A 283,426-nucleotide genomic window follows, 5' to 3' on the forward strand; every position below is an offset into this window, starting at 1 on the left:
ACGGAGAGAAATTTGGAGCCGAGAATGTCAAAATTATCCAGGATTCCAACAAGGTAACGTGAAAGCACAGCTACGATTCTGGCAGAGTAGAACCCCAACAGCAAGAGGTGTCCTTGCTACATGTACTCAAAGAGAATCTGGAGAGCCATTGGCCTGGGAGGGTTAATTAGGGCTCCTATCCTGAGCAAGGGGTTGGACTAGATGGCTTCAGGTGTCGCTTCCAACCCAGGGCTTCTGAGCTCTTAATTTATTCATGATCGGGTCAAAGTGAAATGGCAACCTGGCTAGTCCCGATCTAAGAAATTTGTTGGGAAAACCGGTTGGCTTAGAACAGGGGTCAGCTCTTTCATTCCTCTGCTGCAGCTCCCTGTCGCCGGTCGGCTCCACAATTGATAGGGCTTTCGGTTAGGACAGGTAGAGGAAAAAGGATGCCCCGCTAGGAGGAGACTCTATGGTAAAGGAACCGGACTTCCAGTCATCAGGGAAAAAAGGACACTGCACTAGGCGGAGACTCTATGGTGGGGGAACCCGACTTCAGGTCGTCTCCAGAATTAAATGGGGGACTTCCAGTTAGGACCTTTGCAGCTCTCTGAATATTTAAGGTTGCCGACCCCTGGTCATCCATAAAAGGTCCTCTTTGCTCAGAAGATGCTGCTGAACTTTGGGCTGGCTTTGGGGTGCCCGTAGAGTCAACGAGACAAGTGGGGGGAACTTTGCGGTGCCCCATTACACACCCCTCCTTGCTGCAGGGTCATGGTGGAGAACCTCCTCCCAGTTGTCATCATCTCCAGAGGTTCCCAAGTAGACTTGGGATCCTGAAAAGTTGGCCTCTTGGTCGGAGGTCCCTGAATATCCAACTGAGTTGATCTTCATTTGGCTCCATTCAGACCTTTCTATTTTCTTACTCCAGGTGAACCCCAAAGATTTGGATGCCAAGTACGCTCACATCCAGGTGACTTACCTGAAGCCATTTTTTGACGAGAAGGAGCTTTCGGAGAGGAAGACGGGATTCGAAAGGAACCACAACATCAACCAGTTTGTCTTCGAGACCCCGTACACCTTGTCCGGCAAGAAACATGGAAACGTGGAGGAGCAGTGCAAGAGGCGGACTATCCTCACTAGTGAGTGTGCGCGAGTGTGTGCATGGTTTTTTTTTTTTTTAATGTTAAGTAACTCAGAGACTGATTGCACATCTCACAAATTCTTTGGCTGATTTAAGGAAAACAAAGACTCCATCAAGTTATACAACTATGAACACAGAATTTGAAAATGATGCAACTCAACGGCTGAGGCTGCCTCCCATTTATTGAAATGGAGGCCAATAATTAAACTATTTCTCTCAAGAGAGATAAATATTCAAATCTAGAAGAAGACCATGTCTTCTTCAGAGGAGGGAGTCCTTAATTCATCTCAATATCCCCAAAGAACAGAAGTCTACAAATTCATTGTAAGGTAAAGGTAAAGGTTCCCCTTGCACATATGTGCTAGTTGTTCCCGATTCTAGGGGGTGGTGTTCATCTCCGTTTCAAAGCCGAAGAGCCAGCGCTGTCTGAAGACATCTCCGGGGTCATGTGGCCGGCATGACTCAACGCCAAAGGGGCACGGAATGCTGTTCCCTTCCCACCAAAGGTGGTCCCTATTTTTCTACTTGCATTTGTATGTGCTTTCGAACTGCTAGGTTGGCAAGAAGCTGGGACAAGTCACGGGAGCTCACTCCGTTACATGGCGCTAGGGATTCGAACTGCCAAACTGCTTGCCTTTCTGATCGACAAGCTCAGCGTCTTAGCCACTGAGCCACCAAGTCCCATTCTAAAATTCATTGTAGTCCATCATCCAGTTGAATCCCTAGCACCATGTAACACAGTGAGCTCCCTTTACTTGTCCAGCTTCTGCCAACCTAGCAGTTAGAAAGCATGTAAGAATGCAAGTAGAAAAATAGGAACCATCTTTGGTGGGAAGGGAACAGCGTTCCGTGGGCCTTCGGCATTTAGTCATGCCGGCCACATGACCACGGAGACGTCTTCAGACAGCGTTGGCTCTTCGGCTTTGAAAAGGAGATGACCACCGCCCCCTAGAGTTGGGAATGGCTAGCACATATGTGCGAGGGGAACCTTTACCTTTACTAGCAATGGTAATATATTACATAGCAGTATACATAGTAATATTTTCCCCATTTCAAATTTCTACCTCTATTTTCTAACTCTTAATAAAGCAAGTCCTACATTAAGAAGTATTCTGTATCTATCCATCATCTCTTGCCCTTTTTAGTGTCTTGACAAATCTCCCGTGCTCCTCCCTTGGGATCTTGTTCCCCCTTACATCCATCATAGTCCTAAGCCTTTTTGCAAAGACCCAAAAAGCCCTTGCACAATTTCTCAAGGCTTCCATCATCGTGGACACCAGAGCGTGTGAATTCCCCCAAATTAGGAGATTTAACAATCTCGCACGCTCAGAGAGAGCCGTCGCTCACAACGTTGCCCAATTTTGACCTCCTACAGGCATTTCACGCGCCCTGTGGGAAAGTTTGCACAGACTTCTGAATTTCCCAGTCTGCATTGTTGATATCAGTGGTCTGTCAAGAAAGCTTTGTTTTTTCCTTTACCCCAAGACAAAAGGAGAGTAAGGTAGAGCGAAGAGGCTGATCGAGAACTTCATCTCGTTTTCATTGATGTAGTTTGTTGAACATGTACAAGATAGCAGGTATAAGTATAAACATGGACATGAACAAAGGAAATGAGTACAAATAGATGGGGACAGTTGGACAGGGACGGTGGACACGCTGGTGGGCTTATGCACGCCCCCTTTATGGACCTCTTAGAAATGGGGTGAGGTCCACGGTAGACAGTTTAAGGTTGAAGCTGTGGGGGGTTTGAGGATGTAACAACGTAGTCCGGTAGAGCATTCAAGGCGTTGACTCCTCTGTTGCTGAAGTGGTATTTTCTGCAATCAAGTTTGGAGAAGTTTACCTTGAGTTTCTATCTATTGTGTGCTTGTGTATTAATTGTGGTTGAAGCTGAAGTACGTGGTCGTTGACAGGTAGGACGTTGTAGCAGACAATTTTGTGTACGGTGCTTAGGTCAGAGTGTAGGCGGTAGGGGGGCTTCCTTTCTCATAAGCAGAGATTTATTTTGGGCTAGAGCTTGTAGGCGGGGGACTCTTCGTTTTCTTGATCAGCGTGTCTGCCGCTTCCTCCTTTTTTCTCCTAGCCTGTCACTCTTTCCCGTACGTTAAGAAAAGAATCCCCGTCCGAGGCGAACAGCAAGTCAACCTGAAGCCGATCGACGTGGCAACGGACGAAATCCGAGACAAGACCTGCGAGCTGCAGCAGCTCTGTGCTTCGCCGGATGTGGACATGATCCAGCTGCAGTTGAAACTTCAGGGCGCCGTTTCAGTACAAGTAAGCAGCAGGGCACAGTCAGTATTTTCCTGGCTAGAAATAAGGAGGGGAATTTTAGCTGAAATGCTCCTTCGGCTTCTGCTCTCAGTGTCTTCTCCACTGTAAACTACCAACAGTTGAAACACAGTTTGCTGAACAAGCCACAAAAGGATTTGCACAGCCATAAATCGTGGGGTACAACCCCTTCCTTTCTGGTTGTCCTGGGCAAGAAGCCCACTGTATAATTTTCACTGCTCCGAAAGACCTTGGATCCCTCCCCAGATATCCCAGAAATCATAGCGCATCTGTTGGGCTGTTGGCATCTCTCCTGCATGTCTGTGTTTATGTGTTTAATGCAAGGGAGTTAGAGGAAGACCACCCCCCCCCAACTGTCCTTTGGAGGGACAGGAAGCGCCTAGAGTACCTTGGCTGCTTAAAATCAGGGCCACCAATCCCTACCATTTGAAAGCCAGGCCTGAAATAGGCTTGCCTTTACAAAGCTAAGCATGCTGCTCCCAGTTCTTTATGTTTAAGCTCTGGTGCTCCTCAAATTCCTGGGGGGAGGGACACACACGGTTGCTTTGAAGACCACCAATGTGGTTCCTTGGAGCATGACCAGCAGGGCAGAGTCACCTGGGCGTTGTGCTGGGATCCAGCTTCCAAGATCTTCTTAATTTGTCTCTCTCTCTCTTTGGCTGATCTCTTTGTCACCGTACCTCTGTTGTGGGGGACATGCCATTAGGTCAATGCTGGACCCCTGGCCTATGCCCGAGCCTTCTTGGATGACAAGCTCTCCAGCAAATATCCCGCGAAGAAGGTGGCCGAACTCAAGGACATGTTCAGGTTGGTATCGTGGACTTGGGCGCCTTACGACTTCCTTGTGTGATGGACCCTCAATGCTGACTAAAAGCAGACCAACTGCCGCAGAGAACCCCTGAATTTCTGGGTACCGTTCAAAGTGCTGGGCTTCATCAAGTGCTTCCTGGCTCTGGTTAGATTATGTGGTCCAAGGAGAGGCCATCTGTCCTACACCTGGGTTTGGGGAGGCTGCTTCTAAGCCCTGCCCCCAGAAGCAGCCGCTTCCCCAGGTAAGGATGGCCACTTCCTGTTAGCACCGCTGAAAGGTTCCTTTCATCGCATTATCATCTCTTGGTTTTGAGGTTTATTGACTTCCTTCGTAGCCTTTTAACAATGGGCTGTAGCTGATTATTTATATGAGCCAGTTAGAATTTTATGATTCTACCGGAACTGTCAGTGATAAGGAAACTAACATAACTTCACTACAGGAGCTGAATGGAGGTCAGACTTTTCAAGGGTTTTCATTATTGCTTCAAGCGTGTCAAAGGACCTCCGGAGATCTCCCTGGGATCCACAAAACCAAAATTATTTGCCAGATACTGAAGAGGTTGGCCAAATTTTAAAGCTCTGTCCCTCTTCTCGTTATTTTTTATTTGTTCAAAAAGTAGGGGTTGTTTTTTCCCCCCCACCAAACGTATTTTAGTTACGTTAATCTCATAGGATTATTTTAACAATATTCTACAGAGGCACACCTTTTGATTCTTAATATGGTCAATGTTGATAGATATACAAGCCATACAAGCAAAATCTCCTTTGGGGTCCTGCATAATTTTTGAAAATGGGATGGGAAAATGGAAAGGAGGGAGTTTAAGGAGGGGCCCTTGCTATCCAGCTGGGCAAACCTGTTCTCCTTTGCTTCTTATCAACCCAGCTAAACTGGTGCCCTTGTGATCTTTGCTCAAGCAAATTAGGTAAACACAGAGAATTGTAAATACAATTCTTCCCAGAACTCTGCTCGTCAAAGGGAAACAGAGCATGGAATGCAGGCGCCAGGTGTGCACACCAGCTATAAAGAATCCTGCAAGGCCCCTCCCCAAGACCCTTGGACTGCCAACCTGTCACTAGACCGGCCTTCCTCAACCTTGGAAGCTTGAAGATAGGTGGACCGACGTCCAGAATTCCCTAGCCTTGACGCATCCCTTTTGATGTTACATGCCTGCTTATTCTCTTGTAATCCCTTCCTCTGCAATCTCTCCACTCTAGAGACAGAAAATGAACATGGCTAGCTAGAGAATTCTGGGAGTTGAAGTCCACCCATCCTCAGGGTCTCCGAGGTGGGGCGTGGGAGGAGTCACTGCTGGGTAGTAACATGGCCCATTTGCCCGGAGACTGAGGTAAATCGGAGGACACTCCCTCTGCTCCTCCTTCTGACTCCCCAGATTAACCTCAGTCTTCGGCCCAAAAGGAGCTATTTCGGTTCACTCTTCTGGTTACAACCTTTTTTACTTCCTTTCCTAATTCTTTCCTTAAGCCTCCTACCAAAAGCACACGCATGCGTGTACATACCTGTAATTAACCCCCCCCCATGTTGTGCCCACCTGCATATGCATGTGCCACCCCCCCACTGCCTCCAGGCATGCATGCATGGCTTTCTTGGAGCCTGAGGAGGGCAAAAATAGCCGCCTCCGCCACCCCAAGCTCTCCGCTGGCACGTTTCCCCACTTCCAGTGAGGCTTCCATCCACAGGCTTCAGGGGGGCTTTCTTAAAGCCTGGGGAGAGTGAAAATGCCCTCCCCATGCCCTCCGGAAAGCTGAAAATCAGCTGGCCAGCGTGCACATGTGCGCTGGAGGTGACATAGGGCAACGCCTTGTGTGTCCTCAGATATGGTTCCATGTCTTACAGGCTCACCATCGTAGAACTAGGGCCTGGAATGTCACTGATAACCAAAAAGGATGTGAATTCTTTCGAAATTAGAGGAGCAGTAAGAGGGAAGTGGTTGAACTAAGAGTTGGGATAGTCGGGGTCTCAAACCCATTCAGCCCCAGAGCCTCCAGAAGTTGTGAATGCTCCAACACTGGAAGTCTTTAAGAAGATGTTGGATAGCTATTTGTCTGAAACGGTATAGGGTTTCCTGCCTAGGCAGGGGGCTGGACTAGAAGACCTCCAAGGTCCCTTCCAACTCTACTATTGTATTGTATTGTATTGTATTGTAATGTAATTTCATCCTGGATCGGAGATGGTTCTCTCCAAGCCTTGCTCTTTCTGCCCCAAGGAGCAGAGAGATAGCCAAGGGAGTAGCAGTCAATTTCAAGAAGTCCTACCACCTTTACGGGTGCCCTCCCTGACGTACTGGCGCTCTTCTTCCTTCCCCCCCCCAAAAAACCCCCAATTTTGTTGTATTTAAGTACAATGACAATAAAGATTATACTTATACTTTAAAAAACCTGGCAGTTTTGCAACTGTTTTAACTGCTTTCAGGAACAAAGGAGCATTTGCTATAAGGTCCTGTTTGCCTTTCCAAATCCTGCTCTTTAAATCTGAATTTAAAAGCCTGCGTTTTAAACTTTGCTTTCCCCCCACCCCCTTCCCCTGCCCCCTCCGCCAAATCCAAGGATGGGCTAAATGCGAGGGGTCAATTTATCTTCCCCCAGGAAATTTATCCAAGCCTGCGGAATCGCCCTGGAATTCAACGAACGGCTGATCAAGGAAGACCAAGTCGAATATCAGGAGGAGCTGAAGTCCAACTTCAGGGAGATGGTAAAAGAGCTGTCGGAAATCCTGCACGAGCAGGTAAGATCCAGGTGGCATCCACACACTCCCCCCCTCCGCCGAGGGCCGTTTAAAGTCGCTAAATGCGTGGATTTGTTTGTAAAATGTATGAGCCACCCCCTCTTGCGCTGCAGGAACTCTGGGCAACTAACAATGTTATATGCACTTTTGTTAAGTCGAGGACTCGGCTGCTTACGAAACTGGGACTCAGAGCTTAGAGCCATGCAGACAACTGCTCAGGTTTGAGGTTCATGGGGGAGAGGATCAAAACAAAGATAGTTTATCTCCCTGTTGCATGGGGAGGGGGAGGACCCCCAAACCCTCCCTGTTGACATGCCCTGCCCCCTGGCCAGCTGTGTGTCCTTGCGGTTGGATTTGCATAGAAAGGGCAAAAGCTCTTCTGCTACAGCTTCCTATTCAAATGGAAAAGATCTGGTCTGGTTTTTCAGTTCTGCTCGTCTTCCTTTTGCACTTTTTACTCATGTGTGAGTGAGTGAGTGAGAGAGGGAGAGAGAGAGAGGGAGAGAGAGAGAGGGAGAGAGAGGGAGAGATAGGACTGGCTCAGCGGGGTATCAGACAGAACCTCCAGGAGTGACCAAGCCCCCCCCCCAAAGGGCCGGAATCGCTTCCTTTGATTTATTTCGATTTTAGAAGACTTTTGGTCGTCTCCAGTCGGGAAACAGTCGGATGGAATCCTGGGAAGGGGGGCACAGGGAGGGCTCTGTTGCCTGGACGTCCGATAATGTTTCATGTATTTAGATAAGAAGCCCCCGTATGGCTGCCCAATCACTCTCAGAGACTCTGGGCGGCTTAGAAAAAACAAGTTGTGCAATTATTTGCTGAGGATGGAATTCCCCAGAGAGCGTTCATGAAGCTTGGCAAATTTTTGACCAGTAGACTTCAACTCCCAGAATTCCCCCGTCAGCATAGCAGGCAGGGGAGTTTTGGCAGTCAAAGTCTACCGGTTTTAAAGTTGCCCACCTTCAGAAATATTGCCGTGGGGCCCAGGATGGAGCCACTTCCAGACCCTTTAAGTCAGGGGTCTCCAACCTTGGCAACTTTAAGACTTGTGGACTTCAACTCCTAGAATTCTGGGAGTTGACGTCCACAAGTCTCAAAGTTGGCTGAGGAATTCTGGGAGTTGAAGTCCACAAGTCTCAAAGTTGGCTGAGGAATTCTGGGAGTTGAAGTCCACAAGTCTCAAAGTTGGCTGAGGAATTCTGGGAGTTGAAGTCCACAAGTCTCAAAGTTGGCTGAGGAATTCTGGGAGTTGAAGTCCACAAGTCTCAAAGTTGGCTGAGGAATTCTGGGAGTTGAAGTCCACAAGTCTCAAAGTTGCCAAGGTTGGAGACCCCTGCTTTAAGACATCTATTTATTTATTTATTGACAGCTGCTGTAAATGATTTGTCCGTCGCTTACAATCCTACCCTACATCAACTGGATTTAAACAGCCCCCCAAAAAAGTAATCAAACCCTCAGCAGTATTCCTCAATCAAAGATTCCCAGGCCATGGGAATCCTGAAAGCCTCATATCACCTTACGTAGCAGGAATCTTGGACCGTGTGTAGCTGTGCTACATTCATGCTAGGGCTGAAATCTAGGGGGAAAAACCTAGACAGGTGAAACAGGTTTTAGACTATCCGGAGGGATGAGAGTGCAGGAGAAATCCCCACCGCCACGCAGAGTTTTTAATTCTCAAACTCTTCTGCGATTAGCAAGACGTCCTAGCTACGAAAAAGATGCTGAGAACCAAGTGGGCCTTTTCTGCTTGACCGGAAAACCCACCAAGGTTCTCTTTAGCCCCCACTTTGCCACCTGCAGTAAAGTTTAGGAGCGACGGGTGGAGTTTGCATTCGAAAAATCTCGGTTGCAAAATTAGAAGGGATCTTCCAGCTCCTCGGAGCGAAAAGAAGGAGCGGAACCTTATTAAGAGTAGAAAAACAGAACGAGAGTCAAACCGCACCCGGGGATTACCCACCACAGAAAGAAGCCTCGGCCCTCCAGCCAGTTATCAATTTTGGGTCTTTCTTGCCTGTGAAACTACCTTTAAAAAAAGAAAAACATGAAATAAACCCATGTGCTGCAGGAGTTCTTGTTTTTCACAACTGAACCTGTGGCACTGCCAGTCTGCCCCGCAATCCTTGGGAAAACCTGCTTGGTGCCCAGTGGGAGGTGGTTGAACTTAAGGCTGCCCTGTGCAGAGGCTCCGATGAGGGGCCTTTAGAGCGGGCCGCCCCCTTCCATAATCCCCATCCAATACTGCTCCGCGCACCGCCTTCCACGTGCCTCTGGAGTAGAAAAGGGATGGCCAGACGAAGAACTAGCCAAGTAGCCACCCAGAGAAAGCATGGTTGATATTCTGAGGTGCAGCTTGCAACTGTGGAATGAGACAGAAAAGGGGATGATTGACAGGCAGTCGTGCCAGGAGCAGGAGAAGGAAGTAGGTTGCAGATCACGGCCCGAGTGAGAATTTGGGGGGGCAAATCTGTCCGTTTAAGGGCCGGGAAGCAGCCAATCGGAGTGTCCAACCTTGGCCACTTTAAGACTTGTGGACTTCAATGCAGAGTTCCTTTGAAGGAGAATTCGGGAGTTGGAAGTCCAGAGATCTTAAAAGTTGCCGAAGTTTGGACTGCAAACCTCTCCAGATTTCTCCTCCTGGCCTTGCGAAATCTCCACCCATCGAAGCAGGAGGAAAGCCAAGGCGGAGGCAATTTCCACCCATGTGTTTAAGTGTGCCACATGCCCCATGAATCAGAGAGCGGGCTGTGTTCCCCAGCCCCGCATTTTGCAGAAATGTGTTTTCCAGCCACATCCTCCAGAAGGAGCCAATCACCCTCGGAGGAGCTGAAAGACAGCAGCTGTTCCTTCTGGGCGAGAGGCCTCCATTTGGCTGCTTCTCTTCCTTTTAATCCCAAAGCAACCCCAGCTGAAACTTCTCTCTTGGCTCCTCCTGGATTTTGAAGAGCTCTAACTCCCGGGCCTTGGAGAGTCTGCCTCGTGCCTTCCATAACTTCTTTTCCCTTCTCTTTCTTTTCTTCTCCATGCTGCCCTCGCCACAACAGCTCTGAGGACCAGGTTGGGTAACACTGCGCGCTTTTCATTTGGGTTGAGCCAATATTTCTCTCCTTCTCGGAGACGCAGAAGCCCCTGCTAACTCCTCTCTCCCTTTCAGATCTACCAAGAAGACCCAGGGCATCCGTCCTGGCTGCCCAACACCCTTCACGTCTTCTGTGCCATTAGCGGGACCTCCGGGGAAAGATACGGCTCCTTCTGAAACCCGGAGCTTCAGGAGGGGGCCAGGAGAACCTCTGGACACTAGCCAGACCTTTCTCAGGAATATTCTGAATGCTGCCTGAAAGCGGGGAACCTCCCAAGGCCTAAACAGGGGTCTCCCCATCCCTCTTCCTCACAGGGTACTTATTGGAACTGGGAAAAGTGCCTCCTGCCGCTCTTTTTTTACATTCCTTCGTTGCGCCGTGCTGGACGTACCTCGAAAGCTTTGGTCAGACCCCGCCTCCCTGAGTACGGGGCTCCCGAATCCTGCCTTGTAAAGCTGTACAATGGAATATAATAAAGTGGGAAGCTGTTTTTATAATCGGCTCTCAGGGTTGGAGGTCTTCCCCTCTCTCGTGGAAAGCAGAAACTGTGGCGGTCCCCAAACTTAGAGAGAACCTCACCGAAAGTGGCCCCAAGTAGGTTTGGAAGCAATTCCTGCATTTGCTGAACCTGCCTCCTTGGGCTGCTGAACAGAGATGGGGGGGGGGGGGGAGATGTTGCAACATACCATATTTTTCAGAGTATAAAATGTACTTTCCCCCCCCACCCCCCAAAAAAAGAGGGTGGAAATGTTGGTGTGTCTTATACACCGAATACAGCCATTTTTGGCTTCCCGAAGCCCCACCCCTGGATACCATTTTTGCAAAACAAATGGGTGAAAAATGAGCTGTTTTTTGAAAAAATGGAGGCGTTTCCCCCTTCCTCCAGCCCCCAGAAGCACTCTGCATGCTTTAGCAGGGCTGGGGGAAGGAGAAAATGCCCAGTTTTTGCAAAAAAAACCGGCCCATTTTCTGCCCATTTTTAACAAAAACGGGGACATTTTTCCTTCCCCCCAGCCCTGCTGAAGCCTGCAGTGTGCTCTTGGGGGCCAGGGAGGACAAAAACATTTTCCCCCCTTACTTACCTCTTTGAAATCTTGGTGCGTCTTATAGTCTGAAAAATACGGTAACTGTCGGAACGTGAGGTTAAACTATCCTTTTGTGTGTGCGGTTGTGCTTCAGAACAACGTACGGCCTGGTGCATGGCAGGTTTAGGGCTTATTTAGCAAGACCCGGTTTTAAAAATGCATCTGCAAACGCACCTCTGGCCACCCATGTTCCTGGTGGCTTGCCCTGAATTGCTTAGACAACCTTCCCTCCTTGGCCTCCCGGGCTTTTAAGGAGGAAGAGAAAATGAAAGAGAAAAAGAAGGAGAAATGAAAGTAACTTCTGCTGGCGAGGTTACCACTCCGTCGACAGAATTGAATCCAACTCAGCAAAATGTCTGGATTTCTCCACAGGACCAGATGCAATAGGCAAGGGATTCTCCTGTCCCTACAGGAAAAGCATGTTTTTTTAAATCTTGGGGAGATGATCGTAATTGGAATCCTGCTATTCTGTTTATCCCCAAGCAGCATCTACTGGTTCTTGGGTTATTCCCTTAGATCAGGGGTGGGGAACTGTGGCTCTTTTGCGACTTGTGGACTTCAACTCCCAGAATTCCTGAGGCAGCTATGTTGGTTCTGGAATTCTGGGAGTTGAAGTCCACAAGTCGCAAAAGAGCCACAGTTCCCCACCCCTGCCTTAGATGATGCCAGGGGGAGGGCTGGGGAGGAATGAGTTGTGTCTTGACTTGTGTGTTGTGCAACCACTGAATCAAACACACCCCTCCAAGAATGCCGAAGCCACCAGTTTAGTTCCAGCCAAACAAAACAAGGCAGCTCAGGCTGGAGGGAAGCTTCTTTGGCTCCTGCCACAACAGGCCTGAAAGGGGGACTCGCCCCATAAAAGAGAGTATAGTAGCATCGTATAAATCTTTTATTACGGTCAAAGACCAGCAATACACATTGCTTTTTACAATATATTTAAAAAGTACTGACATTAAAATATATTTTAAAAGTATTGACGTTAAAAGTGGATGACAACATTATATGTTCTCAAATTGTTCAAATCAAAAAAGCCAACACAGTTCTAGGCTGCATCAACAGAGGGAGAGAATCAAGATCACGTGAAGGGTTAATACCACTTTATAAGGCCTTGGTAAGGCCACACTTGCAATACTGCATTCAGTTCTGGTCGCCACAATGTAGAAAAGATGTGGAGACTCTAGAAAGAGTGCAGAGAAGAGCAACAAAGAGGATGAGGGGACTGGAGGCTAAAACATAGGAAGAACGGTTGCAGGAACTGGGTGTGTCTAGCTGAATGATAAGAAGGACTAGGGGAGACATGATAGCAGTCTTCTAATATCTCAGGGGTTGTCACAAAGAAGAGGGAGTCAAGCTATTCTCCAAGGCACCTGAGGGTAGAACAAAAAGCAATGGGTGGAAACTAATCAAGGAGAGAAGCAACTTAGAACTGAGGAGAAACTTCCTGACAGTTAGAACAATTAATCAGTGGAACAGAAGTTGCCTCCAGAAGTTGTGAATGCCCCAACACTGGAAGTCTTTAAGAAGATGTTGGATAGCCATTTGTCTGAAACGCTATAGGGTTTCCTGCCTAGGCAGAGGGTTGGACTAGAAGACCTCCAAGGTCCCTTCCAACTCTGCTATTGTATTATTATTGTTTGGGTCACTCCCTGGTTTACCTGGGTGAAAAGTATGGGAGTAAATACAATGGTCCAGAAATTGTTAGAAATATGTCCAAATAATTGGTACAAGATGACAACTATACTTCTATAACCATTTTTTTTTCTTGTGGACATGACAGCAACACAGAACTTTGCCACTGCAAACGTGGTAGCTGGGTTTGTGTCCTGGAGGAGAAAGCCTACATAAAAATTGTCTGCCCTCCCTGCCAATCTCTCTAATAAGGGGAGAATATGTGCAGACCTATAAACTCTGTATAGCTCACAGTGTAATAGGACATGTGAATTATCTTCCACTTCTCCTTTACCACATATACAAACCTGTTCTGCTATAGGTGTTCTCTTATACCTGCCCTGCAGGAGTGCTGAAGGAAGAATGTGGTGGAAGCTCAGCCAGAGAAGGCCCACATCCACACCCACATCCCAAACCAGCCGTTTCCTTCAGAGCAAATAGGGATGGTTCAGGGAGGGAAGGACAAGGGAAGCTGCCTTCGCTTTCCAAGCCTAATCTGCCTGCCCTGGTTTCCTTATCCAGGTTAGCTCATTGTTTTGAATAAGGCTTGGTTAGTGGGGTTCGCATCAGCCCCCTGTTTAGAAGGAAAACACGCCAAGACAAAACCTCCCAATGCCTTTAAGGCAGGGGTGCCCAATCTTGACTGACTGGCTCATCGCCGAAGCCTGGCACCGTAGGCTGAGAGAGCATCTGGCCCAAAGTCACGCAGCTGGCTTTTACACCTAAGGCATGACTAGAATTCCCTATCGCCTGGTTTCTAAGACAGCCGCTTCACCAGCAGACCAAGTTGTGGCTGAAAGAAAACAGGAAGTTGCGGGGGGGTGGGTGGGTGTTGGGACTTTGGGGGACTTTTGAATTGTGCAAAAGTCTTCCAAGCCCAATGAAAGCTAGGTTCTTCTTCTTCTATTCTGCCCATCATGTGCAAAGCTGCTCAGCGGGCATCACACCGTAGGTATTTCTGGGCAGGGGAGAATGTGTAAATATTTGTTTTTATTTGCTCCGACGCTTTGGTGTGGATTCGTCCACAACTATTCAACCACTATTTACCCTGCATTTCCCTTCCTTGTTCATGATTTCCAAGAAGCCCAATTCTTTCAGGATGAGTCACGGCATTCGTACGAGACAATTCACCTTCTTCTGGCTTAGCCCTCATCCTGGCTTTGGCATCCAGGATGAGCCCATAAATTAAGCCCACCCCCGAAAGACTAAGCCAAGCCCGCCCTGTTGCCCAACTGCCATTGCCAGGTGTATACGTCATGCCCAAGTGAAATCATCACACTTCATCTTTGCCACCGGCTTCCAAACCCCTATCGTTTTCGTTTTCATATAGGTGAGGTACAGACCTGCAGCCCTGACTTCATCACCTCAGAAGCCAAAAACTCTCTAAAGGGGTGAGAAAAACAGCGGAGAAAACAAAACCGCACGCCCCCTCCCCCCCCTTCATTTTCCCTCCTTTTCAGTGGGCAGAATCGCCTTTCAAGACCACGCGCCTTGTTCAACCCACGACACGTGAGGTTTGTTTTGGGAAGTCCTCTTTTGGAAATCTTTATGCCCAGCTTCGCATTGCCCGACCCTTGTGCCCACAATTGCTCAAACCAGTTCCCATCCTTCTGCAAAGGAGGCATCTGTTGGCCAACTGGAAACCTCTAATTTCTGTCCCAATCTCAGTGCAGGCTAAAGGTTTAACCTCATTTCCCAACGTAGCTGTGCTCCAAAGCACAATTGCTGCCCTCTTACTTTTGCAGCTGAAAGCTCTTTGCAATAGCAAAGCCAGCTACCAGTTGTGAATTGCTGGACAGCATGCAGAGGTCAAAGTGTAAAGGGTTGACCATTGTACAGCAAACCTACTACAATTCCAAGAAGAAGGAAGGAAGGAAGGAAGGTTGAATTTGCGGCAAGGCTGACCGGTCCCCTGGACTTCAGCATCTCTCCCTGGCTCTCTCCCTGGCTTTCCCAGACCACGGAGAACTGGAGCAGAGTCGCCTCCCCTCCTTCTACAGACCCAGCCATGGCGGCTCCTTCAGCCAACCTGAATAAACAACCACGGGCTAAAAACACCTCTGGTTTTTCTCCTCCACTTTTCGTCAGTCCAGTGAGAACTTGAAATTGTACTTCAAAGGGCCAGAGGAAAATATTGACAATGGCACAGCCTGGTACCTTCTGCCCTTCATCTGAGCAGCCTTCCAAAATTTGCAGCTTGCGTGAGTGTCCCCATTGCTGCCCAGTCCCTAAGAAGGACATCAGGAGGGCCCTCCTTTTAGGTTATTTCATAACATATAATCACATGCATCCTATTACATAACCAACATCGTATTATTAAATGTTTAAATCAATTCATCTTGCCATCAACGCTCAAAAACAATGACTGGCTCTTCTGCTCTCCATACACCATATTTGTACCTTATCCATCACCTCCTTTCTTCCCTCTGTCATCCTTCTCTTCTCTACTTCCCCTTTCTCTCTCCTTCTCTCTCCCCTTTCCACTCCTTCTTTCTCTCCTCCTCTTCCCCCCCTGCCCTCTCTCCCATCCCTCTCTTCTTCCCTTACCTCTCTCCTCTACTTCCCACTCTTCATCTCATTTACTTGGTGTATTTCAGCTTCTGAGCGAGCTCCATGTTATGTTGATGGTATTTATAATTCCATTTCAATATACATATTTAATTTTAACATATATCTTCCTCTTTCTTTTTTAAAAGAGAAAAAAAGTATACATATGTAGTAATTGTATTTTGAAACACACACATACACCAGCCTATTTTTGGCCGAGATGTGGACCTGGTTGCAATTCCCAGCTATTGTCATCATTATATTTATATCATTATGCATCCTTTACACGCCCCAAATTTGTGATTCTGTCTTTATAATCTCAATAATTTCCCATTGTAAATATATTTCATGTGCCCTCTCCATTTTCCTGTATCTTGGCCTAGCGACTCGGTCCTTAAAAGGTTGGGAAAGTGGCTTGGAAGAGAGAGAGAAAACGGTGCAACGGAATGCTTAAAATCAAAATTAAAGACAGCTCAGGAACTCCTGCTGGAAAAGCAAAACCTTCCAGAAATATTCAGACACCCACCCAACGAGAAGCATTTTTTTTCTCTCCTTAGGACAAGGTGGCTCTTGACAAGTCTTAGCCTGACCTCCCACGTTTTAATTCAGAAGCCTTGCCAGGTTGTCAGCTCCGTCTTATCACACCTCCTCTTTTTTCAACAACATTTCTAGATGCAGAAGTCTTTCTATCAAAGCCAACGGGGCTTTCGTTTTTCCCCCCTCCTTCTGCTCTTTTGTTCCAAAGCTTGATTATTCAAATAAAGAGGGAGAGGGACTTCACTTCCTGGTAGAAATGAATCAGTTCCTTTTTGTGCCTAAGAAGGCCTTTGCAGTGGGGGGGGAGGGGGGAGCAGCCCTGGCTTGGATCAAACACCTTGTCAAAACCCAGCACATGAATAACCAGAGGTGACTCTGCTCGGTCCAGGAGCTGTGGCGGTGGGGGGATTGGGGCTTGCTCCCTCTGAGTTTAGGGGGACTCTTGATTTTAACAAATTATGAACAGGTTAAAAAAAAGTGTCCAGCTTTCGGGGAGGAGCCCTCCCCAGAAATAAAAACCAAGTCAAAATGAGACAGATAAACGAAGGCAGCAAAAAAAAAAATGCTTTTGAAGCAGCAGTTCCTTTGAGGTGAAATTCCGGCCCCAGAATAGCTCAGAAGAAACCTTCCCTGCCACTGTCTGGCTTTGAACCTTTTGCCTGACCGCTCCAATGTTTTTCAGGCTTGACCACTTTAAGATGTGAAGATTTCAACTCGGCCCCCAGCCGGGGTCCTGTGATTGGAAGCCCTCTCCTTTTAAAGTTGCCATGTTTGAAAAAAATCTTGAGCTAGCTCAGACGTTTGTTGGGCTTTTTGATGTTTTTCCTAGCTGGAGTTAAAGTTGGGAAAGTTTTAAAAGGCTAAAAGAGAGGAGAGATGGACTCTTGACCCCTGTGGCATCAGTGCTCAGGTGTCCTTCCTACTGGACAGAGGGAAATGTTGCCGTGCTATGTTTATGCTCTGGAATCAGCCTGGAACGTGTGAAGCCTACACCAAATCTTTCTCCTTCCCATCCCGCATGTTTGAAGTAAGAAATACCACACAATTTGTCCCCCCAAAACAGCAAAGAGCATTCGTGAAATCTTTAAAAGAATCTTATGTGTATTAGGCATTGTGTAAACTCACAGAGGCTGTAAGATGTCAAATACAGGAAGTGTTATCGCAGTTGGGGTGAAGATAACATCATTATGAAAGTTAAAAAGCACTGGGCAAAAACCACAATTATGATATTCACACCCCAGTTGGTTTGCCTGGCTGCTTAACCAAGGTTTATCGCAGTCCAGAAATGGCTAGCTTACACCTTGGAACCAGCCCTAAACCACGGTGATGAGGCTTGCACAACCAGCTAAGCCAAACTCAGAGAGTTCACGATGGGCTTGTGTAAGGTGTGTCAACTCAACGGCTGGACTCTCTTTCTTGAAGAGCTGAAGATCCTGAGAAGAAGATTGGGGGGGGGGGGATGGAGATGCTTGGAGGAGAGATGGCTCCTCAAATCTTTGTCCTCAACATTTCCCGGCTTCCTTAGAAGGAGGCCGGATCGTCATGGAGAGTGCAGACAAGCACGTACATTACATATCCAGACAATACAGAATGTACACTCCGATTTGAATGGATGGTAAACATTTGTACAAGGACTATGTAAGCGTGGGGAGTGCTCGGTATTGGAGAGTGTGAGTCTCTACCGCTGTTTAAAGAGTATTAGTATGATGACAACTTCTGCCATGGCACGGGGGAACCTCCAACCTTGGCAACTTTAAGACTCGTGGGAACTGCAACTCAGCATCACTGGCTGAGGGATTCCGGGAATTGAAGTCCACAAATCTTATAAAAGTTGCCAAACTTGGAGACCCCTGCCGTAGAACAGAAAGTGATTGAGACATTCAGGGCAAGCAGGTATAAAAACATAGAGCCCCCATCTGACTTAATTTACAGCACCTTCTCCCTGCCAGAGTGGTCCTGGAAAAAACAAGCAGCTTCTGAGCATATGCAGAGAACCTTTTGGCTTGCCAGGCTGGGAGTTCCCAGTTATCAAGATTAGGAAGAGAGAAGCAGAACTGAGAGAGGTTTGCAATCCCCAAAGGAAGCAGGGGGCTGGCCCCTCTTTTCTTACACAGCCGAGCAACCCAGGGGGTGGGATGGGGGGATTGTTATGGGCAAGAATCATTACAAGACAGATACCTGTGGGGGTTTTACGCAAGCTGGGGAGGCACCCTGAAATGTGTGGTTTTCTTGCAGGCCAGGAGATTCCTGGAGGTGTGATTACTAATTAGCTTATGGCAGGGGTGTCCAAACTTGGCAACTTTAAGACTTGTGGACTTCAACTCCCAGAATTCTGGGAGTTGAAGTCCACAAGTCTTAAAGTTGCCAAGTTTGGACACCCCTGGCTTATGGTTTCCCCGGCTCTTTTCTCACTCCCCTGCTTTCTTGTCTCCTTATCTATTCTTCCCAATTTTGCAAAAGTAGCCAGCGGCTTTTTCAGCATCCATACAGGCCCGACTGAAGTGAGGGAGGCAGGGGTTTGTCTGGCCTGAGGTTTCGAGTTTGCGTTTGGTATCAGTGGCGCAATGAGCTGCTAAGAATATTGTCATCATTCGGGAAGTTTTCCCCTCTCTGGTTTCCTTTGGCACTTCAACATGTTGGCCTTTGTTTTTCAGTTGAAAGCAGATATGTTTGTCTTCTGGCTGCAATCTGAGGTGGTGGTGGGTATTTTCTGGGAAAGAAAGAGCCCCCCCCCACCAAGCTATGAGGTGGCCAGAGGTTATTCTGCAGTGGAAAGCTGTGCCTACTGCAGTCGGTGCAACCTGTCATATCCTGTGCGGGAAGTCGCCCCTGAAGCAACCTCACCTTGGCGCTCCAAAAGGCCAGCAACCACCCAGAGAGGGTTTTCCGTGACTACTTTGGTGTGCAGGAGGCCCCACCGTTTAGGGGGTCATCCTGACATTTCAGAGCAACTTTGAAACAAAAGTCATTTTTGGGTTGAAGTGCGTGGGTGTGTTTCCTGAAGAGCTTCACTTCCGCAAATCCTTCTAGATCAGTGTTTCTCAACGTTGGCAACTTTAAGTCCTGTGGACTTCAACCATCAGAATCCCCCAGCCAGCATAGCTTAAAGTCACCAAGGTTGAGAAACACTGCTTTAGATGATTCATGGATGCTTTGGAAACCAGAGGCCCTGGCCCTTTTTATCCTTTCTATATTCGCCTTTGGTCACGTAGAAGTGGGTCCCTGTTACAGAAAATTGTCTGCTACAATGTCCTACCTGTCAACGACTATTTCGGCTTCAACCTCAATAATACCCAGGGAAACAATCGATACAAACTCAAGGTGAACCGCTCCAAACTCGAGTGCAGAAAATACGACTTCAGCCACAAAGTGGTCCACGCCTGGAATGCTCTACCTGACTCCATTATTACAGCCTCAAACCCCCAAAACTCCAACCTTAAACTGTCTACCGTGGACCTCACCCCATTTCTAAGAGGTCCGTAAAGGAGGCGTGCATAAGTGCACCAGCGTGCCTACCGTCCCTGTCCTGCTGTCCCCATTTATCTGTCCATGTTCATACTTCTACCTGCTATCTTGTACATGTTTGACAAACTAATAAATAAATGAGATGACCTTGTGGCTTCATTGTGCCTGCCCCATTGAGAGCAATCAACACGGAAGGAGCCCTGTAAAGCAGAACAATGTTCAAAACAGAAAACCAAGCCATTGAGCAGAAAAAGTCCTCTGAAGAGGCTCAAGTCCTGGGGGAAATCTGTTTTTTTTAAAAGAACATTTACCATGAAGGCAGCTGCATAGTTCCCTGGTGGAATGCTGTTCTGGAGAAGCCCATTTCCAGGGTGCCATCTGTTTTAGGGACAGGATCCAGGGCATGCTTGATAAGCACCTCCTTGGTGGCATCCGGAGGCCAACCAGCAACTGGGCAGCAGGGATGCAACCTGGCCATCACTGCCCTGACATTGCAGTCTGGCCTGGCAGATGTTCCTTAGGAGTCTCCCAGCTAGAGAAATGGTGAACTGAAGACCAGATCCGTTAAAAGTAGAGCCAATGACCACAGCAGAATAAAGAGTTAGCAGATAAACTGGATCTATGCAATTCCCCTCTGGATAGGGAAAGGGCTTGAGATGGACCACAACGGCTCCAGACAGTATCTCTTTATCAGGAGTCTTCAATATAGCAGCATCCGGCTTCTTTAGGGCCCTTGGGAGATGAGGGAAAAACATTGATTCGTTTTACCTGTGGTCAGTGTCTTTGGAAGGACACTGCTTTCCACACTTCCTTTTCTAAAGAATTTGGGAAATTGCTTCTTAGTTGCTTTACAACAGATCGGATCAGGAAACTTTGGACCAACGGTTTGACACACTAGGTGAGTTTCCTTCCATCCTTAACAAAAGCAGCTTTAAATATAAGTTTAAGGATTCGAAAGTTGTTTTCTTTTGAAATAAGCAGCCGAAGGGTGATTAGAGTTTTCGTTTTTGGAAAGTTACAAACAGAAATAAGATTCTGGAATTAATTAGAAGCATCCTTCCTGTGGGATCTTTTTTTAATGGGAGGATGGGACTTTGATGGTTGGACTGTTGTGGCCGGCCAGTGGCCAGAGGAGCTGGAAGTAGATTGGGACAGTGAGGACATGTTGAAGTTTATGTTTAAACAACGGAACCAAAAGTTAATCTTAAGAGCTTCTGCTTCTATAGATAGGACTGTGCTTAAAAGATGTTACGGAAGAGGAACAAGTTTCACGGGAGAAGACTAAGATTTATGTAAAAGTACATTTAAAATGGCAGACAACAGATGCAATATTTCATATAGGAGTGAAACCAGCTAAAATCTTAATAATGATACATGAATCAAAGAATGACCTGGAGAACTTTTCTAATTGGATTTACCAGAGAGATTTGTTAAAGCTTTGAAGACTTTCGGGAGAAGGGGTGAAAAACGAAATTAAGTTCAATCTAGGGCATTATTTGAAGTAATTCAAAGGTCAAAATTGTTAAAAGTTAAAAAAGGAGGACTGTAAAGTTGCTTTATTAGATCAAGGTTAAAACAGGTTATCTCTGGCAATTCCTAGTGGACTTTCACTGATCAGGACTGAAAGTGGGGCTTTAAAGGTTTGCTTAGATATATGTAGGTATGCAGGTATGTGTATAAATGTGTGTGTGTGTGTGTCTGTGTGTGTGTGTGTGTGTGTGTGTGTGTGTAATAGAGGGGATATTGGAGGAAGAGGCCATTTGCTGTATCTTAAGAAAAGCTGCTAAATTACTAAAATGGTTTATAATTGCGCTGAAGGAGAATACATTTGTTTCTTTTTACTGTTTTATCTTTTTCTCTTCTTTTCTACACTTTCTATTTTTCTCTTGATGCTTTTGTTTTGGACTGGTTTGTATTCGTTTGTATCCTTAGAATTGCAATTTTTAACACCCCGTCGGCGGCTCCAGGCTCCGGGGCTGCCCCGCTCCTCGGGCTCCGTTCCTCGCAGACCGCGGCCCCGCCTCGCCCCCCTTATTCTGGGGAAGGGGCTTTCCCTCCGCGCCGCCCCGGCAGCCCAAGCCCAGGCTTGCCGGGGGCCGGGGGCAGCGCTCTGCCCGCCCTCGGAGACCTCGCAACCCTTCCCAGAGAAGCCGCCCCCTGCAGCGAAGCCCCACCTCGGCTGGGGCGGGCAGGGGCGGCCCCAACTCCGGAGCTTTCCCGTCTGAACCCGCCCCGGCAGCCCAGAGCCTACGAGCGATCCGGCAGGAGCTCCGGCCGCGCCGATGGCGTTCCCGTCGCAGCCGCTGGCCTACCTGGCCGGGGTGGTGTTAGCCGCAGGTGAGGGGCTTGGAGGGCGGGGGTGGGGCGCCAGCAGGCGAGGGAGGGCGAGTCGCCGGGCCGCCTCCGGGCTCCGCTTGCCTCGCGGGGAGAGAGAGCGCAGTTCCCATCATCCCCGGCCCGTTCCGCCTGCCCTGAATTGGAGTCCAGCTCAGCCTTGCGCAGCCCGCCGTGCTGGGGGTGGTGGTGGTGGTGGTTGGGGATGGGGTGGGGGCTTTAGACTACAAAGCCCATCCCCTCCTCGCCAGGCGTTCAGCTGAAGCGCTGAACAATGCTATTTCCCCGAAGTAAAACCGAGGCGCTGAAAGACGCAACGTTTTGCTGCCACTTCTACTTTCCTGTAATTGGATTTGCGTTGCTGCTCTGGGACGTGATTCCAGTAGTACGGGAGGAGTCATAGTAGTAGTAATTTAATAGTAATCACATAAGCGGGATATATAATAATGACATGAACGATACCGGGGCAATTCAGGTTAGGGCAGTACAGGAGAGCTGGGCAGCGCTTCCCAGAGCCCCCTCTTCTAAAGTCAACAGCCCCCAGGGCACAGTAGCCTCTGGCCGCTCTCCCAGCTGATGGGTGGTGTAGTCCAGTCCTGGTTTTAACTGTAACTGGTTTTATGGCAATAATTGTGATTCTGTTTGCAGTTGTATTTGGTGGGTTTTGGGTGGGGGAGGGTTGGGGACTACAGAAAAGGGAGAAATAAATGGATGAAATTAATAAAGACATGGAGCAGTTCCTTAGCAGGGGTGCAATTCCCCCCCCCCCCGCAGCTCCTGGGGAAACCTGGGGGGGGGCTCCTCTCCCCTGCTTTCTTTGTTTGGAGGGAAGTTGCTGCAAATATTGGCTGTCAAAATTACCTAATGATTGGGGGGTGGGAGGGAGGGAGGGAGGAAGGAGATGAAAAGAAAAAGAAGGTGGGAGAAAGGGAAAGAAGGAAAAAGAAAGATGGAAGGAAGGAAAGGAAGGAAGGTGGGAAAGGGGAAAGAAGGAAGGAAGGAGATGAAAAGAAAAGGAGGGTGGGAGAAAGGAAAAGAAGGAAAAAGAAAGATGGAAGGAAGGAAAGGAAGGTGGGAAAGGGGAAAGAAGGAAGGAAGGAGGGAGGTGAAAAGAAAAGGAGGGTGGGAGAAAGGGAAAGAAGGAAAAAGAAAGATGGAAGGAAGGAAAGGAAGGAAGGTGGGAGAAAGGGAAAGAAGGAAGGAAGGAGATGAAAATAAAAGGAGGGTGGGAGAAAGGGAAAGAAGGGAAAAGAGAGATGGAAGGAAGGAAGATGGGAGAAAGGGAAGGAAGGAAAAGGAAGGAAAAGGAAGGAATTGGAAAGGGAAGTGTCTCCAACTTGATGCCACCTGGGTGTGTTGGAGTCTCTGCCCGCCTGTGCCCTGCTGGGGATGATGGGTCTTGGGGAACACCCAATTAGGAAAGGGCACCCAGTCCTTCCCTGCCTCTCTTCCCTGAACCAGGGGAGGGAAGGATCCTCCCCTCCAGCAGCAAATAAACACAACTGGCATGACCCGGGTGAAGCCTGAGGTTGCTGGTGCCCATGCCAACTGTTGCGAAAGCTTCCCAGGGCTTCCCAGGTGATGCAGCTCAACCTGTAGCAGGCTGCACCCAAAACGGGCTTCCTCTTCACCTGACAACAGTTGCAGGTAGTCCTCGACTTAACAACCGTTCAAAGTTAGAGCAGCCAGGGAAAAAAAGTAACTGCGACCGTTTTTTCCACACTTATGACCGTTGAAGCATTCCCCACAGTCATGTGATCAAAATTCAGACACTTGGCAACTGACTCGTAGTTATGATGGTCGCAGACTCCTTGGGTCACCTCCTTCTGCGACCTGACAAGTCAATGGGGAAGCCGGATTCACTTAATGACCAAATGGCTAATTTAGCAATGGCAGGATTCACTTAACAACGGCGGCAAGAAAAGTCATCAATGGGGGCAAAGCTCACTGAACCAATGTCTCACTTAACAGCAGAAACGTTGGGCTCAATTGTGGTCATAAGTCGAGGAGTTCCTGGGTCAATTGTGGCCATAAGTCGAGGACTATCCGGGTCAATTGTGGTCATAAGTTGAGGACTACCTGGGTCAATTGTGGCCATAAGTCGAGGACTACCTGGGTCAATTGTGGCCATAAGTTGAGGACTACAACTACTGGTATAAAAAGCGTCCTTGCTCAGAATGAGGGGTTTGGCCACTCCAAGGTAGGTCTGGAGACCCTCGGGGGCCCTTGGGGCATTTCAGGAGATAGGACCACCACTGAAAAGCAGGAGGTGAAATTAATTACAAAATCATAATTAGGCTTGGATGCGGTTTGATCCTAATCTTACAGGGGGGTAGAAAGTGGTCACCCGACAACCAGAAAGTGGTCACGGGGCAAACTCACTTAGCTTGCTAAACTACAGCTTAGTTTAATGGTGGTTTGTGGGGGGGGGGCAGGGATGTTTTTCAAGTGGTTACTTTTTCCTGGTTCCATAGAGGCAAGCAGAGGAAGGGTCTTCCCCCCTTCCCAATTCCAGAGCCCTCCACCAAACTCTTTTGGTGGGTTGAAACTCCCGTCCACTTAGGTTCAAGGATCCAGCTCCTTCCTGCCCATTTCTCCCACCCAACCTGTGACGGAATCCTCTAAGATCTGACCCCTGAAGTTGAGCCCCCGCAGAGATCTCTTGGAAATCAAGGCCTCTGAATCACTCTGCTCTGAGTCACAGTCCCTGCCTTGACTTTTTGGGGGGGAGGGGGGGAAGAAAGAGAAAAAGAAAGGAAGGGAGGGAGGAAAGAAGGAAGGAAGGAGAAAGAAGGATGGGTGGGTGGATGGAGGGATGGGAGGATAGGAAGGAAGGAAGGAAGGAGAATGGAAGGAGAAGAAAGGGGAAAGAGAAAAGGGAAGGAATGAAGGAAGGAAGGAAAAGAAGAATGGATGGATGGATGGGAGGGTAGGAAGGAAGGAGAAGAAAGGGGAAAGAGGAAAGGAAAGGAAAGAAAGGAGAAGGAGGAAAGGGGAAGAGGGGGGAGGGAGGGAGGAAAGAAAGGGGAAAGAAGGGTGGATGGATGGATGGATGGATGGGAGGATAGGAAGGAAGGAGGAAGGAGAAGAAAGGAAAGAGAAAAGGAAAGGAAGGATAGAAGGAGAAGGAAGAAAGGGGAAGAGGAAGGAAAGGGAGGGAAGGAGAAAGAGAGGGAGGGAGGAAAAGAAGGATGGGTGGATAGAAGGATGGATGGGAGGGTAGGAAGGAAGGATGGAGCAAGGAGAAGAAAGGGGAAAGAGAAAAGGAAAGGAAGGATGGAAAGAGAAGGAAGGAAGGGGAAGAGGAAGGAAAGGGAGGGAGGGAGGAAAAGAAGAATGGATGGATGGAAGGATGGATGGGAGGGTAGGAGGGAAGGAGGAAGGAAGAAGAAGAAAGGGGGAAGAGAAAAGGAAAGGAAGGAAGGAAGGAAGGAAGGAAGGAAGGAGAGGGAAGAAAGGAGAAGAGGAAAGGGGGAGGGTTCCCTTGGCAAGCGAGCCCTGCCTTACCTCTCCTTCTCCCCCCCTTCCCTCCCAGGAGCGCTGTCCACCCTGCCTTCCCCCTCCAACATCAGCTATGCCTTCGATGAGAGCGGATGCATCTTGAGCGTCCGGTGGGGTCCAGCCAGGCTCCCCCCTGGGAATTCCTGCGGGGAGATGTATTACACTGGTCTCTTCAATGGCAAAACGTGGACAGAAGAGGTGAGCCTACAGAGAGCCCTCGACTTACGACCACCGTGGAGCCTAAAATGCATGTTGCTAAGTGAGCCGTCGGGAGTGTGGAGCAAGACAACAGTGTCCGTAATGAAAAGATGATGGAAAACAGAAGCTGAATTACAAACCTCTGGCAAATGGGGGAGGGGGTCACCTGTCCTCACCCCCCCACACTCCACTCTCGCTGCCTTTTCTAACCTTAGAAGTTAAACAGACTTTGGGGAGGGGGGCATCCGCAGGAAAGGGCTTCTCAAGAAGCTGAAAAATTGGAAGGAGTTTGGAGTTGGGGTCCCCAATCTCTCTGCCCCCATGGACTGAGAGAGAGAGAGAGAGAGAGAGAGAGAAAACGAGAGGCGGAATGGGACAGGGGACTCCTGAGGATTTCCCCCCTCCCCCCCCCCCAGGAGACAGGCTGGGATCCTCCTACGATGCCTAAATGCTCTTCCTTTTCCCATTGTTAGATGTGGAGCCCAGAGCTGTCCAAAAAAATGGCTGTCCCTCTCGGGAAAAACATGTCTTTTGGACTACGGACAACTTGTCTGAATAACAGTGACGAAGGAATATTGTTTCAGATCCCGCTGGAACAAAACGGTAAATTTTCAGCCACTGGGTAGATGCAGATGTTCCTGTAAGAACGATGTCTGGAGGAATTGCACCGGTCTCCTCAGATGTAGACACCCCAGACCTCTGTCCTAGAAAGGGGCTGCCGCATCTCTGGAGCCAAACCAGCAACGAGGCTGGGGGCCCTTCGAGACCAGCCCGGGAATTGGGCTGGGCAGCGCCCGAGAGCGGAAGACACAAGGGAGTTTTGGGAGGGTGTAGGATGAGAGCCTGGGGGGAGGATCTGGACACCTCCTGAAAGCAGCTGTGCAGGGCCACCCGGGGGAAAGGCACACTTGCTTTGATGGGTATCACAGAAAAGGATTCCTTTGCACGCTGCTTTGACTGGAGCAGAGCAAAATCCCTCCACCTACTTGAATGCTGGTGCAAATATTTTGATTTGCACAGATCCGGTCTCTGCTAGGACCATGTTTACCCGAAAATAAGACAGGGTCTTATTTTCTTTTGACACCCCCCCCCCCAAAAAAATAAGCACTTGGCCTTATTTTCGGGGAGGTCTTATTATTTTTGAGGTTCCCCCTTAACCTCGGCCCATGGCCCGCAGATCAACTGACCCAGAGAGAGCCAGAGATTCTGCCCCTGTTTCTGGCGCACTGATGCCAGCATCGCTGGGCCTGTTGTCTTTTTGCGGCTGGCACTAAGAGAAGGGGCACGGTAGCTAGAGTTTGCAGGAGTGGCCTCCGTGAGCCTGTGGGGCACGTGGGGCTTTTTCGCTCCCAGGAAATGGCGGGGAACGGCTGTGCATGCATTTAAATATTTTAGGAGAGGGCTTATTTTGGGGCATGCGCTCAAAAGCCCAATTGGGCTTATTATTCAGGGAGGTCTTATTTTGGGGGAAACACGGTAGAAAACACAACGGGTGGCGGGATAGGGAGTATGGGAATTGTTATTTCCCTACCTGATGGTTTCTTGTCTGCTGCTTTCAATTCCAAAAACCTGGGGAGGGGTCTCCAACCTTGAAGCCTACAAGTCATAAAGTGGCCAAGATTGGAAGCCTCTGCCCCAAAGGTGGGCTCCGGCCGGTACGCCGCAGTACTGGCATACTGGTGCCTCCTGGGAGGAGCAGGCACCATTCCGGTACGGTGCTTCGGTGCCCGCGTTTCTTACCTGTATTTGACCCAACCAGACCATTTGCGCACATGCACGCATCATACGGCGGCTGCGCAACGATCCACTGAATAGCTGGAGCGTTGCAGGTGGTGGATGCCCGGCCCCCATCGCAACATACCCAACATACCAGTTGCGACGGGATGTGGACCCCACCCCTGCCTTGCTCATAGGATGGCCAAGGCCCTTTGGGCAGGTGAATTTAACTTGGGGCTTAAGCTGGGAATTTCAGACCCGGGGAATGTCAGGCTTTCCTCCTTGCTTTTGGGCAGGTGGGCACCTATAAGCAGAGCGATAGACAGATGCCACTCTGGCTTTGCCCTTTGCAGGGACAGGAGAAACAGGCGCCACGAACGTCAGCTGCATATGTCATAACATGGAATGGATGGCCTGTTCGTGGAAGCGAGGAAGGAAAGCGCCTCGCCACACCAACTACTTCCTGTCCTTCTGGTTTGTATTGGGAAACCCCGTTCTTTTTCCTGGCCCTTAAAAGAGCCCATCTAATCTACAGGCAGTCCTCGACGTATGCCCGCAGTTGAGCCCAAAGTTTCTGCTGCTAAGTGAAACAGTTAAGTGAATTTTGCCACGCTGTACGGCCTTCCTTGCCAGAGTTGTTAAGTGAATCTCAGCAGTTCTTAAGCTAGTAACCCGCTTGTTAAGTGAATCCCGCTTCCCCCGTTGACTTTGTTTGTCAGGTGGTCGCGAAACGACACGTGTGACACCTGCCCCAGACACTACAACTGTCATAAATATGAGTCAGTTGCCAAGCGTCCAGATTTTCATCACTAATGCTGCAATGGTCATGAGTGTGAAAAAACAGTCACTTTTCCCAGTGCCGTTGTAAGTTCGAAAAGTGACTAAATCAGGGGTGTCCAAAGTTGGCAACTTTAAGACTTGTGGACTTCAACTCCCAGAATTCCCCAGCCAGCAGAGCTGGCTGGGGAATTCTGGGAGTTGAAGTCCACAAGTCTTAAAGTTGCCAACTTTGGACACCCCTGCTTTAGAGAAAGGAATGGCCATTTATGGACAGGATTTTCCCCAGCATTTGGATATGGAAGTCTCTTAAATGGGGCAGATTATAAGAGTCACTTCAAGCAGTAAGAAAGGAGAAGCAGTCTTTAAAAGTAGCGCAGGACAGAGGATCCTTCCATGGTGTCCAAATGCTGCCACGCAGACTATCTGTATTCCATACGTCGACTATCTGTATTCAATAGGCTTTTTTTTTTCCCCTCACATTCCAAAGTTTCAGACAGAACTGTAAAAGGTTTTAGTCTGGTGTCTATCGCTCTTGAAATCTATTTGGATGCTCAAGTGGAAATTCTGAAAGAAGACCCAGGAATAGCTGAGCTTTTCAACGTTAAATAAGGCAGATTAAATCAAGGGAGATCATTGGAATAAACTCTCTTTCTGTAACGGGGGACTGTCAGCGACTCCCATCAGACTCATTCCCATCACAGCACTTCAAATCGGTTACTCGCCACCCTCAAGTTGTTGTTGTTGTTTTTTTAATCTGGTTTACGTTTTTGCTGTGTTTTGTGCCCCATCCCAGTCCTTAAAACCGTGCTGCAGGCTGACCTCTTAGATAAATAAAAATGATACGATGACATGGTTTACTTAAGGGAATGATGTTTCAAAATGTTCTTTGAAGGTCTTCGGACAGACAGCCAATCTCCACGGCTTGTCCAAAGGAGGAGTTGCTAGATTTCAGAGTAGCATTTCGGAAGAATTGCCTCTAATACAACGTCTGCATTCCAAATCCTTTAGTAATTCATAATATGTCTCAATGATTTATCTTGTTTTTGAGCCATCGTGGAGAAAATGAGGATATCAGAATATGATTTATCTTTGAAGTTGTGATAAAGTTTTTAGCTGTAACAGACAAATGAGTACTATTACAAGGCTAATAAAATATTTTCGTTTAGATTGGCTGCATTCACACAATCTTGCAATGATTATTCTCCTCCTCCTCCTCCTCCTCCTCCTCCTCCTCCTCCTCCTCCTCCTCCTCCTCCTCCTCCTCCTCCTCCTCCTCCTCCTCCTCCTCCTCCTCCTCCTCCTCGTAGTTCAGCATTCTCTCGATCTTGGCAACTTTATAAGGGCAGACTTGTTATGCTGACAAGTATTGCTTCCGTTCAATTATGAAGGCTTCTGAATATTATTTCATTGCTCTGGTCTTAAAAAGAAGGTTCAGCCACCCCCCACCCACCTCTTATCTAGGCAAGAATTCCCACATGTCTCTGTCGAGGTCATTTCCTTGACACTCTGCACCACACAAACTAACACTGTGTGGCTACGTTTGTTGGTCCAAATTTTGAAGAAAACAGCATGGAGTGAGCTTCCACAGTACCTCCCCATTGCGCTTTGTCATTGCTTCCATCTGTCCTCTCTGATCCTCTTGCTCACACCTGTTCATCCATCCACCTTCAGGTACGGCAACCTGGAAGAGAGGCAGCTGTGCACAAATCGTACTGTCGATGGAGACACTTTCCGATGTATTTTTCCCATCAACTGTTCCGGAAAACGCAACATAGTTCTTTCCATCCAAAGCGATTCTGAAGACATCCAGTCGGTCTGCATGCTTACCAAGGAAGGGACAGAAAAGTCTGGTAGGTTTTCCCCTCTTGGTGGGTCCAGCCCACAGGTGGGCTTCAAAAGTTATGGAATGCATGTCAGAGATGGCACGTAGAGCCCTCTTTGTGGGATCATGCACCATCACCAGCTGCTCTTCTGGTTTCCAGCACCATCCATCTGGTCTTTGGGGGTGCCAGAGCGCCAGAAAATGGCCTGAAAATACTCCCAAACAGCCCACAAAATAGCCTGAAAATGCCTTGAAAATCACCCGGAAAGCAGCCTGAAAACGGCCCAAAATGCCCAAAAAACAAGCATGTACGTGCTGGGCATCTGGTCTTTGGGTTTTTGGCGCTCTGGCATTCCGATTTGGGCACTCAGTGCCTAAAAAGTTTGCCATCACTACCCTATGATCTACATTTTACAGGTAGCTTTCAACATACAACCGAAATGAAGCCTGCCCGTTATGGCTGTTTGCTGTAACTCTCTTAAAAGAGATCGGTCCAACAGGATTTTACTATCTTTTTCACGGTGATCATTAAGCCAACCAATGCTTCATTACGGGTGAAGTTTTACGGAAAACCAGAAGCACATGGGGACTGGGAGAGAAGTTTATCCCCATCGTGGTTTGCAAAATCTGGGCACCGAGGGCTTGTCTTTTGCACAAGTGCCCCTGTGTTTGAAGCAGTGGTGGGTTCCTCCCGGATCGCACCGGATCGCGCGCGCTCCCTTTCAGCGCTCCACCTGGCTTGCGCGCTCCCTTCCGGCGCTGAAACCGGAAGTACAGTTTTGCCCGGCCCTGGCGAAGCAACGACGCCTGCCTGCGCTCCACCAGCTCGGCTGGGAACGGAGATGTTTCCTCAGCGGAGCGGAGCGCCTGAAAAGTCTTTTCAGGCGCTCCGCTCCGCTGAGGAAACATCTCCGTTCCCAGCCGAGCTGGTGGAGCGCAGGCAGGCGTCGTTGCTTCGCCAGGGGCGGGGCAAGACTGTACTTCCGGTTTCAGCGCCGGAAGGGAGCGCGAGAGCCAGGTGGAGCGCTGAAAGGGAGCGCGCAAGCCAGGTGGAGCGCTGAAAGGGAGCGCGCGCGATCCGGTGCGATCCAGCAGGAACCCACCACTGGTTTGAAGGCACAATAACGAGTCTGTTCTGAGGAGAGCCCACACAAAACCGAGCATCTCTAGGTGGGATGCATAGATGGGTATAAACCCCTTACCGTAGCATTCAAATTAATCATTGAATGGAAACTGACCCACCAAACTCCAGGTCAGCAGAAAAAGTAGAAGGGAATGAAATGGAAAGGACAGTTGATTGATCTCGGTGTGTTTGTAGGAATAATGAAAATGGCCTTTTGAACAAGAATCCTTGTCTGTTTTTCTTTAGATTATCCAATAAAGCTTCACCCACCATCAAATCTGAAGATCGAGGAGGTCGGTAAAACTCTTTTTCTAATGTGGCACGCTCCCAGCTTCTGGAATGGCATATGCTATAGTGTTGAAATAAATGGCGTTCAGAAACCGGTAAGCTACCTTTGTGTTTAAGTTGTTTCTGTTTTTTGAAAGCAGTGTTTTACTGCTTGAAATATCGTGCATGGAATGTAGAGATCATTATCTTGAGTTGTCTGCAAACTGCTTTTTTTCTGAGAAAATTGTTTATTTTTTATTCTCTTACATAGCATTTTAAGTATACATTCACATAGTTGTTATTCTTCTATACATTTATCATTCTTATACATTTATTATTTCATTTAATAGGTTATAATATACAGTTTGGGTTGCTTTATTTACCATCCCTTCCTCCTGTTGTAACACCACCTCATTTTCCCTTTCTTTTCTCCCTCCCTCCCTTCTCTACTTTCTTCCTTCCTCCTCTCCTTCCCCTTCCTTCTTCCCTTGCCTTTCTCCTGCTCCTCCTCTTCCTCTTCCTCTTCCCCTTCCCACCCTCTCTCCTTCTCTTCCTCTCCCTTCCATCCTCCTCTCCTTGCCTCTTTCTTCTTTCCCCCATCTTCCTTTGCAAACTGCTTTGAGGCACCATCTCTGGTACAATTTAAACCATTTAATCCTGAGGGGCTGGGACTCCAATCCCCATAATTCGCAGCCAGCATGGCAAAAGCGAAGATAACCTTTACCTCCGTTGCTGTCGTCATGGATAAAAAGTTTCTGCCACCTGAGATTGGTTTATGCTGCAAGACACTAAGAAGATCTGGAGACAAATTGTACATAGCGATGTTGTGGTTTTTGTACGAAGCAATATAGATGTAGATTAGATGATATGGTGATGGCGATGTCTGACTACCAACCTCATCCCGGGAGATCCCACTCAGGAAGACTGAAAGTAGACTCTTAACATATGTCCCTTGGTGGAATATCCTCTCTGGAGATAGTGGGGACCTTAGATTTTCCTTGGCTGATTTGTCTAATCCTCTCTCTGAAGTTCCCAGAATTCCTTTGGGCCATTCTGGTTGTGGAATTCTTGGTGTCAATAGTCCCCAACAGAAATGGAAAGAACCAAGTTTGATTCCAGCTTGTCCCAGCTTCTGCTAACCTAGCAGTTTGACAGCATGTAAAAAAGCAAGTAGAAAAATAGGGACCACCTTTGGTGGGAAGGTAACAGCGTTCTGTGTGCCTTTAGCATTTAGTCATGCTGGCCACATGACCACGGAGACATCTTCGGACAGCGCTGGCTCTTCGGCTTTGAAACGGAGATGAGCACTGCCCCCTAGAGTAAGGAATAACTAGCTCATGTGTGAGGGGAACCTTTACCTTTTAGGTTAGCTAAAATGTTTAAAAATATGTCTAGCAAATGTTGGAAATGTAACCGAAAAATGGGCACATTTTTATCGTTTGTGGTGGATTTGTGCCAAAGCCAAAAAAATTTTTGGCGAAGATACACAGGCAGCTAGAAAAGATGATAAGGAAACATGTAGATTTTAAACCTGAATTGTTTTTATTAGGTATCATATCAGAAAAACTGGATAAGAAAAGTATGTATTTAATATTACATGTCTTAATAGCAGCGAGGATTGTTTTCGCACAATATTGGAAAAATGAAGATACAGCTCAAGAGGAAGAGATAATTAAGAAGATGCTAGATTGTGTAGAAATGAATAGATTGACATTGAAAATTAAGCAGAAAGAGGACGTAGAATATTATCAAACATGGAATTTATTTTACCAACGGCTGGAAATAAAGGGGTGGAGATTAAGAATGTAAATTTGTATTGTTAAGCAAACTAAATACCCAGACAACACGATGTTTATTAAGCACCAAGGAATGTATTTAATAGAAAAGCAATAAAATTAAATTTTTAAAAAAGATGCTGAGCTTGAGAAACACCATTGTAGTGATTGCTGAGTAGACAATGTAAAGCTGCCAAATAGCATCCAAAAGTAAATCAGAGTCCGAGGCAAAGTATTGCTCCGAGTTCCAATTTATTAAGAGAGCCATGTTGGCACATCTGGGAAAACCCGAATCTGAAAGCTTCCCGGTTTTCCCCACCCAGTTGAAAGTTCAAGATCTTGCCAAGACACCCACAAGTCCATCCCATGGTCCAATCTCCCACTGCCATGCTGGCAGTTCCACCCATCCAGCTCCGGTCAGGTGCAGAGGTGCAAAGACAAAGGATGACCTTGGCTTTCTAGAAAGAATGTTGTTATGGCTACATAGCATCTAACTCCGTACAATCCCCCCTCCCATCTTCCCACAATAGCAAATGCATAGTAAAATAATAGAAAGTGTGGCAGGCCAAAGATCCAAAAGAAAAGATGGCTGCAGGCCTGACACTGTCCATGTTTCTTCTAAAGCCTTCCGAAGACACCACCAAAACAACCCTCACCCTTGACTCCAATAAGTATCACACTCTGAGAGTGAGGGCCGTGCTGACCAAGGTCGGCAGTGACTGCAAGGAAACACGCGGTCTCTGGAGTGAATGGAGCAAGCCAGTGCACTGGGGTGAGTCTTTTTTTCTAAGGAACTAAGCCACCAAGTTGGTTTTGCTTAACTTAAACGATGGACCAGGATCTCGTGCTGGTTGCATTTGGTCTTTGAATTAACTTCACGGCATCCTACCTGTGTTTCCTGTTGCCTTGCTTAAATTTATAGGATTATTTCAGTTACATTCGGAAGGACTATTTATATCGCTCTGTTCCGCTAGCTAGGATATCCCCTGTGGATGTGATGGCCCCTCAGCAGGGAGAGGATCAGAGAGGGATATCGCCATGTCAAAGGATGGCTTTAGTGTCTGGATTAGATTGATGGGATTCTTTCCAATGGTGCCATTCCAGATCTACGTCTCAGGGCATGAGTGGGAATCCTTTGGATCTGGTCTCCAGAGGCTAGAACTGCAGGACCTTGGATAGTTCCAAGCCCAAAGCTAAGTCTCTGGAAGCCAAATTCAATTGTGGCTTTTGGAAGACCGCACACCTCCTAGCTTTGTCCCATCCTCATGAGGGGATGAGCACGAAGTGTCCTTTCTTTCTTTCGTTCTCATCTGTGTTGTCTTTGCTGAGGTCACCAAGAATGAAAGCAGCTGGTACCTCAATGAAGCTGACCTTGGAGGGGTTGTTAGGATGAGAGGAGGAACTGGGCATTGCCTCTTTGAGTTTGTTGCTTCTGGTCAGTCTTTCTGGATCTGGTTTACTCCTCCTTGTAATCTATTACTCAGCGGAAACAGGTTTTTCAGGTGGAATTTCCTGTGTTACCTACTGTATTTTTCGGAGTATAAGACGCACCTTTTCCCCTCCTAATTGCTGGTTTTTGACCCTAATAAAAGATTTCTACTTATACTTTTTCCTCCTGAAAGAGCATGGAGATCTTGGTGCATCTTATAAACCAAATGCAGCCATTTGTGGCCTCCTGAAGCCCCGTTCCTGCATCTGGTTTTTGCAAAAAACGTGTGAAAAATGGTCCGGTTTTTGCAAAAAACAGAGGCATTTTTGCCTTACCCCAGCCCCCAGGAGCACTCTGCAGACTTCGGCAGGGCTGGAGGGGGGAGGCAAAAAATTTGCAAAGAACAGCCCATTTCCTGCAAACATGGGGGCGTTTTTGCCTTCACCCAGCCCTGCTGAAGCCTGCAGAGTGCTCCTGGGAGCTGGGGAGGACATAAAGTTTTTTTTTTCTTACTTACCTCTTCGAAGTCTTGGTGCGTCTTATACACCAGTGCATCTTATAGTCTGAAAAATATGGTACTTCCCAATTCTTCTAATGGGAAATGCTTTCAGCATAAGAATCCTGTCTTCTTTCACTGCCGTTTGTCCTTGGCAAATCCGGGGTGCATATATGCACAAGGCTGATTGGGCACACCCAATTTATTATTTGGATTGTCAGCAGGGAGAGTGGCCATGGGAACTCCCCACCCCCCCACCCCTCAGGACCCCCTTGCCAGCCCCTCTCAACGATTCCATCCCAGGGAAGGTTTCACAGGATGTGGTCAGATTTTTCTAGCTGGGCGAAGCATCAACTGCAACCTTTGAGGACCTTCTCTCTTCTCTTGGCCAGAAGTCTGAATTGGGCTTCCATGTGAAGTCTCCATAGTCTTCCTTGACTGCTCTGAGGGAAATGATTTAGCAAGAATGGGCTGTTCTTGGGTCCTTCTGGCTTCAGCTGGAAACGGTGTCACTGTCCTTGCCTTTTTAGGTAAGCGGAAGACGTTCGAAACGTTGAACATTATATTGTTCATCACGATTCCGTTGTGTGCTGCCATCCTGACGATCATTTTCCTCGTTTATTTGAAGAGGTAAGAAACTAATTGCTGAGACTCAAAATACTTTCTTTTTGCCGGATCTGCATTGCTGCTGGGCATTTGTGATGAAGCCAGGAAAAAAAAAGCCTACTAAAGACCTATTAAAGGTCTTAATATGGACCTATTAATAGGTCTTAAAGGACTTATTAAAGATCTATTAAAAACCTATTAAAGACCTACATCACTTTGCTCAGCCCATGGAAAAGAAGTGGGGAACCTCCCATTCTGGACTATTCTCATTATTTTGTTCTCTCCACTCTGCAGGATTCGGCTGTTGATCTTCCCGATAATTCCTGACCCTGAAAAAGTTCTAAAACGCATGTTTGAAGATCAGAGAGAGGAGTACCTGCCCGTTGAATATCCACCCGAATTCATTAAACCCGATCCAATCAGTTGGTGAAGGAAACGCAGGCTGAAAAAAATACAGCGAGGTGCATAAGTGGGGCAGGGGGAGTGGGGGGTTTCTGGGTATCTTTGTGGAATACCTTTACACTTAAAAATTGAAGAGCTAATTACTGAATGAATCCATTTCACGGAATGCAGATGAAAGCATACGCAGAGGTGGGCTGCTACAGGTTCGTCCGAGTTCGGGAGAACCTTTAGCTAACGTTATGGCTGGTTCGGAGAACCTCCAAATCCCATCCCTGGCTGGCCCCGCCCACCATGACCCTCCCCACCCACTCCTCCCCTCCCTGCCCAGGAGTCTCCACGCGGCCCGTTTTGGATGCGAGGTAAGTGCAGAGCCTTCGTGGAGGCTCAGGGAAGGGGAAACAGGCCTCCGGGGCAGGAAGTTTTCGCCCTCCCAGAGGCTCGAGGAAAGCCTCCGGAGCCTAGGGATGGCGAAAATGCCCCACACTGTGGTGCAAGAGGCTGACTAGGTCACACCCACCACGCCCACGCCTACTCAGCAATCAGTCAGAGAACCCGTTGGTGAAATTTTTGAAGCCCATCCCTTGAGCCAACGGGTTGGCTTCACTCAGCGTGCTAAGCCACAGAAATGCAAATCTGTGTGAACGTTAGGCACGCTTAGTTCTTTGTGTGGTTGTAACACTTAGTGTACAGAAGTGCAGAGATAACCTTCAATTAGGGCAGTGCTTCTCAATTATTTTCTGTCATGCCCCCCCTAGGAAGAAGAAAACATTTCCCCCCCCCCCCCGCGCGACTGTAAATAGTATCATTTGTCTATAAAATTGTTATAAGTACACCTCTGCATAACATAGCACACCGGTCTTTCCTCGTCTCCCACCGTAGTCACATGCTTTCTTTCCTCTTTCCCTCTTACTTGTCTATCCTTCCTTCCACCCTCCCTTCCTCCTTCCCTTCCTTCCTGCCTCCCTTCCAGTTCCCTCCTTCCTCTTTCCCCCTGCCTGCCTGCCTTCTTTCCCTCCTGCTTATCTATGCTTTCTTCCTTCCTTGCACCTCCCTCCCTTCTGCCTGCCTGCCTTCTTTCCTCTTTCCCTATCCTTCCTTTCTCCCTCCCTCCTTCCCTGCCTCCCTTCCAGTTCCCTCCTTCCTCTTTCCTCCTGCCTGCCTGCCTTCTCTCCCTCCTGCTTATCTATGCTTCCTTCCTTCCTTGCACCTCCCTCCCTTCTGCCTGCCTGCCTTCTTTCCTCTTTCCCTATCCTCCTATCCTTCCTTTCTCCCTCCCTCCTTCCCTGCCTCCCTTCCAGTTCCATTCTTCCCTCCTTCCTTCTGCCTCCTTCCTGCCTGCTTGCCTTCTTTCCTCTTTCCCTCCGGCGTGTCTGCTTTTCTTTCCTTCCTTCCACCTCCCTTCTGCCCTTCTTCCCTCCCTCCCTGCCAGCAGCTCCTCCAGCATCCCAGCTGGAAGCAGCAGCACAACAGTCGCCGTTACCAGGGGCGAAGGGGTGGCGGTGGCAAGATCGGGCGACCGCCGCCCCTTTGTCCCTTCCCCAACAGCGGCTGTTGCGCTTCCGCTTCCAGACGGAATGCTGGCGGTAGAGCTGCTGGCGGGGAGGCGAGCTACGCGGTGGCGAAGATGGGCGGTCCCATGCTTCCCTCCCTCCCACCCCCGCCCGAGCAGGCTTCTTGCACAGCTCCAGCCCGCGGCTCCAATGAAAATCCACAGTCCGAAGTGCTGCCACTTCCAGGCGGGATATATTATGCCTCGCCCACGCCTTCGCCGCCGTTGCACCCAGATGGAAAGGGAGCCTTCGCGCCCCCCTTTACGGAGCCTCGCGCCCCCCCAGGGGGGCGCGCCCCACTATTTGAGAACCGCTGAATTAGGGAATGCAAGAGCAGAGACATCAACCCCAGCTTCGCCCTGAAAGGGGAAGGAAGAAACTCAAGGTTGAGCTGCCTTTGTCTTCTCAAGTGTAAGAGGAGAGAAGAAGAAACTCTGCTGGGTTTTCAAAACTACGTTGCATAATTACCCCTTAACAGTTGAGTTAAAAGAGAATCATAAGTAGAGTAGACCTTACGGAGTCTGTTTCATCACCAAGCCTAATCCCACCCAACGTTTTCAGGAACAACCTTTGAGGGAATCTCACCAGGTTTACCCCTAAGCAGAAATTATAGTTTTCAAGGCAGTAATGAAATCTAATTTTTTTTACTATGGGTTCTGTGGGCGTGGCTTGGTGAGGGGGGGGTCGTGTGACTGGGTGAGGGGGTTGGACTAGATGACCTCCAGGTCCCTTCCAGACCTGGATTATCCTCTGAAGCTGCTTCTAGTGCCAGGTTTGTAGTCCTTCCTTCCTCTCCTTTTTCCCTCCCTCCCTCCATTTCTTTCTTTCTTTCTTTCTTTCTTTCTTTCTTTCTTTCTTTCTTTCTTTCTTTCTTCTCTCTCTCTCTCTGTGTCTTTCTTTCTTTCTTTCTTTCTTTCTTTCTTTCTTTCTTTCTTTCTTTCTTTCTTTCTTTCTTTCTTTCTTTCTTTCTTTCTTTCTCAGCATCCCCCCACCCCCTGTTTTTGGCCTAACAGGCTTCAGGGAAGCCTCCTGGGAGCAAAAATGGATCCCACCCCACCCTTGCGTTTCCAGAGAACCTGTAGTAAAAAAATGCTTAAAACGTGTTTTTTTTTTTAAGTTCCAAAGATCAGCTGTGTGACGTGCGATCGTCAGAACATTTTTAATAAAGCTTTTTAAAAGTCTTTTTTACTGCTGTTTCGGGCGAACCGGCCCAAACCGGTAGCATTTCACCCCTGCTTCAAGGGCGTTGGGCTCCCATGGCCTTGAGGGCAGTCCGTTTTCTTTCTGCCTGCCCCATTTCATCGGCTTTGTCTTTGTCTCTTGTTCTAGAAACAGACTACAGGATGAGCTAGCCAAGGAAGACCCTGTGCTTCTACTGGCAGCGCCTACAGGAAGTGAGAAAGCCGGGTTGCCGTCGTTATGTGAAACGACTTCTGAATGTAAAGTGAGCAAGCCCACTGCTGCAGGAGAGAAAAAGACTCATCTCAAGAGGCGATGGATGGGTGGCCACTTGGAGAAGGACCTTTGCACACGTTTGCTTATTCGTTGAACACACCTTGATGGATGCAGGAAATGCAGGCAGGAGAAGTGGAAATGAACTCTCCTTCACCTGGCAACTTTCCCCAAAGTTATCAAAAACTGAATATCAAGCCGCACCGTAGCTTCTGTGAAGTGACATTGGCTCTAAAGGACTGTTGTTTTTATACCCATGGGCCAGTTCAATGGCCCTCAAACCGGCAAAGCTTTTAGCCCCCCACAAATGGTGTGATAGCAACCTAGCCCCCCCATCAGGATGAATGCAGACTTTCTCACGAGGTGACCAAATGCAGGCAAGATTGGTGACGCATGCATCCATTACTACTGCTATTCTTATTCTTATTGCCCCTTTTCTCCCGGTTTCATGGCCCTTTGCTTGTCACAAGCGCATGAATGTACAAAGTCCGGGAGGGGGTTTACGCACATCTTAATGACTTAAGTTAGGTTTCGATGCTGTAGCAGTGATAAGCGCATTCAGACCACTGAGACTGATAAGGCAACACCACAAATCTGAAGAAGATCATTGTTCCCTCGGCTGGGATCCAAAGGCTTGCACAATCCAGCACATTCCACGAAAGGACTTGACTTCGTGCCCAAATCCATGTTTACGGTGGTGTTTTTGAACTGGTGAATTTGTCTTTGCCATCAAACTTCTTCTTTTTTTTTTCCTCTCTAGAAAATTGTGAAAAGGTTCATTTGTAAATGTTCTTCACCTTCTGTAAAAACTCTGTTGAGCTGTACCCTTTTTAGGTAAACAATGAACGATACTTTTTTTTTTTCTAACAGAAGAAACTACTTTCGTTTTGTGACATACTTTGTGGGTTAGCGCTTGTAAGCCCCCTGCTGGATGGGTGTATCTCTCGGTCCCTGTTATAGCCCGCCAGTAGCCAGCAGAGCTGGCAGCAGATTCAGACAGTGAGGAGGTTGGGGAGGAAGATGGGCCAGTCCTGGAGTCCGATGAGGGCTCTGTGTCGGAGGCAGAGAAGGAGCCAGGGCCGTATGCCAGTTCTCAGCTGCCTTCAGAGTCAGACATCAATGAGTCAGAAGAACAGCTGGAGCCTGTTCCCAGTGTGCGCATGCGCAGAGTGGCCAGACGAAGGGAACAGCTGAAGAACGGGTCGACTTGGGAGGAAGGCCACAGATGGACGATGAATGGCCCCTCCCAGAGGAAATAAAAGAGGAGCAAAAGGGGAGTGGAGTTTGCAGGAGACAATTAGTTCGCTTAATTGGTTTGTGACTCTCCGAGACTCCTGGCCAAGTTCTGCAGATACCGGCCTGTCAGCTCTCCAAGCCAGATAAGGTCTGTGACTGTAAATCCTCCTTTGAAAGACTTTGCTGGATGTGAATGAGCAGAATTCACAGTCAATTAATAAAAGGGGATTTTGTCGGACAAGGAGTTTGGTTCAGGCTGTTAGAACAGTCTCATCTCCATGCAAATGCCATCTGAGGAGACCCAGGAAATGGGCTCTTCGCCCCACTCTTTGAAACTCCCCCACCCCACCCTCCTCCCCATGGAGACCAAGTCTGTCCTTTCCTTCCTGGGCTGGATGTGAAAACGGTCACGTCTTCCTCTGCCCTCCCTGGATATTTAGCCGCCTCTAAAGGATTCCCAAGGGCTTGGTGTGAGTATGTTTTAGTGCCAGCTGGATCCTGGGAACTGCTCAAAGTCGGGAGGAGCTGAGGAGCAACTTTGCAACAGTCGGTGGATTTTTATCCACCTTCTTCGCAATCTTTCTAGTCCCACCTTAGTCCCGAAAAACTGGCTGGGTGACTTTCTACTCGCTCTTTCGTTTTCTCTCTCTCTGCGTAATTTATCTCACAAGCCCAGTTGTGGGGAAAGGAAGATAAAGGCGTATTAGTATATATGCTTCCTCAAGTTATTTATTTTTTAAAAAAAACAAAAACAAAGGCAGGATAAAAATCTTTTTAAAAATATCCCCGTTTGCTGTCGGACTTCTGCTTTTGGGCTACCATAAACCGATGCAGCTCTCCCACAATGGGGTTTGCTGTGTATCTTTGTGAGTGTTGAAACTCCAGCTCAAAACTTACCTATTTCCTGCAGCTTCCTCTTTCTGATTTCTGCTTGCTGTTGCTTCTATGCCTCTTCCTGTTTCAGAAACCTGCCAGACCGAATACTTGTTCTTCTTCAAGGCCTTGTCTCTTGGAGGGAGATGAAGATGGGAACACTGCAAGGTTGCTAACTTGTTCAATGTGCATCTCCATCTTTAGCTTAATTACGCACAGGGCTATAGGCAGGTTTGGGTCACAAGAAGTCACGCCACAACCTGGTTTCCTTGACCATGATTTGTGGACTATAGCACAATACTGTAACATGCTCAGCCATGAGGGTGGAGGTTCATTCTCCAGCTTTGTCAGTTGGTTTCCAAATGTTTCGTTACCGTGCCAGTACCATCTCCTGCAGAATTTAGGGAATTTATTATTACTCTTATTTATTAAATTAAGGGATGTGGTGGCTCAGTGGCAAAGACGCTGAGCTTGTCAATCAGAAGGTCGGCAGTTCGAATCCCTAGGGCCACATAACGGAGTGAGCTCCCGTTACTGTCCCAGCTTCTGCCAACCTAGAAGTTCGAAAGCATGTAAAAATGCAAGTAGAAAAATAGGGACCACCTTTGGTGGGAAGGGAACAGCGTTCCGTGCGCCTTTGCTGTTTAGTCACGCCGGCCACATGACCACGGAGACGTCTTTGGACAGCGCTGGCTCTTCGGCTTTGAAATGGAGATGAGCACCGCCCCCTAGAGTCGGGAACGACTACCACGTATGTGCGAGGGGAACCTGTATCTCTACCTTTTATTATTTCATTCCCTAATTCTGCGGAAGATGTTACCTAACTTGGTAACGAAATATTTTGAAACCAACCCACAAGCTTGGAGAACAAACTTCCACCCTTATCCTACACACGAACTACTACAGATAATCCCCACTATTGTTATTCAGTCATAAACCATGGTGTAAACATGGCTGATTCACACGGCAGGCAACGTCAAAACTGTACAGATCGCACAATAGTTTCTTTCTCCTCACCTGGAAATTCTCACCTGGAATTAAGGAAATAATTTCATAACAGCAAGGACAATTAGCCAGTGCAACAGCTTGCCTCCAGAAATTGTGGCCACTCCATCACCGGAGGTTTTTAAGAAGAGACTAGACCGTCACTTATCTGAAATGGTATAGGTTCTCCTGCTTCAGCAGAGGGCTGGACTAGAAGGCCTCCAAGGTCCCTTCCAGCTGTATTCTATTCTAAGAATCCGTTTGATAAACTACTCGTTCTTACTTGCCAGGGACTGGAGCAGCCTATACCGTTTCTTAGCCAAAGAATCCCTTTTGGAACAGCCCCCACCCCAAAAAAAAGTCGGATCCCAGATTGGCCACAGGGTGTTCCCACATGATCCAATTTATTTATGCATGCGTTTATTTTTAGATCCTCTCTTGCTTTCCTTTCTGTAACCAGCTTCCAAAGATGGTAACAAGGCAGCCTGTCACATATCAAGGGAATAGCTGATTGCTCCCAAATCCTAAATAGATCAATGAGACATCTCCCTGACACATTGGGGGAATCCTGAGATGTTGAAAACTCAAGAAGAGTGTGGAAGGGTGGTTGTTGTTGTTTTTTTTAATTCAAAAAGATGTGTTTTGGGAGGCCTGCAGGATGGATCGGAGGTCACCAAAACAGAACCTTGTGCAAAAGGCAAAGAGCAGCCTTAAACTCAGGTTGAACAAGGGTGATAAAAAGAAGTAATTTCTCAAGACTTTGGAACCCTCTGTGTCCAAGGAGAGCTGCAGTATCGTACGTTGTGAACTTTGTACATGTCATGAAGATGGAAAGTTGTCGCTTCCTACCTGTGAGCTGACTTTGGGAAGCCAGCAGCAGAGTTTCGTGGCATAATATAAATTTTGTAGGAATAACATCAGACGCCAGGGGGCAGAGCAGAGCCATTATGAATGGACACGGCTTCCTCGCCAGCCCATAATATGGAGAGAGCTGTAATGTGTGGAGAACCTCCCATTGAAAGAATGTTTTAATGAGGCCGATGTAAAATGCCACAGCAGCTTTTTAAAATCTTGCAAACTTTAACTTGTAGGTGAAACAACATACCTTGCATGTTAATGATATATATTTTTTTCTTTTAAATCATGCATACGTACGACACAGATCACAAACGAGGAGGTGATAAGCCGCCAGGAAAAGCCAAGGGAAATCATCAAAGCCGTTAAAAAGCGAAAGTTAGAATATTTTGGACATGTGATGCGACAGCAGGAAAAAATATGCCATCCTTCGCTTAATTCTCCAGGGCAAAATCGAAGGGAAATGAGGTCCAGGCAGGAGAAGAACATGATGGTTTCAAAATCGAAGGGACCGGCTTGGACAAAACTCAGCAGCACTTTTTCATGCGGCTGTTGACAAAATTGACGGATGTGGCAGAAGAAGACAAAGAAGAAAAAGAAGAAGGAGAAGGAGGAGAAGGAGAAGGATGAGGAGGAGGAGGAGGAGGAGGAGGAGAAGGAGAAGAAGAGGAAGAGGCAGGAGGAGGAGGAGGAGGAGGAGGAGGAGGAGGAGGAAGAGGAAGAGGAAGAGGAGGAGGAAGAAGAAGAAGAAGAAGAAGAAGAAGAAGAAGAAGAAGAAGAAGAAGAAGAAGAAGAAGAAGAAGAAGAAGAAGAAGTGCAAAGGGCAGTGATGATGCCAATCGGTTTTGGAAGGGATAACTTTTCTCATCACGCTAAGCATCAGACTGGATCCCAGATGGGGGTCAATTACTCCTCACAAGCATCTCTCCTGATCTGCTCCGTAGGGAGGGAAGGTTGGTGTGAGAGGTTTGCTACTGTGAGTCAAAAGTGCCCTTGCAGTGGATAAACAAAGGTTAAGTTTTCATGAAAAAAGGAAGCAGAGAAAGTTAGCAGGAAGTCCCATATGACTAAATCAGTATCTGTCTTACACACAAGTAGTAGGAGCCTCTCATGCAGGGAGGGGAGGAGGATTCAGGAAGTTATTTAAAAGGCAACCACCCAGCAGCTGATATTTTCTAACAAGACACATTCAGATGGGCCAAAACACTCCCTGTTGGATTTCTGCCCGATAGGCAGGCAAGAAGCACCTGGGACCTCAGGTATCCTTGGATCCATTATTGGCCTGAACGACAACCTGTTGAGTTGTAGAGACCACCGGTCTATGACAACTCACCGTGGCCAACTCGCCATGGCCAACTTGCCATTGGCCAACTCATCACAGAACAATTCAATGCGAGATTAATTCCCTTTATTATTCATCAAGGCATTACAAAAGCTAATAGTCATAGGAATGCTTGCCTTTGATGTATGAGAAGGAAATAATGTTGACAAAGACGTGGTCAACAACAACAATAACAAAAGGAACTAAATGAATCCTGTGGCGAGTTTTCCTGCAGTGAGAACTGGCCACGGTGAGTTGACTATGGCACGTTGTCCGTTCCGATGAAGCCCTGATTAATTAAAAGTAGCCAGGTGAATACCACCACAGCTGTTGATGCCCAGATGGCCAAATCCAGGTTTACAGCATGATTTCTATTATTGGGCCAACTCCAGGGGCATAAGAAGCGCGCTAAGAGTGGCCCAATCTCTGCCCCAGGGAAATGGAAGGTGTTAAGAAGGGCATTCCTTCAGACATCTCTGGGCATTGTAGAGAGCGGGAGGAAACATCCTACAGCAGCGATGGTGAAACCTTTGGCCTTGGTGTGTCAAAAATTCAGAAAATGCTTGACTCTGCTGGTCACACCCGAACAAAGGAGAAACAATTGTTTACCTATTCACAGCCACTGAAAATGTCAGGGGTTGGTGAACGCTGGCATGTCACCCAACACGTTATGGTGTTTCACACATGCGACATACGCCCATCATCACTGTTCTGCAGGATCTTTGCAGGAAAACTCTGCTTCACTTTTAAGGTGCCCCCTGGCTCTTATCCTGTTTCCAGAATTCGAAACTTGTTTACGTTCTTCTTTTCATAAATATTTCATTAATATCTTTGGAGAAGTGTCGTTTGCTTCCCGGGAATGCCTCCCCCAACACACACACACACACACCGGCTTTACAGTGGGCTGTTGTTAAAGAGCTAAAACCCAAAAGCCAACAGAATCAATGAGCACTTTCCAGGGTATTTTTAGCCAGGGTGACATCGTTGTTGTTTTCCATTTGGGCTCAGGGGAGAAAGCTAGCTTTGACTTAGTTTGTGCCAGGTATCGGAGCCTGGAATCGACCAAGCAATTCTTAGGAGTTCTGCCTCTGCTTCTTTTAAACATTGCCTTTTTCCAAGGCCCGTTGCTGAGATACAGAGCGTGCCACACACGTTGATTTGAATGGAAACAACTTCTTTTTCGCCCTCCGCCGTTTTCTCAGGCTGCAGCTTGGTGTGAAGGCTGCTTTTGAGCAGGAGAAGGAAGGTTTTCTTCCCTGCTTCAGTGCGGAGACGAAGCGAGAATGTACAGTTACTCTACCGGCAACTGAAGGCACAATTTATCTGATGCACCCCTGGATTTCCCGTCTGCGGAACTGCAGATGTCTGCCTGTCCAACTCTACTGGTATAATACCATCGGCCATCCCCATTGCCAATTCGACCCCTGCTCCTCTTCCCATTCGTTGCCAGCCCTCTCCGAGGAAAAGGGTAGCAGAATTCTGGGATGTTGAAGTCTTAAAGTTGCCACGGGTTGGAGACTCCCTGCCCTAGCTGATGGCTCACACCCTTAGGAAGGATTTCATGCACCCACGGGAGCCTCGGCTCAACCTTAGGCATGCAGGAGCGGCGAGAAGAGTGCCCAGGAGAAAAGAGGCAGAAGAGGGGCTGAGAATCCCCCCCCCTCTTCCCTCTGCGCTGCCCGGTCTACCCGCTTGGCCAGCCCTGCAAGGCGAGAGCGCCGCCTGCCCGGCCCGCACCACAACTCCCGGCATCCCCTGCGGCAAAGTCGGCGGCGCCCGCGCGGGGCAGGCTGGGAGCTGTAGTTCGGGGGCGCCGGCTCCCCTGCTCGGCGGAAAGGTGAGCGCGAGCGGGCGGCGGGCCGGGGGCAGCGGCGGCGGCGGGGAGCCCCCCCAAGGGCAGCGGCGGTCGGCCTCGGAGCCCCCCGCCCCCTCGCGGCCTGGGAGTAGGCCCGGGGCCCGTCCAGGCCCTCCCTGCCCCGGAGGCGCCGCCGCCGCCCCGCCGGGGAGGGCCCTCCGGTCGGGGAGGATGGGCTCTGGAGTGTGGGGAGGCGGGTCCGGGGTGGGCCTGGGCGGGCGGGGCCTCTGCGGAGCCCCCCCAGCCTGCTTCTCCCGCCGCCTCCCCCGCAGGCCCCGTTGCAGCTGAGGCCGCCTTCCTCCTCCTCTTCCTCGCAGCCGCCATGGCCCTCTCGCCCGTGGCCGTGCAGGTGCCCGGCATGCAGGTGAGTGGGGGCCCGGGTGAGTGGGGGGCTGACGGGTGTCTTTGCTCTCCCGCGGGGGTCCCTGCCCTGTTGGGAGGGGGGCTGAGTTGCCTGGCGGTGGGGGGAGGGCTGGGGGGGATCGCAGGTGGGCTTCGAGGGGGTGGGGGGGGGCGAGGGGACCCCCCCTGCCAGGGCTCCCCTCCCCTCTCGAGGGAGTTTGGCAACGGGGGTCTCTTTGCGATACAGGAATTGCACCCCGTTTTCCTTGGGGTGGGGTGGGGGGTCCAAGTGGCAAGGGGAGGGGCTGTAAGGGGAGGGGGCCCTGCTGCCAGGCTGGGAGGAGGGGGAATCCTGGCAGACCCCCCCTCAAAGGCAGCCCGTGTTTTAGAGTGGGTGGGTTTCCTTCTCTCGGGTGTTTTTCTCCACGGAAAAGAGTTGGGGGCTTCTTAGAAAACAAAGGCAAGGCAAATTTGGGCTGCATTGAGTCCCTTCCTTACCCCCCCCCCCCCCCACCCACTTCCACCCACTCCAAAAAATCTGACCTTGCTCCAAAGGGAAATAAACGTTGAGGGTCAGCTTGATTTTCTCCAGTGGCCCCACTGAAGGGCTGATGAGCGCAAAGCACCCCCAAAAGTATGGCCGGGAAACTCTCTCCAAAGTGTTTGGATGCAAAAGTTGAGACTTTGGTATTTTTCCAGGTTGTTTTGGATCCTCTGCTGAATTTGTTTATAACCAGACATCATAACATTCTCCCAAGGCTGAATTTCTAAACTTGGGTGTTAAAGGGTTGTTTAAATCATTTAATGTCATGTTTCATGCTTCTTGTCCTTGCTTAATTCCATCTTGTTTTGCATCATATTATTATGAAACGGGATCAGATGCCTAGGCGGGAAAGAGCCGGGATTTTTCCTCCCTTCATCCTTTCTAGCTTTTGCATGCAACCCGGCATGGGAAATGTATTTATTCGTTTGTTTAGAAACCTTTTATACAGCTTTAATCCACAGGACTCTTTTAAGGGACTGACAGCTGAATTAACCATTGTTTATAATAAGGCAGGAAAGAAGCTATCACCATCCCGGCTAGCCTGGGGGGGTGCATTTACACACTTCCAGGTCAGAGACTCTTCACTAAACATGGTATATCATGATGAAGCCTCAAGTCACATTTTCTTTCCTCCTCTTCCCCTTCTTCAGCCTTTTATGTTCGGCTCATTTCCTCATCGTATGAATGATGATTTGCTACTGGGACTAGGGGAGGAGGGGATGTCTGCTTTAACCACCCAGGCCAAGGACCTGCTCCGTGCAGAAATCCAGAGAAAACCTCCCCTGACAGATGGTTGACCTCCTTCTGCTTGAGCTCATCCAGCCAAGGGAAGTCTACGGTCTTCTTTGATAGTTGGCTTCACCATCAGGCCCCTAGGAAGTGGCTGCTGTTTTTTTCAGGATATTCACTTGGAGTCTGCTTACCTATCCCTTATTTTGTGTTCTGGGACGATCCGAGGACGGGCTTCGATGTGCTTTGTGGATAGGATTGGATGTCCGTTGTAACATCCCAATAGCTGCTGCTAAATGGCTCATTGTTCTTCTCAAGGTTAAACATTTCTAGGGCCTCCCTTCTGTCTTATTTTCCAGTTCCCTGGTCATTCTCTTGGCCGTTTCTGGATCTATTCCAGTTGGTGTGAGCCCTCCGTGTGTGTGTGTGTGTGTGTGTGTGTGTGTGTGTGTGTGTTGTGTTGCTGAAAACTGAACCCAGTGATCAACATGGAGTCTGATTAATGCAGCGTAAAGAGTGACTTCCTGTGTTTTCAGAACTGTTCTTCGGTTGAGGCAGTCTAAATTCCATCTGCCTTTTTTTTTTGTAGCCATACCACATCACTTCCTCATACTCAAGTCTGCAAGCCACCCCTTTCCCTAGACATTCTCCACAAGTATCGTCTAGTAGGGTGTCCCTTTTCCTCTACCTGTGCTTTTGATGTTCAGTTTCCTAACTTGGAGCAGGGTCTTTCTTAAATTTCATTTGGGCATCTTCGAGCCCTTTCTCTCATCTATCAGGGTCTTTCTGAATTTTATTGCTATGGTCTTAAGATATTAGCTGCTTCCCTCAACGTTGTGTTATCTGCAGATATGATAAGCATTCTCCCTCCACTTCCTTCATGTGATTAATAAAAATGTGCCCAGCCTGGGACTTACCCTTTTGGCATCTCACATGGCATTTCCTTCTAGTCTGAGGAGGAACAATAAATGGTGGACACTTTTTCCTGTGCTTTTTGAGCTAATTTTTGAGCTGTTCATTTAATTGCTGTGCCACCCATCTAGTTTGATAGCCACAATGATGCAGTGTATTTTGTCAAAAGGTTTTGCTCAAAATGAAGACTTACCGTCAGGTGCCTGTGGAACAATCAGTCTACTATGGCAGTTACCAAATCAAAACTTGAAATAAAGTTAGCCCGTCAAGATCTGTTCTTTAACAGACCCACGTTAACGTTTGCAAGGTTTGGTAGATCGTTTGAAAATCTGCTCCAGTCTTCCTAGGAATTGGTGTATGTTTCAGGATCCCTCTTCCGCAACGTTTGCGCTTCTCCAACACATGCAAAATAAAAAAAACATCAACAACAGCCAGTCTGAGTACAGGAAGTGGATGGGTGAGTCTGGTTTGGTTCTTCGTGTGAGTCCACCGAGCATCGGTGTATTTGTTCATCTTTTGAATACACGTGAATTTTAGGGTAGCAGCTGGTTGCTGCCAGTTGAGATTTCCAATCTTGGCTTGGGCCTGCTGCTTCCCAGAACCGAATAACCTTGCTTTGGGGAAAGTATTATTTCCAGTATTTTCGAAGTTGTGGTGGGGTACGAAATGAATCTTCTTAGCCTTCTTAGCAAACGGGGCAGCTCTCTGCTCTGTATATAAATACTGTGTATTTATAATGAAGTTTATCTACTCCTTGCAGTATCTTTCCCCATCTTCCTTGGCCCTGTGAGCTGGCCACAAGTTTATCACAGCCCTGCGTGCAGGAAGTGTAGCTCAGTTCAGCTCTCTGTTTGCTCAAAGCAGCATGCTGTAAGCGTCAAATACTGAGAAAAAGGCCTGTTGGGGTTTTTTTTTTCTTCTTCTTCTTTTCTCTGCTGAGAATTAGGGCCTTTGAAGCTGCTGATTAAGAGTGATTGTGCCCAGGTCTGCTTAGATTCCACCAACAGTGAACACTCAAGAATTTTTCCAGCGGGCAAAGTTTGACGCGAGAGGCAACGAGAACAAACACAGAGAATTAGCTGTCGAAACAGGCATTTTTGTTGCTGCTTTCTGTGGAACATTAGATTTCGTAGGGCACCGTAGGGATCCTTCAGGGAGTCAGCGGTTGTTTATGTCATGGCTATATTTACATCCGTGTTTTAACTTGTAGAGGGTTCGGTTCAAGTTGGGGCAGGTTCATCTCTGCGCCTCCAACTGTATTCTCAGGGTTAGTTCTTGGTTGCCTACGTTGTGTTTGGCACCGCTGAGCTAAGCCCCACCTGTCCCTTCCCCCTTCCAAGGTGAAGCTACCTGGTGCCCCATAGATTTCTGGCCTACCTCTGCCCCAGTTGCAGTTGGCTTGAGCTGGTGGATTAAAAATGTCCAAGGAGTCTCGAATTGCAATGCTTGGTTTATCAAAGTAGGAGAAACGGAGAGGGAGGGGCTCTCTGGCATGTAGACAGCAATTATACGGCCCTTTTTAATTATAACCAAGATTGACCATGATATTTCTCCACCAGGTTTCCCCCACCAGCTCCTTTGAATTAAGTACCGTATTTTTCAGAGTATAAGACGCACCCTTTTTCCTCAAAAAAAGAGGCTGAAAATCTGGGTGTGTCTTATACATCGACTCTCTCTCTCTCTCTCTCTCCCTACCTACCTACTGTATTTCTCTATCTTTCTCTATTTCTCCCTCCCTCTCTCTCTATCTACCTACCTACATAACTACTTTCTCTCTCTCCCTCCCTACTTACTGTATTTCTCTCTCTTTCTCCCCCTCTCTATCCCTCTATCTACCTACCTACTTTTTTCTTTTAATTTGCCTCTTCCAAACCTTGGTGCATCTTATACTCCGGTGCGTCTTATACTCCGAAAAATACGGTACTTTTCTATGAATAATCTACTCCCACTGGATCAATGTCTGATGTGATATCCCACTCATGGTTGAGACGGTCTTCTAAACATAGATGGAAGTCTAACTTCAGTGTATCTTGACTATCAGCTCTTCTGGAGCTCAGTTCCTTTTATACCGGTGCTATATAAAACTCTTTTCAATGTTCAGCCTTAGTCAGTTAAAATATGTTTTTGTAATCTTAAAATGTACACCGAGGAATGTGGGAACTTGAGGCAGACAAAGTTACTTGATCAGGAAGTACTTTTAAGCTGATCATATTTTCCTCCTGAAATTTCTCTTCCCCCCCAAAAAAGTATTGCATATATATCTCTAATCAGACATGTAATTTGATTTTTTTTTAACGTGCGGGGAAATTAATAGTCCATTACAAATTCTATTAGCTTAAAAGATTGTGGCTGAATAGCAACATGAAAAAAGCATGGGTGAAGGGGGAAAAACACAGCCCGTTTTCCTCATTTTATCTCCTGGTTTTGCCAGTGAATGACTATTGACAGTTTCACTCCTTTGATGTTCATGTTTTAAAATCAGATCTTCTGTTTTGCCCAAAGTTTCCCTTTTTTGAATCATTTTCATTCTTGGGCTCTACTGATTTCCTGGAATAACCGTGGGTTTCCTCAAAGCATTCTGCCATAGTATTAAGATAATAAATACACTATTAATGAAACAGCTCCTTTTTGTTGTTGTTAGATTATTACTTAAAAGGAAAGCAGGTGATGTAAACAATTCTTTCTTCCAAGCTTTTAAATTGCTCCTCATGCCATCCTTCCTCTTCCACGCTCCTAATAAAGAAAGGGACCATTATATGATTAAAAGATAGGAAAGGATTTGGCCACTTCTAATTATTACCATTAGTGAAGCCTGTTCACTTATCCTGTTACTTTTTTCTGGATGGCGTTGAAGTCCCTGTGGTTTGTTTTCAGGAAGTGTAAATTGATCTGAAATTCAAGATCCTTTCACAGTTTCAGGGAAGTTAGCCCTGTGGGAAAAACGTGAGTGCGCAGACATTGGGACTTTCAGCCGGAGCAAGATAACTTTTCAAGCAGAAATGATCGCAGAAATAAGCCAGTGTTTCATTTCTTTCACACGATTGTAAATATTTGTGCCTTTTCGGTTTGTTTGTTTAGTTACATTCATAACTCTCCTTCATTGAGAACAAAGCAGCTGGTGTCAGCATTTGCAGGTCTTCTGAATATAAATAGGATTTTGCTGGATCTGCTGCTCCAGGGCTCAGGATCTCGTTCTTACATTTGCAGCAAGGATGAGAGACCTGCAGGATTTGCAACTGTGTTGATGGCAGGTGTGAGCAGAGGTTCCCTTTGGAAAAAAGGAAGGGGTCGAGGATATTCGGCCCCAGGAATGTCAGATCTGATATTGGGTGACCGAATCTGTTCATCTTTAGATACAAGCTCCCAAAATATTCAGCAGTGGTCAAACTGGGGGCCTCAAACCTGCAGTTGCAGTTCGAGGCAGACATTCTGGTGAGATAAGAGTTGCTTGCTTGGTGCTTCTCAACCATAAGAACTTTTAAGATAGGTGGACTTCAACTCCCAGAATTCCCCAGCCAGCTGTGCTGGCTGGGGAATTCTGGGAGTTGAAGTCCATGTATCTTAAAAAGTTGCTAAGTTGAAGAAACACTCCTTCAGCTGCTTTTCCTGGGCTGGAAGCAAGCAAGTCTGTATTACAGCTAGTCCTCGACTTACAACAGTTCACTTAGTGACAATTCAAAGTTACAACGCCACCGAAGAAGTGACTTATGACCATTTCCCCCCACGGCCGTTGCAGCATCCCCCACAATCACCTGATTTACATTCGGATACTTGACAACTGACTCACTTTTATGACAGTCGCAGTGTCCCGGGGTCACGTGACCCTCTTTGGCGACCAAACCAAGTCAATAGGGAAAACAAGATTCGCGTAACAACCGCGAGGCTAATTTATGAACCGCAGCGATTTCCTTGACAAAGAAAAGTAGTAAAACGGATCAGTTAGCAAATTTCTCCCTTAGCAACATAAATCTTGGGCTCAATTGTGGTCGTCGGTTGAGGACTACCTCTCTTTAGCAACAAGGCTCTTTTTTCAGATCCTAATATCGCAGGCGCCCCGCAGAAAAACCTGGAATCTAACCAGCATTCCTGCAATTTGTAAAAATAATTCAGCGGCTCAGTCCACGGCTCACTTGGTCTTTCAGGTTTCACCGGAGTTTAAATTAGCAAACAAATTAAATCCATAATAACACCCACCACACTTTTATTGGGGCCATTTGGAATTCAAAATGGCTCTTGGAATTGCAGAAGAGGCTATTTTAAAAAGCTATGTTCTATAGTAGTTATCAAGAAATGCCTGGTCACGGGCATATATCTTCAGGAACATTTATTTTAAAAAAGATTCTTATAAACTGTTCGCATAAAGTGCCCTGTTCAGCATTACCTTGCGATGAAATAATGTTGGAAATGATTGCTTAGTTATGACTCTTGAATCTTGTGGAGTCCTCGTGGCAGTTTAAAAACATATAAATAAATGGAACACGGAGATTTAAAATGAAATAAGGACATCTTTCAGCATCTCTCTCTCCATTTTTGTAGACTCGGGAAGTAGCAGAAATAATACTGATGATCCTATCCGTCTCACAAGTGGTGAAATCAGAGGAAATCATGGTTTGGATGTTTCCCGATCTCTCTTTAACCAAAATGCTTACTCAGAACGGGATCCCACTAAATCCATTAACAATGGAAAGCCCAGTGGTCCTTAACAGTTTCTCAAGACGTTTCTCGAGCTAACACCCTAGAACAGGGGTGTCCAAACTTGGCAACTTTAAGACTTGTGGACTTCAACTCCCAGAATTCTGGTAGTTGAAGTCCACAAGTCTTAAAGTTGCCAAGTTTGGACACCCCTGCCCTAGAAGATAGGCTCAAGATCCAGATGGATCTTGACAGACTTGAACCCTGGGCCCTATCTAACAAAATGAAATTCAGTGCAGAGAAAAGTAAAGTCTTACACTTAGGTAAGAAAAACCAGAAGTACACATATAATCTGGGTGAAACCAGGCTTAATAGCAGCGAGAGGGATCTTGGAATCTTAGTGGACAACCAGCTAAATGGGAGCCAGCAGTGTGCAGTAGCAGCCAAAAAAAGCCAACGCAATCCTAAGCTGCATTACCAGAGCGATACAATCAAGATCAAGGGAGGTACTAATACCACTCTATAAAGCCTTAGTAAGAACACACCTAGAGTACTGCATCCAGTTTTGGTCACCACACTATAAAAAAGATGTGGAGACTCTAGAAAGAGTGCAGAGAAGAGCAACCAGGATGATGAGGGGACTGGAGGCTAAAACATAGGAAGAACGGTTGCAGGAACTGGGTACGTCTAGTTTAATGTAAAGAAGGACTAGGGGAGACAGGAGAACAGTCTTCCAATATTTGAGGGGCTGCCCCATAGATGAGGAAAGGGGTCAAGCTATTCTCCAAAGCACCCAAAGGCCAGACAAGGAATAATGGATGGAAACTGACCAAGGAGAGATTCAACCTGGAAATAAGGAGGAACTTTCTGGCAGTGAGAACAATCAACCAGTGGAAGAGAAGTTGCCTTCAGAAGTTGTGGGAGCTTCATCACTGGAGGCTTTCAAGGAGAGATTGGACTGCCATTGGTCAGAAATGGTGTAGGGTCTCCTGCTTGAACAGGGGGTGTGTGTTGGACTAGATGACCTCTAAGGTCCCTTCCAACTATTGTTAATCTGTTCAAACGAATCTTAACCGGCTGAGAGATCCCTATTTACCTAAGCCTGCAATCCCTGGGCGCTGTTTTAATGAAGGGCAACAATTTGTTGTGCATTTTATAAGAACAAGATTATTCTTGTTGCGTTCGCTTTGTTGTCATCTTGATCAAGCTCTGTCAGGCAAAGAGGCACTTTCCCTCTTGACTTCCAGATTACTCTTGCGTTTGTAACGGGGAGGATCAAACACTCTCGGTTAAAGTGTGTCTTCACAAAGGACAGAGCGCTTGGAAAACACAAGGCCTTGTTCTCGGCTCCAGGCTCAAACAACGCGCTGTGAAAAGCAGCTTTATGCTTCAGTTTGGCCTTCTGAAGCAGCCAGGGCTGAGGTTAGTTTGATGGCTGGCTGTGTAGCCCTGAGACTCGTTAGTGTCTTCAGTTTCAGAGAGCAACTTCATGTTGTGTAGGCTGCGCAGTTACAAGCTCACAAGCCTTGTCTCTTTTGAGGACCAAAACAGGGGAGGAATTTGTGTGCATGTGAGACTTCTGTTGTTGTTTTTTTAAACCAGAGAGCATTAAACAAGTGGATGCGATTTAAGGAAATTGTTCAGTTGTTTTTCCGCATTGAAATTCAAGATCTGGTTCTCACATTATTGCTAAAGAAGGTTAACCCGAGGTTTGGTTAAAACTGATTCATCGTCTGGGGTGATCCATACATTGCATGAACCAAAGCATCAATTCAGACGTCATGGGTGTAGTAGGGTAGATGATACGTCTTGGCTGGCTGGCTGGCTGAGGAATTCTGGGAGTCGAAGTCCACAAGTCTTAAAAGTTGCCCCGATTGGGCACCCCTGTTGTAGAACAAGAGCACTCTCCGTCCTCTTTGCTTTCTCGCTCCGTCTGACTGTTTCCTGGGAGTCCCCAGGGCCTGGGGCGAGCTTTAAGAATGCAAATGTGGCTTGTAAATGCTTCCAAGATCCGGTCTGGTCTGAATACCGGATTAGTTCATGTGCTTATGTTTCTTTCAGCTGGAGCGATCTTTGCATAGAGCTGCTGCTGCTGTTGCGCTTTTAAACAGGATTTTCAGGGGCGGCTGTTCTAAAAATACACCGAGTTCTGGAAATTCCTGCTTGACTTCCAAAGGCCTGGAACCCGGGACATTGGCACCGCCTGACTCGCTTCAGAAGAAAAAAGAAAGAAAGAAAGAAAGAAAAGCGGGAGGGGGTGGGAATCCTCTTGCAGTGGCCTGTTTGTCTACCCTGAGCAGCCTCGGCCAGTTGTGCCGAGATGTAGGGATGGAAATTTCCATCAGGGGATTGAGCTTTTCCAGCGAGAAAGGAAGGCCCCCGTCTGGGTAATTATCAGCTGGTTTCTTAAAGAGAAACAATTAGGCAAGCGGGAAACGTTGCACAACCAGAGGTGCTTGTGCGCGAAAAGGACAGCTTAGAACATGTGGCGGGAAAGAGGCTCTTTTCGTCAAAGCTGGGATTCCAGAGGCTTTGCAGGGGCCCCCAGCTGCAGAACCTCAAGGCCCATCTTCTGAAGACGCCGCAGGATCAGCGGTAGAGCCCCATTCTTCAGCCAGACACTCTTTTTCCATGACTTGAAACATGACCCCGGACTGAGCCCCCAACTCGGCATCCCTAGAACGGCGGCCTTGAAGTCCTTATCAAGACTTTTGCTTCCTTTTGTCCTTTTCCTGAGCAAGCCAGTCTTAATTTGCCACCACCCACCGTTTTTATTTTGGGGCATTCTTGGAAATGGAGCTGTCGTGAGGTTGAAGAGTGGGCAGAGCGAAGGAGGGTGGAGTTAAGCATGTCCTTAGTTTAGAATTGTGGCATTCCCACAGGTGAAACCCCTCCTGAATTCCGTTGAGCCTTGCCTGGTGCCAGTTGAGTGCTGAACTTCTTACTCGACCACATTCTTCTGTGTAGTCTTGAATAAATCATCTCTACGGGTTGTCCTCGACTTACAACCACAACTGAGCCCGAGTTTTCTGTTGCTAAGTGAGCCATTCATTAAGTGAGTTTTGCCACGGTTGGCAAGTGAGGCATCGCAGTGGAGAAGTTAGTCAGATGGTGGTTAACCGAACCTGACTTCTCTGTTGACTTTTCTTTTCGGAAGGTCGCCAAAGGGGATCACGCGATTCTGGGACACGTCATAAGTATGAGTCAGTTGCCACGAAGGGTCTGGATTTTGATCTAGTGACCCCGGGGATGCTGCAATGGTTGTTAAGCGTGAAAAACGTTCACAAGTAACTTTTCCCGGTGCTGTTGTAACTTCAAACAGTCACTAAATGAACCGCTGTAAGTCAAGGACTACCTATACCACAGTCTTGCGAACGGTCTATGCGCCTGATCGTGCTTTGCTTTGCTCTGCTCTATTTTGCCATTGACCAGCGTGGCCTTTGGTTCATTACCAGATGCTTTCTGAATGTTTTAAAAAAAACCAGGTGGAACCAGGGTTGCCGTAGGTGCCCTGAGGCAGGAGGAACCCGCCAGGCTGTGGTTGAGATCCAGTCTCCCTCCCCCGCCTCTGTGGTTAACTAGAGGGAGCCAATTAAAAATGGAATGTGCATGGTGACACTTCAAAAAAGAGAACAAAAGCATTTCTTACGGCTTTCTGGAAGTCTCGTCTCTTCTCCCCCACCCCAGGGTATGTCTGTCTTCCAAACTTCCAAGGAACAAATAAAAACTCATCCCCTCCTTTTAACAGCCCCATAATCCCTTGCAGGGTGGAGTCTGGGCAACTGAATGGCGCTAGCAGAGTGTTTGAATGGCCGGATGCCCTTCCCTGTCGCCAGTGCGGAGTTTTGTTCGGCAGATACATTCTCATTGTGGCCAGAGAGAGAGAGAAATATCTGCCTCTACCTAGGAGCGAACTCACAGCCTCCTGATTGTGAGGCGAGAGCGCCACACCTCTAGGCCACCACACCTCTAGGGGGTGATGTTGGTGTTGTGCGCAGGGCATTGCATTATGGGTGAGGGCACACATGCCCGCAAACCCCCCCTGCTCCCCCCGCTTTTGGCACGCCTCAACCAAAAGGTTAGCCACCCCTGGTATATGAGAAGGAAAAAATAAAACTTTTTGCAAAAAAAAAAAGGAAGACACCACCCACCCACCCATTATTTCTGGGGACCCCACCGTAGGAACCCTCAGCCGTGCTCGAAGTCCCAGGGTGCCTTGACCTGTCCTCTTGGCTCCCCTACAGAACCACCGAGCAGATCCCGAGGGGCTTTTCACCAAGCTGGAGCGCATCGGGAAGGGCTCCTTCGGAGAAGTCTTCAAAGGCATCGATAACCGGACGCAGCATGTGGTGGCCATTAAAATCATCGACCTGGAAGAAGCCGAGGATGAGATCGAGGACATCCAGCAGGAGATCACGGTGCTCAGCCAATGCGACAGCCCTTACGTCACCAAGTACTACGGCTCCTACTTGAAGGTAAGGCGGGGCCTTCGCACCGGGCTCCCAACTGGGACGTGGGTGGTTCTGCAGGGAGGGGATGAGTTGGGGTGTCCAGGAGCCATGGAGAGGGTGGAGGGGGGGCATGGCGCGACCCATTTTACCTGGGTTTGGAGGGAGCACGAACGCTTTACCTTCGGACTTGGAGGGGCAGCAAACATCCTTCGGTTTCAGTTCAGAAGCGACCCTGTACGGAACAGTTCTACCGTATTTTTCGGACTATAAAGCGTACCTTTTTCCCTCAAAAAAAGAGGCTGAAAATCTGGGTGCGTCTTATACACTGAACGCAACATTTTTTCTGCCTCCCGAAACCCCTCCCCCCTTCACCAAAATGCCCGTGGAGATCCTTTAGGAGGCTTCCAGAGTGCTCTGGAGGGCAGAAATGAGCGAAAAGCGGGTCATTTTGGGGAGGTCTGCAGAGTGCAAAAACTTTTTTAAAAAATTTTCCTCTTCAAAATCTTGGTGCATCTTATACTCCGAAAAATACGGTATGCATGAACTTCTAGTCTAGGCTATCACAGTGTCCAGATTCCATAGAGTTTTAATTCTAACAGATTAACAGAGTTGGAAGGGACCTTGTAGGTCATCTAGTCCAACCCGCCCGCCCAAGCAGGAGACCCTACACCATTTCTGACAGATGGCAATCAAATCTCTTCTTGAAAGCCTCCAGGGATGAAGCTCCCACAACTTCCGAAGGCAACTTCTGTTCCACTGGTTGATGGTTCTCACTGTCAGAAAGTCCCTCCTTATTTCCAGGTTGAATCTCTCCTTGGTCAGTTTCCATCCATTATTTCATTGCCTGGCCTTCGGGTGCTTTGTAAAATAGCTTGAACCACCCTCCTCTCTGTGGCCGCCCCTCAAATATTGAAAGACTGCTATCCTGTCTCCCCTGGTCCTCCTCTTCGGTTCCTGCAACCGTTCGTCGTATGTTTTAGCCTCCAGTCCCCTAATCATCTTTGTTGCTCTTCTCTGCACTCTCTCTAGAGTCTCCACATCTTTTTTTATAGGAATTACAATACAAAGAGTTTTTCCTTAACACCCAAGTTGTGTCATAGTCCCCAAAAGGATGATCAGAATTGCCTCTGATTTCTGCTGTGAATTCAAGGCTGAAAGAGTCAGGAGGGGGACCAATTTCTGCACCTTTTCTGACTAACTAACACGATTCAGAGGCTTCTGAATAAAGCACAGACTAACACATCGCTGCTCCTCCAAAGACCAAACATGTCCTCCCTTCTACGTACCTGCGTTAAACGTCCTTGGCCCGTAACGGTTAGCCAAGCGGCTCCTTGGATGCCAAGGGATCCACACCCAGTTACGGTTTATTCTGGCAAATTCTCAGAGACATTTGCTAAGCCGCCCTGTACCCACCAAAGGCGCCTGGGCAACCACAGCCGTGTGACACAGAACCAACGTATGTTTCCAGTTTTTCCTCCCAGCGCATGTGGAGCGTTATAGAAGGTGCCAGAAGTAGCACCACAACCACCTGAGCAGTCCGTTTCCAACCTCTTGAGAGGGTCAATGCCCCGTGTGTTTGCCTAACAAAGCGAGCTCTGTTCAGGAGCTGCTCTCCTATCCGCCACAACAGGCCTCTTGCCTAGCTTTTGATCCGTCTGGAGGAAATGCTGCTGGGTTAAAACGTGTCCGTAACGGAGGCTCTGGGTGGAAAATTGCCCCAAATCTTCCAACTGGTTTAGTTTAGGGGGGGGGGAAGGAACATGCTTCACGCGCCCCACACCTGCCATCCACATGGAACGGCTTTGCGGAGGCCACCCCCACAAACCCTAGGTACCACGCCCCTTCTTTTTAGTGGCGGCCACAAAAAGAGAGGCAGGCTCAGCGATGCTAGGGCTGGCAAGAGTGTGCCAGAAACAGAGACAGAACTTCTGGCTCTCTCTGGATCAGCTGATCTGTGGGCCGTGGGCTGAGACTCTAGAAAGAGTGCAGAGAAGAGCAAGAAAGAGGATTAGGGGACTGGAGGCTAAAACATATGAAGAACGGTTGCAGGAACTGGGTAGGTCTAGTTTAATAAAAAGAAGGACGAGGGGAGACATGATGGCCGTCTTCCAATATCTCAGGGGTTGCCATAAAGAAGAGGGAGTCAAACTATCCCCCAAGGCACCTGAGGGTAGAACAAGAAGCAACGGGTGGAAACTAATCAAGGAGAGAAGCAACCTAGAACTGAGGAGAAATTTCCTGACAGTGAGAACAATTCATCACACAGAGAAGACCCCAAATTTAATTTGTTCTTTTTGTGGTCACGGTGGATCTTTCGTCCCGTTCTTCCCCAGCTAAGTGCTGTTTCCAAATATATTACAATTATAGGCCCCCCAACCAAAAGAAATTCCACGGGGTTCCTGCCCCCTTTTCCCACATTCCCCTGTCCACGGGAATTAGGAGGAAAACTGCTAACCTTTTACCCGCATTCCCTTTTAGGGCACAAAGTTGTGGATAATAATGGAATATTTAGGTGGTGGATCGGCCCTGGATTTGGTAAGTATTTCAGCCACTTTATGACCTTGGTTGATTCGTATTGTAAGCGGTTGAAATGGATGATGCCATTTCATGATTCTAGAATTGCTAGTCAGGGACTCTAAATGTTTGAGTCAAGAGGTCATTTCCAGATGTGTGCAGCCCTAAAAGATACTCCTGATTATTTGCGCATAGTCCCAAAGTTTGCATTTTGGAAACACCTGATGTGTTTTATTTTTAAGCTCTATTAACGGTGGGTTAAGGGATGCAGTGACTCAGGGGCTAAGACACTGAGCTTGTCGGCTCGAAAGGTCGGCAGTTTGAATCCCTAGCGCCACGTAACGGAGTGAGCCCCCGTGACTTGTCCCAGCTTCTGCCAACCTAGCAGTTTGAAAGCACGTAAAAATGCAAGTAGAAAAAATAGAGACCACCTTTGGTGGGAAGGGAACAGCGTTCCGTGCGCCTTTGGCGTTGAGTCATGCCGGCCACATGCCTCGGAGACGTCTTCGGACAGCGCTGGCTCTTTGGCTTTGAAGCGGAGATGAGCACCGCCCCCTAGAGTCGGGAACGACTGGCACGTCTGTGCGAGGGGAACCTTTACCTAATGGTGGATTGCAGCAGCCCATGATTGTCTGCAGTCTTGTGCCACTTTCTACAGATTGCAGTACCTCCAGGGAGATACCTCTCAACGGCTGCGGTCCATCACAAAGGCTCGCGGGCAAGAAAGTTTCGCCTCTTGGCAGAAACAAACAAGTGTCCTCCTTCCTGTCTGCCACCGAGGCTCGAGAGGGTGTGAAACTTGACCGAGCTGCCTTCGTGACTCAGTCCTTGGGCAGGGACTGGAATTCCTTCGCCCGACTGAAACATGTTTTCTATTAGCACAGATTTTCCTGCAGGAGCCTCCAGTTGGCCCAGGGACTTCAATGTCTCCCTTCGGGTCCGGTGGCCGAGGGACAGAACTGCTTGCGTCCCTCCTCCGCCTCGGGCTGTAAATAAACTTCTGCTAGAAGAAAGAGCCTGTTGCTTGACCTTTTTTTAGCAAAAGGAAACCTTGCAGTTATGCAAACTACCTATCGCCGTTAATAAATTGAAAGGCGGACTTTAAAAAATAAAAATTAAAAAATCAGCTTTCAACAGACAGAGATGCTTCTGTTGGAAGGCGGTCCGGAGAGTTTGCTGTGGGAGCAAACACGGCTAATATTGAGGGGCTCAAACTGCTGGCGTTTCCATTTTGGGTTCCTGTGAATTTCGAAGCCTGAAAGGGCCTATTGCTTACGACAGAGGCGTCCTTCATGGTGGGTGCAGCTTAGGAGGGGCCAAGAAAGCAGAGAGCCCGAAGGGAGATGCCTAATTCTCCCTTATCCCCCCCAGGCAGCTTGACCACAGGCCTCTCTGGGAGACCCACCCTTTTCCTCCAAGATAATTCTGCCGCAGTATTTACGTCTAGGCCCTCCAGAAATGTCCTCAGTGGGGTATGAAGCCTGCTTTTGTCTCCTCAGATTAATGTCAGCATCTGCTTCAGTTTAGCTTTGCTGGTGCAACTCCCTTTGGCCTTGGATGGCTCTCAGTTGTTACCCAGCACAGCAGAGACCGTCTCACTTAGACTAGGAAAAAGCGTTTCTTGGCTCCTTTAAGAGAGGTGGACTTCAGCTCCCAGAATCCTCCATGCCGGCTAGGGAATTCTGGGAGTTGAAGTCCTCAGGTTGAGGAACATTGAGAGCTAGCAGGAGTCTCCAAGCTTGGCAACTTTTTAAGACTTGTGGACTTCAGCTCCCAGGATTCCTCAGCCAGCAGGGGGAATTCTGGGAGTTGAAGTCCACATCTCTTGTAGTAGCTGGCGTCCAGGGCGGGTTGAGGAATTCTAGAAGTCCACAAGTCTTAACGTCGTCAAGTTTGGAGAGCCCTGGGCTAGAGGAAGTGATGTCAAGAGAGCAGAAGGTAGTCTTATCTGTAACACCCAAGAATCATTTCTTCCGTGGGCAAGATCCGGCAGGCATCGTAGAGAAGTCCCCTCAATTATGAGAAGGTCTCTTAGTGGATTTTGCTTTGTTTCTGTAGCTTCTGATGAGCTTCCTTGCCGTGAGAAGTTCACCTGGGGACAGAAGTGGTGCTTGTAGGCAACCGATTCTCATCTTGAAGTCTGATCAAAGGTGGTTTTGTGCTATCTCCCAAGCCTTGCACACCAATAGTATCTTGAGTTCTCCACGCTTAGGTGCTTCCACTGATCTCAACACGTTCAGAGGTTTTCTTAGTAACAAAGCAAGAGATAAAGAATAAGATATGAGTTGAGGAGAGTAAGATGTTGACAACATCCAGATTTATTTTTGATAATGGCCTAGCTCTCTTTCCAGGTATTTTTAATGTAGTGACGTAGAACTTTTGTTGGAGTGTCATCTCTGGCGAGACGGAGAGAAAGCTTGAATCTCTCTCTCGCCCTAAGACCTTTAAAAAGGAAAGCAAACAGGACCAACACGGGACTTAGGGTTTCGTTAAAGCTTATAAACTCTGGTTATTCCCTCTCGAGCTCCGTGCTGGGCCCTTCGACGAATTCCAGATTGCTACGATGCTCAAGGAGATCCTGAAGGGGTTGGACTACCTGCACTCAGAGAAGAAAATCCACAGAGACATCAAAGGTGCGTAAAAAAAAGGGAGAGAGGAATCGTCCCCTTCGGGACCACAAAGTCCCTTCTCTTGTTAAATGAAGTTTTCCTTCTCTTGTCCTCCTGGCCAGCTGCCAACGTGTTGCTGTCTGAACAAGGAGATGTGAAGCTTGCAGATTTTGGGGTTGCTGGACAACTGACCGATACTCAAATTAAGAGGAACACCTTCGTAGGGACGCCTTTCTGGATGGCCCCCGAAGTCATACAGCAGTCGGCCTACGACTCGAAAGTAAGATCCTTAGTAGACCCCGGAGGGCCTCTTTAATTTATGTAAGAACGTTGGAGCATTTGGTTATCATCCAGAATGGCAGCTCATTGTGTAGTGGGACTTTTTAAAATACAGGTAGTCCTCGACTTACAACAGTCCGTTTAGTGACTGTTCAAGTTGCAACAGCGGTGAAAAAAGTGCCCGTTTTTCCCACTTACGACCTTTGTAGCCATCCCCAGGATGCTGTGATCAAAATTCAGATGCTTGGCAAGTGGTTCAGACTTAGGACCATTGCAGCGTCCCAGGGTTACGTGATCCCCACTTATGACCTCCCGACAAGCGAATTCAAGGGGGAATCCAGATTCACTTAACATAAGTGTTCCTAACTTATCAACTGCAGCGGTTCACTGAATGATCGTGGCAGGAAAGGCTGTAAAATGGAGCAGAGCTCACTTAATGCATGTCTCACTTAACGACAGAAATTCTTGGCTCGGTTGTGCTCGTAAGTCGAGGCCTGCCCGTATATGTCTTAAGTCTTCAAAGGGAAATTACCAGTCCCTAATGGTTGAGGGGAGGAGGAGAAGGACAGCAAATAAGATGAATATACAAGTAATAAATAAACGGTTGATGGGACTGAATAAGAGGACCAAGGAAGCCTGAATACCTGTTCCATCTTCTGACTTTTGTCTCACATGCAGGGAGGTTCAGCTTTTTCCCTCTCTTTTGGCCGTTTACTCCTTAAAGCTTTTAGATGAAAAACTCTTGGCGCTTCTCCAGAAAAGACGAGCCAGTGCGTAGCCCAGAGGATGGTCTGCTGCTTAAACACAGAGACATTCTCCCCATGTAGTGAGTGAGCCACTCCTCTGTAGCTCAGGTCAGCACTCTGACTGGCAAACCCAAGCAAAGCAGGTCGAGAGGATCCAATCTCCGAATGCAGAACTTCATTAAGTCCATCATTTCGGCACCGTTTGAGGGCAAAGCCAGATCTAGCTAATTTCCGCGCAAACCCACATAATTAAAGTATGGGATTCGCCTTCCCCCTATTAGTGCAGGTCACAATTGAACGTCATTGTATTGTTATGAGAAAACGTTGAGTTTGGCAAACACCTGCTGAAGTGTCCTTGGCTCTCATGCTCATCTTCTCAATGTCTGGAGCCTACATTCCGCCTGATGAGGGCAAAACCAGATCTAGCTAATTTCCGCGCAAACCCAAATAATTAAAGTGTAGGATTTGCCTTCCCCCTATTAGTGCAGGTCACATTGTCCAGTTGAACGTCATTGTATTGCTATGAGAAAGCGTCATTGAGTTTGGCAAACACCTGCTGAAGTGTCCTTGGCTCTCATGCTCATCTTCTCGATGTCTGGGGCCTACATTCCACCTCCCGCTTCCCTGCCCCCTGATGCTTTGGCAAGCGGAAAGAAGCGACAATAGTCGCAACAACATAAGCATGCTTCCAACTTGATAGTCCATCTTCCAGGCTTCCCGTTGACCTTAGTTTCACCCAAACTCCCCGCGCCCATCAGCTCGGTTTGTTCTTCCCCAGGAGCAAACGTATCCACAGTTTTATCATGAGCCCGACTGCCCAGGTTATAAAAACCGAAGGGCGTTTGCACATTGCGCGTCGCTTAAAGGTGCTCCCGAAACACGGAAGAGCATCGACCCGCATCACGCAATTCAGTTTGTGCCTTTTTGGGGAGGGGGCTGGGGAATTCTTGACCTCATTCAAGATAGCCGGCCCAATTCTCTTCTCTTGCAGGCTGATATCTGGTCTCTCGGGATCACCGCCATTGAACTAGCCAAAGGGGAGCCTCCGAATTCCGACATGCACCCGATGCGAGTCCTTTTCCTCATCCCTAAAAACAACCCCCCCACCCTCGCCGGGGAATTCAGCAAACCCTTCAAAGAGTTTATCGACGCCTGTCTGAACAAGGACCCAACATTTGTGAGTGTGTTTTGGCCTATTACCTGCCCCTGAATCCAGGGGGGGGAGGTCCCTCTTGCGGGGAGCTTCTTTTTTTTTTTTTAGAGGGGGGGCTAAATGTATCCTGATGCGTCATGATTTCGAAGGCTGCCGTCATTGTTCTCTGCACCCAAAACGCAGCAGGATAACCCTTCAGGCATTGTGGGTTTTTTTGTTTTTTTTGTGGCTTGGCCGAGGATTGTTTCAAACCGCACAGGATGTTTAGCGCATGCCGATGAATGAATCAGATGAATGGTTGGAGCTTAATTTTGAGTCAGATTCTAGATGAGACGTGTAATGAAAGTTTTGTCGGGAGTGTGGTTGGATTGGCAAAGCTCACGTCTCACTCAGAAGTTAAAGGGAAGTGGACAGCTGTGGCCGATCCCGGGAAAACATCTGCTGACCCATGAACGCTGGCGAAAGAACATTAAAACGTTTAGTCTAATCGTTGCCCTTGATGAATTTACTGTTCAGGCCAATGGAGGTTTGCGTCACGAAGGGTAGATTTGTTTAGATCTCAAGGCGTTCTGCGGATTCACTCTCGGGATCCCAACTTCCAGACTCTCGGGAGTCTTCCAACTATCGGGATCCCAACTTCCAGAATGGTGGTTAGCATCAATTTTTTTAAAAAAAAAAAAGCAGATTTTTTTTATTGTTTTCTCCCTCTATAACATCTTACAATCCTCACATTAACATTGTTCTGTCCTCATACCTGTATAGATCAATCTTATATCGCTTCTATATTTATATACACGCATCTACAGTTCTATACATTTCCCTATTGTTTCTCGGCTGAATTAACTTTATTCCTGTTGTGCAACCATTTATACCAGTTATCCCAAATTTCATAGTATTCGGACTCTTCTTTGTCCTCTAATCTTGACGTTAACTTGTCCATTCCTGCACAATCTAAAACGTTTTAATTTTTTCATGTTATTTGGGATGCTGAATGAATTTCACAGAATGAAAGGTAAATTAATAAGAAACAACAGCAAGAAAAGGCGAGGTGGACTTATAAGATGAGGAGTCAATTAGAAGCGGAATGGGACAATTTGCCATAGCCAACTCACCAAGGAAGGGCCAACTCGCTGTGGGACAATTCAACAATTTCAATTTAATTATTTAAAATAATTAAAACGTTATTTTAACTTTTGTCATCCACATTTCATTTTTTCCCCTCCTTTGGCATTCTTTCTTTAACTATTCTATTCTACTGTGGCTTTGATATAACTCTTGTTCTGCGTTGAGTTGTCCCACAGCAAGTTCGCCATGATGAGTTGGCCATGGCAAGTTGTCGTAGACCCAACTAGAAGGTTCTCCACAATGGTATGTCTTGAATGGGTTCTGGAGGAGCTCTTCTCCAGAGGAAGGCCTTTTCCCAACCCTGAGCTTTTCTCCTATGGTGGTTGAGAATTTGATAAGCAGGTCTTAGCGGAAGCAGGCCATCCTTTCGATCTCCTGCCCTCGTCCACCTCCAGCGCGTTGAGGCTCTTCTGGAAAAACGAATCGACGCTTCTTATCTTTTCCAGCGTCCCACAGCCAAGGAGTTGCTGAAGCACAAATTCATCCTGAAAAACGCCAAGAAGACTTCTTACCTGACAGAGCTGATCGACAGGTTCAAGAGGTGGAAAGCCGAAGGGCACAGCAGCGACGAAACGGACTCGGACGGCTCGGATTCGTGAGTCTGGATGGCGGGGAGGGGGTCCGCGAGGGCCGAAGGACCGGCTGGCTCTCCATGCACCCAAAGGCGGTCCAGATCAGGAGGGCCTTGAGCCCCCTTGTGAATGTTTTTAACAAGCCCACCTAGCCTACTTCTCTAATTGATCGGTTGATTTTGCCTTCCCCCCTCCCTCTTGCCTCTTAGCGAGTCTAGCAACAAGGAGAATAATTCCCATCCCGAGTGGAGTTTCACAACCGTGCGGAAAAAGCCAGACACCAAGAAAGTGCAGAACGGAACAGTAGGTTTAGCCAGCATATTTATCACTTCTTCAAAAGGGATTTATTTGACTTTTATTAGATGAGACAACAAGTCGTTGAAGTTTATTTATTGCATATTGTCAGTTATACATCTCCAGATTATTCGTACCCCGGGTCAAAGAATATCTTTTTTAAAAAGGACCTTAAAACCGTGCCACCATTCCCATTAAGAGACCCTCAAATTGAGAGGGCACTTTGCCAGTCGTTTGCGGCCAAGGCATCTCCAAATTGAACAGGCTGGACTCGCTTACTTTCCCACCTGGAATCACCAGCTGGCTAGATCTTGCCTGTGATGCTTCGGACTTAGGATTTCTCGAGATTTCAGGGCGCTTCAAATGCTGTGTCTGAAAACATCCCTCCTGACTCTCTAGGACCAAGATCTCCTGAAAACCTTGGGCTGTTTAACCCTGATCATCAATCCCGTGTTTGCAGAGGTGAGTGTTGTGGCCAGCAGATTTGGTAGCCGATTCGGACAGTGAGGAGGTTGGGGAGGAACCTGGCCAGTCCTGGAGTCTGGGGAAGGCTCTGATGAGGGCTCTGCGTTGGAGGCAGAGAGGGGGCCAAAGCCGTGTGCCAGTTTTCAGCTGCCTTCGGAGTCAGACATCAGTGAGGCAGAAGAACAGCTGGAGCCTGTTCCCAGTGTGCGCATGTGCAGAGTGGCCAGATGAAGGGAACAGCTAAGGAACAAGGGTCGACTTGGGAGTAAGACCTCAGGTGGATGATGAATGGCCCCTCCCAGAGGAAATAAATGAGGAGCGAAGGGAGAGTTTGCAGGAGACAATTAGTTCACTTAATTGGTTTGTGACTCTCCGAGACTCCTTGCCAAGTTCTGCAGATCTCGGCCTGGCAGCTCTCCAAGCCAGAGAAGGTCTGTGACTGCAAATCCTCCCTGGAAAGACTTTGCTGGATGTGAATGAGCAGAATTCACAGTCAATTAATAAAAGGGGTTCTTGTCGGGAGTTTCCTTCAGGCTCTTGGGAAGAAGCCTCGGTCAGAACAGTGAGTCTCTTGACCCCTTCGGGCCCTGCATGGCTGCCGCTGAAGCCCCTCACCCAGCTCTCTTTGCCCCCTGCTCAGCTGAAGCAGCAAGACTCCAACAACGCCAGCAAGAGGCAGGCCATTGAAGAGCTGGAGAAGAGCATCAGCCTGGCGGAAGCCGCCAGCCCCGGGATCACCGACAAGATGGTGAAGAAGCTGATGGAGAAATTCCAGAAGTAAGAGTTGGGAGGAGGAGGAGGATTTGGGTTGGTGGTCCTTGGCTTACGACCAGAATTGAGCCCTGGAGTTCAGTTCCTAAGCCGCCTTGTGCCATTTTGCAGCCTTTCTTGCCGCAGTTGTTAAGCGAATCTGCTTTTGCTTGTCAGAAAGGTTGCAAAAAACCTTTGTCAGAGAGGATGCTGGGACTCTGTGACCGTCATAAATACGAGACGGTTGCCGAGTGTCTGAATTTCAACCACAGGGGATGCTGTGTGAAAGGTGTGAAAAATGCTCCTCAGTCCCCTTTTTTTTCAGTGCTGCCATAACTTTGAACGGTCACTAAGCAGGCTGTTCTAAGTCGAGGACTACCTCTTCCTTTTCTTTTTCCTTTTCCCAGAAATTCTTGCATTGGGATTGTTCTTTATGCTATTTATGTTGTTTGCATTTGTTGTCATGAATTGCACCAGTTGGCTCAAACCAAGTTCTTTGTATTTATTTCGTACAATGACAATAAAGGAGATCGTATTTTTCAGAGTATAAGATGCACCAAGATTTTGAAGGGGCAAATAAAAAAAATTAGTTTTTGCACTCTGCAGACCTCCCCCAAAACAGCCCGTTTTTCACGAAAACGGGCCCTCTTTTTGTAATGGCCGTGCGTAGCCTTTAGGAGGCTTATAGAGTACTCCTGGGGGCCGGAGGGGCAAAAATGAGCAAAAAACAGCCCGTTCTTTTCTCGTTTTTGCCCTCCCCAGCCCCTAGGAGCACTCTATAAGCCTCCTAAAGGCTACGCACGGCCATTTTTGCAAAGGGGGTGGGGTTTTGGGGGGGGGGAGAAATGCTGTATTCAGTGTATAAGACGCACCCAGATTTCTCCCTCTTTTTTGATGGAAAAAGGTACGTCTTATACTCTGAAAAATACGGTATATTATACCTGCATTCGCGGAAGACACACACACACACACGCGGTAGCTCTGATGCCCTGACGGAACGTCCTCCCCTCCTGGCGTTTCTCTCTCCCCAGGTTCTCTGCCAACGACTCCTGAGGAAGGAGACCCCCAGCGCCCCCCAGGATGCCGTCCCGCACGGAGGCCTCTCCTCGCCGCCCGCCCGCCCGCCCACCTCCCTCCTTTGGCTCGGCTTCTTTTCCTGAGTTCTTGGTGCCTTTCGGGATCATCGCAATAGATTTTTTCTTTGGTGATCGCGGATTCGGATTTAAGGATTGAACTCCACTCTTTTTGTAAATGGCATACGTGCTTTCTTCCTTTTCTTTTTTTCCCCTTTTCCTTCCTTCCTTCCTTCCTTCCTTTTTTTGTAAAGAGCGACTTTTAATCGTTTACTTCCCAACTTCTTTAATCCAGCTCAAACGAGACAAAAACCGTCTGTGCCGCTTGCTTCTAGAGGCAGCCGGGAAGCTCACAATTGCCAACCGCCTCGGCCTCCTCCCCAAATCAGGAGCCTTTCCCCCCCCCTCCCTTTTTTTTTAAAAAAAAACTTCGCAGAAAACACATTTGTGTTTGTCTTCTCCTCTGCCTAAATTGCAGGTCTCCTAAAGCCCCCCTCCCCCCCCAAAAAAGCCAGACTCGGCACCTATCTTTGAGGAGCGAAGGCTTTGTGGAAGCCCCTCTCCATCAGGCCCCATTTGGCCCCGTCGTCTTTCTTTGGGCCCGTGCCGAGAGTGAGGAATTTGGCACTGTGTTTTATTTTTGGGGTGTGTGTGTGTGGAGGGTGTCACCTCCACCTGAAAGCAATACGTCAAAACGGCTTGGCCAGTGGTCCTGTTAACGCCGTGTGCCGTTTCTCCGTAGCCCCTTTCGTAGAGCAACATATCCCAGCGGCCACGGGGTCAAGAGGGTCAGGGGTAAAAAGAAAAGCAAGATGGCAGCCTGCGGGGGGGGGTCACGCCTCTGAAGCCCACTCCTCTTTTTTTTCTTGTTAAAAAAAAAACATGCATTGCACACGGAAGGGGTGGGCTTCGGTCGCGTGGACAAAGGCGCCGTTTCAGTTCCCTAGAGCCCCCTCCCCTGAAAGAAACGTTCATCATGGTAAGAAATTTTAAAGCAATATGGTTGAAAGGTTTTTGGGGTGGGGGGGATTGGCAATAACGGGACCCCCATTCGGCCCGAGTTGTTTCTCTTGGAGTAAAATGGGAGAGAAAGGAGAACCTGCTCAGCCTTGCTGGCATCCGAGCAGTTCCTGAAATGGTGTCACCAGCCTTTCGTGGGATGCGTGTGTGTGTGTGTGTGTGTGTGTTTGTTTGTTTTTTTCTCTTGTAAGATATTGATAGACTTACTTTTTTGAAGTCCTTTATGTGCATCCACAACAGCCCTTCAATTTCCCCCCTCCCTCCCTCCCTCCCTCCCAAAGTGTATTTTTAAATATCTTATTTACCAGTTAATATGCAAATAATTGAGTTATAGATATTCTTTCACGGAGAAAGATAAGTACTGTGCAGTACAGAGGTGATTTTTTTTTCTTTTTTCAGAAAAGGTAGAAGAAATTATAAACTTGCTTTCAATTATATATTTATGGTACTGTTGAGATGAGGTTTCTCTCTCTCTCTCTCTCTCTCTCTCTTTTGCCTTTTCAACCCAAGTTTGTATATTATGCTATCGAAGTGTGTTGTATTTCAGTCTTTGGTTGTGGAAGCGTGGGTGTAAATTTATTTTTGATAAAAAGTCTGGATATGTTTAATTTTATAGTTCAGATCTGCACATGTTGTTTGTTTTGTTTTGGTTTTTGCACAAGATTCATTTTAAAGGATTTGAAGTGTATCAGCCAAATACGGAATGGAGTTGAATAAGAGTGCAAACAACCAGTGATTTTTTCGTTATTGTTGTGATTAAAAGTTGCCATTACAACCTTTTCTTCGTAAGGAAAAACAAGAAGATATAAAGACACTGGCAAGAGAGGGTAGATAGAAATGCCAAGGAGAATTGTTTTCAATGGTGCCTACACTGTAAAAAAAAAAAGAAAAACCCACAAAGAACTTTTAACTCCTTTGTTTTAATTTTAAAGAAATGTTTGTTTAAAAAAAAATGGTTTCATTGCTATATACCTGAAACACCATTAGAAATTTATATCTGAGGGGGGCGGGGGGGGAGGGGAGGGGAAACAGTCTGGACATAGTTTTTGAAAACAATAATGTTACGGATTAAATAAAATATTTTTATAAACGCAGAAGCCGTACAAGTTGTAAATACAGTTTGATGCGAAGCTTTACAAAATAACCGTATCATTTGAGTAAGACCGTCGCGCTCTTTCCTCCCGGCCTCTGTTAGTTCTGTAAATCTGTATATAGATGAAGCTTCTTTCACACTTTTGAGGAAAGGGGTGGGGTGGGGGTGGGACGCAGAAAGTCAAAGAGTTTAAAAAAAAACAAACCACACAAATAAATATTTAAGTTCTATAATCTTCCGTGGTCATTGTGTGATTGTGTTCCACCAAAAACACCTGAGCCAAGGATCAATTAAGAAGGCAAGTCACAGGGTGGTTGTTGTTGTTTTTTTGCAATCCTTCACCGACGCTCCCCCCCCCCTTCAACCTTTTTGAGATCCTTGACAGAAGTGGGATGTCAACCCCCACAATCCCTTACTCTGCTAGGCTGGCCAGGGATGATGGACGATGAAGACCACTGCATCCAAAGGTGGAAAAAGGCTTGGAAAATCCCTCCTCATTTTTTAAAGACAAATCAACATTTTTAAGAATAATCTTGAGAAGCTCCAGGGGAGAATTTGCAGAGAAACTCTGAAACAGTCTCAAAAAGTGGACTTTCAGGTTTGTACGTAAACTGAATTTTTTTTTTTTAAAATAAATGTGCGGCAGATAAGATGGTATTTTTTTAAAATAAAATTCACAAATGGGCAACACATCCTTTTGTCCTGGGCCGTTGTGCTGCCTACATGAAATAATTGGAGATGCTCTCGGGATCATGGAGGGTAGAAGCAGGGACCAGGGGCTCCTCTCCCTCCAGCTGGAGGCTCCCCGAGGAGAGGTGAATTCGCACCCGGGGTCTTTGGAGAACCCGCCCGTAGAGGGCATAGTAGTCTGGGAGGAGGTCCGAATCGGAGTCGCTGGATTCGGTCCCGCTGCCCGCATAGCGCTCTGCGCTTCGCTGGACTTGGGGAGGTTCTGGGAAGGGCGGCTGGGCGAGCAGGCATTGCAAGAGGTCAATCTTTCTGCTGGTCAAGACAGGGCAGGGTCCAAGGGGGCGGAACTCGGAGCCGCAAGGGAATCTGGTGGCTTTGACATCCGACTGGCTCAAAGATCTTTTGGGGGCCTCCAGAGTACCGTAGTCGAAGACGTTCTCGTTATCCTCTTCCTCCATGCTAAGGTGGGTGATGTAGGGTCCCCGGGGCAGGGCCAGAGGCTCCATCGATTTGGGGTGGGCTGCAGCTGGATTCCTTTGTGGCTTCAAGGATGCCTCGCAGGGGTTGATCTCCACAACTCTTTCCTCGGCCCGGTCAACGGTGGGGCTTCTGGGGTACTGAGGTGGCCGGTCCACGTAGAAGAAAACGGGAGGAGAAGCCACCTCCAAGGGCTGATTGGAGGCTGCCATATAGGGGACATCGGTGTACATTAGCTGCTGCCTTGGGCTCCTGTCCCTCACGTTGCTCAGGGAAGGGCTCTTGCTGGCGCCATCCAGCTTGGAGCTGGGCTGGAAAGAGGTCAGGGGGCTTCTCGGCCCATAGAGACTGGCCGGTTCCCAGTCGTGCTCCAGGTCCCTGTAGACCACGGGGAAGGCAGAGCTGCTTTGGGAATGCAGCAGCAGCAACCTGGGGTCGGCTTCTGGTTTCGACCGCTCCAGTTCATCGGCAAAGATGACCTCCACCGCCGAGTTCCTCCGTCGATTGTCTAGGGTGGGCTCAGAAGCATGGATGCCGTTGGCGCCGTAGTAGCCTCCCATGGTGCCGTAGACAAGCCGCAGGTCTTCCATCTGTGGGGAAAGCGAGGCATCAACGCTGAAGCTAAGATGCAAGGGTTAGGCAGCCTACTGCAAAATCCCCATTCCCTTCCCACCCCGCTAATCTGCTTTCCCGCAGGGCAACAGAAGAAGATTCAGCCAATTAGCCGGGACTCAGGAGGCGGAGAATAGATGGGGCGGAGCCAGATAGAGGTGGTATTTGCCAGTTCTGCAAACTACTCTACATTTTAGCTCCCAGTTCGCCAGAACTGGTCAGAACTGGCTGAATCCCTCCTCTGATGTTAGGCTTGTTGGGGCTGGAAGAATCTGCAAATCCCACTCCCTCCATCCCTTCAACCACACCAAAGCCAGAAAAACGGGCGGAAGCTCTAATTTTAAGGTGCACCATTTTGCTCATTGGGGTGGGGGCTCCCTTGAGCCCTTTCTTCTACCCCTCCCCAACAGATCCCCCCCAACTCAAATGACGTACCTGTTTGGAAACATCCGTTAGCAGATCCGGGGAGGACCGGCATTGCCTGTCATGGTAGCGAGAGGAATAGTGTTTCCTGCAAGAGAAAAACCAACCCAACGTCTGGCAACAGGTATTTTAAACTCTTCTCCATTCCTGAAGCTTCTTCCACCTTCTGGCCGGCGACTTCTCCTGAGACGGCCTTCAAGGGGAGCTTCGCAGCGGGATTGTTAGCCCACCATGATGTGACTGGGCACCAAGATTGGGGATCTTAGCAGGAGAGACCTTTCTGCTGGGCTGTTCGTGGGGTACACTCTCAAGAAAGCCCAGCTGTTCCTTCAGCCGGGTAATTTGGGGGTGCCTCGCCCCTTTCGCTTGAGAAATCTCAGGGTACCTGAGAATACCTTGCAAGCTTTTATAGAGGAGGAGGAGGAGAGCAGAAATCTACGAAGAAGGTTGCAAGGTGACTGGAGGGAAAATAATAATGACTTCATTGTTGGCCATCCACACCGCAATCAACAAATCAAAAGCCACACCCAACCACATAAATACAACAGATACAGAATAGCCCAAAGCACCCATTTTTGGGAGGGGGACACGCTCCGAGGATGGGCACCAGCCCGAATTTGACTAGAAGCCAAACCTGTGATCTGGTTGGATCAACCCAGACTGAATCCTGCGAGATTACCCTGATTTACCTTCCTTTGTGAAAAATGTTCTTCCAACAGGCAAATTACCTCTCGAAGGGCAAACTCTTCTGCTTTCCTTTGGTCCTGTGTTCCAGCAGCTGCCTCTGAGTCCTCCCACTGTCGTTGCAAAGAGAGAAGTAGCTAAAGAGTAGCTGCCTCTGCAGCACCCATCGGAGGCACCTCAAACGACACCCACCAAAACGTTTGAGGCTGGAACGACCCCCCAGCCTCCCAGGAGCTTACAGGTTAATATTTCACACCCAGGAAAGGCGGGGGAGAAGAGGAAGAACTTGTGAGGGGCAGAGCCAGTGGCTGGCTTCCTTCCACTGGGGGTCCACGAGAAAATTTGGTGCTCCGTAGGAAAATTATTTTTATTTTTTATATTGCACTAAACCAGGGGTCCTTAAACTACGGCCCCTGGGATGGATATGTGCAATAAATGTTTGTGTTGCTGCAGAGAGTCTCCGCCTTCAGGGTCTTTTTGTGTGGGTGGGAGGTGTGTGGGCAGAAATTCCAACTCAGGGTCTGCTTCGGCCTCCTGGTGGGGGGCTTTGGGAGAAGGCTGGAGGGAAGCACCGCGGATGGCGAAGAGCCGGAGGGCCTCGTTCCAGTGGGACTGCATCATGGCCTGGAACTGGCTTACCATTTCAGCCCGCTGAGCCTCCAGGCGCCGGCACCTGGCCTTGCACTCCCGCAGGTCTTCCCTCTGCTTGGAAAGCCTATGCTCCTAGTCCTCAGTGAGGTGCTTCTGCTGAGCCTCCTTCTCAGTCAGATCCAAATTGAACTGAGCTCTTTTGCCAACTCTTTCTCCTGGTGGCTGCTTAGCTCCAGCAACTGCTTCCTGTTGGGGCCCTAAGGAGCCCGGGCAGGCAAGTGAGGAGTGGGTGGGAGGGGAGGCACAAGTAGAGGCTGGCGAGGCGCCCTTTGACATGAGTGACATGGAGTTGGCCACGCCCACCCAGCCGGTCATTAGGCAGATCCTATTAGTGGTCCGTGGGATTTAAAATTATGAATTTGGTGGTCCCTGAGGTCCGAAAGGTCGGGGACCCCTGCCCTAAATCACCTGTAACGGAAGCTGGAGCCTTTGCTGCAGAGGAAGGCTTTGGGTTTTGACTTTGGCTCCGTGGAGAGGCGGAAGAAGGCGTGGTATTCGACGCATGTCTTCCAAAAAGCCTTACAGGTGTCACGACTCGCCATAGCAAACTCCAGGGTATCTTTGCAGAGAGCCTGTTGGGGACGGAGAAGGAAAAGACAAGAGTTTACTCCAGTGTTTCTCGACCTTGGCAAGTAGACTTCCATTCCCAGAATTCTCCATTTTCAGTTTAGCCTACAGCCTGGAATTTCATAGTGGTCTCTCATCCATGCTCTGCTTAACTTTTCAAGATCAGCATCCAATATTTCTGAAAGCCGAGAAAGCAGGGAATAGCAAAATTAAGAATTGGAAGAGTCCTTGGAGGTCTTCTAGTCCAACCCCCTGCTCAGGCAGGAAACCCTAGACCATTTCAGACAAAGGGTTATCTAATCTCTTCTTTAAAACCTCCAACTCTGGAGGTCTATGGAGATTCGAAGTCCTCCAGGTCATGGTTGTCCCAAAGGTGCTTTTTTCAAGAGGCCACTGGACTTTCTGGTTGGTCTGAGAAGATGTTTCGCTTCTCATCCCAGAAGTTTCTTCAGCTTCTCAGAAAAACCAGAAAGTCCCGTTGCCTCTTGGGAAAAAAAAGCAACTTTGGGACTCCAGCATTGGAGCAACTTCTGGAGGCAACTTCTGTTCCACTGATTAATTGTTCTGTCAGGAAACGTCTCCTTAATTCCAGGTTGCTTCTCTCCTTGATGAGTTTCCACCCATTGCTTCTTGTCCTGCCCTCAGGTGCTCTGGAGAATAGCTTGACTCCCTCTTCTTTGTGACAACCCCTGAGATATTGGAACGCTGCTATCATTTCTTCCCTTGTCCTTCTTTCTCTTAAGCTAAACATACCCAGTTCCTGCAACCGTTCTTCATATGTTTTGGCCTCCAGTCCCCTGATCCTCTTAGTTTGTTCCTCTTCTCTGAATGGCCGCATAAATCCTTCCTTTTCCCTCCTGCAATCCACCCCAAACAATATGGAACTTGGTTGCATCGATGGTCTTCCGGTCAGCCTGCCTTCTACGTCAATTGATCATTTCTGCAAAGTGGGTGCCTTAGACTAAAGAAATATCACCCAACCCAACCCCCCCCCCCACATACACAGACACAAACACAGACATCTCAACCCAAACCGCTGCAAGGTACCGAAACATTGGCATGAAGCTTGATCAAGAAATGCTTCCGTTTGAAACTCAGCTTCCGGATTTTGGACCAGTTGAAGGTATTAATCTTGGTGTTGCCCTGAAAAATTAAGAGCCAACAAGCAAGAAGGTCAGGGGTGTTCAACCTTGACCATTTTAAGCCTCGTGGACTTCAACTCCCAGAATTCTTCAACTCCCAGAAATCCACTTTAAGCCTCGTGGACTTCAACTCCCAGAATTCCCCAGCCAGCACAGCTGGCTAGGGAATTCTGGGAGTCGAAGTCCACAGGTCTTAAAGTTGGCTAGGTTGAGAAACACTGGACTAGGTGACCCTTCTGGTCCCTTCCAACTCTATCATTCATGGCTGGGTGGGGAATTGTGGGAGTTGAAGTCCACAGGTCTTAAAGTGGCCGAAGAAGTAGATGAAGACATAACCAGGAACATCACACCTGACAGTGTCCAGTTGTTCAAGATGGCTCACAGAGAACCCTTTTCAGTTGCTGGGCTTGAAGCCGCTCAACATCCAGCACAAAGTGGGATTATACATTTTTAAATTAAAAAAAATAAATAATATTCCTTCCATTTGAGAGATCTTCCGAGCTGCCTCTTTTGCGCCCACGGAACGTGAAACCCCAAAGCCCCTCTTTAACCAACAATTGCTTCGTGGTTGCTGAGTTGAATGTATCATCTCGTTCTTTTTCTTTTGCTACCTTGCTGTTGCTGGAGAAAACCCTCATTTCTGCACCCAGGAGACAAAGCCGCTCGCCCCCGTTCCCCTTGCTCCTTCCCCAGCTGTGGGCGAAGGCTGTCGCAGAGCCGTCGCCCACGTTTGCCAGCCAAAGTCTGCGTCTCCCCCCCACCCCCCCCGCATGCACAGAAAGCCAGGGAGCTGTAGAACTGTGTAATTGCCACAAAAAATGAGAGTGCTATTCTCGGCAGAAAATTATACGGTCAAGACTTGTCTCCCTACTGCGCAAGACATGCGTTCTGCGCTCTCTGACATGCCAGCGGTTGGATTTGGCAAGGAAAGACAGGCGTCAAGGCGCCCACATCAGAGGGCGAAGCCACCACAAACGGCACAGGGACCCCTAAAGGGATTTTTTCCCACCTACTCACCCTGGCTTCCCAGGAGGCAATTCCCCAGGCTGTACACTTAGAGCGGGAAGCTTTGAATTAACATTAGAAAGGACTTTTGCTGACCAGCTTCTGACGGCTCCGTTCAGTTAGCAAAGAGTCCCGTCTAGAACTGCGATGGCGAACCTAGGGCACGCATGCCAGAAGTGACACGCATGCCATCTCTCCAGGCACGCGAGCCCTCGCCTGTTGCTCTTCTGGGTTTCAGGTGTGCCGGTCAGCTGTTTTTCACGCGCGCAGGAGTGCTGGAAACCGTAAAAGCAGCCGCCTGGTGTGCATGCGCGCAGGGGGCAGTTACTCTTCTGGTTTCTGATGCTCATGCACGCAGGAAGGCCAGCTGGGCGTCGTGCATGCATGTGCCGGAAACTGGAAGATCATCTTCCCAGCACGTGGATGCGCAACTAGGTGGCTACTCTAACGGTTTCTGGCACGCCCATTTTGGTACTCAGTGCTGAGAAGGTTGACCAACACTGGTCTAGAATGATTGACAGCTGCCAAAAGGGCTACAGAAAGCGCTGCTTTAATGCTGCGGGCAGCAGAATGCCGCCAGCTCCGAGAATTCGTACTTTCAGATTGGCAGTTCTTGGGTATCTTGCTCGGAAAGGGTTCTTCAATGAAAAATTATTGTTACCCTCAGGACCAGGACTCCCATGTGGGTAACTGCCAAGTTGATCTGGGTCCCTTCCCCATCGCTGGCAGGGTGTGGACGAATGCCGTACATCTCCAGCTTCCTCGCTATGTCCAGGAGCTGCCCATCGGATTCAGCCGGAGTTTTGCCCCTGGAAAAAAAAGAGGACGGGGTCAGCAACCGAGCCAAAGGGAAAGGGGCTGGCTGTGTGCCCCTGATTTTTGGGCTCAACCAGGACGTTTTCCTCCCAGTTCTCTTGCTCCCAGTTTGGGGACCGGAAATCTCTCCCTTCTCAAGTTTCTGATTTCCAGTTCAGAAAGTCCCGTGAAATGAAACTTTCTAGGTGCAGAAGTTTTAATTTCATTCAAGCTCTCCCTCCAAGGAATCCTGATCCAAAGTAAAAAGTCTAACCCTGACGACGTTGCCTAGCTGGGTAATGAGACATCTGCAAAAAAACAGAGAGGTTCAGAGAGCACCAAGGAGCCCGCAGTCCTCCTCCTCCTCTCTTTCTTATTGCAAACCCCACCCCCTTCTAGCACTGATGCTGTTACCTAGACGGGCAATGAAATGTCTGCAAGAAATCAGACAAGCTCAGTGAGCCCTTAAAAAATTAAAAAGAACGAGCGGAGAAGACCGACCACTTACATGTGCTTCTTATGATAGTGCATGATGCTATTCCTGAGGTCCTCTTGGTTTGGCAAGTATGTGTGCATTTCCAAGTGCTTTCGGTCCATTTCTTCATGGAAATCGCCCAGCGCAGCTGCAGGAACAATGGACAAAATGAAGAACGCTTCTGGTCAACGGAATTGGCTTTATTTGGAGGTCATACACCCTGGTCCATCCCCAAAGGTCAAGCTTCCTCTCGCACATATGTGCTAGTCGTTCCCAACTCTAGGGGGCGGTGCTCGTTTCCCTTTCAAAGCCGAAGAGCCAGCGCTGTCCGAAGACGTCTCCGTGGTCATGTGGCCGGCAGGATTCAACGCCCCCGAAGGCGCACGGAACGCTGTGACCTTCCCACCAAAGGTGGTCCCTATTTTTCTACTTGCATTTTTTACCTGCTTTCCAACTGCTAGGTTGGCAGAAGCTGGGACAAGTCATGGGAGCTCACTCCGTTACGCGGCGCTTGGGATTCGAACCGCCAAAGCTGCCAACCTTCTGATCGGCAAGCTGAGCGTCTTAGCCACCGCGGTCTTTCCGTCCACAAACGCCAGGAGCAACCTCAGGACCAGCCCACGGCAGAAGGGGAGGCGGGGGGGAAGAAATGCCTTCTGCCACCCTGTGAGTTACCCCTTGGGGACGTTTCCCTCCCCCAGACCCAGCTGCCCTCCTCTTCCTCTCCCGCCGAAGGCTCAGGGACGCACATTGTAGAAGATGAGACACCATCAAGGCCGAGCTGTTCTCGCTGCAAGGGAGTTTCCCACAGGCCAGGTCCCTCTTGAGCTGAAGGGTGAACAGGTACCTGAAATGACATCATTATTCAGGGGTCTCACTCCGGGTTAACCTTCCTCTGGAGAGGCGACACGGGTGGGTCTTGTTTTACGACCACCTTTGAGAATTTCCATTGCCGAGCAAGCTGTTACGAACAGGGGTTTTGTGTTTACAACCATTTTGCCACCGTTGTTAAAGGATTCGGTGCGGTTCTTAAGCGAGTCATGCAGTTTTTCAGTGAACCCGGCTTCCCGCAATGTCTCTGCTTGTCAGAGGCCAGCTGGAAAGATCCCAAAGGGTCAAATTCGATTGCAGGGTTGCCCAGCACCTGAATTTTAATCCCCTGAACATGACGATCTCGCAATGGATCGTAAGTGTGCCTACTGGTGCTAAGTCATTTTTTCAGTGCTGTTGGGAGTTGGAAGGGACACTTCACAAAATACTCCAGGACTTATAGATATGCTTCTCTCCGATTCTTAAGCACTAGAGACTTGAACCTAAGTTTCTTAAGGACTAGAGACTTGAACTCAAAAGAAACAGCTTCTTAATCCAGTCTGAATCCAGCATTGTTTGCTAAGGATGTGGGCCCCGTGTCAACGATTGGTTTTTTGGCATTATTTGCCTAGCTCCGTACCCTGTTTCCCCGAAAATAAGACCTCCCCGGATAATAAGCCCAATTGGGCTTTTGCGTGCATGCGCTAAAATAATCCCTACCCAAAAATATTGCAACGTAGCAGAGCCATGAGGTGACCACGCTCGCCGCCTCCCGCACCTCAAAAATAATAAGACCTCCCCGAAAATAAGGCCAAGCGCTTCTTTCGGGGGTCAAAAGAAAGTCTTATTTTGGGGGAAACACGGTATATTTAACGATGCGCTATTAAATATACTTCATGCCTTTAAATATTCCCTGCCTCCTGTTGTTATTGTCACAGCAATAACAACAGTGAACTTCTTTGCATCCAGGCTGAACTGTATACAAACAATTTAACCCGGGAGGTGCGTTTCATTAAGCCTTCTTTTTCAACAGACATTGGAAAGAAGATAAATTATGCGTTGATTTGTTTTAAAAGGGAAGCCTTAGGAGAGACGGGGGGCAAAAAAATATGCATGAAAACATGAAAAGGAGCCGATGGGAAAAGAAAGGCGCAGCTTACCTCGTCAACTCTTCTTTCAGATGGCCCGGATCCACTGGGAAAAATTTCACCATAAATTTGAAAAGAATCTCCTTAGGATCTTAAAACACAACATCTTCATAAGTTTGGTTTCAAAAGTCTGTCGGGAACATTTACACACATCTTTTCATTTGAAAGGTGGCCCTTTCGCTAAAGACCAGCCCAGCCCAACCCAGCCATCGCCATGGATCCTGCCTTTCCTGCCCCAAACTTGGCAACTTTAAGACTCGCAGGCTTCAAGTCCCAGAATTCCCCAGGCAGCATATGTGGACTTCGACTCCCAGAATTCCCCAGGCAGCCTAAGTGGATGCTTATTGGAAGTGGAAGCCATGCTGGCTTAGGAATTCTGGGAGTTGAAGTCCACCATCTTCAAGTTGTTGAGACTGAGAAATGCTTCATTAGCGTTTCGGAAATGCTAGTGAAGGATGTCTGAGGACGTTTTTTCACCCTGCACATTGCATTTTTCTCTTTTCCCCCCTGACTTTTCTTGAACCTTTTGTGAGTAGCGAGCTGGTCCTTGCAAAGAACATTGCTTATCATCTGCCCTGTGAAGTTTTCCAGTTCTAAAATCCAGGCAAGGCCATGCTCCAATGGGGACCTTATCTTCAGCTCTTAAATACTCCAAAAACTCCAAAAACAAGACCCTCCCCCTGGTCGCCACTTCCAAGCCTTGAAGAAGTCCCCAAACTGCCAATGGAAGCCATTCTTTAATGCAGTTGATTGACTTTCTAGCGTATTGTTTTTGTGGGGGAATCCTGGTGCTCTCTGAGTTTGGTGGCTTTCTTGCAAATATTTCATTACCCAACTAGGTAACATCATCAGTGTTAGAAAGGAATGGGGTGGGGGTGGGGAGAGGAGGAGGACTGTGGGCTCTTTTGGTGCTCTGAGCTTGATTGTTTTCTCACAGATGTTTTATGACCCAACTAGGTAACATCTGGAGGAGGAGGAGGAGGACTGTGGGCGCTTTGGTGCTCTGAGTTTGGTTGTTTTCTTGTAGACGTTTTATGACCCAACAAGGTAACACCTGGAGGAGGAGGAAGAGAACTGTGGGCTCTTTGGTGCTCTGAGCTTGTTTTCTTGCAGATGTTTCACTACCAAACTAGCTAGCATCATTGATGCACTGATGATGTTACTTAGTTGGGTCAAAAAACGTCTGCAAGAAAACCACCAAGCTCAGAGCCCGGAGCTGACTTCGACCCTGAGCTACAAATATTCTCCTTAGTTGAGGTGGTTTTCACTTGCCCACTGGCGGCAGCTGACGGTCTTCAGGAGCCCCTCCTGCCCTACAAGGGGCCTCACCCCCTCCACCAGCAGCAAGGAAGGTGAGATGATTCCCAGGCAGCTTCTGACCCTCCCTGCTTTCTGCCGAAGGGCATAAAGGGGCCTGGGACCTCCCACCACCACCCCGCCTCCGCCTCCACCTTCTCCAAGGTACTTACTTTTAATCTGTTTTGTGATGGGCTTGAGAAGTTCCAGCCAGGCCTGCAAAGAGAGAAAGAACTTTATGAGGGGGGGAGGGGGGGCACTAGCAAAAGGCCGGCTGGAGGCCTGGGGAGGGTCTGCGGGAGATAAAGAGGTCAATTCAGGGCCTTTGGCCCTCCTAGTGGAAGACGCTTGTTTTGCACAAAGGTGTTTCTCAGAATTCCTCTTCCAGAATTTTGACTGAGCCAACCGCTCTCCCCCGTCCAACTGACTCAAGTCCTTTGGGGAGGGGAAAGCCCTCTGCAAGCCAGGAGACCCCCCCCCCCGACCCCTTTAGCTTCTGTCCACTTCAGCAACATGGCTGCAGTTCAGCTTCTGACCCCTTGCAGAGGGGGAGACTCATGGAAACGGGTGTGTCTAAAGCGAGCTTAATGCAATTTTAGAAGCCCCCCCACAGCCCCTCACTCCCCACATCCTAGCCCCACAAAGACCCCCTCCCAGAGGTGGTCATTCCCCCTCCCGAACTTACAGCATGCCCCGCAGAGCTCCAGAACTCCAGTCCAAAATATTCTTTTTCTGCCAAGTTCAAGTGGTTGCAACTGAGGTTGAATAATGTTTTCCCAGAAGACTTTTGCTAAAGGGCCAGAAAGAGAGGAAAGGAAGGGAGGGACAGGAAAGGAAAGTAGGAAGGGAAGGAAGGGAAGAAAGGAAAGAAGGAAGGAAGGGACAGGAAAGGAAAGAAGGGAGGGAGGGAGAGAAGGAAAGTAAGGGAGGGAGGGAGGAAAAAAGGAGGGAGGGAGGAAGGGAGAGAAGAAGGAAAAGGAAAGAAGGAAGGAAGGGAAGGAAGCGAGGGAGGAAGGGAGGAACAGAAAGGAAGGGAAGGGAGGGAGGGAAGGAAGGAAAGGAAGGAAAGGAAGGAAGGAGAGTGAGAAACGAAAGAAGGAAGGGAAGGAGGGAAGGAAGCAAGGAAAGAAGGAAGGAAGGAAGGAAGGAAGGAAGACATAATGGAGAGAGAGAGCAAAACAGAGATAAACAGAGTTCTAGACCAAAGAAAAAGGCAGAAGCCTCCTGTCTCCTATTTCTGTCATCTGCTTTCTTCAGTTTGCTCGGGGTCTTGAGTTTGAGAAGAATTGGAGTAAAAAGGGGGTATATCTTTTTTAATGCTTCCACCTCATCTTCTAGCCCTGCTTCACCTCCAGAGCTCCAGTTATTAACCAAACTTAGCTCACGTTGAAAAGCCTAAGAAAGGCCAAACCATCTTAATGCCAGGATGGGAGGCCACAAGGTGACTCCACAGAGAAGTTCAAAAATGGGGGCACCCAGAAAAAGGACAAGGAACACGGGTGTGAAATCCCTAAGGAGGGAAACCAAACTCTTGGCATAGCTCTCCTTGAAAAAAGTTGGGCCTTTATGGAGCCCTTCAAGATTGGTGGTGGAGCAAAGACCCTTCCCAAGTGACATAATCGAGGGTGAGTTGTCTCTTTGAACTTGAGGAGCCCTTGCAAGAATTGGATTTATGAAGCAAGCCTGAACCAATTTATTTCCTGAGTTGCCAGATGTCAAAAATTGATCCAGAAGTCTTGGTTAACTCAATTCTCAGTTGACATGAGCCAGTGTGGGGAAGCCAGGGCTATCTTAATTAAGCAGAACAATTAGTAATTAAGGCTAATTAAGCAGCAATAAGCCAGAAGAGGGATAAACTTAAATACCTGATTGTTCCAGAGATTTTGAAATTTCGGGGTAATTTCAGAACTATAAACATTTTAATCCTTGGTAAACCACTGACACCCTCTTCCCAACCCGTTTTCCAGGCAGCTTCCAAAACTGTAAAATTGGGGATTCTTTAGGACATACCTGAATTCCCCCAAGTTGGAGTAGGTTTTATTTAGATACAAGAAATCCTGTTTATGCCAAAGTTGCATGCTTGCCCACTTATTCAATTATATTGGCATCTCACTTTAATTAGTTTCATGCCACACATTTCTGCTTCCAGATTTCAAATGGGAGAAAATATACGAAGGAACTGTCTGGGAAACATTTAAGCGATATATTCTGCTGAAGAAACTTGTTTCCAAAGATTGTGTACATTATACAAAACAGGTAACAAATACAGTATATAATATATACCTTAAATGAAATAAATAATTGGGAGCTGCCCAGTTGGTTATTCTATTCATCAACTTTATATGCTGCGCCTCGTGCAGTGCGAGACGGTAGCCAGTGGTTATAAGATGGGTGGCTGTATAAAGGCTTCGAATAAATTAAATAAATAAAAAGGATGGAAGAAATGTGCACTACATTTTAATTCTGTATATGGGTATCAGAATTTCATTTGTTAATGTATGCTACTGTATTCAGAGAAAAAAGTGATAATAAAGGTTGTCTCTTATCCTCTTAACTTATATCTTATCATCCATCTTAATGTGAACTTTTAAAAAGTCTCAGACTCACAAAGAGAGAAGAAAGAGAAAGAGGGATGGATGGATGATAGATGATAGATGATAGATAAGTGAAAGAGAAAGATGATAGAGATGATAGATAGATGATAGATAGATAGATAGATAGATAGATAGATAGATAGATAGATCTGAGTGAAATTAAAACATTTCTGTTGCACACTAGAACTAGAAAAATGTGCTTTATGTCAGCTCCGTGGCCTGGAGCTGCCCTTCAGGGGAGAAGACTGGGCCAGCTGCCAAGACTCACCGTCCCACCTACACAAACTGAAGAAATTCATGCTAACAATCCCTGATTAATTGCCGGGTGGTTTTCACTCTGGGTCACAAGGTGATGGGTGCGTGCACGCAAGGGTGCGGCTTGTCTTAATTACCACTGCAGCTATAAAAGGTGGTGGGAAGCGCAGGGTGGCAGCTCTGACAATTCATTCATTGCCTTCGTGCTTTGTTGGTCAGTTCGTGCCGAAGGAAGAATACAAACTGCATTTCAAACCGTCTCTGTGTTTGGGCTGGTTTCATTAACCCTTCGGAACCTGACAGTTCATAAAGATTGAAGTCCTCTGGAGGGCTGAGCCAGACGCGGGAAGGGAACCCACCGCTCCTCTTGGACCTGCCGGTGGGCCGATTACTCCTGGCATCCCTCCAGAGGCGCCTGTCCTCTGACTTGGGCTGCCAGGGAAATTGAGGGTTTGCTGACACGCCGCCGTGCATTGTGCTCGGTGCAAAAGCGCATATGCTAACATCTGACAGATCATCCCTTGTTGCAGTTACGGAGGTTTAAATTGCTACCCTGGTACCAAAGAGGCAACGAGGGAAATGACAGGGTAATCACTGCCTTTTCTGGAAGGGGGGGGGAGGTGTTGAAGGCGTCCTATTTCCTTACAAGCAGCTGAATGGCAACAGCAATTAAAGCAATTACTGCTGTTTATTCCTCCTGCTGCAGGATTTGGGAGCTCAAGAGAGATCAGCCGGGGGACTTGGAAAGAAACAGCCTCAACTGAGGCAATGATGCTCCTGGGCCTGGGAAAGCTGCTCTTTGCAAGCTCTTTGAGCTGCTTGCAACAGGCAAGGTGTAGCAGGTGTCAGGTGAGGGTCGTCCCCAAATCAGGAGGGGGGACTAGAAGCACCTTTTCTGATTAACACACTTTATTCAAAGACTGAAGCTCAACATTAAGAAAACTGAGATCTCAATTCCTGGCAAATAGATGGGGAAGAAATGGAGGCAGTGACAGATTTTATTTTCCTGGGCTCCAAGATCACCGCAGATGGGGACAGGAGCCAAGGAAATAAAAGACGCTTGCTCCTGGGGAGGACAGCGATGGCAAATCTAGACAGCGTCCTAAAAAGCAGAGACATCATCCTACCAACAAAAATGTGTCTAGTCAAGGCTCTGGTTTTCCCAGTTGCAATGGATGGCTGTGAAAGAACCATAAGGAAGGCTGAGCGCCAAAGAATGGAGGCCTTTGAACTCTGGTGCTGGAGAAGACTCCTGCATTGAGTCCCTTGGACTGCAAGGCCATTGAACCGGTCATTCCTAGAAGAGATCAACCCTGACTGCTCTTTAGAAGGCCAGATCCTGAAGAGGAAACTCAAAGACTTTGGCCACCTCATGAGAAGGAAGGACTCCCTGGAGAAGAACCTCATAGTCCAGAAAGATTGAGGGCAAGAGAAGAAGGGGACGGCAGGGAATGAGGTGGCTGGATGGAGTCACCAAAGCAGCCAGTGTGAGCTTAAATGAACTCCAGGGGAGGGTAGAGGACAGGAAGGCCTGGGGGAACGTTGTCCATGGGGCCATGATGTGTCGGACATGAATTTGCAACTAACAACAACAATTCAAAGACAGAAAAGTGCGTAAACTGCAGCTCTTTCTCCTGATTATTTGCACTATCTGACCCAGATGTTTCCTGGGTCTTCAGGATAGTGTCCCTCAACCTTGGCAGCTTGAAGATGGGTGGACTTGGGAATCCTGGGAGTTGAAGTCCACCCATCTTCAAGCTGCCAAGGTTGAGGGACACTGGCTGGAGAATCCTGAGAGTTGAAGTCCCCCCAGCCTCAACTCTAACAGAGGGCAACCTGCCCCTCTCTGAGTCCTTGGATCCATTCTTGTCCTGCAACGTTAGGGTGCCTTTCTTGCCATTTGATCCAAAGCCGGCTTCTTGCAAATTAGCCTTTGTATTTTGTGCACCTAGAGTCTTTGAAGCAGCTAGATTTTCTCATAGGGTGACACATGAACCCCTTCATATCATGAAGGCAAGAGAGGGGCACTATCCTCCCTCTGCTTTTCGCTCTCTGCGTGCAGAATTCGCTAAAACCCCTTCTGTTTACTGACCTTGAAATCCACTTAAGATACGTCCAGCTCATCCCACCGGTTCTGCTATCAAGAGCCCCTTCTGTTTAAGAGAATCCATTGGAAAAGTAACCCTAGGCTATCTCTCTTTCTCTCCTTCTCTCTCTCTCTCTCCCTCTTTTTTTTTTTTAAATTCCAGGACATTACGGTGACTATTTGACATCAAATGCATCACATGCCTGGAAGGTATTCTGGAGCTTTTGAAAAGAAAGGCCAACTCTGGGATTTAATGGAGGTTATTTCTTGCAGCACACATGGCCTATCAAGCTAAACCCGAGAAGCAAAGTGGCAGGAGGGTGAATTGGAAAAGAAGGAAGTGAAAAATGCTGATTCTGAAATTTAAAAAGGGGGGAAAATCAGCTCCAGGAATAATCCATCCCACAAAAGTCGGATTTCATGATCGCAACCCAGTTTCAAGGTAGACTCTTAACATATCTCTGAGTTTCCAAGGGCTTCTAAACTATAAATCTTAAAACATTCGGTATCAAGAACTGCCTATCAAGATGGAGATTAGAAAGTTTTTTTAAAAAGCTAAATTATTTCACACTTATGCTCCATTCTGTGTACTTTTAGAACTAAAACCATCAATATTGTTTTGTGCTGTTCTTACTCAAGGTTCTTTCTTTAAAAACAAAGGCACATCCACATGGATGTAGCAAAAATTCTACTGCAGTTTGATTTCAAAATGTATGTTTTTTATTGCCTGGGAAGATTTCATTTTGAAACAGAGAGATTCTTTCAGAAAGATCTCTCCTTTAGATAAAGGTATTAGGTAATTCCACTTTTAGCCGTAAGGCAAACACCATGTTTATAAAGTGAAACAATGCTAAGTTTACCAAAATGATAAATTGTCTCAATGGTAACTATCATTTTGACTCACTACAATTCTGTGATTTTTAGCTGTCAAAAAGCCTCTTTTTCAGCACCTGCATCTAATTCATCCTTTGGAACATTGATTTGATACAACAAATGAAGCAGGAGCTAATGTATAAAATAACCGTTTTTAAAATTCTTAACAATTTGGGGATTACAATTCAAGATGGAGATTTAATGGGGGGGGCACTGTCTTTGCACATTAAAATTATTTATTTATGATCAGATAAAACCATGAGCCTTCTCTTGTCCAAGGGATATTTAGAAATTGTCCTTACTGTAAATTAGCAATTGTTCAAAACGTGGAAAGATGCAGGCATCTAATTAGATTTTTTTTAAAAAAAAAACAGTACTGAAATTAAAACATCATCCGGTCCAAGAAGGTCAATCAAATCCCAGCAGGCAAAAAAACAGAGAAGACGCAGTGAATATACTTACATCAACCACAAAGATTTTCTGAGAGTCATCCAGAAACTGCACTTTGAGATGGAGCATCCTTACGTTGAGTGGCTCAGCAGCCAGCGAGGTTGAGGTTTTGTGCGATCTGAAGGGAGGGAGGGCGCCTTCCCATTCATACAGACTTTTATTCTTGGTTGGATAAGAACAGGAGCTGGAGTGCAGGTTTTTGTAAAGGAGCAGAAGACCCAAAGGGAAGATGGAGGAGATACGACGACCATCACGAAACCGGAAAAGGTTTTCTTTTGTTCATGCCTTTTTCCGTGTTCACCTCTTTTCCAAGATCCTCCATGTAGAGGGGCTAAAATATTCTCCCCGGAGCAAAGAAATAAAAACCATGTCACGTGTGAACCAAACCCAGGTTTTCTCCAGAACTGGTCCAGCCCTGCTCCATCAGTCCTCAAGATGAAAAGACAAGCAAGGGCAGGGGATAGGAATGGCCTTCTCTCTGTTTTTTGGTTCAGAATTTGTAGGCTTCCTGCATCTTCATTGTCTTTTTAAAAAGTTCCTGTCACCAGAAAAAATAGCAAAGATGTTTAAAGACAAATCAGCGAAATGTTGGAAGTGTCAACAAGCAATGGGTTCCTATTATCATATGTGGCAGACATTTGCAGAAGCAAAGAAATATTGGACTAGGATAAGAGTATGGCTAAAGAAAATATTACAACAAGAAATAGAATTCAGACCAGAGATATTTTTACTAGGTATTATCCCCGAGAAATTCAAGAAAGAGGATACCTATTTGATTATACATGTAACTACAGCAGCAAGAATCGTATTTGCCCAACATTGGAAACTAAATAAGCTCCCAACAGATGAAGAGATATTAGTAAAAAAGATATTAGATTATGCAGAGATGAATAGGCTGACAATGAAAATAAAGGATGAAGAGGAATCGGAGTACTTCAAGACAGGGGGAAGATTTTATGATTGGCTAGAGAAAGGAAACTAGAAAAGAAAGTAGGGAGAAGACATAGAACCCAGACGAGGCACTGTTAAATGGAAAAGGGGGGGGAAGAAGGAGAAAACAGAAAAGAAAATATTAAATATGTAAGTATATATACAACAGAGAGATACAAAGGGGGGGGTATAGTTAGGATAGGTTAGTAAAGGTAAGGGAATAAGAAAAATGAAAAAATAAAACTAAATTTAAAAAATCCCTTTCCCCCTGATATTTAGGTCATCGTGCCACCAAAGAGGGCTGAGCGTAGGAATCCCCTTGGAGAACCACCTCTACATATCCAAATGGGTACATATCCAAGAGGAGAGTAATCTACTTGCAAAGAGCAATGTTAGAGAATTGTGTTTCCTTTCTCGTTCGCTTTTGGGTTCCCCCTTAAAAACCGTATCCCCGAATTGGACCTACCTGCAGTCCAACTGGTGGTTGGGATGGATCCACTCCCAAAAGCTCTTATGTGTTGCATTTCACGTCACGGTTTTAACAATTGTTGGAGGAGGGGGAGGTGGTGGGGGGATAAGGAACCTCAACCCCCTTAGCTGGGCCAAATCTAATTTCACTTCCCCAGAGAAACAGACAACCGCGTCTGCAAAAGGTCCAAGGGTCTACTGTTGCTCTGAGGTGATACTTCAAAGCCGAAAGGTTTTTTGAAATAATTTTGGATCACAAGCGGGTCAAACCTCAGCCTGCCGTTACTTCCTTGAGCCTTCTCAGGAGGATCTAAAAAACCTTTACAAAACGATTCGTTTGTACAAAACAGTTCCCTTTAGCGACCATTCAAAGTTACAACGGCAATGAAAAAAAGCGACTTATGACCACTTGCACACTGACGGCCGTATATCCCCAGGTTCGCATGATTTAAAATGCAGACGCTTTGCAACCCACTCCTCCTTATGATGGTTTGCAGCGTCCCCCCCCCCCGAGTGATCCCCTTTTGTGACCTCCTGACCAGCAAAGTCAACGGAGAAGCTGGATTCACGTAACAACCGCGTTTGCTAAGTTAACAACTGCCGTGCTTCACTTAACGGCGGCAAGAAAGAGAGGTTGCTTTCTTTTCTGGTGGCCGGTGCGACGGCAGGGCCATCAATGGCTTGGAAACAGCACCATCTCCTGGTTGCGTTGAAATGCTAACTCTCCCCTTGCGTTGAGTTTAACCGCAACTGCCACGCACGTTGGCATGGCTGGGTGTTACCTAAAGGGGCTTGGCATCCTGTCATTCTATGCCAGGGAAAGGCAGACCCTGCGGGAGGAAAAGGACGGTTTGCAGAACGAGGAGCCAATACATCCTTAGAAGCCTGAAGGGCTCTTATTTTGATGTGGCTTCTCTACACTCAAGGAAAGTTTGGGAAGAAATCTTTTCCCCAGCCCTCATTTATTAATAGCACCGAGTTCGCAGAGTTGACCCAGCTGGAAGGAGGAAAATTCCCACTCCAGAGCTTAAGCATCAGACCTTCAGTACGCAAGAGATGAGGAGGGACATAATACAGAAGTGCTTATCTTTGGAGGGCTTTGGAGCCCAAATCCCCCGTGTTTTTGATAGCAACGACCCTGCAGTGAAGTTGTTGGTCCTCGAGTAACAAGCCATGGGGGACAGAAGAGATGAAGGCTGGACTGGAAAGCCCATCAAGACCTCCCAAAGGAGATGATAGATAGATAGATAGATAGATAGATAGATAGATAGATAGATAGATAGATAGATAGATAGATAGATAGATAGATAGATAGATAGATAGATAGATAGATCTGAGTGAAATTAAAACCAGGCCAACCATGCCTGCGTTGTTGCAGAGAGAGATGCTGGATTATGGGAATTGGGCTCCTCTCAAAGGTGTTGAATACCTGGGATGGTTCAGGTGGTGACATCCAATCAACCTCCAGTGTTTTCAGAAGCTCAACAGGACCAGTTAGCGCCAGGAGGGGAGTTAATGGGGCTGTTGGGGATTTGGGGTTCTTGGTGAGACCAGGAACTAAAAAAAAAATCACTTCCTTATCATCGCCAAGAACTCAGGTTCAACTGACTAGAACTGTGTTGGCAAAAAAGCCAACACAGTTCTAGGCTGCATCAACAGAAGGAGAGAATCAAGATCACGTGAAGTGTTGACACCACTTTATAATGCCTTGGTAAGGCCACACTTGGAATCCTGCATCCAGTTTTGGTCGCCACGATGTAGAAAAGATGTGGAGACTCTGGAAAAAGTGCAGAGAAGAGGAGCAAAGAGGATGAGGGGACTGGAGGCTAAAACATACGAAGAACGGTTGCAGGAACTGGGTACGTCTAGTTTAATGAAAAGAAGGACTAAGGGTGACATGATAGCAGTCTTCCAACATCTCAGGGGTTGCCACAAAGAAGAGGGAGTCAAACTATTCTCCAGAGCACCTGAGGGCAGGACAAGAAGCAATGGGTGGAAACTAATCAAGGAGAGAAGCAACCTAGAACTGAGGAGAAATTTCCTGACAGTTACAACAATTAATCAGTGGAACAAATTGCCTCCAGAAGTTGTGAGTGCCCCAACACTGGAAGTCTTTAAGAAGATGTTGGATAGCCATTTGTCTGAAATGGTGTAGGGTTTCCTGCCTAGGCAGGGGGTTGGACTAGAAGACCTCCAAGGTCCCTTCCAACTCTGCTATTGTATTGTATTCTATTCGTTATATTTGCTGAATCAGTTTTATAGGTGTCCCTCAAGGGCATCAAATTGGGACGATGCCAAGGCCAGCAGGGCAACTGAGATTTCCGATGCCCTCTTTCTCATGGACAGTTGAGCCCCGTTTCCTTCCGCTTCATCGTCTCCAGAACCAAAGGAATGCAGCCGAGGCTTTCTGGACGCCTTACCAGAGGGAGTTCTAGCATGAGGCCTGAACTCAGCCACGAAAACTCAAGTAGAGCCCTTGGTCTCCCCCAGGGTGGTTGTGAGGACGAACTGGATATGCGCCCAGAGCCTGGGTGTGTGTGGTCTGCAAGAACTACTAGCTAAAGATGTTTTTGGTAGAAGAAGCGATAAAGGAAATCTCGTTTCCGTTTCACACTCTTGCCCTTCCTCATCTCTACAGATCTGAACTTCACTTAGTACAGAAGAGGAAGCCTTGCAAGCCACTTGCTGTCCCCTACAGAAAGGATGCCACCCTGGGCCCTGCCCCCACCAGAGAGCAAAGGCGGCTGGTGCCCATTTCCGGGCAGGTTGGAGAGAGAGACCCCAACCAAGATAGGCATGAGCCAACCAAGGAGGTAGCTTCTCTCTCTTGTAGCAACTCTGAACTTACCGTATTTTTTGGAGTATAAGACACACCTTTTTCCTCTCAAAAAAGAGGCTGGAAATCTGGGTGCGTCTTATACTCCGAAAGATACAATAGCTGAAAAACCACCAGGGTGGTTAGGTATGACTCTTGCCCTAAGCCATCCATTGCCCTTCCCCTCTAAGACCCCTGCTGCCTTGGGGTTTGGGGGGACCAAGCCCAAGGGACCCCACCACTTTAGAAGTAAAGAGCAGAAATAAGCATCCAACTAATCTAATTAAAATGACGATGCCGTTCATGGAATTATGGATGTTTTTTTTAAAAAAATAATGTCCCATCCTTCTGAAACATGAAAAAGGATCTTCGTGGTCCTTCTGGCCCAGAAGCTGAGCTACAGGCCGCTCTTCGGCAAGGCTCAGATTGTCACAGCTGCCACAAATTTCAACAGCCGCTCCGCAGAGATTTTGGTGGTGGATCTCTAGGGGATTCCTGGTTGATTATGGTTTGCTATAATCTGGGTTTTCGCATTGGGTGGTGGGCCTGAGACGAAGGCCTTGTCAGTTATGGCACAGTAGGGAGATTAAATGTGATGAACCCACTACCCAAGTTCTATTATTTTGAGATCTCCCCCCACCCCACCTCACTTGCAGATCTTTTCTCCCCATTTCACTCCTGAGAAACTGAGGTGGTTGTTATGGCTTGCCAATGGAGCTGGCAGCAGATTCGGACAGAGAGGGAATTGGGCAGGAAGATGGGCCAGTCCTGGAGTCATGCCCAGAGTTGCCAGACAAAGGGAAGAGCTAAAGAACAGGGATTGACTTGGAACGAAGGCCACAGGTGGGGGGTGAATGGCCCCTCCCAGAGGAAGTAAAAGAGGGGCGTAAGGGGAGTGGAGTTTGCAGGAGACCATTAGTTCGCTTCATTGGTTCGTGACTCTCCGAGACTCCTGGCCAAGTTCTGCAGAGATCGGCCTGGCAGCTCTCCAAGCCAGAGAAGGTCTGTGACCGTAAATCCTCCCTTGAAGGACTTTGCTGGATGTGAATGAGCAGAATTCACAGTCAATTAATAAAAGGGGATTTTTGTCGGGACAAGGAATTTGCTTCAGGCTCTTGGGAAGAAGCCTCGGTCACAACAGGTGGAGCACTTGCAACCTCCCAGGGCTGTTGTGAAGCTAAGCGGGATGCACGCACACAGCTTGTGCGAGATCTCGAAAGAAGAACAAAAGTTGAAGATGGGGTTGGTTTTTTTATAGAAGCGATAAAGGAAATAACATTTCCGTTGGGTAGTCGGCTCCCACCCTCCTCTCTCCTTCATCGGTTGCAGATCTGAAGTGCAGATCATAGCTACTCAATCCTTCATGTGGGGTGGGGCCTTGTGGGGATTTCAAGTGCAGTGGTGGGGATTTCTCCAGCTGATCCTCCTCTCACAAGACAGCCTGGCTGAACAAGATGGGCCAAGCTGCCCCCGAGATGCCCAGTTGCCTTCCGAGGTCCTGGTTGGTTGATGGTCCCCATAAGAATTCAAGGGAGAAGCCTGCATGGTTTGTTTCTTCCTCTAATCCAGGGGTGTCCAAAGTTGGCAACTCTGCTGGCTGGGGAATCCTGGGAGTTGAAGTCCACAAGTCTTAAAGTTGCCAACTTTGGACACCCCTGCTCTAATCACAATGGAGGGATACTTGGCCATCAAGTCTACCACTGGTTCTCCTCTCACCCCAAGTTGGGAGGCCTGACTAGGAGAGGTCTAGACTGTAGAATCCCTTCGGGACAAGGCCCAAACCATCCCCAAAACCATATTTATCTCCACCCCCTTCTTTCCAAATTATTATAAGGCAACAGGCGATTGTTGTGTCGTTCTCATGTGTCACATCCCCAAAATAGACAGGGCCAGAGGAAAAAAGGGAACGTACTGAGCAGAAGAATTAAAGTTGACTTTGATTAACATTTAACTACTCCCAGAGTATTTCACCATTTCCCCTTTCTGTAGGGGTTCACACAACAGTAGAAGCTGAAATTGTGCAACAGAGCCTCAAAAGGTTGCTGCATTAGCTGAAGGACAACCTGGGTGTGTCCCCACTGCGCCCACATCATGCTGCACAGAAGCTAACATGCACCACGGGGAAAGCCACAAAGCCACCCTTCCCCCGTAGCTAAATCAGGAACGAGAGGAAACCACTTTTGGTAATACAGGTATCTATTTTATTAAAAAAGTTACAAACAGCTGCACTGTAGGGGCTGTCTTACAAAATAAGAATGAATGGAACTGGAAGGGAGAGGAGAGAGAGAGAGAGGAAAAAAAAATGGCGGCTCACCTTTACAAAGCATTTGATCGTCGTCCTAGTTTTGCAACTTGCCAAATTCCCAGACTTTTGTTTTTTACTCCCCCCCCCCCCACACACGCAAGAAAGAGGTACAGTACATTTGATACACTGAATTAAATCACGAGAGACATATTCAGGCAGAAGAGGGCTGGGTGCCACATCCAGGAAGGAGATGCCCCCCACGCGCGGCCCTGGAATTGCTCCCGACAAAGGCTGGGTTTGGGTACCTGGATGGCCACCCCAACCACCCGCCAGAGCGACCTCTGGCTCCCCGTTGTGCAATGTGGAGAAAGAGGCTTATGAAGCGGGGAGAGAGAGGGATCCTCTTCCTCTGATTAATCCCCTGGGACCCCTTGGCTCAGGATTCAACCAGGGCAGCGGGACAAATGTACCAGCACCTTCTTGGCTAGACCAGAACAGGGGGGGGCAACTTGTGCAGCTCCAGAGTCCTTCTGGAATCCAAGGCTGGGAGGCCGACAGCGGAAAAGGCTGCCTGGATTTGAACCTTGCAATACACTTAACGACCAGGAAGGGCCGCCTCTTTTAAGTGGCCAGCCCCCCCCGCTTCCCCCCCAAACTGCGCTGAAGCAGCAGCCCAGGTCAAATGCCAAACACTTTGCCGTCCCCAACTCCAACTGGGAAAGAAATGGGAATTTTCTTTAAAAAAAAAAGGTCAACCAACAGAGAAGTTTAGGAGCTAACGCGACGTGTCTACCACTGAAGAAATAAGGTACAGTCACTGAGAGTGTTCTGCGTTCCCTTGGCACGTTGGATACTTGGCCAATGTAAAGAGGGTTTGTTTGTTTGTTTTACACTTGGAGATTTCTATTATTAAAGTGCAAGCCGAATCTTTTACTACTTCACTGCAAATTTTGAATGGAGAGAGATCAAAACTCTGGGCAGCCTCAAAGGTAAAAGGCCCAGCACGCTAGTGCCAACTGCCAACCCAGAAAGATTCAAGGGTGGAATTTGGACAACACTTTAAAAGTTTTGGGCTGCTACGGAAGTCAGGGCTTATTAGATGAATGGTCAAAGGACTTCAGGTGGGCTTTTAAACCTGGTGCAGGCTCATTTACCTGCCTGGAGTGGAGAAGAGACACTTCTTACATCAGTGCCAGGAAAAGGTCTACCACAGTGGTGGTGCTAACATTCCACTAATGCTCTCTTTCTTCTGCTCAAAATCTGTGTTGCTCTTCAAAAACCACAATGAGTTAAATTGAGGTTTTGGGGAGATATGGGCGTGGGAAGAAAGCCCCTTCAACCGAGGCTCCCGTTGCTTTGTCTCTTGGCTTCTTGAAACAACCAAGGCTGCATCCGACAGAAACTGACAAAACAAGTGATGGAGCCCCAAGCCGGGCCAACTCATCTATTGCTTCGACATTTTTGGACAGAAACAATAGTTAAACCATAAAGTCGATTCCCCTCCCCACCTTTGCCAAAGTCACCTTGAATCCTATGGGGGGAATCTCAAGTTCAGGTGTGCTTTGGAACACAAGCTAAGAAGACAGACTGTCCGTTATCCAAGAAAAGGTTTTTTTCAGCATTTGGAAGATGAATGTAATAAAAGCAGATGAACGAGTGATTTTCAACACAGCCTTTTCTTTCAAAAAAAAAAAAAAACCCAACTCCAAATACCATATAACAACAGAGAACACACATACAAATTGCTGGATGTCTCCAGTCCCCACCGAAAAAGTTTTCCCATCAGGCCAACCCCCTGCCCCCACAGCTGCTGGGAATAGGGGTGTTGTATCCTCCCCTATCAGGCAATTCTTAAACATCCTTCTATGACACCATCACATGTAAACAGAATGTTTCAAAGTTCCAATCAATGACATTTGAGAGGAGAAGAAATCTTTGTTTTCACTCTTTCTTTCTCTCTCTCTCTCTGTCTGTCTCTCTTTTGCAAATCAAGCACGGATGTGAGGTAATATACAGAAGTAACCATTTGTGTTTAAGGCTCACTATTATTCTCCATTAATTTTTTTCTTCTCTTAAAAAGGCATTGAGTAGGTAATACTGAGTTTAAAGTTTAATAAATACAAGATTTAGAAATCAATTAAAGAAATAAAATAGTTTAAAATGAACTTTTTGCATATTAGCCATTAATAGGAACTTAGAAAGCTATTAAAAAAAAAAACCACCCCGAGAGATCAAGAACAGATTCCCAAATCAAATGGTAAACATGCTAAGTGTTTGTAGCAGGGCCCGTGCCTCTCCCCAGCTGCTCCCGTGCCTGTTTCACAACGGAGGCCTGGAAAACGTGCTCTGAAGACCGAGACCAGGTTAAGCAAGGGTCAGTTCGGCAACCTGGGCTTAAAAAGAGTCCTCCAATGCAGCATCTGTGCAAATTTCCTCTGAGTTTTATCTGTAAGCAAGAGAAAGAAATCTTGTCAAGGAGGCCCAGGTCCTCCCAGGGCACAAGGCGTCACCGTTTTGACGGTACGAAGGTCCATTTTCCCGGCACCCCAAAAAAGTTTTATTTTTGACCTGCAGATTAATTTTTTTTTACAGCTTTTCCTGGGGATCTGTGAGAGACGACAACTCATCCTAAGCCACACAGACATCCTGCTTTGTAAAAATGCAAGCACAGAGAAGTAGCAGCGCCCACGCCTCCCAAAAGTCAAATCCAGTAGACACCCCCCCCCCAAACCGGATTTCTTACGCAATGCAGCTGGGGAGGAAGGGGTGGGGGATAAAGCTTGTGACTAAATCTATTACAGAAAGGGGTTGTTTTAAAGGTATATCTTTAAAAGAAAAACTAGCAATATGGAAAACATTTTTTCCTGCTTCTTTAGTTGGGAATATAATTATCAATTCCATTGATATTTAATGGGGTTTGCTAAAAGGTGGAAATACACCACGTAAAATAGAGAATGGAAGGGAGATAAAGAGAGGGAAAGAGGGAGAAAGGAGACAGGAGAGAGGGAAGTAAGGGAGGGAAAGAGCAGGAGAGAGGGAAGGTGTGGAAAGAGAGAGGAGAGGAGAGGGAGAGAGCAAGGGAAAGTAGAGAAGAGGGAGAGGGTAGAGGGAAGAAGGTAGGGAGAAGGAGAGCTGAAGAGGAAATAGGCTACAATACGGTGTATGGAAAGCAGAAGAGCAAATAAAAATCGAAGAGGCTTAATAGCAAAAATAATTGATATACGATTGAATACTCAAAAAATGTTTAAGATGTATAGGTATGCTTTGGATTATATTATATGTATGTTAAAATAAAAAAAAACAACCTTTTCTCAAAAAAAGAAAGAAAGAAAGAAAAGGGGTTGTTTCCCTCCCGTAACTCCTGAACAATTTAATGCTTTGATGAGCTCCCGAGGTTCTCCACCTTGCAGAGACTGAAGAAAGGTGACCTTTGGTCTCACAGGCATTTCAAAAGAGGGCAGTAAAAGAGACTACAGGAATGGGGAGAAAGATGAGATGGAAGCTATTCAGCCTCTCTCTCTCTCTCTCTGGTTGCAGATAATTTGGAAAAAAAAAATCATTACTTCCGTTTTATTTCGCTTCATGCAACCCGTGTGGGTTGCAACGACACGACTTCTTTTGCTGATCATGTCTTCAGCCCCTGGAAAATTCAAGGGCAGCTGACACATGACCACACTTTCACAACCTCCCGCTCCGTTAGAGCTAAGAGGCCGCTTCAGGTTAAGGCGCCAATCAACCGTTAAGCTTCCCCCCCCTTCTTCAAATGAAACAGAGTGATTTGCATGCTTCAGAATAGCGTGCAGGAGAAAATTGCCCTTGCAAGAAAAAAACCACAACACTCAACATTTATTCACAAGGAGCCAGGGAAGGATCAACTATAGCGGGGCCTATACAGATGCACGGCGGGTAGTAAATGCTTAGAATAAAGTTAGTGGAGTTTGCATTTCATCAAATTGCCAAGCAAGAGTATAGAATTCCGAAAAGAGGTGGCTAATAATTAAATAGAAGTTGCCTTCAGAGGTTGTGGGTGCTCCATCAATGGAGGTTTTTAAGAAGAGACTAGAACAGGGGTGTCCAAACTTGGGAACTTTAAGACTTGTGGACTTCAACTCCCAGAATTCCCCAGCCAGCTGGGGAATTCTGGGAGTTGAAGTCCACAAGTCTTAAAGTTCCCAAGTTTGGACACCTCTGGATTAGACAGTCAATTCTCTGAAATGGTAAATAGGGACTCTTGCCTGAAAGGGGGGGGGGGGGCTGAACTAGAAGAACTCCAAGGTCTCTTCCAGCTCTGTTCTGATTCTAATAGAAAGCCCCCTTATTATCTCACGACAGCACTTTCTCTACCAAAGACTGGAGAAGATGGTTGTGAGCGTTTCGTGTTGAGTCACTTTAACTGTTTGCCCTGCTACTTGGCTAACCTACCATGTTTGTTGGGACCGAGCACTGCAAGGCAGCCGATCCTAGCTTCCGATTATTTTGGAAACAGGGTCGAAGAAAAATCCAAGAACTCGAGACAGAGAGAGAGGGGGGGGGAGGGGGGCGGCTGCCAGCTCAATCACAGCCAATTTGCAAAAAGGCTCCAGTCTGGTGTTTTGGGGGCATCCAGCAAAGTTCAAGTGGCAGATTCTGGGCCCGTGTGCTCAAAGGGAACCCAAACGCAGCACCCATCAGCCACCAACTTAGCCAAGGAGCCAAAGGGCTGCTCTTCTCTTTAACAATGGCACTGCTGCAAGGAACAGCCTCGTCCCTGACCCAGAAGGGAAGGAGGGAGGGAGGCACTTACCTGCTCTGCATGGCCATGATGGAGTTTGCTTTCTCCCTCACTGGACAACACAAGTTGTACAACACTGCTCTTGCTTTTCAGGCAGGGATGCATAGTTCATTTGTCGCACAATCTCGGCAAAGAGTTCATCCACCATGGTCTTGCTCTTGGCAGAGGTCTCCATGAAGGGGCAGCCCCACTCCTGGGCCAGAGCTCGGCCTTCTGCCGGCAAAACCTCCCTCTCCGATTCCAGGTCGACTTTATTCCCCACCAGGATGAGAGGAACCTTTTCGTATCGCTTCACACGGACTATTTGGTCCCTCATCGGCTTGATGTCCTGGGAAAGAAGGGAAAAACGGGTGAATGCTCTCCAAAATCCGAGGGGCAGTGCAAGAACAAACTGGGTGGGTGGGTGGGTGTGGGCTTCACCATGTCTGCAATGCCAACACACCGGGCCAAAGAGCATGGGGTTCCCCACCCCACCCCTCAGTAGGCTTTTTTACTATAAAATATTCTAGTAGAAGAGAACGTTTGTAGCTCAGGGTTCAGCTACAGGGACCTCAGTGCTTTTCTTGCAGACGTTTCATGACCCAGCTGGGGAATGTCATCAGTTCTATCTCAAAAAGAAAAAAAAAATCCTTCTAGCCAAAAGAAACCGGTTTAAAGCAATAGGATCAGCAGGGCTGAAAGAGAAGGGAGGCTGCTCTGACCTGCAAGGTTGGAACTTGGGGTTTGGCACCCCACCCTATCCTGGTGGGGGCCTCAAGGGCATTAAGAAGTGGACAGGGGCCTTTCCTGCCCTTCCTCCCCCGAGGCCCAGGGGGTCCCAGAGGCTGGAGCCTTTCCTCCAAGTCTAAGACGGAGACCATCCGGCTGCAGCTCTTGCGGTTTCCTTTTGTGGAAGCCAAGGTGGAGATGAACCCCCCAAAGGAACCGGCTGAGGGAGGAGCGGGGCAGACGGTGCTGGTGCTGGGAGGCTCCCCCCCCCAGCTGCTTTTGGCAGGGCCAGGCGAGAGGCCTCAGGCTTCGTCTTCCTAGGTCCCCAAGTGCCCCACTTGGGCCTCTGGCGGTGGGGGGACGGAAAAGAGTTGGGGGGGGGTGTCTTTCCCTGTCCAAGGTAGGCTGGGCAAGCTGAGCCCCTCCATCCTGCCCCCAGGGCGGCCCAGCAGCCCCTCCCCGCCCGGTGTGTGTGTTGTGTGTGTGTGTGTGTGTTGCGCGTGAGGGGGGGGGCTAGGCCTCCCCCCTCCCCTCCCCCCTCCCTCCCTCACCTGGAAGGACTGCTGGTTGACCAGGCTGTAGACCAGGATGAAGCCCTGGCCGTTCTTGATGTAGAGGTCGCGCATGGAGGCGAACTGCTCGGTGCCGGCCGTGTCCAGGATCTCCAGCACGGAGGGCGAGCAGTCCACCTCGATCTCCTTGCGGTAGAAGTCCTCGATGGTGGGGTCGTACTTCTCGATGAAAGTGCCCGTCACGAACTGCACCGTCAGCGCCGACTTGCCCACCCCGCCGCTGCCCAGCACCACCACCTTGTACTCCCTCATGGCCCCCCGGCGGCCACGGCGGCGGCCACGGCGGGCTCCACGGGCCTACCTCCCGCGCCGCCGCACCGCCCTCGCCTGGCCTCCGTCCCTCGCCCGCCCTCGCCCCGACCCCCAGGCCCGGCCGCCGCCTCCGCCGCCTCAGCCGCCGCCTCACTCCATGGCCGGCCTGGGGAACCGCCCGCGCGGAAGAGTGCGGCAGCGGCGCTGATGACGCCACTTCCGGGCGCGGGGAGGAGCGCCGGAAGGGGGCAGTCCCATCGGAAGGAGCGCGCCGCGCCTGCGCCCTGCCGGCCCGCGGGGCCGCTCTAGCCCTCCCTCCGCCTGGTTTCCTGGAATGCCTTTCGATGGCCCGCGGCCTGAACAAAAAGACTTTCGCTTGCCGTCGGGGCGGGGCTTAGAGAGGCGAGAAGGCGGCCGCTCCTTCCGGGGGTGGAGTCGAATAGCTTCCGATGAAAGGAAGTCGAGTCGGAGGAGGTGGAAAAAAAAAAAGAGGGATGGGCACAGAGCGACGCCTTCCACAAACATAGAGAAGCAGCGGCCAGAGCGGCTGTCTCGATTTCTCCCGGAAATGCTTTTGGGGGGAGGATATCACTCAGGAGAAAACGGGCGGAGGGGAAGCTAAAAAGTGTAACACGAGGCGGAAGAGCCGCGCTCAGCTGACCCAGCTTGTCATCTCCGGGCGGCCCCGTTGGAGGAGAAACTGCGCCCTGGCGGGCGGGGAAAGAGCTCCTCGCAGGCCCAGAAAAGGCCAATAAATAAATAAATAAATAAATAAAGCAGGAGGAATGCTGCAAGGCTGAGCTGTGCCATCTCCGGGATGGGAGACCACGAGGAGATCCCAGTGCAATCCTCTGGTCTACAGCAAGGGGTCCCCAAACTTGGCCATTAAGACTTGTGGACTTCAACTCCCAGAATTGAGGGAGTTGAAGTCCACAAGTCTTAAAGTGGCCAAGTTTGGGGAACCCCTGCTCTAGACCCATAAGCCTTTCCTGGTCCGTCCCCCCCCCCCACCCCAATGACAGTGGAGCCTGGCCGTTGCATGGAGAGTCCCACCACCACCACCACCTCCTTTCTTTTCCTCCGCATCGCTGGCCCTTTGCTGCCGTTTCCACAAGAGGGAAACACGACACATCTTCCCAGGAGGGAAACCGAGTCAGGCTGAACCTCCAGTGGCTGGACCATTCTGAAATTAACCCGTATGGGGTGGATGATTCTCAGCGATTCTCCAATGGCCCCATAAGGCAGCAGCACATCCTGGGACTGGGGTGCCCCTTGGAGGGCTTTAAAAGAATCAGCAACGATGGACCCAAAGTGGCTGCTCTTGAAAATCCACTTAACCTTGCACCCTGCCTGTGTTTCTCTTTGCTTTGCCCCATCCTTCCAGCTGGCCTGCTATAAGCTGTATTGTTATTGTTGTTGTTATTATTATTTACTTCATTCATTAAACATGAAACTCAGTCAACTGAACATTCAAAAATGCATTGCAAATACCAGTGACCGGTGCTAATGGTTGATACAGTTTGCTGCCAGCGTCCTAGGTATCAACCAAATACCTTCTTAAAATATAAGATGTTCCGAGTAGCGCAGTTTTTTGCAGTTCCGCTGGTGTTATTGCAGGAAGCTGCAATTTGTGGATGTATCTTGTAAAATTCTTGGACATGGTGCCAAGTGCCCCGATGACAATGGGTATCACTGTGACATGCTTCAACCATAGGCTGAAATTTCGATGGCCAAGTCACGATAGTTCATGATTTTTTCCATTTCTTTTTCTTCGACTCTGGCATCTCCAGGAACAGCGATATCAATAAACTGTACACTTTGGCCCTCTACAGCTGTGATGTCTGGTGTGTCGTGCTCCAAATGACGATCCGTTTGTATTCGAAAGTCCCACAAGATCTTCACCTTCTCATTTTCGATAACTTTTTCCACTTTAGGTTGTTATTATTATTACATTTTTATTCCCCCCTTTTTTAATGGCCATGACAATAAACATACCCGATAATCCTGCTTCCTACTTGGGTCAACCCACTGTTTCCTCCTGAGCATCCTGGCCTAAAGATTTGCCGCCATCATGACCTTAAATGCCTCTGACCAGATTCCTTGCTAAGCTGGGAGGGGGGGGGGATTTCTGCAAATACGTGACACTTTTCCCCCCCTCCCTTCTAGTTTGGGCTGTCAGCTTTGTTCTTAAGGGCGTAATAAAGCCCTTTTGTTACTTGGTGGGAAGAAAAGTCTCTGTTTTCACACACACCCTCCGAAATAATGCTTAAAAACTGCTTTAGGCAGGACAGGACCATAGGGGTCTTTGTAAATTACTGCAATAAGCTTATTACCATTGCATCGTTGATGGGACTCCTTGAATGTCACCGGATCTTCCTTTGTAAAGGAAGAGGCCAAAGTAGAAATGGCACAAGTGATTCACTGGCATGTGTTATAAATACATTTACAAAAGGCACAAGAATTCCAGTAGGAACAAGGAAATGCAGCAAGATTCATTGCTTCATTTAACAGCAGTGAAACTTAAGAGTGTTGTGTTGCTCTGCAGGAAACACATAGGGTGCTTTTCTTAGTAGCTGTGCAACTCAAATCATGCTTAATTTTTCCTTATGGGGACTTGGTCCCTTTGCTAAACTCCTGGAGATATTTTGCCCAAAATATTGTTCTGTCCAGCATCCACAAACAGAGCGTGCAGCATGTACAGCGAGAACATTAGCGGGAGGAGAAATAAGCTTCCAGGATAGCGGAGGAAACGCTGTCCAGAATCCCATCTGGACAAGCTTATCATGTAATTTTAGCCCTGACGCAAACATGAATGATAGTGACCAGCGAAGTTGAGGAGGAGGGGGGAGGCGAGAGGAAAGAGCGCTTCCGAGAGAGGAAAGGTTATGCTAACAGATTGCGGGAGTCACTTCAGTTCACCCTCTTAATGACTGCTTAGCTAGGCCAGCAGCACGAAGCAGACGAGGCTGCTCTGCAGAACTCCAGTACAGGCTTGGGAATTAATTTTGGAAGCCGGTGACCAAATGCAGATGTTAGGGGTCATGCATTGTTTGTCTCCAACCTCTGCCCCACAGTTGGGACTGAAAGCAGGCATTTTTTTCCCCTTTGGGGGCACCGCTGTGCAAAGTGCAGCCGCAAACACACACACCCTCCTCCCTTTGCAACTGCATCCATCAGCTTGTCAAAAGAGAATGGCTGGCTGGCAAGAGAGTCGCCGGGCGTGGATGGATCCATTTTTAGCAGGGAGTGGCTGGCATTACTCAGAGCAGAGTCACCCGCCCAGCTCACAGGCGGAGGGATTCTTTGCGGAGGGAAGGGAACGTTTTTCTCCAAGAGGTTTTCCTACTAGGGGAAGGATGAAGCAGCCACTGGGGCCAAGACCAAGGCAGATTTTGTTTAGAAGGCAGTTCAAATTGAATTTGGCCGCTCCTCGAGGCGAATCCTAATCCCAGCGGCCAAATGGGCTGATTTCTAGATTGAATTATGTTCACGTTGGCTCTTTATTAGAGACACTCTGGAGTTCACCCAATTACATTTAACCACCTAGTCACGGGCATTGATCAGATGCCTTTTCTACAAATCTTCATCCCAGGGAATCCTAAGCTAAGGAGGTCGGGTTTGCAGATCACCGAAAAGCGGCCCAACAGGCGGAACAAGTTTACGAGAGACGCAGTTGCAAAATCCTTCCTACCTGAATAATGCTAAATCATGAATCCCAGCTGTTTCTCAGCTTTGCTTAGCAAAAGAATTGCTCTCAATGTTTTTAACAATTTCCCTCTTTTGTCCTACAGAAAGAAAGAAAAAAATCTACTTCAGGGACCTCTGGCTGAGGCCACTGCACACAAGTAGGGGGAAAACTTCTTTCCTGCAGATCCCATTTTGGGAGCCTAAAAGGCTGGGGGGCAGGTTTTACTCAGAAAGGACCCCTCCCCGGAGAATGACATGGGGAGGTTTCCTGACCCAGCCAATTTTACAAGACTTTCTGAGTATGGCTGGGGCCTTGTGGTTTCTTAGCAGCTGCTGCTCAGTTCCCTGCCTTGGAGGCCATGTTAATTGAAAAGGACACCTTCCATGTTGCAGCCAAATCCTGACACAGCAGAGAGTTTAAATAACGCACAAATGCAGGGAGCTTATAGGATTTCTTGTAACTGAGCCTTGCTGGCAGAGAAGGTGGCCAAGACTCAAAACAGAAACAAATAAACTCCGACCGACCTCGATCCCACGGGTCAATCCTCAGAGGTTCCGTGGCAGAGTTTCCACCCTTGGGTGCTAGACATGGTTTGATTCAGCCACTGGTTGGTCCAAATCAGAACAACCAACAACTGTCTCTGAAAGGAGAGATACTGACGTGAATGTGGAATCAACTGACAATTCCACCCCACTGCAACCCAAGAATGATGGGTATTTTTGGCGTGAACCATGGTTCTTCTCCCATCTTCAGGACCAGGCTGGTTCCAAGATCTCTCAACAACTCCAAGCAGCTGTGCCAAGGGGTGCTATGTTTGCAACCCTGCAGGCAGACTGGGCCATGCAAGACTTCCAAGAGGTTAAAAAATAGGTTGCAGTTTGTGACTTTTCACCATCCTGTTGAGCATTCCCACCAACCCTGAGCAAAACTGTTCCCCTGCCAAGGCAAATGAGGGTAGGCAGGAGTCATCCTGGCAAAGTTGGCCTTTATTCCTGCCATTTTCCAGTCATGGCTCAATGCAAGAAAGGAGAGAAGCAATCCTTACCTAGCAGCCCTATAATGACAGAACTTCTACAGAACTTTGGAACTGGCCATCAAAGATGAAGATAGGGAGAAGGGCAGCCAAGGTAAACCCTACCTTTGCAGGTGTGAAACTCACAAAAATCCCAATGAGCATAAGGGAGGGAGACAATGAATTGTCCTCTGATACTGTCAGGCAATTAGAAATTTAAATCTCCTTCCCATCTCCAGCAACCTCCTCTAAAATATAATAATCCTGTTTTCTCTGGTGCCTCTAACTCTACTTGGCCACGAAGGACCGAGAGCCAGGTACCAATAAAGGATCACAATGATGCACTTTGGCATTTTAATTCAATTTTGGGGTTATGATTTTAGCCTTCATTTGCCAGGTTCACCTCCAAGAAGAGTTCTGCGGATCAATTAATGGGAAGCTTTTTCCCCAGCCAAAGAGGAAACCGGATGACGGTGCATTTTGTCTGCTGCTTTTTTCAGAGTGTTGGGAGGAAAATGCCAGCAGTAGAAGTATTTTTTCTGGAACCACTGGTGCAGTAACTTTCTGGTTGCACAATTCAGAAATTGGAGCCAGACACTATTATGCTGCAGTAGCTGATCTTGCATTATTTCCAAAGTCCTGCAGATGCTTCGGGTGAAAAATTAAAAACAAAATCGGAACTCCCTTTTGTTTAAGACCAACAAATTGAAAGATTCTAGGGGACCTTTCAATCTGAAAGTGTCCAGACAGACTTTCCAAAATACGCAGCATATTTCTGTCAACGGTTCCAAGGATTTTACTCTTCAAATTCTTCCAGCGTCACTTTATTCTTCTTTTCTTGCTCTATTTACTTGGGAGAGTTTATGTTGCTATTTGTCTTGGTTTTCCTCAATGAAAGCTCTCACTAGGACTTGATAAATCTTTTTCAATAGAAATCTTCCGGAGAGAAACGCTGCTTTATGTGTCAAGTGAAGTAAATACGTATCTACCCCGTGTCCTTGCATTTTGTTCAATGTGCAATATGGTTACAGCGACCTTTTAGCAAAAAAAAAAGGTTTAGAAGTGGGTGGTTAGAGCAGGCCAATTAACTGGATTGGAAGACTTTATTCAGAACAGGGCTTTGCACACAAATAATATCACTGTCTCAAAATCTAATTTGTACGTGAAGGACAACAAGGGAGCGTTTCCTCTTTGGCAGATGGATATCAAGCACATCAGCTAATAGGTCTCTCTTTGCTGTCACATCCCACTGAAATTTAATAGGCTGAAAATTCTTTCCTTTTTCCATTTATACAATTACAATGAAAAAAGAAAGAAACCAGTTAAAATTTAGGGGGGGGGGGGGAAATGTATCAGTTTAAAAGCCAAAGCCCTGGATAATAAATATTTTTCTTCCCTTCATAAAGAGGAGAGTAATGGAGCTTAGTTGTCCTGTTTAATTTACATGGCAATCGCCAAACAGCGTTAATCTTTCCTTTAAAAAAAAAAAGTTTCCACAATATGAAACGATGCAACAGCCATTTCGAGGTTGTGACTAATCAACCAGACACTGAAAAAGTAAAGTCCTATTTATTAAATGTGTTGATATAGGTTCGTAAAAAACATACAGAGAGAATTTTATACACTTTATTAAAAGATCCGGGAGGGGAAAAAAATAAACAATAACAATATAGAAGTAACATAGTAAAATGAGTTGCATTATGCAATGTTTCTAGAAAGCACAAACAAGCACTAGCAATATAAATGTGGCGAAAAGGAAAAAAAATAAAAACATCAAAGCATATTCCATCCGTAACAACTGAGGGAATGATCTCTTCTTGGTGGCCTTGAATTTAACAGGCTGGAACTAATCTGGATTTACATCACGATGGAACCAGATTGAAAGCGAATCAACGGATTTCTACCGAGTCTTCTTTTGGTCCCTGCAAGATTATATTTTTTACTCAATCATTTTAGTTTGTTTGTTTTTTTAATTTTCAAAATTGGAAGGGTTTTTTTGAGGGGGGGGAACCCAAGTCAAATCAATCCAAATAATTACAAAAATTAGACTTTAGGATCTGAATCCCTCCCCTTCTTGATTTCGTGCAAAAGTCTGAATTAAGCATTTGAAACCTGGAGAAAGATTGAGGTTTTCTGGCTTATTCTGGTTGTTGATCATGGATTTCTTTGCAGCAGAATTCACATTTCTGCACTAAAATCTGCCCTTCCTTGAAAAAAAAAAATCCCCCTCGTCACGTTAATAGGTTTGTTTTGCCGTTCTGAATTTTGGAAGATTTTATTTTTTGGTCCCAGTGGCTGTAAGACAAAGCACAATTGAACAGGAATATCCTCCCCCTCCCCATATGAAGGCAACAGAAGACAGTCGTCCCCTCAGCTGTCTGGATACCAAGAGCCATGGCAACAAAATTATTTGGCTTCCACAACCATCTAATAGCATCTGTGTACAGTAACAAAGACCTGAAACCATGTAAATTCTACGTCAGGTGATTTCCCTCTGTTGTGTGTTTGGAAAAAAAGAACCACTTTTTTTTTTACATTTCAATCGTTATTATCTATTGGCATAGGTTGGGGATTTATTTTGCGTGGCCTTCTTTGGAAGGCACGAAGCTTCTGATTGCAGGACATGTGAGCGTCACCAGCAAAGGTTTCCTGGGCTTGCTTTGGAGGAGGGGGCTACGAGAGTCAAGCTTCTCCCCCTCCACTTACAATCAAAAGGGCACCCACCCCCCAAAAGAGACCTCTTTTCCCAAACGAGGGGCCTTCAAAGGGGTCTTTGGCTGGGGGAAGCGGCCTTAAAGAGACGCGTGTCCTTAACTTGACTAGATGGCACTTCAGCTCTTCTACGTTGCTTCTCAACCAGCCCAGTTTCTGCCCCTGAATGTTGAAAGTCAACCCAACTGGAGGAGGCCAGCTTGGCCAAAGTTTCTTGACCTTTTAAAACCTGATGCTGAGGTTAATATTGTGCATTGGCAGTGAGGGCTCCATGGCACATTCATTTATTTTATTATTTATTAAACTAGGTTATATAGCCGCCCAACTCACACATAAAGCCTCATCTCACATCTCAGGTGGACTCAGCTTTATCTCTCTCTCTCTCTCTCTCTCCCTAATTTGGAGTGCTTTTTTCATTTTAGAACTGCACTAAGTCCATTGTTGGCTAGCACATGCACCTCAGCTCACAGTTCACACTCGTCTGTGCATCTTTCCAGATAACACGATGCACGTCCGCACAGAAAGAAACAAATGGTACATTTTCTTGTACATTCTTGATCTCTCCAAGATTGTTACAAGCCTACGCACAGGTCCCCTTGTCTTAAAGACTGGGCCTGGCTCGTGGGGTCAACCACTCGCTCCCCTCCACATTCTGTGCAAACCCATCCTCAGGACCTTGGGGGTTGGGAGGAGAACTCCTATCCTCTTGGCCAGGGGTCTCCAAATTTGGCAACTTTTTAAGCCTTTGTGGAGTTCAATTCCCAGAATCCCTCAGTCAGCATGCGGCCTCCTGGGGCTGGGGAAGCCTTAGTTGAGAGAGTCAAATGAACCCACAATTTGGATTTAAGGGCGAAGCAGCATGGATAGAGATCTATCCAGCGGCAAGTTCTGGTATTTCAAACTTTGGGACATAACAAATGACGAGCTTTGGAACCGGCTCTTCTCTCCGGGTGAGAGAAAACCCTCGGGGAACCTTTGCGGGTGACTCTGATTCTGAAGTCAAGTATTTTGTTTCCCATATGGAATTTTCTTCTGAGCTGCAGGTTGAAGTGACCAGTTCGCTGTATTACAAACTAATATGGCAAAACTACGAAGCTCGGAGAACAGCAAAAGCAACTTCAGATAAGTTTCATAGCAAAAAATCTCTTCCTCTTCAAAGCCTTAGTTAATCTCTTTTACAAACTTTACCTTGTATTATTACAGACTTTTTTTTTTTAATATATTCAAAATAAGTTCCAAAGATTTCTTTCGTGGACTATGTACATAAGTGCAAAAAGACATGTCTCACACATTCGTACACCAACTGAATCAGTTTAACTGCAGCATATTGGTTTCTTCAACACTGTCACAGAGTTATTCCACAGTACTTTTTTTGGCTGTCTCATACATATTTTAACTCTTCCTCCTTCTGCTGATAAATAAAAATATAGATTTTGTCTTTCTTACTTGGTCCTGATTTGGATGTCATTGTTTCATGGGCTTATTAGAACACCATTTTCTTAAGACAAGATGATTTTTAAAACATCAAGGATGGAAAAATCCGTTGGTTTCTCATCAGGGAAATCCCTCACAAAGGGACTCAAAAAAAAAGGCAACTGTTACACAATTCAATGCAGATTTACGGTAATTATATCAAGTCCAACCAAAAGCAAAGGTCTCAATTTTGCAGAATGATTTTGTTTGGACTTTTCTGGGAATCTGTGGACCGAATTGTGTATTTCGTTTTCCAAAATATCTACTATTTGGAAATGGAACTAACGTTTTGAATGCTACCCCCATGGCAAGCCTTTCTGTCTAATTTCTATCGCCGAGAAAAATACTGTGGAATAACCCAACCCCACACAACAATTTCTACAAGCTATAAAACCTGACTCTAAACCCATGTGTTGTAAACTTTTGACTGAAAAAGTGACATCGAAGACACAAATCCAGCGCTCACATGGGACTTTGGGATTTTAAAAATATTCAGTCATATATTTCTCCGACAGTCTTGAATTGTACCTTAAACAAACCCATACTGTTACACATTACTTTTTTTTTTAATTTACATGTGAAAATTTCACAAATAATGTATACAAAGGTAGCCATGTTGTAGTTTTGTTGCCATAGCAACAACAACTTAATTATAATTAGTTAACAATGAATCTATCATTGTAAGGAGTTACATACAAAGTTAATTTTTTCGTTTGTTCTTAAACTGTAAACTATACAAACTAATTATGGACTGTATTTTTCTGTTTTCTATTATCTTGGCATGCGCTTCAGTGTTGTTGTTTTTTTAGAAGATAACTAAAAGAGCTGAATACATGTATTTAAAAATCTTAACATTCTCTAACTCTCCTTCAAAAATTAAATTCATTAGTTACTAAAGATTATATATTTATATATGTATACATGCACGTATGTATGCATGTATATATATATATATATATACACATATGAAAGCAATAATAAAATCTGTTAAAATGAACAACAAAGTAAATGGAAAGTAATGCAACATGAATTAACTTGTTGTAGCCTATTAACAACGTCTTTTAAGTTCTATTTACAATTATTTTTAGGCTATCAACTAATAATAGGTATCTTTTCCTTAAAAAAATTACTACAGTCTTAAACATACAATATATTCTAAGGCCTTGCTCAGGCAACGTGGTAAAAATAATTTCGGTACATCCTTTCAGGAGGAAGGGGAAATTTAAGACTTTTCCTCATATATTTCACTTTTGTTTTGTTTTTTAGTTGTCAGTGAAATGTATTACGGCTTTTTTTTTAAAAAAAAAAAAGAAAGGGAGGGGGAAGAAACTCCAGTTTTTAAAAACGTTTGTGTATTGACACCTCCTAGAGATCTCTCCTGTATTAAAGTAATCGGTTGAGATCAACAGGAGGCCCAGCCTGCCTTCTGCCCATGGGGGAAACTTCTAACATTTAACATCTATCACTCTCTGTTTATCTATCTATCTAGTGCAACTTTTAAGGCTTGTGGACTTCCAGAATTCCCCAGCCAGCATAGCTGGGAATTGAAGTCCACAAGTCTTAAAAGCTACCAATTTTGGAGCCACCCCCTAATCTAAGGTGTAAAAAGGGTCACTTGGATAAGCCAGGATTGCATGTCTGCAGCCTTAAAACCTGGGGACCAGAGCGTGCCACCGAAAGGCTGAGATTTCTTTGGGGAAAAGGTGCCTAGGATCGCACCACAGAGCGCTCTGCAAACCCCCTTAAAAAGGAAGGAATAAACCTAATCCCGAAGGTTTCCTTTCCTCCCTAGCAATAACTAGCTCCGTTGTACTTCCCCTTCCCTGCCTAACTACTCAAATATCTTGCTCAAGACAACAGTTGTTTTACTGTCTAAGTAAACCTTGTGGAGAAGTCAGCCTGCCGCCGTCCACTTTGGGGGAATTTTGAAAGAAATTCCAACCGATTGTCCCGAGTTCAGAGATTTGGGAGGAAGCCAGATTCATTTGGGAATTTATACGGCTACATCAACTCTAGGAGGCTTAAAAAGCCAGGATGAAGACTAGGATGAAAAGATCCTCCTCTTGGAAAGCCATCTTACTCCAGACTGCACTTCAATCTGGTCGAAGATTCCGAAATGGAGTTTTTAAGTTCTCTGATAGTATAACAGGAAGTCCTTGACTTACAATGGTTCATTTAGCAACCATTCCAAGTTACAATGGCGCTGGGAAAAAAGGGACTTACGACCATTTTTCACGCTTATGTCCCAGAGTCATGTGATCAAAATTCAGCCGCTCAGCAACTGTCTCCTATTTATGATGGTCAGAGTGTCTTTTGCGACCTTCTGACAAGCAATGGGGAAGCCGGATTCACTCAACAGTCGTGTGTCTAAGTTAATGACTGTGGTGATTTGCTTAACGACAGTGGCAAGAGAGGTTGCCACTTAACGAATGCCTCGCTTAGCAACTGAGATCTGGTTTTAAGTCCAGGACTATCTGTCTGAGGAAGGGAGAATGGAATGGGAAGGAAAATAATCGTGGGGGAAAACATCGCTGGATGTTTTTATGAAGAGCCAAGACCATCGCCTGGTATGGGTTCTCCTGCTTGATCAGGGGGCTGGACTAGAAGACCTCCAAGGTCCCTTCCAGCTCACTCGTTTCTGGGCTCATTTAACAATTCTCTTCACTGGATCATTTCCCAGGATTGACGCTTAACCAGCAAGGCTGAAAAACATAAGAGGCTGGAAGGAATCTCTGCTAAGCCAAGACTGAAGAGCTGAAACTGCTGAGCAAGATTTCCCCCAAGGGCAGAAGGCCGTCCTGGGGTGGGCTGGCTCTGGGAACGGGTCTGGGGAGAGAATTTCACACAGTATTGCAAAAATTACACCACTTTACAAATAATAATAATAATAATAATCCCTTTATGCTAAATAATATTTTTGTAAAAAAAAAAGACAACCCAAAACCAAACCGAACGGAGTTGATTATGAAAAAATAATCTATCAGAACACTGTACTTTTAAGATAAGAACCATCATTTTACAGATCCACCGACTTCTAGAACCCTCTCTGTTTTTGTGCATGTTATGTTCAAGGTTTAGGAACACACGTTCTTTTTTTTTAATTTTAAATTTTTCTTTAATGGAATGGCTAACAAATTTCCCCCCTCAAAAACGACCAATCAGCTTTTTTTTTCCGTTTTCCCTCTGCAATGACCCGTTTTATTCAAGTTTCTGCATTTCTTGCATATTATTTGCATAAGGCTGAGAGAAAATGGGCACACGTCCACCAATCGATAACCACACGCATACTTTTGAGAGAAAGAACTTTGGATAAATTAAAAGAAAAAAAAAGATAGGTACAGGCTTGGATCCACCTGTGCCAGCTTTTTTTTTAAAAAAAAAATAAGTCGTTAAAAACTCACACACAGATTTGAACAATCTTTATAGAAAATCTCTGGAATCAAGTTCACACCTGAATCCAGGTTCGGGAGATTTCATTTTAGAGTCACCAAATAGCTCAGCGACTTTGTAGACAGAATGCAGCTCCTAAGGAATTTATAGTCTACCGACTGTGGTTTATTTTTTTTCTTTTTCTTTCTTTCTTGAATAAAGAAGTCATTGCACAAACAATCTTTTAATAGTGCTACCCTCACAAATGGCATTTCTATTCCCACCCTCGGGTTGAAAATTTGGTGAAGTTTCCAAAGCTTCAAGCTTTGTTCTTTTTTTTTTTCCTTTTTCTCAAAACTTTTTTTTCCCCTCCTCTCTGACAAACAAACACTAAATTTGCGAAAGTTGATATTAAAAAACAAGAAGAAAAAAAATTCTTGTGGCACCTAGAAAAGTTACCCTGACACACCTATCACTGGATCTCCACATAAAGTGTGTGTGTGTGTGTGTGTGTTTGTGTGTGTATGTGTGAGACATGTTACGTGTGTGGTCGTATGATCAGATTCAATGTCTGTTGTTGCAGGAGTGCAACTTTTTCAACTGGTTACAGGACACTTTTGATAAAGACAGCCAGGAGTCAAGCGTTCCTACTCCCTCCCTCCTTTTTTTTTTTTTTTTGGCTCCTACATTTTGCCAAAAAAAAAAAAAAAAAAAAAGAGGGGAAAAAAAAAGGCAACGAAATTGCACTCCTGAATTTCTGTCTTTCTGAGCACTTTTAAAAAGCTGCGAAACAGAAGGCTGTGGAAATGTGTTAGGTTTACATTCCGTGCACACCTACCCAAGAATTCTTATTACTTTTTTTTTTTTGCTTCTCAACAGCATTCAGAGAAAACAAGGGAGTTACATCAAAGTGACAAGGTTACACAAATCCCCACCTACATCGCACTGAAAAACGGAGGCTCCGCCTTCCTTGCTTGAAGAGTGTAAAGCTAACACCAGCGTGTGTACACAAATGTGTGAGTCTTATAATTTTTTCCAACTAGAGATCAGGGATGTTCTCTGTAGAGGCACTGCCACAGGTTGTGCAAATCCCGTATCGCCATCATCATCATCATCATCATCATCATCTCCACCACTGCCGCCACCATCTTTAAAATATACAACTATCTGCTCCTAAGGAGTATTCAAATCCTGTTCTTCTCCATTAACTCGGTTACGAAGCCGGGAAACAGGAAGTCCGCAACCAGGATCTGAAGGACATTCAGACGGGCCAGGATGCCCAAATTCAAGGAGCTGGATGAATATTTTGGTCAGCCTTTGAAGTGGCACCAGAGGGTTGAGTTCTCCGGAGGCTGATTTCCATGTTCCCATCAATCAGGAGAATCCTCCAAGATGGACTCTCCTTGTTTCTGGATTTTATGGGGTTTCCAACTTTGGAAAGGCATCTCAACTTACACCAGTTGTGGACTTCAACTCCCAGAATTCCCCAGCCTGGGAGAGTTGGGGAATTCTGGGAACTGAAGTCCATGGGTCTTAAAGTTGCCAAGGTTGGACACCCCTGATTGACACCCCACCCCCTGAAAATAAAAATGGCCAAAGACACTCATGCTTCAGAACTTTTCCTCCCAACCATTTTGTACGGGGATGCCAAACTCACTGAATTAAAATGAGCGAGCCCCGAGGGCTGATGCATGCAGAATTACCTCCGGATCCTAAATCCTACATTGTAAAATCGGTGGCTTTACGGACAGGAAAATGTTAAACCTATTTGAAGAAAAAGAACGTTTCTGGGAAAGCTGTGAAGACTTGTTTTGTTTCGCCACATGATTGGAGGCAAGGAAATTCGTTCCTATTATACGCACACAGTGATGTGAAATCACAGCTGCCAGCTCTTTAGCTGGGCTTGGCCTTCATCCCCATCCAGATCTTCCCAAGGACCTGGAGGTTATGATGTATTGGTGCAATACACAAACCGTTCCAAGAAGGGCAGCCTTTTGCAACTGACAGATGGAAACGCTGTCCATGCGTAGGTTTTCTAAGTGCCCTTTAATTAATTAATGTTATTATTGGCAAGAGAAGCAGCGAATGGAGAACTGAGGCATCTGCTTGGCGCTACTTATCTGATCTAAGATACGGGGTTGGACTACACCTCTTTCTCTTTTGGTTCTGTATATATATTACAGATTAACTTTGATTTGGAGGGTAAAAAAGGCCCCCTTTTTTAAAAATAAAAAGAATCAATCTTCTTCAACATGATTTCTTTAAAACCTGGTCACTAATGAACTAAGAAGTTGAGGGCCACGTACTGCAGGCACTTGTAACTGGAAATTGAAGGGTTTTTTTCCCCTTGCCAAAACTTTCTGCCCTCCATTGAAAATTCTTCAGCATTTAGTCCCTGGTCCATTTTTACTTTCTGGTTTGTTTCTGGACATTATTTACAATGTTTAAAAATCAACCTAATCAGAAATTGATCAGAAACTACTGACAACAACTATCGATTTTCCGTTTTCTTTTCTTTTTCTTTTTTTTTAAAGCAAGGTCTTCCTGTTTCCCATGGTAACCTCTGTAGCATCTCGTTTCGAAAAGGGGGAAGGAAAAGGGAAATTGATAACAACGGTCATCTATGAACATGTTAAGATATCATGATCGTGGAAAGAAAAAAATGGTGTGGAATATACTTGATAACGATGTACAACTTTTTTTTTTGTCTCTCCAAATAAAGTCAATATAGATTAGGATGTAAACAAAACATTAAGATAACACTTTGAAAAAACAGACGAACATTTATCCATTGACGATAGAACAATTAACCTAGTTAAGTCCACTGTGCAAGAGCACTTTTGTCTTGATGGTAGACAGGAAAAAATAAAACCCCACTTTTAAAAAAGTGTGTTAAGTAAGATGTTATAAAAGTCTATTTTATAGTTCTCTACTTCTACGTCTCATATAACAGAGCACTGTTTTCTTAATTGATTATATATATATATATATATATATATATATATATATATATATATATATATATATATATATATATATAGTATATATAGTGCTTTTAAAAAAAATTGTTTTGACATTCCCACAGATCAGTTTTTGGTTAACATGGATGTTTGTCGTAGGCTTACTGTCGATGCCGGAGAGAAGGAAAAGGGGGCAGAAAGCATAGAGAGCCCACTTCAGCTTCCTGCCAGGAGAAGGGTAGGAAACAAGACCCACAGTGAGGAGGGGGTGCCCCGTTTCTGCTTCAGGATGCCAACAGGATGCTGGGGAAAAAAGGGAGAAAAGGAAACAAGTGACCATGAAGACATTTGGCAAAGATGGGCAAGTCATGTCAATGTTGTGGCCCTCCAGACAAATTCCTCTTGTAGCACAAATTTCTTCTATTCTCAGCCTGAATAGAATAGCAGAGTTGGAAGGGACCTTGGAGGTCTTCTAGTCCAACCCCCTTTTGCCTAGGCAGGAAACCCTACACCATTTCAGACAAATGCCTATCCAACATCTTCTTAAAGACTCCCAGTGTTGGAGCATTCACAACTTCTGGAGGCAAATTCTGTTCCACTGATTGATTGTGCTCACTGTCAGGAAAAGTCTGCCTTAGTTCTAAGATGCTTCTCTTCTTGATTAGTTTCCACCCATTGCTTCTTGTTCTGCCCTTAGGTGCCTTGGAGAATAATTTGACTCCCTCTTCTTTGTGGCAGCCTCTGAGATACTGGAAGACTGCTATCATGTCTCCCCTGGTCCTTCTTTTCATTAAACTAATACCCAATTTCTGCAACCTCTCTTCATATCTTTTAGCCTCCAGTCCCCTAATCCTCTTTGTTGCTCTTCTCTGCACTCTTTCTAGAGTCTCCACATCTTTTTTACATAGATTCGGACAGGGAGGAGGTTGGGGAGGAAGATGGGCCAGTCCTGGAGTCTGGGCAAGGCTCTGAGGAGGGCTCTATGTCTGATGCAGAGAGGGGGCCAGAGCCATATGTCAGTTATCAGCTGCCTTCAGAGTCAGAAATCAGTGGGGCAGACAAACAGCTGGAGCCTGTTCCCTGTGTGCGCCTGCACAGAGTGGCCAGACGAAGGGAACAGCTAAAGAACAGGGGTCGACTTGGGAGTAAGGCCACAGGTGGATGATGAATGGCCCCTCCCAGAGGAAATAAAAGAGGAGTGAAAGGGGAGGGGAGCTTGCAGGAGGCAATTAGTTCGCTTATAGTAAATTAATAAAAGGGGTTTTTGTCGGGACCAGGAGTTTGCGTCATGCTCTTGGGAAGCCTCGCCCAGAACAGTCAACACCGCTGGAGCGTAACTTACTGTAGTGTGGCTTCTACATCTGTGACATCTGTGACACAAACATGCTGCTGTTCAGTTCATCGACCGATAACTGGGAGATCTGCAGTAAAACAAAGAGGAAAGGAAGGGCATTAAAATGTGCCCTGGAGGGTTAACTTAACTCTCCGCTAAGTTCCAATTCCCATCCAGAATTCTAAGGCAGGTCGCGTGGGGGTGGGGGTGTAAGCAATCCAGGGGGGGGCGAGGGGGGTTAGGGTCACGGTGCTAATCCTCTCCTTTGCAACTACACCACGACGTCATTTGTGCAGTGGCACCCTAATGCACGTGGCATCACTCTGCCCTCACGGCCGTGCCTTCTCTGCCCTCAATGATTCACGCCCAACCCACTGGCTGGGATGGTTGGGGAAAGAGAAGGTGGGCCTTTGGGATCGGACCCCCCCCCCCCCCTTGAAAGCGTTCTTCAACTACGTCCACTTTGAAGATATGGGGACTTTTATCTCCCGGAATCCACCAGCTTAGCCATGCTGGCTGCGGGAATTCTGGGAGCGGAGGTCCCCTCCTCTTCCACGGGGTTGAAGTTGAGAAAGCCTGCTCTGCTTATACAATATGAATAGTGCAAGTGAGCCATCGGGTCATTTCAGGAATATTCAATGCAGAAACTACCACCGTTGCAAGCGGATTGAAAGGGGTCCCCTCCAGGGGTGAAATCCTCCCAGTTCGGTAGTTAAAAAAAAAAAAAGCTCCCGAGGATCGCGGAAGATTTTCTCCTGCTTTTTAAAGCATTTTAAAAGCTTTAAAAAAAAAGCTGGAAGTGAAAATAAATTGGTCATGGCCACCCAGTCACATGACACCCCCACCTAGCCACAGAACTGGTGGGGGCGGGAGAAATAGATTTCACCACTGGGTCCCCCTTCCAGATCCCAACTGATCCCTAGGAAAGGTCAGAGAGCTTTGCTCCCACCTTCACAGCACAACCAAGGGCCAGAAAAGGGGAGGGGGAGAAACTCGTCTTAAACGTGTAATTTAAATGAGTTGAAAACAGGCAAGGGGGCTTTTTCATGGATTTATCCTTGTTCCCTTTCACTTCCATGACAGCATCACAGCAGCCACTCCGGGAAAGCTGGTTATGGGGGTGGGGGGGGGGGCTGATCTTTTTTCATCCATATATTTTGCAGAGCCCTGGGTTCAGTGCTTGGCATCTCTTGTCTCCTTCAGGTTAATTCTTACAAGATAGCTATTCGGTTCCCCCTCCCAGAAAAGGCCTGGAAGTCTGGTTCCTTCCAGGCCTTTCCCCCCTATTGCACGATTGGCACCCCAAGGGCAGAGCAACCGGCTGGGAAAGGCCGGAAGGAGCCCTCTGCGTTTCTTTAAAAAAGAGACAAACAAGGGCAAAGAGTTTGTGCCTTTCTCTCTCTTGTGACTCCATTTCCTTCGGGGGGGGTGGGTGGGGGGAGGAGGAAGGGAGAGGGGGAGGACTCCAGCCTCAATTGATGAGCTGGCAGGAATCTCTTCTCCTCTTCAAAAGTGACACACACAGACCCCATTTATAAACGGGGGGCCCCAAATGGGCTGAACAGCTGCTCCTAGCCTACCGGTTCTGGGCGCTGCTGCCCCAGCACATCTGGAGGGAAGAGGCTGGTGTGGAAGTGGGATGCTTCTGGATCCCTCGCACTTTGCGGTCCCTTGCTTCAAAACTGACCCCGCCTAGAGCCACGAAAAAGCCGTGTGCCCCATGGCAGACCCATAGCATCTCTGAGGACCTGATCTCCTTCCTGGGGTGCAGGCCTCTACTCAGGGCTCATAAAGAGAGAATGGGGTATGTGTGTGCAGGAAGGTTTGGGGAACCCAACGGGCCCTCCCTCTGCTAAGAAGGTGCCCCTGTGAATGGTCACAACCCCCCCCCCCCAACATGCAAGGTGGCAGAAAGTATCCAGGCCAGTCCAGGATGAACCACCCCTGACCGAGATGGGTTTGGTCCACACCCTCGTAGTCCCCTGCCAAAACCTGCCAGGCCCCCCACGCGGGATGTGGGCCGGCTCCTCCGTCCCCAGGAAAGAAAGCTATCGAAAGGGGGCAAACCTGATTGGCTGTTGCAGTTGCAGCGAAAGGAACGCTGGAGGCGGGTGTAGTTGCCGCAGAAACAGTGGTGGGCGTAGTACCGTGCATCATGGGAACTTTTCGGTAGGGAACCATGGACGCAACAAAACAGGAGGGCGGAGCGTTGATGGAACGTGGTTGGGAGGGGGGTGTCGTGTCGGGATTCACAGCAACAAAAGCCCCGGTGAACGTCACGGAGGGAGACACCAGGAAGCAGCATGCAACCACAGAGCAAAGCAAAAAAAAAACAGCATGGGGGGGGGGGGGAGAGAACAAGAAAAATAATAAGAGAAAAAAAGGGGAAAAAGCCAATTACAATTATAATTAAGGAAAAAAAAACTAAAATATTCTCAACACTCAGTAAAAACATTGATAAGCAGAACAATGATGTATAGGAGACTCTGGAAGGAAGGAAGGAAGGAAGGGGGAGGGGGGGCATGGTGATCAAAACCTTCCAAAGATGGGCGGAGAAGGAACAAGGAGCCAGACCACATTTTCTCAAGGAGGGGGGAGGAGGGGGGGGCAAGATAAGCGGCTCTGTGGTCCGCAACCAATTAGGACAGTGGGTCTTAACCTTCCTAATGCCGCGACCCTTGGATGCAGTTCCTCATGTGGTGGAGACCCCCAACCATAAAATTATTTTACGTTTTCTGTATTTGTTCCAAATATATGTGTTTACCGATGGTCTTAGGCGACCCCTGTGAAAGGGCCGTTCGACCCCCCCCCCAAAAGGGTCCCGACCCACAGGTTGAGAACCACTGAATTAGGAGAAATGGGAATTACTGGCACACGGGACTCCACCCAGTCTTGAAAGACAGCGGTGCACGGTTGATTTGTGAGTAAGGGTCCTTTGTGGACCTTGGTCGCCTCCGTGCCCCCTCTGCTTACTCCCTTGGGGTTCTTTCCAGCTGCCCCCATAAACCCCAGGTACGACTTCTGCTGGTTCTGTCACAATGGGGTCGTGGGTCCGGATGCCTCCCGTTGCAGCTGTCCCTGCCCAGTTTCCCTGAGCCCACCCAATTTCTCCCAGAAGCAGAATATAGGAGGGGGGGAGAGGAGAAACAACCCCCCCCTCAATATCTGTAACGTCTAACATCTTTAGAAAAGAACCAAAATAATAGGGAGCAAAGTAGGGAGAAAAATCAGGACACCTCAAGCTTTAGAGCCTAAAACTCTAAATCAGGGGTGTCCAAACTTGGGAACTTTTAAGACTTGTGGACTTCAACTCCCAGAATTCCCCAGCCAGCCATGCATGAGTTGAAATCCACAAATCTTAAAAGTTCCCAAGTTTGGACACCCCTGCTCGAAATGGAGGCTGGGTCTTCGGGAAGTGCACTTTCACCAAATTACTACTTATCCCAGGTTAGGTTGGAGGGACATTAACGGCCTCCAAACCCTCTGGAGCTGATCTCCAAGGAGTTTATATTTTTAGCAAGGGCCGGTTCAATCCACTAATGTGCCTCTTGTGGTCTGGAAGGAGAAAGCGCCATCCAATGACCCAAATGTACTTTCTCTGTTGACCTTGCTGGTCAACTTCCACAGCCGGCCTTCTGTTCTCCTCCCGCATCAAGGTTAGTCAAGGGGAAACAAAACACCCAGGGGAAGAAAAAATAAACGATCACGTCTGCACTAAAAGCAAACAGACCGACAGGAAGGAAACATGAGTCCCGTTCTCCAAAGGTGAGCTCTCCCTCACAGAACCAGCAGAAGTGCTTACAGATTCATCCCTTCTGCAGGCTGACTCCCCCGGGCACCAATACCGCCAAATGCCTTCCCAGCAAGCGAGTGATCTTGTACAGGAGTGGAAATATGTCCCAGAATCCTAAATGATCAAATTACCCCCCAAGGGCAAAAAAATACAAAAGGTCCCTGCTCTTAACACCCCTTTTGTTAGCCCAGTTTTTTCCTTTTTTTAAAAAAAATGTCCTGCTCCTTTCTGGATTAAGACACAGCCTAGCTTTCCTCCTTCCGGAATCGCATCAGAGGTGACGTGACGTCACAGCACTACATAACCCATCAGTCTGGGCTACCGGGGAATGTCGGCAAGGGTCCGAGGGCAAGGAAGGCGGAATGGATTGGGTGATGCCCTGCCAGCTTTTAAAGAGTTGAACCAAGGCAAGTCAAAGAGACGAGAAGGGGCCGCGGAAACACTGCCGAGGGTGTGTGTGTGTGTGTGTGTGTGTGTGTGTGTGTGTGTGGAGTTTTAACGCTCATCTAAGCTCGGCTCCACTGATTTCATCGTCACACTTGCCCCACTCTAGAGGTGTGGAAGAGCACAAGCATTTCGGCTTTTACAGGGACGGTGGATTTGTCACAGCCAGGCATCTCATGGGGACACCGCTAGGCACATATACACACAAACACAAACACGGCCTTCCCGCTCTCCTCCTCCTCCTCCTCCTCCCCTCCCTCCCCGCCAGTAACCCCGGCTAATCCCAAGGCCTCGTTTTGTGTTAGGAAAAGGTTGTGGAGAAAAACCTACCAACGTTTGCTGCGGGTGCCATGCACAGCACAGACCCTGTGCGTCATGCAGTGAAGCGTGGAAAAGATGAACAGAAGGGATATTTAGTTAGTGAAGCCGTTCGTGGGTTAACAGGCACACATTCTGAGTAACACAATTATTTTACAGGGGGGGGGGAGAGAGGGGGGGTGTTCTCTCTGTGGCAGTGCCCACAGCGATGCCCACACCGGACTCTGGATCCGAACAGTAATAATTGAACCGTTTAAACTCGAGCGCTGGGGCCCGAAGGGGGAAACGTATGCTCGGATTTTCACGCAGCGGGTTTGAATCCCGCTCCCTGAATCCCTGCTTAATTCGGAACAGATTTCGCAAGCCTTACGTTTGGCCCATTCTGCGGGGAGGCTGCCTGTGGGAGACACGTCCCGAAGGGGGAGAAGGGAGGATGGGTGTCCCATCTGCTAGCCGGGCTGGCGTTATTGGCGCACTGGCAAAGGTTTTCTCTTGGAAAGCTTTGGCGGGCCGCGTTTTGTACGCTGGCTGCACAAAACGGATGAAACGCCAGAGTATTTGGTGAGTTCCCATTTATTAAGAGGGTCATGCTGGCACATCTGGGAAGAAATTGGAACTTAGAGCAATACTTTGCCTTGGACTCTGATTTAATTTTGGATGTTATTTGGAACCCTGACACAGAGCTCTCAGCTGCAGGGGAGGCTCTTTCCCTGGGTGGCAGGCAGGCAGGGAGGGAGGGAGGGAAGCTATCACAAACTGGCCAGGGGGGAAACAGGCATGTGATGTTTATTCACAGCAGGAGTGATTAGTTGCTCTTTGAAACGCAAGAAAGCATCTAGATCAGAGGTCTTCAAACTTGGCAACTTTTAAGACTTGTGGACTTCAACTCCCAGAATTCTCCAGCCAGCTATGCCCACAAGTCTTAAAGTTGCCAAGTTTGAAGACCTCTGATCTAGATTGAAGAAGCTAATCAAGGAAACTAATCAAGGAGAGAAGCAACTTAGAACTGAGGAGAAATTTCCTGACAGTTAGAACAATGAATCAGTGGAACAGAAGTTGCCTCCAGAAGTTGTGAATGCCCCAACACTGGAAGTCTTTAAGAAGATGTTGGATAGCCATCTGTCTGAAACGGTATAGGGTTTCCTGCCTAGGCAGGGGGTTGGACTAGAAGACCTCCAAGGTCCCTTCCAACTCTGCTATTGTATTGTATTGTATTATATTATAAGTTACTTATAGAGGACCAAGGTATTCAAAAGAAAGGTGAGATTCCTGGCCATCCACTTCCCAAAGAAATCCTCGCTGCTTCCCAACAAATTCAACTGGAAAAAACCTATCTCGGATCCTCGAACCCTAAGATTCTTGGAAGGCAGCGAGAGAGAGAGAGAGAGAGAGACAGAGAGAGAGGGAGAGAGAGGGAGGGAGGGAGGGAGGGAGGGAGGGAGAGAGAGAGAAAGAGAAGACGTCCTGTCCTTCGGCCCTTGGGAGAGGCCCTGTTCTCCACCCACACCTTCCCTTGGACACTCCCTCTGGCTCAGGCAGCACCAGCAAGCCGAAGGCTCACAGCAGGGAGGGAAGTCATGCTCTGGGCCAAAGCTGGGCAGAGAGCGGGCCCTTTGGAAAGTCCTGCGGTGGCCCCGGAAGGAGACAGATGGGGTCCATTCGCGCCTCGAAAGAAGAGCGAAGAGGCCGAGCCAAGGCACCTTACCTGTCGGGATAAAGGCAGGCTGTTGCAACTGCATGTTGGCAAGAGCCTGCTGGTAGTGAAAAACGCTTGGGCTGAAGACTGTGGTGGCACCGTTGTTTTTTTCAAGTGCTGGCCTCTTTGGTAAAGGTTGAAGGGCACCAGGTGGCAATGCCTGCAGAAAAGGAGAGCCGCAGCCGATGGGGAGGGGAGGGGAGAGGAGGGGGGAGAAAAAAAAAAGGGAAAACCAAGTTTAGTCGAAGCATGTCTGCACCAGGAGAGGCGGTTGTCATCTTCAAATCATTTGCAATAGCTAAGAAAGGGGAGATGGGACAGAATTCAACCCCCCCCCCCTCGACAGCCGGAAGAAGTGAAACTGTGCCAATGTCAACCAGCAGGCGGGCAATCGTCTTTGGTATCAATCTCAGATTGCTTTCAAAGCAGACTTAACTGCCATGGCTAAGGTCTTCCCCAAATGAGGCCTTTCCATTCCGAAAGGGTCGGGAAAGGCCGTGGAGGCGGGGGATTCTGGGAGCTGAAGTTCCCACATCTGGGCCAGGGGAAGGAGGAGAGAGGAGGAAAGGCTCCAGAACTGAAGAAGCTCTGCTTGCCTCCTCTTCCTCCTCCTCCTTTCTTAAGCATTGACAGTTAAGTGACTTTTAACCCCGCTGATGTTTTAACTTGCTTTTTGCACAAAAATTCATCCATCAAGGATGCGGCTGGAATTTTCAAGACTGCAATGGGTACCAATGGGGTAACAGTTCGATTTTGAAAAGGGGGGGGGGGGAGAAAAGAAGGAAGGGAATTTAAAAACAAAAAGCAAAAGGACAGGAACCGAGAATGATGTTCACTCGCCCAGAAACAGTTGCAGAGGTACACAAGCGACAAGCGTGAAACACAGCTAAAGTCAGAGATACGGCTATTAGCAGGGGAAGATTAGCAGAAGAGAAAAAAGAGGTGTGTGTGTGTGTGTGTGTGTGTGTGAATGCAGAGACTGCCGGCTACAGGTGTCAACGCCCTCCCCCCCCACAACTTCCTGGACCGGCTTTTGCTTGTAGGGCACGGGTGGCACCGGAGGGCACTTTAAGCGTAACACTGTGGGCAACTGGCCTTCACCTCTGTTCAGTTCTCCTTATTTATTTTATTGAGAGGATTGATATGGCTGCCTACTCACTCTCCTTGGCTCTGGGCAACTCACAAACAACCCTTCCCCTATGGCAGCGATGGCGAAACTTTTTTGGCTCGCCTGCCATAAGTAGGGGGAGCGTAGGGGGGGGGTTGTGCGCGGGCGTGCCGCATCCATAATGCAATGCGCAACAACCCCCCCCCCAGCTCTCATGCCAGGCGCTCCCTCCCATTTTTTGCATGCTATTGTCATCTTCCCCAGGCTCCAGAGGCTTTATAGGAGCCCGGGGAGGGTGGAAACAGGCTTCCCCGCCCCCCTGGAGGCCCTCCGGAGCCTTCAGGAGCTTCCTTGAAGGCTCCGGAGGACAAAAAACGACCCTACGAGCAAACCGTTTTTCGTCCTCCGGAGACTTTATGGAAGTCTCCGGAAGGCGCCTGAACGCCCCAGAGGGCTTTAACCGGCCCTATGAGCAAACTGGAAGTCTGTTCCCGAACTTCTGGTTTGCCTGTAGGGCTGGTTTTTTGCGCACTGGAGACTTTGGGGAAGCTCCTGAAGCCTCCGGGGGAGGCTGTTTTTGCCCTCCCCAGGCTCCTATAAAGCCTCTGGAGCTGGGGAAGGCGGAAAATGGCTCTGCGTGCCACCTGATTCGCCATTACAGCCCTATGGAGTCCATCAGTAAGGCGTAGACGAGCCTTCCTCTCCTCGTCTGGGCAAAGAATTTGTAGCATGCAGTCTGCAGGCATGTCCCCTTCTCACTGACATCCAAATTGTGGAGGCCTCTGGGACAGGGACAAAACGGAATCTGGTGTGTGTGTGTGTGTGTGTGTGTGTGTGTAAGCCACAGCAGAAGCAGCTTCTCTGCCCCACTTGATTTCCTGAAGAACCACACAATTAATAAAACTTGATTTTCTTCTATAGGAGGGCTGGCAGAGATGGCTTTTACATTTGTGGGGGGTGGGTGTTTGCTAAGAACTGGCCAGGGTGGTGGTGGTGGTGGTGGGGGCAGGGGAGTTCAGCGAAAGCAAAGCCAATCCGAAACGGCTCTCCTGGGCTGAGCGGTTGAGAGAAGACAGGTGCAAACAAAGAAAAAAACACACCCCAAAGGGAAGCTAACGCTTCACTTAAGCCGGGAGACTTCTAGCAAATGTTTGTCTGGATGTGAAATCCAACTGGCATCCACTACTCGGTGTACGAACTAGTCGAGGGGTGAACAACTGCAGCCCCTGGACAACCGGTGGACTTCAAACTTCCAGAATTCCCGAGCCAGCTGTGCTGTTGTTGCCCACTCCTGAGCTAGTTGCTGCTCAAATGCCATTCCCTTCCTTTTTTCTTTCCCTTATTTTTTGGATCACCCAGGCCGCAGAACTCAAAAGATGCCGAGTCCCTTCATGTTTTGTCGTAAGCCACCTTGTGGTGTGTGTGTGTGTGTGTGTGTGTGTGTGTGTGTGTCTTTTAGTGGATCTGGTGACAGGATGGATTTGGCCCAAAGGCTCCTTTCGTTGGGGTGTTTTGCCCCTGAGCTTGTCTTGTCTGAAAGGCTTGTGGCATCACAAGGCGTTAATGCTCACACCTGTTTCACCATCACACTTCAATGGAGAATGAGCTCACCTGCCGTGGGGGTTTCACCCAGCCTGTTACACATTGCCCCCCCCTTCCCCACCCCAAAACGTGCTTGAACAATAGAGATGCATGGGAGGCCTCAAGCAAACCCCAGCCGGCCATACTTCTTACCATATGTTGTTTCCCATCAACCCCAGTGCATTTCATTCACTTCTAAATTCCCCTTTTTCCCCTGTGCAAGGCTGTTTTTTCTCTCTCTTGAACAGAAACACCCAGCAAATTACTGGATTTATTATCCGGGAAAACTGCCCACTTAATCCATTCCAAATTTAGGGAGGACTACCTCAAACTCGCTTCAGGACCTGTGACAGGCAGAAGTCACACATTTTTACACGTTCTTTCAGTCTTGTGTTGTTGTTGTCGTTTTAAAAAGACCTATTTTTCTGTAAACGAAAAAGCAACCCAACCTATCTTCTTTTTTTTTTAAAAAAAAAAACCCGACACCTTGAAAGCTAAGCACGGGGTACAGAAGCCAGCCCTGCCCCCTCCCCACCCTCCCCAGGGGAAAACAGGCAAGGAAAAATGACGAATGGAAATGGAAAGAAAGGGATGAACTCCAGCAGCTCAAGTGGGAAAGGAGTCCCCCACCCCATCCGTACACCAACTTTGGGGAGGGGGCTGCGCTTCACACGAAGGTCACGATCCACTCATCGGTGGATTCCCATCTGCCCAGTGGGTTTAAGAATTTAAGGCGGGGGAAAAAATGGAAGGAAATAATTTGAGCTGGGCTCTCAAAGAGCCGGTTAAAATCCCACCCTGATTACAACACCTAGATCCGGCTATCGCAAAAAGATGCAGCGTTGCAGCCCCTCCTGGCTAGCGTGAGGTGAGTGAATTGCCATCTGACTTTGTGCACTGGGGGCTTCGGTGCAATTCTGACTCTTGACACCTGAGCTGGGGGTGGGGGGGGAATGCCGGAGCCACTGCAGGTCGTCCCCCATCTCCACAAGGCCTTTGAAAGCTTTTGCCTCGAAAGGCTGCCCATTAGCCAGAAGGGCTTGCAAGGACAACCCTGGTCTTGGGCAGGAGCTCAGCCAGGGTAGGAAAAGCTCTTTAGGTTTCCTCCACCCAGGCCTCCCCTTCACGGAGAACACCAGACCAGGGCCCCCTCCCCAAAGCCAAGATGAAGCTCTGAATGAGGGCAAAGACCACACCATCTTCAAAAGCCCGGGAACTGGCATTGTGTCCTTTGGCCTTCGTTGTTTAGGAAGCCACAAACCTCGTATTTGCAAACAAGGGGTGCACAACCTACAACTGCCCTGGACCCTTGCGTGTGATGGTCGGTTCTATGACCTTATTTTGTGGCAATTGTTAAGCCAACCAATGGGCTGCAAATGGGTGCAATTTGGCTGAAAACCAGAAGGAAGTGCTGGTTTCGGAGAAAAAGTGGCTGTGTGACAGCAGGCTCTTGCAAACCAACTGTAGATGTGGCCAGTCATAAGTTGAGGACTCCCTGCATTGGACTAGGACGGGGGTCCCATTAAACTGAAAATCAGCTGGCAACCAAGAGGGGCTGCCTTTCCAAAGGAGGGGCCTGGAGACCCCACTTTTCTTCCAGCCCCTGAAGGGCTTCAAAGGATTCTACCCAGAAGCCTCCTGTGCTGTTTGGAAACAGACGGACTGAAAGAAAAAAGTTGCAATCAAGAGATTCTTGCAAAACTGCACCTGGACTTTAGTTAATTTTTTGGGGGTGGGGGAAGACACCTGCTAGTTCAAAAATGGATTTTCAATTCCAGCAGAGAGAGTGGCCTTATTTGTTTTCCCAATCTTAGGCGGGCTGCAAAAAAATACGGACCAAAAGATACGACTGGAAACCTGTTCCTCGTGTGATGGGCAGCCTCCCGACACAACACCCGAAACAGAAAAAGAAAAGAGGGAGAGACAGACAGAGAGAGAGAGGGGGGGGGGGGGGGGGAGAAAGAAATGAATAATAAGGCATTCCATGCAATCTAAAGGATGGTTACATGCAAAGCTCCAAGTACCAGGTCAAAGTTTGCCTCCAGGGGTCGCTTCTGTGATCGGAGAGCTGGCTGAGTCTTAATTAGCAGGCAGCGAATACATGGCGGTATTGAGGAAGGGGGGTTGAAGCACAACACAAAAAACAGCAAGCAGAGATGTGTCAAAAAGGAGAGCAACGTTGTGGAGAAGGCGGAGAGAAAACAAAATAAAAATAAAATGAATGCATTATCACAGTGTATTTTTTTTTTTGAAAAACAAAACCAAACAAAAAAAATTCAGACAACAAAGCATGCACCACCGAGAGGTCTGCAACAGTTAAAGTGGACAAAGAATAGCTATGGGGGGGCTGGGGGGAACCAGACCGCCTGCCCTGGAAAGCTTGGTCCCCGTTTTCACAAGTAATGCAGCAGGGCGGAGGTCAGGAGGATCAGACACAATTCACTCAGGGGAACGAAATCAGCGCCAGGGCACAAGCTCCGCCCCTTCCGTGGTACGCGTGATGTCATCACGGTGTGCGTGGGAAACGAGGGGCGGAGCTTCTGCCCTGATGAAGCTTCCATCACAAATAGCTTTGAATCAGGAGACCCTTTCGCTGAAGGATTCACACCAGGGCCTCTAAAACTATTCTGCAAAATAGGCCCCCGGGGTTTCTAAGATAATGTCTCTGTAATGTGCAAAAATAATAACATAACGATGCTTCCTGCTTCGTCCATGCCCCCTCTCCCTTTGTTTTAAACCAGGGGTGTCCAACTTTGGAAACTTTTAAGACTTGTGGGTTTCAACTCCCAGAATTCCCCAGCCAGCAAGCAGTCAAGGTTGAGCACTCCTGGCTTAAAACATTTCTTTGGTAAAAAAACAAAAATCTCCATTTTTAAAATGCGCACTAGGGAATGAAGATGAGGTTGTGTGAAACTCTGCTCCCCATTCGCCCAGCTGCCCTTTGAGGAGAGCTTCTGGTTTTGAGGACTGAATTCTTGGTGCTAATCAGAAAGCCTACTCAGAAGGAAGTCCCACCGTTTTCAGAGAGGCTCACTTCTGCGTAAGCAAGCAACTGGAGGCCAAACCGTATCTGTGAAAAAAGGGAAGACCTGGGCGTGTGAAATATTAATAAGTAGCATAGGGCTTGTCCAGAAAGAAGTGATTAGCATCTATTTGAAATCCCAGGATTTCTTCCCAACTTAAGAAGGAACCGTTTGTTCTCAAAGAATTTTGAGACAACCTCCAGGAATTCTGCACCCTGCCTTTCTCCAAGATGACCAAGGACGATCTGAGAAAGTGTTCCATCCAAATACTGCTCAGAGCAAAATCCACTTTCCTTGGGTCTTTTTCATGCCATGACTTGGGTAGGGACAAGGCTGAAAGACCCCTGGGCACAACCAAGTTGGTGTGAAGGAGACGGGGACCTCCCGTTTCTTTCCAGCTTTGAGTTCCTGATCCCTGATGTCTAGTACGCCACTTGCTTACAGCTGCTGAAACAAATCAGAGCTGCCTTCTGAAGAAAAAAAATATGTCGGTGAATGCTTCCTCCTCTGTCTCTCTGTCTTGCCCATCGATCAATCAACCCATCAACTAACCAGCAACTGTGCCACCTTAAAAGGTGCCATGGAAGGCAGGCTTTGACATTCATCAGGGCCAGTCAGGGAGAGCTGGCGAGAGGATGGGGTGGGGAGTTAATGAATATTACAGGGTAGTTTGTAGCCAGCTCTGAAAAGAAGCAATCAGTATTTTAATGCTGGGTAGGGGATTAAATGGCACAGTGCTAAATAAAGTGTATGCTGACAAGGGACAGCATGGATTCCACATGAACTGGGGTGAGGTGGGGAGACCGATTCTTCCACACGCTTGCCCATGAGAAGCCTGACCATCAAGGTGTTCTCTTTTAGTGACAAGACCCACCCTAATCCCATCTTAATGTCCATGGAGATGCTCAGTCATCCAGGTCATGATTGTCCCAAAGGGGTTTTTTCAAGAGGCAGCTGGGTTCCCTTTGAAGACGTCATCCCAGAAGCTTTTTTGGTTCTACTGAATGATGAGGAATGGAATATAAATCCTTCCATTCCCCACCGTTCAGTCAGAACTGAAGAAGCTCCTGGGATAACAAGCGAGATGTCTTCAACGAAAACCAAAGGAAGTCCAGTTGCCTCTTGAAAAAACACCTTTGGGGCGATTGGCATCTTAAATGTGGAGCTGAAAGACACAGATATGGGTAGAACGGCATAAATTGCGCTTTGTGAAGGCCAGGTTGGATGTTAAAGAGAAAATTCCCAATGGCTCTTTCTTGTAAACTTTCTATGCCGTGAAAGAAAGGAAGGAAGGAAGGAAGGAAGAAAGGAAGAAGAAAGAAAGAAGGCAGAGGAGGCTGCTCTGCAGACAGAGCCCCACCTGTCTGAAACACAAACGCAACTCAAGTGGTTTCTGATACAGAAACCACAGGATTTGCTTTATGGGTTCTAAAATCTGTGGGGCTTCTTTCTAAACGAGCATCTCGGGGCCAAACGGGTGGCTGTGGGAGGGCGACTGTGTTAAAAAGGGAAAGGGGGAAGCCCCTGAACCCCACACCCACACCCTCTCCCCACTTGGTGGGACAACACAACATTCAGCCAAGTCGTCGCCAGAGGCGGCTCTCTTACCATTGCGGCTGCAGCGTTCTGATTCACCTGGTGCTGAGCTGCCTTGATTTTAGCTTGCAAATGCGCAGGGGGGTGAAAGTACTTGCATTTCTCCCTGGAGCATCGGCCTTTGATGTAATCCATGCACACCGTGACCGTGTTCTCGTTCGTGTCAATCATGGCAATGTCGATTGGGTGAGCGTAGCGGCAGTCGTTCTCGCCCCGCGTGCAATTTCCACGCTGAAACTCTCGGCACACCTGCAAAGGCAGAGGAGGTGGGATTGAAAGGGGGAAATCTGTCCTGCTGCCCCAGACGATCGCTCTGCCGGGTTTGCTTGGGTAAGAAAGGGCATATCAATTTGCAAGTCAGAAAGAGAAACTGTAACAGTGTGTGGAAATGGCCTTGGGAGGGGGCGATATTCGGATAAAAGGCAGCTGAACCAGCAAGGGGATGAATAGGGGCATGGCAATCATCTCAGAAGGGAAACTCGTGGCCCACCAGTGGCCAGCAGAGCTGGCAACAGATTCAGACAGTGAGGAGGTTGGGGAGGAACATGGGCCAGTCCTGGAATCTGATGAGGGCTCTGTGTCGGAGGCAGAGAGGGGGCCAGGGCCGTCTGACAGTTATCACCTGCCTTCAGAGTCAGACATTAATGAGGCAGAAGAACAGCTGGAGCCTGTTCCCAGTGTGTGCATTCACAGAGTTGCCAGACGAAGGGAACAGCTAAAGAACAGGGGTCGACTTGGGAGTAAGGCCACAGGTGGACCATGAATGGCCCCTCCCAGAGGAAATAAAAGAGGAGTGACAGGGGAATGGAGTTTGCAGGAGACAATTAGTTCACTTAATTGGTTCGTGACTCTCCGAGACTCCTTGCCAAGTTTGACAGATATCAGCCTGGCAGCTCTCCAAGCCAGATAAGGTCTGTGACTGTAAATCCTCCCTTGAAAGACTTTGCTGGATGTGAATGAGCAGAATTCACAGCAAATTAATAAAAGGGTTTTTTGTCGGGACCAGGAGCTTCCTTCAGGCTCTCGCGAAGCCTCAGTCAGAACAGAAACCTCCTTAAGTTTTGTAAGGTAAAGGGGGAAGAGATGTCCTTTCAGTTTGCACAATTGTATTAATGTAACCTTACAATAAAATGACACTTAGTCCTCCTGGGTGTGCTTCTCGTTTCTCACAAGGCTGATGGAAACAGAGCAATCTGCACCCAAATTCTTCCATCAATTCCTTCACAAAACAAGGCAATGGAACCCAAGCCCCACGCAAATACCTCTAATTTATCTGTCCTCATGAGTTTCTGCCCTGTGGAGCCACCGGGTACCGAGACGGCGGGATTGCTGGATACCAGAACGGGTGTGTTTGATAAGAGCTCTGCAGGCACCAAGCCCATCCCTGGAGAAACGTGGCTTAAGTAGGGGCTGAACGCCATGGTGGGGCTGGTTGCAAGCGAAGGAGTCACAGGAAACGTTGTCTGTTGGGGAAGAGCAAGCAAAAGACAGGCTGTCACCAGATGAACGGAGTTGGAAGCCACCTTGTAGGTCATCTATACAATACAATACAATACAATAGCAGAGTTGGAAGGGACCTTGGAGGTCTTCTAGTCCAACCCCTTGCCTAGGGAGGAAACTCTATACCGTTTCAGACAAATGGCTCTCTAACATCTTCTTAAAGATTTCCAGTGTTGGGGCATTCACAACTTCTGGAGGCAACTTCTGTTCCACTGACTAACTGTTCTGTCAGAAAGTTTCTCCTCAGTTCTAAGTTGCTTCTCTCCTTGATTAGTTTCCACCCATTGCTTTTTGTCCTGCCCTCAGGTGCTTTGGAGAATAGCTTGACACCCTCTTCTTTGTGGCAACCCCTGAGAGATTGGAAGACTGCTATCATGTCTCCCGTGGTCCTTCTTTCTCTTAAGCTAGACATACCCAGTTCCTGCATCCGTTCTTCATATGTTTTAGCCTCCAGTCTCCTAATCCTCTTTGTTGCTCTTCTCTGCACTCTTTCTAGAGTCTCCACATCTTTTCTACATCGTGGCAACCAAAACTGGATGCCGTATTCCAAGTGTGGCCTTATCAAGGCATTATAAAGTGGTATTGACACTTGACGTGATCTTGATTCTATCCCTCTGTTGATGCAGCCTAGAACTGTGTTGGCTTTTTTGGCAGCTGCTGCACACGGCTGGCTCACATTTAAATGGTTGTCCACTAGGACTCCAAGATCCCTTTCACAGTTACTCCTATTGAGCCAGGTGCCACCTATACTGTACCTGTGCATTTCGTTTTTCTTGCCTAAGTGTAGAGCCTTACTCTAGTCCAACCCCACCCACCCAATCACCGAGTAAACAGCCATCTATCAATATTCATCTATGGGCCTCCACCATCCATTCCTTCCCTGGTCTTTGGAAGGGCTGACGCACCATGCTGCACTCAACACCCAAGACATTTGGGGGGCATTTGATTCCTCCACCTGCTCTTAGGGATGCCACAGATCGGAAGCGCGCAGTGTTCCTTCCCGTGTGGACAGGACACAGTCCAGAAAACCAACATCTCGGCCTACAGAGTCAGAATGTTGGGGGTCTCTTGAACAAAATCTGCAAACGAATCTTGTGGCACTCAAAGCATCGCCTGATTGATGAGGGCAGAAGCTTTTGTGGACTATGTGGAGCTTGTAACGCATGAGCCGTCGTCCTGAAATAACCTAGATGGGCAGGTGGAGGACAGTAACCTTCGATCTCGTCGCTAACGTGCCAATTTTGAATGCTGACGTTGGGGCTTTGGGGGAAGGTCAGGGATTCTGCTGAGGTTCCACCCGCTCCAATGCGTTTTCCCACCTTCAAGTCACCGACACAATTTTTCCAGCTGGTGTTGAGAGCTCCCCCGATAGGTGTGACCTGCGCGGTCCAACGGTATCCCCTGGCTTCACGTTCACTTTGTTGGAAATGTGGCCCTATCTTACCTCTAACCTTTCTAGCCCAAGAAGCGCCCCCTGCCCCCCCCCCCCCCGAGCCGGACCTTATCCAGAGAATGACTCCTGTCACTTACAATCGGCTGCAGCTGGGCTCCAGGGACCATGAACTGCATTTGCTGTGCAAACATGGCAGCAGCTGTCTTTTGCTGGATCAGATTGTTGCGCCCGTTGATTTCAAGTTGTGTTTTTAAGTGTGGTGGAGGGTGAAGGTATTTGCAGTTTTCTCGAGTGCACCGACCCTAAGGGGTTGGTGGAAAAAAAGAGGAAAAGCACATCTTCAGAAGCAGAATCCCTGGGAGACCAGGATAAAATGGATTATTCAGCACTTGGGGAGGGAGAACGGAATGCCTCCCACATTCCCTTCTCATTTTCATGCACGATATCAGCACAGAAAATACATGACAAGAAGCAACTGTTTTTTACATAAAAAAAAAAAACCAAGTAGTGTATTTAACAAACAAAAATTAAAAATACTCCAACAGTGAGGCTGTAATAAAGAAGTACGTATAGTAGTAATAAAAATGAACTAAAACTTTAAGTAGTAACGTACGGTTTGAGTGTGCTATTTTGTAAAAAATAAAATTAGCTATCCAGGTTTGCAATCCCTGTTATTATATCCTCCCTGGCCCCTGCCAAGTTCCATTATCCAACTGAAATCATAACAGGCAATCATCTGAAACACAACATTCCAGACTTAAAAATTGATGATAAGAAAGACCGTGAGGTCTGGATAGTGGATCCTGAAGACAGGAGTAGAGAGGGAGAAAGAAGTGGAGAAAATCACAACGTACAAAGATCTGCAAACAGAAGGAAAAAACGTCGGTGGCAAAAGAAAGCAAAGATAGTAGCAACAGGAATAGGCAACTTGAGTGCAATCCCAAAACATCTGGAGCACCAATGGCATTGACAGAATCACGAAATCAGTCAATTGCAGGAGGCGGCTTTACTTGGGGGAGCTTACATCCACATCTGCCTATCCCAGATACTTAGGAAGGACTCGAGAAGTGGACAAAATTGCCAGATTCAGTCTGAACATCTGACTGACTGGACAACCGACCATAATAATGCTAGCAGCATGCCTGTCGTGAACTTCAACTCCCAGAATTCCTCACATCAGCCACGCTGACCAGCGAATTCCGATTCGATTGGTCAAGGTTGAACTTAGGGACACCTCAGCCCTGCACACAGGTAACAAGGCTTCCCAGACCATTTTAGATGAAACCCTCTTGGGAGGAAGGTGGTGTTAGATGTGTGTGAAAATACGCTATCAACTTCTCAAGCAACCAAGTTCCTAAGCCAAGATTTTACTGGGAACATGCGTTGTTTTAATTGGCAACTCCGCAGAACATTCAATCAGCTTGGCGGTTCCATGTGGCTTGGAGGGGAGAGGGCAGGATGCACCACAGACTGAAGGAAGGGGGGGAGGATTTTAGCTTCCAGAGGGCAGGCCCCTTCCTTGAATCAGCATGCTAGAATTAAAAAAAAATGCTATTCCATCTGTCGACTGAAAGGTGTGAATAAGTCCTAACTCTAAGAAAAGCATGTTTGTGTGTTGTGTTTTACTTGCCTTCCTTTGACCAAATTCTTGTTTTTTCTTAATAGAGAGAACGTGGTGCAATGGTTAGGGTCCTACCCAAGGACTGGAAAAAAGTGGAGGAAGGAATGAACTTTTACAGGTCACAAAAGCTCAAGTAGACTTTTCCCAAGACGCTGGAAGCCATCAGGGGAAGAATTCCCATAACAACTCGGTATTAAACGCCAGCCCTATTTATAGTGAAATTAAGATTCGCCCAAACAATGCAACAAGCTAAACGCTCCTGCCTTTTGAAAGAGCCATTAGACGGCCTGGCTTCCATCTGATTCTTGTTTGGTAATAGACATTTCAGCTATCAGGCTGATATTATGGTATGATAAAACAAGTACTGTATTTTTCGGAGTATAAGACGCACCCTTTTCCCCTAAAAAAAGAGAGTGAAAATCTGGGTGCGTCGTATACATTTTTGGCCTCCGAAACCCTGCCCCCTTCACAAAAATGGACGTGAAGAGGGTTTGGGAGGCCTGCAAAGTGCTGCTGGGGGCTGGGGAGGGTAAAAACAAGTGAAAAAATGGGCTATTTTTTTGCTCGTTTTTGCTCCCCCCCAGCCCCCAGGAACACTCTGGAAGCCTCCTAAAGCCTATGCATGCCCCCCCCTTTTTTTGGCAAAAAAAACGAGCTGTTTTTTTGCTCGTTTTTGCTTCCCTCCAGCACTCAGGAGCACTTTGCAGGCCTCTCAAACTCTCAAACTTTTCACAAAAAATGAGGCTTGCAGAGGGTTTGGGAGGTCTGCAGAGTGTGAACACTTTTTTTTTTAAATTTACCTCTTCAAAATCTTGGTGCATTTTATATTCCGGTGCGTCTTATGCTCAGAAAAATGCGGTAATTTAAAGTGCTCCTTTCTGGTCAGCTTCAAAAACATGCGATCTGGGCCAAGGCTAGGCTGCAGTGGAGGCTTCAGCCAATCTCCTCCACAGCCTCTCAACTGTAGCGGAAAAAGGAAGAGTTGCCCCCTCTGAGAATAAGATGCACCTTTTATAATAGAGGAAGCAGATACAAGGGGCATATCTTAGAGAAATCCCCCTCCTCGTGCGGCAGAGTTGGGGGTGCTAATTCCTCAGCTCCCGGGGAGACCCTCAGATATCAAGAGCCCAGCAGAAAAAAAGGCAAAAAGAAAGAGAAGGAAAGGCCTTGCAAAGGAGCCATATCTCATGGAAGGGACAGGTTGCGGAAATCGTGAAGGGCCAATGTGTGTTTGTGTTGTCGGTTAATTTAGAAAAATCAAGTGCTTTAATTAACATAAACAGCTCCTGGACTTAAAAATAACAATCCATCTGAGCTGACAATTTGTTTTCAAACTGGGAAAGAAATCCGCGCCAAGAAATGTACTGCATTTTTAAAATAGCTCCCTCAGATTACAGAAGGAGAGATACAAAGGTGAACTCAATGCTTTCATTTTCGCCAGGCCTGCAAACAATCTTAGAGGGAATTAGAATGATACGAAAGAGCTTCCTTTCCCTTCCTGGGGAAAAAAAAATAATTGTTTTCTTTGGGGGGTTTGGGGAGCAGCTATAACCGACTGAGCAAATACAGTAACAAAACTTCTGGAAGGTTAGTAATTATTTTGGATGTGCCATAAAGAAATCTGGATTGTAATATTGATCAAAATAGCCTTCCACAGCAATGAATTTACAAACTAGAAGAGGGAACAGTGGAATTTCCCCAGCCTGAACGACTAAAAAAGACATTCTGTACAAAAGTCAGCCAAGGAAACTTTTTCTGCTGCGAGGAAGCTAAACTTAACATTGCTCTCTAATCGCGCTGATTCAGCTGGACGGAAGGAAAGGGATAGAGATTAATATGCAAAAACTAACTTGCAAAAAGGGGGTTGCCAAGAACTGAATTGTTACAGGGAGTTTTAGAGGTAGAATTCTCCTGGCAAGGAATCCAATCTTCCAGTTTTAAAACCTGGTTTACCAATTGTGGCAGAAATGAGATTGTAGAAATAAGCTTTGCCAACATAGAAGACTGCCCTGCATGAATGTTGTTTTTTTAAAAAGCAAAAATGAACTTCTGCACATACACAAACCCCCGACATGGCCAGGCTGCCATTCTTTCCTGCCGGAGTTTAAGATCTGAAATTATGCCTTTCATGTCCAGCTCCTCTTTCAGGTCATATTAAACCAGGTGAATTAGAAAGGAACAGCTTGGTCTTCCCAAAGGTTTCCCAAGGTGCTGGATGCCAACAGAGAGGATGCCAGCCTGCCTGCTTCTGGCTCAGCCTCTGCACCAGGGTGTGTGTCTTAGCTGAAGCCTCTCTTGCTCCAAACCCAAAAGCTGAGGCTGCACAAACCCCGGCCAGCAATCCCAGCCACACAAAGGCAGCGTGGCTAATGCCTGGCTCACACACTGGGCCGCCTCCTGCTCTCACGCCCCCCCCCCCCCGCAAAGCTGCCCCCTATCTCCTTTTCTCTACCCAGCACAAAGAAGCAGATTAAGTGGCAATCACAACTTAATAAGATTAACTGTACAGACACACACACAGTGCCTCTGTCAGTCCTTCCATTGGCATGTCCATCAGAAGGAGGGTATTATTGAGATGCACAGAAGAAGATGCACATCTTATCGGCAAGCCTGGGTGATGTCCTCTGCCACCACTTGGCCCCACTGCTTTCCCTCCTCCCCATCCTAATTTCTAACAAGTCCGTGCAATGTTTGATAAACACATTTGATAAACGAGGAGCTCCGTTTCTCAAGAACTCATTAACCTTTCAAGACGAAGCAGGCATCCATAAAAAGCATCGTACTGCCTGCTACTGTGAGGGGCGGACAGGGGATATTGTGTCCAAATCCGGCCTGGACAAAACACTGTGGCCCACCTACCACTGCCCCCCCTCTTCTGGGGAAAGGAGAAATGGGATCTGACTGGGTTTGCCTTAATCGCAGAATAAAAGGGGATTTCCCTTCATGAAGTTTGGACCCTGGAAGCCACCGTCTCCCCACACGCAGTCCTCGACATACGACCACAATTGAGCCCAAAATTTATATTGCGAAGGGAAGACATTGGCTAAGAGAGCTTTGCCCCGCGTCACGGCCCTTCTAGTCACAGTTGTTAAGTGAATCATTGTAGTTGTTAGTAAACCTCATTGTTAAGTGAATCTGGCTGACTTTGCCCGTCAGAAGGTCGCAAAAGGGGATCGCGTGACACCCCCCTCGGGATGCTGCAACCGTCGTAAAGGTGAGCCAGTTGCCAAATGTCTGAATTCAGATCTCATGACCATGGGGATGCTGCCAGTCGCAAGTTTGTAAAATGGTCCAGTCATTTTTTTCAGTGCCGTTGTAACTTTGAATGGCCACTAAACAAACTGTTGTAAGTCAAAGACTGCCTATAGCAGAGGTGTCCAAACTTGGGAACTTTAAGACCTGTGGACTTCACCTCCCAGAATTCCTCAGCCAACCATGCTGGCCTGGCGAATTCTGGGAGTTGAAGTCCACAGGTCTTAAAGTTGGCTAGGTTGAGAAACACTGGTGATCCTTCTGGTCCCTTCCAACTCTATCATTCATGGCTGGCTGGGGAATTCTGGGAGTTGAAGTCCACAGGTCTTAAAAGTTCCCAATTTTGGACACCTCTGACCTATAGTATACTTCTGCCGGATCGTCCAAAGGCTTTTTATCCACAAACTGCCTTCAGTTGTGGCTTTCTTTGTGAGGAATATCAAAATAAGCCACCTTTCCTGGCTGTCTTTCCCTGCCCCGGCTGAGAGGGCTGGGCCGGATTCCCTGGCCAGTCAGCCATTCCACACGAGAGGCAGATCAACTGCGATAAAAGGACTAGTGAAGTCCCGAAGAGACCCTCAATAGAGCAACAGCAGGGGGTCCGAGGCGTGACAAGGCTGCTCTTCGGCTTGTCCTTTCATCCGCCACGCGCACAAGCCGTTCTTGTAAAGACCTAAATCCCCGTCAGATGGTCCCTGCGCCACTTAATTGTTCGGAGAGGCCTGGGATCCGGAGATGGCCGCGTGCATGCACGAGCCGGCAGCCCCACAGCCCCTCCAAGACACAGAGAGGCAACTCTCCAGGAGAACAAAGAGGTCACAAGAGGAGAACAAAGAGGTCACAAGAGGACAAGGACGTTGCCAAGGAATCGGCACAAGCCTCGTCAACAGAAGAGTCGGGAAGGAGGCAAGAAATGGGGGGGGGGGGGGGCCTCTCTCCAGCTTCTTCCTGAAATCAGAAAATGGAAACACTTTCGCCATGGTTCAACCCGATCGGTCTGCTGGCTATCGATCCCGTCCGGCTTGTGCCCGAGAAATCCCCATTTCTTGCTGGCTGGGGAATTCTGGGAGTTGAAGTCCACAAGTCTTAAAAGTTCCCAAGTTTGGACACCCCTGCCTTAACCGTACATGTGAACCTGGCTGTAGCAAGGGATTATGGAAGCAGCTGGATACAAATGTAGGTGAAGACTGGGGAAGCACACACAACAGTAGCTTGGGGACAACCTCCCTGCCAGCAGAAATAGAGCAGGTCAGGGCAAAGTCAGAGGGAAGGTGAGATCATGGTCAGATTCACATGCTGAAGCACATAAGCCGCCACATAACCTGATGAGCTTCAGCCGAGTATCTTTTGGGAACGCAGGTTGTGACCTGCAGGCTGCCATTTCTGGTGTGACGCCGAGAACAACGGCTGAAGGAAGAACCAGGCCCCAACTTGATCTATATCTCTTGCTCCCCCCCACGAGGGCTGGAGCGTCTCTCTGCCTGCAGCGCAACTCCACACAAGTTCAAAAAGAAACAAACCACACAGTTGGGAATCCACCACCGGACTTCCTTCTCCACGGGTGGTCCCATGGAGCTTTTCAAATGCATTTCTCCGGGCCTGAGAAACTGGTGCATTTAAGGACAGTTTGGGAATTCCCAGAAGTTTCTCAGCCGGCTTTGCTTCTAGCAGACCCCAGTGAGTGCGAGCTCCAAGTGCCTTGGGATGGCCCACCAAGGACGTGTTTCACTCGTGTCCGGCCCCACAAAAGTCAGGAAAAGGTATTTAGATTAAGGATCTTTGGGGGGGGGGAACCCCACTTTGCAAAGCAATAAAATAAAATAAAAAATCACAGCCAATTAATAAACAATTGAGAGAAATGTCTCTAGCATCTTCTACCCTGTAAATTCCCTATATTTTATTGCTGGCCAAGGATGGAACAGGGGACAGACGTTGGTCTCCCTGATGCTTGAAAAAGTTCAGACCTGAGAAAGGGAGCTTCACCTACTTGCAGGCCCTAATTGTGAAAATCTCCTCTCCACTAAAGCGATGTCCTGATTTTCCCGGGAGGCAACTCACAAGGAACCACAATCTCACTTCTCCAAAGTTTAAAGCCGCTGCAGATACATGGGCCAAATGAGAGCAACTCCAGGGCCAACGGCACCGTTCCCCCCCCCCCCCTACATTCCCAACGGCCCCGGTGCGAGCTGGCTCCCGCCACGCAGGCAGCTTCACAGGAACCGATTGGACACACACACACAAAAAAAGAAGCTCGCTTCCTACGTGCCAGCCATGAAGATGCTCCGTGAAATTATCGAGAGCGCCTGAAATATTTATGTGGCTTCAAGCTCAGCGCCACGGCAGTTTTTTCCCTGCTCTTCCGCTTGCCAGGTTGCCCCCGTTAACAAGCCTTCCAGCAGAAAGAGCTGCAGGAGAGAGAAAGAGAGAACGTAGGATGGGAAACAACGGATCGCCACGGAATATTGGAAGAAAATATTGGAAGAGACAGGAGCAAGGGTGAAATCCAGCAGGTTCTGGAGAACCGGTAGCGGAAATTTTGAGCACTTCGGAGAACTGGTAGTGAAAATTTTGAGTAGTTTGGAGAACCGCTAGCAGAAATTTTGAGTAGTTTGGAGTACCGCTAGCGGAAATTTTGAGTAGTTCGGAGAACCGGGCAAATGCCATCTCTGGCTGGCAGCAGAGTGGGTTGGGAATGGAGATTTTGTAGTATCCTTCCCCTGCCACGCCCACCAAGCCACATCCACAGAACCGGTAGTAATAAAATCTGAATTTCACCACTGGACAGGAGATCCTCCCGAGGCGGCTGCCTGGAGCGTTAGACAATCGGATCTTTTATATCTACCTTCCTGGAAGAGATTAACTCAAGTGTGCAGAGATACCTGCCTAGTGAAGAGCCCATGATCATGGGAATAAATACGGGCAGGGGCATCTACACGGGCCCTGTTCAAAGGAATCAAGATGGAAGCCTCAACAGCAAGATCCAAGCTTCCATTCTCATGGAGGTTATCTTGGGACTTTTCCGACAAGCCTGAGCGCTGAGATTTCTAACGTGGGTGACTCTCCTGTATTGAGTTCCCCAAGAGGAACCTTGCAGCTTACAACCTGGTGTAGAGCATCTCTTCCTTCCATGGATGGGAAAAGGCGTTGCACTTTTTGGCTGAGGAGAAAAAGGGAAAAGGTCCATCTAAACAAGTATCCTAATGCCAGCCCCACGAGACATGCGTGGGACGAGACTCCCACTTTAGAGATTCTACGTGCATCCCATCTCTGAACATGGGACATTCCTTCTGGCTGTTGCGAGCATCCGCTTCCTACCTATCCTATATCCCAGCCACCCTCTTGTTCCCCAAATGGCAAGGGGACTGGCAGAAACAGGGCTTGAGCCCCTGGCATGACGGGAGAAAGGAAAAATATCGACCAAGGCTTGCTTGAGGCAGAGAGGGGAAAATGGAACAGCAATCGAGAACAATTGAAATAAGCCAGCCATAATTTAGAGAAGGGCATCTCCGCGTTTGGTTTTTTTTATTTTCTCCAAAGAAAGAATGGATTTCAGGAATCGGACGATTTAGAAACCTTTCAGCAGGAAGGGCTGCCTTCTTTTTTATAATTATGGTCACAGCTCGCTCCCCCAGAAATCTCCAGCATTTCTCTGCAATTCCTCCTGTGCATTTTTAAGGATTACTGTCGGTTCAATTATCTTAATTGCATGGCTGGGCTCGATGTAACACGATCTGTTCGGAGACGGCAGGTTACAACATCCTAATTGCCAGGACTTTTCTCCCCTCTGATACACAGATTCGTCTTCCCTTTTTCTCATTAGCCAGAAAGTGCAACGCCTTTTCCCGTCCACAGAAGGAAGAGATGTGCTCTACTCAAAGTTGTAAGTATGCACCCAGTTCTTCCCCCGAGTGAAAAGAGCCAGCAGGTAAAGCTACCCCAAATCTAACAGGAGACAAAGGAAAATCCCTGCTGTTTTCTTGGATGTGAACTGGATCAGTTCTGCTTCGTGAGCTGAGCTAATTTGTTTTCACGTCCAAAACCCAACACGTTCAGGTCTATTACAAAAACGGCAACAACACCCTAGTTCAGTCATTGTGTTGGCTGCATCCCAAATACAGGAGTCAAACTGATTTGCCACGCGAAATATTCAGCTACTGAACAAATGTCACTGAATAGCAATGTAAACACGTTACTCTTGAAATCCGAAGCATTTGTGTGGTTGCTGAAGCTCACAGCTTTCAAGGACAGAGCAGAACAAAAGAAAACACGGGAAATTATTTTCTGAATAGATATTCAGAAACCCTTAAGCAGCAGCAATTTGACCCAACGTTGCTGAAGGATCGGGGAACCGGCTATGAAATGCCCGCTTGAGAAAGCGGAGGAGTTTCCAAATCCTTCACCACGGAGACAAGATGAATGAATGGTCACGCCATCCCAGAGAGGAAATATCTCTTGGTCCAATTAATGCCCAGATCTATTGGGGAGTTTTTCCCCCTTCCCATAAAGGCCCATGGTGAAGCTATAGGTCTGGAGCCGCATGTGGTTCTCTCATCCCTCTGCTGCGGCTCCCTGTCACCAGTCGGATCCACAATTGATAGGACTTTCGGTTAGGACAGGTAGAGGAAAAAGGACGCCGCGCTGGGAGGAGACTCTATGGTGGGGGAACCAGACATCCGGTCAGCTTCAGAATTGAATGGGGGGCTTCCAGTTAGGACCCTTGTGGCTTTTTGAGTGTTTAAAGTTGCCGACCCCTGCTATAGGTCAACATGCCCCCTGCATCTCAACACCTGATAAGGCGTTAAGACACGAAACCTCCGACGTTCCTCGGAACAATGGAGAACAAAAAATAAGCGAAGCCGTCATTCTGTGAAACGGCAACTGGTCTTACAATCGGAGTTCAACTCCTTCGCTTTACATGGTTGGAAATCCAAGGACAGGCGGTAAAGTTATTTCTTTTTCCATCAGTGCTGTGAATGATTGCTAAATGAGGCTGTCGTTCAAAGAGGACTACTTTTCTCCAGTAAACGAACTCCCTTTTGGACTGGGGGAGTCAAGAAGGCATTTCACACACATCAGCATCATGATTCCTCCTCCACCTTTGCATTCTTGAATCAAGATGGCAAGAAATACACGAAGGCCAGCCTAGAAAGTCAGCAGGGACATTTCTGGGCTTATCCAACTTAAAGCTCCATTTTTTTTCTTTCTTTCTGCAGTTGCCAGAGATTTTTTTTAGGAGAAGGATTGGAGTGAAGAACGAGAAGAAGAAGCTGCGTTTCCAGCTAAATTTGGTACCGAGTAACAAGGTGATAGAACATGTAGGCCGGTAGCAAAGGCAACTGTCACTCATAAGAGAATTGGGATGAAAACCCCTCCTTGGTTGGATATTCTACTCTAGCTTTCCTTCTGCAAAGCAAGGCGGTGGCCGATATGCCAAGGTCCCTACAGCCCCCTTTCTGGCCTGAAGAGGCTGAAGAGGAACAAACTTCCAGCCCGTTTCCTTCCTTCCCAGATGGAACTGTAGGCTTGCTTCAATCTTTTCGGCCAGGACATTTTACTTCCCTTCTCACCAGGATTGGTGGGTAGCAGCCTGCTGCTAAAATAAAGGGGAGTGCGGGGCTGCATTTCGAAAGTAGATGCATTTTTTAAAACCAACAGTCAAAAGTCAGCTGGACAAATCAAGGGCATTTGCCAAAACAGTATTTGCTGGTATTGCTTGCCACTGCAGTTTTTGGCCCCGATTGTGAGAGTCCATGCAAAAACCTCCGTTTGTTTCCTGCCTTGTTATTATTTTTACATATCCAACACACCTTCCTCCTCCTATTTTCCCCCACAACAACCCTGTGAGGTGGCTTGGGCTAAGAGGGAGGGACTGGCCCAAAGTCACCCGAGCAAGCTTAGGCAGGACTAGAACTTACCACCATCTCCTGTTGACTGGAGCTAAGTCACCCAGCCAGCTTTCCTGCCTAGAACTCCCAGTCTCCTGGTGATCGGCCCAACGCCACCCACAAGACTTTCGTGGCGAAAGCAGGTCTAGAACTCCCAGTCTCCTGGTGATTGGTTCAAAAGTCACCCACATGGCTTTCACGGCTAAGATGGGACTAGAACTCACCGTCTCCTGTTTTCTAGCCTTGTGCTTAAACCACCAGACCTTCATGTTTGCACTGGCTGCCGTCCAAGCCCTTTGCTCCTTCCTTGTCCTTGTGGAGAATAAAAACTGATTTGCACAACTACACAACACCCATTGTTCACCTCTGGGCTCCCAGAGTTGGGAGAACTGAAATGAGCCACCAGGAAAGGTATATTTAAAGAAAACAAAAACGTTTTGCTTTCCAGAGTACCTCAGCAAAACAGGTGCGTTAGCCCATCCTTACCTTCAGGGAATCAAAGCAGGCGATAACGCGTCCGTTTTCCACATGGCAGCTCCGGGAAGGGTGGGCAAACTTGCACTCGGTGTCAGAACGAGAGCAGGTTCCTCGCTGGAACTCCCGACAGACTTCCAGCGTCAGCCATTTCGTGTCACGGACCAAGGAAACGTTCAGCGCCATATTTTTAAAAAATGTCCCCAAAAGGGGCTAAAAAGGAGAGGAAAAGGGGAACGCGATGTTCTTTGCGTGAATACTAATGATTTCTTTTGAAGAAAGGGGAAAAGTGTGTCTGGGTGTGTTGGGGGATGGTGGTATTTCTTTATCAAAAGGAAATTCAAGTTAAAAATGTGAAGAAATAACTTTGTTGCTTTGGTAAAATTTCAATTCGTCAGCACTTAGGTTTCATCGAACTCAAATGATGCTTGTCGAAAAGAAAAGGTTAAACTTTTAGCCAATCATAAAATAGAAATCTCGTCAGAATTAACTAAAAAAATCAAATTAGAGGCCAGCTCCTAAAAGTGCAATTGTCAAAGTTAAAATAGAAATGTTATATATTTATATGTCTTTATATATATGTATATATGTATGTATATATATATATATTTATGTGTGTGTATATATATATATATGTAATGTTTTGTGCCACTGCCAAAATTATTTCAAAACAACTCGCATTCCTCTGTCACTGCGTCCTCACAGGTTTCTGTGCTCTCGAGTTATGGGTTTCCTCTCCCCTCGCGCAAAACCAGATCAGTCCAAGAAAACGCAGCTGCAACGGTGCAGGCCGAGGGGAATGGTTTTGCTCCTTGGCAGAAAAGAAACCTTTAGCAAGTTTCTATCCTTTCGTCCTGCTGTGCCTGAAACATTTACAAAAGCTGCAAGCGTTAACACCACCAGTGGAAGAAATGTTTCTTTTTCTCTTTGTTTTCTATTTCCTTCGGTTTGTTTTGTGTTTTGGCCTTTCTTCTTCCTTGCTTTTTTTGTACAGGCTCGAGTTTGTTACATAGTTGGGAAGAAGAAGAAGAAGGGGGCACAAAGATGACCGAGTGGAAAAGGCAAGGAAAAGACAAGGGATGGCGGTTGAACGGCTGGCTGAGATGCCCCAGGCGCACCGAGCAGCGACGGGAAGGGGCTGCTTTCCAAAGAAGGGGGCAGGCGGAAGGGCTGGAAGGCGGCTGTGGGTGGTGGGCGCTCTCGATCCCCTCCGGAGTGCAGGTGAGGCAAAGCCCAAGTCGGGGGTCGAAGCAGCTGTAGCGATGCCAGTTTCAAGGAAGGCACTTTTCAGCGACCTGCGGGGAGAAGGAGAAGAAAAATCGGCTCAGCTAGGAGGGAGCCTCACATGCCCAGATCCCACCCAGAGGAGAAGCCCCTGGACAAGCCTCTGCATCACGAATATGGCAAGAAACTGAAGCCGGCCAATGTCTGATGATTATCGGTCTTTTTCTCTTTTTTTGCAAAAAAGAGGGTGGGGGAAAGAGAGAGGGAAGGGCATTTCCTATCAGAAGCTGCACATGGTTAAGAGGAAGCAGCCAATTGCAGTTCTCCTTGCAACCCAATGTCTGGGCAGAGACCCAATAGAGGATCTTGTTCCATATTTATCTCATCCTGGCACACATTGGCTCGCGTTTCCCCAGCTGGTTCATGCTCGCCTCCCCCTCCCTCCGTGCCACTGTATGCAAAATGCCTCCGGAAGCTGACCCAATGGTCAGTCAGCCCCCCACCCGGGGCCAATGCAAGGAGCCTGCAGACTGCCTGGCCCCCACCCAAATATGCTCCTGGCATGCAGAAGGGTGGCCATCCCCAGGGCTTCTCCTGGGCCCTGCAGAGACGCTGCAAACGCCTCCCCTCCCCGTCACACACGACATCCAAGCCCATAATACAGAGGTGGTTGGGGGGGGGGGAGAGAATGGCCACAGATTGGAGTTGGGCAAAAAAAAAATTGGGTGGGGAAGCCGTGACGCCATTGAAGACAAAGGAAAAGGCAAGTGCCCTTTGGGGATGGGTTGGGTGGGGGAAGCTGCTGCCGGCTTCTGCAACCTTGCTTGTTGACAGAGAGCCTGGGCATAAAGCCTCGGATAACCACTATGCCAGCTGCCCTCTATTTCCCATTTTAACGCCTTCCCGCTGAAGCCGAGGCAAAGTTTCAAGAGAGGTAACAAGCTCTTTCCTTCATCAAATGGCATTCCCCCCTCCCCCCCCGCTCCCTCCGCCACTTTCCTGGAAAAACCAGCACAATGGCAGGCTGGAATTTCAGCCGTGTCCAGCAAACAACAAACCTCACTCTTGGAACAGCTGGATTTTTGCAGCAGCCATCCCTCCTCCAGCTGTGGGTATTCCCCACCCCCCCACCCCAATACAACCATGACTTCGGGTTCTTCTCTCAACGCAACTTAAGACAACTTTGGAGAGCAGAAGCAACAATTGTTTCTGGGCGGTTCTTATCCCCAAGCAGAGGACGACTTCGGGAAATCCTGGCTGAAGGGTCCCAAGGACCAATCTCCCTCCCCAGGCGTTGAATAGCACCATCCCGATGTGCAGAACTCCCAGATCCCACCTGTCCATCCACTACTATTCCTGGCCAAAGGCCTCCAGGAGGCCCATCAACAAAACCAGCAAGAGTAGCCCTTCTCTGCCTTTGGTTCTCGGCATCCGACAGCCACAGCCTGACCAAGCACAGCTTAACAGGAGCCCTGGTGGACCTGGCCAAAGGGGAGACTTCGGGGTTTGGGGGTGTGTGTCTTTCCCCTCCTCTGGGAATGAGGGAACCGTCAGCACAGTCCACCCTTGGAGGTTCCTTTTGGAATCTGACGAATCGCTGGAGCAATTTTAGAAGGCCGAGATGTTGACATGGTTGGACAAGGGGAGCAGAACATGGACAGGAGTACCCCAAGGGTCCTCCTATTCAGTGCTCCTGGAGCCCTAGTTTCTCCCAGATCCTCCGGGGAGCTCAGGACAACGAGAAGCCAAAAGACAGCTGGACTGCAGCCGGAAAGTTCAGTGATGGTGCCAGTCAGATGCCCATCGGTGCTGACAGTGATGCCCACAGACAGCTTGAGACCTCCGATGCCTTCCAACTGGTCAAAGCCCCCCACAGCTACCATGGATGCTGACTTTCCCACTAATGCTGACTGCCCGGTCCTAAACACTCCATTTTGGGGTGCGGGTGGGGGAGAGAAGACGAGTCTATGCACCTGGCCAACGTTCTGGAGGGCGTGAGGTTATCCTGGGCTCCCTTTTCGGTCTAGGTTCAGGCCTGTTTTGGTGAGAGGCTCAGGCATAGTCAACCACCTGATGGATGTTCTCTTGTGGAAGAGGGACTCTAACGCACCATTCGTCACCTCGAATGTTCTGGCGCGACTCCTTTCCATCCAGTACATGAGGAGAGGGGTGGAGAGTTGGGGAGAAAGTGGGCGCAGCTCAGCAAACAAGCCACAACAGGCTGCCGTATGGGTTGGAATGAGGTGGAATTCTTCTAGGAATCACGCCCATTTAAAGCAAAGCAAGAACTGGGCAGCTTCTGACTTGAGAGGAGGCGTCTCGGCTGAATCGGGACCCATGGTTGAAGGTCCCTTCCCAGCCTTCGACAGACCACCAGGTCCCTTCACAACTCCTAGGATTCCCAGCTAGCGACTAGGACGACGGATGCCGCCACTTCAACTCATCCAGAGGAACCTCAAGCCATGGACTTTAGCTCTAGGGGGCTTGCGGCTAAAACTGAAACCCATTGGGCATGAATTGCCTAGACTTGGGCTCACGTCTCTGATTACCTTCCGAAAACCTTTGCTTTTCGGCTGACATCTGGCCTGTTTGATTCCCCAGTCTTTGTGCATCTGGAGGCCGATACCTGGGCAGCCACAAAGGGCCACTTAAAGAGACCGAAGGGGAGGGGGCTCTAAGCCAGTGTTTCTCAACCTTGGCAACTTTAACTCCTGTGGACTTCACTCCCGAAATGGAGTGTTTAAGACCGGGCAGTAATTGGGAATTGAAGTCCACAGGACTTAAAAGTCGCCAAGGTTGAGAAACACTGCTCTAAGCAAAGACAAATCCTGAATTAACCAAGAGGTAATGGAAATATGAGGGAGGGAGAAACACCCCTTCAAAGGGCCCAATAAACCCTAAATACGTTTGGTGGCCATGCCATGATGGGACAAGCCATGGTGACCAGCCGGTTAGTAAACCTGTAAGCAATGGAGATGACATCAGGATCTCAACACGGGCTTTGCTGCATGCCACCCAATTCACATGGTGGTAAAAGAGGGAGGGAGGGAGGCGCATTCAGACTTGCAAGCTTCTAGTACCCTTGTTCTAGATCTAGAGCCCTCTACGACTTACCAGGGTTCATTGAGTGACCTTTCAAAGTTATAAAGGTGACTTATGACCACTTTTCACACGACCACTGCGGCATCCCCGTGGACACAGGATTGAAACTCAGGCTGGCAACTGACTCCTATTTATGACGGTTGCCAAAGCCTGCGGGGTCACGTGATTCCCCCCCCTTTTACGACCTTCTGACCAGCGAAGTCGATGGGGAAGCCAGATTCATTTAATGACCGTGTGACCAACTTAACGACCGCAGTGATTCACGTAACGGATGTTGCAAGAAGGGTCGGAAAATGGAGCAAAATTCACTCAACAGATGTCTTCCCTGAGCCACAGAAATTTTGGCTCAACGGTGTCTGCTACCTTATCTGACTGACGACAATTTGAAAGATGTGCTTCCTTTTCCTTATTAAGATAAAAAATGTGAATTCGTGGGAGGGGCTGTCTGACTCGGTTTTCGTAAATCACTTTTTTGGCCAGGCTCAAGACACGTTTACTTGACTGTTGCCTCGGCAGCAGATTTTTCATCCGTCCTTCAAGGCCATCTCCACATTCCCTGCCTACTCCTCGCAGGGCTGCCGGGAGGGGAAGACCCAAGTTACATCCGTTGTGCGCCACCATTCAGGGGTCAACAAAGGAAGGGTAATTGAAAAAAGTTAAGCGAACAATGAAGACATTGTGCCAAGTTAACCTTCCTTTCCCTCTCGGTCTCAGTTTAACCTCCTACGTTTTGAGGAATCTCCCCGAGAGAGGGTGAAGTGCAGGAATGATGCAGGGTTTTGGCCAAACTAAGCCGCTGGCACGCCGGGCAGTCCAGCAAAGGAGGGGGCAAAGAGAGATCACGTAGAAGCGTCTGGAGGAAATGCTAACAAGCCCCTTTTCCTCTCCTCGTTGCTAGAAAACACATTCCGACTTCAAACCGAAGGAGCTACTCAATGATCAACACAAGGGCTTCACAAGGTGGGTAGACACTTCGAATACTTCTCTGTGAACATTCTGTACCCAAAACACTTTAAATTACTCAACCGAAAAGGTAAAGCTTGGCAACCTACGAAAAAAGAAAAACACTGCCGGTTGTTTGGCCTGGCCCTGCCCCAAAGAGGCCTGAGAGGGTGGGTGGTTTGACAAAGGGTGTCAGAGGCATGGACAGAGTGGCAGAGGGGTCGATCCTTGTGCCAGGGCCTCGCTTACAGCCTTAAGCCTCGTCCCGTCTGGATTACTGCAATGCGCTTCCCACGGAGCTGCCCTTGAAGAGCACTCGGAAGTCACCGCTGGTCCAGAATGCAGTTTTGTTGTTTTAGGGTTGGCAGTCCTCCACTTGCAACAGTTCACTTAGGGACCGTTCAAAGTTACGACGACGGCACTGGAAAAAGTGACTTAGGTCCGTTTTTCACACTTACAACTGTTGCAGCATTCCCTGGGGTCAGGCGATCAAAATTCAGACGCTTGGCAACCGGCTCACATTTACGACTGTTGCAGCATCATCCCGGGATCCCCCTTTTTGTGACCTTTTGGCAAGCCAAGTCAACGGGGGAAAGCCAGATTCACTTAACAACCATGTTCCTAACTTTAATGACTGCAGTGATTCACTTAAGAACTGTGTTCAAAAAAGATCATAAAATGTGGGAAAAATCCACTTTACAAATGTCTCACTTAACAACAAATATTTGGGGCTCAATTGCAGTCATTAAGTCGAGGACTTCCTCTAGTAACTGGTCTTACTGTGATTGTGGCAGTCCAGAGTTGTTTAAGATGGGCAGCCCTATAAATCTTTAAAATAAATGATTTACATTGGATTGGACTAACAGAGTTGGAAGGGACCTTGTAAGTCATCTAGTCCAACCCCTACGTAATTTAGATTATTTGAAATCTGGGGATCAGCTGGGTCAAATGTGCATCTGTTAAAATGCTACCAAGACCAGTGACTCTTGACTTTTCCCCAGTTTAAAAATTCTTGTGTCTCTGGTTGCAAGATGCCATTCAGCTGGCTGTGACTTCTGCCCAACGATCGTGCCCAGCCTGGCCAAGCGTTTCGCCCACAAGGAGGACGCTCCAAGGGCAAGCGCTACCCTACGGGCCCCTTTTTGTGGCTGGCACAGCCATGGGGACAAACAACACCCTTCATTTCAATACAGCAGATCCCTGGCCTGTTGGTGAAGTGCTACGCAAGACACACACACACACACACACGGGAAATAAAAACAAGCCACACAAGGCCCTGAAGTCTGTTTGTTTAGAAGCTGACCTGACTAACTCCAAGCCCCCCGTCTGCCTTGAATGAAGCAAACCCACAATCCGCTAGAACAAAACAAAAGGCGGGCCATTCCTTGCTCCCGGCTGCTTCAGAGAAAGAGGATCAATTCCCATCCATGCATATAACCATAAATTATGGGCAAGAATTCCCAGCCTCAGATCTTTTGACCACTGGGGTAACCACCAAAATACTCCTCATAATTGAAAAAAATTAAAAGCTCACCCAACCCTCAAAAGTCTTGCAACATTCCCAAACCGGAGCCCCCAAAATGTCACAATTTCGGGCCATTGGTAATAGATAATTAAATGTTTTCGAATGTAGGGGTCCCATCCGGAGGAGTCGTGTTTGCCCCACTGCCAGAAACAAAGCAGCACAAGGGAGTGGTGTCCTCCTTCCCACAGACCTCAGCACATCTCTAACCAAGGGAACATTTTTTCCAACTCTCCTCCCTCCCCCACCTAAAGGCACATTTCAAATTCTGAAGGAGATTCCCGGCCCACCAAAACTGAGGAGCCTGGTGAGCTCATCATCACGAAGGAAGACCCGGCCATTAAGAGGAAAGCAATCTCCCAGTAACGTAAACAGTTGAACAATTGCCGGAAAACGGAATATCCAGCAGAACAAAAAACGCCTCCCATTACGACCGTAAGCTCCTAAGAGCTCAGGAGCAGGCGGTCGCGAGTGCTGGAGTGGCCAGCCAGGGGGCGGCAGCCAACTCAAGCTTCCATCCTGCAGGAAATGCCACAATTGCGACACTTGCTTATGACCGCAGCATTGTGGAACATTGTTAACATCGGAATCCAAAAAGGTTTTTTTTGGAGGGGGGGGGAGAGAAAAGACATGGAAAGTGGGTTCCCAGCAAAGACAGAGCAAGGACAGATGTTGGGCACCCCAGGCCTATCCCAGCCAGGAGAAAGTTGGGCTCTGGGAATGGGCACAACTTGTGAGAGGAAGAGGTGAACTGGCATCTCCGATGCAATTCCCAGAAGGCAGCATGAACTTTTTTTAGGCAAATCTATCTATCCAGCCCTAGGACAGAATGTCTCATTGAAGAGCCAAAGGGTTTATTTTTTTCCCCCTCTTGCAAAATAGCATTATTGCTATAAATTTAAGGCTTGCTGGATGAAGGTGGCCCATAACAATATCCCCCAAAATGAGCCCGAGGTCCTTCAGCCTCCGGCCTTTTTTGATCAGCTCGTTCGCTTATCGCTTCCTCCCCGAAATGCAGACCTTTCCTTATCAGATGAAATCCAAACGTTTGTTTTTCACGGAGCTTTCGGAAAGCCTGCTAATGACATTTTACAGGCCCATAAAAATAATGGGAAGGGGGAAAAAAAATATTTTTGAGCACTGGAAAATGCTGGAACGGAGCTTGGAAAAACGCCTTTGGGATGGGATTTCTGGCCTAGGTGTAGATGAGGGAGAAATTCTTCCGCGAAAGGGGGAGAAAAATTCGAGGATCTTTCTGCCTCAACTCCTATCCTGAAGAATCTCTAGCAGTAATTCGTACAACTGCTTCTGCAGCAGTAGAACAGAGTTGAAAGGAACCTTGGAGGTCTTCTAGTCCAACCCCCATCAGGCAGGAAACCCTACACCGTTTCAGACAAATGGTTATCCAACATCTTCTTAAAAATTTCCAGGGTTGGAGCATTCACAACTTCTGGAGGCAAGTTGTGCCACTGATCGATTGTTCTCACAGTCAGGAAGTTTCTCCTTAAGTCCTGGTCTCTTACAGTTTGAAAATGGAGTGGTCTTCCTTTCAGTAAACAGGCAATCCATCATCTGACACAATACTATATCCTGGGGCATTTTTGCCACCTACTTCGTTTGCTATAGTTCATTTTTGTTTGTTTTTATATTTAGGTCCTGCTGCCCTTGGAGAGAACCACAGAAGTGGCTCCACCATTTGATGGGGTTTCTCTCCACGGTGACATTTACAATGTGCAAGTTTCATGCCGTAGATAAAACACGGCTGGGTAAAAAGGGAAGAAGCGTATCTGTTCCTGGGCAATTCCTCCAGTATACTAAACACAACTTGTTCTTACGCAACGGCTGCCTTGTGCAGCTGCCAAGGTTACTGAGACCTTGCTTCATCTACTGCAGGAGACACACTGCACAAGTTTTGACTTGCGTGCAGGGATGTATTTTTCCATGTGTTTTCTCCAAGTATGTAGAATTCCCACTTTGACCATGAATTTCAGTGAGCATCTTGTATCCAGAGGCGGGAAGAAGAACGGTGCAGGAAAATGGGGAGGAATCAAACCCCTGGAGGAGGCCAAGATGCAACTTAAGAGTTTGGAAGATGCTAGTTAGAGGAGTACTGCCACCTTGTCTTCCAGCGCATGACCGCTTTATATGACCCTGAAAATCTAAAATCCAGCCAAGGGAAAAGGCCTGCAACTTTGCTGTTCCATCTTCCCCATCTACGTCCCACTGGGAAATCCCACCTCGAAATTCCCTTTGGTGTCTGCATAAATCGGCTTTTCCCCAAGGCCAGGAACCCAATCTTGCTAGGAAGGAGCAGTAAACAGCCCCTTCCGCCTTCCACCCTGCCTGTTTCCAGCCTTCCAAACTTTTAAAACTTGGCTGGAGGGCTCCCACTTCAGATAGTCAAAGTTCTTCCTTTAAGAAAAAACACGTTAAAAATCTTTACAACCGGAGATACAGAATAAGTTTTCTGCTTTAAAAATCTTAAACGAATTGATATTTGCTTTTTAAAAAATAAAAAATCACGAGGGCTCTTGTTCCCATCTTTTGAAAGCAGCCAGGCTGGGGAAGTGAGTCCCCATGGTGGCTCACCATTTCCGGAATCCTATTTTCTAAAAGGGGAACCTGGTTTTAGCTGCTTCAACATGGCTAACAAGCTCCGAAGGATCGTTCTTCCCACCTCGTAGACAAACTTTTTCACTTCATTTTTAAAACCACCCCCATTATGAATTTATTTGCAGAAGAACTGACTTTCGGACATTGTAGTGGCGCCTGTTGGTCAAATTGTCCCCCAGATTTCAAAGAACATTTTAACAACCCGGTGTTTTTCAACCTTGGCAACTTTTAAGGTGTGTGGATTCCCAGGATTCAACTTTTGGAAGTTGAAGTCCACACACCTTAAAAGTTGCCAAGGTTGAGAAATGCTGATGTAAACTATCTCTCCCACCCCACCCCCCTTCGTTCAGAAAGGACCAGTTATGATTCTGCACTCAATTGGTCATTCTTTCAGACCATCTGCCCCACATATATTTTATGTTTAGTAGTTGAGTTTTGCAAATATTGTCCTTGAAAGACATACCACATCTTTTTCTGGGGCAGAAGTGACAGAGGAACGTGGGGTGTGGTTTTCATCTACCCAGAGTCACAAAACCATGGCCCCAAAGGGAAATTTGACATTCCTTTGCTGACCTTCTGAGCTATAAGCAAGGCAAGCTTATGGCTCTTTAACAAACCGGGATTAAACAAACTGGGTCTATTGAGCCGAGACCTGTTATGTGTATGGATGGATAAATGTTTGTAGAAATTAGTAAATACACTTGGACTGCACAGATGCTTCTCTCCTCCCCCAAAAAACCCAAACTTGGTTGTTTTATAAGACTCTCCTAATACTGAAAGCTGAATCTATTTTTTTCTACCAAGAATTATATTTTTATTCAAGCGTACCTCATACATAGCTGTGATTGGGGGATATGCCCACTGTGCATATTTTCTACTGCCCCATTCATCCAAGCCTCACGTGCAAAAAGAAAAAAAAACTGAAAACGAATCCTCAAGGGTTCTTACGCCCAGGCCTGCACCCAAGCCCATGTGATTCCACATGACTGAATACAAATTGTTCTACTCTGCGCTTTGCACAATTCCTGTCGTCCAACAGCAAGGGCGTTTCAGAGAAGGAGGGGGGGAAAGGGGGGGATTTTGGGCCATAAATAGCGGGTCGATTTCTTTTTTTTTTGCCCAATTAAAGTTGGAGGCTATCTATTTTTTTATTTTTTATAAAAAGAAAAGTTTAGTCGTAGTAAGGAACAGACTGTACCCAAACGGTCAGATTTATGCTAGCTGAACAGAAGAACATTCACAGAATGGCTACATGGAAAAACACAATCGACCTCATCCAAACAGACTGTGAACAGGAAGTTGAGTGTGTGTGTGTGTGTGTGTGTGTGTGAGAGAGAGAGAGAGAGAGAGGGAGAGAGAGAGAGAGGGGGGGGGGGAGAAATTAAGCAGCTCCACTCTTGCATGTTACAAAACAAGTTCACCAAACCAGCATTTCCTGTCACTAGCTGCATTTGTTCCCCACGGTGTAGAGAAACTGCTGCATTTGGTGTCTGCGTGTGCATATTAATTCTTATTTTTAATTGTCCGAATGCAGGAAAATCGCAAGAGGAATCTGCCTTAGAGAAGGGACGCAATGAATTGCTTTCCAAGCAATGGCAGAAAGTTGGGAGGTGGAGGGGGGGGGGAGAGGAAGACGGGACATTTGCAAACCCAGCCCCTCCCAAGACCCACAACTTCTCGTGCCAACGCTGTGACTCCACACACAGGGCATATGGCCTATGGTGGCTCCCTGCCAGGCTCCCACTCAGGAAAAAAACCACGGAGGAGAGCAGAGTCGGGAGCCGCCCTGGGAAGGCTTTCTCCAACTCACACCCTTCCCAGAACACCTGCCAAGTCAGAGAAGGTGCTCCCAGGCCCTCCTGGTTTTTCGGCACAGAGAAAGAAGTTTCTTCCAGTGCCAGAGCTGCCAGGAGCATTGGTGGCACACGCCCAGGAAAGGAAGAAAAATAATAATAATGCCCCCTCCCTCTCTTTCCCAACTTGACCCCCTCGCCCCTCCCAGCAGAAGCTGCTCCTCTTCCCTGGCCTGCTTCTCCGCAAACCCTTCCGTGGGCCTCCCGCTCTTGACACAGCCCAAGGTTTTCAGCTTTGGTGGTGGGTGGTCAACTGGCGTTTGGGGGGGGGGGGAACGGGGGTGCCAAAAGCAGAACAATAAATGGCACTGGGCAAATGGCTGCCAGATTCGGTTGGGAGAGCTGCCAAAAAATCCCCAACTCCTTTTCCAGGGAGGGAGGGAGGGAAAGCTCCCCCCCCCTTAGGAAAACGTGCCAGCCACCCTTTGATCCAGCGGCTGCTTGCAGAAAGCAATTCAGATCGGATTCCCATTCCCCTTGCGGCCACGCACAAGGCGCTGGGTGAGGCACTGGATCCCACACTCACACCCACGGCCCTCTGGGCATGGAGTGACCCACTCTCGCCCCATGGCGCAAAAGCAGTTCCTCCTTCTGCCGAAGGGAAGCCGAGTAACCCCGGATTTCCCCAAGAGAGCCCTTCAGGGATGTCTTTGGCCACTGTGGCTGAGGATGCTGGGAACTGCAGTCCCAACCCATCAGGAAAGGACCAACAGCTGTTGGAGAACGGAGATCCTAAAAAGGACCCAGCAGATCCTAATTTTTACTCGCCATTTCTTTCCCTTCCCCGTGATGGAGGCTTCAACAGTTTGCCCAGATAAGACCTTGCAGGAGGACAAAAGATGAAGGTGAAATAATGGCAGCCAGGCAAAGAAAAGTTGACGTGGTTTGCCTATCAGAAACAGCTCGAGAGTAGAGATATGTCTTCTTTTTTTCCCATTTCTGAAGCACATGCCAGGCATTTATTTTTTTAATGTTTTTCAACGTTTTTATTGAACATTTTTCATGATTTTTATGTAGTTGCTATTTTTTTATTGCAGTGTTGTATGCCACTCAAGTCATTTTTTTGTGAGGCAGACGGCCATGTAAGTTTGATAAATCAATCAATTGAAAGCGTTCCTGCTGTAACAGGCTGAAAGAGAACAATTTGGGAGATTTGATTAATTTTCTGGATTCCAGAGACCGATTCAGAGATTCAACGAAACCAGTTTCAAACACCATCGTTGGAGCCAACCCTCACACATCCCTAGCTCATGTAGACACAAGACACAGACAGACAACCTAATTCTTTGTTTACCAAGCTGGATAAAGCCTCAAACAATGCCTGCTTTTGATAGATGATCACAATTATGCTAATAAGATGGGTCCAGAACATGGCAAAAAAAAAAAAACCTATTAGACACAGTTTGCAATTACATCCACAGTTATTAAGCATTCTTCTCACTTTTTTCTTGCCAATGTGAAAAGTGTGTTGAAGAAACGGTGCACAGGAATACTTCACACCTAAATGCGGAAGGGAGAACTTCTAACAGGTATCATTTTTACAAACTCTACCCTCAGCCTTACAGAGTCACCAACCACCTGGATGTCACTTTGGGCAGAAACTCACCCAGTAGGCGAGAGTTCACCATGGAGGCTAAGGAACTTAAAATGAATTGCTATTAACAGCAGAACCTGAATATTTTGGAAGGCAGCTGAGGCCAAAGCTGTTTTTTAATTGTGGCTTTTGCTTCTCCACTTTACTTTACATATCCTGGCAAAAGACTATTCGAATACTGGTTATTTATGTGACTGTCTGGATTTAAAGTTGCAGCCCACCATATTTTCTTTTCCCCATGGGGATGGAAATGCCTCTTCAGGTGACGTGTCTTCTGGCATAAAGGCAGATTGTTTCTCACTCAGAAAGACGGCTTGTGTCCGCTTTGAAATTTAATAAAACAATATACAAGCCAGTGGCAGGCCTGTAGATCTGGGCCTGACTTGTAAACATGTCAGAAGAATGGTGCTTAGTTCCTAGACACCAGACTAGGCGTGGTCTTGTCCAAAAGTGCACAGATTGGAAGGGGCTTTTTCTGTACAATTCTGGGTCCTCTCTCCACCTGAATCTTCTGGGTTAGGAGCCATGTGCCTTGATAATCCCCACGCAACTTTCTCCAGATTCCGCATCAAGTAACCATCTCCCCAGATGTAACGCAGCTATGGCCATCGGCTGTGTCCAAACAGAAAGCGAAGGACGCAGGAGCCCAAGGAGAAAATCTGTCCGCCCCGGCAGCCTTCATTAGCAACCGGCTGCCGCAATCTCTGGTGCTTGAGGGCTCTTCCACCCAGGGGAAATAAAACCTGGCCCAGATTCAATCAGAATGCAACTTCCTCATCAGGCCTCGTAAGTTAAATCAAGAGCAGCCTAACCTGCTTTTAACTTCCCAAAGTTTCCTGGAAACTACCCCACAACCAATCACCTGTGACTTACGCAGCAACCCACAAAGTCAAGTCAGAGCGAGGGAAGGTTAAGCTTCCCACCTTGGCTGCCAAGTGACATTTTCAGCAGTTTCACAGTCACCCAAATCTCATGCTAACGTCCACGTGGCCACCTGAAAATCTGCTGATCTGCCCTCTTGCTTTTTTTTTGTCGAGACAAACCCAGTGGCGCACTTCCCAAAAATTTATGTCTGATACTGAGCGTATGGAAAATTAGCCCACTCACCTCTAATGACTTCCTTTAAGATTGCATTTAATTTTACATCCAACAGGAACTGCCCTTTTCCCAATATTCCTCCTACGGCTTATTAAAGCAATCCGCAAGAAGACTGAACGATTTATCTATTTGTTCCAGAGAATGTTCAACCTGAGATGCTAGGATTGTGTCTGGCCAAAAGCTTAGTCTGCAACTCCCAAGGATCTTCAAATATTGCTTTTGGGGGAGGGGGGGTAAAGCCAGGTAGACGAAAGGAAACTTGACTGCAGAATAATCCTACCGACAACACTCAATTATTAATCAAGGCTGAATGACAAGCAATTGAAAGAAAAATTCTGTGTTTGTCTTGGCAGTGCCTAGGAAAAAAAAATCTGAAATGCAGGCACCCCCAATCCAAGGGTGCTGATCTCCTAGCCTTCCAGATGTGGCTGACTACATTTCCCACAATTCCAGGGGCTTTCTATTGGGTCATACTGGATGGGGGGAAAAATCTGTAGTCTAATGATGGCAAGGGATGCCCTCCAGCACTCTGGCCTGTGTGCAAAAGCTGGTTTACAGATGGCTAAAGGTGAGTTATGGCAACAACCAGCTGTAAACTTCCCCCTTATCAGCGAAGGGAGACACCTCCCCTCTGGGGCACCACCAGGCTCTGAGAAAAAGCTTCAGGGAAGCTCCACCTTAACGGATAGATGGGAGGCTCGACTGGAAAGTTTGCCTGCTTTAAATCCTTGCGGCACAACAACTCTTTTACATTAAAAAACACCCCGCAAGATTCGTTTCCCACATATACACCCGGACTAGACTGTGTTGCTTCTCTGTGTCATAGAATATTTGTGGGTCTAGCCGTCATTTTGTATTTATTTTGTCATGTTTGTATAGCGTCTATTGGAGGTGGCGACCTTCTGAGAGCTCCATGTAACAAAAAAATCATTTTAAAGTATGCCGATTAGCGAACATTCAAAGCAATAAAGTTATTCAAGGCTCACTGAACTGTACTGGGGGTGGGGGGGTAAGCGGCTTTCTCGGTGGGGCTCCCCAGCTCTCCCCTTGCCACAGCCACCCTGGAGGGCATCCCATCCCCAGGGCCCATCACCGCAGTGCTGAGAAAGCACCTCTTGCCAATGCAGAGGGAGGGCAATTCAACCGGCGCCACCTCCTCCATAAAACCCTCCCCAGGAGCCCATTTTAAGCTTTGGGAAGGGGCAGGGTGGAGACGGGCCTTTTGGGGAGCTTTACTTCCCTCTACCGGTGCCCGGGGAAGTGGGGGTGTGTGTTACTGATCTACCCCACAGGTCCCCCACTAGCCACCCCTTGGTCTCCACCAAAAGCATTTTTCACTGCTGTTCTGCACTTTGCTTCTTCTTCATGTTTTATTTAGGAGCAAAGCACCTGGCCGAAAGAGAGCGCCCCCCTCCCAGCTCCCCCAACCAAAGTCAGGGAAAGACTCCCCCCTCCTTCATTGACCGACACCCCCTCCCCAAGGAAGCCCAAGAATCCCGGGATCAAACCCGCAGAAGCAGGGGGGATGGGATGGGACGGACAACCGTGGCCGAAGCAGCGGCATCTCTCCCTCCCCCACGACCCCTCTTTGAGCCCCTCCAGCTGGAAGAAACGAGCGGGGCGGGGGTCCCAACCGGGGTCTCTTTAGGGAGGAGGGGGCTTCCCCTCGCAGGAGGAAAGGAAGGGGGGGTCCTGGGAGTTGAAGTACCTCCCTCCACCACCCCTTCTTCATCCCGCGCGTCCTCGGGGCCTCTGAGCAGGTGCAGAGCGCGCGGCCTGGCAGGGAGGCCCCGCCCGGGGAAGGTCGCGCCGGCCAGGCCTCCCTCCGTGCCGCCGTGAGTCAGCAGCACCCCGCCCGGCCTCGCACGTGGCCCGGACTCTCTTCGCCCCCCGCGAGCCCCCCTTTGTCTCCAGGCAGACCGGCGGCGGCGGAGGCCTCCAGTGCGCATGCCTCGGGGCGCCGCGCTTGGGCCTCGCCGCCCGACAGGCAGACAGGCCTCGGGAGAGCCCTGACGGGAGGAAAGGGCGGCGCGCGCGTCCCAGCGGCCCACCCGATGCGTGTCAGCGGCCGTCGCCAGGCCCGGCCAGCGCCCTCCTCCACCTCCTCCTCTTCGCTTACCTTGCGCGGCGCTCCGCTGCTGCTGCTGCTGAGGCGGCTGAGGGGAGCGAGGCGGCAGCTGAGGCGGCGGGGGAAGCAGCTCTCCGCGGGCCCTGGAGGCGGGCTGGGGCTGCGGCGCGCGCCTAGCATGAGGGGCTCGTGCGGGCCGCCATCTTCGGAGGAGGCGCGGCGCAGCGAGGCGAGGCAGGCCGGGCCGGGCGAGGCGAGGCGGACGGGGCGGGGGGGGAGCCGCAGAGCCGCCCCCTCCCTCCTCCTCCTCCTCTCCTCCTCCTCCCGCCCTCCTCCTCCTCCTCCCGACGAGGCGGCGCCGCAGCAGCAGCAGCGAATCAGAGCGCGCCCCGCGGCCTGGCGGGGAACTCCAACGCCGGGGAGGAGGAAGGGGCGGGGCGGACGCGCGCGAGGGGGCGGGGCGATGCCTCTGATTCATTCCCCCTTTTCGCCCCGCCCCACTCCTCTTCCCCCCTTCATTCTCCCTTCCCGGCAGGCCCCGTCGGAGAGGCTGCCATAGCAACGCCCTCACCCCCCCTCCACTCCCTCCCTCGCAGGAGGCGCGAGTCCTTGGCGGACCGAGGGAGGGGCGGCGTGAGGCGATAAGGTTTCACGGAGTGTGGATTCATTAAAAGAACCCCCCCCCCCAGCCAGCACTTTCGCCACACGCCGAAGCGCGTCGGGAGCGGCGTTGCTAAGCAACCTCGTTTGGAGACGCGCCTGCGCACGAGCCAAAGCGCTGGGAGGGGCGTTGCGTCATTCTGACGTCATCGTGGCTAGGGAACGGACGCCCCGCCCCGACTTCCGCATTCAGCGGACGCCTTTTGGGAGGGAGGATGGTGGGCGGAACCCGGGCTTTTCTTGCCCCGCCCCTCGTTTCCCAGCCGCCCCGCCCCTTAAGGCTCGGCCCTTCCCTTCCGTTGAAGAAGGGAAAAGGGAAGGGCAGCCCGCCTCCTCCCTCCCTTCAGACGTGTCTCTGAGGGTCAGTCACGTGTCTGGTGCAAGCCAGCTTTCCTTCTGTCTCAGCTTCTATAGGGCAGGAATAGTAATTCCAACTGCCCCCCCCCAACACCTGGAAGTAGCCTCTGTGCAGAACACAGCCAGATGTTTATGTGATGCCCTCCCTCTTGTCTTCTCCCTTCCCACTGATAAAAAATGCCCCTTTCAAGTCACGGATTAGGCCTGAAATGGGAACTGGAGGTGCTTCCTCCTGCTTGGGGGGGGAGGGGTGTTGGACCAGTGGTGGGTTCCAGGTCCCGGCGTCCTCCACATGAATGCGCACAGTGCTCTTCAGTGCCTTCCAACCCGGCCCCTGCTTGGCTCTCCCGTTCCACAGAAGCAGAGGTCATCCCAGGACAGAGCGCTTCAGAGCCAGCTGTTCCCCCTTTGGGGCCCGAGAAATGAAGAGCATTCCTGGCGTCTCCCCTTGCAGCTGTTCCTGCTTGTCCAGCAAGGAGAGATTGATTTGGCCCCGTCATCAAATTCCAGGAGTTCAGGTAAATCAGGCATCTGACATCTAGCAGGGCTGTTTACTTTCCAGATTCAGTTCATTGAGGGCAAAATATGAATCCAGCTTCAGTTGGAACCCTTTTTTTTTACAGCAGTTCAAGGAGTTTGAACGTAGGGAGGGGAAAAGATGATGGATGGATGGATGGATGGATAGACAGACAGATAATAGATGATATATTGATAGATGAATGATAGATATAGATAGATAATAGCTAGGTAGCTAATATGTTAGATAATACAAATGATAGATTGAAAGGCAGATGATACAGACAGATAATAGAAAGATGATAGATAGATAGATAGATAGATAGATAGATAGATAGATAGATAGATAGATAGATAATAAATTAGATGGCAGGTAGATAGATAGAGACAGACAGACAGATGATGGATAGATAGATAAATGATTAGATAGATGAATAGAAACAGACAGACAGACAGATGATGGATAGATGATTAGATAGATGTAGATAGATAGATGATAGATGATTAGATGGATTAATAGTTAGATGAATAAATAGATAGATAGATAATGTTAGATGATAGGTAGATAGATGATAGAGACAGACAGACAGGTAGGCAGAGATGATGGATGGATAGATAGATAAATGATTAGATAGATAGATGATAGATAGATAGATAGATAGATAGATAGATAGATAGATAGATGATAGATGATTAGATAGATGAATAGATAGAGACAGACAGATGATGTATAGATAGATGATTAGATAGATGATAGATGATTAGATAGATTAATAAGATGAATAAATAGAGATAGATAATAAGTTAGATAATAGACAGACAGGCAGATGATGGATGGATAGGGATGGATACCTGTCTAGTTTCATAATGGATGCCATTGTGAAAAAGGAGGAGGGGATCTATTTCCTTTTCCCTGCATGAGGCGTTTTTCCTTCTCTCGTAACCTGTCAGAGAATCTCCTCCACTGCATAAAAGACGTTGGTACTGAATAAAAACCCCAAAGGGTTTTTTTCAAGAGGCAACTGGGCTTCCTGGAAACTGTTTGCCAGAAAGTCCAGTGGCCTCTTGAAAGAGACCCTTTGGGGCAACCAGGCCTGGAGGGCTGAGAATCTCCACAGACGGCATGAATAAAAGGTGCACCAACAAAGCAACTTCCCAAGATGCCGCCCAAGCCTTTGGAAACTTGTCTTGGTGGCAACCTGGCACCCAACTGTTATTTGGGCCCTGAGTTGGTAGCAACGTGATCCAGGGCTCCAGAGAATATTTTGTTTACCTGCAAATCAAAGGACTGTTGCATAGAATTGAAGCAGCTTAATCGAACTCTGGGGAAGCCAGGGTAATGCACAAACTCTGCTGCCAGGCTTGGGGGGCTTGCCATGTCTCCCCCACCCACGTTCTAGGCATCCCTTAGCCTAAACCAGGGGTCGGCAAACGTAAACACTCAGAGCCATTTGGACCCCTTCCCACAGAAAACACCGGGAGCCCCAAAGGTCCTAACCGGAAGCTCCCTGTTCAATTCTGGAGCTGACCGGAAGTTCAGTCCCCCCACCATAGAGTCTCCTCCTATCGCGGCATCCTTTTTCCTCTACCTGTCATCACCGAAAGCCCTATCAATTGTGGAGACAACTGGAAAACCCTCTCCTGGCCATAGAGTCTTCTCCTGGCGCACTCTGCTTCTCTCCCCCCTCCCCCCCATCGGAAGCTCCGCTCAAAATTGTGGCGCCGACCCGTGACGGAGCCGCAGCAGAGGGAGGAAAGAGCCACAAGAGGCTCCGGAGCTGCAGTTTGCAGTTTGTGTCACATAAGCAAGGATTCCCTATGTCCAAGCAATATTGACTACCTAAGCACACCAGTGCAGGGAGAAGAAGAAAAAAGCTTTCTAGAAAGAGCAGTTGGATCTGAAGTCCATCCGAGAGACAAAATGGGTCACGCCAGGAGAACAAAGAAAAAGAAAACAATTCTGCCAGATGCCGATGAAGCCCAGGATGGAAAAGACTCTTTTCAATGGTCAAATGCCAGAGCATTAGGGGCCAGCTGGAAAGCGCCAAAGGAAGAGATTTAATTTCCCACTTCTAGAATGGGGGGGAAGGAGGGAGTGGGCTGGCAGCAGCGATTCTGGGGCAGGCAAAAATTACACTCTCTTTTTTTGGTGGGGGGGGGGCCCAAACCAGTCCAAAAGAATTCACTGCCACATGGCAAGGTAACCAAGCCTTTGCCCGAAGCAGGAACAGCTGGCTGGCATCTGCCCAACAACGCAGAAAGGAGGTAGAACCCAGAGGAGGAGAAACAATGGAGCGTGCGAGAGGAGGGCTTGCAGGGCGGCTTGGAAAAGCCGAATTAAGGTTGGAACAGACAAGGCCTCTTCCCCAGCAGCTGTCAGTCATGGAAAAACTCAGGTGCTGGGGTGGGGTGGGGGCCCTGCTGATGATAAGGGGAGCTTCTCTCTTCTTTATCGGCTAATGAACTTCCGGTAGTCCGGATCCTAACGAAGCTGCTCTCAAAGAAAATGCCTAGGAAGCACCTCTGATGCTCCTTGGCTACTGACCCTGAGCTTAACAGCAAAGCAGGCATTCAGCTCATCCCATCTTCCCTATCGTGCCCCCCCCCAAGCCTCTCCCCCAAACGGGAAGTCACTGCAGAAATTCCTTTGAGATGGGTGCCAACTAAGGAAAGTATTAACACACGACCCATTTAAATCCAGGTAGCATTCGGACTTTTGTAACTATGTGGATCTATAAAAAGGTGTTTCTCCCCCCCCTTCTTCTTCCCCTAACGCACGTCCTCGGGGGGTCAGTGCTGTCCATCTGCTTTCTCAGCCGGAATTTCGTGGCAATAACAACCCCCTTCCTTCGGCTGCCCAAAACATTATTCCCCAAAACTGCCACGTTTAGCAGTCACAGGCAACATCCGGCATCCGAGCATCGGTGGCCTTAGCTCCGCAGGGACCGCGCTGACTATTAGAATAATTCAGGCTATTTTGCAAATCCAATCTGGGAAAACAAATTAGAGCGTCCAAACCCCTTCATTAGATCGCAGGGGACGGATTTCCCGAGAGGGGGCCGAGACCTGGCACAATCGGGGCATCGACCAGCCCAACGTTTCACCAATTAGCCTCTTTTCAGCAGAGAAGCAAGGCGACCAAGCGAAGCATCAGAGGCGGCCCAGGGAGGCCAACTTCGCAGCTTGAATCACGGAGCTGAGCGGGCGGTGCAGGGTTTGCCCTTAGAAGGGAAGCTTAGCCTGGGCCTGGCACCTGTGCGTTCGCCCGGCTAGATCGCCAAGCCTTAAAACAAAAAAAAAACCCAGGATGGGAGGCCTCTTGGCAAGCTATCTCTGCCCAACTGGTTCTGCTGCTGCTCTGCTCACCAGGGGAGGGAGGGGAGGGCAAGGCGTGGCAGCACCCTCCCTCCACGCCACTTTCTGCACAGCCTCAGCAAACCCTGGGAGAGACGCCTGCAGGATGCCTTCCGTGGGGGCTGCCGGGGGAAGACGGTGGAGGGCAGGACGCCGGAAAGGGGACAAAACCGGTCTTCCACCCTGCCCACCTGCTGCGTCGACGGCACAGCCGGTTCCCAGGGCTCTTCCGGCGTCTGCTTCTGGCGTTGGGAGATGATTTGCAAGGGCAGCATTTAAGGAACACTCTGAATATTCACCGCCCGTCCAGGGAGCCTTGGTGACTCCTCAGCAGTTTTCCTTCCAGCCTCTTCTCCTTTCAGTGCCAGAAAGAGGGCTGTTTCCAGCAGCTTTTCCATACAATGGGCTTAAACACCGCAGCCGGTTGTTACGATGCTGCTTTTTTTTAAAAAAATGATTTGCTTTGTAGCTTTTGGGGACGCAGTGGCTCAGCGGCTAAGACGCTGAGCTTGTCGATCAGAAAGGTTGGCCGTTTGGCGGTTCGAATCCCTAGCGCCGCGTAACGGAGTGAGCCCCCGTTACTTGTCTCAGCTTCTGCCAACCTAGCAGTTCGAAAGCACGTAAAAAAATGCAAGTAGGAAAAATAGGAACCACCTTTGGTGGGAAGGGAACAGCGTTCCGTGCGCCTTCGACGTTTAGCCACATGACCATGGAGACGTCTTCGGAGATCTCTGGCTCTTCAGCTTTGAAACGGAGATGAGCACCTCCCCCTAGAGTCGGGAATGACTAGCACATACGTATGTGCGAGGGGAACCTTTCCCTTTATCTTTCCCTTGTAGTTTGTGGTTTATTGTTAAGATGCGCTTTACCTGTTAGCTGTTTCCTTTTCCCCCCTTGAGAGCAGGGCTTAAACCAGGGGTGTCCAAACTTGGCAACTTTAAGACTTGTGGACTTCAACTCCCAGAATTCCCCAGCAAGCTTGGTTGCCAAGTTTGGACACCCATGGCTTAAACCCTCCTGCAATAGAGGACTTGTGATGATGGGGTTGGAAAAAGAAATAATCGGAACATTGGAAAGTAGGAAAGCAAAGTTTTGCTTGCAAAGGAACCCATTTCGACCCCCAAGACCCTACTCCTCCCAAATACCTAACTTTCGACAGCCGCCATTGTCTGGTAGATCTGCAGATCCTTCTCAGTTCCATCCTTGGCATCAGGAAGAGAATCCGTGTCATTCTTCTGAAGCCTTCCCGAAGGACGAATGCTTGAAAAGGAAGGGCTGTTGGAAGTCTCCTTGTAAGTCGAGGGTTACAAATTATAGCCCAATCCCCATAAGGATCAAGGCTTTGGATATGAATATGCTATTAATCTCAACCTTGGCAACTTTTAAAGACTGGTGGACTTCCGTTCCCAGAATCCCCCAGCCAGCCACGGTCAAAGCCATGAATTCATGAGTTCTGGGAGTTGAAGTCCACCCCTCTTAAAGTTACCACGGTTGAGAAATGTTGGCCTTTTCTGGATTTCAAAATTCACGCGGAAGGCCACAGGAAATGCAGAGCCTCCAGCTGGCAATTCTGAAAGCAGCTGCAGGATTCATGCATCTTTCGGACCATGAGATTAAAATCAGACAAATTGGGGGAGAAGTGCCCTATATGAAATAATACTATAAATCACATTTTCTTGGCTTTACTGCCCCCTGCAGGCTGTTTTCTCTCCCTGCAGGGGTGTGGGTGGGTGTTTGCATTCTTTGCTCAAACCAGGAAACGGTTTTTCCCTCACACAAGCAACAACAACAACTTTGGAGCAGGGAAAGATACCCGGGGAGTTTTCCGTTTGCCACAAAAAGCAACCGAAGGAAATCTTCCCGTGCAAAAAAACATGGGTGCCTCAAGCATTTTTATGTACTTTGTAAAATATGTATAGACCCTTCAAATAACTATCCTAAGTAATTACGTGTGTTTCCCCTCCTAACGCTCATCACATGAACTGAAACCAGCAATAATTAGCTGGAGACTTTAAAAAACTTCACCTCTATTTTCAATTCCATACTTTGAAATTCTATTTATTTCGGTTTTCGCCATGTGGGGGGACCGGGAATATTTGGACCGAGATTGCTGTTGAATTGGCTTCTGGAATACTCTCGTGGGCTGCCAAAATCTTCCCCCGAACGTCTGCTGAAGAAATTCTAATACAGGGGTGTCCAAACTTGGGAACTTTAAGACTTGTAGACTTCAACTCCCAGAATTCCCCAGCCAGCATGGCTGGCTGGGGAATTCTGGAAGTTGAAGTCCACAAGTCTTAAAGTTCCCAAGTTTGGACACCCCTGTTCTAATACATCCAACTTCCTGGGAATAAAATTCTGGCTAAATCTTTCTGGAGATTCTCAAGTCATAGTATAGTATAGTCTTTATTGTCATTGTACAAAATAAATACCACGAAATTGGTCATCCGGGGAATGGTTGCCCCAAAGATGCTTTTTGAAAAGACAAGTGGACTTTCTTGGTCTTTCCTTGAAGAGGAAGAAGCTGAAGAAGCTTCTTGGATGAGAAGCGAAACATCTTCAAGGAAAAAGAAAGTCCAATTGCCTTCTCATAAAGCATCGCTGGGGAAATCCTGGCTACTTTACTAGTTTTGGAAAATGATAGGCATGAGTAATACTCAGAATATCATTCTCTCTCTCTCTCTCTCACTCACACACACACACACACACACACACACACACAATCATCAAATGCAGACTGACACCAATCACATTAATGATTAATAAAGTTCCACTACAGTTCTTTGCAAATGCATCCACTGACTTAACCATTTCTGGAGAAAATAAAATATACAGGCTGTAATAGAAATCTTATCTATGATCAGAGGTGGTCCGCCCCCTTGTGGCCAGAGAGATGCGTGCAAGCTTCGTTTAACAGCTGGTCTCCAGATGTCCAGGAGCCGGAATATTTCCAGGTTGCAAGATTCACGGAGGCATCATTTCTGGACGTAACGAAGAGAGGATCTACTAGGATGGTACCCTTCGATGGTACCCTGAAGTAGGCATCAGGATTATCTCCCCTTTGATTTTGTCTACTGTAAAATGGGACAGAGAGAAAGTTGGCCAAGGTTTAGTTTTCCAATTTTTTCCCTTACTTAAAAATAAAAAAAAGTGTTCCTAGAATCTCTTGCCTAATGCTTGGAACCCTGTGTGACTTGGTCTCCTGATTGATCTAGCTAGGGGTCTCCAAGCTTGTCAACTTTTAAGACTTGCGGACTTCCAACTCCCAGAATCCCCCTGCACAGCTATGTTGGGCAGGGGAATTCTGGGACTTGGAAGTCCACAAGTCTTAAAAGTTGCCAAGCTTCAAGAGCCCTGATTTGGACAGCAATGGGGTTGTGCTGGGTTTTGGTTTTTTTTTTCAAGGCACACACTAGAAACTGTTGATTGTGATGGTTGGCTCTTCCTTGCCCTTAGCCGCCATGACTCACGTTTTGTAGCCACCTGGGTTTGCTACGAAGACGACGACAAAGAGAGATTGATTGCGCGACAGATCCAGCCCGAGCAATTTCAATAACCAACCCACAGTCGAAGTCAGTAATTCAAGTTTATTTTATCAACTCTATTGATAAATGACACTATCCGAGTCAGCTGAATTTGGCTAAACCTCCCACCCACCCCTTCCCACCTCTGCCAGTTGTAAACCCATATAGTAACACAGCAGCCTATACTGGAAACCAGAAGAATTTGTATGGATATGACAGAAATCATAGGCATACCGACCCCTATATACAACAAACAGTATACACAAAGAAAAGGGTTTTGTTGTGGTGGTGGTGGTGGTTGTTTTGTCGCTGCTGTAAACCATGCACACCAGAGCGTAAGGGCTAAATTGTGTCTGTTGATGAAGAGCTGTTCAAGGACGCAGAACTGGGTCAGCTGCTTTGTTGAGCGCCGAGCTTCCCGTTAGAATCGGTGCTGGATGCCAGAATGGCATTTTGTTGATTTCAGTTTAAAGACACTACGCAAACCCCTCCCCCTTTTTTTTTTGGCATTTTGCTGCGATGTGCGTCACCCCACTCCTCTTCAATTATTAAAGTTTTAGGGCTCGGAAGCAGCGTTTCTCAGCAACTTTCAAGCTGTGCTGGCTGGGGGATTCTGGGAATTGAAGTCCTGCTATCCCAAAGGAAGCCCTGTTGCAAGAAACTCGATTAACTTAGCCCCAAATTCTACACTGGTTTTTTTGCTAACTTTGTGGCCTCCAGATCTGTCGAACCGGGACAAACTTCCGAGGGCTTCGGTCCCAGCACATTGGGAAGGAGCAGCTGGTCCAGACCGGTTGGCCTGCCAAACCGACCTCCAAATTATGTCTTTTGCCTCGAGGCTTCTTATAATGTAGTGTCCCAAATTTTAAAAGACTTAAGTGTTCCCCCAAAAAGGCAGGGGGCTGGTTAATATTCAATATGCCCAAAACAAGGAAACTTTCTCCAAGGCTCCCCACTTCCCCGGAGTTGAGAAGGAAAGTTACGTTAACTCAAGACGGTAACGAAGAACATAAAACTGAAGTGAGCCAGAAAAAACGTCAAAGCACAAAGCACGTAAGATTTATCCTTTTGCAGTCTTCACAAGAGTTTTTGCATAGAGATTCACACTGTCCAAGTGCATCCAGTTGCCTGGCTCTCCACTTATCTTTGAGCAACAGGAAGAGAGGGGATGGAGAGGGGGGAACCACCAAAGTGGAGCCTTTCTTGAAGGGACCAAGGAACAGAAACCCTCAACGGAGGCCAGATCTGTTCCGAAACATCTGGAACGCTGCAGCTACTGAACCTATTTTAGACCCCCATCGGTCAATGGGGAGCCAATGCTGTAGGCTAGGGATATCCAACCTTGGCAACTTTAAGACCTGTGGACTTCGACTCCCAGATTTCCCCAGCCATCCACGCTGGATGGAGAATTCTGGGAGTTAGAAGTCCACAGGTCTGAAAAGTTGCCAAGGTTGGACACCCCTGCTGCAGACTTGGGATTCCTGCCTTGAGAATTGTGGTTTCCATCAGTTGCAAATACCAAACGGGCATCGCACACAAGGGACAAGAAGGGCCGTTTCTCAGAAAGAGACCAAGGATGAAGGGAAACCAAGCCAGCTCTCAGCTGCAAACATCTGCGGCCCTTGGGGTCCTTCATCCAATTCTAGATCCCAAACCCTTGGATGACCCAACGGCAGAGCCAAGGAAGGGACGGAGAACCCATAGCGTCCTCAAGCTTTCCAAAGCTCTGCCCTCCTCCAGGGTTGAAGACTACAACTCCCATCATCATCCTCAGCAAGGAAGGTTGGCGTCTTTTCCTCCTGCAGATGTATTGGCCTACCATCTGGAATAAGAGGAGAAGTTGAGCCAACTCTTGAAAGCTGAAGGCAGATGAGTCCATAATTCAAGATGACCACACGTTTTAGACCCCTGGAAATGACACTGCTGGACATTTAAGAATCTTCGTGATATTTAGGGACATCTTCGGCTCTACGTTCCCAAAGGCTCTGCTGACCCCTTCCTGGGTTTATCGGTTCAGTTGGTTTTTCAGTTGGTTCTCCCTTCTTACCTTCCCATCAAGACAACCATCCCCATACCGGCGTAACCAGAAAAACGGAATTCCTTTACTCAAAAATGGCTGCTAATTCCCATAGCCCAGGGGTCTCCGACCTTGGTAACTTGAAGACTTGTAGACTTCAACTCCCAGAATTTCTCAGCCAGTCTTGGCAACTTTGCAACTTGTGGACTGCAATTCCCAGAATTCCTCAGCCAGCCATGCTGGCTGAGGAATTCTGGGAATTGAAGTCCACAAGTTATAAAGGTGCCAATGTTGGAGACCCTTGCCATAGCAGCAAGAAGGCCCAACTTTCCCCTCTCCTTCCCTCCCCTCTCCAGATTTCGCAACCTAAGTCAGAACAAGCACCCTCCATAGTAGCTACAAGAGCAGAGGACAGTTTCTCAAGACCTTGTAAGTCCAACCCCGAGGAAAGCAGCTCCTTTCTATTGTTGGTCTCCTCCTTGCAAAGCCAGGTTCGTTATTGAATTGGTCTCAAGTACAAGCAATATTGCATTATTATTATTATTCTCCCCCCCCTCCCCCAAATCTGATGATAACAGGAAGCCATCCTCCCAAATGCTCAAATGTCACGCTGGGTTCGTGAAAAGTGTTTGAACAGCAAAACGAATGCGGGCGTTACCCTCTCTGATGAAGGCCATTTCTACTGGGAAACAGTAGAAATATTTTATTTTTTAAAAAGGAGAATGTTTTGCAGGATAAAAGCTTTGCCCCCCCATTCCCCTTCTAAAAGAATACACATGTTGCAAGAATTGTTATTAAAATGGACGGAGGGCATGGAAGGCCATTTCTCTTTCCAAAACATGTTCAAGTATTCCCGTATACTTTTAAAATGCATTTAAATGCAGCCTCTTCCCAGAAGCCTACGGTTGGGTTTTCTTGTGCTAATGCTCAGCACACCATTGGGGTTCTCTCTCTCTCTCTCTCTCTCCCTCTCTCTCTCTCTCTCTCTCTCTCTCTCTGTATCTCTCTTGTTCTCTCTTTCTCTCTGTATCTCTCTGTCTCTCTCGTTCTCTGTCTCTCTATCTCTCTCGTTCTCTGTCTCTGTCTCGTTCTCTTTCTCGTTCTCTATCTCTCGTTCTCTCTGTATCTCTCTCTCTTGTTCTCTCTCTGTCGTTCTCTATCTGTATCGCTCTCTCATTCTCTCATTCTCTCTCTGTCTCTCTCACTCTGCCTCTCTGTATCTCTCGTTCTCTGTCTCTCTCATTCTCTCTCTCTCGTTCTCTATCTCTCTGCAACTCTCTCATTCTCTATCTCTCTCTGTCTCTCTCATTCTGTCTCTCATTCTCTCTCTGTCTCTCTCTCTCTCTGTCTCTCTCTCGTTCTCTCTCTCTCATTGTCTCTCTCTCTGTCATTGTCTCTCTCTCTGTCTCTGTCTCTGTCTCTCTCTCTCTCTCTCTCTCTCTGTGTGTGTGTCTTTCTCTCTCTCTCTCATTCTCTCCCCCCTGAGATAAAGCAAACTTCAGCCCCATCAACAGCAGCAGCAGCAGTCAGGATTCTTCCTTTTTAAAAAGTGATTAAATATTGATAGGCCAAATCTTCCCGTCTTTGCTAAAAGCCAATTTACACCAGACACTCATCAACCCTTTCTCTTCTTCTTCTTCTTCTTCTCAAGCTTTTCCCCCTCTACGCCTCAACCCAACAGCTCTTTGCTTTGCGGCTGCTTTGCAGCCTTTCAAAAGATGTTGATGAAGCCAACGCCAAATGCTTTATTGTTAAAAGGATCTGAAAATGGTTCTTTTTGGAGTTTTGAAAACCCTCGTCGGGCGAGCGTGCATGCGTGTGTGTAAGTGTGTGACAATTAAGTCTTGAATTGCCACCAAAATGAGGCTGTGGACCTCCATTCCCCAACAGGCTAGTAGATCTTAGAAGCAGGAACTTGATGCGAGATGACAGTTTTGAGTGGCAATGCTGACACAGGCAGGTCATCCTGTCTTCGGGCTCACTTTGGCCACCCCTGGCCAGACTTTTAGTGGCCAGAGGCAGCCCCTTTGGCCTGGGTTGGCCGGATATCAGGGGCGGAGCTTAAGAGAAGCCCCACCTCCTCAGCAAAGACCCCTTCCAAGGCATGAAGAAATAGGCAGCCCATGGGCCACAGCCAAGAGGCACAGCATATTTTGCAATGAAAAAGATTAAATGAAGAGTATTAAATAAAATTGTTGGCTTCTCCAATTGGGGATGCTGAAAGGGATAAGGGAATGGATCTGCAGCTACCCGTTGCCCAATTTAACTGCCCACTTTCCCAGGTGTTTTTCTGATCTCCGAGACCTGGACGGCATATAAAAAATGTACCAGAATCTCAGGCCACCTTATAAAATGCAGAAATGGCTCCCCTGCGACGCCCCCATCTCAGGAAACCCTCCTCCTCCTCCTCCTCCTTCCCCCCCATCATAGTCCTTGTAGCTCAGCCTTCGCTGTTCCCACTTGGGGTCTGCCAAGCCATCATGGCAAACAAGAAGGACGGCCCAAGAAGGTAGCCTGAGAGGCCAACGTTTTCCTTCTTTCTTGACAGGGACAGATCCGAGACAACACAGATTAAAAGGTTCACCCATCTACAGCACAACACTGAATGCAAAAGGCCGCCACACCCCACCTGTTCCCCACCTCTCCCGGAGAAGCGCCTAGCTCTGTGCCCTTCTCCGCCCCCCCTCCTTATCGCCACTGTTCCACGTTCCCGATGTAATCCACGGTTGCGTTTTGGCCGTCCTGCTCTCTGCTGCGGCCCAGCTTCGCCCGCGAGACTTTCCGCTGCTCCTGCCGTTTCCGGCGGGCTTCCTGGTGCTCCTTCTGCCTCGTGAACTGGTAGCGCTGGAGGAAAAGGTCTTTTGCATAATCGTAGAGGTCCACGTCTAAAAAATTGAGGGCCTCGATCCGCTGCTGGGTGGCCCCCTCAATGTCCACGCTGGAGGCCCTGGTGCTGTTGTACTGGGTGAAGGGCGAGATGAAGTTCATGTTGAAGGTCTTCTCGAAGAGGTACTGGGTCTTCCGCTGGAATTCCGTCAGGCCAAAGAAGGCCATGCGCTTGAGGTTCTCCTTGGCGCTGTCCAGGAGGACCTTGTTCCGTTGATCTTCCGGCATGACGGACAGGTTGTAGCAGCCCACCAAGCTCAGGTCAGCCAGCATGCGGACTTGACGGTTGTTGGCCAGGTTGTAGGGACAGTCCATGAACTCCTGCAGAGAGCAGCCCGACCAGTCGTCCCCCGAGTAGCAGCTCGGAAGTTCCTCGGACGTGGGTGACCGTCCATCGCAGACGTGCAAGGAGGCCTTCCAGGTGGCTCCCCTTTGGACGTGCCTCCATTCGCTCAGGTAGCGGGAAACCGGGTCCCTCAGGATGGTGATGTAGTAGTAATTCCTGAGGGAGGAGAAGAACAACAAAGCACCTTTAAGGAGAGAAGGGATCCATGGGAGCTTCACTGAGAAGCAACTGCAGTTGGGAAGGTTGAGGTCCATCCCTACCCAATTCAAATCCACTGAATTACCCGTATTTTTCAGAGTATAAGACGCCCCGAAGTATAAGACCTAGCACCTAGCTTTTGGGGAGGAAAACAAGGGGAAAAAATGTGCCTCCCAGCAATTTGCCTCCTTGCTGCAAATAGCAAACAGCCCATTTTAGTTTCAGTTTCAGCACAGCCTGATTAGCACAAGCAACTGATTGTCGGTTGGATCAGCCTCCCGACTTGGATCAGCTGTTTCAGGCTGCAGGGATTGCCATAGCCTATTGCTGCCTCCGCGTGCCCCATTTTTAGCCTCCGCACCCCACTTTCAACCTCTACACACCCCGCTTCTGCCTCCGCATGTCCCAATTTCCACCTGTCCCAGGCAGCGGGGCTCAGAATGGGTGGAAAATGGGGCACGCGGAAGCTGTAAACGAGACGCGTAGAGGCCAAAAATGGGATGTGTAGGCCAAAAATGGGGCAAGCGGAGGCAGCAATAGGCAATGGCAATCCCTGCAGCCTGAAACAGCTGATGGTTGGGAGGCCAATCCAACTAACAATCAGCTGCTTGTGCTAATCAGGCTGTGATGAAGCTGAAACTGAAACAGGCTGTTTGCTGCAAGGAGGCAAATTGCTGGGAGGCAGAGGCCAAAGGGTGGGGGCTGGCAGGTGGGCAGGGCTACATTCAGTGTATAAGACGCACCCAAATTTTCACCCTCTTTTAGGTGGGGAAGTGCGTCTTATACTCCGAAAAATACGGTAATTTACAGGTGGTTCTTGACTTACGAAGTTCACTAAGTGACCGTTCAAAGTTACAACAGCACGGAAAAAAAGTGACTTTCGCAAGTGGTTGCAGCCCCCCCCCCCCCCCATCATGGTCATCAAGGGATCAAAATTGGCAACCGGCTCAGATTTACGACGATCGTCCGGGGTGACGCGATCCCCACCTTCTGACAAGCCAGGTCAATGGAGAAGCCAGGTTTACGTCCCTAAGTCAACAGCCAAAGTGATCCACTTAAAAACTCTGGCAAGAATGGGCTGGGGTGGGGTGGGGGGGTCAACTCACTTCACAACTGTCTCTTTTAGCAGCATAAATTTTGGTCGTAACTCGAGGGCTACCTGTATTTATCAGTTCCAAGTCGAGCTACTGAATGGGCAGGAAAGGAGAGGCTGAAGCAACGGCTGCCGAAGACGTCAGACCAACCCAAAGAACTATCACAAAAACAGAACTGCAAAACTCACAAAAATTTAACGTCCTTTCATTTCAACCTCCCCTTGGTCACTTTACTCGGCTACGCCACAAGAGGTCGCTGTTCCATGAAAAGAAAAAACCCCAGAGGACACCTTTAACAGAAGAAAATAGCTAAAAAGTAAAACTTTCTCCTTAAAATCTGGAGCAAAAAGCACCATCTCTCACAGACGCCCCTAAAAGGAGAAGAGAAACTGAAATGCACCAAAGCCTCGCAAGATGGGCTTCTGAGTACCCCAAAGCAGATCACTGTAATAGAGCTTTATGGATAGCTGCAACTGAAATTCCCAGTGAATCAAATTGGGTCGTTTCCCCCCCCCCCCCCCAACCTCTATGGACGGAAAATCTGCAGGGATTAGCAGATCCAACTTTCCTTTTTGACTGAAGACGTTTTAAGAGTTTCTTTCCGAGTGGCAGAAATCAAACAGCACTGAAGCAGAAAGCAAAGAAGGAATAAAAATGGCATCAGCCCATCTACCCTTCACACTATCTGTAAAATGGCACCTACCGCCCAACAGGCACCTTCGCACCCAGAAAACTAAAAAATGCACCATCCTAAGCCCCAGCACACCAACAACAACACAATATGCGTCACTGCGTAAATACCTTCAGAGTACAGTCGTCCCCGTCCCCCCCCAAAGGAAAGGAAAAAGGAAAAATCAGCATAACAGCTACGGTGATGTGATTGAGACTCGACTCGTGTTTGATGTGGTGGCAATAGCAACAGCGCTTAGAATTATACGCCGCTTCACAGCCCTTTGTTAAGCAGTTTACAGAGTCAGCATCTTTCCCCCCTCCCCCCAACAATTTGGATCTTCATTTTGCTAACGATGGGCAGAAGGCTGAGTCAACCTTGAGCTGGTCAGGATCGAACTGCTGGCAGGGGGCAGAGTTAGCCTGCAGTACTGCATTCCAACCACAGTGGCACCAGGAAAGTGAATGAAAGAGGAAAGAGGAAAGAGGAAAGAGGAAGGAAGGAAGGAAGGAAGGAAGGAAGGAAGGAAGGAAGGAAGGAAGGAAGGAAGGAAGGACTTTTACCGAGCATTTGTCAACTATATTTTTTACAATAATGATTACAGAGTAATTATACCTCTGATTTTAAGTACATTGTATTTATTTTTATGTTTTATAATTTACATTTTAATTGTATTCAGTCACCAAGGCTTTATGGACAAAATAGACAGGTGGTAATAAGTTGATTGTGATGATGAATAGCACTTAAGACTTATATACCGCTTTACAGTGCTTTACGGCCCTCTCTAAGCGGTTTACAGAGTCAGCCTTTTGCCCCCAACAATCTGGGTCCTCATTTGACCCATCTCGGAAGGATGGAAGGCTGAGTCAACCTTTGAGCCGGTCAGGATCAAACTGCTGGCTGTGGGCAGAGTTAGCCTGCAATACTGCATTATAACAGGAAGGAAGGAAGGAAGGAAGGAAGGAAGGAAGGAAGGAAGGAGGGAGGGAGGGAGGGAGGGAGGGAGGGAGGGAGGGAGGGAGGGAGGGAAGGAAGGAAGGAAGGAAGGAAGGAATCAATCAATAGCCCTTAGACTTCTATACTGCTTCACATGCTTTCCATCCCTCTCTAAGCAGTTTACAGAGTCAGCCTCTTGCCCCCCAAGAATCTGGTCCTCATTTGACCCACCTCGGAAGGAGGGAAGGCGGAGTCGACTTTGAGCCTGCAATACTGCACTCTAACCACTGTACCACCATGGCTCATTGTTGTTAAGTGAACCACTGCAGTTGCTCAGTTAGTAACACGGCACTTAAGTGAGTCGTGATTTCCCATTGCCTTTCCTTGTCAGAAGGTTTCAAAAGCTGATCCCATGACCCCGGGACATCGCAACCGTCACAAGTACATGCCAGTTGCCCCGTGTCTGATGTTGATCATGTGAAATGCGCTGTGGTTATGTCAATAATCACTTGCATCCTTCAAGGCCTGCGGAAGGTTTTCTCCAGGAAGGAACAGGTTAGCCGAAAACGCACAACGTCATAAATAAAGATGTGCCAAGCTGTTTGACAGGCAGACGCTCCCCAGATCCCAGCTCTGCTACCCCAAATCCTTTATCTCGAGACCGGAGGAGAAGACAGCTGCGAGGGAAGAACAACGATGAGGCAGCTTTTCTCCTCTCCCCGAGAGGCACCGAAGCCGCATCTGCGGAGCCCAGAAACATTCCAGCAAAATTGCCGTCTTCCTTGTGGGCACCGCGGGCGGCTGAGACCGGGGAAACGGGGGAGACGCAGCCGGCTTTTCCAATCAAGACTTTGTTGGTGCGGGAAAACGCCAAGCCCAAAGCAGAGATTGGAGGCTCCTGACACCTGCAAGTGGAAGAGAGAGCCGGGCCCCGCGGGGAATCGGCTGAATGCAGAGAAATGCCAGGGCCCCGGAATGAGCTGGCGGATGGCTTGAGAAGAAAATGCCAAGCTGCCAGGTTCTTTTTCCCCAGGTGCCTGCTCTTTTTTTTTTTAACTTTTTTAATCAGCAATTTTAGACGTGTTCAAGGACATTTCGTGGTAAGGGGAAAAGAGGGCATTGACGCACTTCCGTTTATTCCGGTTTTGCCCAACGCACGAAATCCGTTGGGCCACCCGAAAGCCAGACAAGAAGCATTGGATGGAAACTAATCAAGGAGAGAAGCAACTTAGAACTAAGGAGAGATTTCCTGACAGTGAGAACAATGAATCAGTGGAACAGAAGTTGCCTCCAGAAGCTGTGAATGCCCCAACATTGGAAGTCTTTAAGAAGATGTTGGATAGCCATTTGTCTGAAACGGTATAGGGTTTCCTGCCTAGGCAGGGGGTTGGACTAGAAGACCTCCAAGGTCCCTCCCAACTCTGCTATTGTATTGTATTAAATTAGCTCTTTAGAAATGCAGTTCATCCTGGATCCATCAGAGGGCAACAAGAAAATGGACTGACTTAGGTCATTCCATAGGTTAAGGTGGCGATCCCAAATTATTTTGGGCATCCTTAGGAGGACCTTAGGGTTTTCTCTTGGGCAACCCCGTTCCCTAAAAACCTTCCCTAAAACAGCTAGGAAGTTTTGGAGACTTCCTTCGGCGTGCAGAAACAGGGCACGTTTGTTTTAATAAACCGTCTGCAGGAAAACGCCCTTCTCCCTTTCCTCTCGGTCTTAGAAGTTGTTCAAATATTTGATTAAGGGAAGGAATAAAGAAAGCACAGCTTAGTGTGCTTAAACGGGGATGTGCAAGCACATTCAAAGCAGGAGATCATTTTAATGGAAACGCGAGTTGCTATTTTAAGATCCTACAAGGCAGCAGTATTCCTCCTCCTGTTTAAATTTTTAAAAGGGGGGGGGAGGAGGAAAAGGAAGAGAGGGGAAAATTAATATCGAAGCGCATCCGAAGAATGCTAAGTGTTCCAAAGTTAATTACAGGTGAGGGCGCCGGGGCGTTTTAATAATAAAATTGTGCTTTTCCGCTGGCAGCAAAACTATCCCACCACTACCATTGTCTGTTGAGACCCGTTTAATCATCCGGGAGCTGCAATTTTGCACAAAATGCCATTTTTCCATCAGGAAACGTTCTCCACACTTTAGATACAGGTTAACAGAGTTGGAAGGGACCTTGTGGGTCATCTAGTCCAACCCCCCCCCCCCCTGCTTAAGCAGACCCTGCACCATTTGCCACAGCTCAAACTTGATTTATCTGGTTGGTCACCTCTGAGTTGAGACTGCCATGGGGGAGGAGCCACAGCATGTAGCCCCTCCCATTTGGACCACAAATTCATGGATGGAGAGTGGGGGGCACAGTCCCATCGTAGCTCCGCCCCCTTGAAATTAACCCAGTGACCGGTGGATTCCCCGATTTACAAGTTAACTTGGCGACCGTTCAAAGTTACAACGGCACTGAAAAGTGGCTTATGATCATTTTTCACACTTAACGACCGTGTTACTGACTTAATAATTGCAGTGATTCACTTAACAACTGTTTAACAAACAGGGCAAAAGTTCACTTCGCAAATGTTTCACTTAGCAACGGGGGGCTCAATTGTGGTCGTAAGCCGAGGTCTACCCCTACATGCTACAAAAAATTCAAATCCTTTGATGATGGCCTTGAACCTTCTTGGCTCAGAAAGGACCCATTTTATGGCGGCCATCCTGGAGTTACGACCACTCAGTCAATGTTTGTTGGAAGCTGTGACAGTGCTGGATGAAGGGACTTCTGACCAGTCCTCATGGATGGCTGGGGGATTCTGGGAGTTGAAGTCCACCGGCCTTAAAGTTGCCAAGGTTAGACTCTCCTGGTGGAGACCCAGAGCAGGGGCTAACGGGGTCTCCAGCAACCCACAAAGAATACACACCATTCCCAAATGCCAAAAGCATCACCCCAAACTCTCCATTCCCGTCGTTCCCACGCTCACTCTGCAAAAGTTTCTCTGTTCCCACCAGCAGAAAACGCAGACCCCCGAGACCCTCTTGCAAAGGGATACAAGTACAGAAGAAGATCTGGCCGTCAATCATTAATGCATTAAATACTTATATCTTCTCAGCCTCGTGGCCAAAAAATAGTAATAATTAAAATATAAAACATGGACAGAGCAATCAAGCAGTGCCTGCCCCCAGTCATTTTAATTTAAGCTTCCATTGATTTCATTTAGTGCAGCTTGGGTAGGTGACGTGGGAGTTGGTCTCAATTGAAGAAAATATATATATACATATACATATACATATACATATACATATACATATACATATATATATCCGAAGCAGCCCACCAAACAGCCCTCTGATATCCCCCCGTAGCCGAAGGGGATTCTCCTTTAATTGAATTGGAAAAGCAACCCATATTAGCTTAAGGAAACTTAATCAGTGCCGTAAAATTAAAACGGGGCCGGCCGGCAGCCACCGCATCCCTGATTAAGTTGCTCGCAAAACGTTTGGCAAGAACCGCAGAGGCTTATAATGATCTCAAGTCCTCGGACTCCCCGGGAATCTTGGAACCAACAATTAGAATATTTTATACGTGATTTTTCCTGCACAGAACAAGGGCCCCACTGAAGCTACGGGTTTTGGGGGAGCCCTTGGCTAGCCAGATAAAAAATAAAAGCCTATCATTTTCTTTTCCATGCTTGGGGTCCTCTATTTTTCCTCTAATCCTCCCCATTTTAGGGAATTGGGGGTGTGGGGTTTCTACTGCTCCAGAAGACGAAGTTGTGGCCTGCCAGTGGCCAGTGGAGTTGGCAGCAGATTCGGACAGTGAGGAGGTTGGGGAGGAACATGGGCCAGTCCTGGAGTCTGATGAGGGCTTTGTGTCGGAGGCAGAGAGGGGGCCAGGGCCGTATGCCGGTTATCAGCTGCCTTCGGAGCCAGACATCAGTGGGGCAGAAGAACAGAGGGAGCCTGTTCCCAATGTGTACTTGCACAGAGTTGCCAGATGAAGGGAAGAGCTAAAGAACAGGGGTCGACTTGGGAGTAAGGCCACAGGGAAGGAGGAAGGGGAGGAATATTCTCTGAACCTCTTAAGAGTGACCTCCAGGTATCTTTAAAACAGGAGATGCGTATTTCAGAGGCTCCAGATTGATTCAGCCTGTTTTAGTGGCTTCCCAGATCTATATTTCAAACACAAGCTCGCTCTCTCTCTCTCTCTCTCTCTCTCTCTCTCTCTCTCTCTCTCTCTCTCTCTCTCTCTCTGCTGGAGTGGGAGCAAAAATGGGGGAGGAGGAGAGAGGGAGGAAGAGGGGAAGGAGAGGAGGAAGGAGAAAGGAGGGGAGGAGGAGGAGAGAGGGATGGAGGAAGAGGAGGAGAGAGGGGAGGAGGAAGGAGAAAGGAGGGGAGGAGGAGGAGGAAGAGAAAGGGAGGGAGAGGGAGGAGGAGGAAAGGAAAGAGGGAGGAAGTACGATGGAGGAAGGAAGGAGGGAGGAGGAGGAGGCTGGATGGAAAAATAAAACAGTTTGCTACTCATTGTTCTACAAAGCGGGCGGGCGGGGAGGGGGGCAAATTAAAAACACTCCCCGATGCTGTCAGTGATGTACAAACAAGAAATCCATCAGCTCACAAAACGCAGCAGCGGCCGTCCCTTCAGCGCCTCTCTGGCTGACGGGCGGCCTGCCCCTTCCCTTCGGAGGGAGGGCTGGGACGCTGGGCTGCCCCCCTGGAATCTTAAGCAGGCTCATCCCAGTTCTGTAAAAACAAATCAATAGATGCTCTTGGCAGGATAAGTTAATTAATACCAGCGCACCTCTGCAGCTGTCAGTCTCGCCCCCTTCAAGTGGGTTTCTTGCAGAAAAGAAAAGAACGGAGAAGAGAAGAGAGGAAGGAAGGAAGGAAGGAAGGAAGGAAAAAAGGGAAGGAAGGGAGGGAGGGAGGGAAGAAGGAAGGAAGGAAAAAAGGAAGGGAAGAAAGGGAGGGAGGGAGGAAGGAAGGAAAAAAGGGATGGACGAAAGGGAAGGAGGAAGGACGGATGGACGGACGGATGAATGGACCAATCCTGAAGCTCTCTGCCCTTGAACCAGGTGCTCAACAAAAACCGAAAACTGACCTAAGTTGCCCCATTCAGACAGCACACGCAGGCTGAGGCGTCAGGCTCACCAGACAAACCCGCTTTTAATCCCCAAAGATAGGAAGCGAGCATGTCAAAGTGGGCCCCAGCGCGGCTATAAAAATCAAAGCAAGAAAGAAACATTTGACCCACATGATCTAGATCAGAGGTCTTCCAACTTGGCCACTTTTAAGACTTGTGGACGTCAACTCCCAGAATTCCCCAGCCAGCATAACTTACTCTCTTGCAATCCCTTCCTCTGCAATCTCTCCACTTAGATCAGAGGTCTTCCAACTTGGCCACTTTAAGACTGGGGCACTTCAACTCCCAGAATTCTCCAGCCAGCTGGAATGGGAATTGAAGTCCACCGGTCTTAAAGTTGCCAAGTTTGGGGACCCCTGATCTAGATGGAGGAATTGGCGTTGTGCCTGGATCAGAAGAGACCAGGCAATCATTTAACCCCCCCACAGGCTTTGCATTTCAGGATTTGCCTTCAAGATCTTTTTCTTGAGGTTTTTCTTTCTGAAGTTTCAAAGTTTTCTTGCAGAACCACAATCTTCCTCTCAAATACTCAAAGCGACCAAAGGTCTCCAGGCCAAACACAGGGACAAAGCTCCCCACTTCAAAACAAACATTAAAAACTGAACAGGGATCTCACACTTCCGACAAAACCAGAAAGAAAAACAGATCATCTTCCTCTGAAGAATAATATACGGCTGCCAACTCTCTCATGCTCCTCATCTCTACTCACAGAGCTTAACAAAAGTTGGACTGTAGAGAGATTTCTGATGCTTTCTTTCAACTTGGTTTCATTGATTTTCCCCAGCTGGCATCCCACAGCACAACCACAAATGAGACAGAAGTCAACCCTGAGGGGTGGTATTGTGGCCCGCCAGTGGCCAGCAGAGCTGGCCGCAGATTCGGACAATGAGGAGGTTGGGGAGGAACATGGGCCAGTCCTGGAGGCTGGGGAAGGTTCGGACGAGGGCTCTGTGTGGGAGGCAGAGAGGGGGGCGAGGCCGTTTGGCAGTGATCAGGTGCCTTCGGAGCCAGACAGCAGTGAGGCAGAGGAACAGCTGGAGCCTGTTCCCAGTGTGTGCATGCGCAGAGCTGCCAGAAGAAAAGAAGAATTCAGAAATCAGGGTCGACTTGGGAGTAAAGCCACAGGTGGACGGTGAATGGCCCCTCCCATAGGAAATAAAAGAGGAGCAAAAGGGGAGGGGGCTTTTGCAGGAAACAATTCGTTCATTCAGTCGTTAGATTCATTTCAGGAGTGTGAAGATCTGTCCGTGAATCTCAGTGACTCTCTGCCCAAACTTTCTTTGCACAGCACCTCATTTGGGAAATATTGACACGGCAGCTTCCCAAGCTAGATAAGGTTTGTGGTCATAAATTCACCTTTGAAAGACTGTTTGCCAGGCCTTGGCTGAATGTGAATGAGAGGAATTCACATTCGTTTTAATAAAAGGAGTTTTGTCGGGACCAGGACTCTGCTTCGTGCTTTTTGGGGAAACCTAGTTCAGAACAGGTGGATGCAATTTCGACAGTTTTGCACCAACAAAAAATGGGCAGGGAAAACGAGGACCATTGTCGGCCAACGGAAAACTCAAGACCCAAAGGCTAGTTGTCCATGCGAAGCCACCAATGTTCCTGCAGCTGTGTGAAGAGAGGAACAACGCAACCCACTGACACTCTCTCCACATGAATTACATATGAAAAACATCCATTTCCACCTGCACTTCCAGGAGTGGACTTTTGGTGCCTCCAACAAACAGACATCTGGATCAGAGCTGAAAGCGACGATTAATTGACATGAGTTATTGACTAATTCATTCATTGCTTCTGGGAAAAAATAAACCACAAAAAGCAGTTAGACACCAATGGCATTTCTGGAACTGTCTCTTCGGAGACAATTCCTTCCCCCGGCATATATTCACACGCACGCACAGCCAAAATAAATGACTGGTTTGCCTTATTCTGTAAACAGATATATGCACACAATTACCAATGCCTAGCTAGAGTCTAAATCTGGCAGGGATTTATCTATGCATGGGGAAAATTTATCTATCAAGCATTTGTTTAATTTATAGAATTCCCCGCCAAATAACTCAAGAGAGCCATTGGCTGAGACAGTGTTCGAAGAGAATTAAACTATTTTATGGAAAAGTCCCTCCACAAATTTGCCAAAGCCACATTTCTAAGCTACAGGACGCAGAATTAATAGATGCTGTGCAGAGATGGCTGGAGAAGATCATTGGCCTCACCATAAATGGTCTTCAATCCCAGAGACCTCTGGTAGACCAGCTCCAGGGATGATAAAGGTTGGATCACCAACCTCATCCAATCAATCGGAATAGAGCTGGAAGGGACTTTGGAGGTTTTCTAGTCCAACTCCCCACTCAAGCTGGAGACCCTAGGACATTTCAGACATCTCTTCTTAAAAAAACCCCAGTGATGAAGAACCCACAACTTCTGAAGTTCCACTGGTTAATTGTTCTCCCTTTTAACTGGTCCAGTTAATTTAATAAACTTTGGTCCAGAAAGACTAGGGGGGCATGATAGCAGTGTCTCAATATCTCAGAGGCTGCCATAAAGAAGAGGGAGTCAAGCTATTCTCCAAAGCACCTGAAGGCAGGACAAGAAGCAACGGGTGGAAACTGATCAAGGAGAGAAGCAACCTAGAACTAAGGAGGAATTTCCTGACGGTTAGAACAATTCATCAGTGGAACCACTTGCCTCCAGAAGTTGTGGATGCCCCAACACTGGGTGTTTTTTAAGAAAAGATTGGATCACTATTTCTCTGAAATGGTCTAGGGTCTCCTGTTTGAGCCTCCAAGGTCCAATTGCCATGATTTAACCTTTTTAGATACTGGTCATGCCTACCACGACCACCCCATATTGGGCATTTGCAAGCTCTTCTTCCATGCCAACCTTTCTGTGAAGCCACCCACCACGTGTCCTCAATACGTCTCCAGAAGATCAATCTTCTAGACAAAGGTCTTTTCTTCCTCTCAAGCAAAGGACCCTGCTTTGCAAATCAGCCTCAGGTATCCAGTGAGTCACCTGGGATGGCTTCCTCCCATCCTTCTTTTGCCACCTTCCACCCCTTGCTTGTCGGATACCACTCCTTAGCATTGCCTACGTTGGTGTCCACATGAAATCAGCTCCAGAAATTGTGATCCCCATAAATTTTCTCCACAAGGACAGTGGATTTTGGAAAGCATCTTTCTTCACTCCAATCCATATTTATAGTCCCCGGAATATATTTGACCTCCTGGGTTTATTTATTGCAACAAAGACCAATAAAACAGGAAAATACATCATCCGGGTGCCCAAGAAATACAGCGACCAAAACCAAATTTGCATTACCTTGAAGCTGTGTTTTTTTCCTCTCCTGCTCCTGGCAAAGCCTCTCCTTCCCAACCGCATCGAAGCAAGCTTGCTTTATTTCGGTCGGGTCAAGGAGGAGGACCACCGTAGCTGAGGCTCTACACCCACCTTGGCTTTTCATTTAATTACAAAACCATGTTGGGACTCACAAGGAACACAGGTTCCACCAAGCCAAAGTATTCTTCCCCTGCCTTTAATTCTGTCTTGTAAGATGTCTTTTGTGGGATGCGGAAGCTCAGCAGCTAAGAAGCTGAACTTGTCGATCAGAAAGATCGGCAGTTCGGCGGTTCAAATCCCTAGCACCGCGTAACGGAGTGAGCTCCTGTGACTTGTCCCAGCTTCTGCCAACCTAGCAGTTCGAAAGCACGTAAAAAATGCAAGTAGAAAAATAGGGGTCACCTTTGGTGGGAAGGGAACAGCGTTCCGTGCGCCTCCAGCATTGAGTCACGCCGGCCACGTGACTACGGAGATGTCTTTGGACAGTGCTGGCTCTTTGGCTTTGAAGCGGAGATGAGCACCGCCCCCTAGAGTTGGGAATGACTAGCACATATGTGCGAGGGGAACTTTTACCTTTACTTAGACACAGTTTGTTCAGTTCTTGTTCATGACTAGAGGAGTTTGGCAAGCATTTGGCATGGACCAAATCATTGGCGTCTTCTCCTAGCCCCTTGTGGAGACCCAGGCCTTCCCAAAGAAAAGCATCAATTCCAAAAGAAAAGTCAACACTCAAGTCCCCCAAAATCCCAGCCTTCACAAGAAGGCTCTACAAATTGGTATGACAAAGGGTGTGTGTGTGTGTGTGTGTGTGTGTGTGTGTGTGTGTGTGTCAAATGCAATGATTAATTCCATGGCAGAAATAAATACCTTTGGAGTAATCTTACTAGTTTATTTAATTCTGAATTATTCCTTTTATTTTATTGACCTTTTGATCCTAGAGTTGGTCTTGCCTGACTCAGAAGCTGTGCTGGGTCAGGCCTGGCTATTCCTTGGATGGTCGATCCAACTGCAAGGCAGCAGGATGTGTGTGTGTGTGTGTGAGAGAGAGAGAGAGAGAGAGAGTTAATCCCTTTCAATAGTTCCTCTATTTCTTAGGAGGGAAAAAGCGGTGCTGAAAAAATGTCTACAGCACGAAGCCCCAAACCCCAAAATTATTTATGCACGTCTGCAACCTGCTCAAGCATTTAAATAGATGTTCATCTCGCTGGAAGTTAAATCAATCTGCTTCTTAAACGAAAGGGGGGGGTGGCTCCGCGTCAAGGCTCTCCGTTTTCCCCTCCTCCCCTTTCAAAAACACCCCAACAGCCTTCCTCTTTCGCTGATTCGGCTTTGTGCTGAAAGGAACCATCTGCCTCCCCTGAAATAGGAAACCAGGAGGAAGCCAAGTCATCTGGATCAAGGAGAGACCAGCTGTGTCTCTGCAGGTCCCAGAGACTTTCAGCTGGCAAGGTGGATTTCCCCCACAACCAAGAATCCCTCAACATGGTCTGAAAGCAGCCACAGTGGCTCGAACCCCATGGTTTATGGCGGCCTTCTCCAAGTTGGAAGAGTTAGCGGTAAAAGGAAACTTGGCTGCCAAAGAACACAATGGAGACCATCAAAGGTGGCATCAGCCCAAGCGTGGAGCAACTCAAAGAAGTAGGGCAAGGTCAGAAGACGTGCAGAGACCTGGCCCAAATAATTGTTCTGATCGAGGCTTCTTCCCGAGAGCCTGAAGGAAACTCCTGGTCCCGACAAAAATCCCCTTTTATCAATTGACTGTGAGTTCTGCTCATTCCCATCCAGCAAAGTCTTTCCAAGGAGGATTTACGGTCACAGACTTTATCTGGCTTGGAGAGCTGCCAGGGTGACATCTGCAAAACCTGGCCAGGAGTCTCGGAGAGTCACGAACCAATGAAGCGAACTAATTGTCTCCTGCAAACTCCACTCCCCTTTCGCTCCTCTTTTATTCCCTCTGGGAGGGGCCATTCATCCTCCACCTATGGCCTCACTCCCAAATCGACCTCTGTTCTTTAGCTGTTCCCTTCGTCTGGCCACTCTGCGCATGCACACACTGGGAACAGGCTCCAGCTGTTCGACTGCCTCCAAAGGCAGCTGATAACTGTCATACGGCCCTGGCCCCCTCTCTGCCTCCAACACAGAGCCCTCCTCAGAGCCTTCCCCAGACTCCAGGACTGGCCCAGGTTCCTCCCCAACCTCCTCACTGTCCGAATCTGTTGCCAGCTCCACTGGCCGCTGGCGGGCCACAACAAGAATCACCAAGACTCGGACATGCCTGAATCGATAACATTATTACCATCATCTCGTACCTGGAGCTAACTTTCCTAACCCAACATCCACAGATGTATTAGACACCCAACCCCAGAATCCCCAGCCAGGCCTGATCCTAGGATTCTAAAAGCAGCCCAAACCTTGAAGGCATCTGATGCAGGAACATTTGCTCAGGGCTTAGAGCAGCATTTCTCAACCAAGGTCCCTTAGAGACGGGTGGATTTTTGCATGAGCTAAGCTGGCTGGGGAATTCCAGGAGTTGAAGTCCACCCATCTTCCAGAGACCACGGTTGAGAAGTGCTGACTGCAAACTCAACCGCTTGATATTTTATTCAGCAGGCGAAGATTAGAGCAAGGGTAGGAGATGACCTGCTAACCTTCATCAGATTCTAGGTCAGGCTAATTTTTCCACTCTCGACGCACAGAAATCCCATTGTGTTCAGGACAGGAGCTATTGATTTTCCCGTCACTAAAGCTAATAAAAAATGTCCTTGAAGGGCCTCTTCTAGGTGTTTAAGGAGACACTGCACAGCCCCAGCCTGGGTTGGTGTGGAAACCTGAAACCGTGAAAGCCTCTACAGAACAGAATCCATCAAAGCCCGCCGTGATGAGCTGCTGCGCGTGGTGATGTCAGAAGGCATCTTCCACCAGTTGTCCTTCCTGGTCTTCTGCCTCAAGTCCCAACTCCCCCAGGAGACCTGATGCAACCACAGCCATCTCCCCTGTTGATAGCTGAACTTTAGACCTGCTTTCTTGGCCTGTGAGTGAAAGGACTGATAATCCCTGGCAGAATTAGAGTTAAACCACACCAAGGAAAATGAGTGTTCTAGTACAGAACAATTAGCCCAGCGGTTAATTATGCAACTTGCCTGAAATAATGCTAGGCCCCTGGGATGGCTTCTACTGCCATTGTTTAGGCTGTGTACCAGGAAGAGACAGCCCAGGCAGCTGCATAAATCCTTCCTAGGTATTGATAGGGCTTGAAGGGTGAGCTGTTACGCAAATGGATGCTTATGAATAAGGAGGGATAATCGTAGTTTGGTGCCTCTTAAGAAGATTCATGCGCACAACAACAACAACAGGGGTAAACAAAGCAGCCCTTTCCTCCTTTCAGCTCTTCTTCCTCCCTCTGCAATTTTAGGAGTTCAACCTGGCGATCCCTAGCTCAACGTGGCTAAACGGAACAGGGGCCACAAGGATTGGAGGTCCATCTTCCTAGCACAGGGGTCGGCAATCTTAAACACTCCAAGAGGCATTTGGACCCATTTCCCATAGAAAAGAAAACACTGGGGGCCACAAAAACCCCGCCCATGCCTGAATATTTCCTGAGCGGCCACAAAACTAGCAAATATACTTTAATTAAATGTTCTGATTTCTTTGGGAATTTTTCTTTTCTTTCTATCCATGGTTGGCCTGCTGGGGGTCAAAAAGCTCAATGTATTGCATGACAGAGAGGGTTGCACATTGGCAGTTGCGACTCATACTTTGACTGGTAGGGAACCGCAGCCGAGGGATGCAAGAGCCACATCCAGAGCTCCAGAGTCGTGGGGTTGCTGACCCCTGTCCTAGCATAATGAAGACATTCAAGTTGACTTGAGGCAACAAAACCCAAGGGATCCCAAAGCTTCTCCCTTCCTCTTGGCAAAACTTGATTATTAAGCCAGCTTCAGAGGAGATGAGACACATACCGGTATGTTGAATTGAGTAGATCCCACCCAAGGTCCTATGGAATCTCCAGCACACCTCTCACTTTCCGCATCTTAGAAAAAACTGACATCCAATTTATCTACCCCCTGCATCTTTGCTGGTTGGGCTCTGGAGGCATCTGGCTGGCTTCAGTGGAAGCAGAATACTGATGTGGTTAGACCTCTGGAGAAATGTATTGTTTGCCCTGCTCCCACGGCTAGCTTGCCTACTTAAGAAGCCTTCTTCCACTAAAATTGGTCAAAGCACGGGAGCTTCATCCATTCCTCTGCCCAGGGGCCAAGATCCAGTGAATGCCAAACAGCTGCAGGCATGCAGTTCAAAAGAACAGTGAAAGCCAGCAGCACAAGATGCCCATCTGGTCGGGTCTTTGGCGAGCTAAAAAAGCCGAGCTTGTCCTTATGGCCTTCTTCCTCCAGCTTGTTTCCAGATTCCAGGCATATTTTCTTACCCCGTCATGGCTTCTGGCCACGTCCCCGTAGTCAAGTCCTCAACGTAGCTCCGCTCTCACCTTCGTTGTTTAGATAGGAGCCCTTAAATCACGCGAGACTCTGCTCAGAAACAAGGCAAGAATAATAGTGCCTGAGCTACAGATTGGGTTCATATATCACAGGGCTAAGCCGCAATGTGGTTGCTTCTTTGTGGCTTAAGAGTGATGGGTAAACATAGTCACGGGCCTGTAGAGCTGATGGCTTTGTAACGGTGTGAACCCAGTTATGGCAGCTTTCTCTGCGTCCTGTGGCTCAATGTTTTGTGCGCATTTGTGGCTTAAATGTGGCTCTACTGCCAAACTACAGCTAGAAGGGAATGCTGTAATCCTGGCTTAGGCTATTCTAGCAATGGCATGAAACATACACGGCTAATGTGAAATGCAACATTCTCTCAACCAAGCGCTCTAAACATGGTGAAAATCAAACCCTGATTAACACTCTCACTACTTAGGGCTGCCGCTAACAGAACCTTAACTAGGTTTATTCACAAGAAAGCCAACCAGAGAAATCCAGGGTGAGGGGTGAGACCAGGGCCTGGTGCAATTCATGCCCTGTGGATGTAGCCAAGACCTTTTTCCTGGTCCCTTCAATCTGCAGCAAAATTCAGGCTAAATTCAGAATTGCTGGGAAGACAAAACAAAAATCCTGGAATAAAACCACCACGGCTCATTACAATTCAGTACAATTTTAGCTTTTTTGTTCTCCAGCGATCATATCTGTTGAATTGCTATTTTTGCCTGGTATCCAATATTTGGCTGGAGACCTCAATATATTTTCTGCTGATTTATTTGAGCTCGGCAAGGCGGATAATTTTCAAGCGTCTCACTTATTCCAATGTTATCCAAAGCAAACATCATAACAATAGTAATAATATCACATGTCAAACTCTGCACTTTGCAGAGAATGAAGGATGTAGGAAGAGCCGAACTGGAGAACTGGAGGGAAGGTTTCTCTCTCTCTGCAGGTGAGGCTATGAATTGTGGGAGATGCTTAATGCTTCTGCCTGTATCTTGATCGAAGGGACTGTCTTGCTTCACAGCAGAAATCACTGCATTATCCGCCATCATCATAGACTGCAATTATTCATTCCTGGAAGTAGGGCCTCAAATGATGGAATCAAGAAAACATTTCCCAAACTCAAGCATCATTTTGTTTGCCTGCCTTAAGATGGATTGTCCAAACAGTTTTCATTGGGGAACACATATTTCCATCTAGCCAGGAAAGAAAGAAAGGAAGGAAGGGAGGGAGGGAAGGAAAGGAAAGGAAAGGGAGAACAGAAAGGAAGGGTAGGGAAGGAACATTTTGAAAAGTATTATTTTGCTATTATTTAGAAGATCTAACCAAGGAGATCCAAATGAAACACAACAAAGATCTAAGATTTATCCACGTTTTATAGGAAAAGTTATGACTCAAACTGACAAATTGACAGCTGGCTCATTGCAATTCACACGTTGCAGTAAACCACACTTTAACCATGGATTGCTGAACAAGCCCTACGAGCCTGGCTTACAGTACCCATAACCACGTCGTCTCTAGAATAGCTAGGCCTGTGCCTGCAACTTCGCCCTATATCACAGTTTCCAGACCACAACAGACAGGTTCAACCGCGGCATTAAGGACCCCAACGTCCTTGCAGCCTCAACCCATTGTGGCTTTGGCCAACAACGGCCCTGCCCTTCCACCCCACCACGTTCCAGTTCTTCTGGAGGACTGGGATCAGTTAGAAGACGGAGAAAAGAGTCAGGCTTTAGAAAGGGAAGGAGAGTCCCTAACAGTTTTAGAAGATCAGAAGTGTGGGCTGAAAAAGAACTTCAGCCAAGATTTGGAGAACTTCTTGGAGGGTCTGGGCTGGGCATGGACCCTTCCGGGGGGGGGGGGGGATTAAAACATCTGCATCCAGTTGGACGAAGGATGAGGTATCCATGGCTCAAAAGGAATAGACATCCTCCCCACCCCAATAAAGTTGGTCCAATCCTGCTACATCTTCAACTTCTTCGCTTACATCACCCTGAGAAAATGTTCCGTAAATAGACAGGTGAGGAGCACACGCTCTGGATGTCCTCAGAGGACACTCCTGCGATCTCCTCCGTGAGCGTGAAAGCGGTTTTGAGCAGCAGAGCCCCCTTCCCATCTAGGTTAATGGGTGAGTCTCCAGCCTGCATCAATCTTGGCTTCTTTTTAATCTCGACATCTTGAACCGCTGCTTGTAAAAATTCCGACCAAGCGCTCTTCCTGGTAGGAGATGTCAGAAGCCGACCATAAAGATTTTATTTCAAGGCTTCTACGGGTTCCAGGCGGCGGCCGGCAAAGCTTCCCTAATCAAGTGCTCTAAAAAAAGAAGAGTCCGTAAAACGGGGTTTTTATTTATAACCCATAAACACACATTGAGCCAATGGTCTCACCCTCCCGACGGAAAAGGCTAGGAAGAAGGATTCGGAGATACAAAGGTGGCCTCGTTCAAGCAAGGAGATAGATGCACAAACACACACACACACACACACACAAAGTATATGCATATTTAAAGCTACCCACGGCAGCATTTAGTGGCCAATGGTTAGAAGGAGGGAAAGAAGGAAGGAGGAAAAGAAGAGAGGGAGGGAAGAAGAGGAGAGAAGGGAAGGAAAGGAACAAAGGGGGGAGGGAGGGAGGGAAGGAAGAAAGGAAGGAGAAAAGGGAAGAGGGAGGAGAGAGGGAAGGAAGGAAGGAGAAGCAGAAGCAAGAAGGAAGGAAGGAGAAGAGGGAGAGAGGGAGGTAAGGAAGGAGAAGCAGAAGCAAAGATGAAGGAAGGAAGGAAGGAAGGAGAAGAGGGAGGGACGGAGAGAGGGAGGGATGGAAGGAGAAGCAGAAGCAAAGAGGAAGGAAGGAAGGAAAGAGGGAAAGAGAAGAAGGAGGGAAGGAAGGAAGGAAACGAAGCCCTAATCTGGTTCTTACGTCCATTGCAAGTGCTGAGTTTTGATCCCCCCACCAAAGGATACCCGGAGTCATTTCCCGTGAGACAGGCAGCCATTTACATTTGGTAAATAAATAAATCTTGGCCCTTTTTGATCATTCCCAGTGGATCTTCCTGGGTGGTTCCTTTATTTTTTCTTTTTCAAACAAAAAACAAAACCCCCCAAATGGACTGGAAATGAAGTGAGCATTTAACAATCATAAATATTCACACAAAAACAAAGCATGCGAAGACTACAAAACGAGAAAAAGGCAATTTCCGAGCTTCTCAAAAACAAAAGAAAAAAAAATAAAAGAAAGAAGGAAAGATTTCATGCCTGGATGAAAAGAGCTGATTGCTTTGAAGGGGATGGGCGAGGAGAGCGTTTGCTTCTCCTTCTCCAAGGGCCTCCTTCCTCTTAAGCGCGCACTCTGTACATGCTCGCCTTTATGCCGGCTCCTGGGGCAAGACCAGGCCCCAATCAGCCCAACCTGACTGCTTGCAAAAGTGGCGGATATCTGTAGCTCGGGTGGAGGGTGAGGACTTGTGGTTTGGTATCCAAACGTTTCATTACCGAACTAGGTAACATCTTCAGTGGAGCTTAGGGGACTCGGCTGAAGATGTTACTCCGCCTGGTGGTAAAACGTTCGGAAAACAACCCACAAGCTCAGAGAGTAAAGCTTCGCCCTCACAATCTGAATCTCTCTGGAGATTCTCAGCCTTCCAGGTGATGTCTGCCCCACAGGTACTCTTTCTAAAGGCCCCTGGGCTTTGTTTTTCCTTGGAGACGTTTCGCTTCTCATCCAAGAAGCTTCTTCAGCTTCTTCCTCTTCAAGGAAATACCAAGAAAGTCCACTTGTCTTTTCAAAAAGCATCTTTGGGGCAACCATTCCCCGGATGACCAATTTCGTGGTATTTATTTTGCACAGTTGACAATACCATAGCCTCTATTGTCATTGTACAAAATAAATCATCCAAGAAGCTTTCTTCTGTTGAAGTTCTTCAGTTCAGTTCTTCCACAGAAGAGGAAGCTTCTTGCATGAGAAGAGAAACATCTTCAAGGAAAAACGAAGGAAGTCCACCAGGTGTCCCTTGAAAAAAAGCACACACCCCCAACCCTCCAAACTCAAACAAGAGAGAGCAGCAGCTTAAAACTACCAAAAGCCTTAAACAAACTTACAAGCAAACATTTCTTTTCAGCAGGGGACTGCAGCCAAGTTTATTCTGACATTGGGGTGGGGAGGTGGGGAAGAGAGCTTGGCTTGCTCCTTTGTTAAAATTAACCACCCCAACCTCTACGCCCAACCCGCAAACACCCCTCCCCTAAAAAAGCTCTCACTCCGAAAGAGACGGAGAAGGATTCACAGCCCAATAAATCTGAAGAACGCAACTCTCATGGGGGGAGGGGGGAGCCCAGCGTGAAAAATGCAGGGGAGTCACAGACACACCGTCAAAAAGCTAGTTTTGCAAGTGAACATGTTCCAGCGAGGCATTTATCACTCTTCCGTCTTGCAAGAGATGGGAATGGAAAGAGGCGGATCTGAAGACGTGTCAAGCTTCAATGCGACCTGCGCATATCTGCAGAACCAGGGGGAGAGAATCAGCCCTCCTACACACACACACACCCCATCGCCCTATATTTGCAGATTCTGGGATTGAATTCCACGTTCTTGCAGAACATGAAAGTGGGTTTCTTGGAAAGACCTTGTTAAAAAAACTTTTGTTGGGAAAAAGGAGGTAAAATCCGGGTTCAGAAACCCACCGTCCACTCCCCCCCCCCCCAAAAAAGACCGAGTTTGCCTCTGCAGAACCCCTCCTTATTAAAAGGAGAAACCTCCCCAGTTTGTGTTTCTTGTTTTTAATCTAAGCGTAGAGTAAAAGCAGCGCTAAGGCTGAATCCAAATCATTGAAATTCATCTAAAACCAAAACAGCAATCAGAGAGGAATCAGGCAGCGAAAGGCTTCGAGGACAGCATCTTAATAGGCTGCCAAGTTGGAGGGGAGGATAAAAACAGAACAACTCTGACCTGCAGGAAAAGGAGAAAAGGGAGAATAAAGCTGTCAACCCATCAAATATTCATGACAGCATTAAAAGGAACGACAGTAAATCAGACGCGCAAGTTATCTCCATCGCCTAAGATGCGCAATAAAAGAGTAATTTGTTGGAATGAGCTTGTTGAGGAGAACGTTTTCATCAGGGATGGTCAACCAATCTTAACCAAGGTTTTGTCAGGGTGGAGTTTCCATCCAAGCTGCCTTTTTGCAGTTGACCCATAGGCCTCAACTGGGATAGGGATGGGAAGCATGGTTTCTGGAACTAATCCTAAGGCATTCTTCACTTTGAGAGCTACAAGGGTTTTCAATTATTGCTCAAATTACCCAAGTATGTTCAGAAACAAAGACTAGCCAATAAGCTCATAGATGAGATGGTTGTATCTGATTAGTTACCTCCCCCACTCAAGTAAACTTCAAATTCGTTGCCCATCATGGCATGGACAGCTGCCTAGCATTTTGACCTGTCCGTCCAAATTCATTCAACCTCCCACATATAACCTAGTCCATTGACCATCAGATGCCCCAAAGATGTGTATTTTCACTTGCTGGTCATTGCCTCCTCAAAAGTGTCTTGCCTTTATCTGGTGCAAAATAGATTACTTGACCTTCACCCAATTTATGACTCTTAGGTAGCAACCATGATCAAATTCTTAATTCAGGGACATCTATCTTGTACTTTATCCTGCTCCAGCTTTCTCTCAACTATCTAACAGCACTGGAAAAACATCGCTTTAACTATTCTGATTTCTGCTGTCATTGAAACGTCCTTATCTTTCCTGATCTTGTCTAAGACTGGCACTGCTTCCTTCGCTATAATTAATCTCTTTCCTTTTTCAGGACATTGTTAATTTTCATACTTCAGCCCAAGAAAGCAAAATTACCTATCGCCTTCATTTCTTTTCCATCGACTCTAAGTTCCCCAGTTATACAAGATGACGTTTCCTTTGTGTGGATATTTAACATTAACCCATTTTGTTCTCTTTGTATTTTACTTCTACAGGGAGTTTATGTCTTCTGCTTATACAAGGACAGGGTTTCAGTAGCAAATTCCAGCTATTAATTCCAGCTATAAAGAGCTGTGGTGGCACAGTTGTTGGAGTCCAGTACTGCAGGCAACTTCTGCCGTCTGCCTGCAATTTGGCAGTTCGAATTTCACCAGGCTCAAGGTGGACTCAGCCTCCCATCCTTCCAGGGTTGGTAAAATGAGGACCCAGCTTGTTGGGGGCAAGATGCTGACTTTGTAATATGCAGAGTCTGAAATATGTAATATGCAATATCAATATGCTTAGAGAGAGCTGTAAATGACTATGAAGCGGTATATAAGTCCAAATGCTATTGCTATTAATGTTGCCATTCTTATATTTGGATTCAGGATCTGAATTGATAGCAGACCTTTCCTCCTCCCCCCCCCTCAGTCTCTGCTTTCCACCCATCCATCTTTTGGGGGATCACATTGATGTACAGGAGTAGCTATCAGCCTTCTCTAAATACTTTTTGTGACCACGACTCCCAAGACTTAACTCAAAGATTAAAATCATAACTTTTTTCCAAGCCTTCATGGACTTCCCGTGACGCCATCATGTCCCACAGGTGGAGAGCCACTGATGTACAGTATTAATTCTCTATGCGTTCCTCTTTCATTGTTTAATTTATTGTTCTATTATTTTATTTCATTCCTGTTCCATTTACACTCCTTTTGTTTTCTCCCTTTTTATTCTTGTAAGCTGCCTGGGGCAGCCCTTGGGTGAGATAAGCGGCAAATAAATTTAAGAAACTAATAAATTTGTGCTGTAAGTTAAAAGGATAGGGCAGTAATAAAAGAACAAACTCTTACCCCTCCCTCTATTTTGGATTGCTAGGTTTCCCCAAAATATGGTTTATACAGCAGTTGCTGCAAAGATTCCTCGGAAGAATAATTAGCCTTGATTACTCTAATATCTTCTACACAAGTCCAACCTTGAGAATTGATAGGATATGTGCACGTATTTACGTGTGTGAAAACAGCTACTGCTGTGTTAAATTTCTTTCATCTGCGGGAATTATTTTATGCCCCAAAATTAATTTTGGCAGTTTGGGGCAACCGTTCCCTATTCAGCATTTCCTTACTCTATTAGTGCAGGTACCACTGATTAAAATTAATTCCTGCTGCAAGGAAAACTTCACTTTCCATCACTCGGTTTTCAAGGTTACCCAGAGTTTTCCGGCCCTTCTACATAATTAAAAAAAAGAGACGGCGTCCCCAGCCAAAATGTCAATTCAAATTTCAGCCCAGGGAAAGTAATTTATTTGCATGTTCAACGAACAAACCAATTTCGGTGGGGGGACAGAGGCAAAGGGCTGCTGCGTGATGGATAAAGGGAAACTTAAAAGGTCATGGAATTTGGGAAAGAAAGTCGAACTTTGGATTTTCCAGGGACTTTGAATTCCCGATCCAGTCCTTTATTGGCTCTTATTTAATTAAAGCACCGAATAAAAATACCGAGTCTGCAATCCACTTTGCATAGATTAGCCTAGCTACAAGATACTTACTATTTAAACTCTAAAATGGAAGGCTTATTCCTTTATAATCCCATCTTTTAAGGGGGGGCGGGAGGCGGGGAAGTCACACTTTTTTTGATTCGCTGATCGCCAAAGCAGCAACAAACATTTGGAGCAAAAATAGGCTCGGAACAGAGGTTGGTTGCAAATCCTGGGGCTACCAGTTTCCTTGTGCTCGCGCATGCGCAGAAGCGTCTGGGCAGGTGGGTGGAGCCTTCCGCCGCTACTGCAACCGGTTCGCCCAATCTGGGCCGAACCGGGAGCAACCCACCTCTGGCTCAGAAGCCATGGATCAAAGCTGACAAAAACAGTGGCTATTTCCAAAATAAAATCTCAGGAATATCAGCAAAAATGACCATCAAAAAGAGAGACAGGGGTGTTTGAAGCAACTGTGAAGGACCCATCTCACCAATCCAAATTTGGAAATCTAGCAATGGAAGAAAGAAACCGGAAGGTGTTGATTTTCTGAGCCTCTTATGCTCGTATGATCTTGAGGTCTTGTTGGGCTTTTTGCTCTCCAGACATCAACAGTAGTCCTTGGGGCCTGGAAAGAAACTGTAAGAACAATTCTTGGTGATGGCTAGATAATTTTTTTGGGGGGGGGCGGGGAGGGTCATAACTGACCGCTTAGAGCAGGAGAGCTGAAGATATCCAGGATGACCATCAAAATGTCCTCCAAGAACAAGGGTGTTCAACCTTGACTTTAAGACTTGTGGACTTCAGCTTCCAGAATTCCCCAGCCTCCATGGGGAATGGCTGGCTGGGGAATTCTGGGAGTCGAAGTCCACAAGTCTTAAGTCTTATAATAAACTAGTGGCACAAATAAAGAAAGATTTAGAAAGCTGGAAAAATATTCAGCTATCACTAATGGGACATATAGCCACAGTCAAAATGTATATTTTACCAAGAATCTTATTCTCGTTGCAAGCCGCACCTATTAACCCGGGTAAAACTTTCTTTCAAGAATTAAACAAAATAACTGCTAGGTTCATTTGGCAAGGACGAAAAGCGAGGATTAAACTAAAGTCAATGCAACTTAGCAAGGGGAGGGGAGGTTTAGCATTACCAAATTGGGAATTATACTCATTAGCAGTAACAATAACATGGGTGAAAGATTGGATAGAGCTAAAGAATAAAAGAATTTTGACCTTAGAAGGCCATGATTTGCAAGCAGGTTGGCATATATTCCTATGGGATGATAAAAATAAAAGGCACAAATACTTTCAAAAACATTTAATTAGAAGAGCGTTACTGCAAAACTGGCTCAAAATAAAAAAAAAATCCGCTATATGAAAATCCCGAATTGGCTATCGCCGACAGAAAGGACGATCCATCCAAATTTTATAGATATGAATAAAATGCTAAGATACAGAGACATAATTGACGGACAGGGAAATTTAAAAACAATTGAAGAATTGGCAGAACAAAACATGAAAGTTGACTGGCTAACCTACTTGCAAATCAAAACTAAACACAATAATGGTACTAAAATATATGACATTGAAACAGAACCACACGAATTGGATAAAATAATTCATAGCTCATAATTTTGGGGAACAAACTTAAAAATGACACTATCAGTTGCATACAAGGAAAATCAGTCCAAAATGTTTTACAGATGGCACCTGGCACCAACAAGGTTAGCTAAAATCTCAACAAATGCTGGAAATGTGAATCTATACATGGAACATACTACCACTTATGGTGGACCTGTGAGGAGGCTAAAAAATTTTGGAAAAGGATCAAAAAGTGGCTAGAGGTAATAACAGGTGTTAAAATAGAATGGAAACCTGAAGATTTTTTATTAGGAATAATGACTGTGAAATATAAAAAAGAAATTTGATACTTAATATTACATATAATTACGGCGGCAAGGATTGCCTTTGCCCAGAAATGGAAAAACAAATTAATTCCAAGCGAAGATGAAATAATAAGAAAGGTTATGGACTGTGCTGAAATGGACAAATTAACAAAAGAAATCCAGGGAAAAGAGGAAACAGAATACTACCAGATATGGGATAAATGGTATAGGTGGATGGAGGAAAGAAACAAGGATCAATGAAGGAAGTCAACAAAGCCCAAAAATAGTAGTTAAGGAGAATTAACTAACACACACACACACACACACACACACACACACACACATATGTGTGTTGTATTTGTGCTGATAAATAAATAAAGGGAGACTAGTATAGATCTATTTCAAGCTATTTAGCTCTCATCAGCTTACTGGGTATGGGTATATATATATATATGTATCCAAGTGGTTTAAACTTACTAGAGGTAATCAGCCAATATAGCAGACAGAGGACTAAGATAAGAGGGTTAAGAATGGTGAAATACAAATGAAATATAAGAAAAGGGGAAACAATATAAGGTGAGCGATATCGATTGGCAATTGAATGAAGCTCTTCTAAGTATCTCAACTTCTTCACTTTATTTGTGGTTCTGGGTGAATTACCTATTTTATCCTGGAATCTGTTTGCAGAGGATCTCTTAGAAGGCAGATGAGTTGTTCTCCAATGCCCTTAGAAACCTATCAAAATAGCCAGCATTGAAGGAGGACATGGAAAGAGGCGGTGATAAATATTTCACAGCATTTATCCAGGAGAAAATCTTATTTCTGTTTTATGAGAGGCTCCGGCTATCCATCTTAGCCTCGTGGAAAGACTCGAGGTACAGTGGCCTGCTGAAGATTCTCCTTTCTTTCAAAACTCACGACAGCTCGAGTCAGATCCTGGTTGAGGCCACACAATGGATCAACGCTCTCAGCAAGAGCTGGACAATGGAGCTCCAAGGAAGTTCAGAGGCACCTCGAGGACCAACTGAGATGGGTCACAGTGCAATGCTCAACGATCCTCCCAAACCCCTCTGATTTTCACGAGGACTAGAAACGGAATGGGCCCATGAAATAACATGTCCCTTGTGCTGGATGACACAGGCTTCAAGCAACATAGACACCCCACCCCTCAAAATCTGCCTTCTCTGCAGTGGTGGGATTCAAATAATTTAACAACCAGTTCTCTGCCCTAATGACCAGCTGGGTAGGCGTGGCTCGGTGGTCCTGTGGCCATGTGGGCGTGGCCAACTCAACATTACTCACTTCGATGGGCGCTTCACCTTAGCTGTGACAATATAATATGGGTTAACCGGAGAGGCGGTTTCTGTAAGCAGAGCAATGAGAGCAACACCAGAATGTTTCCTGCCTTCCTTACAGGATTAGCCCTGTAAAGTGATAAAAAAAACAAAAGGAGATTTCTTCCAACAACCGGTTCTCCCAACTGCTTAGAAAGTTAACAACCGGTTCTCCCAAATAGGTTCGAACCGTCTGAATCCCACCAGTGCTTCTCTGACTTTTCTTGTTGAGTTGGGAAACCGCCAATGGCCTTTTGATGGGAACTTGGGTGGATTCTCTGATCTCCATCTCACATCTGCCATGAACAAAAGGAAGCTGCAAAACACACACACACACACACACATACAAAAGCGACAGCAGCTCCCGACTCTCCCCAGCTGCCAATGATGGTCTATCCCTGCCCGGCCAAGTGTCCTTGCCTCCAGCTCCTTGGCTAAATTTAGCATGCACCTCTCCCCAAAGCATCCTTTGGATTTCGGAGTGCCCAGCTGTTGCCTCCCCCCCCCCAACTCTCTCTCCCAGCAGCAGCTCAGCAGAAATTCATCTCCTTATCTTGTTCTGCAGGAACAAGGCAGCGGGGAAGAGAAGGAACAAAACTCTACTCTGGAGTAAACGATCTTCAAGCCACCAAGGGATGGAAAGCCTGAACAGGCCAGCCACTCCTTTTTCTTTACAGGTGTGAACACGGAGCTAGGCAGAAATTGGTGTGGTTTCACAGTGAAAGCCAATCATTTCCTTTCTTTTTCCCTTTCCCTCTCTTCCTTCCTTCCTCCCTCCATCTTCCTTCCCTTCCCTTTCCGTCTTTATCATTTTTACAAATAATTCAAGGTGGCAAACATACCTAACACACCTTCCTTCTCCTATTTTCCTTGTGAGGTGAATTGACGAGAGAGAGAGAGAAAGAGAGAGAGAGAAAGAGAGAGAGAAATGAGAATGAGAGAGAAATGAGAGAATGAGAGAGAGAGAGAATGAGAAAGAGAGAAATGAGAGAATTAGAGAGAGAGAATGAGAAAGAAAGAGAAATGAGAGAGAAAGAGAGAGAGCGAAATGAGAGAGAGAATGAGAGAGAGAATGAGAAAGAAAGAGAAATAAGAGAGAAATGAGAGAGAGAGAGAATGAGAAAGCAAGAGAGAGAGAAATGAGAAAGAGAGGGAAAATGAGAAAGAATGAGAGAGAAATGAGAGAGAATGAAAGAGAAATGAGAGAGAAAGAGAGAGAGAGAAATGAGAGAATAAGAAAGACAGAGAGAATGAGAATGAAAAAATCTGGCGAGAGTGTCGTGAAGAGGGTGGAATAAATGGGGCAGGGGAACAGGAGGCCCATAACTTGGAAGAGGCTGTGAGAAAGGAAGGCGTGTAGGAAGGCAGTTTCACACATTATCTTCAATAATTAAAAGAAAACTTTAAGGCTGCTGAACCCCAAGAGCAAGCTGCCTCCCTACAGGGACCTCAAAACGATTTCCAGGATGCTCCTTCATACATCTGGGAATTAAAAGGAGGCATTTTAACCCACCCACCCACCCACCCGTATATGAAGGGCAATCTGAGAGGGTCTGCAGGGCCGTCAGACACATTTTAGCTATTGGTTTTCTGTTTTAAAATGGATTTTTACCCTTCTGAACCATTTCAATGGGAATCGGAACGGTTTCTATCGCCTTCGGTTATTTCATGAACTTTCTCTGGGAGCTGCAAAGAAAACGAAGGATGTCATTTTTTATTTTTTTTAAAGGAACTTATTTATCTGGAAGGTCATTATTCCCTTCCCGGAACCCAAATAAGGTGGACTATAAATATCACGACAAGCAAGTTTTAAAAACCCACAGCTGGTGCACATCCTCGGCCTGTTCAGGAGGAGGAGGAGGAGAAGGGACCAGACAAAAGCAAGAGGAGAACAAAGAGAAACATCTTGTTTGTAGTAGGATACAAAAAAAAAAATATAATAACAGAAGAACAGAACAGTGGGGGACGAAGCTAACTTCGAAACAGCTCTGGAAAATGGGAAGCAAGGCAAGCTGGTGTGCTCCCGATGTCCATGATGAAAGCTTGCTCCACAGGTGAGCCCCACCTGCCGACGAAGACAGCATCCTTTCTCCAGCTGCAAAAAAAGCCATCTGTGTCTTTGTTTGACAGAAAGCTAACCGGCTTTCGGATGCCCTAACCCAAATGACACTCAAACCCTTGGAGACATCACGTGAGCAGTCCCTCGCCAGAGAGGCTGGGGAAAGAGGACAATCACTGCACATCAGAGGAGAGCATCAGAAGGCCTAAGTTGAGCTGACAGTTGTCTCTTTTTCGGCACAATGAGCTCTCCCCCAGCGACAACACACCAGAAGAGCTAAGATGGATCAAATCCAGGCTGTATCTTGGCTCTTGGTTCTTGCTGGGCAGCCTCAGGTCTCAGCAGGGGGAGGGTAGGAGAAGCCCCCCGTTATTTTTAGACAAACTTGACCATATCCAAGAGTTCACCCAGAGCATCTTATTTAGGATAAGGATAAGGGTAGTGGGTTGGGATTGGGAATGGAATAGAATAGAATAGGGAGCAGAATAGGAAGAGAAGAGAAGAGAAATTAGAAGAATAGAATAGAATAGAATAGAATAGAATAGAATAGAATAGGAATGGAATAGAATAGGGAATAAATAGAATAGGAATGGAATGGAATAGAACAGGGAATAAATAGAATAGGAATGGAATGGAATAGAATAGGGAATAAATAGAATAGAATAGATATTGGAATGAAGAATAGAATAGAATAGGAATGGAATGGAATAGAATAGAATAGGGAATAGAATAGAATAGAATAGGAATGGAATAGAATAGGGAATAGAATAGAATAGGAACAGAATAGGAACAGAATAGGAATGGAATAGAATAGAATAGGGAATAGAATAGAATAGAATAGGAATAGAATAGAATGGAATGGAAATAGAAACAGAAATAGAGAATAGAGATAGAGAATAGAATTCTTTATTGGCCAAGTGTGATTGGACACACAAGGGTGTGGAAGCTCTCAGTGTACATACAACCATTCTGATAGATCATTATCGTAGTCATTGTAAAAAACACATTCATCATAGTTCAGGTAGTTTGGGAGAGATCTCTTTAGTGAATCCCTGCCAAGCAAGGCACACTGAATCATAATTTGCTTTGTTCCTCCTGGTCCAAGCTGCTTACAAACTGTCTGCTTTTGTCTGTGAACTCTCCTTTATGGCCTATAAATCACCATTTAGTCATCCATCCCAGATAAAGCTCCACAGGGCGTAATCCCAAAGAATGCGCTATCTCCTCCTAGGCACATTTCCCAAAAGCTGGAACCAATTCCAAGGGGTCGGTCCATCCAGTGGCATCCCCAGAGATCAGAGAGAGGACAATTTCCCGGTCTAGACCACTAATTGCCTCTCCGGTGGGAAGCCCTTCAAGGTGCAGACGCCATCTGAGGCAAGCCAGCTCTTGTGGGCCCAACCCTCCAAGGCTCCATGACGCACCTCCTGATCAAGGTTGCTTGGCGACCCTTCCCAAAACACACAGAGCTCCTGGCTCATTAGTGGGCAACAGCCTTCAGGGCCCACCTGTAAAATTGCCTTCTGCGATACCTGCCCTTTTCATTGTGTCGTCTCCCAAATCCCCTCCACCTTTGTTACTACAGGCAAGCCCAGTGGTGAAGTTCACATTTTTCTACTACCGGTTCTGTGGGCATGGCTTGGTGGGCGTGGCAGGGGAAGGATACTGCAAAATCTCCATTCCTAACCCACTCTGGGGCCAGCCAGAGGTGGCATTTACCAATTCTCAGAACTACTCAAAATTTCCGCTACTGGTTCTCCAAACTCAAAATTTCCGCTACCAGTTCTCCAAACTACTCAAAATTTCTTCTATCAGTTCTTCAAACTACTCAAAATTTCCACTACCAGTTCTCCAAACTACTCAAAATTTCCGCTACCGGTTCTCCAGAGCCTGTCATAACCTGCTGGATTTCACCCCTGGGCAAGTCTCAACTTCCAACAGCAAAGTTCAAAGTTACAACGGCATTGAAAAAATAGACTTGTGACCGTTTTCCCAGTTATGACCTTTCCAGCTGCGATCCTAACATCTCAACAACAGAAATGCGGGGTTCTATTCGGGTTGCAAGTCTAAGGCCAAAGATTTCCTAGTGGGTCAAATACTCTTTGTCCCGATGAACAAAAACACACACAGGATGCTTTGTGTTTTACAACCGAGGCCGTTCCACTTATCTGGCGAGAGAAAAGCACTTTCGACAGCATCTCTCACACAGCATCCAATTACGGGTATCGATGCAAACAAACATTTCAGACGGCTGCTTAATTAAGTCTCTAAGGCTCTTCCGGTGAGATTTTCTTGTTTTGCTTTCAAAGCGACCCAAATCTTTGGAAATTCAGTGGGGCTACGCAACGTCTTTCAAACACACTTTGTCCTGGTGGCCCTCCTAAGCCAAACAGTCGTGCTTTCTTTAAGACAGAACCCTTGTCACTCCCATCATTCTCTGACAGGCTAACCCTGGATAATTTTTCTTTTCTTTTTTGCAAATTTTACACATTCACATAATTATTATTCATCTTTACATTTGTCATTTTTATACATGTATTATTTCATTTAATAGGTTGTAATCTATAGTTTGGGTTGCTTTATTTCCCATCCCTTCCGCCTGTTGTAACACCACCTTATTTTCTCTTTCTTTTCTCCCTCCCTCCCTTCTCTACTTTCCTCCTTCCTCTCCTTCCCCTTCTTTCTTCCCTTCCCTTTCTCCTACTCTTCCTATTCCACTTCCTACCCTCTCTCCTTCTCTTTCTCTCCCTTCCATACTCCTCCTCCTTACCTCTTTCTTCTTTCCCCCTTTCTTCTCTTTCTCTCCTACTCCCTCCCTTTTTTCTTCTGTTGTTGTAGGTATCTCTTTCAAATCCCAGTTTATGTTTTCTTGGGATGGTGTTTCCGCAAGCCCAAATATAATTTGGTATCATTTCTTATTCCCTTCCCTTCGCTAATCTCTCTTAAAACCCTGGATAATTTCTGAGATGGAGAGACTAAGGTTCCTGTTTTATAACCTTGGCCACTTTAAGTTCTGTGGACTTCAACTCCCAGAATTCTTCAATCTGAAACAGACATCCTCTCTGGCAGGTGCAACCTAATTCAAAGGCAGAGCATCGGGTCGCTAAGAGGGTGTTGTTTTCATCCTTTGTTCTCCAGTTGGGAGAGAGGAGATTCTACCCTCTGGTTAGGTCTGTCTGTCTCCACCTCTTCTATCCGGTCTCCAAAACAGGGAAGACTTGTACTCTTCTGCCCCTCACATCTGGCGTTCAAAACGACACAAGGGGCTGCGAGCACAGAACTGGCCAAAGATGGGCCAATATTTTTAACTGTTCTGGTTGTATATTTTAATAGATTGGGAACGGGCCATTGTCCTTTGGAGTGCCTCCCTGGCCACAGTAAATGTAACAACATCGGCTACAAACTACAGTCACCGCATTCATCTTCTAGCCAAGTTGATAAATAGAGCTACAATATTTTTTTTTAGGAACTTGAGCCTTGTTCGTTGTTTTCATACTGATCTCCATGGCTGGGCTGATGGCGCCGCTTAATTATGATATTAGCACGCTAAGCAAACAAGTGACCCAAATGATGTTTTCTGCACTGTTTGGAATTCTGTTTCGGGAGACCTCCCCAAAATGTTTTCCCCTGTTCAGAAGCTGCCTTGAAGGAGCTGGAAGTTGGAAGCTGACATCTTTTCATTGACTTGATTATGGCACAGACACAAAAAAGGAGCAGAAGGAGGAAAAACCAGCTGTAGGGAACCCAGTAACTCTTTTCTCTTTCATTCACTTCTAAAGTGAAACACAACTCAGCTGGATCTAGGAAGGGCTTGAAGAGGGAGAAAATGAGATTTCTAGATTCAGATCCCCAGTCTTGGCAGATCGGTAACGTTAGGCATGCACGTTGATCAGAAAGGGGTGACTCTCTGGCCCGCTGCTTAGAGGAAACCGTCACGAAAGGCATCAGTAAGACGCTGAGTCGCCAGGTCCCCCAAAGGGATTGTAAAGGGGATCAGCAAAAAGACTCCAGACGTCTTTGATGATGGAAACAGCAAGAAGGCAAGAATGTACAACATCTTGGTTGATCAAAGGCTGATTTTTTCCCCCAGTACTCAGGACTGTAGGGCAAATGCAAGAAACACATTTGAAGCAGCAAGTTGTGTGCTAAGAGGGCTGCACGTCCCCAAGGAGAGGAAGAAGGAATCTGGGCACATTCAGAAAGCAAATGTCAACACTAAGGGCAACAAAAAAGGAAGGAAGGAAGGAAGAAACCACAGCATTTGGGGGAAGGCCACGAAGGATCCCTCTTGCCACCTGCCTTTTGAAGAATGCAAACCTCTTTGAGACCCGGATGGCTTGTTTGGGCACAGCAGCATCTTGGCTAAACATTCGACAGGTTTTCTTAGGTAAAGGTTTCCTTCACACATATGTGCTAGTCGTTCCCGACTCTAGGGAGCGGTGCTCATCTCCGTTTCAAAGCTGAAGAGCCAGCGATGTCCGGAGACGTCTCCATGGTCATGTGGCTAAACGCCGAAGGCGCACGGAACGCTGTTACCTTCCCACCAAAGGTGATTCCTGTTTTTCTACTTACATTTTTTACATGCTTTCGAACTGCTAGGTTGGCAGAAGCTGGGACAAGTCACGGGAGCTCGCTCCGTTACACGGCGCTAGGGATTCGAACCGCCGAACTGCTGACCTTTCTGATCGACAAGCTCAGCGTCTTAGCCACTGAGCCAACTTCAAGTACTCTTAAGATGAAGCCAACGGTGGACTTAAGACAGGACTGTGAAGGCAGGATGGGCTGCTCTGGATGAGTGATGGGGAGGCGAGGATGATGCTGGGATCCAGCATTCACTGACTTATTTTATTTTTTGTCATCTGAACAGGAGGAGGTGCCATTTGTAAATCCCTGGCAAATGAAGAATGAAGGGAAAGATTTGTTGAAATGAGGGGTCCATGGTACTCTCTGAGCTTGGTTGTTTTCTTGCAGACGTTTAATGACCCAACTGGATAACACCATCAGTGGTAGAAGGGAAGAGGAGGAGGAGGAAGAGGAGGAGGAGAAGGAGAAGGAATCTGGGGTCCTTGGAGCTCCCTGAGCTTGGTTGATTTCTTGCAGACGTTTAATGACCCAACTGGATAAGACCATCAGTGCCCGTGAGGTTCTGTGGGGTCTTATAGCACTGATGATGTTACCTAGTTTGGTAGTAAAGCGTCAGCAAGAAAACAACCAATCTCAGAGAACACCAAGGACCCCTCAAATAAAGATGAGGCTCAAGCTGAAAAAGGAGGGGGGTTGGCAAGGGTCCCTCTGGAGCTCACAGGATTTCTGGGACCCCGTAAGGATTTTGGGTTTTTTTGCCCTGGATTTTTGCTCAACTACTAAAGTGTCTCTATTCAGGGAGCTCGTGCAATACACCGAAGCACGCTGGATTGACTGCACAATATACCATTCCATCCAAACCACAAACCACATATCGACAAACACAGCTGCAAGGTGGGGAAACACACTGGAGGAACTCGAGCTGATTTCACAGATTTTTATGACCATTGGTCTCATGTCCCCAGACTTTTGCTCTTGTAACACCTGCAGGAAACTGCTTAGAAGGAGCTTGAAAAAAAGAACTGGCTCATCAGAAGAGCAGAAGAAGAATAGAAGAAGAATAGAAGAGCAGAAGAAGAGCAGAAGAATAGAAGAGCAGAAGAAGAGCAGAAGAATAGAAGAGCAGAAGAAGAGCAGAAAAAGAATAGAAGAGCAGAAGAAGAGCAGAAGAAGAATAGAAGAGCAGAAGAATAGAAGAGCAGAAGAAGAATAGAAGAAGAATAGAAGAGCAGAAGAAGAGCAGAAGAATAGAAGAGCAGAAGAATAGAAGAAGAATAGAAGAGCAGAAGAAAAGCAGAAGAAGAATAGAAGAGCAGAAGAAGAGCAGAAGAAGAATAGAAGAGCAGAACAGAAAAACAACAGAAGAACAACAAAATAACAGAATGGTATTAACCGAACAGGTATGGTAATCAGGTATGGTAGAGGAGCATGTAAGGACCTCGAGTGTTGGAACGCAGGGCAGGCGGTTAACAAGCCCACATCCAAAACCCGAGAGCTGCTGTGGGGTGGGATTCAAATCTGGGCATTGCTCGGGCAACGGTGATTTCACCGGCTAATCCTTTCAACCCGGAAGCACCTTGGTGCTTCTGACTCGGGTGCCAAATCAGGTAACGGTTGGAAAAGGTTAGAAAACAGACCCTGCAAGAATGACAGCGTAATAACAGATCCTGAAAAGGCTGCCCGGCTTTCTCTCTGCCCCATCAGATACCAGAGAGGATCAAGGCAAAAATCCTTTGACCCTCTTTCTCACTTTTTTCCTCTTCCTCTCGTTTCTTTTCCCTGAATGGCTCATCCAGACCTTCCTCAAGGTTATCTCTACAATACAGGCTGCCTCTCAACGGCGGAATATTTCAGCTCAAGTTGGTTGTTTTTTTTTTAAATTACAGTCTCTTTGTTTATTGCCTCTGCTTTTACTTTCTACCCCACATCCTTTTTTCCCCCCCAAAAAAAGTTGGAGAATGAAGAGCAGCCCCCTTGGGATTTCCAGAGACGAGGCAGCAAAGAAAAGTTGCAAAGATTTTAAATAAATATATTTCCGAAGCGTTGGCTCCGGATACCGCTGTGGTTTGCCAGACGACTCCTTGTGTTCTTCCTTTGCCTGCAAGATGAAGCGAGAATAGAGGGGGGGGGGAAGAAACACCCTTAAAATGGTCCCCACAGGAAAAGGAATAATAAGTAAAAACTATATCCAGGAGCATCAGAAGTTCAGAAGAATGCACTTGCCTTGGATTCTGCATTCTGCACGAAGTAATGAAGCTCCAGAGGATTAGAAATTCACGATGCCGTGGAGGGAGGAAAAATTACATTGATTGGATATGGCCGATCTGCTCCCCGAGTAGAAATGAACATAAACAAAAGGAAAGAATGCGAAGCCACCAGTTAGAACTGGCTATAATTTCCAGTGATTACAGGCGAGGAATACAAGCAAGGAAACATCCAAGAATCCTGAATTGGGGATGGTGGGGAAGAACTGCAAGTCGTATTTGCATCCACACGTACCTAAGAGCTGAGAAAGAAGAGAACCTTAGCTGTCCCAAGAAGTCTGGACCACCAAGAGACCTCTGTAGGTAGCCCTTGACTTATATTCTTTTAGTGACCGTTTGAGGTTACAACGGCACTGAAAAAAGTGACTTATGACCTCTTGTGGGCGGTCAGCCACTGGCCCCTCCAGCAGCCGAATCAGAGGAGTCAGGGTCAGCATCAAGGCAACCTGAGACTCTGAGGGGGAAGAGGGAATAGAGCTGAGAGAGAGAGGGGGAAAGAGAGAGAGAGACAGAGACAGAGACAGAGACAGAGCCTGGGTCGTCCATCAGCCCTCCGATGGGGAGTCAACAGCTCCCAGGTCTGGAGGTAGCGGATGAGGAAGAGGAGGAACAGCTGGGTCCAGTGCCTGATGCACAGAAGGCAGAGGAGAGGAGAGCAGTGGAAATCTATGGGCCGGTCCTTGGGAAGGAAGAGCCACCGCTGCTAGGGAAGCCCCACCCTAGCTCTGAGGATCAAAGGCAGGGGGCGGAGATGAATAGATGTGGCCGACAACTATCCATCTCCCTGCTGGACAGACTTGTTAGCCTGCGGCGAGAGAGAAACTTTTTGCCAGGCCTGCTGGTGCTCCTAATAAAGGAATTATTGATTTAAATTCCGGGGTTTTTGGGGAGCTGGGTCAGAACATGACCAAGTTTCCCAGTGTTGCACCATCCTCGTGTTCACAATTCAGACTGACTCATATTTATGACGGCTGCAGTGTCCCAGGGTCATGCGATCGCCTCTGGTGACCCTTCCGACAAGCAAAGGTCAAGGGGGAAATCAGACCCACTTAACAACCATGTTACTAACATAACAACTGCAGGGATTAACAACTGAGGCAAGAGAGGTCGTAAAATGGGGCAAAACGCACTTAACAATTGTCTCGCTTAGCCACCGATATTTGGGGCTCCATTGTGGTCGTACGTCGAGGATTACCTGTATATATTTGGGTACTTGCAGACAGTCCTCGACAACCATTTGTTTAGAGACCTGTGGCCATAAACTGAGGACTAGCTGCATTGAAACGGATTCCTCCTAACGTGTTGTCCCAGCTTGGGGAAAACAGTAATCTGGCGGCTTCTCTGTCTGTTTAGCTGCGTGTTGATTAATAATGCAAAATATTAAGAATGCAAAGAACATTAGTTGGATTACACCCAGCCTCCATCTGTCTCCAATTACCAGGAAGCAGGGAAGAACATTGTGACGGAGAGGCTCTCGCTGCCGTTTGACCCTTCCCAGCCCAAAGGAGCTGTCCCTCCAACCAGCAGATCTACCGCCTTTGAGTTGGCCCCGGGACAGAGATAAGAAACGTCGCCTGGCCTGTGTCCAAAGCAACAGCAGCCTGGCAATGATTCTAGACCTCATGGAAACAAGAGCAAAATCCGAAGCCGGATTACAGACGACGCCAAAGATGGTTTTGCTAACCATAAATGATGACACCAAAAGCAGCCGAGACAACAGCGAGACGTTCCAGAGGAGGCTTAGCGTGTCCTAGGGCTCCAAATATTAAGTGGACAGCTGTGAAAATCAGGAGGCTTGTTGGGCAATTTACACAAACGTTAAAAAAAAAGACTCCAAGATGGAAGCGGCTTAAATAGCAGAAGGAACTTTTCATCCATAAAGGAGAATACTTGTAGCGCGTGGTTGAAATGAGGGGTCCTTGGTGCTCTCTGAGCTTGGTGGTCTTCTTGCAGATGTTTTATGACCCAACTAGGGAACAACATCAGTGCGAGGAGGGGGAGGGGGAGGAGGAGGAGATGACTGTGGGGTCCTTGGTGCTCTCTGAACTTGGCTGTTTTCTCGCAGACGTTTCATGCCCAAACTAGGTAACATCATCAGTGCTACCAAGCAGCGGGGTTTGCTTTCCGTTTATATTTTATGGCTGGCTGGGGGAATTCTGGGAACTGAAGTCCATCCACCTTCAAGGGGCCAAGGTTGGGAAACACTATCCTAGGGCAAGCCAATAGAACAGGGGTGTCCAAACTTGGGAACTTTAAGACTTGTGGACTTCAACAGCATGGCTGGCTGGGGAATTCTGGGAGTTGAAGTCCACAAGTCTTAAAGTTCCCAAGTTTGGACACCCCTGCTATACTACTATACCATCTCATGCATATGAATGGGCCAAAGCCCTGACTTCAAGAGAACTTTTAGGCCGATCTACGAAGGAGATAAATCTGGGCTTTAAGCAAGAATGCCCAGATAAAAGAGGAGTATTTGAAGGTTGAAAGAAACCTTCAAATACTTTTTAAATCCAAAATATTATTCTTTGTAGCTCTTAAGGATTACTGACAGGTTGATTTTATCGCTCCTTTCTTGTTCAGGAAGTGAATTTACATCTCGTTCCACTCCTCAGCAGAGGAGGAGAAGAGTCCTTCTTTTCTTTTCTTTTCTTTCTTTTTTTAAATGGGAAACTTCTCTCCATCCTTTAAGGAACAGATTGCCTTCGTTTGCCCTCCCAGAAAAAAGAAAAGCAGTCAATTAGCTCAAGGTTTTTCCGGTGGTTGAAAGAGGCACAACTTGTTTGTGGGTTAAAATCAATGGCGGACTGATTTCGGTGCCAGAAACACATCTGTAAGCAGAAGCAGTTTTACTCATAAAGGACGCTGGGACCTCTCCTGCAAAATTTAATTTGCTTCCGAGGCTACGGACTGCTCTTTGCAAAAATTCCTTGGAGGTACATTTTTCTTCAATTTGGGGCATACCAAACGCGTTGAATTACACTCTCTTTCCCAAATTTCCAGTGAAGGAACTCAAGAGAGACACTCCAAAAATACAAAAATAAAAAGGACTCATTGGCTAAGATACTGAGCTTGTCGATCAGAAAGGTGAGCAGTTCAGCGGTCCGAATCCCTAGCGCCGTGTAACGGAGTGAGCTCCTGTTACTTGTCCCAGCTTCTGCCAACCTAACAGTTGGAAAGCAGGTAAAAAATGCAAATAGAAAAATAGGAACCACCTTTGATGGGAAGATAACAGCGCTTCGTGCACCTTTAATCCTGCCGGCCACATGTCCGTGGAGATGTCTTCGGACAGCACTGGCTCTTCGGCTTTGAAACGGAGAAGAGCACCCTAGAGTCGGGAACGACTAGCACATATGTACGAAGGGAAGCTTTACCTACTTGGAGAAGAGTTCCCTCCAGGGTCGAAAACAAGAGAATGGAAGACTGGATACAACATCCCTCAAGATCCTTCCTATGCTGAGGTTTGCAAGACCGTTTCTCTTCACCGTTGAAAAGAAGCCAAAGGACAGGTGCTAACCAAGGTGTGGACAGACAGGTGACCAGGAGCTACACAGAAGGAGCCCCTAGTTACGATTCAAATCAACCTACTGACAACACCAGCCATAAAACCAAAGTCTTTGTTTTGCCTTTTACATTCGTTCTTCTTTACTCAAGAACTTTCCCCAAAATTACAAGAAAAAACGACCTTCCAGAACGCATTTTCTCTTCCTTCTTATTTCTAAAGGATGGGATGCCTCTTCTACAACGAAAACTGCCTTGGCCTGGGCATACATCATCTGCAAATAGGATCTGCTGGTTTTCCTTCATTAAGGTCTTCAGTTAAATGCATGCAAATTAAAGTAAATGAGCCAACATTTGGGTGTTTTTTTCTTCTTCTTAGCAAAGCAATGCTCCTAACTTTGCATATTGCATTCAGCAGAGAGAGAGCAACATTTTGAAAGCATACCCTATATGGCCAGGAAGGTAGAGATAAACAAAACGAAGACAATTTCTTTTCCTGTCAAACAATTCTTATCCCCCTCCCCCCGCCCTTTAAAGGTGAAGCTTCATGCATAAGAATATGCAATATCCCACCAAGGTGATTCTCAGCTCTTCATGTCAAACATTTACACTAGCAGGTAGCAGCATTTGGCAGGCTGTGTCGGGACCGGGAAGCTAAGCAGCATCAGCCTTGGTTCCTCCTTGGATGGGCGACCCAGGAGGATCAATGCAAATAAAATGTGAGAAGGTGGCAGTGGATATCTACTGCAGAGCCTTCTCTGGAGTGTCCACCAGCAGCCCGAGCTCAACCGGAGGCCATTTTTATGTTTACCTGCCAGAAGATCATTTAATTAAAGCGGGCGTCAGGTCCTCAAAGGCGCGGAAGTTTATTATTAAAAAAAAAAAGCTAGTAGCAGTAGTTCGACAAGAGCGATTTACATATGAATCAGTACTTGGACTAATTCATTATTCAGGAGGCTTGTTATTCACAGCCTACAACAGCTTGGTAAATTATTTATACCCAGCCATCCCTTGTCTATGCGTATTTTCCTCCCTTAAGAGAAGAAAAACATTTATAATCTTCCTGGCGGGGAGATGTTCCAGTCAGAGGTGGGATGTTGACGAAGCGGACGTGGCTCTCGTGGTTTGCACCTTGCTCTGTTTTCCTTGGCATTCTTGGCATCCGACTAATGCACCAACGACACCATAAATGTGCCAGATTTCCATGCTTCTCGGTTTCCGTGAGCATGGAAGCCCAATCCATGTGCAGGACACGGTTGCTTGACACCTTGTGTCAGGCCTGCAGTCATCTTTTCCTTTGGATCTCTGGCCTGCCACACTTTCTATTATCCTACTATGCATTTTCTATGGTGGGAAAATGGGAGGGGGGATTATACGGAGTTAGACGACATGCAGCCATAACAAAATTCTTTCTAGAAAGCCAAGGTCATCCTGCACCTCTGCACCCGACCGGAACTGGATGGGTGGAACTGTCAGCATGGCAGTGGGTGATTGGACCATGGGATGGATTTATGGGTGTGGGGGCAGGATCTTGAACTTTTAACTAGGTGGGGAAAACCGGGAAGCTGTCAAGATTCGGGTTTTCCTGGATGTGCCAACATGGCTCTTTCAATAAATTGCAACTTTGAGGAACTCATTGCCATGGAGTTTGATTTGTTTAAGGATGCTATTTGGAATGCTGACATCCTGGAGGAGTCAGCATTCGTTCCACCCTCTGCATTTTCTTCTCCTGAAACCCATGACGGCCTCCACAGGTGGCCATATTTGAACCAACAGGACACAAGAAGGTCTACATTCCAAAGGAGAGGAAATTGCTTTCCTCAGCTGTCCTCTCGCCTACCTGAGATTAGGGGTGGGCTAACGTTATGGTTGATTCAGAGAACCTACAAATCCCACCCTTGGGATTCACGATCTACTTTTCATTTATTTCATGAACTAAGATGCTTCTTCTGGCCTTAATTAACGGCTGGACAAGCAACCTTTGAAAGCTATAATTGCTCTAGAAGTTTATGGCTACGGCGTAATAAATAGGAGGCGATACCAATAACGATTATTGAACTGTTTGCATTGGGCAACGCTGACTATGATGCCAGCATGGCATGTGAAGGGAATACAACGCAAGAGCCTAGTCCCTTTTAGAGGTAGTAAATAAGTCCAACCACCACAAGACAAGGGGGTCCATAAAAACTCTTTCATTCCTGCTCAATGCCAATGTGACGTCCCAGAGTCACTTTGGGTAAGCTTTGCTGGCTGGGGAATTCTGGGAATTGAAGTCCGCCAGGCTTAAAGTGGCCAAGTTTGGAGATCCCTGCTCTAGATTGACTTAACTTCAAGGATCCATTCCCTGTTTCTTGTACCCCTCCCAACTCTTCTGTTGCTCTTATCACACCTGTTCGGCCCCGCTCTTCCTCTTAAGAGTTTTCTCTTCTCCCTGTTCAATGCCATTTGCTCACGTTGCCCCCTTCCTTTTCACACACCTGGAGCTCTCCATTGTAGAGAGTCCTTGCAATGTCGATCCGGCCAACTTTCTTTGGCTCACACGTGTGCAAACACACTCCCAGGCTGCCTCTCCCAACATCCTCCTCACCGAACCGGCGAGATCGGCAGGTGGGTTTGCAATCTTCCCTATTATTTCGGCAGACAACGGCGGACGGCTGGCCCTTGTGCAAGCTCTAACTGTCACCTCTCCAAAGTGGGTGGCTGGCATTTCCACCCCCCCACACACACACACCCCATGACAACGCGGCGCCTGCCAAGTGGCGCTCAAAGCACCATTGTGAATATGAAGGTTCCCTGCATGGAGACAGAAGGAGGGCAACGCAGTTGTCGATTCGTGCCAATCACAAACACACACCCCCACCGCTCCCCCATCCTCAGGGGCGGGGGTGGGGGGTGGGGGAAGAAGAAAAGTTGTTTGGAGCCTGCTATTTCTTGAGAAACAAACTCCTTTTAAGATGTGCGTTGCAGGGATTTGGGGGTGGGGATGGAATGAGACGATACAAAGGGGGCGGGGGGGCGAAAAGCAGGAAGGATGTGCATTAAAATAATAGGATGAATGGGCTCCTGTTACCGAATGGAATAAAAAAAAAAAATTAATCCAGAGGGAAGGGAGTAAAGGGTTGTAAGAACTCAAACAGTGGGCAGCAACGGAAGAAGAAACAAGAGAGAAATCTTGAAATGGCAACGGAAAGAGCATTTCCAATTAGGGAGCGATCACTTTTGGGAACATTTCTCCAATGTGCAGGGAAGGAAGTTAGCATCCACCCCTCTCCTAGAAAAACAAAGTATTTTAGGAAATATTGCAAGGGCAGAATGTTTTCCCCCTAAAAGGGAGGCAGAAATGCAGCGCACCCCCTCTTTGTCAATGGGCCTTTAAGGCATGAGCCATTCTATATAACAAAGATCTACCCCCTTCATCTCCGGGGTGATGGGATTAAGGCATGGCCCTCAGGACAGAATAGGATTACCCCCCAAACCCACCTAGCAACAGAACTCACCACATGGCACATGGGATACAAAGTTGGCTAAGACCCACGTCCCCTGGGGGTCTGACAGCCAATGGGATACATTTCTTGTAGAGCAGGGGTCCCCAAACCTGGCAACTTTAAGACTGGTGGACTTCAACTCCCAGAATTCTCCAGTTTGGCAACTTTAAGACTGGTGGACTTCAACTCCCAGAATTCTCCAACTTGGCAACAAGTCCACAAGTCATAAAGTTGCCACGTTTGAAGACCTCAATTGTAAAAAAATAGGAAACTGTAAGGTGGGGCCCAGAGAGGGCATAAAACCCGGGCACTCTCAGCATCTCTTCCCTTTTTTTCTTCAAGGTCTTCAAGGCACATGACCCCCTTTTCCCCCAGGACCTCAAACCACGTGGTCCCATCCACCATTAAAACCATCTTTCCAAACAGCCGCCATGTTTCCAGTGTCTTTCTCCCCGCTTGGAACTGAACCTGGATGGACGTTTCTTCTAACAGCAGCCAAAATGCAGCACATAGAAAAATTACACAGAAGGGAAAGGATGCACACCCTCTTGCCACACCCAGACACACACCCTCGGGAACGAAAGAGGGCCAAGCAGAAGGTACGTGGTGGTGGAGACTTTGGGAGGACCAACCTTGCTCCCTCCCCCTCCTTTGCAACGATGTTTCTGTGACGGTGCTGAGCACCGTCAGGACTGAAAACGATGGAAAACAGGGCCCTCCCTTTCTGTGCCGACTCAACCATTGTGTTATCCACAAGCACCCACTTTTTCCCTTTCAAGATACGTAGCGGCATCCTTTGACATTCAGCGACTAACCTTGTCAGGGGAGGGGATCACATTCCCCGCGGAGGACAGGAGAAAATAGGCAGGGAAGTGACAAGTTTGACACCTGTCGGATGCCTGACGCTTGGTTCCTTTCCTCTCTGATGGCTATCAGAGCCTCTAACGGGTGTTTTTTCGACACCCAGCCGTGCAAACGCTGCCTCTCGATTGCAGCCAGGAAAGACGAGCTGTCCAAAGGATGGGCCACCAGGAGCCGGCGGCCATCTCCATCTGTGTCCTAGGATTTCCTTGGATAGCCTGATTTCTGAGTGGAGACAGGGCCCAGCCAGAGAGATGCTTCCCGTTGTGTCCCATGTATAAATAATGAGGTGATTGTTTTTGAAGAATGATGAAATGGAGACGGGGCTCGTCAGATGCTGGAAGATGGGAGGCAGGAAAGGACCTCAGGATGGAGAGCTTCGTTCTGGCACTAACATGCTCTTCAACAGTGAAAAGAGCATGCTCTGCATCAGTGATTAGGGGAAGGATGTCCAACCTTGGCGACTTGAAGACTTGTAGACTTCAACTCCCAGAATTCTCCAGACAGTGCTGGCTGGGGAATTCTGGGAGCAGAAGTCCACAGGTTTTCAAGTTGCCAAGGTTGGTCACCCCTGGATTAGGGGCAAGCCAACCATGGAGACTCCTGCGAGTCCCTTGGACTGCAAGGCGATCTAAATGGTCAGTCCTAGAGGAGATCAACCCTGACTGCTCTTTAGAAGGCCAGATCCTGAAGAGGAAACTCAAAGACTGGCCACCTAATGAGAAGGAAGAAGGACTCCCTGGAGAAGAGCCTCATGCTGGGAACGATGGAGGGCAAAAGAGAAGAAGGGGACGACAGAGAAGGAGGTGGCTGGATGGAGTCAACAAAGCAGTCGGCGTGAGCTTCAATGGACTTCAGAGGATGGTAGAGGACAGGAAGGCCTGGAGGAATGTGGTCCATTGGGTTGTGATGGGTCAGACACGACTTTGCAACTAACAACAACTATGGAGTTCTGTCAGCCACAAAACTGAAATTTTGATTGTAGGAACCAAGAGATGATTCCTCCCCCACTCCAAATCAAATCTCAGCCCTCTTCAAACAAAGGAAATACATTTGGATTATTGCATTTTGGGTGCAACGTCTGGTGTCCGATCCTTACAAACCACCTCATCTTCTAAATCGCATCTATCTATCCAAATTCTTCGCCCCTCCACCCACGCTTTCAACTATTGTTTGGAAGCTTCAACGTCTTTTTAAAAATTAGAACGCCTTGTCCAAAACGGTTCTCCTAAAATATACCAGTTCTCACCATTTGCATAATTTTAAAATGCAGCATCTGTGCTCCTACACTGCAGTATTGGATTCCCTCCCCCCCTCCCCCCGTTTGTTCTTTAATTGATTTTCCTTCATTATGAACAGAAAGTGGCTGGTTGAGGTGTTTTACTGTACAAAAATATATACCTGATATCCAAACAAAATTGGAAACCTATCTGACCCCCCCCCCCTTTAAAGAAATCTGTGGCATTTTTCTAGATTTATCTTTTAAAACCAAAGTGGGCACTCTCCTCTCTCCTTCCCTCCTTTTCCTCCCTCCCACCTTCTTTCTTTCTTTTTCTTTTTCTCTCTCTCTTTCTTTTTCTATTTTCTTTCAAAAACCTTCTGAGAATCTATTCTTTTTAGCATGTGCCACCCTACAAACTGGTTATGGAGGGCCTTTGCAAATACCACTTGCTTTGCACCGCACATGGGGCTGAGTAGCCGTACACAAGTACTTTCTACTCCATCTTAACCGTTGGAAACCACCCCCCTGGCTGTCCTTCCTTCTTAAGCAGTTTATTCACATCATTTTAGTTTGTTTCCTGACAAGCACCATCCTGGGTGAATCCAGAAGCCCATCAACTTCTGATGGGCTTCTGGGGAAAGTTTGAGAAGATCCACGAGGAGGTTATCCTTCTCAGGGTTGAAGACCGCCAGATTATAAAAATCTACTTAATGTTTCTCAACTTTGCCAACTTGGAAGATCTGTGGACTTCAACTCTCAGAATTCCCCAGCCAGTCCTGCTGGGAGTTGAAGTCCACAAATCTTCAAGTTTCCATGGTCGAGAAAGACTGATCTACAGTACAAATTAAATATATTGGAGTCTAAGGGAATGGTAGAACAAGACTTAACCACTTTGCTATGATAGTCTGGACATGCCTTTCTACTTTTTGGCTTTTTAACAAAACCCAGCTGAGTAGTCCTTTCATGCTTTGTATCCCAAAGGTCTCAAATTAAACCCCCTCATGCCACCATTTAAAAAACAACACCACCACGATGGGCAAGATCTTTGCCATATATTCTACCTAGCACTACCTACCACTATAATTGACAAAACGGTGCGCCCACGATGGCACAATCAGGGAAAACCCTGACTTCGGAGACTTTGGTTTCCACGTCGGATGCCAATTCAGGAGTCCCAGCATTTGAACAATTTGATTGTCACGCATGTGTTATCTCTGCCCACCTGCTCTCAAGGTTGCCACTGCCAATCATGGGATGTCCATTTCGGTCTACTGGCCTGACAGGTTGAATTCTATACAAGGCAGGTTCATAAATAACTTAAATAAGTACATAGTGAAACGGCCACATTTCTAAGGATATGGAGAAGAATCTCAGAATTGTTGCTGGTACGGGATAGTGAAGCAAAACGAACAACAGTTGTAGCCATAACAGCAGCGTTTGCAAACCATTGGAAATTATAGGTCCATTATACTCTTCTCTGGCTGACACCAGGTTGAGGAAGGGCAAAGCAGATCTTGGACCAAGTTAAGGAGCCATGTTCCTTAGCTACTTCAGACCAAAAGAACTAAGCCGCTAGGTGTGTGTTGTAGTCTCACCTTACATATACCCCATAGGTGTCTCTATATTTACTCACAAAGGCCTGCTTCCAACTGACGTCCTTTGAAACCCTAGATATTTATGACATTTATTCTCTCCACCTTTGGGCCTCTTTTATTTGTTGCGCAAGAGTTCACCAGGAGAACAAACGCAGCTGACAAAAATCTTGGGCAAGGAGAGAAAGAAATCAATACGAAATCAACTATGATTAATGCCGGTTTGACCATTTTTCCACATTAATCACATTCCTGTGCTCTGGAGCATGCAAAGCGGAAAAGTCTATACTCGTAAGTCTATACTCGTAAAAAGTGTAATTGGGAACATGCCTCCTCCTTACTCTCAGTTGGGGAGGCAGTGGGTGCAGCTCAGAATTACAGAGCCGCAGAATCGCCCGTGTTGAACAAATATGGACTTCCTGGTTCCAAAGCTGGATGCGTGTTGAAAAAGACACAATCGCAAGGAGAACTCCTGAGGATGTGTGACCTTCATTCAGACTTGAAACAGCTGCTTCTCCAACGAGAGTCCTGTGGAGGGACTTAAAACTGAAGCCCAGCTGTAAGGATATTGCTGACTTGAAAATCGCACCCTCCATATTGTCAAGCAAGTTATCACAAGAATACCAAGGACGCAACTGTGTCTTAATGCCGCAACAATCTGCCTCCAAGGAAGGCGGCCCCTTGGCTCTTCACAGGCACCGTAGAGAGTGACCCTCAGGATAATAAAACATTTTGCCTGACTTGGGATTTAATCTAAAGTCCCCCTGGACGGAAGTATACAAACCAGTGGTGGGTTCCGGATGGTACGGCCTGGTATGGGCGTACCGGTGGCAGCTGGGAGCAGTGGCCACCGTACCGGAATGGTGTTTCGGTGGGCCCAACCGCCCGCCCGCGTTCCTTATCTCTTTTTGAGGGAAACGGGCCAATTGCACAGCGTACGGCATCTGTGTGACCTCGCCGAGCAACTGGAGCGTCGCAGGGTGGTGACGTGCGCATGCGTTTGCAGCATGCGCGCCGGAGATGGACATCCAGTCCCGTCGCAGTGTACCGGTTGCGCTGGGATCCGAAACCCACCACTGATACAAACACTTCTGGGAAGAAATTGCTGATAGCCTTCACAAGTTGTGTGTGTGTGTGTGTGTGTGTGTGTGTGTGTGTGTGTGTGTGTGTGTGTGTTGCTTATACTCCTGAGAATGAAAGGGTTTCTACATTCGGAGAGGGCTGAAAGAGAAGCAAGGCTTCAGCATTGAACAGTCTGCAATCAATACTTAGGAAGAGAACGGAGAATTTTCCCTTTAAACCACCCCTCCTCCCCACCCACCCCTTGTTCTTTTGTGTTTTATACTTTTCTGAAATTCAATAAAGTTATGGGGGGGGGGGAAACAACTACCAGGAAAAAATAGATCTGCGTCTCTAAGGAGACTCCTGTGGGGAAGATAGATCTGTACGGTTCCTCGCTAAACATGATGGAAGACAGAGTTTTAATACTCCTAGGATGCTACCAGTTGGCGAGTCAGGGAGGATGGCTAGAATTCAACCTTCAAGACTGACTGTCTAATCTTTTAGGAGGGCCAACTCTCAGTAGGATCTTTAGGGAAAGCAGGACTGGTAGAAACAAGACAAAAAAGCCACTAGGTTATCTTTCCCATCATCATCCTCATGCCATACAGGAATATTTAAAAAAAAAAGGAATGCAGCTCTTGAATTCACCCAAATGAAAAAGCTACACAACAAGCAAAGGACACGTTAATGAATTTCACGGGATTTGAAGAAACCCAAAGGTTTTTTTTAAAAAAAATTATTTCTAAATAGAGCAAATAAAATCCTACAGAGACAAGCGCATATTTTCATCCCAGGTTCAGTTTTCAGTTCACCTAGAGATAGGAAAACCACAATGTTAGCCAATTATCTTCTCTTAAACCCAAGGGCTCCTAAACCCAACCTCTCCACAATTTCACAGAACCCCCAACGCAACAAATATTTCCCGTTACAGATGTTTCTAGCTAGAGATATTGATTTCTCTCAAGATGTCTGGAACTAAACTTTACTGACAGCCATGAACTTCCACCACAGCTAACCTAAAGACTCTACACACACACACACACACACACACACACACACACACACACACCCCACTCCAGCATCCAGCACTAGACTTCATGTCAGGTGGGACTGCTAAATCAATTGTCTTTTTCATGTTGGGAAGCTTCATTCCTGGGTATGTTAGCCAAACACAAGATCCATTCTAATCTGATGGGGCTTCCTTGGAAGAGATTTTCGAAAATGAAAACAAATAAACAAAACCCAACAAAGAGGGTGGATTCTGAATCAGAAGCAGGAGCCAAAATGAGTCCGGGGTCAATAGACCCACATCGGCATCTCTTCCTAAAATGTAGAATCCCAGAAATACTTGTGAGCTCCAATAAATTCTTGTGAGATGATGCCAAGTCATTAAACATGGATGAGAGACCTACCCAATAATAGCGATCACCAAAGAGGACCCAAGACCATTCTCCTTTTACTCAAGTTTTCCTTGGGTTGATTCAAGAGCAAGTTATGTTACAGACCTCCAGGAATCCAATTTGGCCCCACAAATCCTTCCCAAGCCTTGTCCTCCAAATTCGGAGAACTCCGTTCCAAGAATTGGAGAAGACTCATCCTTCACGTCATGGCTTTTTAACCTATCAAGGGTTAGACATGAGACAGAGCTAATTTCCTGCCTGCCTGGGGTCTTTCACAACAGATAATTCTCAAGAGCTTCTCCTGTTCTCCTGCGCTCACTACAAGCCTTTTCCCCTTCAAGCAACTCTTTCTGGTCCTTCCACGCATTTCCGTCAGCCATCTTATGCGCGGCGATGGTGCCCCTGGTACAGGCGATTTACTGCTTAATTAATAACTTCACTGTGTCGAAAAGGAGATAATACTTTTCTTTCTGCATGAAAGCATCCATTTTTCCTTCAGCAAACAGTTGAACGCGTACAGTAATTAAACAAATGTTCACTTTAGCGCCCCGTTTTCTTCCAGCAATCGTTGCTTTCACTCACTGCTCAAATTTTACTGCTTTTTCGTCACAGCCCCCAAATGCAGAAGAAGACACACAAAGAAGAGCGTTCCGATCCTTTCCTTCATCGCTGACAATTCCTCTGTGAAAAATCGAAGATTTTGAGCAGCAACAAAAAGCTTCCTTTCATGCCAAAAAGAATGGGAAAATTGAATTCAACATAACCGAGAATTAAGAGACTCGTATTGGAAAAAGAAAAGAAAAATTCTAGCCATATTAATGTTCTTTTTATCTGTGTTGTAACACCTTACACCAGGGGTGTCCAAACTTGGGAACTTTAAGACTTGTGGACTTCAACTCCCAGAATTCCCCAGCCAGCTGGAGAACCTATCAAGACACCCCTGCCTTACACCGAGCTACCCTGAAAGAGTTATTGAAAGACAAGCCTTTGTTTTCATCATAACTAAACAAACGGCAGCCCCACGGGACACCGTCAGAGGAGGAAACTGCCCTCCAAATATTTTATTTAATATATGCATCACAGCTTCCTCCTTTCTCTGGCTTAGTGGCACACATGGCTGTGACACATTAGCATGCATAATTATATTTCCCAGGAAATGACTGAGCATTGAGCAATTAGGCTGCAGCACAGACACCAAGCAACTTTTTCCACGGACCTGGACTGCCAAGAGAAGCACCCGGGAGCTCCACCTTTCACAGAAAAGGGGGTGGGGGTGGGGGCCTGAGCCCCGAGAAACAGAATTCCTGAATATATTTTGGAAGCTGGTGTGTTTCCGACGAAGACCGATCCATCCTGGGAGAGCGCAGGTGGATGCCAGGGCTGGAAGAAGTCATTATGGCCACTGCAGTCAAACCCGCAGCCAGCCACAGAGGAGGCAATCTCACAGATGTCGGAGGCCATCAAAAGTGCGGGCATTTAATAAACTTCACCAGGGGCTGCCCTGCAACTGGCTGCCCACCTCTGGCCCGCCGACCGCTCGACAGAAATTTGCAATGATGGACAAACAACCCGAAAGGTGGGGAGATTGTTAGCAATTACTTTTCAAAACAAGCAATGCAGCATAAAATTGCCAGGTGGGCGTTGAACCTCACAGTGTCAAGTCTTTCGCTTCCTTCTCTACCCAGTGTGTGTTTGTGTGTATGTTTGTGCACGCACACGCCATTTCAGATTTAGCCCTGGGGGAAGGGAGAACCAGCAAGAGAAGGTTGGTGGAAAAATACAACTTTTCCTGCCCATTAAAAGTTTCCTACCTGCATACCAGCCAATGTATAGAGAAGAGGGAACGAGAGAGAAATGTTACAGTCCGCCAGAGGCCAGCAGAGCTGGCGGCAGATTTGGACAGTGAGGAGGTTGGGGAGGAAGATGGGCCAGTCCTGGAGCCTGGGGAAGGCTCTGATGAGGGCTCTGTGTCGGAGGCAAAAATAGGGCCAGGGCCGTATGACAGTTATTAGCTGCCTTCAGAGTCAGACATCAGTGAGGCAGAAGAACAGCTGGAGCCTGTTCCCAGTGTGCACATGTGCAGAGTTGCCAGACAAAGGGAACAGCTAAAGAACAGGAGTCGACTTGGGAGTAAGGCCACAGGTGGACGATGAAGGGCCCCTCCCATGGAGAATAAAAGAGGAGCAGAAGGGGAGTGGAGTTTGAGGAGACAATTCGTTCGCTTAATTGGTTTGTGACTCTCTGAGACTCCTTGCCAAGTTCTGCAGATATTGGCCTGGCAGCTCTTCAAGCCAGAGAAGGTCGGTGACTGTAAATCCTCCTTTGAAAGACTTTGTTGGATGTGGATGAGCAGAATTCACAGCGAATTAATAAAAGGGTTTTTTGTCAGGACCAGGAGTTTGCTTCACGCTCTTGGGAAGAAGCCTCAGTCAGAACAAGAACATCCTTTAATACGTTGGTACTGGAAGACTGGCAGTGCTCCCCCCCCCCCCCCCAAGCAGACTTTACAACTAATGAATGGTATGTTACAATAGCAAGAGAAAAACCCATCCCTGCTCAACCAAAGCAGAATTAGGGCATTATTTCTAAATGATAAAAGATGTAAAAGGTTTGTAGGGATGCTAAAAGCAGAGGGCATCGAAGGAATTTTCTGCAAAGAATATTTCATAACCAGAGGGCTAGCAATGAAAATGATCCTACTAAGCTGGTATTTCTCAACCTTGGGAACGTTAAGACGGGTGGACTTCAACTCCCAGCATTCCACAGCCTAGGGGATTCTGGGAGTTGAAGTCCACAACGTCATAAAGTCCCCACAATTGAGAAACACTGCTCTAGGCTACCCGAGGGGACCAGAAACAGACGGTTGCAATTGCGAAGCACATTCTTCAGAAAACTAATTTTCCAATTTTCTGCGTTCTCCCCTTCCCTCCCCTTCCATCCATTTCCTGCGTCTCCTTGTTCCTCTTGGCCTCCTGCATCTAAAAATAAACGAATGGGACGCTAGATTCCCCTTGCAAGATGCTGTGAATGGAGTCTCTGAAATGTGCCAAATTTCTCCTCCTTTATTTTGTCAACAAAACCCGGGGCTACAATTGCGCCTTCTTCGTGAGAGCCTTCTTTTCGGAGGGTAGGAAAAAACAGAAATGCAAGCCCAAGGAGCAGGCCAGGGAACCGAAAGAAAAGGGAAGGCACGAGACCGAGGCAGAAAGCACTGAAATCTCTCCTGTTGTGTCGCTCTTAATGTTGTTTTTAAAAATCAGTGTGAGTCTCGGCTGCCAAGGAAGCTCTTCTAAATGAAGACGAGAAGAGCTACCATCTGGAAGAGCTGAGAGGGAGGGAGGGACAAGAGGGGCCTTTTCCAACAATCAACCCCCAAATGAGTAACTAAGCAAGTGGATGCAATCCAAGGCTGTAACTTAATTAAGAAAAAAAGGCAGAGGGAAGATGATAGGAAATGCGCCATCAATTCCGAGGTTTCCGTTCCATCCTCACGAACCGCCCCAGGCAACCCCTGCTCTGCAGCTTCCCCAGAAAGAGGTCCACAGCAAGTTGTTGGGTTTTCAAAGACGTTCTGCTAAGTTCTGCAATCCTGTAACCCAAGGTTCCCCAACCTTTCGGACCTCAGGGACCACCAAATTCATAATTTTAAATCCCGCGCACCACTAATAGGACCTGCCTAATGAAGGGCTGGGTGGGCGTGGCTAGGTGGTCATGTGACTGGGTGGGTGTGGCCAACTCAATGTCACTCACATAGAGGGGGTTCTTCTCCAGCCTCTACTCACCCCTCCCCTCCCAGCCACTCCTCGCCTGCCCGCCCGGGCTCCTTAGGACCCCAACAGGAAGCCGTTGCTGGAGCTAAGCAGCCAGCATGAGAAAGAGTTGGCAAAACAGCTCAGTTCAAATTGGATCTGACCGAAAAGGAGGCTCAGCAGAAGCACCTCACTGAGGACTAGGAGCATAGGCTTTCCAAGCAGAGGGAAGACCTGCGGGAGTGCAAGGCCAGGTGCCGGCGCCTGGAGGCTCAACGGGCTGAGATGGTCAGCCAGTTCCAGGCCATGATGCGGTCCCACTGGAACGAGGCCCTCCGGCTCTTCACCACCAGTGGCTCTTCCCTCCAGCCTTGGCCTAAAGCCCCCCACCAGGAGGCTGAAGGAGACCCCAAGACGGAATTTCTGCCCCCCTCCGTCCCACACAAAAAGACCCCGAAGGGAGAGACTCTCTGCAGCAATATAAACGTTCCTTGCACTTATCCGACCCAGGGGCTGTACTTTGAGGACCTCTGATTGAGTACAATATAAAAAATGCAAATAATTTTTCTGCGCGCCACCAAAATTTTCTCGCGGAGCACCAGTTTGGATGACCGCTGCTGTAACCAACGTCTTCAAAAGAAGTTCTGGGAGAAACCAGGCTGGATGAAAGGTTGGGGTCAGAAATTATGGATCAGGGCCATGGCTCAAGGATTTCAGATGTCAAGTCTTTGCACCGAACACGGTACCTAGCCGCCATCAAACAGGGTATGGTAGGAAAGCAGAGATGAAGGTACAAGCTCATCATGGCTTGTATTTGGACCTCCAATGCATGTTCTGGACATATAAGAAAGCTCAGCACCTCTTACCTATTGGAAGACCAACAGCTCAACCCAAGATCAATCTCAAAACATCCCTGAGTGACATCAATCCAACCCCAGTGGGACACATCCTGGAAAAGAGAGCCCACCACGTCTCCAGATCTCTGCTCCTGTTACCACGCTATTCATTCTCTTAGCAAGGATTTGCTGACATCCATCTGACATCTGCTCTCTTTTCTCTTCCTTCCCTTTTTTTGGGATGGTGGGACTCCAGGCTGCGTCCATTTCTGGACAACAGATGGGACCCAAGGCAACTCATGTGGACAAGCTAGTTCTTCCCAAACCATCTGTTACTCTGCTCCAAGGTCAGCATCAGACCTACCAAAACCATCTGGACCCATTGCAGATCCTTCACAGCAGAGAAAGACTTCATGTGTAGATTTGCTTTGAAAAATGTAACATTACTGGCCAAAATTGGAGATGCATGAAGTCCTATTTTCCTTCAATGCATGGTTAGAAAACTGGGGGGCTCAACGCATTCAAATATTCACCAGAGGATCCTGCATTGGTTCATTGAGAAGAGGTTGGTCCAGTCTAGCTGCATTCCCAATGTGCTGGACTACAAATCCCATCATTTTTAGCGTTGGCTTGCAGACAAGTCCTACAAACCAACAGTCTAGAACAGAGGTCTTCAAACTTGGGAACTTTAAGACTTGTAGACTTCAACTCCCAGAATTCTCCAGCCAGCAGAACTTACACTCTTGTAATCCCTTCCTCTGCAATCTCTCCACTTAGATCAGAGGTCTTCAAACTTGGCAACTTTGAGACTGGTGGACTTCAACTCCCAGAATTCCCCAGCCAGCTCTGCTGGCTGGAGAATTCTGGGAGTTGAGGTCCACCAGTCTTAAAAGTTGCCAAGTTTGGGGACCCCTGGACTAGAAAATATATAGCGGGATTTGTCACCAGATCAACTGTTTAGAAAAAGGCCCGTCCGATTCATGCTGAAAACACGAAGGACAAGGACCTTCGGTTGTGTTTGATGGATTTGTTAAAACAACAAAGCTAAAAAATGCATAGAATCCTCTGAATCGGATTCAGAGGATTCTAAAGATTAATATCCAATTAAGACCAGAGGTTTTTATTTCGGGATTGACAAACAGTAGAGGAAAAAGTTGCGGGATGTTGTTTTCGTACTGGGATAATGGCAGCACGAGGATTAGATCCACAATGGAGGAATGGATGGGGGAAGATGATGGAAATGGCCGAAATGGCCAAATTGACGTCTTGGATCTAGAGGAAAGCCAATATCTATCTACCTTTACTGCTGACTGGAAACCCTTTATGGATTTTGTTGTTTCAGAAATAGCCAAACGTGAACTAATAATTTATGGGTTTTGACGATTAGACAGGATTGATTACAGAGAGAAGAAGTGAGGTTTCGCCACAGAGCAAGAGGCAAATTTATAATCAGAAGAGCTGTAAAGTAGGTTTTAAAAAACAACAACTGGTGTTTCCAGAAGGTCTGGAGACCTCTGAAGGAGGGTATCACATCAGAGAAAACTAGGGCACCTCCCTTCTCTTGAAGCTAAAAACAAACTCAAGAGGATCTTTGACCAAGACGCTACTCAACGCTCTTTTCTGGATGAATTGGATGAATTCACCCTCATGGCCACTCTTGCAAAGGTCCCCGTGCCCCCAAGCTTCCCCCCTTTTCGCCTGGGTGACACTAATGTGTTCCTGGAAGCCCAGCTGCCAGTCAAAGAGGGGAAAAGGGTCCCAGCTCCCAATCCTCTTTCTCCTGGATGGCTGCCAAGTGGCCAAACCACGTGTGCAAGCTGCAGTCATCCATCATGGAGACAATCCCTGTTCCCAGAGAAAGCAGCTTGTCCCTCCCGGCTGGCATTCAGACTTAAACCTTTTAAGAAAGTCTGGCGTCTTATCCTGCCCCCCAACGGCCCCTCCACGCTCCCCAGGGGTGGGTGGGAGCATGCTTTCCATTCCTTGGGCCCTTTTGGCCTAGATACTGCAGCGGGATCACACACTCTGCCTCTTCAAAACCAGGGGTGCCTGGAAGAAGTGTAATGCCATCCGAATTGCACCCCAGATCTCCCTGGGCCTCTGTGCCCGTAATTTGGCTCATTAACCATTCCACCACGAGAAAGGAGAGGGGAAGGAGAAAGGGAAAAGGAGAGAGGAGTAGAGAGAAAGGTAAGAAGAGGAGGGGAGAAAGGAGAGGGGAAGGAGAAAGGGGAAAGGAGAGGAAGAAATGAAGAGAGGAGTAGAGAGAAAGGTATGAAGAGGAGAGGAGAAAGGAGAGGAAAAGGAGAAAGGGAAAAGAAGAGGAAGAAATGGAGGGGAAAGAAGAGTAGCAGAGAGAGTAGGAAAGGGAAGAAGAGGGGAGGAGTGGGGAAGGGGAAGAGGAAGGAGAGGAGGAAAGAAGAAAGTAGAGAAGGAGAGAAGAAAGGAGGGAAGGAAGGAAGAAGTAGGGCTGTTGTAAAATAAGATGGGTGTAAGGGATGGTAGAAAGGCAATCTCCATCATATTGTTAATTGTAGGGGGGGAGAATTGTTATAAATGTTAAAAGATAACACACATTATTAATGATAGTTATGAGATGATATATTTGTGAATGTATGTACGAAAAAAATAAATAAACAAACTTTTTTTTAAAAAAAAAACCATTCCACTACGGGAAGCATCCAACGCCCCCATGCCATGCAAAGCTGGCCTGGCAAGATTTATGAGAGAGGCGGGGAGAGAGAGAGCCAATAAATCATCCAGGGCAGTTTAAAAGTCCAGCAAAGAGAGACGCCTAGAAGGACTCTCTACCCCCCTCCTCCCCCCCAACCCCCCCCCCATCGGATAGAAAAACAAAGTCCTAAGAACCTGGGACAAAAAAGTACTCTGGAGTTTCTAGGCTGCCAGCTGTGTATTTCTCTTCTAAAACCATGAACGCTGGCGTTATCTCACGTCAAAAACACACAGGCACAAAACACACACACACACACACGCACACACAGAGGGGGGGATTTCTGGAGAGTGTCCAGTCTCTACTTATCTCAGAGCATTTTTTAATCCTACTTGTAAAGAAGCTGCCTGGAGGAAGTTTTTTTTGCAAGCTTACCAGCCAGCCTTCTGGTGTGCCTGCCTATGTAATTCCAGCCCTGGATTATGTTAACTTGGCTATTTCCACGCAAAGCCTTCGGGAATTCCACCTTCAAGCGCTACGTCTGCTATTCCAGACTCTTCCACTTGATGCAAATCAGCGGAATGCACATTCCAAGCCACTCGTTCATTAGGGACCACTAGGCTGTATGCAAAGAAGAGACCCCCATTCCTCAGCCCCTTCGAAGCCACTCGGGTCCTCAGGTTTAAAAAGCAATCGAGTGTACGAACGAGCTCCTCGTAAAGAACACAATTCTTGGCAAATTCCCATTGGAACACACGAGGAAACCAACGAGGCTCAGTGCGCGTGCACCAGGATGAAAATCTGCACGGCCTTTGCTCACCGTGTTTTCTCTTCCTCCCCATCAAATCACCTGCCCATTCTTCGCCGGATAGTTGATAATGTAATAGAACACGATGCCAAATCCGGAACGGATTGCCAGCTATAAATATGAATCGCCTGTGCCTGGCTCAATGAATTTCAGCGCCATGACAAACCATCATTTACGGCTCTGTTTTAAAACGGATCGCGGCTCAGGAAGCAAGAGAGAACACCACATATCGGGGAGAGAAATAGCTTTGGCTGCGCCAGGCAGGCTCATGAGTGGGAATTATCCACTGCTAAGATCCCACTCCATGGCTGGGACCACGGAAGGGAAGAAATCCAACAGGGTGAAAAATGCACACCAGCTCGGTTCACCTCGAGGCACATCTTTCCCCCAAACCAGTTATGGCAAACCTTTTCGGCACCGAGTGCCAAAACGGGAGCATGCCCGTGCGCAGGGGAGTGCCGGAAAGCAGAAGAGCAGTTCCCCGGCATACATGTGCGTGCCAGGAAGCTGAGCTTCCAGTTTCCAGTGAAGACATGCATACCGGTCGCCTGGTCTTCCAGTTTCTGGCACGCATGCGTGCATGAAGACCAGCTGGCTGGCGTGCATGCTTACACCGGAAACCAGAAGCTCAGCTTCCCGGCGCACACATCCACACATGTGTTCGCCAGGACCTGGAAGGGCAACGGGCAACCGCTGCCATGCCCGGAGAGATGGCTCTGCGTGCCATTTCCGGCACCTGGTGCTATAGCTTTACTATAACTGCCATAAACCCATGTTTTTAAAACTTGGCCATTTTAAGATGGGTGGACTTCAACTCCCAGAATTCCCCAGCCAGCAGAATTTACTCTCTTGTAATCCCTTCCTCTGCAATCTCTCCACTTAGATCAGAGGTCTTCCAACTTGGCCACTTTAAGACTTGTAGACTTCAACTCCCAGAATTCCCCAGCCAGCAGAATTTACTCTCTTGTAATCCCTTCCTCTGCAATCTCTCCACTTAGATCAGAGGTCACTGCCCTAAACCCATGTTTTTAAAACTTGGCCATTTTAAGATGGGTGGACTTTCAACTCCCAGAATTCCCCAACCAGCAGAACTTACTCTCTTGTAATCCCTTCCTCTGCAATCTCTCCACTTAGATCAGAGGTCACTGCCCTAAACCCATGTTTTAAAAACTTGGCCATTTTAAGATGGGTGGACTTTCAACTCCCAGAATTCCCCAACCAGCAGAACTTACTCTCTTGTAATCCCTTCCTCTGCAATCTCTCCACTTAGATCAGAGGTCACTGCCCTAAACCCATGTTTTTAAAACTTGGCCATTTTAAGATGGGTGGACTTTCAACTCCCAGAATTCCCCAACCAGCAGAACTTACTCTCTTGTAATCCCTTCCTCTGCAATCTCTCCACTTAGATCAGAGGTCACTGCCCTAAACCCATGTTTTTAAAACTTGGCCATTTTAAGATGGGTGGACTTTCAACTCCCAGAATTCCCCAGCCAGCTGTGCTGGGACATGTTTTCCATAGCAGCAAACCCAATCCACTTGAATGGCTGGCTGGGGAATTCTGGGAGTTGATGTCTACCCACCTTAAGATGGCCAAGCCTGAAAAACGCTGCCTTAAATTCACTGTTTCCTTTTCAAGTGGGCTTCCCCTTATCCTCCTGGGTTCCTTTCCAGTGCTTCTCTAAAGAGGCAACACTGCAACTCAATTCCAAATAAAAGAAAATATGGTTCCTTTCATCCGGATAGCTGGACCCTTCAAGATTTCTGGGAGGGCCGCCGTTCACAGCTTTTTGCAAGACCCCGAACTAAACCAGCTTTGCTACAAACTCTCGCTCTGGTTCACGCAACCTTATCGTGCCGGCGCATGGTGTCACTAAGTCGCTAAGTCAACCTTGAACGCATTGAATGAACAGTCGCGATGCAGCAGGGAAAGGCACTTTTTTTCTTTTTGAAAATCCAGCCCCTCGCCTTCTCGCCACCCTTCCAATTCTTGTCTTTGCTCAAGTGGAAAAGAGGGAAGAGCAGACGAAGCAGATGGGGAGACGTTTTTGCTGAGGGCAGCAAAGTGCCATCCAGGGAAACGACGTGAGAGATCTTCACAGCTCATCCGCGTTGATTACCAGCCCAACCCCAAAACGAGAGAAATGGAATCGTCCAGAGAGCAGAGAGACGATGCGCCATTTTACAGATCTACAGATAGTTCTTGACTTTCAAAGTTATGACGGCACTGGAAAAAGTGAACTTATGACCATTTTTCACACTTGCCAACAGGAGCTGCGTGCGCAAACCACACCGATGAGTTCAACTATCGGTGAGCTAACTATCTTATACTTTATAAGATGAGTGAACTATCTTAAGATAGTTGAACTTCAACACCCAGGGTCCCTGCTAAAAGACCAGACAGCTAAGGATTCTGGGAGTTGAAGCCCAGCACTATAGAAGGCTAGAGAAGGCTGTACTAAGCCCAGAGAAATGCAAGATGGCTTGGAGTTTCCTAAGCATAAGGGCTTCCTGTTGTGTGGACTTCAATTCCCAGAATTCCCCAGGCAATGTGGCTATTGCTGAGAATTCTGGAAGTTTAAATGTGCCAAGATAAGGAGGAGTGGCCCAGAGGTGGGGCTCTCACTTCACAATCAGGAGGTTGTGAGTTCGATCCTAGGTAGAGGCAGATATTTCTCCTCTGAGCACACTGAGGATGTATCTGCTGAACAAAACTCCGCACTGGCAACAGGGAAGGGCATCTGGCCACTCAAACACTTACTAGCTCCATTGAGTTTCCCAGACTTCACAAGGGATTAGGGGGTCGTTAAAAGGGGATGATGAAATGAGCCAAGATAAGGGAAAAAAATAGCACGATAGAAATACAGAATAACAAAGTTGGAAGGGGCCTTAGAGGTCTTCTAGTCCAACCCCCTGCTCAGGCGGGAAACCCTAGACCATTTCAGACAAATGGTTGTCCTTCTTTAAAACTTGGAGCATGTGTTGGAGCATTGAATCAATCAGAATAGAACTGGAAGAGAATTTGGCCCCCTCCAGCTGCCAGGCGGTTCAAATCGGCAACAGCAAGAAACAAGAGAAAAGTGCAGCCAACAGGTGTGGTGAGGAGGAGGAGGGAGCGCAAATGTCTGTTTCACACCCAGGTTTCCTTTTTTAGCACGCACAAGCTGCAATGACAATAATTGCTTGTCAAGTAGACAGTTTTTTGAGGAAGGTGCCACCGTGGCTGTGAAATGGCTGTGCAATTATTATATTAAATCATAATACAAGAAAGGAAAAGTGGGCAATGATGAAACTCTCTTTTTTTTTTTTTTGCTTGTGCGTCTCCCCAGAGACAGAAACATATGTACACGGTTTGGCACAGCTGGAAAGCGGCTTCTGCTTAGCCCAGATGTCATAAACAAGGGGGGAAGGGTGCCACACCTTCCATTAAGCCATGGCTTGCAGAATAAGCCCCAAAGAGATGAGTTCCTACAGAAGGTGCCTGTCAGGTTTCCTAAAAATGCCCTAATTGATTTCATGAGTATCAAGCCAAGTTTCAATACAAAACTAGTCGCTTATTAGGAGAACCATTAAGCAAGGCCTTTTTGCAGTCAGATCTGAGCCTCGTTTTAATTATAGCTGAACTTTACCCCTGTTCCTCCCCCTCCCCTCAGTCTGTGTCATAAATCACATTCCCCAATGAGGTGCACCCCACCCAAGCCTGCTGCAGTAATTGGAGATCCGACTCTGAGAGACGAAAGTATGCGTAGAATGCGTTCCTCTCCCCTTCCCTCACCATGACAACTGTAGGAGTTGACGTTGCCTAGAACCTCTGAAAAAATGGGCAACGTACAAGCCATGTTTCTAAACCATAATTTACAAATCAATAAGGGGCCCTTGATGGTCTCTGAGCTTGGCTGTTTCCTCGCAGATGAACGAGGTAACGTCAGTGCATTGATGAGGGTATCTAGTTGGGTCACGAAACGTCTGCAAGAAAACAGCCCTGCTCAGAAAGCACCAGACCCCCCTCACGTTAACCCTGAGCTACAAATATTCTCTTTTTATCGGTACGGATCAATAACTCCTCTAACACCAGCACATCAAACCCAGCCTGCAAATTAAAATACGTCTTCCCAGGTTCATCTTTTAAATGCCTTTATATTCCAACGTCTATTTACATTTACTGAGCAGACTTCAATGCCAACTTACGTCCTGTGCACAATGGAGCAATGGAGCAATTGACAAATTCAAGTCCTTGGATGCAAATGTTACTTAGGAACAGCCTGATGTCAGGCAAGAGAGTGATTGGGGTCACACATTTTCCTAAGCTGTAAGCTGATTTGATCCCAGTTTGCTGAACAAAGCGATTGCGGACTGGGTCCAGGCAACACACTAAACCATAAATGAGAGTTTATAAACCAGAATGGCAACCTACATCACCCAAAGTAAATAATTCACAGTGGGGCTTGGTGTATTTTGTAGAATCGAGTGTGGCTTACTCTGCCAGATTCTTGTGAGAGGGAACAAGGAATCGCTCTTAATCACCCTTTTGGTATCACACATGGAACACTGGGTTTTTTGCAGCAAAATTATGCTCAGAAATGCAGATAAACCAACATTTTAAAGTAGAGGAGGGTGAAAACTCGTGTGTGTGTGTGTGTGTGTGTGTGTGTGAGAGAGAGAGAGAGAGAGAGAGAGAATGAGAGGGAGAGAGAAAGAGAGAGAGAGAGAGAATGAGAGGGAGGGAGAAAATCTTGTGTGGTTGGTTAGTCTGTCTACCTATAAATTCTGCAAGACTTTCCGTAAATAATACAACAAAAAAAATAAACACACGGCAAACAATCCATCTTGGGTTAATCCCTTAAACCCAGGCCTTTGGTCACAAAAGTCTTCCTGAGACACACAACCTGGCCAGTATACAACCACACACCTTCCGTTACATTCCAGATATCCACTTTTACGCATCTTTGCCCCTCTAAGTCACCCTCTTTTTCCATTTCATATCTTTCCCAAAGGCCTGACTAGCTCTCAGCCCGAGGTTCAAATAATAATAATAATAATAATAATAATAATAATAATAATAATAATAATAATAATAATAATAATAATAATAATAATAATAATAATATTATGTGGTTAATCTTTGTGAGATTCACAGCCTTTGGGGCTGGTTGGTAGCTCAACAGCTCGAGTCCTAACCAAAGACCTAGGAACTGTTAAGGTAACGTCGAAGGATATAAGCTGTTCCAAGTAGGGTAGTTTTTTGTAGAGTCAGAATGTTCAAGTCAGGTAAATTTAGAATTTTCAAATAGCGAGGTAGCCCTCTAGGTATTGCTCCAAGGGCTCCATTATTAATATAATATAATATAATTTTATTATTATTATTATTATTATTATTATTATTATTATTATTATTATTATTTATCTGCCACCTAAATTGTGGTTCGAGAGCAAACCCAACCTCTCCATTTCTCACATCAGGAAAGCTAAAAGCACATCGGAACAGAGCAGAAGAAAAACTTGGGAGCGCATTTGGCTAAAAAGGAAGTTTTTAGTGATGCTCAGCACCAAGGATACCTTCATCCAGGAGCCAACCTAACAAACCGGCATGACATTAGATTACGCATCCACAGACCGTCTTTCCAGGACAGGAGGCACTCAAGGAGACCCATCCTCAAAGGGTGAAAATGGCTCTTTCCTACGCCAAGCCCCCGCCAGACTCCCGAGACAGACGGGGCTCCGTTAACCAGCATCAACTCAGTTTCCCTGCTATAGTCGGAGGCCAAAAGGGAGAAAAACCTGCCTGGATAAACCAGAGGCAGCAGCTGGATATCTGCAAGCGCTGGGTATGGTTGTGGTTAAGATCCCACCCTGCCGTCTGCACCGAAGGAAGCCAAAGCGATGGGAAAACCACCCACAAACTTTCCAGCGAAGCGCAGGGAAGAACTCAGACCAGATTCCGCCAAGGGAGGCAAATGGGTGGGTGGGCTTCCCAAGAGGGGGGGGGGAAGGGCCCCTTAAAAACCCGGTGCCAGGCTGGGCCCTCTGACAGCAGCTCCAAAGCGAACCAGCGGGGTCCCCATCTGCCTCCCCCTCCCCGGATTGGGCGGGAGGTTTTCCCCACCCCCGAAAGCCCCTCGCAGTTTGGGGACTTTGCACCACGGAGTCCAGGAAGGGAATGCTGCGTTTAGCTTCTCCCCCTCCCCGCGAGGGAAAAACAAATGGATACCAATATTGAGTTTTGTTCCGAGAAGGAAGAGTTGAGCAGGGGAAGCCACCAGCAGGGGCAGCCATGGGGGTCGCTCCGTTCGGCCGGGTGCATGGCAGGGGGCTGCGGGGACGCCCATCTAGGGATGGGGTGGGGGGATAGACCTACTACCCTCCTCGGACAGGACCCCCCCTCCCCTCCTTCCCTGCCCGCCCCTCCGCTCGCACAGGACCCCGTCTCATCTCCTCCCCTTCCAGGACCCCTCCCATCCTTCCCTGCCCTCCCCTCCCCTCGCATGGGACCCCCTCCCCACTCTTCCCCTCCCAGGACCCCCTCCCATCCTTCCCTGCCCTCCCCTCGCACAGGACCCCCTTCCCCTCCTCCCCTCGCACCCCTTCCCCTCCCCTCCCCTCGCACAGGACTATCTCCTCTCCCCATGCATGGCAGCCCTCCCCACTCCTCCCCTCCCCTGCCGGGCGCCCGCTTTCCTTACCGGCTGGGCCGGAGCCGGGCGTCCCGCTTGCTGTCCAGCAGGGCCGGCACGCAGTTGGTCAGCTCGGTCCAGTCGGCGTGGAGGCCGCAGCTCCAGCCGGTGGAGAAGCGCGAGAAGAGCCAGGTCTCGCGCTTGCCCGGCCGCAGGCAGGTGCACTTCTTCTGCCCGGCGCGGCACTGGCACGGCTGCTCCAGCTGGATGTTGCGCACCAGGTGCCGCCCGAAGGTCGTGCCGCCCGTCTTCTGGATGTGCAGGAAGACGATCAGGTCGTCGCCCGCGATGCGGAAGTCCACGCGGCGGAGCAGCTCGGCCGCCGAGAAGTTCAGGCGCGGCACGAAGCGCGCGGGGCTCCCGTCCTCCGGCCCGTAGGGGTCCCCCGCCGGCCCCGACGCCCCGACGCCGCCGGCCCCGACGCCCGCCCGCCCCGAGGGCCGCTGCCGCAGCCGGCACTGGCTGCCCGGACACACGTACTGCAGCACCAGCCCCGCGAAGAGCAGCAGCAGCAGCAGCGCCGCCAGCGCCCGGTGCCAGCGCTCCTCCATGGCCGGGGAGGGCGCATCGCCCCCGCCGCCGAGCCCCCCGTCACCGCCGCCGCCGCCGCCCCATGCCCGGCCCGCCCCGGACAGCCAGCCCAGCCGCCGCCGCCGCCGCCGCTGCTGCTCCAGACGCCGCCGCCGCCGCTCGGCCCGCCCGCTGCGGCTCCAGCGCCCGCCCCCGGCCCGCCCTCCACGGCCAGAGCCCGCCCAGCCTTTGTCCGCCCCGGCGCGCTCAGCAGGCAGCTCGGCCGGCCGACAGGCTCCCGCGACCCCCCGCCCCACTCCCCCCCACGGCCAGGCGCGCCCCCTCCCCCCGTTGACCCTCCGGCCAGGCGTCTCTCTGTTGAACCCCCCCCCCGCCAGGAGCGACCCTCCCCACTGCCCCCCCACGCCCAGGCGCACCCCTTCCCCACCCCCTAGCCAGGCACGCCCCCTCCCCCCGTTGACCCTCCGGCCAGGCGTCTCTCTGTTGAACCCCCCCAGCCAGGAGCGACCCTCCCCACTGCCCCCCCACGCCCAGGCGCACCCCTTCCCCACCCCCTAGCCAGGCACGCCCCCTCCCCCCGTTGACCTTCCGGCCAGGCGTCTCTCCGTTGATCCCCCCCCAGCCAGGCGCGCGCCCACCCACTGTCCCCCCCACGCCCAGGCGCACCCCCGCCCCGTTTCCCCCATTAACCAGGCACGCCCCCTCCCCCGTTGATCCCCCCCCGGCCAGGCGCGCCCCCTCCCCGTTGACCCTCCGACCAAGCGGCCCCTCCCGGGTCACCCTCCTCCGGTCACACTGCGTTCCTTTGGCGCCTCCTGGCGGGTAAGGAGGAAGGGTCGTCCCCGGGAAGCCCCTTGCCCAGTCGCCAAACCATGGGAGCCCCGTGATGGAGCCTGGGCCCCGGGCAGGGGCTTCAAGCGGGCGGCGTGGTCAGCCTGGCCGGGAAAGGGAGCATCTAGCTGTGCCTGGAGGTTTCTTTGGGAAGCCCGCAGAGGGAATGTCCCAGCAGCTGATGGAGGGGCTCCCGTTGGGGTGAGGATTTCTACTCCTCTATTAATGCCGGTTCCCAGGGAAAGCCCCCTCCCCAGACCCTCTTTCTCTGGGCTGGGGACTGAAGTCTGGATGCCCTCAGGGTGCCCCCAAGGTCAGAGTGCTCTTTCTGTCTTAACCGGTCACAGAAGCTGCAACTTCCCATCCCCATCAAATCTCTGTTTCAACTTTGTATATTTTATCTGTTAAAAATTACTAATTGTTTGCATTTTGTTTTTCTTAGGCTCATCTGACAAAGATTTGACTGCTGGCCCCCAGTAACTTTCTCACCTTCTTTGCTGCGCTGATGTTGGGGTGGGCGCTGTCAACATCTGGCTTTGAATAAACAGCGGCTTAATCCATAACCCTGACTTAAGAACCCCGCGGTTACACAATGGGGCAACTCATTCCATGGGCACGGCCACCTCTTCACAGGGTTGTGTGATGCTTCCTTTCATCACCCACCTCGAAAAGGTTGTTATGCTCACTAATTAAAAGGCAAAAGCTGAATTAGAGCAGCATAAAAAGATTTCCCCCAATTATAATGCAAGTGGGCAAAGGCACAGCTGCTCCCACAAGGGCCCACATTTAAGTCCTGAAAGGCGCCAGTCATCACTACGAATATTTGAGGATTCATCTATTGGAAGGGAGGAAGGTGGGAGAAAGGGAAAGGAAAAACAGAAGGAAGGTGAGAGAAGGAAGGAAGGAAATGAGAAGAAAAGGAAAGGGGGAGAAAGGAAAAGGGAAGGAAGGAGATGATAAAAGGAAGGTGGGAGAAAGGGAAAGAAAAAGGGGAAGGAAAGGAGGAAGGAAGATGAGAAGAAAAAAAGGAAGGTGGGAGACAGGAAGGAAAGAGGTGACGGAAAGGGAAGGAAGGAAGATGAGAAAGAAGGAAAGGAAAGCGGAACAAAGGGAAGGAAAGAAAGATAGATGGAACGAAGGAAGGAAAAAGAAAAGGGAAGGAAGGTGAGAGAAAGGGGGAAGGAAAAGGAGGGAATGAGAAAAGGAAGAAAGGAAGAAGATGAGAAGGAAGATGGAAGGAAGAAAAAAGACCGAGGAAAAAAAGGGAACGAAGGAAGACATGAGGGAAAGCGAAGGAAAGAAGGAAGAAAAAGGAAGGAAGAAGCTTTTTCCTTCCAGGCTGAGCTGCCATGGGGGACTCTTGCCCTGTGTCCATGCTGTGGTGGACCTCCACATCTGGCTTGGTCTAAGCAGCTCCTTTCTCCCCTGAGAAACGGGGGAGCTTGGAGAAAGGCAGAATTCATTCAATCACACCAGAGGAGATGACTAAGACTCCCTTGCGGACGGTGCGGCTCTCTGCGGTTGGCTGGCTAACGCAGGCAGATTGCAGAGCAGAAGAGAAATTTAGGGAGTTAAGAAGACTCCACAGCTGTTGTAATTCAACGTAAGAATATCCGCTTTACCGGCCTGGCGCTCTTGAGGATGCCCCATTGGGTTGCCCAGAAAGAACAGGTCTCTCCTGGCTGCCATCCAGGACCTTCCGCGCATGCGCAGAGCGTCGAAAACGGGAAGTGATGTCGTCCGAGTGGGTGGGTGGGCGGAGCCTACCGCTACTGCCACCACCGCTACGAACTAGATTGAACTGGCTGGAGCGCACCACCTGTCCTGCTCCCATCTGGTCTCCAGCAGGTCTTGGGATGATAATCACACCCCCTCCATCTATTTCTTTCTCCAAATTTGCACCCTGGCCTGTTCTGCCCCTGTGGAACTCCCTGACACTGGAGACATCCTGGTGTGGCTACCTTTGATGGGAATCTACCTACCCAGGGGTTTCTGCATCCCTTCATAGGAGAGAAAAAGCAGACCCACCCCTGGGTGAAAACGTCCATGTTTTAAGAGCCACGCGGTGCCAAGACAACGGCAGTGGTACCCGTTCTCGGGTCTTGCTTGGGCCCTCCTGTCCTTGTTGGCACCAACTCTACTCAACCACCTTCCATGTCTCGGGAGACATGGCAAAACAAAGCCCCTCCTTCCTCACCCATGTCCCTCTGGGGGCAATGGCCCTGGGCAGCTCTCTCCCTTGGTGACGCTATTTACACCGTGAGCTGAGATGGTTGCGGCCTCTGCCAGAGGACCCAAGGATGGGCTGGCCCTTGGATGGACGCCAGGCTGCTTGGACGTCTGTCAAAATCTGAATAGATGAGCTGGCCTCGTGCGTCGCTGCTCTTCACGGCAGCACGAAACGGGCTGCAGAAATGCTGAGCCATCACCTTTGCTCCTTGAATGAGGCAGCCAGGACAGAAGGAGGCAGGGCATCTGTTCCCCTCCAGAATGACCCTTCAGTCTCCAGGGGTAAGGGGAGGAGAAGGAAGAAGAAGAGGATCGTAGGGTCCATAGAAGTTCCTTGTTCTTAGCTTTATTATGACTTATCAAGGAGAACATTTGTAGCTTAGGGGTGGAGTGAGGGGTCCTTCGTGCCCTCTGAGAATCGAACTGACAGTGGGCAGAGTTAGCAATAGCATTTAGACTTCTATACCGCTTCACAGTGTTTGGCAGCCCTCTCTAAGTGGTTTACAGAATCAGCCTCTTGCCCCCAACAATGTGGGTCCTCATTTTACCCACCTCGAAAGGATCGAAAGCTGAGTCAACCTTGAGCTGGTTAGGATCGAACTGCTGGCAGTGGGCAGAATTAGCCTGCCATACTACACTCTAACCCCTGCACCACCACGGCTCTAAATACATTTTTATACGCTTAAATGCATTTTACATAGTTTTTATGTCTTTTTTTAAAAAAATGTGCATTACTCCGAGTCGCTCTGTGAGGGAGATCATCGTTCTCCAGATTTGATAAATAAAAATAAGCAATATATAATTTCGACAGCCGGTTCACCCAACCCAGATGAGCCTCGTGGTGTTCTGTATGATTTTAGCTTCAGCCACAGAGTGAGCCCAATTTTGTGATTTGCAGACTGTGGTTCACCGTTCGTCGGAATGCGCAGATCCGGTTAACTCTGGTTTATTTGATAAAGCCCAACAATCACACATCCAGCCCCGACTGTTCGTTTAAGCAACTTTCCCAAAACCCACAAGGCCCCCACTTTCTGGATTGAGGGGACTGGCCACCGACGACCCCAACCTCACCCCAAAACAGTGGTGGGTTTCTGCCGGTACGGTCCAGTACGTCCGTACCGATAGTAGCAAGGAAGCAGCTGATAGCATACCAGTACGGTGTCTCGTTTGGCCCGCCTGCTTTCTATACCTGTTTTTAAAGCAACCGGCCAATTGTGCACGCATGCACGCAAAGCAGGGGTGGTGGATTGTGCACGAACAGGACTCGTGGCCCCCGTGAGCAGCCGTACCGGTAGCGCCGGTAAGAGCAACCCACTACTGCCCCGAACGGAGTAAAATCCAGCATTCTCAAACTTTTGGCAGCTCACTTTTGCTCGCAATCTGCACCCCCTCAACCCCAAGGGATTCCGCACCTCACAAGAACACTTGCATCCATTTTAAACATCTGAACGCTGAAAATAAAGAGATTTCATGAACTATGAACAATCCAGATTTCGTTTTATTTTTTTGCTTCTTGTCTCGGGGTGTTTTTCAAGCGAAATCAGAAATCGTCCCTTGGAAGTGGCGGAGGGAAGGCAGCTGCAGGGGCTGGCAGCATCTCTTGCTATCTTGGGAACAGCTAACCAACCAAATTATTGGGTTTTTTAAATAAAAAATAAAGCCCAAGCAGGGCCAAGAGGCAGGTGAAGGAAAGGTTTGCTGGATTCTTCTGAAGCTGCCTTGGAAAGAGGTCGGCTGGGGTGCCCGGAGCAACCTTTTAACATGCCCGCTATCTCCCAGGGAGCGTCTATTTGCATTTTCAAAGCAGGTAGTCATCTTTGAGGCAAGGCTCTTGTCTGCAGCCTGAAGATTTGCTCTTTGGACTGGGGAGGGAGGGGAAAGCCGAAGTAAAGAAGCCAGCTGCCCCAGCTCCCAAGACAGGAGCAGAAAAGGACACCATAAGGTGATCTGTCAAACACAAGCTAAAATACCTGCCGGCATCAGAGAACATAATGAAAATGCCATCAAAAGGAGGCTTGGTCTTTGGGGAAGCGAGACAAAGTAGGGGTCTCCGATTGTCTGAACTCCTTGTGCTTCAAATCAGCAGGCCTAGTGGGGAGGGACTAGGGCAGCTGTAATTCAGCTACAAAAACACAAGATTCTCAGCCAAATCTTTGGTCAGTGGCCTCATGCTGAAAAGTTTGGCTTCCTTAGCAGAGATGATCCTTCCAAATTTGGCTGAATCAGGATGGGGCTCAGAAGCTGAGCAGGCTGGGCCCTTGGATGGGGCACCTCCTAGACCCCTGATGGCGAACCTATGGCACTCATGCCACAGGGGGCACATGGAGCCATATCTGTCAGCACACAAGCCGTCAGCTAAAGCGCGCATGTGTGCACGGGCCAGCTGATTTTCAGCATTCTGGAGGGCCGGGGGAAGCCGTTTTTGCCGTCCCCAGGCTTCAGGAAAGCCACTGGAACCCAAAGGGAAAAACAGCCTCTCCACACACCAGGGAGGCCTTCCGGAAGCTGGAAATGGATCGTTTCCAAGCTTCCAGTTGGTCCGTTGAGCCTGTTTTACGCCCTCCCCAGGCTCCGGAGGCTTTCCTGGATCTTGGGGAGGGCAAAAACGGCCCACCCCCAGAGGAAATACCAAGCTCAGTTTGGAGACGAGTAGTGTGGCGCGCATGGGGGGAGAGTGTGGGAGGGTTGTGTGCGCATATGCATGTGGGGGATGGGCTTTGCATTATGGGTGCTGGGACACATGCACACTATTTTTGGCACCCAACAACAAAAAGGTTAGCCATAACTGTCCTAGACTGACAAACCATCATCTCAAGAGAAACCAACATTCAGAAACTCACCAAGAGCTGAGATCAATTCCGATGTTTTGCTATTTCAATCCTGGACCAAAAGAAAAAAAAACCTGAAAAGAAAAGAGAATAGAAGATTGAGCAATTTAACAGATGAAGTGAAGGAGAGGCAGAAATTAAACCCACCGCACTCGTTCTCAACTTACTTAGGCTATCCCGTTTGCAAGTCAAACAATATAATGAATTTCTCAGCTGGCACAGAAACACAGTGTCAGGCGTGCCTCCATCAATAACCAAGAAAGAAAACCCCCGACTCCATTGTTCATGGAATTAAAATACTTTTACTGGTTATGAAAAGATAGCAACGAAAGTAAAGCAAGATCTGAGCCGGAAGGGTGCGAACAAGTACATATCAAATGATAACCCCGCCCCCTCCCCTCCAACGACCCCACCCCAGTGTCCAATCTGCAACTCCCTTAGGTGTCAAGTGGATTGCATCTCCAAAAGGCATCATCACGTTGGTATGCAGGACGGCTGGCCTTGACCAGGACCAAACACCGGCCACCAGCATGCACAGAAGATGGTGAGAAGAAAACTCCCTTTTCCATATCACCTCCTGTAGCATTTATCCCCATCCCAAATACCATGCCCCCACCCTCCCCGTTTCTATGGCAGCCGATAGCAAGCAAGAGAAGCTGAAGCTGACACACAGAAGCTTCGTAGATGAGTTCACACAGGCTAGGAACAGCCCAGTGGGGTCGCTGGGAAGCCCAGGATTCAAACCGCTGGGAGAAATAAGAGTGGGCCTTCCCAGAATTTGCCCCATAAACCAGAGCTTGGCTAACCAGGGTTTATTAATTGCCATTGAGTCCATTCAGACAATCCACTAAACCCAGCCACTTTTCAGCGCTGCAGGACAGCAATGACTGGGGAGGCTTGGCAGCATCCTTGGGGTTTTAATTAGCAGCACTTCTTCAACGTGATTATTTTGCTGCAGACTGGCAACAGACGCTGCCTTTCTGCCAAATACCGAAGGATTTCAGAGCGCCGATGTTGCTGCTGCCACTGGACATCCTGGTCTCCAGGCCTTCTCCCTCGGCTGGGCATCTGAAAGCTGCACACTGTAGTTGGCATCTTGGGGAGGAAGGAGGAGAAGAAGAAAAAAAATACCCTCCTACCTTCCCGGGGCCGGTGTGGGATTAATTGCTCCCCAAACATTATTAGGTCTTGAAGACAGCGCTGCAGCCGTGGCTGATGGGATCCTGGCATCCATTGGAAAGAGATTACCGTTAATTGATTTAACTTGTCTGCAAAGAGAGAAGTTGCCGCTCCTTCGTTCCTGCCATCTGGCATGCTCTCAAGAAATGCATGGATTTCAAAGCGCACAGGGACATGCAAACAGTTCACCGCAATCTGCTTTTTTTTTTTTAATGCACAATTATGTTCCTTTTTCCAAAAACGGTATTTCTTTCAAGAGCATCGTAGCGAGGGAGGGCCTGAAAAAATAGCAGTAGCCCTTAGACTTATATCCCACTTCACAGTGCTTTTACAGCCCTCTCTAAGTGGTTTACAGAGTCAGCTTCTTGCCCCCAAAAATCTGGGTCCTCGTTTGACCCACCTCGGAAGGATAGAAGGCTGAGTCAACCTTGAGCCGGTGAGGATCGAACTCCTGGCAGTGGGCAGAGTCGGCCTACAATACTGCACTCTAACCACTGCGCCACCACGAAGCTCTCCTTTGTAGAAGATCAGCCTGCTGGCCGAATTCGTCTCTCTAGGACTGAATCACTCCTTGTGCCTGGCACCTCTTTGGGGGCACTGTTGATGGAACATTCTGCCACCACAACCTTCAGATAAGCAGCAGCTTGCAAGGAGTAGGAAAAAGTGCTTCCAGGACCAAGAGTCCTGGAGAAGAGAGAGCCATGAGCTTTGAGTTTCCTTCAATCAGGAAAACCTAACCCTATCCTGACTTTTTTGACCGCATTCTGCAGGTTATCCCTACTCTGATGACAACCCCCACTAGAGGAACCAGGCTGTGAGAATCACCTCCACAGGAAGTTAAAGCTAATGTCAGAGTTCCAAACAGCATCCAAAAGTAAATCCGAGTCCGAGGCAAAGGATTCCTCAAAGTTCCAATTAATGAAGAGAGCCATGTTGGCACATCTGGGAAAACCCAGATCTGAAAGCTTCCCGGTTTTCCCCACCCAGTTGAAAGTTCAAGATCTTGCCCCCATACCCACAAGTCCATCCCATGGTCCAATCTTCCACTGCCGTGCTGGCAGTTCCATCCATCCAGCTCCGGTCAGGTGCAGAGATGCAGAGACAAAGGATGATGACCTTGGCTTTCTAGAAGGAATTTTGTTTTGACTACATAGCATCTAACTCTGCACAATCCCGCCTCCCAATTTCCTACAATAGAAGAAGGTATAGTAGAATAATAGAAAGTGTGGCATGCCAAAGATCCAAGAGGAATATGGCTGCAGGCCTAACAGGCGGCCTCTCCTCAGAAGAAAAGTGTTTTCTGAAAAGAGAATAATGCGGGGATTAACATAAGAATAACTAACCACCTCTCCCTCCCCCAGGGGAACCCTTTGGTTTGTCGGGAAATTTATCACGGAATTGTTTCACTAACTTATCAGCTTTTACATTCCAACTTTTCACCCAAGTAGCTTCAGACAGTGGGTAACCCTTCCAATGCACTAAATACTGCAAACAACAATATTCCCCCCTCCCCCGGTTGTGGAAGAGTCCTACCCCGGGGTGAAATTCAGTAGGTTCTGATAGCAGAAATTTTGAGTAGTTCGGAGAACCGGTAAATGCCACCTCTGGCTGGCCCTTGAGTGGGGAAGGAATGGGGATTTTGCAATATCCTTCCCCTGGAGGGAGAAGGGAATGGAGATTTTATAGTATCCTTCCCCTGCCATGCCCACCAAGCCATGCCATGCCCACCAAGCCATACCCACAGAACCGGTCATAAAAAAAATTAAATTTCACCACCGGTCCTACCCACAAAAGTAGCCGTGAGAGGCACTGTGATTTTCCCCTATTTTTTGTTACTGCCCCCTTTCCAGAAGCAACTGAGAACAGCATGCCCTCCATTTCCACCCCCTGCCAAATTCCAACATCTAAAGTGACAGGAGGGAAACATTATTCTCAGTCCAGAGGCCAGTAATGAGTCTAGCTGTAGTTAATCAACAGTATTGATTTTCTTCAGCGTCAAGGCCTTTCAATCTAGGGACATGTCGTGCTGGCTTTGCATACATTCAGAGTCAGAATTCTCAAAGTCCCCAGTTATGGGAGCTCAGACCCACACAGTGGTTTACCCCAGACTTAGGAGGCCATGAGGTTGGGTGGAACATCCAGGATACTTCCTGGACCTTGATAATCCTGGAGAATTGCAAGATATCTCTGTTAGGAGCCAGTTTTGACCCACAGGCATGATTTAATCCAGGAAGGGAGACAAGGAGGTTAGACTCGAATGGCTTCTTCTAATAATGTTTCTCAACCTTAGCAACTCTAAGTGGACTTTGACTCCCAGAATTCCCCTGCCAGCCATGCTGACTGGGGAATTCTGGGAACTGAAGTCCTCCTATCTTAAAATGGCCAACTATTTCTACTTAGACATAGGGTTAGGGTAAGATCTAGGAAGTCCGTTGGCCATGAAGTTCCTTTGGTAGCCTTGGCCAATCCCTCCTCCTAGTCTATTTTATGAGGCGAGTGGTTGTGAGAATAAAATCTAGGGAAGGCGGGGGCAGGGGGAATCACATAGGTCACTTTGAGCCTCGTGGAGGAATATGGGATAGAAATGCTGTTGTTGTTGTTAGTTGCAAAGTCGTGTCCGACCCATCGCGATCCCTTGGACAACGTTCCTCCAGGCCTTCCTGTCCTCTACCATCCTCTGGAGTCCACTTAAGCTCATGCCGACTGCTTTGTTGACTCCATCCAGCCACCTCCTACTCTGCTGTCCCCTTCTTCTTTTGCCCTCAATCGTTCCCAGCATGAGGCTCTTCTCCAAGGAGTCCTTCTTCCTTCTCATGAGGTGGCCAAGGTCTTTCAGTTTCCTCTTCAGGATCTGGCCTTCTAAAGAGCAGTCAGGGTTGATTTCCTCTAGGACTAACTGGTTGGATGGCCTTGCAGCCCAAGGGACTCGCAGGAATCTCCTCCAGCACCAGAGTTCAAAGGCCTCCATTCTTTGACGCTCAGCCTTCCTTATGGTCCAAACTTCACAATCATACATTGCAGGGGTAGAAATATAACCAAGGAAAAGGAGGAAGTACAGCTCAACCCTTTCCAGCAGCAATGGTAGGAACAGAATATAATCTACACTTGAGAAAGAAAAGCGATGCCCCATTGTCTCCGTTGCAATTGTACCCGTCGCGTTGTCCTTGGATACAGCTTTGCATACAACGCATCCGTTTCTAGTGTGCCAATTCACAACCACAAAGCTGCCAACTTTGGCAACTGAAACTTTAGAACCTGTCGGGTACTATTCAGAGAAGTGACGTGCCATGGAAGTCCGATGTCCCAGCCAACAGTGTCTTAAAAATCTAAGGCCGCCTGTGCTTGGGGGCAAATGTAAACATGAGCCATTTCAAGCAAGGTGGATCGAAGAAGCCACTCCGGTTACGTGGGACCAGAGGTGATATTCAGCCAGTTCTGCACAGGCTCTGGAGAACCGGTAGCGGACATTTTGAGTAGTTCAGAGAACTGGCAAACAGGCTGGCCCTGCCCCGCTGCCTCCCAGCCTCCCATATGATCTTCTTTTCTTGCCCTGAACAGGAGAATGGAGCTGGAAAGCAGGTTAGTGGGGTGGGGAGGGAATAGGGATTTTGCAGTATCCTTCCTGTCACACCCACAAAGCCACGCCCACAAAGCCACGCCCACAGAACCGGGAGTAAAAAAAATTGAATCCCACCACTGCGTAGGGACCCAGGGAGAGAATCATCCAAGCAATTCCACAAACATTTGCGTCTAACCCAAAAAAGTGAAAATGTCTCCTCTTTGAATCCTCCTGGATTCTGCTTGAACTAAGAAAAAGTTTTACATCCATTCTGGAGTAAGCATTTCCTCAGGTTCCTCCTAGTTTTTTCCTTGTGCAGACCCAAGTGCATTTTTAAAAACTTCTTTACATGATGGATGTGTTACCAACCCCCCCCCCCAAAAAAACCTCATCAGTCTTGATAGGATCATAATATATTCCAGACTTCAATATATTTTTTTAGCCTGAAGTTCCTGCATGCCTCAAAAATTAGGCGCTCACGTCATTTGTTTCTCTTAATGTGATTTCGCTGTGTTACTGTATATATTTATGCATCCAGCTTTATTTACTCATGGGTTATCCGTTCCATATGTTTTCAAACCATGCCTTAATTATGCGCGCGCACGCGCACACACACACACACACACGCATGCAATAAGTCTTCTGCTCTATCATTCCCACTTTGGAAAAAGGCGAAATAACTCTGAGTTTTTTTTTTTGGAAGAAAACTGCAAAAGAGCAGCTCTCCTTTTTTGAACTGAAATATGTCTGACCCATACTTATCCCTTTCTCAATAATATTCATTATTTGTATCACCATATATTTATATTCTCTATCTTCTGTTTTGGCTTCTGATTTCTAGCCACTTGTACATTTTATTCCATACTTTATAGAAGTCCAATTCTTCTCTTTCTTTTAGTTCTATTGACATTTTATCCATTTCTGCGCATTCGAGTATTTTCCTGATTATAGTTTCATCTAAGGGTGTATTGACTTTTTTTCCAGTTTTGTGCGAAAGCAATCCTGGCTGCAGTGAGTATGTGTATGATTATGTATTGAGATTGTTTATCCATTTTTTTGGCCTAGTAGTCCTAAATAAGAATGCTTCTGGCTTGAGTTCTATTTTTCGCTCCGTGATTTCTTCCAACCATTTCTTAATCTGTAAGATATCTTCAACTGCAAGAAGAACATCAGCCCAGTGGCTGGAAATACAAGTAGCCCTCACCTTGCGGCCAAGATTAGAACCAAAATCTCAGTTGCTAAGCAAGGTTAAATGAGTCCCACTCAATTTTATGACTTTTTGCTATGGTTGTTAAGCGAGTAACGGCAGTTTTGAAGTGAATCACACAGTTGTTAAGCAAATCTGACTTCCCCATTGACTTTGAACACCAATTTGGAAGGTCACAAGGGGTGACCACATGGCCCCGGCTTTTCACAACCGTCGTAAATAAATGCCAGTTGCCAAGCACCTGAATTTTGATCATGTGACTCTGGGACACTGCAATGATTTAAGGACAACCTCCGGTTTTTTTCCCAGTGCTGTTGTAACTTCAAACAAATGGTTATAAGTTGAGGAGTCAGCTGTAAGGCTTTAGTTGGAACTACGGTTTCCAGAAAACAGCATTCGACAAAGTAAACCTTAAATCTCTGACAAGGGGACCCACAGAGTTGAATAGAGCCGAAATTGTGCTCCTTCCCATCCTGGCTTTGTTCATCACAGCCGCCTCTTTGTCGCTTGTCCCATCAAGTGACGCTGGAGCACACTTGCACAACAGCAAACGAGGAGGGAGGTTTCGTGGCGAAGAATAGGGAAGCGTTCTGACATGCGGGGAGCCATTTTTTCCCCTGCGAGACGGAGGAGCCATTTCCTGGCTATTATCTCCCCAGATGGGCTAAAAGTGAATGGTTTATGAAAGGAGACACATGCACCCCATTCGGAGCGACAAAGAAAAAGAGGGTGACCTACTTTATCCATGTTCCAACGTGATTCCTAGTCAAACGTCGGCCAGGGTTGGCTAGGATGCTAAAAGTAACAATGCATCTGATTCCCAGGAGGGGAGCAGCAGAATGCTGAAGGGCCCAGGTGGAGAAATTAAACGCAATTTTGGGAAACAAGCCTTCGAGGCCCCAGGTTTGGCAAGAGGCCGGCATCCCCTCAGATTGTCCATTCTGGCTGGACAACCGAAATTGATCCCTCCGACAGGCAGGCAAGCAAGCTGCTCGGTCTACCGCTTGGTTATTGTTTCTTCTCTCTCCTAAGGACACCGTTGCTGCAATCTAAAGAGAGAAATGTTTGGAGAAAGCGGCCCCGAGCTCCACTTCCAACTTTTCCAGCTCTTGAGGCTCCCGAGAAGCACAAACCAAGCAACATCTTCATCCATGCATCAGGCAAATTTCATGCACAAGAAGGAACGAGAAGGAAGCGCAACTAAAAAAAAGCCCAGTTGGAAACCAATCCAGAGCTAATTCTGCATTCCAGGGCAATCTGCATTCCAAGAGGCCGTCCTCGGCTTACAACAGTTCATTTAGTGACTGTTCAAAATTATGACGGCCCTGAAGAAAGTGAGTTAGGGATGTTTTTCACACTCATAACCATTGCAGCATTTCCCTGGTCATGGGGTCAAAATTGGGATGTCCGATTCTTATTTATGACGGGTCCCAGGGTCATCTGATCCCCTTTGGCGACCGTCTGACAAGCAAAGCCATATGGCAGGGGTGTCCAAACGTGGGAACTTTAAGACTTGTGGACTTCAACTCCCAGAATTCCCCAGCCAGCCATGCTGGGGCTGGCATCCATAACTCATGCTGGCTGGGGAATTCTGGGGGTTGAAGTCCACAAGTCTTAAAGTTCCCAAGTTTGGACACCCCTGCCATATGGGGAAGCCAGATTCACTTAACGTGTGATTACGTTAACCGTTGCAGTGATTCACTTAATAACTGGGCCAAGAAAGGTCAAAAAATGGAGCAAAATTCACTTAATAGCTGTCAACAGAAATTTTGGGCTCAATTGCTCAGTTGAATTCGAACGGCCGAACAGCCAACCTTTCTGATTGACAAGCTCAGCATCTTAGACGTTGAGCCACCTGGTCCCTCCTATGTCACTCTTATTTCTCAAGCCTAAAGTTTCGACAAAGAAGACAGAAGAGGCTCTTCTAAGTTTGCAAAAGCTACCTTTCTACGTGGGAGAGCCACGTCCTTCTTTCAGACCATTAATCTTCTGCGATGTTTGGAGGAAACCTCTCCCAGTCCTGCTAGCAATTCCCCGAGTGACAACTCTTTCACACGCAAGCCCTTCTTTCCATCCGTTTCCTCTCCAGCCTTCGAGTCCTCTTATGTCATTGAGATAAGTGGCCACAAGAAGTGTGTTTTCCACAGCGACAGCTCAGCCAACCCATTCATCATCGCTTCCACCCTGCTCGGTCTCTTCCGGCTTAATTCCAGAAGAAGAGAGATACCTTGCTGAGGACATCAAGTTAAGAAAAGATGGGGAATTTCTCCCCACCCTCCCGGAAAATCTCCCACCGAAGAACTGGTCGGCAGCACCAGGAATCTGCTGGGACTCTCCTCTCTAAGGAAGGTTGGAAGACCCCATGAGGCCTTCATCCAAGCCCTTAAAAATAAGAGCAGGCGTGGTGGTTTGTTCTGCTTGGCTTGTGTTTCCCATCCTTTGCAGAGACCCTGAGTAAGCGCCAGCTTACTCATTTAGAAACTGGAAGGCTGAGGAGGACCTACACTCCTAAAGGGCCCCCAGTTGGGGAAGGTGCTCCAGCAGCCTGGAAATGGGGCTTCACCCCTTTTCTCTTTTAGAGTAGAGAGGAGACTTTGAAAACTGGAATTACAGCATCGTTAGAATTACGCCAACCGGAACGCAGCCAGGAGATGGGGCTAAATGGCTGTGCTCCATTTAACACCGTGCGCCATGAGATTTTTAATGATCTCCAGTGGTCAAGACCTTGGTTTTACATCTCATTTATAAGACAATAAAGTCATCTCCCATTTATTCTTCGGCCCTAAGGGACACCCAGACAAATTGTACGTGTCAGAGGGTGCGGTGGCTTAGAAAAGGTGTGTTTTCCTCCCCCCCCCCCTCCGACCTTAGAAATGCAGGCACCCGACACAAAGACCAGACACCGAAGGGGCCAGATTTTTGTGCAAGTCCAGTTAGCGTCCGGCTAGCCCCTCAATCTGCAGCGTCTTTACGTGTCATTATCAAAGGAAGGTGAGCCCGTTCTCCTGTGAGTTATTCCTCCTGCTTCAATGTACCTGGAGTTTGTAAAGCTATCTCAGAGATAATTGGCCCGGCTGCACCATTCTCCTGTGAAGGTGATACGGGGCAGGTGAAAACAGGAACCATCATTTGAAAAAGGAGCAATGGAGAAATTAATAAAGTAGAATCTCTCAACCTTGGCAACTTGAAGATGTGGGGAGTTCCACTCCCAAAATTCCCTGGCTGGCTATTTTTAACTTTCCAGGAGCTCTCTGCATTTTTGCTGCACTGTTCGGAGTCCCTTTTCTTTGAGTCAATCAGGAAAACGAAGCAAGAAATCCCTGCTAGTAAGACCCTGCTAGACTAACTAACTGACTAACTAACAAACTAACCCCTACCACAACTCCAACACCAACCCTAACACCAACCCTAACCCTAACCCTAACCCCAACCCCAACCCTAACCCAACCGAACCCCAACCCCAACCCTAACCCAACCCTAACCCCAACCCTAACCCTAACTCTAACCCAACCCAACCCAACCCTACCCTTACCCTAACCCTAACCCTAACCCTAACCCTAACCCTAACACCAACCCAATCCTAACCCTAACCCTAACCACAACCCTAACCACAACCCTAACCACAACCCTAACCCTAACCCTAACCCTAACCCTAACCCTACCACAACTCCAACACCAACCCTAACCCCAACCCCAACCCTAACCCAACCGAACCCCAACCCTAACCCAACCCTAACCCTAACCCTAACCCTAACCCAACCCAACCCTAACCCTAACTCTAACCCCAACCCAACCCTAACCACAACCACAACCACAACCACAACCCTAACCCTAACCCTAACCCTAGCCCTAACTGTCGACATTGGCAGCTAGGTGATTGGTTGGTGGCTAACTGTCCCAGGTGGCAAAAAACCCAGGACGAACCTTCCTTCAGAGAATGGGCAGCGCCGAAGAGCATGGGGACGGAGGGCTTGTGGCCCATTGTCCAAGGCGAATGGGTGGGGGCATGTCAGCCGAGGAGAAAAGCCAAAGGAGAATCACCCAAGGAAGAACACTGGCCCAAGGTTAGGAGATTAAAAGTCCCATTCTGGCTGGAGTCTTTGAGCAGCTGAGGGTTTGGAAAGAGCCTGCCCTGCAAGGCCATTAAAAATCTGGACAATGCTTTGGCTCCAGAGGAAGAACGAAGTGGCTTATGTATTGATGGGAAAGAGTTGTTTTTAGCAGAAGCATTTCCAATTGCAAATACCGAGTGCCGCTCGGATCAATATTAGAATCTGTTTAATTAATTTGCATGATCAATAACTCGGGAAGCTGAGATTTTGGTTTGTACAGGAGAGAAATACGGCACCTTCTTTCCTCTGTGTTGTTACGGAAGACTTGGCTTCCTTCAGTAGGGTAGACAGAGGAAAATGGAAGGTTTTTTTCTTTTTTTGTGTTTGTAAGCTGCCTAAAGTTTATGGAAGTGATGGTTATAATGCATTTAAATCAATAAACGATAACGTTACACTGTGAGTCATTGAAGCATTATTCATGTACGCCATTTATCACCGTGTTCCCAACACACCCATGTCTTCTTCATAAATTAGGACATGTCAGAGCAAGCCACCCGATTCTCCAGGCCTTAGAAAATCACAGTTATTTTCCGTAACCTTAATGGTGGCTTGTTGTGCTTTGTTTGGAAGCCCTCATACCTGCTCAGGTAAAAGAGAACTCAGTGCAGAGATTGGAGTGGAGGGAGATGTATTATAAAGGTATGTGAAAATGACCTTCTGAGAAGCGTTCCAGAAGGGACCTTCCCTCATTTTCCAGGGACTAAAGGGAAAGGAGGGCAGGAATAATTCCAGATTTCCAAAATTCTATTAACAGGACCTTACAAATAAAGTCAGAGCGATGTCTTTGTTGATGTTAGAATTCACGTAAAGAAAAACAAAGAACAGCCTCTGATTTTCTTCCACTTCCCTTTAGCACCCTCTGTCTCCTGCACAAACATACAATCCTAACACTTAGAGCAGTGGAGCACAACTTTCGTAGACCAACAGGGGAGTGGGATGTGGGGGGGGAGAGGAAATGGCTCTGTGTGAACGGCAGGCTTGCATGCTCACTCGTGCAGCTCCATTTGCGTGAGTGGCGGGCAGGTGCGTGAAGCTGCATTGGTGCGCCCACCACTTGCACAAATGAAACTTCACACCCACCCACGAGTGCCCACTATTCGCACAAATTGAACTGCAAGCGTGAGCGTGCATACCTGCCACTTGTGTGGCCCGTATCCAAGGAGGGGGTTGGGGACCGCTAATTTAGAGAAGCATCTCGTTGGCTCCACCAAACTTCTTCTAGATAAGGGAAGACGGCAGACCCCTCCCTAACAAGCTATACTTAGGAAGGATCTTCCTTCCCAAGACTTAACACATCCCCGGGGCCATCACGATCATAGCCTAAGTCAGGAACCCCAACCTGCATATCTAATCATCAAAGCCTACTTGTCATCATATCTAGTAGTACCTGGCTAACATTGCAGATTATCTTCAACCATTGTGCATGGCTGAATGAAAACACACCACTTCTAGCAGCTGTCACTTGTGTTTATTCGTAGCCCGGCTCAGAAAATCGGACCACAATGCACAATGACTATATATGTATACTTTTTTGTTCTCTTTTTTAAAAAAAAGGAGGAGGAAGATATATGTCAAAATTAAATATGTATACTGAAAAGGAATTATAAATATCCTCAACATAAAAGGGAGATCGCTCAGAAGCTGAAATACACCAAGTAAATGAGATGAAGAGTGGGGAGTAGAGGAGAAAGGGAAGGGAAGGAGGGAGTGATAGGAGACAGGGCAGGGAAGAGGAGGAGAGAAAGGAGGAGTGGAAAGGGGGGAGAGAGAAGGAGAGAGGAAGGGAAGGTAGGGAAGAGAAGGATGACAGAGGGAAGAAAGGAGGTAGGGAGGGGGAGGAGAGAGAGGGAGAAGAAAGTGATGGATAAGGTGCAAATATGGTGTATGGCGAGCAGAAGAGCCAATAATTGGTTTTGGGGAGTTGATGGTAAGATGAATTGATGTAAACATTTAATAATACATGATGATGTTGGCTATGTAATAGTATACATGGGGTTATATGTTATGAAAATGGAAAAATAAAAAATAAAAAAGAAATAAAAAAGAAAAAGAAAATCGGACCAAATAAATTAATTCTAAGAGTTTCTTGCCTAGTCTACTTTGAAGGACTAGCATCATAATGGAGGGCAACTACCTATGAGATCTCCTTTTGGGACTTCCAATGGTCTACTAGAGTCACCCCACCATAATTGTGCTGGAATGAGGACAGGGTGATGGTTTGCAAGGGTTCCACGATGGTTGGGTGGTGCCAGAAGATGCCCAGAAGTTCCGGTGGAGGTTCGAAACGACCATGATTCACACAGGAGATGGTCTCCACATGCTGTCCAACATCTCCAGGACCTACATTCTGAGCTTTCAATCGTCCCAAATGATTTCCTTAACCTTTTGCTAGCTGCCTTGAGTGCTCTTCTCCCCGAACATCTACAACGAGTTAGACACTCAACCAATGCTTCCCTCTAGGAGCAAAGTTGCAGCATTGGCATTCTGCTCAACCCTGACCCAGCTACAGATGCCTGGTCGATAGCTCCACATCGTCTTCTCTGTGGACACCGGCAGCTTTCTCCACAAGTGCTGTCTTCACTGGAGGCACCGGGCTGATCCATGGAAAGAAGATTTTCATTCCATGGGTCTTCTCGCTGAAACCTCCTTGGCTGGTGCCCCGATAGACAATTAACCAAGAGGATCCGGGGGAAAGAATTACGGTGGGGCAGCTGCCCCCAACTCTGAGAAGCTGCAACATTTTCCATATTAGGGCTAAACTAGCAATTAATTTTCTCGATGAGCTTAAACTAACCTTTCTGCTAAAAGAGCAAGGTAATTTCCCCACAAACAATATCTAACGTGACATTTGCTGAGTACAATGGGGAGAAGGGGTCCAGCTGAGAAGCAATTTGAAAAACAGCAGTTGGTAAACACAACCAATTTGCTCCTTCCAAGCTGTAATTTGGGGGAAAAAGCACTCATGGCTCCCGGCGGTCAGGTTACAAGAACCGGTGTGACACCAGATCTAAGAGAGTTCTGCAGGCCTTCACCGTCTTCGAAGGTTTGTTTGCAGAAGCCAAGAGCACACGTATCTCCCCCAGGGTTAGGCGAAGGACTCTTATCATTTAGTGCAGAGGTTTTCAAACTTGGCAACTTGAAGACTGATGGACTTCAACTCCCAGAATTCTCCAGCCAGCTCTGCGCCATTACGTGGCGCAAGGGGTTCGAACCGCCAAACTGCCGACTTTTCTGATCAACAAGCTCAGCGCCTTAGCCCCTGAGCCATCAAGAAATCATTTGGACTTCCTCACATGCTCTCTTCTGTCCGTGGGCCCAGAACAATGGGGGACAAACATCTCTTGGACATCAGAGACCATCAGAAGAAACTCTGCGCACGGAGGGGAGACAAAGAATCCTTGTATCCCAACTGTCTTCCAAGCCCTAAGTAGGATCAAATTCAAACTCTTCCACATCCAGAGATCCACTTTCACTTCCTCCAGACAAGGCTAATCAACATTCTTCACACATTCTTGCTTGAAAATGACCTTTGTAACTTTTTCCAGGTTGGACAAATGGCACCATGCTGGAAAAAAAGAGAGAGGGAAGGTATCTAATTCCCCCTAATTGTTCTGTCAAATTGTAATTAGGCCAGCCAGAGTTGGGCTGTTAGGGGCAAACTTTGTGAGCCTTGAATGTCATAGCTATTAGGGGGTTTCCTTGACCTCCAAAGCACCAGCCATTTTTTTTAAAGTTGGCATCGAATTACTTCTGATCATCTGCCATCTTCTGCCGGGGCACCCAGCAGAATAAATGAGGGCATTGTCACGGATGGAATGGAAAGAAGGATGGGAGACTCAGCTAAATTTTGCAGGATTAAATTCCATCCTCTTGGCAGTTACAGCCCACCTTCCCTCAAACAGAGCAAACAGATACAGATGCTACACTATGTGCAATATCCATGCGCATAGGATTTACATGGTGCCCACTCCTCCCTTTTCTACACCTATATCCTGTAGTCTTTTTTTTTTACTAATCTGAACATCGGAATTGTTCTGAACTAGGTTTCCCCAAAAAGCACGAAGCAGATTCCTGGTCCTGACAAAATCCCTCTTATTAAACGGATGTGAATTCCTCTCATTCACATTCAGCCAAGGCCTGGCAAACAGTCTTTCAAAGGAATCATTATGACTACAGACCTTATCTAGCTTGGGAAGCTGCCATGTAACTATTTTCCAAATGAGGTGCTGTGCAAGGAAAGTCTGGGCACAGAGTCTTTGAGATTCACGGACAGATCTTCACACTCCTGAAAGGAACTAATCAACAAACCAACAGTTTCTTGCAAAAGCCCCCTCCCCTTTTGCTCCTCTTTTATTTCCTATGGGAGGGGCCACTCACTGTCCACCTGTGGCTTTACTCCTGATTTCTTAGCTGTTCTTTTCTTCTGGCAGCATTGCACATGCGCACACTGGGAACAGGCTCCAGCTGTTCCTCTGCCTCACTGCTGTCTAACTTTGAAGGCAGCTGAGAACTTCCAGATAGCCCTTGCCCCCTCTCTGCCTCCGACGCAGAGCCTTTGTCCGAGCCTTCCCCAGCCTCTAGGACTGGCCCATGTTCCTCCCCAACCTCCTCGCTGTCAGGCCACAACAGGAAGGAGTTGGGGCTTAGAAGAGTTAGACCCATGGGAAATAAAGAACCAAGGAATCCCAACGTACCATTCAACTGGCTGCCTCTTCTTGGTGATTAGAATCCGTAAAAGCACCCCATCTGTTCATAAGCAGACTGTCTTCCCCTTACAATCATTCATTTAGTCATCATGAAAAGTTTCTGAGCAAAATGTTCTGAAAAAAGTGACTCATTCACACTCTGACGACCATCCCAAAAAACCCCAAAGTCTGGGGTCAAAATTGGGGAACCTGGCCACCCCCAGCCACTGTTTATGACAATTCCAGCTAGGCGATCCACGTTTTGAAACGTTCCCAGCTGGCTTTCAATCCATCTCTTCCTCCTTGGCTCCAGCCCAAGCCAATTTAAGTGTGTTTGTTTGTTTTGCACTGCAACCTTAAATGCCACCGAATCACTCCTGGAGGCTCTGGAGTGACTTCCCCTTTGATTGACACTCACGGAGCTGCTCATTGTTCAAATCCGGGATCACAAGCCTTCCTTTCCCCTTCTCCTTTCACATTTCATTAAGGCTTGATGATCTAGCCAGAACCACAGGCTTCCTCCAGCAGTTACAAAGATGTCTCTCCTTCTCCCCCCCCCTACTCCCCTCCCACTAAGTAGTAGAAAAATGATGTCGCAGCCAATCAGCCCTAAATCTTGGTCCTGGGCTCTTAATATTCTCAGGAAGCAGGAGAAGGGGGAGGCTAATCTCCAGGCTTCAGCAAATCAGACCGAGAGCCTCTGAGTCTGGGGTTCAATGCCCGCTTCTTGGATAAAACCTAACAGGCAGCTCTTAGCTATAATTTGTCTTGACCTTTGTGAAGATTGAGCACTGTGGAATTGAGCATTTCAGCTGTTCTGGCCCAAATGTTGTTAATCTTGGTTGGAGGGGCTTAAAGGTCTCTGGGAATTTCTGGGGAAGAGTTCAGAGCACCCCAAGAACCAGCTGAACAAGGATTCCCCAGCAGTGGGTCAGCCTGGCACCCCATTAATATGCTCAAATCAAGATCTACCGTATTTTTCGGAGTATAAGACGCACCTTCCCCCCCCCCCAAAAAGAGGGTGAAAATCTGGGTGCATCTCATACACTGAATACAGCATTTTTGACCTCCTGAAACCCCACCCCTTCACAAAAATGGACGTGAAGAAGGTTTGGGAGGCCCGCAGAGTCCAAAACTGTTTTTTTAAATTTACCATATTTTTCAGAGTATAAGATGCACCTTTTTCCCTCAAAAAAGAGGCTGAAAATCTTATACACAGAATACAGCATTTTCTGCCTCCTGAAACCCCGCCCCCTTTACCAAAATGTCCATGCAGAGCCTCTAGGAAGCTTTCAGAGAGTCCCTAGGGACTGGGAAGGGCAGAAACGAGCAAAAAATGGCCAGTTTTTTGCTCGCTTTTGCCCCTCCCCCCCGAAGCACTCTGCAAGCCCCTCAAGGCTATTCATGCCTTTTTTGGGGGGGAAAACAGGCCCGTTTTTGTGAAAAAATGGGCCATTTTTGGAAGGTTTGCAGAGTGGAAAAACTTTTTTTTTAATTTGCCTCAGCAGGCTGAGATGGTCAGCCAGTTCCAGGCCATGATGCAGGCCCACTGGAAGGAGGCCCTCTGGCTCTTCCCCACCAGCGGTGCTTCCCTCCAGCCTTCTCCCAAAGCCCCCTACCAGGAGGCCAAAGCCGACCCCAAGTCGGAATTTCTGCCCCTCCGACCCACACAAAAAGCCCCCGAAGGGGGAGACTCTCTGCAGCAAGACAAACGTTCATTGCACATATCAGTCCCAGGGGACATAGTTTGAGGACCCCTGATTTAGTGCAATATAAAAAATGCAAATAATATTTTTGCGGACCACCAAAATTTTCTCATGGACCCCCAGTTGGTGACTGATGCAGTAGAGGAAGGGAACCAATTTCCTAGCTCCTGTGATTGGCATCTCCATCGGTGTCATTCAAGGAAGGATTTATTTCCCAAACTGACGTGCTCTTCCTGGAGCTAATTAAACTCTTAAATTACACTAGCCAACAAGCATTTGTTATTGTGGATCTGTTCCCAGCCCTGGAAACTCACAATTGCTAAAAACAACAACAACAACAACAACAACAATAGCCCGGAACCTCCTGATTAATGACCTCAAACAAAACACCGTACATATTGAAGAAATATTGTGGGTGATATTATCATTTTTTACAAATATATTGCTTCCATCCAGTTTTAAGGGACCCGTTGTAGCGTGGGAGGGGGGAGGGGGCAACGGGAGAAAATGTAATTAATTACACCCCTGAAACATTTTACTGATTGAATCCATGACCCCGACGGTGGTAGGGTCGGCCGGTGATAGATTAGTGTAGCCAAGAATATCATGGATGAGCTCATTACAAAAAAAAATGTCAGGGCATGTAAATCATCGGAAACAAATAGCGCCATCCATCAGAGATGGGCCGATAACGATTACAGGCAGCAGAGTGGAGCGGGATTATTATGCAAAATTTATTTTCCACTATTAAAATGTGAAGAGATGAGTCAAAATTGTCCTTTCAACAAAGCTTGGTGCGCTCCCTGAGAAGAAGAGGACGGATTAGGTGGGCATTGGATGACTCCCATAGGCCAGGGAGATGAAAAGGAATAACAGAACCACAGAGTTGGAAGGGACCTTGGAGGTCTTCTAGCTGAACCCTCTCTGCTCAAGCAGGAGACCCTACACCAGGGGTCTCCAACCTTGGCAACTTTAAGACTTGTGGACTTCAACTCCCAGAATTCCTCAGCCAGCCATGCTGTATGCCCTTAGTTAGCAATGCAATGTTACCAGAGAAGAAGCTTGCAAAATTAGGTTGCTTTTGCAGCCTCCTCCTTAAATTGGCTCTGTTGTCCTCCCAAAACGCCTGCAATTTTCCTGGGTGTGCCATTACACCCGTGGACCCCCGTGAGGAGAGCTGGTTTCAGAATGTTTACAGCAAGACCCCAATTGGAGGGGGGGACAGCAGGAAGTCCTCCAGGGAGTTGTACTTATTTGACAATCACAAGAAGCATTTCTGCTTTGCTGGAAGAAAGAGAAAACGGCGGTTTTTAAAAAAATGTCATACAGAACAGATGCAGCTACCTGCCCAATTTGTACCAATTACAGAGGCGACAGGATGCCCCCAAACCTAACCTTCCTCACATTGGAGAAACATGGGGCTTTTTGCCAGGTGTATGCTATAGGTATTTTTTTATTCCTGGCTCAAAGCAAAGGCTGCATTCTCCAATTTCCAGGGGCTTCAAAAGTTCCTTCCCTCCTGAATAGCTTCATTGTTACACACCTAAAGATGTATTTTGAGAGCGTAAAAAGGTAAGCTACCTGCTGTTTCTACACGCCTATGACGCATCACTTATTTATTCAAAGAATTTATAGACTGCCTAAAACTGAACATGGTTGGAAGGAGTCCTATAAATGACAAACACATTCAAAGCAATTAAGGGACAGTCAGGAAGTAAGATTGACAACTTAGCTCGTCATAATAATAAAGCTGGAGCCTTAAGCAGATGCTAGAAGCAGGAAGTCTTGGGGGGGAAGGGGGGGATGTTCCAAAAATATTATTATTTTTCTTTAATAAATCAGTGTCAATGGATTTGGCAGGTTTTTTTTAAATTTGCAAATATTCTCCCTGAAAAAAAGACAGCCATAAAATCAGCCATAAAAACATTAAGAACCTAAAACAACACAGAGCCCAGGCTGAAACAGCCACAGCAAGATGAGAAATATGAAAGGGCCCTCACAAACACATTAAATCCAGGCCTGGGATCTGACCCTCCCAGTAATCCCAGTGGGAAAATGTGTTTCAGTACCACAGACAGCAGCAGCTGGAGGAAATTCCATGCGTGAGCTGTGGCCCCCCAAAAGGTTCATCTCCCACTTCATCGGACTGTGGTGTTATGGCCCTGGGCACACAAGCTTTACAGAAAAGTGTGCTGGGCCTCCCCTCAAAGGACAATTCAGCCCCCTCCCCCCGCAAGGATCCCCGAAGAGGACACAAGCTGTTCCCAATATTTCGATTCCCCACAGATGAATGGAGACACTCATAGCTATGGACCAATGGATTATATCTATCTCTTTGGAAGCCATTTTCTACTTCTCCTCTTCTCGGCCTCATATGGGGAAGGGTCCAAGGCAGGGGTGTGGAAAGCCATTGGCTGGAACAGAACATTCACACGAGCAGACCTTGCCTTCTCCTGGGGCCTAGAGACTCCTGCCGAGCCATTGGGCAGGGATAGAGGGATAGAATCAAGATCACGTGAAGTGTTTAATGCCATTTTATAAGGCCACACTTAGAATACTGCATTCAGTTTTGGTCGCCATGATGTAGAAAAAATGTGAAGACTCTAGAAAGTTGCCCGATGGCCATTTAGGCTCCTCTGTCACCCTTTGCCTTCCCCAGCTGTGATTGATACCAAAGGGTCCGCCTTTACCATTTTTAAAAATACACTTACTACTGGCTCCCCCTCCTTCGCCTAAATGCAGTTTTGCCCATCAGTCTGGCTGCCGCCGGAGTTTATGGTGGTGATGCAAACAGGCTGTTTATCCCCATGGTGTTATTTACTCCTGTTTATTCTCCTCTGCTCCCATCCGGGAGATTTATAATGATATTAGTTTCCTTCCCGTGGGCTCATTTCATAAGACTGCAAGGCAATCATTCTGAAAGCAGAGAGCTGACAAGAAAATGAGATAATGGCAGCAGGGCCCTATTGTATCCAGCATCACCAAGGGGGAAACTGAGGCTGCAGAAGGGAGGAGCACCCCTGACAGCCTTCACCCTGCTCTGTACTGGCCATGGGTTGATGTTGTGGCCCACCAGCGGCCAGCAGAGCTGGTAGCAGACTCAGACAGTGAGGAGGTTGGGGAGGAACCTGGGCCAGTCCTGGAATCTGGGGAAGGCTCTGAGGAGGGCTCTGTGTCAGAGGCAGAGAGGGGGACAGAGCCATCTGACAGTTATCAGCTGTCTTCGGAGTCAGACATCAGTGAGGCAGAAAAACAGCTGGAGCCTGTTCCCAGTGTGCGCATGCACAGAGTTGCCAGACAAAGGGAACAGCTAAGGAACAAAGGGAACAGCTAAGACAGTTACGAAGTCGACTTGGGAGTAAGGCCACAGGGGACGATGAATGGCCCCTCCCAGAAGATAAAAGAGGAGCGAAGGGGGAGTGGAGTTTGCAGGAGACAATTCATTTCATGGGTTCGTGACTCTCCGAGGCTCCTTGCCAAGGTTTGCACCTATCGGCCTGTCAGCTCTCCAAGCCAGAGAAGGTCTGTGACTGGAAATCCTCCCTTGAAAGACGCTGCTGGATGTGAATGAGCAGAATTCACAGTCAATTAATAAAAGGTTTTTTTCTTCTTCAGGCTCTTGGGAAGAAGCCTCGGTCAGAACAGGTGGTGCCACCTTCCCAACATCACATCCTCAGGTTCATTATGCATTGTGGTGAAAGTGTGGTGGTTTTTTTAAAGTGTTCCAGGATGTACAATAGCAACAACAACAACAAAAAGCTGGATCCTGCACCCAGTGGAAAAGATTTCGCAAGCACAGTTACGAGGTGGCTTCAAACAGGGAAATACAATTGAATTGGGGGCTCTGGAAGTTTCTTTTTAATCAAAATAAGCAAAGCCCAGGATTGAATGCACCAGTCCTGCAGGACGGTTATTCTGCCTGCTTGTTCTTTTTAAACAAAAACATAAAATAAGCTGAACTTCAGCAGCTGGTCTGAGGTCTCTAAGATCTGAGGAATCTGCTGAGGCGTGAAGTTAACGCAAAGGGAGGCCAATCTGGCAACCATCACAGATTGCATCTCTCCGGCCTTTCTCTCCTCAAACCTCCAGATATCAGAACAATCGAGGTTGCGTTTCAGAATAAGAATAATAACAGAGTTGGAAGCGGCCTTGGAGGTCTTCTAGTCCAACCCCTGCCACTTCAGACAAAGGGTTATCCAACATCTTAAAAACTTCCAGTGTTGGGGCATTCACAACTTCTGGAGGCAACTTCTGTTCCACTGATTAATTGTTCTAATTGTCAGGAAATTTCTCCTCAGTTCTAAGTTGCTTCTCTCCTTGATTACGTAGTTTCCACCCATTGCTTCTTGTTCTAAACTCAGGTGCTTTGGAGAATAACTTGACTCCTTCTTTGGGGCAGCCCTTGAGATATTGGAACACTGCTATCATGTCTCCCCTGGTCCTTCTTTTCATTAAACTAGACATACCCAGTTCCTGCAACCGTTCTTCATAGGTTTTAGTCTCCAGTCCCCTAATTCACTTTATTTCCCTTCTCTGCACTCTTTCCAGAGTCTCCACATCTTTTCTACATTGTGGCCACCAAAACTGGATGCAGGGTTGCCTTCAAGTCTACTTATTTTCATCCGGGAATTGGCCACAGGTTGCATCTCTCCCACCCCGGCAGACATGAGGAGAAACCTGTAAGCCGTGGTGGTGAGTTTAATCCCCTCTGCGGGCAGGCTTAAATCTTTATCTCCTGCTAGCGAGCCCAAAAGCTGAGCATGCAGAGACGAAATATTAGATTATTAAATCAATGACACACCGGTTATTAGTCACACTTGTCCGCATTACCTGACTGGTAATGATCTTCTATTTTTACTCTCTTCCTGATAATGTCCCAGAGGCCTTGAAATTATGTCCAGAAAATTAATTTCTTTGCATTGGGACGAGAAATAGAATGGGGAGGAAACCATCCTGACGTGGAGGCCATTCATCCTGGAGGAAACCCTGGCCAGATTGTGGTTTCTTGCTCCACGGGGCAGGGGTCTGTTTTTCTTGGAGGGGTTTATGGACTTGGAAGAGCTTCAGAGCAGAAGCTCTGGCCAGATGGTGAGGCAGGTCCTCTTCAAAGCCTCGTGAGAAAGTGCCCAAGTTGGATAAAACCGTTTTGTTGAATTCATATTTTCTCAAGTTTAAGGCCTTCACTTTAAGGCCTTCAAAATACGCTGCCCTGTGGATGCAATCGAACAGATTCAAAGATAACCTTCCCCTACTCCAAGGTGTGTCAAAAGAGGAGGAAGGAAACCTTCTGGCAAATTCTGCCCCTTCCCCCGTGTGCCCACAATCACACACAATCATTAGCCCTCTGAGTCAACTCTCCAACTTTTATCTACTGCCTTCTGGCTCAATGGCATCATTAGGGATGGTAGGAATGTAGTTTTTTTCCACTCTGCCTTTTTTTAATAGGTACAATGTGTTTCACCAAGTTTATAGTTAATTCTGGAGTCCTGGGAGGAGGGGAGGGGCAGATAAGGAGAGTTTGACTGATGACCTGGTGGGAAAGCAGCTCTTGCCTCACCCAATCCCTGGGATGCATCTGAGGAGACCCTCTGCCTTCCCAGATGAAGTTCAAGGAGACCATCAGCGGTGGGGACAAAAGATGCAGACCCTTGGCAACTGACTCGTATTTATGACGGTTGTAGTGTCTCCGGAGTCACATGATCTCCCTTTCCACCAAAGTCGATGAGGAAGCCAAATTCATTTCACAACTGTGTCACTCAGGGGTGGGCTTCAAAACTTTTAGCAATGGATTCTCTGCCTAGTTGCGGGTGGGCGTGGCCATGGTGGGCGTGGCCCAGGTGGCCTCCAGCACCATGGTGAGGGGCCATTTTCACCCTCCCCAGCTCTGGAGGCTCTTGGGAGGCCTTCCAGAACTTGCGGGTGGCCTGTTTTTCGCCCTCCCTGAGCCTCCAGGGGGACTTGCACTTAATCTGGCATCCGAAACGGGCTGCCTGGAGACTCCTGGGAGGGGAGCCAGCCAGGAGTGGGATCTGGGGTCCAGTGGTGGGATTCAGGCAGCTTGCACCGCTTCAGAAGAACCGGTTGTTACGTTTCTGAGCAGTTTGGTGAACTGGTTGTTGGAAGAAATCATGAGGGCAGAGAACCGGTTGTTAAATTATTTGAATCCCACCACTGGAGGAGTCCCTAGCCAGAACTTAAGACCAACAAAGGTGCTAGTCCTTCAGGTCTCCCCTTGACCTCCAAGAGAGTGACAGACATTGGGTCAGAACAGTGGTGAAATCTAACTTTTTTTTACAACAGGTTCTGTGGGCGTGTGGCTTGGTGGGGCCGTGTGACTATGTAGTCATGTAACTGAGGGATAAAAAGACAGAAACTCACTTTAACAATGTCCTGCTGGAGCAGGATTAGACTAGATGACCTCCAGGTCCCTTCCAGCCCTGGATTATCTTCTGAAACCGTGTCTAGTGCCAGGTTTGTAGTGCTTCCCTCCTCTCCTTTTTCCCTCCCTCCATCCCTTTCTTTCTTTTTTTTTCTTTCTTTCTCCCTTCTCTCTCTCTCTCTCTTTCTTTCTCAGCACCCCCAACCTCCCCACTCCGTTTTTGCAGAACCTGCAGTAAAAAAAATGTTTAAAAAGTTTTTTTAAAAGTCCTGAAGATCAGCTGTGCAACATACGATCGTCGGAACTTTAAAAAAAAAACTTTTTAAAGTAGGTTTTTTACTAGCGGTTTGGGCGAACCAGCCCGAACTGGTAGCATTCCACCCCTTGGTCAGCCACTTTAGTCACTCTGTGACTCTTTTGCCGGTTTTTTTCAGTGTGTCAAAAAAGCTGTAATTAGACCCAATTAATATCCTTCCAGCTGAAGAAAGATTCATTTTGCTTGCTGAGCAAAAGTGGGGAGGAATCCTTTCCTGAGGAAAATCACCCGTTAAGAATGTAGGGCGTGTGCTGGTACATACATGCAATTCCACATACATGCAGATGTGCATCAAATTCTTTGGAGAAAAATGTGTCCCCGCAGGAAAATTCCAAGCCAATATTTACCTGCTGCAAAAAAATCTTATTTACACCCCCTGGAATTTATTCCTTCTGCTGACAAAACCCTGGTTTATATGCCGGGAGAGATTTTGGACCCCCGAAGGTCTCTAAAAGGACATTTCTCCAGCAAAGCCATCACAGATTTATACGCAGAAATGTTCCTTTTGCTCTGCAGGGCGTTTGGGTAAAACAATGCGAGGGAATGTATGTAGCTCTCGTTTTATTACCTTCCTCAAGCTTTGGCTAAATCAAGAAAGAAAGAAAAAAGGCAATCATTTTGCTTCAAGAAATCTGCAGAAAGAATCAAAATGATAGATGCCGAGAAGATTCCTGCCTTCTCTCCACACCCAAACTATTTGGAACCGAAGAAGAAGCGGACGATTTTTGTCTGAAATGGTCTGAAGAGACTTTATTTGCGGTGATGCATGCCACGCAAGAGTCCTGAAACGCAAACAAGCCGAACAAAACAAGACGGATGAGCTTAGTTATGTTTTCCTAGGAACTTTGTGGGCTTCGTGCAAGGCGTAGACAGAATAGAATTGTTGAGGGTTTGGAGTTATGTTGATTATTAGTCAGGAGAAAGACAGAGGAGAGCGGAGTGCTTCCCATCCCATTCACTGGCTCAGCTAATGATTCGTGCAGGATTATGGGTTACCAACTTTGCAAAGGGGAAGAAGTTGAGACGTCTGCTCTCTTGTGCAATTGGATTTCATGCTATATTAGCGACAACGGTGGGCAATGATACAGAATGCAAAATCGAGGCCATTAGGAAAAATCTATAGGGTTCTTCTTCGGTGTATTCTACAGTTGCCTGCACACTAAAATGCACACATGCACACTTTCATTTATATGTGGGTTTGGGGGTTGTTGGTTTTTTTTTTTTTTTTTTGTGTAGCCTAGCATTTTCCTGGAACTATTGGCAAAAAAAGTAATTTTGCTATGCCTGAGGATACAGCGGGCAAATCTGAATTTAATGCTTTCTGAAATGTTTCTGTTTCTTGATCTATCATCGTTACCCCACTGTATCTTCCCCCCAAAGAATCTAAAGACAAAGAAAGTAAGTCTGGCAATGGAGGAGAAAGATTGGCAGCTTAATGCAATGGGAGGCTGCGTTTGTTAAAAGGTAGCAAATATAAGTGATCTTCTTTGTCCAAATCCCGCAATGCTTAGATACCATCATGTCCAAAGCATCCACGGAGTTGGTGGCATGAGACACAACAGAATGCTGTTGGCACTCTGGAATCTTAGCAAGAACCACCACAAATATCTTTGCGCAGTTTGTGGTCTTTTGGAATCTTTACAACTGGTAGAATTGGGTCCTACATAGGTTACTTTGAAGATGGCTCTTTTTTCCTTTCCAAAGTAGGCAGTTTTGATTGGAAGTAAAAACCCAGTAAATTCCCTTTAATTTCAAATCCCTCCCCTTCCCTGCATCCACGTTTAAGAAACATTTTGTAAATGGGTAAATTTTGTAAAAACAAACAGGATATCCATTTTTTTTTAAACTTGGCCAAAGCAGACATTGGAATTCTCTGGATTATAGAGCGAATCCAACGCCATCAGGGCCCGGGTGCATAGGCGGCATTACCAGCTGAAGGCTAAAATTAGCATGGCACCCAGCGCTGGCACTTCAGCTGCAGAAGCCAAGAATAGTTTTCCTTTAAAAGCCGCGTTAATTCTTTTTTTGCCACGTTCCATTAAAAAGCTAAGTTGAGTCACAGTCTATGTTGGGCCCGTGGAATAAATGAGCCGAAGAAGCAACTGGGTGTTAGTGGGAGGTGCCAGCCTCAACTGTTGCAGCAAATAAGGAAATATCCTCAGATACGAGTTGCTGTAGAAGATTCACAGGGTGCGCGCATACACACACACCCTAACAAAGTGTTGTTTGCTTCACTGTGGCTTCCTTAGGTCACCATTGGCTGATTCTGCAGAATCCCGTGATAAGCCATGGTTAGGAAACCTCAATGGTCAGGCTTTACAAGACAAGGCCATCCCAAAGCTTAGCATGATGTATGCATCCAGCCCTTGATTTTCTCAAACAGCGCCGCCTAGTGACAAAGCCATGGAATAACATTGTCCATGTATATTTTCTCCCTCACCGTGGCTTCTTTAGATCACCATTGCCTGATTCTGCAGAATCCCGTGATAAGCCATGGTTAGGAAACCTCAATGGTCAGGCTTTACAAGACAATGCCATCCCAAAGCTTAGCATGATGTGTTGCATCCAGCCCTTGACTTTCCCAAACAGTGCCGCCTAGTGACAAAGCCATGGAATAACATTGTCCATGTATATTTTCTCTCACACCAATACTGAATGACGGCCATCGTGATCATTTTTCCTCGGGATTCTCCTGTTGTTCCTGTATCTCAGGGAAAGGCTCTCCCACGGATCAGCCAGGGTGGGTCCCCCGTTAGGTTACCCGCCTTTTTAAAGGAAAACACCTCCTGTGTGTAGTGTCCCTCCACCTCCATTGTGACCACAGGTTCTTCTCTCCTGCAACGGCTACCCTGACTCCTAACAGAAATACTCTCAATATTTATGAGACCACAGATAATGTCAATTTGATGCTGGAGTTGAAACTCAGCCAAGGAGGGTCTGTTGCCACCATCCAGTATCCTAGAACACAGTGTTTGACCAACCAACCAGACATCGTCTTCATAACAAGCGGGACACGGTAATTCTTCTGAAGTCCAGTTAACGTGCTGCATCTTAATTACCACGAGCTGACAGGAGACACTGTCTCTCTCCGGCATTAAATTCAAACCCTGACCTTTTCAAACATAATGACTAACTCAACCTTTACATAATAATACATGTGATATTTGGAGAACATAACGCAAGGTGCCATTTTAACTAATTGGAGAGAAATAGATTTACAGAAGCAAATGAAATCGCCGATCAGGGGCCTCTCCCTTCTTATCTCTTTGATGTCATAATTATCCGCTTTTGATGGCGAGGTAGTCCACATGGTCAAACCTGAATCCAAGCCTTGTGACCGGGAGTGCTATTTGTGTTCCACAACCTGCAGAGGTTTGTGAATAGAAAAAGCTCAGATCGAGATAAAAGGGAGAACAGACATTTTTCAAACAAAGGCAGAGTTTCTATGGATGGTTTTGGAAATGCGTAGATAGTAACTTGTGAGATCCTCATTGCCAGAAGCGTCGTTGGAGGACGCTTTCCACATCCATCATGTCTTCTTACAATGACAAATGGAGAAACTAAGATAAGATGCCTACGTTGCATTATTCACTTCTTAGAACCAAACTTTTCTCATCTGGGGAATTTTGGCAAACGTGGAGTCAGAGCCTAGCCAAAGAATGATCCCCAAGGTGCAGATGTTGTTGCTGTTGTTAGTTGCGAAGTCATGACCCATTGTGACTCCATGGACAACCTTCCTCCAGGCCTTCCTGTCCTCTACCATCCTCTGGAGTCCATTTAAGCTCATGCTGGCTGCTTCGGTGACTCCATCCAGCCACCTCCTTCTCTGTCGTCCCCTTCTTCTTTTGCCCTCCATCTTTCCCTGCATGAGGCTCTTCTCCAGGGAGTCCTTCTTCCTTCTCATTAGGTGGCCAAAGGATTTTGGATGGAGTAACCAGGCACAAGTCCCAAAATCAGAAGATCCCCTTCCAAGGTGGCCCTCAGGAAAATATAGCAGCCACCCGCCCTCACAGATGAGTTAAGGGACCGAGATGGAAGTTGTGGTTTGACTGCAAAGGTTGGACACAGCTCAATGGGCCTCCCCTTGGCCACTTCCAGAGTCAGCTGATCATTTTGCAAAGATGGAGGATCAGTTAACTCTTCATAATGACAGTCAAGAAGAAGCCTTTTCCCAGGTCAGCCTAGCAACCTTTTGAGGGACTCAAGGCTCCCTTTGGACTTTCTGGGTATTAAACCCCCCACAGTTAAAGCTTTAAAGCTCTGGTCCAACATCCCATCTTCCCAGGCTTCTGGGGATCCAGACGTTGGTGGTGGAAACCGTGATAAGTTCCTGGAGATGCTGAGTGGAGACTTCTCGAGACTCTGGAACCAGGAAGACTCAACTCATGGAACACTTGAAACTTATGGTTGAACAGTGGGCTCCTTGATGCTCTCTCAGCTTGATTCTTTTCCCCTGCAATGTTCCATTACCCAACATGATGTTACTTAGTTGGGTCATGAAATGTCTGCAAGAAAACAACCAGGGACCTCTCGGATGCAAGAGGTTCACAGAAGCTGGTAGATGATGCCATCAACATTCCTCTGCCAAGTCCCTCCTCAATGAATTACAATGCCACAACACCATCATCTCCAGCCACCAAGTGAAGTTCCAAGCTGCAGAGGGCCAGATAAGGCTGCCCAGCCTTCCTCTCTTCTTCCTTCCTTCCTTCTTTCTTTCCTTCTTTCCTTCCTTTCTTCTTTCCTTTCTTCCTTCCTTCCTTTCCTTCCTTCCTTCCTTCCTTCTTTCTTTCTTTTCTTCCTTCCTTCTTTTCTTCTTTCTTCCTTCTTTCTTTCTTTTCTTCTTTCCTTCTTTCTTTCCTTCCTTCCTTTCTTCCTTCTTTCCTTCTTTTCTTCTTTCTTTCTTTCCTTCCTTCTTTCCCCTCCTCTCCCTGCCTCCCTCCCCTGGATTTGTCCTCTCAGAGGTTCAGCCGCTTCCCCGCCGTGCTTGGCAAGATTCCTCCACCTTCTTTTCACGAGACCCTCGCTGCTTTCCTTAAGTGGACAATCAGCAAGTTTTATGGTGACAAAATGGCCCAATCCAGCTGCTGGAAACCCTTCCCGGCCGCTAAATGCTAAAACAAGATCCCAATTGGCTCCAGAGTGATAAAATGACCCAGCCAAGTGAATTGCGCTGTGAAAAATAAATGTAAAAAACGCAGCTGTAGATGCGCAAATGATTATTTCATTATCTGGCCAATGTACAAGCGACAGATACAAATTGTTCCAATCATACAGTGATGAAAAAGTAATGAGCAATGGATTCTCGAATGAGCCCAGGAAGAAAGTAATGAATTGCAGTTTAAATGAAAGCAGGAATCAATGGAGTGGATCGGAGACTGTCCTTTGGTCCCCAAAATACACTTCAAACACTGTCATTCCCAGACAAAAGAGCCTTAAAATGAAAAGGGTCCCCTTCAGAGGGTGGGATGGCCTGCTGCAAAAGTTCGGAAGGATCAACCCACAATTTAATCGCACCAACAGCCTCCAAGCATCTGGTTCCTAATCCAAGGCTGGAATTTTAATTCCAATTCAGAAAAGGCCCAGGCTGTTCCAAGATCTCCAAACCACGCTGCCTTCTCCTGCTCTTCTCTTTTAGCAATAGAGCTTAGACTTATACACCGCTTCACGGTGCTTTACAGCCCTCTCTAAGCGGTTTACAGAGCCAGACTCTTGCCCCCAACAATCCGGGTCCTAATTTTACCCACCTCAGAAGGATGGAAGGCTGAGTCAACCTTGAGTTGGTCAGGACTGAATTCCTGACAGTGGGCAGAGTTAGCAATAGCAATTAAACTTATACACCGCTTCACGGTACTTTACAGCCCTCTCTAAGCGGTTTACAGAGCCAGACTCTTGCCCCCAACTAATTTTACCAACTTTGGAAGGATGGAAGGCTGAGTCAACCTTATCCAGTCACCATACAATCTTCAATGTCAGCAGATAAATTTCCAGGCTGAGACAGCAGGGGGGAAATCACTTTCAAAGAAGCTGTTGAGAACAAGGGATGTACTAAACCAAACTACTTCCTTCACCTCCAAAAGTTAGCTTGAGGTCATCTGGAGGTCCCCAACTCCTCCAGAAGACCCCACAGGATTGCCAACTACATCCACATAGGCAGAAATGATCATCCAAGTAGATATTGCAAATTAGAAGGCCTAAAGGTTTGATTTGAGAAGCAATCTAAGTCAAATAATTTGTGCAGACTTCAAGGAAGGGGTCAGGATGATTCAGTCTAGCAGTTGATCTTCTCATGAGCTTCAGATTTGGGCAGAAAGAGACAGACATCCTACTCTAATCAAGTCAAAGTTGGAAGCCCTGATGATTTTGGGGGGTCAAACCATCTAGAAGATGGCATCCTTCACTTATTGTCCAAGGAAAGATTGAAGGCAAATGAGAAGAACATCATCATGGCTTCAAAAATCCAAGGGACTGGTTTGGACAAAACTTAGCAGCACATTTTCATGCGGCCATTGATAAAAATAGGATGGCCAACATGATTGCTAACGTCCAATGATGGATATGGCACAAGAAGAAGATCTAGAAGATGTCTCTAGATCAGGGGGGGTCTCCAGACTTGTGGACTTCAACTCCCAGAATTCCCCAGCCAGCCAAGTCCACCAGTCTTAAGAAGTTGCCAAGTTTGGAGACTCCTGCCCTGATCCAAATCTTTCAAAAGTGTCACCTACTACCCTACAGTGGATAATTGTGCATTCTACACCCCATCTCATGTTGCACTATTTAACTCTCCAAGAAAGTAATATTTTCAAATGAAGTGCAATAAAATAAAATAAAAAAGGAATTCAACATTAAGCCATTACTGGGGTGGAAATGAATGGCCCGAAAGCTGAAAATACAATCGCTCACCGTGACCTTTTCAGAGAGCATTATGAGAAATCGCAGGTTCTGGGTAAAAACACACAATGCCCTTCCTCATTTAAGACTATTTATAACAGTTATTTAATGTGGGAGGGGAGGAAAGAGAAGGGAGGAGGCTGAAGGCCCAATCAGGGCCGTAAATCTTGCGTGAATAAAACACGGAGGCAGAGAAGGCGAGAGAAAGCAAGGGAGACCAGAGAATATCATCAGTGCTTCTCCGAGACTAGAGAACTCAACTCTTACTACATTCAATGTGCTAAATAGATACAGGTAGTCCTCAAACTTACAACGGTTCATTTACTGTCCATTCAAAGTTACGACACTGAAAAAAATTGACTTGTGAAAGTTTTTCACACTTACAACTGTTGTCGCATCCCCATGATCAACATTTGGGCTCATATTTATGACGACTGCAGTGTCGACATAAAGTTCTCTTTTGCAACCTTCTTACTAATCAAGATTCCCTTAACGGCCATGTTATTACTTTAACACCGGCAGCAATTCGCTTAAGAACGGTGGCAAGAAGCATCGTAAAATGGGGTAAAATGCACTTGATCGAAATTTAGCAACAGAACTTTTGGGCTCAGATAACTTTTGGGTTACCTCTACACATGAGGAAGGGGAACATGGTTCTATGAGAGTATGCCTTCCTCCTCTTTGCCCCTGATGTAGTGTGCACCATTATGCGTTCTCTTCTAATATTTTCAAAACTTCTAAATAGATTAGGCTTTTGGCTCCCTGCCCAGCAGTACGCTGGTTAGGGTAAAAGTTTAGGACAAACGACACCTCCAATTACCATTTCTCCTGGAAGAGGTCATAGGCAATCCAGCTTTGCAAGACGAGCTACCCGGAGCACGTATGAGACAAGTTTTACTCAAGGTTAAACCATGTTCTGTTTCTCGTTACAAAAAGGTAGAAGAGGCTAAATCTCACCAGGACCGATTTCCAAGCAGAACCAGCTCAGTTGTGCCCTGTTATCACATCCAAACTGAAAAATCAAAGGACAAAGACTTTTGCTTTGTTTGCACGTTTTGCTGCAAAAATAGAACCTTCAATCAAACTTTTTAGACTGCTATGTGCTTGGAGTAAGTAGAGGAACAGAATTGCTGTAGCTCCGGGGTTGAATTGTAAAATCCCCTCTGAGCTTGGTTGGTTGCTTGAAGAAATTTCATTACCCACCTAAGGAACATCATCAGTGCTAAGGAGTATGGGGTTTACTCTCTGTTTATATATAGTGGCTTCCCTTGTCAGTGGTGGTGGGAGTGTGGTTTTCTCCTGGGTGGTCCCTTGATTAGGGTATTGTTTTCTTCTTGTTTGTCTGGTGTTAATCCCTGCTTATCTGGGTGTTAATTTCTGGCGTTCTGGTCTTTTTGTTTCCTTTTTAGCTTTATTGTCTCTTTTGAAGTGGGTGTAAACGCTGTTTATCTCTATGTGCCTGCTGATGGCCAATTTGTCATAATGCCAGTGTTCCGGGAATTCCCTAGCATTGGGAAGATTTAGCTTGGCCTGGAATGCTCACAGTTCCCCAGTTCAAACTACGGTTGCTTCTCTTGTCTGTGTGTTGTGAGGTTAAGGAGCTTTCTTTGTGTCTTTTGACTGCTTGGTTATGCTTGTCATATTTACTCAGGAGCAAAGTATGAGAAGAGCGACCAAGACAGACCATCTCTAATTGCAGAGAGAAGAGTTTAAGGAGGAAGCAACTGTGCTAGAAAAGAAAACCAGATGAGCTGTAAACCAACTGGCAAATGGAATGGGCTGGATGAAACCCTCACACAGCCCTTATAGGAGGCTGGCTTGAAAACCCTGCTCTGCCCCACAACAAAACTTTGGGAAACACCTACTGGGAAAATATCCCACCCTGTTACCAGGATTATTATTCCAAGTCTGCCCCCTCCTGGCTACAAGCAAAAAAGGCAAGGAGTCCTTTCCTCCCAGCAATTCAGACACAATTAATTATTTCAATATTTAAAATATTCTGCAGGGCAGAAAATTATTGCATGTTCTCCCTCCCCAAAAAGCTGTACTGCAGAGTTCTATCAGAAGAGATGTCCAGTATAAAAGGTAAAGGTTCCCCTTGCACATATGTGCTAGTCGTTACCGACTCTAGGGGGCAGTGCTCATCTCTGTTTCAAAGCCGAAGAGCCAGAATTATCCGAAGACGTCTCCGTGGTCATGTGGCCAGCATGACTCAACGCCAAAGGTGGACGGAACGCTGTTACCTTCCCATCAAAAGTGGTCCCTATTTTTCTACTTTTTTTGCGTGCTTTTGAACTGCTAGGTTGGCAGAAGCTGGGACAAGTAATGGGAGCTCACTCTGTTATGCGGCGCTAGGGATTCAAGCCACTTAACTGCCAACCTTTCTGATTGACAAGCGTAGCGTCTTAGTCACTGAGTCACTGACAGACATAATTTTATTGGGACCACTCATGTTAAAATAATAAAAATTAAGCCAATTAATCTAGCCTTCCTTAAATGATTTCACCCCGTGCCAAATTGATCAAGAAAAATGTAGATAGGTCCAATCTAGAAGGGAGATATACTAGTGTATTTTAGTCACACCAATTCTAATATTGTAATTATTTCTCAAGCTTTTTTTTCTGAAGACGTGATTGGGCAACCATTTGGCTGAAATAGTACAGGATTTCCTGCCTGAGCAAGGGGTTGGACTAGAAGACCTCCAAGGTCCCTTCCAACTCTGTTATTCTGCTTTCTGGCAATTAAGTAGCACAGGTCATTTTCTCTATTTAGTATTATTCCTTCCAACTATTATGCCCCTGCTAGTAAAATCCTGGAAAACACAAAGCAAGGACATAAAATTGTAATTGAATTCCAAAATTGAGTTCAGGTGCTATTTGCTTCAAAGCTTTTTATCCAAAAATGAGTCTGAAAATAGGCTGCAAAATTAATCTAGGCCCCAAATGGGAAGCAAAAAAAAAGTTTGCTAACAATTGAAATACTTCTGAAATTTTCCAGACCTTTCCTAATTCTTACTCTGCTCGGGACTAATATTTGCAGAACAAAAGTACCATCACAATGTTTATTTCATCAAGGAAGTTTGGCAAATTGCATTCTCTATGCAAGACACAGAATTAAACTCAGAATTAACCAGACATCATATATGCAACCCACGTTTACAGGGATTCAGGAGTGGTGTAACCTTCTTACAAAGTGTTTATTCTGCCAATATTACAATTTCCGCTTTGGAAACACAGGCACCATAGCTAAATGAACATTGCAAGTCTGCATGTTGTGAAAAATTAATTTTCCAAACCTTACACCATGCCTTAATATGTCAAACAGTGGAGGCTGTTTATCCTCCAAAGCTCAGCAACACGCCATGTGCCTCCCATTTCAAAACTCAAGTTTTATTACAATGGCACCTCTAGACCGATTTTTAAAAGCGTGATGCCAATGCCGAATACGAGCAGCGATAGCGGCAAGAACAGCTACAGCAGAAGTTTTAAATTCAAGGGCATATTTAAATCCAAAGGCAGGGAAGGCAGACTTAGAACATACCGAGAGAATTAAATCCTCCGGCACAGAGGTTCTTCGGATCTGAATTTTAATGAAAGCTCCAATTCCTTCGGCACCCCAGAATTACTTGTGTCTTGTTTGAACAAATCAAGTTGCCCTCTCAGGAAGATGAAATGTTTGTCTTTCATTTGTCTGTATTTGGAAGAAACTCAGAGGTGAGCTCTCGGTCAAATAAAACACCGTTTCTCCAATCGCAACCGCTACCAACAACCGGAAGGGCTGGAGTTAAAGATCGTCAAGGTTTGAGTAACCAAATCTTTAGCGATGTCCAAATTAATGGGAAAGAGTGGGTAAACATCACAGGGATTAGCGTTTCCCCATCGGGCACCCTTTGGATACGTTGAGACCAACACTAATTGTGTGAGCAGGCGTGTGGTTGTGTAATGGGCTGCGAGGACAATCTTGGAAGACAGGAGGAAGAGCTGCAGTCAAGGCACTCATCAGATAAGAGAAACTTGAGTCCGGAGCAGGAAAGTGGGTGGAGGAAGCATTTCAGGAAAGATTCTCCCCAGTTCTCTGAAAAGTATAGAGCAGGGGTGTCCAAACTTGGCAACTTTAAGACTTGTGGACTTCAATTCCCAGAATTCCCCAGCCAGCTCTGCTCTCCAATTCTGGGAGTTGAAGTCCACAAGTCTTAAAGTTGCCAAGTTTGGACACCCCTGGTATAGAGGGTGGAGGCAAAAGTGCTTTAGTTTAGGAAGATTGCTGTAACTTTAACATAAATATTAGTATTCTTAGTTTTAGTTTCCTGGCTTGGACTTCCTTGAAGTGCTGATCAAAAGAGATTGATTGCGCCTAAATTTTGTTTTTAGAAAGATTCGTGGGGATATCATAAAAATCATACAGATTCTATTCAGGTTCTCAATTTATGCACACCAGCCTTTAATCTTAATAGAAAGGTGAGCTATAAAACTATCTGGCAACTTCATCTGTTTCCCAAAACCCACTTTTTATCTCCACCAGAATAATTATCCTAGCTGATCCTTAGGACCAGTCAAGACACTTCCTTACAGAAACCATTTTGTGAGAGAGCCCACAAGAAGCTTTTAAAAAAGTCCTCCCTGGCTCCCAAAAAGTTGGGAACCTTTTCTCAAGGTGTAGCTGACGAAATGCCATTTTTTAATGACAGCTGCAGCCAGCGTTTATAAATATTCAGTTCTGAAATAATTCTCTAAATTCTTCCTGCTAATTTAAGCAGCTGCATCAAACGTTTAAATAATCCAGTCTGATTGTTGTTTACCCTTTGAATGTTAATTTTTAAAAATCTATCTCTTTTTAAAACGGGGAGCATTTTTGGCATAAACAGATGCCGCTTCCAAGATCTGGGGATGGATGGATGGATGGATGGATGAAGGAAGGAAGGAACTAGTATTCTTAAGAGATTCTCTCCCAAAAGAAAAAGAAAAAGAAACAGCATAGTATTAGCCTGCATGTCCAAAAGCAAATAAATTGATTTGACAGGTGAATCCGATATAATTCACTTTGCAGTTTCCATCAAACTTTCTAGAAAGGGATAAGAAATTCTCTTGACATCTTGAATGGCCCCATCGCATTGCGATTTCAACAGCACAGAAGCCAGAGGGACAAACAACCCCACATCTCTGCTCACAAAGCCCTCAATACACCCAGCTGCAGAGATGCAACGCGCACACTGACCTGCCCAAGAACCAGACTCTTCTGAGGAAATGACATTCTGAAAACATGAACCGTTTTTGCAAACATTGAGAGGGGGGGAAGGGGGGGGGAGAATAAAATGCAAGTCAAATGAATACATCTACAGCCCAGGGAAGAAAATGCATGGCATCTGTGAAGAGCGAGCGATAAAATCAAATTGAAGGCCATTCTCATGATCTAAATCTCTGTGTTAAGGTGGTGTTGTGGAATCACGAGTCTCTCTTGGAAGAGCAACAAGGAAGAGACAGAGGGAGACAAAGGAAATGACACATGGTGGATCCAGTCTGAAGACCTACACAGCTAAGAGGGTCTCCTAAGTAGGTAGGGGATGATGATTCAGGTCTTCTCCAACAGCTTCGTTCCTAAACAACATCAACCAGCTTCCAAAATCCTCTTCAAAATATAGCAAGTGTGTCTAGAACAGTTTCTCAACCAAAGCAACGTGAAGAGGTGTGGACTTCAACTCCCAGAATTCCCCACCCAGCTTTGGAATTCTGGGAGTTGAAGTCCTTACCTCAAGTTGCCAAGGTAAAGAAACATTCTTTAGATAGCTATTCTTTGCATTCAAGGATTTCCTCAAGACCCTTCAGCTATTATTTTTGACCCATCTCAGAATTTCTTTCCTATAAATCATGTTCCTAAAGTCTAAATTTCCCTTCTTGGGTAATACATACAAAGGAGCCATTCCTGCTTAAATTTGGCTGGGCCGCTATTGTGGGTAGGTATGTACCGTCCATTTTGCCATTGGTGCCCCTCCTCCCCATTTTAGCTCCTCAGAGCTAAAACACCCACTTTTTGCCATGTTTCATGAGGGAGAAATGGATCTTGGAGCGCTGGTTTTATATTCCTGGGAACCCCCCAGCAGATTTGAGCTCTGCAATGCCGTCATGAAATGTCCCCACCAAGATTTAAGAGAAAAAAATGTTCGGGAGTTCCAGAAGGAGGCGCTGTAGTACCAATGCACACAAAGCATCTTCCCTGTTTCTCCCAATGAAGAGTTGAACTCCAAAGATATATCCAATAAATTAAAGGGGTTGCAAAATTGTGCCCTGGGTTCTGTGCAAATTCATCAACCCAGGTGTGAGAGAAGCCATTTGGTTTCAACTGGGCTCAAGAAATGCAGATTCTGCACAGTGCTACACTTGGCACATACCCTGGAAGGAAAAATAAAAATAACTCAACAGTTTTTAGTCGGTGTGAGTTAACACCTGACAAAGCTCTGGGTTCAAGGCCAAGCTTTATCCAACCACAAAATCTTGGAAGGGCCGGGAGGAATGGCTACTCAGCCCTACGAACCCCATATGAAGGCCCATTTAAACCAACAACATACTCAAAGATGTGTGCATGGATGCTAAAAGGCATATTAATTTATCTTGGACAAAAACATACCAAGGTAGAATATTATCAGAAGCAAAACCAGCTGCAGAAAGAGAGGGAGGAGCACAGCCTATTATTTTAGAAGCTAAAAGCATGGAAAGAGTTACTCACCAACCAGATGAAGTCACTGGTCACTGCATTTAATGGGGATTGTAGACCAGCAAAAGCCAACAACAGCATTGGGGTGAAAGTTGGCCTTAGGAGGAAATAAGCTGTTGTGTGTGGCCCTAATCACAACACAAGACTTCTGGCTTCAGTGCTGCAAAATTGAGATTATTTTCATTCAGGTCCAATGTTCTCCCTAGGGGGCAGCCATCTCTAGAGGCATAAAATATTCCCTCAGCTGTTGCTAAGATCCTTAATGCACCTTCCACCAATGGCTCAGAAACTCTGCAGCTCCAGGGGCCAAAAATCAAGTAGCACCTGTCTCTAATGGCTTTAGCCAACCAAAGCCTTCAAATATGATTCTTTTACACCAGTCAGGAGCCCAGGCTACAGTTTCACAGCCTGAATTAAGCCAAGCAGAGAGGACACGAAGACCATGCCAAGCCGTCAATCAAGAGAATTTATTTTCATCAACCCACAATCGGGAATCAGCTGTATATCTCGAAGACAAGGAGGGAGATGGGATTTGGGGGGGGGGGTTAAATTTAATTTATTTTCAGTTGAGGGAGGGAGAGGAACTCATCAGAGAGGGATGGTAAGCAAATCTTATTTTTAATTTTTTTTTTATAAACTCTCTGTGTGAACGGATTCCTCTTCTCTCCTTTTGCTCCCTTGCTTCTCTGCCCCACCAAACGCATCACCTGTTTGCCACGGCCGTTAAGCAAATCATGCAGTCGTTAAGGAAATCAGGCTTCCCCCCCCCACTCACTTCGCTGGTCAGAAAGACCCCCGGAAAAGTTGCAAATTGTGTCCAGAGGAGCCCCCCGGGAAGCTGCAGTCATCATAAATACATGCCGGTGAATGCTGCAAGGGTCATTGATGCGAGGACCTGTAGTAAGTCCCTTTTTCCCCCATGGGCATAACTTTGAGCGCTTGCTGAAGGAACAGCCGTAAACTGAGGACTATCTCATTATCAAGAGCAGAGATCAAGAACCGGTGTGGAAAGGCTCTCCTCTTCCAATCCTCGCCAAGCGACGGTTTCACACCCAGCGAGTGCACGCCCCGAGTGTGCAAAATCATAAAACAGGTCAACGAAGATACACACACATTCCTTTTTCCAGGAGGCCTGTCATCCGTCTTCCCCACCCTCCTCTGTCTCAAGAATGTGCACGGCTTTATCCAAACGGCCAGGAGGTTTTGTGCAAATCAAAAGGCACTCGGGAAAATAAGGGGAAGGGGCTGAAGACCAGCGGGGTGATGAGCTGCTTTCAAAAGCATCCGGAAGAATGAAGACCTAAAACTTAAGATTTTTGTTTGTGGGGGGAGAGAATTTCTGCCTACAGAAAGTGATGGATCTCCTGGCTTAGATTTTTTTAAAAAAGGTTTAAGGAACAGGTTACTTAAAACAAATCACCCATCTTAAAAAGTTGCTGAGATCGAGGAAGTGACACCAGCCAATAAATCACTATTAAGTAAAGCGTAGCTTGGCATAATAAAGCATATTTTCTTTGTCTTCTGCTTCTCTCCTCTACGCCACTAAACCTCCTCCTGCTTCAACCTCCCCAGGGGGGTCTGGGCCTGGCCCTCTTGTTTTGCCCCACTTTGGACCCAAGAGCTGAGTTCAAATCCAATCTCGCTTGAGGCTGCTGATGAAAGAATGATCGGTCTGGACCAGGGGTCTCCAAACTTGATAACTTGAAGACTTGTGGACTTTCAACTCCCAGGATTCCCCAGTCAGCGTGTCTTAAAGCTGCAGAATTTGGAGAAACACCCCCCCCCAAAAAAAGTCTGCACCCTGCTTTAATTGCCCCTCCACTTTTGGCTTAGCTCTGCTGCTTAAAATGTGGAGACAGGGGTCTCCCCTGCTGGCCCTCCCTCTCCAAGTCCCCAAGGGTTAGGGAGACTATTGGATGCAAGATTGCCTACAAAGACAATGATTCAAAGACAAGCCAGACACAATCCCTTGGGGGGAAAAACTCCAGACTGAGTTTTAGAGATTCTTGATCTCCCAAGGGGAAAAGGAAACCCCTCTGGGGACCCTGGGAGTTTGCATTCAACGCCTTTAAAAATTCTTCCCATTTCAAAAGCT

General features: G+C 47.5%; 8 protein-coding genes across 13 annotated transcripts in view; 4 read left to right on the forward strand and 4 right to left on the reverse strand.

Annotated features, from left to right (window-relative positions):
* Positions 1 to 10,539, forward strand: part of DOCK11 (dedicator of cytokinesis 11) — a 64,044-nt gene extending 53,505 nt beyond the window's left edge. The window contains exons 48-53 of the mRNA XM_081963741.1: positions 1 to 53; positions 911 to 1,121; positions 3,207 to 3,397; positions 4,119 to 4,219; positions 6,827 to 6,965; positions 10,117 to 10,539. The exon at positions 1 to 53 is cut by the window's left edge and continues 94 nt beyond it. Of these exons, the coding sequence (XP_081819867.1) occupies positions 1 to 53; positions 911 to 1,121; positions 3,207 to 3,397; positions 4,119 to 4,219; positions 6,827 to 6,965; positions 10,117 to 10,218 (797 nt within the window). The 3' untranslated portion in view covers positions 10,219 to 10,539. The remainder of the gene's footprint in view (positions 54 to 910; positions 1,122 to 3,206; positions 3,398 to 4,118; positions 4,220 to 6,826; positions 6,966 to 10,116) is intronic.
* Positions 10,540 to 21,578: 11,039 nt separating this feature from the next.
* IL13RA1 (interleukin 13 receptor subunit alpha 1) lies at positions 21,579 to 39,656 on the forward strand. 2 transcript variants are annotated; one of them, XM_081963888.1, is made up of 10 exons: positions 21,579 to 21,681; positions 25,214 to 25,377; positions 25,851 to 25,980; positions 27,447 to 27,567; positions 29,545 to 29,723; positions 31,065 to 31,201; positions 33,485 to 33,632; positions 35,316 to 35,415; positions 35,686 to 35,852; positions 38,673 to 39,656. In XM_081963888.1, exons 1-9 carry the CDS (start codon positions 21,627 to 21,629, stop codon positions 35,819 to 35,821), a joined length of 1,170 nt encoding a protein of 389 aa, XP_081820014.1. In that variant the 5' UTR covers positions 21,579 to 21,626; the 3' UTR covers positions 35,822 to 35,852; positions 38,673 to 39,656. The 2 variants fall into 2 exon arrangements, with proteins under 2 accessions (XP_081820014.1, XP_081820015.1); XM_081963889.1 differs by lacking the exon at positions 25,214 to 25,377 and having other exon boundaries at positions 21,585 to 21,681.
* Positions 39,657 to 45,853: 6,197 nt separating this feature from the next.
* STK26 (serine/threonine kinase 26) lies at positions 45,854 to 70,925 on the forward strand (the record flags this gene model as incomplete). 3 transcript variants are annotated; one of them, XM_081963904.1, is made up of 12 exons in its annotated part: positions 45,854 to 45,901; positions 46,192 to 46,283; positions 57,323 to 57,553; positions 60,008 to 60,064; positions 62,568 to 62,676; positions 62,775 to 62,932; positions 64,669 to 64,854; positions 66,402 to 66,550; positions 66,737 to 66,830; positions 67,221 to 67,283; positions 67,927 to 68,063; positions 69,068 to 70,925. In XM_081963904.1, exons 2-12 carry the CDS (start codon positions 46,242 to 46,244, stop codon positions 69,087 to 69,089), a joined length of 1,248 nt encoding a protein of 415 aa, XP_081820030.1. In that variant the 5' UTR covers positions 45,854 to 45,901; positions 46,192 to 46,241. The 3 variants fall into 3 exon arrangements, with proteins under 3 accessions (XP_081820030.1, XP_081820031.1, XP_081820029.1); XM_081963903.1 differs by lacking the exon at positions 45,854 to 45,901 and having other exon boundaries at positions 45,940 to 46,283; XM_081963905.1 differs by lacking the exons at positions 45,854 to 45,901; positions 69,068 to 70,925 and having other exon boundaries at positions 45,938 to 46,283; positions 67,927 to 68,067.
* On the reverse strand, positions 69,535 to 88,506 carry FRMD7 (FERM domain containing 7). 2 transcript variants are annotated; one of them, XM_081963898.1, is made up of 11 exons: positions 88,268 to 88,506; positions 82,171 to 82,213; positions 80,714 to 80,792; positions 79,493 to 79,590; positions 78,777 to 78,891; positions 78,135 to 78,282; positions 76,374 to 76,469; positions 75,168 to 75,331; positions 74,153 to 74,221; positions 73,437 to 73,512; positions 69,535 to 72,979 (listed from the first exon to the last, which is right to left on the reverse strand). In XM_081963898.1, exons 1-11 carry the CDS (start codon positions 88,322 to 88,324, stop codon positions 71,942 to 71,944), a joined length of 1,983 nt encoding a protein of 660 aa, XP_081820024.1. In that variant the 5' UTR covers positions 88,325 to 88,506; the 3' UTR covers positions 69,535 to 71,941. The 2 variants fall into 2 exon arrangements, with proteins under 2 accessions (XP_081820024.1, XP_081820025.1); XM_081963899.1 differs by lacking the exon at positions 88,268 to 88,506 and adding an exon at positions 82,683 to 82,767.
* A 6,354-nt stretch (positions 88,507 to 94,860) lies between these two features.
* On the reverse strand, positions 94,861 to 101,292 carry RAP2C (RAP2C, member of RAS oncogene family). The gene is made up of 3 exons (XM_081963936.1): positions 100,744 to 101,292; positions 99,497 to 99,812; positions 94,861 to 97,159 (listed from the first exon to the last, which is right to left on the reverse strand). The coding sequence occupies exons 1-2, from the start codon at positions 101,014 to 101,016 to the stop codon at positions 99,534 to 99,536; spliced, it is 552 nt and encodes a 183-aa protein (XP_081820062.1). The 5' UTR covers positions 101,017 to 101,292; the 3' UTR covers positions 94,861 to 97,159; positions 99,497 to 99,533.
* A 15,008-nt stretch (positions 101,293 to 116,300) lies between these two features.
* MBNL3 (muscleblind like splicing regulator 3) lies at positions 116,301 to 161,573 on the reverse strand. 2 transcript variants are annotated; one of them, XM_081963908.1, is made up of 10 exons: positions 161,315 to 161,573; positions 145,260 to 146,542; positions 134,153 to 134,317; positions 132,385 to 132,585; positions 131,135 to 131,371; positions 123,824 to 123,974; positions 122,131 to 122,166; positions 119,631 to 119,725; positions 117,573 to 117,651; positions 116,301 to 116,533 (listed from the first exon to the last, which is right to left on the reverse strand). In XM_081963908.1, exons 2-9 carry the CDS (start codon positions 145,431 to 145,433, stop codon positions 117,586 to 117,588), a joined length of 1,125 nt encoding a protein of 374 aa, XP_081820034.1. In that variant the 5' UTR covers positions 145,434 to 146,542; positions 161,315 to 161,573; the 3' UTR covers positions 116,301 to 116,533; positions 117,573 to 117,585. The 2 variants fall into 2 exon arrangements, with proteins under 2 accessions (XP_081820034.1, XP_081820035.1); XM_081963909.1 differs by lacking the exon at positions 122,131 to 122,166 and having other exon boundaries at positions 161,315 to 161,572.
* Positions 161,574 to 171,964: 10,391 nt separating this feature from the next.
* Positions 171,965 to 238,748, reverse strand: HS6ST2 (heparan sulfate 6-O-sulfotransferase 2). The gene is made up of 2 exons (XM_081963907.1): positions 238,183 to 238,748; positions 171,965 to 175,076 (listed from the first exon to the last, which is right to left on the reverse strand). The coding sequence occupies exons 1-2, from the start codon at positions 238,722 to 238,724 to the stop codon at positions 174,377 to 174,379; spliced, it is 1,242 nt and encodes a 413-aa protein (XP_081820033.1). The 5' UTR covers positions 238,725 to 238,748; the 3' UTR covers positions 171,965 to 174,376.
* A 15-nt stretch (positions 238,749 to 238,763) lies between these two features.
* The window catches only part of LOC309397665 (integrator complex subunit 6-like), a 322,886-nt gene continuing 278,223 nt past the window's right edge, over positions 238,764 to 283,426 (forward strand). Inside the window, exon 1 of the mRNA XM_081963892.1 lies at positions 238,764 to 238,769. The gene's annotated coding sequence lies outside the window, so the exon portion shown is untranslated. The remainder of the gene's footprint in view (positions 238,770 to 283,426) is intronic.

The sequence above is a fragment of the Natrix helvetica genome, assembly GCF_964273705.1.
Source record: "Natrix helvetica genome assembly, chromosome: 11".
Taxonomy (NCBI): Eukaryota; Metazoa; Chordata; class Lepidosauria; order Squamata; family Natricidae; genus Natrix; species Natrix helvetica.

Excerpts from the sequence above, each read along its gene's own strand:
- FRMD7 (XM_081963898.1), bottom strand. The coding sequence starts at position 88,324 with ATGCTCCATCTCAAAGTGCAGTTTCTGGATGACTCTCAGAAAATCTTT. Across the intron at positions 78,283-78,776 it reads CACTATCATAAGAAGCACAT|GGGCAAAACTCCGGCTGAAT; the intron begins GTAAGTGGTCGG and ends TTTTTTTTCCAG. Across the intron at positions 76,470-78,134 it reads TGGGAGTCCTGGTCCTGAGG|GGCAACACCAAGATTAATAC; the intron begins GTAACAATAATT and ends TTAATTTTTCAG.
- RAP2C (XM_081963936.1), bottom strand. The coding sequence starts at position 101,016 with ATGAGGGAGTACAAGGTGGTGGTGCTGGGCAGCGGCGGGGTGGGCAAG. Across the intron at positions 99,813-100,743 it reads TCAACCAGCAGTCCTTCCAG|GACATCAAGCCGATGAGGGA; the intron begins GTGAGGGAGGGA and ends CTTCTTTCCCAG.
- IL13RA1 (XM_081963888.1), top strand. The coding sequence starts at position 21,627 with ATGGCGTTCCCGTCGCAGCCGCTGGCCTACCTGGCCGGGGTGGTGTTA. Across the intron at positions 21,682-25,213 it reads CGGGGTGGTGTTAGCCGCAG|GAGCGCTGTCCACCCTGCCT; the intron begins GTGAGGGGCTTG and ends CTTCCCTCCCAG. Across the intron at positions 27,568-29,544 it reads AACTACTTCCTGTCCTTCTG|GTACGGCAACCTGGAAGAGA; the intron begins GTTTGTATTGGG and ends ATCCACCTTCAG.
- MBNL3 (XM_081963908.1), bottom strand. The coding sequence starts at position 145,433 with ATGGCGCTGAACGTTTCCTTGGTCCGTGACACGAAATGGCTGACGCTG. Across the intron at positions 131,372-132,384 it reads TGAGGACAGATAAATTAGAG|GTGTGCCGAGAGTTTCAGCG; the intron begins GTATTTGCGTGG and ends CTGCCTTTGCAG. Across the intron at positions 122,167-123,823 it reads GCCTGCCTTTATCCCGACAG|GGTCTGTGCTGTGCATGGCA; the intron begins GTAAGGTGCCTT and ends CATGACGCACAG.
- HS6ST2 (XM_081963907.1), bottom strand. The coding sequence starts at position 238,724 with ATGGAGGAGCGCTGGCACCGGGCGCTGGCGGCGCTGCTGCTGCTGCTG. Across the intron at positions 175,077-238,182 it reads GCCCGGCTCCGGCCCAGCCG|GAATTACTACTACATCACCA; the intron begins GTAAGGAAAGCG and ends CTCCTCCCTCAG.